Raw genomic sequence first — 243793 nt, 5'->3', positions numbered from 1 at the left:
TACTGCAGAGGCTGTGGAGCCAGCTTCTCCATGAGTCTCTTTTTTTAGAAGAAAATATCTGTATAAACCTCTCCTTCTTTGCTGTAGGACTTTAGAAAAGGCAGAGTAGAGTCTACCATCCCTGGAGGTCTGTGCCTGCTAAGATGGGAGCTGCGAGGTTCAGGGCCATGGCAGACACTGGTACTCATGGCAGATGCTGTTTCCCATGGCAGAGGCTGGTACCCACCACCCAGGGCAAGCCTGCAGCACACAGCTGCTCTCTGCTCACCAATGAGTAAAGCACCTCTGTTGCACACCCTTGTTAAAAATGCACGGGTTATGACAGTATAGGAAAATCAATACAATTCTGTTTGAGTTCAGTAAGGGTATTTTGTTTTTGTAGGTAGCTCCTCTAAGGCTTTAATTAGCATTGACTAGTGATGACCAGAGTGTAGAGGGAGACCAGGAAGCAGATAGTTTCTCAACCACCAAGTAGCAAGTGTCTTTGGGCTAGCTTTTAGCACAGCATAGAGTTAAGCTGGTTTCTTCTGAAGCTTTCCCAGAAAAACCTTGAATTCACTCTCCAGTTTGCCTCTTTGCTAGATGGAGTACAGGAGATGTTTGAGCTTGCATGGAGGTTACTTTGGGATTTTTCTTTCCCATTGTCAGCAAATGGGACAGTGCTTTTATTCCTAGACAGTTTTTAATTTTTAAAGCTGATGTGTGCCTCGCTTTGACAGAGTGTTAAACATTTAAATGCACTGGTAGGGTGCCTTCTTCATATCAAACTCAGATGACTCATCTGCAAAAATAACCCCCAAAACAAACTGAAAACAACTCTCTTCATATGCAGAAAACTCAGCCAAAAAAACTTTCTTCCTTCTGTGATCAAAGCAGGAACTATGTAGTTTGGTTTGTGCAATGGGGTTAGATTTTTTCTTCCTCCCTGTAACATAGCTTCAGTCAGTTGTCAGCCAAGAGATATGTTTGGATTTTTCATCCCCATGTGGATTTGTGGGAACACGCACTAGGAGACCAGATCAACATTGTAATAGTGCCTGCATTGATCTAACGCAGTGTTTATGTGGACTCCAGCCATCATTCATTTCTTCTCCAGCTTCCAGAGGCTATAATGGATTATTTTATGCAGTAATCATGATAGTACTTAGCTGTTGTCTAGCATTTGCAAGGCATTTTATGAAGAAGGTCAATATAATTATCTCCATTTTACAGTTGGAAAATAAAGGCACAGAGACATGAAGTGATTTGTCCAGGTCCATGAGCACCACAGAAGTGATGGGACTAGGGAGAGCATCCAGGTTCCTGGAGGCCCAGAGCAGGACTCCAGCTGGTGTGTCCTGGCCACGTCACTAAAATGAGCCCTCTTTTTTCCACTCACATAGGACTGTGCAGGGTCTGCCCCTGTGGCTCCTGGATCGGTGCCCACCCCAGAGACCCATGTCCTGGGGGGGGGTATCTCCCCAAGAGCACATGGCTGCTGAGGGATACAGACCATGTGGTTTTCCAAAAACCCAATTGCTTTTTGCTTTGGTCACCTCAACAGCTACATAGAGGTAGGAGTAGGAGCAAAAGGGAAGTGTCTGTGTCTTCCCTCTCCCAGTTGTCTTTTTTTTTTTTTTTTTTTTTTTGAGCAATGCCATCGCTGAGATTTGACTGGAGCCTTACTGGTGTCTGGGATAACTGCCCTGGCAGCTCCTTTCTTCACTGACTCACTGCATCTTCACCTCTCCTGCAGGTGCTTTCTCCAGTGGCCCAAGGAAATGGGTCCTGTCCTTCCTCACCCTCTCTCTCATCAAGTCCAAGGGGGTTTGGGAGCACAGCACGGCCACCTGTGACAACTCCATCCCTCCCAGACCATCCGCAACTATGTGATGAGATGTGAGAATACAGGGGCTCCCTAACACTAAATTGAAATTAAGATCTGAACCCAGATTCAGGTGGTGGTGGTCATCAATACCACAGAGCTTCTGTACTTGGGGGTAATAGACTTTGCACATTGGGAGTCTGTGAAGAGTTTATTTTACTGCCTTAAACTCATTTGAAAAAAAAAAAAATCCCAAAATTAGACTTTAATAGGGCCTAAACCATCAGTGTTTACAAACTGGGCCCCACCTAGCTGTGCCACAGCATACGATTAACAGCTACTCATGGGCACTTTCCTGCACACAAGCCCTGCCCGCAGGGAACAGGAGCACAGCCTACGTGTGTCTTTAGCCCTTCCCTTCCACAGTCCTTTTAACTACAGGATAAAATTGTGTGTGTGTTTAATCCAGGCCCGGGGTGGACTCCTGTCCTGTATTTACAGTCTCCTTCAGCATCCAGCAACTGTCCAGTGTGAGCCTGTCCCAGCCCCTGCTCTGAGTACTGGAAATGTTATTTTCCCTTTGCAGCTGACATCAGTGTATGCCCAGCACCAAGGAATATCAAGATATCCAACAGGGGACTCTGAAAGGAGAAAAAGTTGCTTGTTTGGAAAGGTGTTTTGCCAGGTTTCTAAATGAGATACAGGTCATTTGAGAGCTTGTGATGTGAAGCAGAAACAGTTCCCAGCCTTTCCCCCTGCTTCTGCAGTGCTTGCTTCCCAAGCCTTTAGGCATCTGCACATGCAAGAAATACTTGAAATTACAAAAATTGGAATGGGCAGTTTGGTAGCTCATATTTCTTAAAGTACATGAAACTCCAGTAGGTTGCTGGCTGGATAAAGTGGATAAAGCATAATCCCTGTGCAGACCATAAATAGTTTGTGTACTCCTAGCAGAAAATAGGGATTATGGGTCGGTTAGGGGGAGAGATTTCCTACAAATATTTTATGATTTGCTCATACCTTCACCATGTGTAAAATCAGGGGTCTATAACTTTCCAATTCCTGAAAACACAGTTACTCAATTCAGAAGTCCCAGCAGATTTGCAGGAGATGCTTGCTCCTGTGTGGAGCCCACTGCCCTCATGGGGTGAGTCCTCAGTTTTATTAAATTGATCATAACCTCATGCAACTGCATTCCCCAAAGCAGATAGCTGGCCTTTCCCTTCCCATATTGCTCTTAATCTTAAAAAAAAAAAAAAAAAAAAGTTTGTATTATATGTTGCTATATTTACAATTTAATTTCTTTTCTTTAAATGTAAACTTCTAGCAAGAATGCTCTTTTGTCTGTCCCACATATGAAGATAGAGTTTGTTGCTGAACCTGGTAGACTGCAGTGATGTAATATCTCTCTGCAAGGAAAAGAGCTGACAGCAATATGAGTTTTTCTGGAGTTCTTATTAGGTTTGAGGCAAGTAGCGTTTGGTTTTTTACTAATTTATTTATGGGCATTTCAGCAATACTTTTGGCCAGTTAAGGAATGAACAGAATGCTGTAATGTTAAAAAAAAAATGCAACTTTGATCAGTTTTTGAAGGGAACTGTGAGGAAAACATGCAAAAGAAGTTGCAAGTGGTAAGTCAAAGGGAATGGCACAACACTGCTCAGTTCCTTAAATATTAACATCTAGTTTTTGTTTCCTTATTTTTAAGGGATTAATTATTGGGAAAAAAACCCCCTTCATATTAAAATAACTTCTTTTGTGTGCTTTCCTAGTGGTTTGCCTACAAATACAAAGTTCTTACTTAATATCAGGGAATAGTATTAGTCTCTTATCTTAATTATACTTTGTAAATGTGTAGGCAGCTCACTAATGCCTTCCTCAACTATTATGGGGGGAAGGGGAAAAAAAATCCTTGCTTGCTTAAGTGAAGAGTGAGTTTAGGAACCTGTGTGCAAAGTCCCTTCTGGAATTGTGTTGGAAGGTGGTGGTTCTCCCTGCCGAGATGCTTCGATGCTGCCAGCTCACCTGCAGCCTGGGGCTCCTCATTTTGCTGCCCTCCCACCCACGAGTCGGTGTGGTACCCAGTGAGCTCTACAGAGCGAGGGAGGCCACAGGAGACACAGGGAGCAGGACCTCAGCCATGGCAGTTTGCATGGTGGGGATGGGAGATGGTTGTGCAGAAGAGATCTACATGGATAGCAAAATCATTTGTCCATCTGCAAATGCCCCCTCAAAAAAAAAAAAAAAAAGAAAAAGCATTAGATGGGGAAATAGATAAAGTCTTTACCTGGGACTTTCCTTAGTCAAATAGCATTGTCTGGGAATAGGCTTTTTTAATAGCAGAAATGTAAGTCCTAAGTATTGCTGAGAGACAGAGGTGTTGAATGGATTTTAAGATAACCTTCTGTAGGCCTTTTTCCCCCTCTCCGTTTTAAAAGAAAGCTGCATGAGTGGGGAAAGTGTAGGACACAGCTCAAGTCTATCTCCCACCCTTCCCTTCAGATGTTCACCAGAGGGAAAGGTCATCCTGTAGAAACAGTACCACCTAAAATTACATGTAAGACCCTGTGTGGACCAAGTACAATGAAGAATCACATGTACAACACAAAAAAATACTGTTTTTCTTTTTAAGTCAGGATTGATTCTTAAACTGTGAACAAGGACTAATAAATACAACCCCCTGAGGAAGAAGATGCACTGTGTGGCACAGCATGGTCCGAGTGAGCACCGGACCCAGCTCATCGCCTCCTCGCAGCATCGGGATGCAGCAAGCCTGGTTGCCTAACTGCAGGGCTAAGCCCTTGCAAACAGCCAAGTCTCTGAGCACTCCACTGCTTGAGAAGACAATACTGGCATTCTCAAACTACCAAGTATGAAGAGGATTTCATCAGTGATAGATAGACAGAGAAAAGCAATTACTTAAAACGATTGAGTAACTTAAACCATTTTTGTGCATTTTTGACATCCTCCCAAGCAAAGGGCTGGCTAACTCAACGGCCACTGCTGGTTTCAAGCAGGTTTGTCACTTTAGATTTCACCTCTGCACTGTTTTCTCGCATACCCATGCATATATCCTTTACGCAGGTTTGTTGTGTCTTGGGTCGGAATGGAAATTACCACTGGCTGAACAGTCTTTCCTTGTCTCTGTCTTCTGGGAAGCCTGCTATTCCTGTTTCTTTTAGTTCTGATCAAAACATAGTATGTATGTATAATCTTACTGCACATAAAGCATGCAAACAGTTATGCTTTTTGGAGTGGTATAGCAAATTGTGAGTAGCATCTACATCTCCTGGCTGGGGGCCAACTGCATATGTGTTCTGCTTGGCTCTATCTATGCTTTCAGTAAGACAGAGATTCCAATCCAGTCTACTAACAAAGTTTGGGAGTATATTTTTTACATTTGTAGCAAAGAGAAGGTTAGATTAGATGCTAGGAAGGCTGTTCTGAGCACTAAGATTATTCAGCCTCAGAAACAGACCATGCAGGGAAGTGTGTAGACTTCATCATGGATGGTTTTAAGAAAATAAGATTAAAACCTGTCAAGATTCATGTAAAGACAGTGAGTACTGTTCTGTTGGCTGTGCTGACCTCTGAGCTAAGCTGCACCTCCAAACTGGTGGTAGTGCCCTTGGCTGATGTGGGAGTAAGGGCTTAAACCAAAGGACTGCCCTGGGGGCTCTCGTCCTGTCTCTGCAGTGCAGTATCTCATCTCACACAGCCACCAACAAGAGACCCATGAGGAACTGGGCAATTACGAAGTGCACCTTCCCCTGGCATAACCTCCCCATTTCTTGCATACAGCTGTTGAGAAACTCTCTGAGATGAAGACTGCATGTGCATCATTGTGTTTAAGTTACCAGTGGCCTTAGCCTCCAGGAATATGTCGGATCTCTTTCTGAAATCATTTATGCTTTCAGCTTCCAAAGTGTACCATGACCTTGGGCTCCACAGCTGCTTTATATGTGGTGAGATTTGGTTTTGGCTGGTAGTTTCTCTAAGCATCCCCAGTTAGTGGCTTCTGAGAAATCCCAAGTAATTGCTCCCCTCCGTGCCAGGCATGAGTCTATGCATCTCTAACAGACCTCTCAGCACGCGGGGCCATGGGGACTGCAGGAAGAAAGTCAGGAAGGGTTTCCAGCTCAGTGGGAAGTAGGAGCTGCTGTTCTTGCACAGCAGAGGAGTACTGCCAGGTGGCTGCCCCTGGCTAAGCAATAGTCAGCTGAAATTCAGGAGCGGCCCTTTCCCTTAATGTCTGAAAGTGAAGAAGCTGAGCCTCTGAACCTTGCCTCTCTGTGGGGCAATAGCTCCTGCTGAGTCCTTGCCAGGGGTCCTAATGCAGCTAGATGCTGAAATCAGTAGGATGGGGCTGACTGAAGAAAAAATGGGTAGTGTAGCATCCAGCCACTGTGTGTCCTTCTCTCCCACCCGTGCTGGACGCACCACTAGTGCCTCCCTTCCAGCTAGTGAGCCAGTGGCCTCTTTGCATCACTCGTCCCCACTCCTTTTGGAGTTGTACGTGTTTGAGGAGCAACACCAGAGTCATCCCCCTGAGCCTAGTTGCCTAAACAGTTGGCAGCAGTCACCCAGTGGCCCTGCAGGGATGATGCTACCTGATGCCAGAGCTTGGTTCCTTCTTTGATGGGCATCTTCTTTGCAGCAGATTGTACACAGGCTGCAGCCCCAAAGGCTTCTCTGCCAGGGACTTGCATTTCACACCTGCTTTTCAGGTACAGGAATACAGCCTTGTTTAATTAACCCCTGTGATTAGAAACATTAGCGCTCCGCTCCCAACTTCCCCAACAACACAAGCAAGGCCCTCATAAGGCTCACTGCTTGTTCCTAGTAGTCAGAGATAGCACTGGGAGATCCTGCAAATGCTGCATTTGATCTGAGCTGTTACTGCAGTGCAGCACATTGAATTTTGAATACAGAAATTGCATGGAGTGGTCTGATCGTATGTACATTCCTGTTCAGTCCAGCAGCCTGTTCACTGTCATGTTTTTCCCTGTATCTCTCAAGAAGATGCCATTTGCGGGCAGCTGAGTGGGTGGGGAAGGCAAGAACTGCAGCACTTACTGCTCTCCCCACACAAATGCCAACTTGCCATTCACTTAAATTTGCCCTGAGCACCTTTTTAAAATGTGGTTCAATTTCCTTCTTTCAGAGCTTTTGCTGGCACTTATCATCCTGGAATGGTACTTAATCAGTCCCTGTCTGAATTCTCTGTAAGGATAATTGATGTCCATGCCTCCAACAAGCTGAAAATTGTTCCTCCCCCCCCCCCAGCCTTTGACATATAAAGGGACTTTGTTTTCTTCAGTGGATGTTTTTGTCTAATAGGCAAATGACCCTGGCTGTAAGGCTTGTGGAGTGGGGTACAGCTGCAGACACCTGCCTTTTCAGCCCAGGGCAGGAGAGGTGTGGTGCCCTTTCTGGATTAAAGATGAGGACTGTCTCTGGAGCTCATCCCATGAAGGCACCGGACACGTTGCAGGGGTGTGTTTTTCTCCGAACTGTTTGATCCCATCTTTTCCCAGGGCGGTTTCAAAAACGAAGTCACCCTGTCTCAGGAGCACTTTCAGATGTTCTTCCAAATCACACTGAAGCTTGCTTTGGGACGCGGCAGTCGGGGTATCCACACCTGGGCAGGCGAAAGATCACTGGAGATCCAGAAGGGCCACTCTGCACAGATTTGAACTTCCAGCCCTTTCAGTGAGAAGGTAATTAGTCTTCTGAAGAAATGAGTCAGAAGCTCTCCCTGCCACTTTCAAACGTTTAAACCAGCCTGGTGCTGCTGACATGCCTTTGGTGTGCCCAAGTGTTGCAACATCTTCCGAACTGGTAGCATGATGGGGAATCAAACCGCCATGTGTGAGGTTATGCACATCTCGTTGTGACTACAAAATCTTTAGTAAAGCCCAGTATTTTGCTTTCCCAATTTTTCAAAAAAACCCAACCTCTTTTGGAGTACAAACTGGTTCTGAGTCAGCACTATGAATACCTGAGCCTGCACACAACCTGAGACAACTGTCCGCTTCTCATTTATCCTGTTCACCTCAATGCATAGTTAATGCCATAGCCTAAAAATGGTGCAACACCTAAGACTGGTGTCAACCTCTGAAGTACTGTTTTCTACAAAGGCTGGAGAACAAACCACCTAACTCACTTGTTCCATCCTCCCTGGATGCCCACATTGGTGTCTCTGTGAAGCCCAACAAACCATTTACTAGAAAACCTCCCAAACTTGGACTTACCCTGAATTTGACTTGCTGACACGTGTGCTCAGTGCAGGTAGTTGTGGCACTTTGTGAAAGCGTAGGGACAGTCAGGTGAATGGAGTTTGTTAGAAAAATAGGATCCCGAGGGGTTCAGGCCTGGTGGTGCCTTCATTCTCCTACCAAAGGGAAATGTGAATTTTGAACAGCCACTGCACTGAAGTGCTCAAGACACCAGAGGGCTCTACTGCGAGATGTACAACTGAATTGCCACGAAGTCCGTGGGATTTTGCTCTCTAGGCATGCTCTGATTTTTGATGATCCCCCAAAAACTAGCTGCTGCCGGCAGCATGGGCCTCAACTTCTTACTTGCAGCATGACCGTGGCTCTAATTCAGGTTGCTTCTGTCCTCAGCTCTGCTATTTTTTATCAGGACACAGCAGTGCTTAGGAATTCTGTAGAAACTTACTGTGCATAGTGTGTCTTGTGGAAGCACCAAGGCTATGCTGAGAAAGCAGTTGCTGACAGCACTTGACTTCATTTGGAAGGCAACCCCTCTCGGTGTTCTCAGCGGTGTCGTAGTTTTCCCCAACCTGTTTGACAAACGAGCCTACCTGTAGTTGCGTTTGTGCCTTTCCTGTAGGAAGTTTATGTTGAAGGCTCGCCAGGCTTTGCTCGCTTGGACGGGGAAATCTCTTACATGACTTGCCTTGTCTGCTCAAGAATTTTGGCTGCCTCTGTTGGCATGATAGGGAAATGTATTTGCTAGGCTTTTATCCTTAAAGGGATAGAATTTAGCTGGTATTTGACACTTAAAAGGATATAACATTTCTTCAAAAACAGAATGCACAAGCGTATACATTCTCAGTCTGTTGCCTAGGATATTAGCCAGACAACTCCTAATAACGCTAAAGCCTAGCAGTGTAAGATTAAAATACATTAGTTGGGCATAAATTGTCAGTATGTTGCCCAAGAAATCTTAATGTGCATAGGAAATGCACCCAAAGCCTAGTACAAATCTTACTTGTCAAAGCCTTTGTGATACTTAGGGGGTTAATTTCAAGAATGCTTTATTGGACTTATTTTAATTATTTGGAAGTTGCTCTTCCCAACTCGAGTGATGCCTGGTATTCTTACGTGGCAGTTTCTGCTCGGTTTCAAAACATCTTGATCACCTTGTGCCGTTGGTGTGCGGGCCTGTGGTCCCTTTCATTTGTTCACGGCAACATCGGGAAACTGCTGGTGCGAAAAACCAGCGAGGGCTGGAGCGGGACTCGGGTGTCTGTGCCCGAGGAACGGTGGTGGCAGATGTGGCACAGACGTGCTCGTCCCAGCCGGGCGGGACAGAGGGCTCGGTGCGCGGGGACACGGCAGGCCGCGCTCCCCCGCCGAGCCTCGCCACGCACCCGGCTGCCAGCGGGGCCAGCGCCGGGTCAACGGCTCTTCATTTTGCACCGCGCAAAATCCCCGCCTTGGGGACTGGACGGCGCGGTCCTGTGCGCGCAGGCTGCAGCTCCGCGGCGCAGTGCTGGGCTGGGCCGGGCCGAACCGCTCCGCTCCGCACCGCACCGCACCGCACCGCACCGCACCGCACCCCTGCCCGGCGCTGCGCCGTGCGCGCCCCGCTGCTCCGCGCCCCGCGGAGGCGAGGGGCGGTGCTGCCAGTCGCAGAGCGCCGCCCCATTGGCCGCCGGGCGCGGCGCTTAGCATGTCTCCGCCCCTCCCGCGCCGTCCCATTGGCCGCGGGCCAGAGGCGCTTTGCATGGCCCCGCCCCCCCGCGCCGCCTGGCCGGCGCTGCGCTGCGGTGCGGTGTCGGGCCGGCGGCGCGGCGCAGTGCAGGAGCCGGAGCCGGGCCGCGGGCAGCACCGCCGCTTCGCTGGCGTCTGGCGGGGCGGCGCGGGGCGGCAGCCGGCTGCGGCCGGCGGGGCGAAGCGAAGCGACCGGCGTGTCTCGCCGCGCCCCCTCGCTGTTCTCTTCCCCCCCGCTTTCCTGGGAGCCGCTCCCCCCCGGGTCCCGCGGGTGCAGCATGAAGTGCAGCGATGGCTCGGAGAGGTAAGACGGCGGTGAGGACGCTGGAAGATCTGACGCTGGACTCCGGGTATGGTGGCGCGGCGGACTCGGTGCGCTCCTCCAACTTGTCGCTGTGCTGCTCGGATTCGCACCCCGCGTACCCCTATGGAGGAAGCTGCTGGCCGCACCTAACTGACTCCATGCACAGTCGGCACAACAGCTTCGACACCGTCAACACCGTCCTAGCGGAAGACTCCGAGGTGCTGGACTGCGCGGGGCAGCAGTGCTCCCGGCTCCTGCCCGACCTTGAGGAGGTCCCCTGGAGCCTGGAGGAGGTGGAGGCGCTGCTGCTGCCGCCGCCGCGCCGGGAGCCGCGGGCGCCGGGTGCCGCCGCCGCCAGCCCCGGGAGCCGGGATGCGGCGGCGCGGCTCTCGACGCTGGTGAGCCGGGCGCTGGTGCGCATCGCCCGGGAGGCGCAGCGCCTGAGCCTCCGCTTCGCCAAGTGCACCAAGCACGAGGTGCGGAGCGCCATGGAGATCGTCCTGGGCTGGACGCTGGCGGCCCGCTGCACGGCGGCCGCCCTCGGCGCCCTCTCCCTCTACAACATGAGCGGCAGCGGCGGCGACCGCTTCAGCCGCGGCAAGTCGGCGCGGTGCGGGCTGGCCTTCTCCGTGGGCAAGTTCTACCGCTGGATGGTGGACAGCCGCGTGGCCCTGCGCATCCACGAGCACGCCGCCATCTACCTCACCGCCGGCACCGAGAGCCTCTTCCGCGACATCCACGCCCGGGTGCTGGCCGGCCCCGGCCCCGCTCCCGCCGCCCCGCTCCCGCCGCCCGGCCGCCCCCCGGCCGCTGCCGCCGCCGCCCCGGCCGAGAAGGAGAAGGAGGGCGGCGAGGCGCCCCGGTTCACGCTGGAGGCGCTGGAGCAGACGGTCAACAACGACCCCGAGCTCTGGGGCTTGCTGCAGCCCTACCAGCACCTCATCTGCGGCAAGAACGCCAGCGGTGAGTGCGGCCGCGGGGCGGGACCGGGCGCCGCCGACCACCTGCTGCGCCGGCCGGGGCGGGACCCGACCCCCCCATGCCCCGCGGCGGGCGCGGGGTGGCCGGGGAGGCAGGAGGGGGCAGCGCCGTCGGTTTGCCCCTTCCCGGCCGTGCCCGGCCCGGAGTGCGGGGAGGGAGCTGCCGAGCATCCCCGCCTGGCTCTGCCGGGGCTGCCTGCCTGCGGGCCGGGGGGGTGTGTGTATTTAGGGGCAGCTGGCAGCGGTGTGGGCGAGGGCTGGGTGATAGACATCGTTCGGATCTTCAGTTTTCCACAGGAAATGGCAGAAGCGCAGCTGAGCGCTCCTAGGCGAGATCAAACTTTGTTACATATGCAGTGGTTTGGCCAGAGATTGCGTGGTTGGCGCTGAAATGCAGTCTTTCTGGACAGATTTCATTCGTGTTGCTGCTTGTTTACCCAGAGCTTGACACAGATGCAACACGGTGATGCATCAGCTTCCTGGGGATTTTTTTTCCCCCTTTCTTTCCTTTTTAAAACGAAGAGTCTCGGTATTTCTAATGAGTTCTCATTCGGCAGAGCAGGATCCCAAAGTTGACGTTTCTTATTTCAGCTCCCTCTGTTTGTCAGGGAAGGGAAAAGAGAACGAGCCGCGTCTCGGGGAGTCAGAGTTAAAATCGGGTGGTTTTCTCCTACCTTCTAAGCGTGCACAGGCACATGCATACGCTTTGCACATGCATACACTTTTATTAAGCTTAGATAGAAAATACCTGTCAAGCTGAGATGCAAATATTGGCGGCGGGGGGGGAGGGGAACCGGGAGAACAAGGATAACTGGAAGCTTAGATCGGGTCTGCAGATAAGCCCTGTTAAGTTGTTATAGCCACGGAGGATGCATTACAGCTAATTATCTGTGGTGTTAAGACACCTTCTCTCCCATAAGAGACCCAAAGGAGGATGCCAAGCAGGAGCGAAAGAAAGGAGCAAATCCTCCTCCCCGGTGTAAGCAAATGCGGCTCCGTTATATTCCTCTGGTGGTTCTGCTCCAGCCGTGGATGTCCTCCCCTCGAAATGCATCTGCTCTCGGGGGCATGTGTGGCCGGACCCTTACCCTTTATTCTCGCGCCGCTGCAGGCGAGCACTTCCCCGTCCCCCCCCTCCAGGAGTGCCACCGCTGTTTTCTTCCTCGGGTCCTGGTGCTGTGCCTGTAGGTTTCAGATGGCACTGTGCTGTGTTTCTGACATTGCAGCACTGGCTGTGCAGGCTCCTACTGAGCCTTTCATTTTGTTTTGCGGCTCTCTCAACTCCCTCTATATTAGCTCGGTGGATTTAAATGAACTTCATTCTGACCCCCATTTATCTCCTTTCCAGGGACACGATTCGGTGTTATTGTCTCCATTTTGTTGTAGCTTTACCTGGCACAGATCTCCTTGGTAGCTCAGTCCTGACTCGAGCAAATGGCATTTTTCCAAGATGTTCGAATCAGACCCTAACAAGTTGTCCATTTTGTTTTGCCTCTCTCCCTCAGTCATTATGCTTTCTGTGCTAATGACTGTAATGTTGTTTTGCTCTTTAGCATCCTATACTACATGGTTTGGCATCCTGTTATATATATTTAGTTACAGGTGCAAACAAGAGTCAGGCCTTCTTGTAATAAAAGCCATTTTTTACTGCTGGTTACATGTATTTAGATTTAATCCAGTGACGCGTTGCACGCTCTTAAGTACTTTCATGGCAACCAAAACAGCCATTATAAACCATTAAACGCATCAGCCTCTTTCTTCACCAGTGAGATATGTATCTGTTTGTATAGTCCTCACCATTTTGATGTCTGAGTGCTCCATGGTTGCTTGCAAATGTTTCCTTCTCAGGCACTTGGAGAGTGAAGAGATCTGATGTGAGAGGTTATTTGACCTGCTCGAAACTGTTTGGGCAGCCTGTGGTAGGAGGATAGGACTGCTGGAAGCTACATCTCTATATAGTGGCATAACCACAAGTTCATCCTTCCTCTCTACTCGGTACCTGAAACACCGGGATAAAGTAACTTAATAGGTAGCAGACTTCTCCCATCTCTCTGTACTACTTCAGGAGAAGAGACGGGTCTTGTATTCTGGACGCTCGATAAATCAGGGTGCCTGCCTCCAGCTGGATGGCATGTGGACACACAGGCACTGAAATGGGTGGATTTGGTCCCTCAGACGTAGATGAGGAGTGGTGGTGGGGCGCTTCCTGGAGGTACCATGGCCAGTGTCATTTGAGTGAAGGGAGGAGGAGGAAGGTAATGCAAAAGCAGATCCCCTAGCGGTACTTTATCTGAGGGAGAGGTATATTGGGGGAGAGGTGGTGTCTCTCTGGCAGACAAATGTCAAACCTTTAAAAATTTTCCAGGCTACATTCAACACTTTAAATTTCATTTGGACACTAAAAACCGGCAACCCGTGAAGATCACGGGATGCAAGCCTGCGAGGAACATGAGTTTGTTCATGGTGTAGTCTGAGATTGCTCTAGTACTGTTCGTGAACGTGAAGTGTTGGGGGAAGATGGTCTGAGGATCTGCAAGACACAAACCATTCTTTCAGGGCTTCCCTGTCAGCTGTGCAGAGCGTTTAGTGGTTGTGGTTGAGGTTTTTCAGCCTGGTGTTATACTCGGTCATCTTGGAAGCTGCTGAATAAGATCAGTATTGCCTGATAACCTTCTCCTTCCTATAAATGACAGTCATGTGCCTTCAGACAAAGAAGATGCCTGAGATGGTTATTTCGGTGGGTGCTTCAGCCTGCTGGGCTTGTCTTGGGTATGTCTGGCCCAAACTGCTCAGCTGCCTCAAAGGAGCCCCGCTCTTCAGCGGGTGCCTGCTCATTCCTTGTGTGGGGTTGAAGGCACATGGATGAGGGTGATGGCATTCGTTTGTGGCCCGCTGCCTGCAAAGCACATCTCCTTGACAAGCCTCTTGATAACCTGTTGTGTGGGATTGGGGGTAGGGGTGACAAAGGAGAAGCAGGCAGTGGTGTCGGGAGCAACCTGCTGGAGTATGCCAGCAGCTGCTGGCATCTTGGCTGAGCTTATTGTAGTTACTGTATTGGAAAGAATAACCTTAAAAGCACTCTGAGGTAGTAGTAATTTTTTTCCCCTGCACAACCAGAATTTTAATGTCATTGTTGAATGAAAATTAAAAACTTTACGTTTGGGATTTCATTGGCGCTTAAATGTTTCAATTATGGGCTCTGTCTGAACAGCACAGTACACATTTTACATCCTACAACAGTCACGCGGAGTGTTATTTCCCTTGAAATAGCGGGAGCAAAATATTGTCTACTCAATGAAAGGCAGTAAAAGCTGGCACCTCTGTGGTTTAAGTTATATTATTTTCACTTCTTTATTGCTCATCAAACCCCTACTTTTAGGCCAGTTCTGAGAGCTGCTTTGAGATGACTGGGAAGTTTCCCCGGGTCTTGGATCCAGTGGAAATTATAGGAGTAAGTCCATGTATTTAATTTTCACAGTGGATGTTCGGATGGCATGTCCAAGTAGCTCAGAGTCACCTGCACTGTATTATAAAGGTCCTCTTTTACCAGGCAGAGGGATGGACAGCAGTATGTTAAGTTTAGAAAACAGGATGTTCCTGTTTCAGTCTTGAGGGGTCTCCTTACCTTATGTGGCAGGACTCGTGGTGGGAAGGGCAGAGGCCATGAGGGAGACAGCCAGGGAGCTGGAGATCACGGGGAGGAGGTTTCTGCGGAGCGGCCAGCGTGCACAATTCTGCCCTGTCTGTTTGTGTACAGCTATCAAAAACAGTTATTTGGAACCCAACTGCATCCCTGTGGTTTCTTCCTATTCTTGATATTATTTAGAGAGGAAGACACAACAACGACGAAGAAACCCAGGATTAGGTCAGGCTTGGCTGACACGTGTCAGCTAACCTCAGTTTAACCTCAACCTCTTCTAATCCAGGCGAACTAGAGGGACTCAAAGCAAATAAGAAATACCAGTACATTAGCACAGTTTTAACTAAATCAGTTAATTCTTTTAAGTTCTGATACATATGTATACATAGTGTGTGTTTATAGAGACCATACCCCTCCTTTACTGGTGAGCATACTGTTATCTGTTCATTACTTCTCTGTTTTCTATTGTAGTCAAACCATTCAAGATGCTATTACAACTTTAGGGGCAATGTAAAAATCAACCTAAAACTTATTTCAGCTGGGATGATGGAGGAATATTTGGGCACAAAATGGAATTTCCTGCCTTTTTTCCTAGACTTCATTTAACTGCAGTGTCAAGAACATCATCCCCCCCCCCCCCCCCCCTTACGTTTCAATTGTATTTTTTGCTAGTAAAAAAAAATTTGGAATACAGTTTGAAGTTCCATATATGCACCTCTATGTTATACTTAGAGGTTAGTTAGGTCTTTGCTGTTACATTTTTTCCCATCTGCTTCTAGGTACTTGAGTCCCTTGCCCAGAGGCTCACATGAGTAGCAGTGCAACAAATAATGTGTATTTTTGCTTGATTCTCTTACCTGAAAACCTCCCAAGAAAACGTCCACAGCCACTCTGATCAAGTTGTGAATGTGTTCCCCTTCCAGATGGAAGGTAGAGTTGCCTGTCCAAAGGGCAGAACGTTGTGCCTGATTGTGTCCACCAGTGCTGGAGGGAGCTGGCTGGGGTGGCAATGGGGAAACCGTGCTCTTCCCCTGGAATGCGCTGGGTTGGTTTAACTCCTGGTCTTGTCAGGAGTGGGACAGATGGATGCTCAGCCATAACGTGTGCACTCACTGCAGACCTCTGTTGCCTTGTAAGAGTTGAGAAGAAGCAATGGTGGGACTGGGAAGTAGAGACCCAGTGGGAAGTTGTGGTTTGACTGACCAGCTGATGAAGATTTATTTCCCTCCGGACATTTTTATTCATATAATTTGTTTCACTTACAACTATAACTGAAAAAAAAAATATTCCAGAAATTATTATACCAGAACACACAGAATAATCATAAATCTGATGTATGCCCATATAATTATTCCCTTTGCCGTGTTGGAAAGTACCTTCATATCAGTTATTAGCTATGGCTGCACTAGGGAGTTCTAGGGCTGCAGCTACATCGCTTAGTTTCTGATGTAAATGAGGCTTTGGGATGATGACTGGGAAGTATGATTGATACAAGGAACATGTTAGGGGCATAGCAGCAGAGTTTTAGCAGTATATTGGGTTCCTGGCTTTTTTGCTGAATGCTCTCAGGCTTCATGTAATCTTACAGCTCTCCCATAAGCTGGTGACACGAAAGTGCAGGTGAGTGTTAAGAGACAACTTTGCACCTTTCCCTAATGCTGCTGCAAATGGTCTCTCTTCCGTAGCTGCTTAAAGTTACTTTGAGTGAAAAAGACACCATGGTTAGCATGTTGGTGTTTGTGCAGTACGTATTGAACCAAGCTGTTGGTTATCAGTCAGAAATCTTTCACCTTGTCCAGAGGAAATATCCAGTGGTGCACCGGCTGGGGTCATCTATGGCCTGAACCTTTTCTCTCTTGTCCTGGGCAGGGACTGAGTTCTTTCTCAGAGGAAAGCTTTATGGTCCACCCCCCACCTTACACCCAAAGAAGGTGTGAAAGGAGAAAGCCGTGCTCGATTAGATGACAGCAGAGAAAAGAGGTGTTTCCTGGAGTGCGTGGGTGCCGGGAATTAAATCCTCTGCCCAGAGTAATTTCCTCTGGCCAATGTGTAGTGTGAAAAGAGTGGGGGCTCCTTTCAGGCAGCGTGCCAAAACTAGTGGCTTCCACCCAAAGTTGCTCTTATGCTGGCCCAGTAGAGGCTGTACAGAGAAAAAGAAGGAGGGTATGGATGAGGGAGTTCATCTCCAGGATGTGCTCTCTTGCTGTCGGGATGACGAGCATCAGCACTGCCACCATTTGTGTCCCTGAGCAGATTGGCTTTTTGTGCTCTCACAGGGGCTGAGGTGGATGTTTGGAGCCCGGTGGACTGCTCCTGTTATCTCCTTTAGCACCAAATATTAGCATTAGCTGCTGGGTGAAGAAATGAGCAGCTGTGGGCTTTGTGGCATTGTGGACTGATTTTTCCAATGCTCTCATCTCCCAGATCTCCTGTATAATCTTCATGGCATGCATCATACCTGCCCACTTTCCCAGTCTTATCCCAATTACAAGACTTTGCGCTGCCTCTCTTAGTCTCCCAGTCTGGGCTGTCATATCCAGCCCTGGCAGCAGTTCCCTCCTGCCAGTCCCTCCATCCCAGCACTCCCACCCATGGCTCTGTCTGGAGGGTGTTTTCCTTCATAGGAGGCTTCAGCAAGGCATAAAGAAAAAAGAGGGACTCTTTTGTTCCTTTGTTCTTGGCCTTGTTTTCTCCCTGACCAAAAGCGACTTACTGCACCATCTCTGTATAAATCTGTAATTATAATTGTTATGCATCTGATAAGTATTTTAAAGATTTTATACAGATGGAGTCAAAATTACCCCAGAGGTTGTGTGGTCAGCTTAGCCTCTGGTTACTTTGCCAGAGGTGTTCAGTTGGGCAGCCTGAAAACGGCACATACGTTATAGTGGACTGTGCCAGCCGAAGCCTCAAAAGCGGCTCTCGATCTGTGTCCGTGCTTTCAGAAATTTCCTGCAACAAAGAGTTTCCATCAGTGGGCTCAGCATGGCCACATTTGTGTGTCAGCATGTAAGCTTCCCATTTTCCCAGAGGGTAATACAGCAATCCTGCTGTTGTAGGCTGTGAGGAGATATAATCTGGTGGTCAGTCACTCCTTTTACTTTCCATAAAGCTACCTCTCTCTCCTGTAAAAACAGAAGAGATGAGGCTATTGATCAGCTGAAATGTGTCAGTGAGAAGGCAGCTGTAGGTTCATTTTGACAGCAGGAGTGAGGGGTGTGTTTCTGGGAGCAGTTGAAGAACAAGGAGCCATTGTTGGTGTGGCTCAGTTCAGCAGCACGAATGGGGCACAGGCACTTACGCTGACACTTTGCTGAGGCTGCAGAGGCTTGTCTCGGTTATTTTAATTAATTTAACCTGTTATACTGACCTGATGCTTTTGAATCATCACACTCCCTTACCATGGCAGTTTGTGAGTGAGGAAGAAATTGCACAAGATAGCTTATGGGACATGACCATTTTCTTGGGTTCTGTTCAAGGGGTGCCTGTCACCTTGATGATATTTTATTCTCTTCCTTGATTCCTACACTCAGTTCATAGTAAGCAGTATGCTTTTTTGGTTTCTGGAAACAATCCATGGAGTTTTATAATATGTTACTGTAAGAGGGCTGTTGGCATTCTGTGGTAAATGCATGGACCAGCTTGGAGACTGAGAAGGTGCTTGGGACACATATAGTTTCCCACAGGGAATCTCTTGGCTTATCACTGGGAAGGAAAAGAAATTAGCTTTGACTTGATTTAGAGTTAAATGATACCAGACTGGTAATAAGAAACATGAAGAAAATTAGACTACTCATACCAACAGGCCTCAAGACAGGTGATTGTTTGTGCTTCTACTAAGCTGAGCTGGTGGAGGTGTTTAGGGAGGAACGACTTGTTCACTGCAGTCGGTTCCAGGCCATTTAAAAGCACCGTGTTAAATGGCATCCTATTTGTTCAAAAAATTTGGGCCAGTTTCTGGTCTGGGTGGCTGTCACGCAGACCTGGTGTAAATCTACATGTACGGCAGTGCGTGGCTGACTGTTGCTGGTAAGGATAATAGATCTGCTTGGTGGGAACTTCGCTGGCATGGTGCTTGGGGACTGTGGTCTTCCTACTGTGAGCTTAAGGCAGTAATGGGTGTCGATACTGGCATCTTTCAAAAGATAGATGGGAGCACAGGAGACAGGTATGAGCTCTTTTTCCACCGTGTTGTAAGGCAGCAGAAAGTGAAAGTGCAGGGAGGGATCAGTGCTGCAGGATGTGTGGGAGTCGGGATGCTCGCCAGGAGATAGGAGAGCACAGAGGCGTTGCAGTGGAGCCGGGAGGGACGGGTAATACCTTTGGGTCAGCACATTCGCAGCCTGCTCCCAGAGCCCTTACGTGGATGATCTTGCTAATGTGAGCGGCACATGGACTTCACCTGGCCATAAAGGTCTCGGGACAGGCTTGTGAGTGAGCAGGCAAACAGCAACCTCTGAGATTAGGGAAGAGGCCTCTTCAAGGACTGGATTTCTGTCCTCGAGTGCTGTGGAGTAGCACCTGGACCTCTGTGAGAGTCTGAGGCTTTAAAATTAATAAAACCACCCTGCTTTTAAATTGCACTGCTATGAAATATTGCTCCCAGGTGGGGGAAGTGAACAGGGCTGGGGTTGCAGCAGAGGTATGGTGAATGCATTTGCATTTTCAAGGCAGTCAAATAATTGGAGGAAACTTTGCATCCCACAGTGTTTTGCAGTTTCTCGGGCCCTGTGGTAGTCTTGGATAAACACTTCTGGGCTGTAGTGCCTTTGCTAATATGTTGTGTTTGGCTGTGAATAAGGAGCTAACATCGGGGAAGGTTGGCTTTTCCTTGCAGAGGGCTGAGCAAGCTTTGCAAACGCCTCTCCAGGATGTTAGCCGGCAGGGATTTGGAAAAATAGAGGCTGTGGGCTGCATCCGTTCCCCAGGCTGCAGGTCCTTTGCCCCGGGTGAAGCATCTTTGCTTTTCTGTCACAAGGCAAGCTGCCACCAGCAAGGCAGGCCAGATACCTGGGGACTGATGCTGGACTCCCAGCCCTTCGGTGTGAAGTGTTGTCAAAAGAAAGATTTCAGAGGCCAGAGTCATTTTGGGTACCCACTGAGATTCTTTTTGTAGAGGATGCTAAGAAGATTTTATTGTAATACAGGGTTATTTATTTGCATGCCAGCCTATCGCAGAAGTTAGTTTCACTGCAAGCCTGGGTAGGTTAGATTTTGCTCTGGGTTGCAGTATAGTGAACAAGACTTCTAGGGGCTAGATGCAGGTACCTCTGCTGTTACTTCCCTTGATGTTTATAAAATAAGGATCACAAACCTCAATACTTCAGAAAAATTGTCCTTGTGCTACTGGTGTTATTTCACTTCTCTAGCATATATTTTGTATGGAGCAGTGTATGATAGAAGGTGGTCCAAAGATATTGCTAAACCAAATCCTGTAGTCCTGGCCTGGGCAATGCTCCCACTGATTTCTGTGGTGAGGGCAACCTGTCAAACACCAGGACAAGCTCTTGCATTTGTTAACAAAGTAAAGAAACTCCCAAGTCAAAAATGTAAGCCCAGACTTAGTTTTGCTAGAAGTAAGCTTTTTCAAAACTGAAGGTCAATATCAGTACCTCACTGCAGATATTTATTCCTAATTTGAAAGGAAAATATTTTTTTTCATTGTGTTACTGATTCATGGTGTTTAGCTTGAAGACTGCTCAGTGCAGCTTGTAAGCCCTCACGCTAACTGGCTAGCCTATTTCCGCCGGCCCACGTAAGAAAAATCCTAAAAATAGTCTGGCAGCGTATGTTTTCAAAAGTAAAGATTAGATTTTAAAAATAAGAACTTCAGTTTAATTATCTGGCATGCTGTCAGTAAGGGGGAGGGGTTTCTAAATACGCAATTCCTTTAACACGGGGAAAAAAAGCCAACTGCAAACAAGCTGTCTGTCAGTAGTTAAGACCTGCTGTTGCCTTGCTGTTGTGCTTTACCTATTAACTAGTTCTTCATTATATCACCAAGCTCAAAAAATTGCCTTATGCATCAGATAGTTTTGGATAATGAAAACAGTTTTGCAAGGTGAGTGAATACAGGGGCAGATACCAGCAACGTGCAGACTATTTTTAATGAAAAATTCCTGTCTGTGTGAATGCATATGATACATTGCCCTCTATCTTTAAGAGCATGCTTGGTGAACCACAGGTAAGACAAGCAGGAGTAATTTCAACTATTTTACAGGTTTAAAGATAGGAATGACATAAACACCTTTCTAATGCGAAGGATGGTGAACTTACATAGCAGTGTTCTTGTGGCTAAAAGTTGGGAGCCAAGGTAAGTAAGTTGGTGACACTGTCTGACACATATCAGCAGTTAAACTGTGGTGGCTGAATGCTTCCAAAGCAAGATTAAACACAAGAAAAATACCCTAGCCAAAGCTTATACCCCCTTAAGCATACAGATAGTCTAATTGATTTTCAGGATGGATATGGGCTGTCGCTTCCCTTCAGCACATAGAAACTGAATATGCGTGGGATAATTGGCAGGTTTTATATGGAGACCTGTGGTGATGAGAGCCATCAAACCACCAGAGCAGATGGGGATGCTGATGTCTGCCGGCTCTGTCTTCTCTCTGCTGACCAGGGATGTCATGGGGAGAGAAGGGCTTGAGACAACTTGAGGTTGTGGAGAGACTTGGCAGTTATCGCATGGGTGGGAAAACACCGCCTTATCAGGGCTGGTGAGGCTCTATCCAGACACCTTTAATTACAGACTGTGTCAGTGTGAGGCAGGAGCTGGTGAGTCATAAAGTGGATTTCTAAGGTTTTGGGCTGGCCCTGGATGCTCAGGCGTTGGCCGCTATCACAGGTGATTTCTCTTTTGTTCAGGGCGAGGAGGTGCAGCCATGGCAAGGTTTTCTTTTGGAAGGGACCCTGCCACCCTTACTTTTCTGCCTTTGTCACCTTGGGATTAGATGGTTCTGATTTGCCCAACTTGGGGCTATGCTTTGGGACTCCATGGGAGCTCACCTGGAATGCTGCTGCCTGCTTAATAGCTACTTCTCATGCAAACAGTGCAAACACACCCAAACTGCAGAACTGGCTACAAAGCTAGTTGCTGAGCTGAGTTAGACCTGTACCTTCGAAAGGAGCTGCAAGGCCCACGGGCAGCTTGTGCAACCCACGTTGCATACTTCTGACAGTGCTACTGAGGCATCCCTGGCTGAAATGAGAAGGTGGACTGAGGTCTTGAGGGTTGGGATTCACACCTTTTGTGGTCTGGTAGGGTCTGAGTTAGATGAGCTCCTGGGAAAACATCCATTTTGGGGTTAAGGACAGCGTTTAATGGAAGAGGGGTTGAGAAAATGAGGACAGTTGACTTCTCTCCTTGATCATCATGGGGACAGGTTCTGATCTTTTTTCCTCATGAAGGTTTTCAGTGCTGCTGGCATTGCACTGATACACTGAAATAGTTGTTGATATTTAAACTCACAAGTGTTGGCCTTGGCATAAGGAAAAATGAGAACAATTCAGCACCCCCCTAAAACATCCTCTGAGCCTGGAGTAATTGGTTCAGTTTCAGTAGCCTCATTTCCAGAAAGAAAAAGAATAGTGCAAACAGCAGAAAAGATAATGAAAGTTGGGGAGCCCAAGGGGACTATTTTGGTACGGTGACAGTCAACCAGAGTGGCATTATTTGGTCCAGAAAGAAGGCACCCAGGGGAAGCCGTGATTGCACTGTGCAAGAGAGTGAGTGGCAGAGTGGGAACTGATCAGCTGCCTATTTTTTTGCAGAGAGGCAGGATGCAAGAAGATTAAATGAAACTGAAAGAGTGAATTTAAAATAAACAGCCCTCTCCTTTTTGCAACATACTGGGGGTTTGTGGAGCTCAATACTGCAGGGAGTGACTGGGAAACAATGTGCTGGGATTATGCACGAGAAGGAGCTGTTTCTAAAGATTATATTAATACTCTGCCTTATATTAATAATTGCAGAGGAAGTACTGTTTCATGTTTTAGCCCAAGCTTCACTTGGACAGCCTTCCCAGGCATTGCACAATACATGACGGGCGTTCCTGGCCTCCCTCTGTGTTGCAGAGCCATGCGCTGCTGACTGGACGCTCTGCAAACAGAGGCTCTGTCCTGCAGTATTGCTCACACGAATAAACTTTACTTCTTTCAGTAGTCCTGTGAATGAGTAAGAGCTGCAAGACTGAATGATCTGTTCTGAACTCTTTTCATGTCAACTTCTCTAGGTTTTCTTTTGTGATTTTGATATGGGCCAGTATTTCTTCTCTGGCTTTCATATGTTCTCTGCATTAGGAGTTGTAACCCTGTAGATGTAACTGCTTCGCCCCCCTCCCCTTAACTTCAAAGAAGGTCAATATTTATGTGTCTTGCTAATGTACTGCATTCTGACAATCTCTCATGAATGCCTTTCTGAAAATAGTCTATCCAGATGGGGTAAAAATATTCACTGTCAGAGCAGAGTATTTAGAAATAGCTGTAATTTTGAGTTGTATCAAATAGAAACCCAAGAATTTGCATTTGATTAAGGACAGGTGGTTTGGTGCAGATGTTTTTTAGGTTAACTGGAATTTTTGACCTACTGTAAAAAAAACCTCTTGCTGGTGTGAGTGCTAGAGTGCTGTGAATGTTCAGCAGAAAGAAGGATGCAAAGCACCGCTTCATTACACTGGACTGCTGCATCAATAATGTAGTAACATAATGTCTTAGAGGGAAAATAATGGGCTCTAATGGTGTAACCAGTGTGTTTACTGATACCGTGGCACAATTAATTGCGGCTTTCTTAGAATTAAGTGCTGCAAACAGTTTCTGTTAAAAGTGGATGCAGAGCATTTGAGTTTAACCTCCTCCCTGCAAAGACGCAGGTAGCCTTACCCCATTCCCTTGGTATGATCCTTAGAAAAATAAAACCGGGGCTAATTAATTGAAAATGATGGTAGTGTGTTTCTCCATTCATCATCTAGCAGTGTGTGAGAGGCTGTTGCTCTGCTTTCTTATGCCTGTGTTTTGTGCCTCCGGTAACCAGAGGGACTGACCTGGTGGCAGGGGAGCAAATGCTGTGGAGGGGTTGTAGACTTCAAGACCTTGCCTTCATGTCTTTACCTGTGGGACCATGAATAACAGGACTGTGGTCTTGGTGGAGTTCTATCATCTTTCTAACACCACTGAATTTGTTGGAGAAGCTGGCAGTGCTTGCCTGAGCACTGTAGCCTCTGGGAAGGGTTTGATCTCGCTGAGAAAGGCAGCTGGTGGCCCCTTGTGTGATACCCAAGCATGGTGTGGGGAGGAGGCCCTGGGGAGGGCTGGGCAAGACGTGAGGCAGGATGGGCTGCTGAGACAGTGGGTAGACTCCATACTTTATCCAGTTGTTGAGTTATTTGCTGTTGTGGCCAAAACCCAGGGGTGGAGGGATGAGGAGGGCTTCACGTTGGGTTGAGTTGATGAAAGCTTTTCCCATCTTTGCGACATTCAGCAGACTCCTGTGTCACTTCTTCAATGCCTGACAGACTCAGCTTGCTGCCAGCCTTCCCCTACATGGGGGAAAATGGAATAGTCTCTCCAAAATCTTTTGTTTCCAGAACACTTGCAGAAATGCAGTTGTCAGTGGCCATCCCTTGTGCTGTAGTCCTTGGCCAGAGTTGGTTGAAATCTACCCATGAGCTGAAAGGTTGCTTGGGGGCATAGAGGACTGGCAGTCATGTGCAACCCCGTAAACCTCATTTTTTTTCTTAGAAACTAGGTAAGGAATGCAACTTCCCATTTTGCAAGGATTTTGAGAAATGGGTGTGCATGTTCTCATTCATATTTCTTGTAAACTCGTGTAACAGTCATGCTTGTGTCATACAGAAGACAGAGGAACTGCAGCTTGGTCCAAACATGGTTTATAGGCACCCCCAAGGATCCTGATGTCTCTGGCAGGTGAAGCTCTCACTGGTTTTGTGTTAGTGGGCTCCAAGATGTGTCTGTCCTGCTTTCTTTGCTATGTATGATCAGGGTGGGGGCACTGGGAATCCAGAATAGGATTTTTTAAGATCTATCCAGAATAGAATATTTCTTAAGGCACTGTATAATGCACCTTTGTCCCCCACTTTGAAACTGAACAGGATGTTTATGAAGGGATTTTAAGTGACAGTTGTCTGTTAGAATATTTCTTTCCTGTTACGAAATGAAAGAATTCTTCAGTTTTATCTTTTATTTTGTTATGAAAGAGCCAGAATGATACTTTCAGTCATTTCATAACCACACGCTTTCAAAACTGTACTTATCTGATCTTTTTGCTGCAGAGGATAATTGGTTTATACAAAACTAAGTATTTTCTGGTAGTGGGTTACTTGCTTTTTCACATGTATGTAGCAGCTTTGTTTTAAAAAGACTGTGCCAAGGAGAGGTCATACTTCAGTTCACAGAAGTGACAGTGTATGTTTAAAAAGTGGGACACTTCATGTAGTATAGAGAAGCAGTCATAAGTATCCATGTGATGTGAACTAGGGACTGGGACTTACTGGGAAGATTGACTGTTTAATTACCTGAGAAGAGGAGCTCGCCCTTTCACGCAAATTTGCTGGAATTTTGCTGGTAGCACTTTCTGCTAATAAAGATTTACCTTATTACCTGAAGATGCTGTGTACAGACAGACATTTGCTCTATTGTAGACTACCTGTAGCCATAAGCCCCCAGGGGCATAGCCAACTAATGGTGGTGGTGGTGGAGCTTCCTCCCTGGGAACAAGGGGGAGCTTCTTATGTGCTTGGGCAACAGTCCAGGCTTTTTTTTTTTTTTCTTACATTCACTACATGAATTTGGTGTCAGCTTTCTTCCAAAGAGTACAAAATCATAGTTTGGTTTATTTATAGAGCTGTGTGATTTATACCCTGAGATATGTCTCAGTGGTTTCAAATTACAGAGAAGCATGGAAATACTGGCTAATTTTTCCCTTACACAGTCCATAGACTCTGAGCTACAGGTCCAAGCCTAAAACTCAGCAGCTGGTAATGAAAGCAGAATTTGGTTTCACGGCCTCAAGTCTTGCTGCAAACCTTTCCTAAATTTCTGCTTTCTAATATCTGATGAGGACACGCTGCAATGATCTTCCTTAGGCTTATCGTTAATAGTGAGAGAAAGCAACTTCAGTTCCATTTAGGTCAGATATATTATCGGGCCATTCTAGTGGTTGAAGAATGGAAAAGTTCCTTTGAAATCAATATAGCTGTGTGTCATGGTTGGTTTTGGATTTTTAAAAAAACCCAAAACAACAAACCCAAACCCCAAAACCAACCAATTCCACCAAATGAGTCTGTGACCTGGTATCTTCTCAAGTTATTGAGAGTTGACCTAGAAAAGATATATACATCCTTCTGTTAATCACCATGTTTTACTGTACTTTCTATTTCTAGAGCGTGCTTGCTGAATAAAAACATCTCTTATATTTGAACTTTCATATAGTGCTTCCCTCCTTAGACAATTTTCAGTGAATACCAACCTTTGTGTTTGAAGCTCTGCTGTTGATAGAAGCTGTTCTTACAACACATATGCTTGAAATACCTCAAAATGAATGACTGACAGGGACATTAACACATAGTATGTCACAGCTTTGGCATGCCATCCATTTGTAAGGGCAGCTTAAGGGATGCTATCCAGGTCTAGCAAATATGCCACAGCCCATTGCCATCAGGTTGGCCGGTGCCTTCTCCCAGTGAATGCAAGCAATTCTCTGACAAGGAGTTTAATTTCAGGCACTCTTGCTGCCTCGGGGTGCTGGATAAGCTGTCAGCTAGTCGACAGTTTGCCTCTGTTTTACATATAGCATTGGGAAGCACCACCTCCCTTGAGCATGCACAAACCAACCTTGTAACTTGTGCACTATTTTAGTCTGGGGATGTTGAGGTTTGCCGTCACCTCACTGTTGGTGCAGGAAGCACCAGTGAGTAGGTGTAGCTGTAGCTACTTATGGTGGTAGTCAGTTTGCTGCCTCTCATTTTGGTGTAGCATCAGATGTCTGATTGTGGAAGCTCTTTTCCCTGACTCTTGGGAAGCTGGAAGGGATGTAAAGCAGGGGTGGGTAGTGCCTTCACATGTGGAAATGCCACATCTCCTGGCATGCTTGGCCTGATCCTGCGCCCTGTTCCAGCCCTGGACCTCTGCCAGGTGGAAACCATCCAGAGCTTCTGGGTAGTTGGGGTCCCTGTGGTTCCCTTTTTCTTAGTTGTGAGACTGTCTGGGGAGGCTGATGGGCCTGAAAGGAGATGCTTTGGTTGGTGTCTAGCTTTCTGTCTTAGCAGGATGTTTTCAAGGACAGTAGCTTGGAAGCCTAGTAGAAAGCAAAAGCTTAAGTGCTCTGTCTTCTTGATCTTCCTTGCAGAGACGGACTGCTCCTACCAACCCCATACATTGTGTAGACAGTCATTTCTGAAGCCTACTTGTTTCCAAAGACCTTGAGCCAAAGAGGAGGGCCTGTGGAACTCTTTCTGCTCAGAGGTGACCTTCACTGCCAGCACTGGCTCCTGCCTCAGCTTGGCAGTGTCGGGAGTCTGGTGTGGTCCCATGAGAAGCTCTGTTGGGAGGTACATAAACTCTGATTTTTTTTTTCAAGACTGCAGCAGGGCCTTTGCACAGTGGCTGATCACATTCAGAAACTCTGTGCCTTTTTTTGGCAGCAGAGGGAATCAGAAAGCTTAACGAGTCCTTTTGGCTCCTCCAGAAAGGGAAGGAGGGATTTATGTTGTTCTGTAGGCCTTTAAATAAAAATGATAGAAAGCCAAATACATTTTCTGACTTGTGCGAAGTGAATGTCTAAACTTGGAGAAGATATTTATTGCATTGCCTGCTATCCTTCAGGTACTCGAATAATTCCTTGAGAGAAAGTAAGGGTTAAGGAAAGTGGCAAAGAAGGGCAGATCCCTGCAGGAGTAGCAATTACTGTGCTGTGGGAACATTGCACGATGTCCCTTCTGTTCTTGCACACATGCACTGGACCTCTAAAGACACCTGGAATCAGTATAACATTTCAAGCCAAGACATCTATCTAGAAAAGAAGACATAGACAAGGAGGAATAACTTTGCTTCCCTGAGAAGATGCCATTTGGGTGTCAGGATCAATACCTGTTCCTGAATCAGACTCTTCCCTTGCAATGAATCATTAAGTTGCTGGAGAGCATGTGTTCCTGTATGAGGGTATGTATGTTTGCATTGCATGGATCTGAATTTGCCTGAGATGTAAATGTCTGCATTTGTATTTGACTGCTTTATGTCTACTGTGAGGCTAAAGCACCTAGAATTGCACGTGTGTGTAAGAGAAAGTAAATCTAGCTGGAAGCATTGTGGAAATTGAGACCTGATTGACCAACTGAATTGAATTTCAGTTTTGGTTGCTCAGGAACACCGGAGTGAGTAACTTCCATACCCACTTATCTCAGTATGCCTTCAAAATGCAGGTAGCAGATGTCTTAGATCGTGTCTTCAGTGGGGCCAGCTGTTGATATGCCTTGAAGAAAAGCATACAGTTGTTAGTTGCACAGGTTTGTCTAATGATACTCTGCTGCCCACATTTGAAAACGTGGCTCAGCATCTGCCTCCATGGTTTGTAAGGTGTTGATGGTACCTGAGGCACGGTGCTGCTCCACTGCCTTGCAGGGTGTGTGCTGGTATGGCTTCATTGGGAACAGTCAGACCTGTAGCAAATACAGTTGTCAGCAAGCAGTGAGGGTGTACCATGAATCTGAAGCAATTCTGTCCTTGCAGTATTTCAGTGATGTGCCTGTAATTGCTACTTTAGTCATTGTAGTTGTCTGTTGGGTTTGTGATCTGTAAGAAAATAAGAGGGGAAAGGGAATGAATAATGTTCCTGTGATAAAAGCACTTGCTGAATTCATGTGTGGAGTGAGCTCTGGAGGCTCCTTCCAGTCCTCCTCTTCTGTGACCCTGCACCAACTAAGTTCCATGGGAATTAAAGTTTCACTCTGTCTTGCCTCTCAAGTAGCAGCTCTGTCTTGAGTCTGGTAGTCCCATGCTTCTGGTTAGGATGGTGCTGGGCAAACTCTGCAGCCGTAGTGACAGCAGGTGATATGATAGGTGCTGCCCTCTGCCACGTTTACTCTTCCCTCATTCTCATCCATAAAATCAGGCTAGGTTGATTTTGAGACTGAAACACAGAGCAGGGGGAAGAAAACTCTTCCATCCATACATAATAGAATATCGCTAGAGCTGTGTAGTCAGAAACCATAGTGTATCTGCTGCATGGCTCTCCTTCTCCTCCCACTCCTTTTGGGGTGCCTGGAGGGAAGCACTGGTTTTGTGCAGTGCCCAGGAAGGTTGCAGCAAATCTGTTCAGTGTTTGAAAGCTTCACCAGACATTGAGACTGGTTACCTATTTTTACCCATGTGTGTGCTGCCGGAAAATAAGAGGGGGTGGGTTCTCAAAGGGGCAGGCGTTTCTATGAGTGAATTGTCTTCCCAGCACCCCTCTCTCTTAGTGTGGCAATAGTGGAAGTGAAAGCAGTGTCAGAGCTAACAGTGGGTGCAGATGACGTACGAAAGTGCTCTCCACTACTTGACAATAACGGGAGCTGCTGTGCATTTAACTGGAAGCGATAGCAGCAGCTGCCTTTCCTTATGCACCCGTAGCAGTGTCCCTTCTGCTGTCTTTCCGCTGAGACATGCTGTGACACGGCCTTTTGCCTGCATTGGTGCTATACACCTTCCTAACGATGTCCGAGGCAGCACTCCCAGGCTCTCCCAGGGAGTGGCTTCTTCACAAGGTTTCTGCTTTACTTCTAGATTTGGATTATGAGGTTTCACTTAAAATCCACAGGCAGTGGGAAGTAGTGGGGCTGATTTGGGGTTTTCACCTGAGATGTAACATCCAGCTTGGATGTTCCTCCACCGTCATCATGATGCACCCTTCAAATAGATTGCTTAAACCAAAACCGTGTGTTGTGTTGGGAGGTCTAACCTTGTTCCTCTTTGGCCAGAGGGGAGGTTGTTGGAGTGACAGTGCCACATACCACGCGTGGTGCAGCGTGTTACTAATTATTGCACATGGGCACAGGCAGCCCTATTCCATACATTCTCATTTCTGTTTGTTACTAATTAGGAGTTATCATACTGCTGGTGGTCTGTGGTGCTCCCCATGTATCATCTGTATGGTAGGCATCTGCCAGAAGGTGGTGTTTCCTTCAAATTAGATCTAAGCAGCCATGCCCCCACCCCCACTATTCCCCCAAAGTTTCAGACTTCCCTGGCTTGAAGAATGTGAAATGCCTACAGGCATAGCTGTGGAGAATTACAGGTAGCACTTTTGCTGTGAAACCTAACCTGACGCAAAGGAAAGTTGGGAACACCGGGCTGTGCAGTACAATCCTATCAAGAATTAAAAGATGGTTTGAAAAGAGAAAGCAAGATTGAATATACGTGGTGAATTCTGGAAGATGACCTGTAAAGTGCTTTAGAAATAGGGTTGTCCCTTTAACAGTATGCAAACAGCAACAGGAAAGGGAGCATTTAGTCGCATACTTTGAAAATTTATTTATTTTTTAAACCTCTGAAGTCTCCAAAACTACAGCATCAGGCTGTCCCTGCTGTGCTGCAGTGCCCCAGAATGCTCTGATGTCCCTGGTACCCTGCTGGGTGATTGATCTACCCCATACAGGTTCTGTGTGGTGGTGATTGCATATTATGAGATGGCACAGTTTAGCATGGCCTATGATCATACTATTTTATATCCTTTTGAGATAATATATATGGAAATGTTTTTAGAGATTGTGGAAAAACTTTTGCCCTTTCTAAGCAGTATTTTTCCATCCTTCTTTCCAAATGTGTCCTTTTTCCAGTGAGCAGAGAGGTGAAATGAGTGGGCATGATTGCCTTAGCCATATGGACCAACAAACCAAGTGGATGCACTCCATAGTCTGGTATTTTAATTTTTGAGTTCCTATCAGTTCTGCTGAAAATAGTTAACACTTTAGTTGTTCTTGGTTCTGCTGGTTTGGGATAACATGAAATGTGTACGTAGCATTTTGCGGCTTCTAGCTTTTGCAGTTTGGCTTCTGATGGCTGAGTTGCCTCTGTTTTCTCTTAATGTCTTGTCTATCTCATCCTTCAGCTGCAGCTGGGCTGACTCTCGGGTTGTGCAGGGACAGCGGAGGAGCCACAAAACTTACTCTGGTAAATTGGATCTACTGAGCGTGGTCATATGGGCTAGATGTAAACTTTTAAAGTGTATAACATCTGATTAAGCAAATCGCCACCAGTGGAGGAGGTGCAAATGGTCTAGGATGAGTATTTTTGTCTCCTCTTTGTTGAATGGTTGCCCAATGTGTATCATGTAGCAAGTTACTTCAAAACACCATTTCACCATGCAGCTGGTTAAGAGAAATGCACAGTGACCATCTTGAATAAGTCAACGTACTGTCTCTGGAAGATAGTTACAGGCCCAGAGTTATTAAAACTGTATTTCCAGAGACTTGCTATTCCTCTTAGCACTCTGCTTTCCCAGCCCCATGTCCTGCAAGAGCCCCTGGTGTTGACCAGACCCCTGGAAAATTGCAAAAATTAAGTCAGGGCTGATGGGATGGGGGTACCCTCCTCCTGCAGCTCAGTTGGCGATAGTGCTGGTAGGACAGCCAGTGCTGATGCTCATTGCCTTTGAAGGACTGGCTTTTGTCACCAATGTGTAGAGATTACTTAATAGCATGTAGCCAGTGTCCCCTGATGCATCACCTGGCATCATCTCTAAGCCTGTATCACTTGGCTTTCTGGGAAGGATGCTTGATGTTTGCTCTTGGAGAAGCAGGAGTCCCAGGAACTTCATTGAGAACAGAGACAGGCAGCTAAAAAGAGACATGGGGAGCAACCCAGCTTTTGATAATCCCTGACTAAGCCATCCGGCACCAGGCTTATCCCCTGAGTTGCTGATACAACAGTTGGAAATAGCCTTTCTGCAATGCCTGGGACTTCCCCAGAAGTCAGGTTAAGGGTAGATGTCCTGCAAATCCACCTCTTCAGCCTTCAATCTGGAAATGCCTGTCATCTCTGAGCAGCAAGAGGGCGGGGAAGAAAAAAGGTATTTTCACAATGGCTGTGAACTCCATAAAGAATGGGTGAGCCTGAACTTGTTTTTCTGTTCCTGTCTTGACAAGGTAAGCTGCCTTTAAAAAACACAAAATGTACAACAGGCACTTATAGTTACTCCTTCAAGAAACAGAAGTGACTGTGGTGTGGGCCTTTTGATTGACAGCTGCTGCAGCAGCCCTGGCCTGGCTTTGAAATCCCCTTTAGCTTGCTAGAGCTATTGAGCAGGTCACTCAGAAGCTGTTGCAAACGTCAGGCATTGGACTTGCAGTCAGTGCATCTCTTCAAGGTCAAGGGCATGATGGTGTGGAGGTCCAGTCCCCTCCCATGTGCATTAGGTGCTGGTTGGGAGGCAGAGGGACCAGTTGGGCATGATGGGGAGTTCCCTGAAGTGAACATCCCATAATGTTGCAGGGAGCTGTTCCTTGCTGGTGTGTTATTAGGGACTGTTTATTTACAAAGTACCTCTGCAGGCAGGGCAGATAATGTCAAATAAAAAACAGTTTTGAGGTATGGTGCCAGTGGAGGAACTGTTTGGGTAAGCATCAGGAAGCCTGTACCCTGGCAGCTTGGTCTGATACTTTTTTACTGTAACCTATAGAAATCTTTCTTTCAAGCTGCTTATGACTTTTCATCGAGTGTACCTTATCCACCCCTTTGCTGCTAAATATTGCTATTTTTCAATTACATGTAAACTGTCTCCACTTCCTCTTCTGTCCCTGAACTATAAACAAATTTCCTCAAAGCCCCTGTGCCTCCTAAACCTGCAGATCCTCTTGGTGGCATCTCCCCAGTTGCACCTCTCCCCCTCTCCGAAACCTGCAGCCTTTGGCACGAAGTTGTGCCTTTTGGTTGAACAAAGGTTTATTCTTCCTGAGCGTGCCTGTCTCCCTGGCCTGCAGGCTCACTGCATGGTTCCACTCAGTCTTCCCCTGTGTTGGTGCTTCTCCATCACCTGGTGACCTCCTCAGCAATCGTCGCAGTGAAGTGGGTTTTCTTACCAGGCTCTAAGAGGAGGGCTGGAGCTGATGCACATCAGCCCTCTTCCTGTCATCAGCTGCTGTTCTCTACCGTTTGTAAATGTGATTTGATCATGAAATTTGCTTGATACTTCTGGTCTTTCAGTCATTTTTTGTAAAAGCACCCTGTATCGATGTTCTTCACATGGTAGCATCTGGAGATCTAGTGGGTCTGTGTAAAGGTCGTGGGTGCTATAGGAGAGAATCTGATCTGAAATGTTAATGCAAAAATTTGCCTGTTGATGAAACTGGTAGAAGAGGAAAATTTTGCATTAAAATATATACATGTACAAAATTGCCAACTGGCGAGTTTACCCCCATTTCTGATACATCTGGGTTATTTAAGCTCACAGTCAGCACACTAACAAAAGATGCAGACCTGTGATTCATGTAGGTGACTGAAAATCTCCAGGCATGTTCCCAGTGGTAATGCTGGTCTCCAGTGGAGTCAATGATCTGAATCTGGTTTTGAGTTCATCTGAATCAGTCTTCATAACTGGCTTCCCCTATCCGGCAGCCTGACCCTGCTCAGTGATTTATTTATGGTTTTTCTGGCATGAATGGTGGTTTGCTTTCCAGGACAAGCCGAGAATGTTGTTATCCCTATATGCTAAGTTAGAACCTTTCCTAAGAGCATTAGTTCATACTGTGAAGGGATTGGGTCCCAGGCTGGTCCAGCCTTGGCTTCCAGCTCTGAGCTAAATGCATGGCAGCTGGTGAATGTTATCCAGACTTACACTGGTGTAGATGAGCATAGACTATGATTTAGGACTTCCCCATTCCCTCTGTTTTCATGGGTTTATTGTTGAAATCATATGTTTCCATGTCTGTTCGTGATCCCATAGGAATAAGTAGTAAAGACTGGTTAATTAATCTAGGATTCGTTCCTTCCAAGACACTTGCATGTTTGGAAGACATTCAGGTTTCTCTGGGCAGAATCATTATTGAACTTTTCTTTTACTCATCATGCTGTTTTATGTTGTGTATTTTATTTCTTCTAATAAAGCAGTTGATTGGAATTTCCTCACTCTGTGTCTTACCCCATCCCTGTGTTGTATTGCTTTTTCACAAAGTGTTTATCTCCAGACTGCTCATATCTTGCTAGTTCCATATGAGCTTCAAGACTGTTCAACAACAGTTTTATAGTCTTGGTGTATACTTGGTTTCTTTAGATTCCTTCTGTGCATGTCATTTGGTCTTACTGAGTTGTAAAATGCTAGGCTAAATTTATCTCTTGTTTAACTTAATTGACTTCAGGAGGTGTTTGCCATAGAAGGAATTTGGCACATTGATTAAATAGATATACTTTCACATTTCTTCTAGTTGGTTTTTTTTTTTTTTTTTTTTTTTCCCAGGCTTATTTAGATCATGAATTTTATCTCCTGCTTAATACTTCTGTGTCCTTTGTACAGAACACATAGGAAATAACTACTGAGTGCTTCATCCGTCTGGATTCTTGTTATGTGATCCCCTGCCTTGTTGAACAATAGACCTATTCTCTCCCCTGTATTTTCCTTTGTTATATTTATAAAAACATATACTTGTTTCCCATTACTCTTTCAAGCTAAAAGCAAAACACAAACCCTACTGTTTGTCCCCCTTTATGCTTTATAATATTTTACCTTCAGCATATATCCAGACTTCATAACTTCTTTCCTCTCTCATTTCTTTTCTCATTTAAGAAATGAGCTCACTTCATGCCAAGAGCCAAAGGAGCCATTTATTTTGACCCACTTGTTTCTTTCTAGCAATGGAATTGCTTTCACATGTATTTCTTCGATGTTAGCCTTTAGGATATCTCATCCTTTGCATTTTGAAATGCAGGTCACTGTTTTCTCAGTTTTGTTAGTTGAAGATAAATTTGTTTTCCTGAGGAGAGATTGTAAGTCCCTTCCTTAGTACTCGGTTCATGCAAAAGGGCCACCAAGATTTTTCTTCTAGGTTTTTTAGTAAACACCTCCCTCCTAGCACCAAATTTAGCATTACCTCATGTCTCATTGCATTCCCTGTTGAAATGTGTTATCGTTACCTTCACAGTTCACAAAGTCCTCTGACCTATATATTACAGAATGGCAGGTCTTTCCCAAGAGCTAGCTCAGCAATTAAAATTTCCCACTGGCACAGATGGTTGTGATAATAGGACATCATATATTTATGAGAGAAAGTAAGAGAGAAGGAGAGAAAGAGCACTCCTACATTTTTCAAAGCAGTGTACAAACACTAGCTAATTAACCCTAATAACAGGTCTGCAAGGAAATTAAATGTGATTATTCCCATTTTATAGAAGGAAAAGCTCAGGAAAGCAGACTAAGTGACATGCCAGAGACCAGCATAGGATGTCATTATTTGATGGGTGGGATGAGATTTGAGGACCAAGAGCATCCTGGCATAGCCACTGTTCAGTCCAGAAGGCTGCCAAATGCCAGCTGAGATCTTTCCTGAAATCCAGCTGGTTTATACCTCTTGTATAGTTTTGAATCATCCCTGATGTGCTTATTTATTTGAGAGAGTTAAATTGTTAGGTTCAAAGGTTGTCCTTTGCATGGCTTGCATTTGTCACTACCCTGAAGCCAGAAGAGGTGCTTGGTGCTGGAAGTTTATTTTCTATCCATCTTTTTTGGTGGTGAAAACAAGCAGGTTTGTGTTGTAGCTACACCAAGGACATCTGCCTGGTTTCAGTGCAGGGAGCTCCAGCACCATTTTCTGTGAAATGCAATCGCTGAGGCTGTTGTCGGAGGCTCTGACGTGCTGAAAAAAATATATAAGTAGTTGAGTAGTGAATTATTGTTTAGTTTAATTGACTTTGCTTTTTTTTTGTCATCTCATTGCTTCATCCACGGTGTGTGGGGGGGTGTCCATCCCAGTCTGTGAATGTAAATTTTGCTTCACTGGAGGCAGTGCTTACCCCATAGCAGCGCAGGAGGCTGTACCCCCTGTAAGCCTGCTCTTAGCACTGCATCTAAGCACTGTGGCAGCACACTGCTTGTTCTTAGAGGCATGAACGAGGGGCTCAACTCATTTAACACCTACCAGTTAGCAGCCCTGTCTGTGCCTTGGTTTATCCGCAGTTTAACAGGGCAGCAGATTAGTGACTCTTCAAGTCTTGCTCCTTTTGTGGAAGCCTCTTTATTATGCAAGGGGAGTTTGCGGCGATGTCCATGTCAGATTCAAGTGGGCAGTGCCCTGAGGTTGAGTGTTCAGTGTTTGGATGGTTCTTGGGATTTGAATGTAGGATTTGGATTTGGTCTTCCTAATGAAATAAAATGTGAAATCCAGTTGCACTTTCTTAAACTTTTCTCACCTTGCCTGTGAATTCTGGGTTTTGAGAACTGGACAGAAGTGTTGTATCGTGTTATCAGCAGCTATTTTTAACCTGTGCAAGCAGCACAGTAGATAACCTGTACACTTTGCAACCATTCCTGGAATGTAAGTCTTTCAAATAACCTTCATTTCAAAGAGCATGTGCAGAATCAGATGCAGAGGTCACAGGCATTTTAGAAAAAAATGGTGGAGTTCTGAATGCTGTTTGAACACCTGAAAGTGGGGTAGTATGGTGTTTACTCTTTCATTATCCATTGCTGGCAATAGCAAAAGACTTCTCCCTGGGGACTTGTCCTGGTGAGGGCACAGCAGGAACATTTGAATTGAAAATGGTTGTGCTGTGGATGAGTTTTTCTGTGCCTAATGGAAACTACAGCAGGGAACTGGTGGAAACAAAAACTATCTCTTTCTCTGTGATGTCACTATCATAACTTACAATGTAATGCAGTCCAGTTTATCTCTAGTTGACCTTCCACCCAGAAAACAGGGAAGCAGTGCAAAGCTGTGCTGGGTGATGAAGGGCTCTTACTCATTGTCCCACCCCTCTGCACAATAGAAATGCTTTCTCAGCAGCAGGCATCTGCAAAACCTGAAATCCCTCCGAAAATGAACGCTTCCCCCATGCCCGGGACCTGAACCCGTGTGTGGCCGCCCATGCTGGGGATGTGCCCAGGGGCTTCGCTTTGTTCCTGCCTTTAGTGGGAACCCATCTTGCTGCCTTGTGAGCCAGTGAAGCTTTGTTATTCTTGTGTTATGGAAGGATGGGAATGTTTTGGGGAGGCCAGGAGAGGAGTTTGACATACGTGGATGCCCTGGGAGACTGTGCTCCCTTTGAGAGCTTGGAAGAGGGAACTGAAGCTGCCTGCCCTGAGCCCAACCCAGCCCCCTGGGCAGCTGCAGCAGGCAGGGGGAGAGGTGGAAAGTGGGCAACTGGTGAACTGTAAGCGTTTCTGCCACAAACCAGGCCTCTCTGAAGCAAGGAGAGGTGGGGATGTGCTGCAGTTTCTCCCCAGTAACAGTAGTAGCCTCATCCCCCAGTGGGTGCCGGCAGGGAGATGGACCCTACTGGGTGGGGGGGGTGGGGGGGATGCTGCTGCAATCCCACAGCAGTGATCTCTGCCTTCATAGGCCCTGGGTTTAACCCCTTTGAGAGGAAGCTTGCTCCACATTGTGTTAGTTATCCTTGGTTAGTGCTGGGCTTCATGGTTTAAATGGGTCATTCAGCACAGCAGTAGAGTTGTACTCGGACTAGGTAAGGCCTAATGTGAATTTGGTTTATGAAGGAATGTAAATCTAGCAGTGCCACTTTTTGAGGAGTCTCTTTTGGAAAGTGACTTCAGTACATCAGGCTGAGTGTTTTAGTTTGTTTGCTTTATTCTTTCTCAAAATCCAGCATCTGTGAAATTCTTTCCATATTTTAAAACTACTAGCAAACGTCTGCCAGCTGGTGGCAAGGTCCTAGAGTGACGTTACCCATCTAGGCAAGCCCTGTCGAGTGAGCTGGGCTTGAGGTAGGTTCATCACCTGAGCTGAGGTTTTTAGTCGTCTTCTAAGAGCAGTTATCATGTGCTGCTGCCCTAAATCCCTACTTTACCTATTGGTTTGACATGTGCCCTAAAGCTTCCCTATGTGCCTGACCCTGGGGGAGCTGAGTGCCTGGCTGGAGCTGTTTTCAGCATGCTGCAGCAAATGGATGAGCAGAGGCTGTGAAAGAGCAATGTGCTATGAAACGACATCACAAGAATATGTGGGATTAGAAAAGGTCTCTGGAGTTGCTGTTTATATTCCGAGTTAAATTAAGGTTTCTGAAATTTGGAGTCAAGGGGGAGAGGGGTTTACTGGGAGGTTTAGCTCACAGAAGCTCATTACAGAGGCCTGGGTAAAAAGGCCCTTAGGAATCAGATGGAGTCGTTATATGAAATACTGAGGAAAACCAGACTGTATTTTCAATTTTGCCCTTAAATATACTTTCCTGTCTTCATTAAAGTCAGCAGCAACCCTGCATATACATCTGAGGTCAGAGTTTCGCATATTAAAAGAGGCAGACTTAGGGTGTTTATTGTTGGTTCACAGATTGACTCTGTAGGGGATAAATGCAGTTTATTTTCATGTGTAGTTTAAGAATGCTTCAAGGAATTGCAGGCACCAGTGGGGGCTTAAAGCAAAATCTGGAAAAATACATACTTAAAGAATTGAAGTACAAATCATAATTTTATTTCAATCTTAGCATTATGATATTTTTCATTCTGCAGAAAAATAAGATTAAAAAAATGGTTTTCATATGGCACTAATGGATTGGTTACATAGTTTGGGCAGATCTGTGCTCAAGCTAAGAAAAATCTTGATATTTGGCTGTATAGTGTGAAAGAATATTGATGCAGTCTCTGTGAAGTTTTCTATGCATTAACAAGTGGCCTGGACGAAGTAGGAGTAAGATGTATAATACCCAGATATCTGAAGATGGCAAATTGGTCATGCTTTTCACATAGTGGCAGCAGCTGTGAGATGGAAAGTGTAGGAAGACCAGGAGAGGGAAGAACAGGCAGCTGCTTGTGGTGCTGGAATTAGCATAGGTGTGTGGAAATACTAATACACTTGGGGTGAAAATACTATCAGCCAGAAATTAAAAAGATATTATTAAAATGCAGAGGAGCAGAGAAAGCCTGAGGATACCTCGCATAACTAGCTAATCAAATGGGAGTATTCAGTTTGATGTGTTGCAGAAAGCAAACGTTATTTGCCTTCCAGGACTACAAGAGAATATGTCCAAGAGCAAATAATGCATTCTTAAGTGGACCTGCTTAGCATTCTTGTGAGCTGGGGTAAAATAAGCTGCTTTATACTTGAGGAAACGTGAGAAGGGACCTAGATTTATTTCTTGATGATGGTTATGCCAGTGGGAACTAGCTCCGTCTGGAAGTCAAACTTGAACGTACTATATGTTCTGTCATGCGAGCAGCTTAAAACTGAAGTCACTTTGGCAATGGTATTTTTCTTCATTTATGCCATTTTTCAAAGATTCTGGGAAAGTGGAAAAGGAAATGATGCTCGATGTCCTGTTTCTTGGCTGAGGGGACACCCTGTAGATCCATTGCTCTGGTGCTTGGGGTGTGTTCCCAGCCTTAACAGACCCTTTTCAACCCACTCGAACCACTGTCATGGGTTAATTATTGCTGCCTGCACTCCATGAATGGCCTGACAAGGGAAGCATTGCTGCTTTTTTTTTTTTCCCCTGCTATGCTCACATGGCAAAAAACCTAAAAGGTCCTCTATCTGTTCATCAACAGAATGGAGAGACAAGTGCTAAGCACGGAAGATAGGGTTTTTGAGGGTTGTGGCTAGGATGTCAGCAAAGACTTGCTATTCTCTTTTCAAACTACCTTACATTTCAGGTGCACTTGCTGATAATGTGTGCCCTCTGGCTCCTTCAGTCATTCCTGTGTGCTTGCATCCTGTAAAGGTCACATCCTCTGTTTCTGGGAGTTCGCAGCTGGTGAAGTTTTAAGTGATGAGTGAGTTCTTGGAAAAGAGTTAGCCCAAGCCCGGTTAGTCATTTGCAGCAGGGTGACTCAAAAGAAACGTGGTTTAATAGAGTTTCTAGGCTTCCAATTTGGACCTAGTAGCATCTGCCTTCTCACACGTGCTACACAGGTAGGTTTACCCTGGTTTTATTCACACTATACAGCAGCCCAGTCCCTAGGATGCTGATTTGTGTCTTATACTGGAAACTAGAAGCCAGCCATGCTTCTAAGAGGCTCCCATAAATGCAGGCTGATTGTGTGGTGTGTGTATTTGTTTTTGGTTTTTTTTGGTTTTTTTTTTTCTTTTTTTTTTTTTTCCCCCTGGTTCTATGATATTGCAAAATGTTTCATGTGAATGTCAGTGAAGGTATTAGTAAATACCTGTAACACTGTTGCTTCGTTGTTTTGCAGTTATCCTCATGCTTTTGTAAGAGCAAGCTCACTGGCTGGAAGGAGGTTCTTGACTCAAAAAGTGGTTTGATGAATGTGTATACAGGAGTAGTGAGCGAGCAAGACTTGATCAGCTGTTTGACTTGTGTTCTTCTCTGCCATCAGCCTGGCTCAGCAGCGTTTCTCTCTGTGAACACTGACCAGCCTGTGGGGCTGTGACAACAGGGAATTTGCTGGTGCACAGGGACAGGGTGGACCATTGCTTTCTCCCTGGTCCTGCCACTAGGTACAACATCGAGGTCAGCAGTGTGAGGCAGTTAGTGCTGGTTCCCTTCCCTTGTGCTTCCTAAACTGAACACCCTAGCCTAGATGTGCTCAAAGCAGGCTCTGCAGTGTGCACATGCAGTCCTTGTGTCCTCAAGTTGGCCAAAATACCTCCTGTGTGCTGTGCTGCCTGGTGAAGCGTGGCTGCTGCTGGTGGGATGGGTGATTTGCTCACCGTTGGAGGTGGGTGAACACAGTTTTTGTGGTGATGTAGAAGAGTAAGAGCAAACCTGCATATGGGGGAGAGTGGTCTTTGTATCTGTTCATAGAAATAGGGAACATCATCTTCTGGTGAGAGGTAGTCTACACTGGGGGTAAAAACATGTGGGCATAGAAATCCCAAGATTTTCCCTCTGTCTTTGCTCTCCCTCAATGAGCTACTGAGAATGTCTTTTTGCTTAGTCCTCTGTAGCCACTCTACCCCCCCCCCCCCCCCCAAAAAAAAAAACCAAACCCAAAAAAACCAAACAAAACCCACAAAAAAACCAAAACCAACCAACCAGCAACAGCAGCAGAAGTTACTTTTTCAAACCATGTCCTGGTTGGTTGGTTGTTTTGTGTGTTTTTTTTTTGTTGTTGTTGTTGTTTTTTGTTTTCACTGCAAGATGGACTTTCTTGCTGGGCAGCTTTTGTCCAGCACCTTGAAACTCAGGTTAGCCTGGTGCTGGGGGTCTGTGCTCCTTCAGCCACAGTTTCCATATTACATTACTTTGCATGCATTTTCTGCAGTTGTAACGAACATTTATATCTTTTATCATCTTTCTGAGCTCCTTGATCTTATCTTCAAGCCAAGCCCAGGATGTGGCATCCCAGCTAGACTGAAGGTTTTTGTAGCACTCAAACGTGAGGACTGTTCTGTGATACCGAGGCCTGACTCAGTTGCAGAGCACTCTTGGTGTCTTGAGCCATAGAGGCCAGGCTGGGGGACCACATTTGCAGGACACTGTGGTTATTTTCCTTGTGGTGAGGTGCTCCCCTCCTTCTTCCCCCAGCCCTGAGTTTAAATCCTGACCTTGAAGCCTGCTGCAGTGGCAACAGCTGAAACAATGAATGAATATTTATTAATTCAGGGAGCCCTTCAGAGACATAGAAGAACATTTAGGGTGACTTTTCCTTTTCAATAATTGTGCATGAGTGTTTCCATGTATATTTAGGAATGCTCTCTGCAAGAGGTTGAAACCACTGCTGACAGCTCTATCCTCTGTATTTTGATGCAGTGTTCAAGATAACTCCCTCCACTCAAACCAGATTGCATCCTGAGAGAAAATCTCTCTGGGAATGAAGTCGGGCAGCTTGACTGTATCATTTTATATTGTCATTTGAAAGAATAATTTCTCTGCAGCTGGGACTGTTCCTCTGAAAGAAGTGAAGGTTATAATTTACTTAGCTCCAGTAGGGCAGGGGATGCTGCACAGCCATACACACAATCTTATTGTTTTCACAGCATTGAGCAGCACCATCATCTCAAACTTAGAGCCTAGAGTTTAATACAGCTTATGAGATATGGCAGCTTTTGCAAGAAAAGAGAATAAAAGTGTTAATCTGCATGCCTTTATAATTCTCACATGAAGCAAAAATTAGCTGCCTTCTACTTTGCAGGAAAAAATTTACCAAGTGGGGATCTGAAGAAAATATTGTTTTATTTTTACTGAATGTGCTATATTACATTTACTTGCTTGTTATCAGTAACTGAAACTGAACTGCAGTTGTCAAAATAGGCAAAGCACATTTTGCGTATGTGTAGAAGGGTGTCTGGATACTGAGTTAGGGCTTGGTTCTGGATGGTCGTGACTGAGCCCCCCAAATGTCCACCTACCCCTCCAGCCTCTCGGGATGGCATTCATGGTCACCTGTGGTCTGAGCCAGCTCCTGGGTATGTCACTGGAAAAGCTCTTGTTGACTTCATTTGGAGCTGCCTTGGGCTCCATGCTTCAAGATGATGCAGGGATGCTTGCATGCAGAGAGGGACAGGCTGAAAGGAACTATTTTAGCTTGACATCCAAAGCGGTGCTGTATGCTTCATTCTTGAGGGTAATGGGAAGCATTTTCTCACTGACAGTGGACTGGGGTTGGGGAAACATTCCTTCGTGCAACAGCTGGCACGGGAAGCACCTGCCAGGGATCCCGTTGCCTGGTGTGCTGTTACTCCTGCTTTAGTCTATCAGCTGTTGTAACAGGAGTTACATTTACCGGCTGCTGATGCTGTGGTGTGGGGATCAGATTGCTTCTTGTGGGCTGGAAGACTCAAGTGCATTGGTAGATGCTCCCATATATAGTGCCCTCTCTGCTTGATAGATAAGTGTCTCAGCAAGGTTACCAAAATAGCGCAAGAGCAGAAGGTACACAACCAACTGCTCTTCATCCTGACGTGAAATATGATGGCTCTGGAGACAAGTGCGGCCATGCCCCTCTGGAAGAGTCAATTGGAGGTCAAGAGAGAAGGACCCAGGTGTGAAGAGTTGAGAGTGTATGCCATCCTGCAGCTCTGCAGGCAAGTCCTCTGAGCCAGTGAAGTAGTTTTTGATGGGCACACAAAGAGGATGCAGCTTGGCAGAAGTCGGTCAGTGAATCAGATGAACCCCAGAGGTCTGATCTCCCAGGAGCGTGCTGCAGCCATTGGCAAACTCTTACTCCTTGCAGAACCAAGGACAACTGTTAGATCAAGAGCTATCACAGGAACTTGATAATACTTTTATTTCAGAAACCGAATTTTATACAGGTTTACATTCAACAGGTTGGTGTGCTTGAGATCTGATTACAAATTTTTTTTTTTTTTGTGTGTTGAAAGATGAGGCTGCTGTGATAGGACTTTTTTTTTCTTTTTTGAATTTGGAACAACTTGACTTTTGTATGAGATGACTGGGGCAATTGCAAGGGCTCTGAAAATGCAGGTTTGGGTAGACATAAGCGTCCCTGACATTCTTATTAAAGGTACAGTAAATACACATGCATGCTTGCATACAAATATTTATAGAGACACATATATTTGTGTGAAACTTAGCAAATTGTGAGAATAAATTCAGGGCATTATTAAAAAAAAATTTGCATGTTTTTTCCAGTTCAGCTGCAAGAAATCCTGGCTGGACTGCTCTGGAAACCGAAGTCCAATATTTACATACACTGCTCATGCTAGAAATGATATAATCCTATTTAGAGCAGTTTAGTCATTGATGCCACTGCAGGTTCACAGAGGTTATGTGATGCAAACGTAAATCAGCAGAAGCTGGATTCCAGTGAGAGTTTAAGTTTTCAGAACCCTGGAAGGCACAGGCAATCATCTTAATGTGGAAAACTAACACACAGACCATAAATATGCTGAGTGCAGTGCTTTTTTGTGGCTATGAGCAAAGCACATAATTTTTTTTTTTTTTTTAAAGCTGGTTGTGTATATTTGTGCAGCATTTTATGTTGTCATTGCCAGTTTAGCATCCCTTTGTCCCCTTTCTCAGCCATAATAACGAATTCCACCTCTCTGCTCCACTGTCCTCCCATTTATGCTTTTTGGGGAACCCAAGTATCATTGTATTGTGCTTAGCAGAGATAAAAACCTATTGGAAAAGTAGCAGCTTAGGAGACATGTCATTCTGCTGCAGCTTGTGTGATGTACTCCTATGCTCTTCTGACCATGGTTTTGCCCCACCAATCCAGCTGGCTTTCCCCTCCTGTGGTTTCACAGCCCTTTGGCAGTAGTGGGAAATAGTTACACATATCCCAAGTAACCATAAATGATTTCCTGACTTTTTTCCCTGTCATTTCTAGTTGCAGCACATTTTCCTATATATATTTTTGGGTTTCCACCTTTTAGTCTTGTGGGGGTAGGCTCAACCCATGCTGTCATTGATGCGCCCTCAAATCAAACCTTGTAATCTCTTCATAAGTCATCTTTTGGCCAGATCATGGAGTTTGCACTGAAGATTAAATCAATAGGCATCTTCCTGAATAAAAACCTCAGGGTAAGGTTTTTGCAGGGTGAGCTTGTTATAGAATCATTTAGGTTGGAAAAGATCTTTTAAGATTATCAGGTCCAACTGTTAACCTAGGCCTGCCAAGTCCACCATTAAACCATGTCCTTAAGTGCCACCTCTACATGTTTTACCTCCAGGGATGGTGACTCAACCATTTCCCTGCACAGTTTGTTCCAATGCTTGACAACCCTGTTGGTGAAGAAATTTTTTTCTAATATCCAATCTAAACCGCCCCTGGGCCAGCAAGGCCATTTCCTCTTGTCCTGTCACTTGTTATTTAGGAAGAGAGACCCACACACCCACCTTGCTACGACCTTCTTTCAGGTAGTTGCAGGGAGAGATAAGGTGTCTCCTGAGCCTCCTTTTCTCCAGCCTAAACAACCAGCTGCTCCTGGTAAGACTTGTTCTCTAGACCCTACACCAGCTTCATTGCCCTTCTCTGGATGTGCTCAGGCACCTCAATGTCTTTCTTGTAGTGAGGGGCCCAAAACTGAACACAGTATTCAAGTTGTGGCCTCACCAGGGCTGAGTACAGGGGTTTGATCACTTCCCTAGTCCTGCTGGCCACACTACTGATACCAGCCAGGATGCCTTGGGCACCTCGGCACACTGCTGGCTTCTATTCAGCTGGCTGTCAACCAACACCCTCAGGTCCTTTGTGTGTGTTTAAGTGGTGTGGCAGGTTGCTAACCCCTTGGATTATGGGGGCTCCCCATCCCTGTCTTCCGGCTCAGGGGGCTGGGTACCCAGAGAACAGCTGGTCTTCCTATTAAAGGCTGAGGCAAAGAAGACATTAATTAAGTTCCTCACCCTTTTCCTTATCCATTGTCACTATGTTTGCCCCCTACATCCAGTAAAGGATGGAGATTCTCCTCAGCCCTCCTTTTGTTGCTAATGTATTTATAGAAACATTTTAATTGCCTTTTATGGCAGTAGCTCATTTAAGTTACATTTGCACTTTGTCTCTTCCTGATTTTCTCCCTGCATAACCTCATGATGTCTTCATAGTCCTCCTGAGTTGCCTGTTCTTTTTTCCAAAAGCCATCAACTCTTCCCCCCCCCCCCCCCCCCCCCCCCCAGGTTCCAGTCAATGCTCTCTATTCAGCCAGGTGGTCATCTTCCCTGATGGCTTGTCATTTGACACATGGGGGTGGCCTGCTCCTGAGCCTTTAAGATTCCCTTCTTGAAGAACGTCCAGCCTTTCTGGGCTCCTTTGCTCTTCAAGACTGTCTCTTAAGGGACTCTGTCAACCAGTCCTAAACAGGGCCAAAGTCTGCACTCCAGAAGTCCAGGCTAGCAGCTCTGCTGACCACCCTCCTTCTCTAAGAATCAAAAACTCTGTAATTTTGTGATCGCTATGCCCAAGATGACCTCCGACCATCACATCACGCACAGGTCCTTCTCTGTTCATAAACAACAGGTTAGCAGGGCATCTTCTCTAACTGGCTCACTCAGCTCTGTCAGGAAGTTGTCTTCCACACACTCCAGGAACCTCCTAGACTGTTTCTTCTCCCCTGTATTGTATTTCCAGCAGACAGCTGGTAAGCTGAAGTCCCCCGTGAGAGCAAGGGTTAGTGAAACTTCTCCCAGGTGCTTATAGAATATTTATTCTGTTTATTCATTGTAGTTGGGTGGTCTGTAATAGACTGCCACCATGATACGTGCCTTGTTGGTTTTCCCCATGATTCTTACCTGTAAACGTGCAACACTACTGTCACTATCAAGCTGTAGACAATCAAAACACTCTTGAACATACAGGGCTACCCCACTGCCTCTTCTTCCTTGTCTATCCATTCTGGAGAGTTTATAGCCATCTGTTGTAGCACTCCAGTTGTGTGAGTCATCCCTCCATGTTTCTGTGATGGAATACTGTATCACAGTTTTCCTGCTGCACAGTGGCTTCCAGCTCCTCCTGTTTGTTGCCCATGCTGGGTGCAGTGGTGTAGATAAACTTCAGTTGGGCTACTGATCCCACCAACTTTTTTGGGAGAAGAAGCTCTAATTCTTACAAGACAATTCTCAGGTGCTTCCATGGTTTCCAAGACATCAGTAGCCCTTGAGTCTTCACTACCACATTGATCTCTGTCCCCTATCTCCACTGAGATGGCAGACCAAAGGACCTTGCTAGTACACCATCCCTCAGACATTGGAATGCCGTCCCTAGGCTTATCTCTAGTGAGCCTGGTTTTATCCCTTTCCCCCTTCAAATCTTGTTTAAAGCTCTTTCAGTGAGCCCTGCTAACTCCTGTGCAGAGGCCCTTTTACTGTTTTGACACAGGTGTACCCTGTCTGTTGCCTGCAGGCCTGGTGTCATGTAAACTAACCCACAATCAAAAACCCCAAAATTCTGCCAGTGGCATGAGTCTTGGAGCCACGTATTGATCTGCTGGTTAATCCTGTCTCTTCCCTCATCATTCCCTGCAACTGGAAGGATAGAGGAGAGCACTACTTGTGCTCCTGATCCCTTAACCAGTTGTCCCAAAGCCCTGAAGTCTTTCTTGATTGCTTTCAGACTTCCTGTTGCAAGTTCATTGTGGCCTACCTGAAAAGTCAATAATTGATAATAATCTGAGAGTCATACCAGGGTAGGAAGCTTCCTATTCACATCTTTACCCCAGACCCCAGGCAGGCAGCAGACTTCACTAAGAAGTGGGTCTGATCTGCGTACTGGCCCTTCTGTTCCCTTCAGAAGGGAGTCTCCTATGACAATGAGCTGTCCTTTTTTTCTTTATGGAAGCAGTTTTGATGCAGGGCATAGGCCGACTTAACCTCAGTGACACCTCCAAGCTAGATGAACCATCATCCTTGTTACTGTTTGGTTCCCCTTGCAGAACCTCATAGCTGTTATACAAGAGCACCTGGGAAGGTGGGTAGTCACAGAGGGGACGCACCCACTGCGCCAGGCAGGAACTTGTCGCTGTTGTCCCCTGTCCCTTAAGTCACTTTAGCCAAATGAAGAAAGGGTAGGGAATCCCCTGTATCATGCATCCTGTCTGCCTGTTGGGCCTGTAGAGGGAAGGCAGGGTGCGTTTCCAATAGTCTCTCTCTTTCTCGTGCTCCCTGATGCTTCCCAATATACTCACCTCTGTCACTGAGCAGAGATGTTCCTCTACCTGGGCACACGTCCCACAGGTGTGCTCACTGGTGCCGTCCGGTACTGGCATCAGAGCAGAGCCCACCTTGGAGCCTGACAGCTGGGTGGCAGCACACTCACCCCACAGCTCTGTCTTCAAAGCTGTGTCAGTCATGGCGGGTGCAGAGCTTAGAGAGGCCGTGGCCGCCTTCTGGGTGAATGCTATTGCTTCCTGGTCAAGCTGGCAGAATTTTCAGCGCCCTGTTGTGCCATGCCCTGGTCAGTCATGCTCCCTGAGGGCTTCTTTTATATGGGTAGGGCTTGGCAACCGTTACTCCTGGCCCTGCCCAGGTCCTGCCAGCTGCTGTGGTGCAAGCCGTGGGCTCCTGGAGGCTCTTCTGGCTCCCCCTGGTTTGGGACCCCCCTGGCCATGCACTATGTTGGAGTGTTCTGCTGTGGACAACATGTATGTGAATTTAACCCTTCCCTTTAACATAGTGGTCATTCTTTGAACCAAGTGTTCATCCTTCTCTCCTAGTGCTTTCTTTTTTCTATTGCAAAGGCTTTTGGTTGGATCCTGACTGCTGCTCTCATATAGAACCATGAGGGTCTGTCTTGGTGCCTCCCCTGAGTACCTAATGTCCAGTCTGTCCAGTATATTTAATTCAGTGCTTAAGACATTGCAATTATCTGGCTTAGCTTTTGACTACTTAAGCAGCAGACCTTCTCTTAAAAAATGGAAAGAGGACAGCCTCTATTTAAGTGTGATGCTGTGAGGTAAATCATCATCACTTCTATGCCACGATATGCCAGAGAAATCTGTGTAAGAGCACAAGACGTGTCAGGGCAGAAACTGGGCTCTCTGTTGTAAACCTGTGTTTCAGAGTCAAGCTTGTTAGGTGGGTGATAGTCCTTCTCTTTCTCCTTTTTTTTTTTTTTCATTCTCGAAAGCTGTCAAAGTAGCAGTGTGGTTGTAGGCCTTTTAAAATACAGGTACTTATGAGCCAAGAGAAAAGGAAATGTGGTGTGTTACAGTAATAAGTAGCTCTGACAGAAGGATGTAATTGTGCTGGGGCTTCTGGTGACCTCATGAACCACATGAGCGGGCTTGGCTTCTCACCACATGCCCCAGATGGGAGGTGCTTTGATTGCATTGTTGTATTTGAAAATTAAAACAGTTGCATTTCGATTGCTTCAGCTCAGTTTTCACACTTCTCCTTATTTGTGGTCATCTCAAACTCCCCCCTTCTTTCATTCAAGACTGACTTAAACATGTCTTATGTTTCAGTATCAGGAGCCAAATGTGTACGGCGTGGGTCTTCAGCTACTGTCTTCTCTTGGCGTAGCATTTTCTGCCAGGATGGCCCCTCCTGGCTTCCTTGAGGAGCCCTCTGTTCATCTTCCCATCGTGCAGTTAAGCACCTTCCATTGCTTACCTCCTCCAGCATCTCCTGCCTGCCCTTTGGACTTAAGCTTCCATGCTTTCCTCTTCCCAAAATCCTGATTTTTTGTTTTGGCTGGGAGTTTGCGAACATATTTTATCTATGTGCAAAATATGGCACTAGCTAGTGGTGCAAATTACCCAATCTGTGTTTGGTGATGACCGCATGAAATCCAACGTCTGGTGCAGCAGTGCTTGATTTATGTCACAGTGCACAGCGATTAAGGGACATGCGACTCTTGTCGCTGCACATGAAGTAGAGCAAGAGCAGTGGCTACTGACAAGGATACAGGGCTGTAGCCAGATCTGTGGAAGGGAGCTCCATTTTTTTCAGAGCAGTTGTTGAGGTGCCATGTCGCAACTTAGGTCAAAGCAGGACGACATCCCAGATGCAGGAAACAGCTGGAGAAATGTTGCCGCTGGCACTGGTGGTGTTCATCTATACAAGCTTCAGGACAGCGTTGGGGTTGGTTGGTGAGACCCTGCAGCAGTTTGCTGCTTGGTGTCTCTTTCTTCAGTACCTTTTCTTCTCATGCCTCATCAGACCTCCTTTGCATCCCAAATTGCTTCAGGGAGCGCCAGGAGAAGGGAACGCATCCTCTTCCCTGGGAACCTGCTGTGCCGCTCTCAGTCAGGTGTAGCATGCTGCCACTGTAGTCTTTCCATGTCCCACACTGTCCTTCCTTCCTCTGTCCTGTCCCTTGGGCAGCCCTGGGGCTCTGTGGCCACCATGTGCAGCACCAGAGGCAACTGTCACGTCTCCGAACCACCATCAGCCTCCAAGAAACCCACCTTCTGGCTGACCACAGCCAGAAGCCCTGTTTGTCCCAGCCTCTGGCACTGCCCCTGAGTTGTGCCCTAGCTTGGGGTGCTTGACTCTCAGCCTGCTGCCCCTGCAGCCATCTCTGCCTCCACACACCCAAATTGCTCTGCCCACATCCTTTGATCTGATATGGCTTTTGGGTGACAAATAAGATGAGTTTTCTTCTTTGACTTTTGGGGGAGTCAATGAATAGTGTGTTTGCTACCACTGAGAGAAGCAGAGTCGGTGGTGTGAGCCTGAATGACGGCACTAATCGGTGGGATCCCTTTCTTTAGGCTGCAAGGTACCAGAAATGTAGTTTTATGCTTTTCTTGCGTACTCAGTCTCCACTTTGACCTGTAGGCTGTGTGGATTGGTGTAGCAGTAGCTCGGCTGGAAGCAGCCCTGTATATGGGACTTACCCAGGGCTAGGAGTTGAGCTGTGGTGGGCTTCTGCATGGGATTTCCACCAAGGTCAGCGGGATCTCTTGGATGCAGGGATGAAAGCTGGTCCTGCCCTAGGTTACATCTATTTAACCAAAAGCGTGACTTCAAACCAGTTAAATTTGCAGGTAGATGTTCCTGGGCTGACTGAGGGCTGCCTAGGCCAGGAGATTTAAATCAGCTGAGCTAAAGTGGTTTCTTTTACTGGTTTTCCTGAATTTGGACACAAATTATGTGTAAACCTTGTGATGGAAATGTACGTGGGGGATTACGGTCCAGGGTGCCAATTTCCCTGGGACTTCCAAAAAATTCAGTTCACCGAACAGTAGGCTGCGCATGGCTTTTGTATGGTATTTATTTGCCTTCACTTTTTGGTGAAGAATGCCAGTTCAGAGGGAGATAGGGCAACTATGAGCTGATACATATAGCTTTGCTTGATGAATATCAAATACTGGTCTGCATACAATCTGCATTTTGTTTCTGGTTTCAAAATTTCCATTCTTCTCCCCAAGGTCTACCGATTTGTAATGCTGGGTGTGATACCCTCGCTATAATGCTGTCTCCCTGTCAGGAAAAACCCCTGGTAAGCAGATGCCTGCTGCGCTCAGCTCCACCAGCTGTTGTGCAGGCTGACAGCTAAAGATACATGTTTTGCACCTTCCATAAGGAGTGTTTCATGTTAGTGGTAATTAGCATTAATAATAATTAAAGTTGGATAGAGGTAGTTTGTACCTCTACAGTGCACAAAATGCATGTAGTTGTGGGCTAGCAGCCTGGAATAAATCTTGTTGTAGCTGGGATTGATGGCTTTAGCTCTGCTGTACCCTAATGAAAAGTGTGGAAAAGCTGGAAATAAGAGCTTGACGACTCCACTTCTCATCACTTGTGCAGCAACTTCTGGGTAGCACTCCTTCTGTCTACACAAGGCTGCTTGTTTTATATCTTATTTTACATATGTTTTATGATAGCTCTTGTGAGCATCAGTAGAGATCCATTATGCACAGACCAGAGAATAAGTATGAGGTGATCGCAGCCATGAGCAGCCCCGCTCTGCAGAACCAGCGTGTGGCTGCCCTGGTGTGTGCCCCTGCCAGCAGCCAGTGCTGGCACCTCGCTTGTAAATGCCCACTGGCTGCCTGCAGAAGTCGGGTGCTGTTTGGTGGGACAGTGGTGAGAGGGACGGAATCAAGCAGGGTGCGATGGCAGGGGCAGCTCGGGAAGCTGGTGGCAGAGGTGGTGATTGAGCCCGGCGCTGCCTGCTGCGGCAGGGATGGAGCTGGTGTGCTCAGCTGCACACCTGCCATGGGGCTGCGGGTTGTGAGCTCAGTGGAGAGTACCCGGAGCAAAGCGGAGCTGTCACAGCCTCGTTTTGTTTAATGAGTGAAGCCTTGTGAAGGCAGAGATTCATTTGTTGGATCTGTTCCGTGTGTTTTTTTTCGTAGCAGTTAGCTGTGCTTTGCATGTTACTCAGAAGGCTGAAAAGCAGGATCATGTCTATTTATTAATCTTTGCCTAATAAAGATGACTACCAGATATGTTCTTTGGCCTTAACAAAGAGGTATAATTAGTGATGAGATTAGACATGACCCAAGAGGAGGTGCTTTGCTTAGGAAAATACTTAGTGATGGCATATAATACAGTCTGTCTGAGGCACCGCATCCTCCCTGGAGGCCTCGTCTCGAACTGAGCAGTGACCCTTCCCGGCACTTCAGTGCTGTAGGAAACCCAGGAAGAATATTAATGATAAAGGGATACACAAAGCAAGCTTTGGCTCAGTCAAACAACGCACCGCCAACCTAAAATTATTCAGCAGAAGTTTAGTTGGTGAAGTTAATAATTTATGGTTCTGGCTGATAGCACCCCATGCAATAGCAGTGTGTTCAGCAGCCCCAGATCTGATTAAATATGCATGGGCTCATTGGATGCAATTTCAGTGCAATTAGTGTATGAAGGCAGAAGGAGCTGTATCCTTTCTGGAATTGTACTAAAAGGCTCTGGTAGTTCTTCCATTATAACGTTTTACAGGATAGTAATTGTTCCACATCAGCAGTATTTAAGTACACTGTTTTAAGGAGCGGCTGCCTGCCGTGTTATGTGCGGTACAAGAAGACAAGTACTCTTGTGTGTCACTAGGCACAGAGACTGCTTGGAAATACTAAACTAGTGCAGGACTAGTTGCAGTAGATCTTCTAGCCTCACATGCACTGGACTTGTATGTGCTGGCAGTGATGAGTGCAGCCCAAGGGAAAGGTTAGACCAGAGAAGATCACTAATCTCATTTGTTTTTTCTTTCTTGGCTATAAAAACTTTTGTATCGTGCTCATCACTGAGACTTCTGAATGCTGGTCACAGGAGCTTAAATACTTGCAGAAATGCTTTAAATAAGAACAGGGAAAAATTGGTACCTAGTGTTCCACAGTCAGCACTGTCAGCATCTGGGTGTGTCCCAGCAAAACACCAGTTGCTCCAACAGCTTTCCGTCCTAGAGCCACATCACTGACGGTTTTGTTCCATCCATCCCCAGCATGGCCAGCTCTGCAGATGCAGACAAGTCTGACCAGTTTGCACCAGTTGACAATTTGGCTTATTCTGTTTAGTGACCAAGGGAAATCTTTGCTCTTCTCTCTAGCTTCCTTCATTCTCCTTCTGTGTCCTTCTTGTCCCCCCTTCTCTGCACTGGCTCTTTTTGCTTCCTCTCAGCTGTATGCTCTTCAGTCTGCTGCCCACTTGTGAGCCATGGTGCTTGAAGCTACTCCGGCTCCCTGGGTTTGTGGCCTGGTTTTGTTCTCCAAAATACATCGTTTTACTAGCTTTTCACCTAATGGTGATTTAAGACAACCCTCGGAAGGGTTGGGTTGCCTTCACATGTGTATCCCTCTGTGCAGAGTCACCTGAACAAGCAGTTCCCTATAGCAACTTAAGGGGAACAGGGGCTCAGCAGCTCAAGACTAGAAAGGAGCACGAAGGGAGGAATGGGATGTGGATGGGTGCATGGTTTGTAGCATTGCACTCTGAGCCTTACAGATCACTGGTGAGAAAAGTGCCCCAGTGCTGTGGCAGAGAGAGAGTCAGAGAAGAATTGGGGTTGGAGCAGACTGCTGGGAGAGCATCTAGTCCAACACCTGGCTGGAGGCAAGACTAACTTCAAATTTAGGTCACTTTGCTACAGGGTTGTCCAGTCAAGGGTGTTAAAAAGCAAGAAAAAGAACCTGTGTTCCTGCTCTGCAAATAAATGCATAATTCACCCCTTTTGGCCGGTGTAGCTGAATTGTTCAGGCCATGGGAAGAGCTTTCATATTCCTGCTTTGGTTAAAATTCTGAAGATGTGCAACCTGTATTTACTGGTGTGGTTTCATACAGGCGTCTGCTCACCTGGGTGTTTGATCTTGGTGCATTATTGTGTCTGTTCCCTTGAGGCCTGGGTTTGTGTTAGTTTTTCTAGTGTGATGATGTGGAAAGGGTACAACTGCATGGTCCTGAGCATGAAGCTGAGATTAAGTGTGGTCCTTGCATCCCTGTGAGGACATCTCCAGCATTGGGGTTTTCAAAGGAGCCTAAGGGAAGGCTGAGAGCAGGTTGGGAATTGGACATTGAGGACCATGTTGATGCTTAATTTCACTGAGGTACCTGCAGCTGCCATGGCCTTCACTCACCCATTTTCAGGTGCCTTCCAGGGCCATTAGTGTCTAGGTACAGGGACATGGGAATTTAGGGCAGCTGAATGCTGCCCTTAATGCCTTGTGGTCCCCTTGAATGTTCAAGCTTCCAGCTCCCTCACATGTGTTCCCAGTCAGATTTGGGGATAACAGAGGTGTCTGCTTCTCAGAAGTGCTGACAGGATTAATGGATGAGTGTTTGGGAAGCACTTTGAAATGCGTGAGTGGTGGTGGTGTTGCAAGGTGGCAGCTGGGATTTGCTCTGTGCATGCAAGAGGGGAAGGTAGCTTGAGCCACCTCTGGACAGCACTGCGGTCCCACCAGTGTTTGTAGCATGTACAGAATAGTCTGTGCTGCCTCAAAATAAGCATGTGCCCTGTTTTCCACTGCTCACACAAGTTGCTTCTATGCCTGTGATGGTCTTCTGCTGGGTTGCAGGCACAAGGAATGAGTTCAGAGGTATGTGTGCCAGACAGGTACTTGTGTCTCATTTGTGGAGCCCAGGAAAGGTAATATCCACGTGGTAGTGCTGGAGTTTAACATATGTCTAAGTCAGCACTTACACCTGCAAAAACTCCAGGATGTCTCCATATTGATGGTACTTTGGAAGAAGGTCATGCAAATAGCTTGTTTCACCATGGGCACAGTGGCATTGACCTTTATGAAACACTTAGTGCTTTTTATCATGGAAGGTGTTACTCTCAGCTGCAAAACGACCTTTTAAAGGAGGGAGCTGCTGTTAGGATGTGCTGTACAGATGCAGAGATTGGGCACTAGGTCATCTCTTGGGTATTACATGGGAAAACCTGCAGGTGGGCAGCACTTGGAAGCTAGTCATACGTGGCTGCCTGTTGGGCTCATCTTCATTTCCCCCTTTGCCCTTGGGCTTCATTGAGAGGCAGAAAAATAAGTGATAGCTTGAGTCTGCCCCATTTAGCTGTCAAATTTCAAGGTACAATGATGGAGTTTTAAGTGGCTGATGATATGGTGAGGACAGATCGAAGGAGAAGTTTGGAGCACAGAGGATGGCAAAGAGAAGGCAGGCCAAAGGAAGTCAAAAAGGAAGAGGGAATGATGGAGGGAATGTTGTTTTCCTCATTTATGTCAAGAGTAATGTGTATAAATCCATGTGGAAGGTCGTTGGCTGCCACTTACGCATTAGCTCTGTGAGGTGTATATCAAGCAAGGACATAGAAGGAGAACCATGGCTTTATGAAGAGAAGGAATGAGAATTTGTCATAAAGCCAAAAAAAAAAAAAAAGGCATCTTGAAAGTTTGGGCTAGAACATTTGTAGCTCTAAGGGAAATTTTCATTTAAGCGTCTAACCTTTTATTTTGAAATTTGTAATAATTGGCTTTTGCTACCTTTAAAAATGTTATTTGTGTTCAGTCAGTATTTACTACTACATGTGTACTTTGTTCACATTCTGAAAAAAAAAGTAAAACCAAGCATTATGAAAATCAGCTAGATTCAGCTTTACATCTGTCAATTATTATTATTTTTTTTATTTCCCCTGAAGAAAGGATTTCCCATACTTTATTTTTCCATGCTTCTACTTCTGGGGGATCCGTTCTTTTCCAAAGATTAGCTATTGCACATCTGGCTGTCAGTAGCAGTTGTGTTGTTGTTGGGTTCTTCTCCAATACAGGAATTTCCTTGGGTTGTAACCTAATAAAATCAATGTGAGCTTTGTGCGTAAAGCTACTTTACTGATCTTGAATAATCTATCTGTTGTTTTCCCAATAAAACAGTAGTTTAGGGTATTCTTACATTTTCAGAAAGGTCCTTGCTTGAGGGAGAAATAATAAATAATGTTTTCATGAATGTTGAATGGATGGAGAGTCTCAAAGTAAGGAGAATCCTGTATGGAATTCCCTGGTTTTCCTCCTGCAGCAGTAGTTTGCTTTGTTTTGCGTAAAGGTTGTGAAGGTTACAGAAATACATTGTCCAAAGGGGTGGGCAGAGTTAGCCACTTCATTGCTTTACAAAGCATTTAGTAGCTATTTGAAAAGATGAACAGTATTTCTATTTGCAGCATTTGTATGTGGCAAATATAATGGCAAAATTCTCTGGTTAAAAATGGCCTGAGAGTTTTCCAGAATGTTTTTATAAAAATTAATTATTTTAATTATTCGTTACGGGAGGCATTCAGTAACAAAATGATGTATGCGGGGAACAGATTATTCCCTTTAAGGCGAAGACACATTCATACTAAGTTTTGCATAAACATAAATTGATATATAATCAGGTAGATGAGTTCTGTTGATTTTCTGCATATTCAGCAGCTCTAAAGAGAGGTTGGTTCTTATCTTCCATCAGTCTTCAACAATGGAAGCATGTAAATAATTTTCCCATGAAAATTAAGAGTTGCAACATTATTAATCTGATTACTCAAAACAACTTTTCTCAAAAGCAAAGATAAACCGAGGAGCTAATAGTTAAATACTTGGTTTCAAAACCAAAACCAAAAAAAGCTGAATTTTTCAGTGGAAGGCATTGGTTAGTTGGGGCTATGGGAACTGTTTATTTAATGATGTAACTTTTAATATAGTAGTGGTTTAAAAGAATTGAGTAGGAAGGGTTTTGATGTATTTTTTTATTTCTAGAATATCAGCTGATAGCTTGAATGTAAACAGGAAAATGAGTTCTTCATCCACTCAAAGCAGGGTGATACCATCATGTAACTAAAGTGGGGTTATTGTGGATTGCAAACAGGAATGCTAGATTCATAAAAAGAATTGCTGTTAGCATTTTTTCATCCCAAACCACAGGGTGGTTTTGATTAACCAGTTATTCCTGGCCTGTCGAGGGAGAGTTTGGAAATTCAGAGTAAGAAGAAATAGCAAGACAGATGGAAGAATCTGACATTGTTCTGGTTCACATCAGCTCGGACAGTGTTGGGGATAGAGCCGGTGTGATTGAAAATGTGACCGCAAAGTCTGACTTAGACTGTGGATTTTAAACCTCCTTTCCTTTTTGGCAGATGAAACAGCACTGAAAACATGCTGCTGTTGGTATATAACCTACAGATTTTTTCTTTTTTCAGTGCTGTTTGCTGCTGCTGATCGTAGACCTCCATCCAGTTTGCTGAGGTCCAGATGCTGGTGCTTTTGTGCATCTCAAATAGCGACGCTATTGCCAGCTTCTGTGATTTTATTGCTAGCATTTCAGGGACTGTTTCCTTACTCCCTGTAAAGCCCCAGCTACTACAGTGGGATTTCAGAAGAATTGCTGCATTCATTTAATTTTCCTCCTTCCTTCAAAATCCTCCCCCACCACACACATCAGTTTTTACATACCGTGGCTGTGCAAAAGAGCTGAAAAATAGGAAGCATGTGTGCTCCAGAGGCTCAGAAACCTGACAGCAAATAAAAAGAATTATGGTTTGAAAATATATACGTTGGACTTTTTCAGCCAGTCACACATTAGGGGGGGAGGAGGGTGGCTGGCAGATGAAGCTTAAACCTTTGTGGTCAGCTGATCTGAGCCCCTGAGCCTGGGCACTGGTTATGCATGTCGGAGGAGCTTTGGCCAAGCGAGTACAGCACGTTGGGAAAGGTGTTTGAGAATATATTAAACATGAACTTCTCATTGTCCTATAAATGCAGTTTAAACAGTCTTTTATTTAAATAAATAGACTTAGCATCCCAATACTGTTGCCAGAGCTGCCTCTAAACTGTAAGCTTTGCCCGAGGATTAACTGATAAAATATGTAATGGAGTATCATCTAGTTTATTCAGGCAGGTCCTTCAGGTCATAGAGAAGGTATGGGAGGGCTTTTCTGCTTGTGCTGTGAGTTTTAAGGTTGGTCTCAGCCTGGAAAGGCCTTCAAGACCTGGCTGGCTTAGGTGGGCTCAGGACCAGACCTGTGCAGAAGCCTGCTTTCATCGTATCTGCCAAAGACACGGGTCCCCATTACCCCGTCATATGCCAGTGATAAATTCATGCATGTGGAGATAGCTGACAGAAGGATTCATGTAATGTTTAAGCCCTTATGTGAACTATCAAAACACAGCTTGACGTTCTCAGTGTATATGGGTGCATTTGTCATGGAATCCCTTTTTCTCTCAAATCCTTATTAAGTAAGAAGCAGCAGTAGCTGGTAATCAAAGCCACAAAACACATTTGTTTTCTGTATACTAGCAACCTGCTATGTGTCTTGAGTCTGCAAATACGGGAATCTTATGAGATGCCGGGGTACCATACAGCACTATAATTAAGTGCTTTTACCTGGGACTTGTCCTTATTTAAAACAAACAAGACATTTAATGTTAAAAATTAGAGAGATGAGTGCCAAAGGAGGTGAGTATTTTCTACCTGTCATGATTGCTGAAAATACACAGTGAGTTGTGGGGAAAGTGCATTTCAGACAATAAAGGTTCTTTAGAAAATTGTAATTTATATATAGTGTTCATTTAAGGGGGAGACTCAGTAATGGAAAATCTACCCTAATAAGCCTTTCTGGACTGCAGTTCCCTCTAGATGCCTTGAATGTCCAGAGCAGTTTGCAAGTCAGCTGCTCTGAGATGGCGTTGGCATTGTCTGCCATGTCTGGGTCAGGCTGTTCTCCATCTTATGTCTGAACATGATGTCATAACAGCCTTACGATGCCAGCGGCCACAAGTGCCAGGGTTTTTGAGTTTGGCTGGCAGCCTGATGGAATTAGCCAGCAGAAGCACCACTTCTTGGGATTTATTGATTGAAGGTTGATACAGTGGCATTGATTTGGGGGAGGCATGTGAGTGCGACTTCTTGGCTGAGACTGCAGTATCCACTGGTTGGGTCTCGTTTGGGTGGATGAAGAGTTCCTACCTCCTCTTGGCACACTGAGGGGCTCCCTAGTACTTGTGGTTCAAGGTTTTTGTGTAGTGTTGAGGTCTTACAGAACCTCACTGTGGTAGTAGGTCTGTGTGGTACACATGTACAGCATCCATTGATTTACTTAAAGAGAATGTGGTCCTTGGCATGATGCTTTCTGTTTTGGAAGTACGTATTATCTGTAGTCCGTGTTGTAATTTTGGAGATGCACCAGTGCTTCTTAGTAGGTGTGTTTCCTTGCCTCATGGCTACAGGGAAAGGGTACTATTTTTGTCTTTCTGGAAGGCTCTTTGCCTGTCCCACTGTGACATTCTTCTATCAACACTAGTGAGGGGTCACTTTAGATTCAGATTTTCCCAGATGTGTCCCTTTTTTCTGCATTCATGCTAGATTTGAAAACTGTATGTTGTTTCTCATTGTTCCTGACACTCCCAGGCATGTTCTGATTCTTGGAAACGTCTCTTGTGCATGCTAAAACCATCTCTGTAGCTCATGCATAGACATTACAGTGGATACATATGATACACAGCGCATCTATGTTGTACTGCATGTCTGTGGATGCTGGATATCCAGCTCAAGAGTGGACTGTTCAGAGGTGCGGGCATACAGCACACTCATTGCTTCCTAGGAGCATGGGACTCGCTGCGCTTGTGTGGTGTAGTATTGCTTCCACAGGGATGCACAATTTGGTGGAAGTAGGTGATAGGAATGTTTCATTTCCTCTCAAAGGGTTTGACCTGGAGGGGGGGGAAACCACAACACAGGTTATTTTTGGTTTAATTTTATTGATGGTTAGGAGCTCTGGTTGTAAGTCAAAACAAAGAGCAAAGGGATGGATTTCTCCTTCCCATTTATTGGGCTGTGCATTGGTTTGTCGATTTGTTCACACCGTGCTCACTGAGGGTGGGGGAGTCCTTGAACTTGAACCTAGAGAAAAGCTTCATTCAATAGGGACGAGCTTAAGTCTGTGCAAAATTGTGAGGTATCTCTGGTTTACGTGGGCAGCCCTGGAAGGGGCCTGTGCTACAAAATGTGTTTTATAAATTAAAAAGGTGATCGTTGATTTTGTTTAAAATGAAGTCTGTTATAGAGTGATTGGAAAATAGCTCAAAGCTGGGGAAAGAGAGTGAGCAAAGAAACAGCATGATTCAGGCAGGAAGGAATATTTAAATATACAGAGTATGAAGGCGTGGTAAGTGCAGAGTTTGTGGCCCGGAGAAGAGCCAGGGGCTCAGGATGGGTTACCTGAGAGTTCCTGTGGTATGGTCCTCGTAGGACTGAGGTTTGAACCTCCATCTCCAGCTGTCGGGAAGTTCTCTTAAAGTAACCAACTGGGGTTTCTTCTGGGTTTTATTTCAGAAGTGATTCTTGATACTGGGTACTGCTTGTGTGAAAAAAAACCTCCTGTACTTCAAAGAGGTGATTTATTATGCCTTTTGAAAGCCAAGCCTCTCCCAGTTCCTTTGGAGTTGGCATCCAAAGTTGCTGGTTGCTAGTGAGTAGCAGGCATGTCAGATGCAAGGCAGGGTAATTTATTATGCTCTGCTGCCATTACTGCTTCCTGTGCTGTATTTACTTTTGGGTACCATTGTTAATCTAAATGGATATACTAGAAAATAGTCAGAGGGGATCAACAAAAAATAACAAAAGATTTGGAAGCAGAAGGCTTGTAATAGAAAAGGCTGAGGATGAGCGCTGTGCAGAGACAGATGACTGAGGAGAGACACAATAACTACAAATACATAAAGAACATTTTCAGAGTGGGCAGAGATCAATTATTTGCAGTCAGTTGGGACATAAATAGTGATGAATACGGCAGCAGGGGAAAAAATAGGTAGAATTAATGGGAAGGAGATGAAGATCACTTCGAGAAGGGCCTCTAGTGTAGATGCTGCAGGCTTCTGGCATCAGGGATTGCCTTTGGCTGTGCCTGGCAGCGCACAATCACCACGCAAATGGGCATCACCATGGCTGGCTCAGTGGCCAGAAGTTATTTTAAGCCCAGGTCCTAGTATCAAGGAAACACTTGAGTACCTGTGGGGTTTGAGATGTGTGCTGGAGTCCTGGTGGTGGCAGCAGGAGCTCAGTACCCTGAGTCATGGCCCAAGTGGCATTCCTCCAAAAATGTAGCTCTTCAACTTTTTGTAAGCTTAGATCATTTCAAAGTGTGTTTTCAAATGGTAAAGTGAACTCAGAGCACCAAAGGAGGTGTTTCCAGTGGCAGCTGAAGCTGGAGTGTGAGGCATTAGTTCCAAGTCAGGAGCTGGGTCTTTAAGGACCCTCAAGATGGGGTGACCTGGTAGTCAGTGGAGGCACAAAACTTGTTTTCAAAGTGTTGGAAGTTTTTTCTGATGTCTCTAGAATGAATCCTTGGGTGCTGTGGGTGTAAATAAATAGTTACTGAGACGTTGACTTGGTTGGTGGTGAGGAAAATGCTAGTGACAGAGGGAAATTAATGGTTCCATTTATATTTTTTGAGCACTTCTTTGTCTTTTGTAAGCATAATTCCCACAGACATGCCATCATCTGAAGTAGCTAGAGGTCTTTATGGCCTTGGGACTAGAGGTAGAAGCCATGCTCTGTTCAAAAACACATACAGATGTTTTTTGGTGTTATTTTTTTGTTAAGTGCAGTCTGCTTATAAAATGAATGTTGCTCCTTCAGAACCTTGTCCACTAGCTCTTCCTTCAGGGCTCTTGCCTCTTCTTTGAGGAAACACAAGCACCTTTAATACTGCTAAACTAAAGTTGCCAACTACCTTGCCAACTTCATTGCCAGTAGGTGTTGACTTCACTTGAATCTGGCTGCACTCAGCTCTGGTAAGGTCGGATCTTTGGAAAGGACAGTTTTTGAGTAGACATCCAACTTGAAAAGGTGTTAGCTATTCTCGTAAACACAAATTTGCTTGTTGGGTAGACTTTTTACTTTATTGGTATCTGCCAGGCTAAAAGCCCAGTCTGTCTTGGAAGAGCTATGAGATTGTCCTGTGTCATGGGGTCAGTTTGGAGCTTTCATGAGCATGTCTTTAGGTGTCCCAGCACAAATGCATAGCCATGTGTGTTTGAAAAACCAGCCCTGCTCAGACAAAGGTGTCCTCCTGCATGCTGCTGCTTCTGGGGAGAGAACGAGTGGGTGAGAGATGGTAGTAGTTCAGCTTCAGCAAACACAAAAGTAGAGCACCTCGTGTCAGAAATCATATAGATTGGTGTGCTTATCAATATTGACCCAGTATGTTCACAGCTACACCCAGACTTCTTACCTGTGGCAATTACTATCCATCTTGCCTTTCTGTTCGGTTTCACTGTGAGCTGCAGAGATCCAAGACTCAGTTACCTCCCTGTTGCAGACAAATGCAAACACAGCTACTGTCCAAGGCAAAGCTTGACATTCTCATTTAGCATTTCTCATAAAATGCACTTAATCTGATCGACACCTGTCAAACCTTTTGACCTACCGTCTTTTTATTTCTTCTCTGCAGAGCCTTTAAATCCCCACCAGCTGCTGTGGCAGTGTGGGAGATCTCATGTCCTATGATAGTCCTTTGATTTTGATTGTTTTACTCTGAAAGGAGGCCCTGGGCTGAGTGAAGGTCCTTCAGAGTCTGACCTGTTCAAACTTAACATTTAAGCGTGTGCCTTTGTCCCACTGACTTCAGTACAACTTAAAATCATGTTCATTGACACCCAGGAAGACCCAGTTGTTCCCTTTATGAAGATGTGGGAAGATCGAGCTCAGAAAACTGAAATTTTATCATCCATGCTGCTTTCATTCCTTTTCTTCTGTAACTATTTTCCTTGGCACTAAAAATACATAAAACTTCATTATCTTAGAAACAAAACCAAAACTACCTTTTCTTTATTCATGAGCGGATGTCTGTTTAGAGATCTCATCAGGTGGAGGGGAGAGGAAAAAAACCCAAACCCATCAGTTTCTTTATTTGCTTGCTGGGTTGTTTATCTCCACTGGGTGCTGCTGGTAGAAACCCCACATCAGGCACTGCAAGCAAGGCAAAACACATTTCAGGAGACTTCCCAATTTAGCTCTGTAATTCAGTGGGGTCCTAGAGCAAAAGCCTTGGTCTGTGGTGGAATTAGGAGCTAAAATCTGGCAGAAGGAAAATAAAACCCAGCAGAGCCTCAAATGGAAGGTGGGCGATTTGTGATTAACTGTTAAAAGCGGCTTTCTCAATGGATTTGTGTATGCCTGTGTCACCCAAGCATGGAAATCCCAAATCCCTCCTCGACAAGTGCCCTGTGTTCCCTGTTTGTCCCCATGTCCCCAGGTTCCTTCCAGCCCCCTCCTGTCCTCTGTGCTGCATGCAGGTGAGAGGCAGCATGCCCACTGGCTCCTTCCGACCCTGTCTCTCACTGTCAATTTTTATTCATCTCAGAGAGACTCAACATTCTGGAAACCTTGTTCCCTGCCTCAAATGGGGCTGAGGGTGGCCATGGGTTCAAAAGGGACCCCGGGGAACCTGGGAGGCATGAGCCTCCCTGCCCTGGGAGAGCAGGCTGCTGCAGAGGGGCCCGGCCTGGGTAAAGAAAGGGAAAGAAATTTGGGAAATTCCTGTTTGGATTAGCAGTCAGCTAACCATATTACATTTCTGAAAAGAAAATGGAAAATTAAAAAACCACAAGCTTTTCTGTTCTGTATTGCAAAACACGGTACAGATTTATAGACAATAAAGTTTCATGTGTGAAAGGAAGAAGAGTGGGAGATTTGGCTTATCAGTGCTGATTAGTTTTCATTTTCTATTCTCCTGAAATTATATCTAATAACATTTTTAATTACCTTTTCAATATTTTTCTTTATCATAATGGTTTTATTTTTTGAGGCCATTGTGTGTTTCCACTTAAAAATAATCATTTTCTTAAATTTCCTCGTATCTCATGCTTGCTGTTGGGCCAAATATAAAAATTATTTATTCATTTATTTATTTATTTTTAGGGATTATATAATTTTATGTCAGATACTCTGTTATGCATCTGAAAATAGAGATAAGCAAGTTTCATGCTTCAGGATATAACTGCTTCTCCAGAGATGGGGAAAGATGGTTTGCCACATTGGTGCCGCAAGTGGCTGAGGAAGCACTGAGCATCTGTGGGCATGCTGTGAAGGCTGGGGGAGGCGGGAACACCCAGCACCTTACAGAAGTGCTCAGGACCTGGCATCACTGAAACCTGAGACTTTCACCTTTTGCTGTAGCATTAGGTATTGCTGCTGGTGATCTGCTGTGTTAAAGAAAAGCACATACTTCTCTGTATCTGCTAGACAGTTTTTGCATGTTTTGTATTGGGGGTCCTGTCTCTGCTTCTGTATTTTTAAAATAAGGTATGCAGTGAAGGTAACAATCTCTGCAAATCAAGTCCTTTGACTGACTTCTTGCACTTTGGGACTTCATCAGCTGTTTGTCATGTTGCCAGATTGTAAATACCTGTGCTGAAATTCCCCAAGAAGGTCAGCAAAACTGATGCTTTTGCGTATTTTGTTTTAATTTTGGAGTGGGAGGGAATTTGAACCAAAATAGCTCAGATATTTCCAAGAACAAGATTAAGGGGAAATACATTGCATGGCCCAGGTCAGATATTTTTGGGAGCAAGGATTTGGGGTCTGGCAGAGAAGTTGCCTGGTGGCAGGCATGCCTCCTCCCCGTCCTTGCAAGGATCTGCACAAAGTAGGAGAAGTGCAAAGCCTTGGAAAAACGTCATGCTCGCAAAAGATCATATTCGGCTGCTGGCTTCTCCCACCATCAGCATCCTCCCCTTCCTCGCCAGTGCTGTGCAGTGGCCATCCCCACCAGGGCAGCCCTCGCTGCTGGGCTCCCAGTCCCCAGGGCAGGCGGGTGTCCTTGCCTTGCTCCCTCAGCTCCCAGTGTTGGTGTCCAGCGGTGCTGGGGCAGTGTCATGGCTATGGTGGAGCTGCCCCTGATAGGATTACTAGGCTGCTGCGCTGTGCTCCCATTATCCCTGAACTCTAGCCTCTGGGCTCTTACGGGTTTAGCAGGTGTATGAAGTAATGCACAGGTGATTTTGCGTGCCTTTTTGAGACAAGTTAGTCCTTCCTTAGATAATCTAGGAAGCTGTTATTTATATCCACAACCCCTTCATGCATTTCCTTGCCTCAGTGCATTTCTCGGTTCAGAAATTTCATTGGGCTCAGGTGCCTGGGGTTCCCCTCTGGCTGCCGCAGGCATGGCCAGTGGGTCCGGGACCTTCTCGTCGCATCCCTGAGCAGCTCACTTTGCCCTCGGTGGGGCTCACAATCAAACAGCAATTCTGCCTGCTAATAAAGGATGTTTTCTCTTTGCAGCCTCCTCTTATAGCTGCCCTATAGTCTCCAAGCAGAGCATGATCAGCAAATTGCTCAGACCCCTGCCAGGGCCATGCTTTTCCCAGCTACTACAGATCCCATCACAGTGGTGGCTCTCCTGGATCAGTTTTCTTCCTTCAAGAGAGATTTTTGATAGGTGTCTGCTGCTCTTTTAGGGTCCTGATCTCTGGTGTTTCAGTTCAGAAGTGCAAGTTTTTGTTTCTACAGTTTTCCAATAACTGAGCAATAGTTCACGTTTGCTCCGCAGTAAATTTAATTTTCAGTGTACTGGCCTAGTTACATAAGTGATCTGAATCCCTCTGGATCTCTCTTGTGGTTGCTTTGTATTTACTACTCCCTTCAGTTTCATGTCATCAGCAATTTAGCAATTTTACAGCTGGTTTCTTCAAGTAATTTATAGACATTGTCAACAGGGTGAAATAGACACTGAAAATTTGCTGCATAGATCGCACTGACTTTAAATGAACTACTTTTGCAGGAGCAAGAGTATGAGGAGGGGTGATGGCAAATATTCATATCTCAGGTGGGCAGCGTGCACACTGACGATCAGGAGGTAGTTTGGCCATAAATTTTGGTGCCATGTTTGGGGAGTTTGGGATCGATGTTTCTAAATGTTTCCAGCTGGGTACCCGCACTGATATATATAAGCTATTGCAGCCGCATTAACAGCTGACACTATTGTCAGCATCACCTTGAAGGATGCTTGCAGTGAGATGCTAGCTTAATTCCTTCCCCTGGGAGATACAGGTATTTCTTCTGCCGCTCCTTTGGAAGGAGCGCTTAGGGCAAGGATGCTAAATCTCCTTGCTCTTCACAAAATAAGAAAAGGAGAAGAGATCCTAAGAAGAACCACATAGATGAAAAAGTCTTCAGCTTGGCAGCGTGAGGAGTTAAAAAAGAGGTGGAGGGACATCTGTGCAGAGCTGCTTGGACGTGTCTCCTGTAGCCACAGCTCCAGGGAGCAGAAACCGCTCAGCACTAGGCTGCTCTTCCATAAGGTGCCATAGGGTGCGGCCCCGTAGAGGGTATATAGCAGGAGCAGGCTCTGTCCCCCAGGAAAGTCCAACCCCGAGGTAATTTGTGTCATTGTGTGTAAAATCCACAGCATTGCTGACCTGAAGGCTGTGATAGTGGATGTGAAACTGGGGAGATGACTCACTCCGTCTGGTAGTTCAGGCTGAAAGCTGGTGTTCCCCAACCTTTCTTTGACATTTAAGAGGCATCCCCTTTTGCCTCTGAAGAAAAGTAAACTCAGAGTGCTGTAGCCAGTCTCACTATTGCTATGGCCTGTCGAGGACTTTCTTTATGACAGCAGGCACTGACGACTGAGTTAAACCAGTAAAATTAAAGCTGACAGTGGAAAATAATGGGGAGGGCAGGTTCCTGCCCCAGCTGGCTTGCTTGCTTCCTTTTTGAGGGGTGTGGGGTGTGTGTGACCGGCACTTAGAGAGATTTTACTGCAAACATTTACTCTGAAGGGCAACAAAACATCCGTTCTTGTGGAGAATATTAAATGTTGACCTTTAACAATAATTTAATGGGTGTTATAAATTTTTAGTGAATAATATATGGGCTTCCCCAAGAAGCCTCAGATTATCTAGGGGAAAAAAATCTTCTCGCCTTTTCTCTGGGTGAGAGAGAGATGCATTGCGAGTGCTGCATGTGTTAGTAGGGACCCACTGGGAATGTGCCAGTGGAGAACAACCTGCCCCCTGTTTCTAGTGGGAATGTGTTATGAGCATCACAAAAACTTGGTTTGAATGTTGGCAAAATTTGTCTCAGCCCTGCAACCATTGCAAAAAAAAACAATCAAACAAACCATCCCTTTGAAAGTGATTGGGATATTAGATAGTTCTAATTGCTTTTCTCTGCAGTGCGAAAACAGATCCCTCCCTGCCAAACACACCTGTTATCACTGGTATTTTCTTTTTGCTTATCTGTGCATAACTGTGCTGTATTTTTGTGGTGACATTTCATACGTGGTTTTGATACTCTTTGTTTTGCTGCTTTCACTCTGCTGCTCTAAAGGGATGAGAAAAATTCAGCCTTCTAAGGTACAAATAAGCCTCTTATCATCATAGTATCAAAAGAGTGATTAAGAGAGAATTTCAGGTCCTTTTTCTGATTGATTTTCAGGTCCTTTTCCAGTTTTCCATTTGCCTAAGTGATTCCTTGATCCCCGAGTTGACTCTCTTGATTTCCTGATTGGGGCACTGCTGAAGCAAAGAGCAAGAGTGGCAAAATTGGTCTCTAGAAAAGCATCCCATTAATTTAATAAATAGCATAGAGTGGGTGATGTTTAAAACCCACGACACATTCCTTTCCTGATAGGCTTCAAACAGCCATATCGCTGGTGGTTTCTGTAGTTTAGTCCAGGAAATTCAGGCACAGGCACAGTCGGCGGTAGCGGTGAGGGAAATGCCTATAAATGTATCAAAACACATTTACGGACTGTTGCCAATACTTTTAACACAGCAAAGGTCTAATTTCTGAGGTTTCTTTTGGAAGTGTGGGCTCAATAGCCTGCCTTGCGGGGCGTGCGCTGACTTGCCCTATATTCATTACCGCATCCTGCAAGTTGTTAACGGGTCACCTCGGAGGTGCTGGAATGTCCTGTCTGAAGCCCATTTACTGAGGTGCACACATGCCTCTTGGCCCCAGCACCTGCTCTGAAACCTGCTCTGAAACAGTGCTGCCTGCATCGAGCTGCCATCAAGCCCTAACCTGGGACTTATTAGCATATAAAGCCTGCATCTTTCATAGGGTCCCTGTTTCCTGCTCCCCCCTTCATTTTACATGACCGGGGGGGAGGCTGAATGCAAACAGTACCAGACCTGCCATGGGTCAAAGGAATGAGGCAATCAAGAAGGCAGAGTTTTCCCAAGGGGGGATGAACTTGCTGGCTGATGGCTGGAATAATGAAACTGCTGGGGAGAAATGTCATTTTAAATGAGTATGTGCAAAGAAGCTGGTTATTGCAGCAGGACTAGCAGGCTGTGGCCGTTTTCAGGACAACATGCTGGTTTGGTCTCACCAATGGTTAGTTTGTAATGGCTAATGGGTGACTGCTTGCCAATGTAAATAGCTGGATAAACAAACCTATAGGAGAGCAACTGTGGATGTGAATAACTCATTATTTAGAGAATGTGAGAAAATGTGTAGCTCTAATCAGATTTGCAGGGGAAGAGACTGTGGCGATTTGGGTTGTGATGAGGAAGTGGAAATGTTTGCCTGAAGGAGAAGAGCAGCTGAGAGCTGTGGTGGAGACTCAGGGGCATGGGGGCAGGAGACCCTGCAAGAGGGTAGTGCTTCTGTCTGTGGGTCCTCCCGTCGGCAGTGGTGAAGGGCTCTGAGGGCAGTCATCCCCACGCTGCTTCCAGGGCTGAGGCTGTGCGGGCAGAGCAGAGGTTTTCACGTCTGCAAGCAGCCCTGGGGACCCAGCTGGTGAACAAAGGGAGGGGTGTTTTTTTGTTACCCTCCCCTGGGGACCTGGCCAGCCTCCCTGCCAAGCTACAGGGGTTGTGTGAAGCTTCCTCCCCACCCTTCACCTACAAGGGTGACACAGGGTAAAGCATCCTTTTTCTGTCGTGTTGGGATGCTTCTCTGCAAGGCTGGGTGGAAATCAAGGGCAGGCTGAAGCTCAGCAGAAAACTTTGCAGTTTTGTGCTAAATTTGTAGCCACTAGGACTAAGGGTGCTTTAATTCAGTGAGTCATCCCTTGTTCTTATTAAAGAGTCTGTGGGGACAGCTTTTCTGGCACACATGGCGGGGTTGAGGTACAAAGTGGAGCTGCTGTGGTGCGTAGCCAAAGAACCGGTCCCAAAGGTATTACCCCATGGGGCTAGAGGAGCTTGGAAGGGCATTTTCTCACAAGAGGCAATTGATAGCCTGGGACCAGACAAGAGAGACCTGGTCAGAAGTGACTGTGTTCAGGAGGGTCCTGCCTGAAGGCTGGTACAGAGGAAGGAGCCATCCTGACTGGGCACCCCCTGTGGGGAAGGAGCTGGGGTGCTCTGGCTGTGGGACATGGGAACGTGGGCAGGATGGATGTGCCAGTGGGGCTGGGAGAGTTGGGTGGAGAAGCATGTCTTTCTCTTCCAATTTCCCTTGCTAAGACAGGAAAATACGGGATTCAAATCAGAGCATGCTTTCCATGCCTCCTTCCCCCCCAGCCCCCGGCAAGCAGCAGAAGCTTGTAGTTTGCTTTCTAGTTATGATGCCTAGGTGTATAGGAATAGATGATGATGTCTGAAGGGAAGAGTTTTAGAGGATGGTGATGGTAGCTGTGCTTTTCAAGAACTTAGCTAATGTTGAGCTACCTGGCAACATCTTATTGCAGGTAAAGATTTTGAGGATTAATAGTATTCTCCAGACTGCAGAAGTAGCAGTAAGATGTGCCATGGGTCGTGTTACAGGTCTCTTGCTGGTAGTGGTGGTGGTTTAGTGTGTGGCACTGCAGAGACACCCAGTTAAAGTTGAGGTGCAGTTCCGTAAGGTCCAGTGCAGGTGTAATTCAAAACACAGACCTTCTCCAAATAGCTTATGCTGCTGATTTAATAAATGACAGTAATGATTATCTTTTGGCCTGGGGTTTGCAGCTGCTTAATACAAAACCCATTGCATAGTTATGATATGATAGGGTCTGAAATCATGTCATTGATGGTGGGTGATATTTTCGGTTTTGAGAGGATAGCCAAGAAAATCACTGAGTAAAACCCTTCAAAAATTGTTGCAATCTGACTAACCTGTACTTTAGTTGACCTACTTCAGATCTAGAGGTTGGTAGGAGACATATTTAAATGGCCCTTTAACATCAGTACTTAGAAATAATTTTCACTGCATTCAGAGTAAGCAAATGATTGCATGAGCACTCAGTAAAGCTATTAGATTAATGAAAAGCAAGTTGCAGTGCCATGCAAGGCAATCAAAAAGAGACATTCATGTAGACTGTCTTTTTATCCAGTAACATTTCTCATGAAAATTAATTGTATGTAAATACATAAAAAGTTAAATTGATGTTCTTCTAATCTTTGTTGCTAATTGGAACTCCAAATAGCTGTATTATGTTTGATAGCAGATGGATTGACCTGAGCAAAGCCTGCATATTGGTAGGATGGAGACAACTGAATTATCATTCAGAAAAATGACAAGATGATTATATCATATCTCATTCATAGATGCTTTCTTCAGTAATATTGCCTTTAGTTTCCAAAACGTAGCAGTAGGCTCAGTGTTAATGTTGCCATGATTATAATACAACCTTTATGGCTATAGGAATAGGTTCAGCAAACACCACATCCTGTACTGCAAGTCCAACCCGGAGACCTGATCCCATCCATCAGAGTGGGAGATGAAAACTGAAACTAAATTAGCTGTCAGCTTTTTTGTGGTTTTTTTTTTTTTTTTTTTTTGTGTGTGTGTGGTTTTTTTTTTTAAAATGTTGAGTTGATGTTCAAAACCAGAACATACAACAGCAGCATCCTTAAGAAGATGAGCAAGAATAAGGGAAGACACAAACTTATACATAAATTTATTGAATTCAGTGTATACTTGCAACTGAGAGGAAGTGTTAGGCACAGAGCACACGGTGCCACATCTTTGTAGGTGGTCCAGAGCTGCAGTTTTCAGACAGGCACCCAGGTGCTCTTTGTTATTCATTTTCCTTTAGAAAAGTTTTAAGATCTTAGGTACACAGGGTAAAGAGCTCTGGAAGTTCCGCAGCAAAGGCAGCTGCAAAAGGATAATAGGACTGAGTCTAATTGGAATATTTTTGGCACTTTTCCCCTATATAATTAACAATCCTGTTGCTGAAGCTGAGCCAGAGAGTTTTATTAGATTCTGAGATTCTAGACAAACCCTCATCATCTACCACCCCATCACTTACAAGGAGGTGGTAAGAGGCATGTTGGGGTGAGGAAGAGAGGGAAAGGTGAGAGAAATATAAAATCTGTCTTGTTCAGTCTGTTGTGTCCCATGTTGAGTTTCCCTTCTACTAGTTGTTCCTGTAAAGCTTCCAACTTTCCAGTCACAGAGAGAGCTCAAAAAGGTAAACTAAATTTCTCAGCTTGAAAAAGTTTTTTGTCCTGGGGAAAAACATCTTATGAACAGCTGCTCTTTCTTAATCAGTTTGAAAACTTTGGGGCTTGCCCTGAAGGATAGTATTGGCATCTCCATATTCAGAGGTTTGACAGGAAAACGTCTTTTACCACATTGGCAGGAGCGACCCCTTGAGTAGGAAGAGCTGACATTAATATCTAAGGGAAATCCATGTTTCTTGGCAATACTGTACTGAATGCAGCGTGCAGTAAAATCTTACTAGGTTGGAGGAGGTTTTAGATAAAATGTGTTGTTGGATTACTCCAGCAGCTAAAATAGATAGGAAAATAACAGCTCTGTGGGCAATCTAGTGATTGAAACGTATTGAAGATGTATCCAGATGGCTAGTCTGAAGATGTAGCATACGTGCTTATAAGGTAAGACATCAGAGGCTCAACCTCCAGGTATAAAAACAGGTGTGTGATCTGTCCTCACTTGAGAGCCTGCTGCTGAAAGGTGGTGCTGGGGAATGCTGGACCTTTGAAAGCTGGATGCCTGCAAGGTGGTCACATTACACTCAGCAGCCTGGATGGAGCGGCTGGATGAGTGTTGGCTGGTGGGTGTCAAGACCCCAGGAACTGGGGTCCTGCCAAAACCTGTATTCAAAACCATGTAGGAAAGTGGTACCCAGTGTGAGCAAGTGATGTCTTCCAGAAAAAGCCTGGAGCTGAGCATCATTGTACAAGGCATGCATTGCGTGCTGCTAATTCTTTGTCCTTTGACAAACCCAGTACATTGGTGTTTCTTAGGCAAGTATAAATAAAGCTTCTGGTGACAAGGCTCCTGCCTTAGAGTCATGTGAAAAGTCCTCATGAGCAGGAAGCTGTGTCTGGCAGTGAGTGACCCTGGCTAGTTATGGCAACTGCCTTTCAAAAGGTCTTTTTCTAAAATGTTGCTAATGTGCAACGAGTGATTTTTAGTCCAACATAATTCATAAACTTGGAAATGAGACTCAACGAATAAATTTCCCTTTTGACCGCTGTCAGAGAGTTCCAGTAGTTTGTTTATCAAATCTGTACCAGCTCTTTGGTGAGCCTGAGAAATGATGATTTGAGGCGTTATCTCCTTTCCCAAGCCTCCATTTGCACTAGAGCAGTATTGTCTTGTTTGCTAGGGACAGCAAACATGTGAGCAAGTGCTTGGAGCAGATGCTACTGCAAAGGTAACTGCTGTCATTTGTTTCAGCTGGAAGTGTACTTGTAATTTTAGGATTAGATCTGGGTGGAAATGTTACTTGACTTGTTTATAAATATACCCACATGACAAATTCTTGTTTATTTGCATTTTTATTTTAAATAAATGTCCTCTAATACAGAACAGAGGGCAGACAGTGGTGGCTGAAACATTGCTCATATCCTAAGTTCCCATGTTCATTAATGGTAGCTTTCTAGTCATCTAAAAACCCCCATTTTTAGTGGAAAAATGCAAGACACAGACATGGATCTGGAAGCTAATGCAGTTCCAGAGTCTGTCGAGCTCTTGGCAGCCACATCAGCTCTTCTGTCAGATGATTTCAGACCCATTACCCCCCCCCCCCCCCCCCCCCCCCCCCGTGAGTTATTTCTCAATCCCCTAGAGTCCCTGCTGTTCTTCAGTTTAGGGAAGATGCTCTGCGACCTCAGTCATCAAGAAGTCAGTGCATTTATATCATCTGGAAATCTCACGGTGGCTAAAATAGTGCTTGGGTGCTGGAAGGATGGGAAGTTGGTGAGTGCTTTGGGGTGTCTGTACACAGCTCTGGCTGCCTTACTTCTCTGTGTAAAGTGGTGGGGATGTCAGCACCTGCAGTTCAGGCCTCCTTGAAGTGCTTTGAGGTCCTGAGACAGAAGGATCATTGTTGTCTGTGTAGTTGTCAAAACCTTTTTCATGTTCTTTCACCTCTAATATGTCTGTGTTTCGCACTTAACAAGTAATGTATGTATTGTGGCTAACCATTTATGTAATAATAGAGTCATTAGCTTAACGATCTTACTCCTGAGCTGTACCAGCCAAGGAGAGTTTTGAAAGCAAATGGTGCCCTTCCACCCTTTAGTCAGCATTGTCCTTCCTCCTGTCCTCCCTCATAAACAGGAAAAACTGCTAACCTCTGTTCTTGACAATGGCATTTACCATCTGTCAGTCTAGGAATCTATCATACATTCATAAGAATAGCTCTGCAAATTATTTCAGGAGACCACCCCCTTACACCTGGTAGGATATCTTCTCCATTTTTGGCAGAGTTTGCCTGTTCAGTTTTAAAAGTCTTCCACAGGGGAAATTCCACAGGCTCCATCAGCAAACCTGCCCAGGGTTATCTTAACCACTGGAAGAAAGCCTTCCCTAATGCTGAAATTAGATCTTCTTTTTTGCAGTTTGAGCCCATAAATTCCTGTTCTGTGCACTGTTATTGCAGAGAACAAATCAGTTCGTTTCTATTTGCAGCAATCTTTGATGTGTTTGCTGACCTCAGAGCAAATCTGATCACTTCACTCTTCTCTTACAGGTCCAGACCTTTGATTATTCTTGTCCTTGTCAAAGTATTTCCTTCAGGTACCCGAATTTTTTGTTCCAAGTGCAGATGGCACAGATTTGGGTTTTTTTGGTAACACTAGTTTCATATATATATATATATATGAGTTCAACTAAGGAGCATGTTTAGTTGACTGAGTCTTAAAACTTTTTTATAGACTTGGTACACTATCAGTCAAGTTGCCATTCTTCTCTTTCCTGTGTCCTTATTTCACAGTCTAGCTGTCCTAAGAATAAAGCTCTTATTTTTGAAGGTTGAGGCTTCTAGGAGTATCGGTGATCATTTGTTTTGTTTCCTTTTGAGATAAATGTTCTATTTTCGTTCCAGTTTCAGATGACAGCAGTTGATCAGCAAGGGCATAACAGAATACATGCTTTAAAATGATGGGGTGGGGTGGGGGGAAGTCTAAAAGTTTTTGGTTGTTTTTTTTTGTTGTGTTTTTTTTTTTTTTTTTTTTAAATAAATCACATGATCTGGTAAACTCTGAATTCTCCTTTAATGTCCATGGTAGTTGGACATCACCTGACCTGTCCCCCATGGGATTTACTTGTATGGTGCTTTGCTTCCCAGCCCTTCTGTGCAGTAATTTTCAATCTCTCTTTGGCAGTTTACAAATGAAGTATCTGAAAAAATACGTCTAAAAAATTAAGCTCATTGTCATTCAACTGGACTGTGCATCCACAGTGCCAGTGGAAAGCTTTTATGAATTGTAGAGTAAAAAATGGTTTAAACCACCTTTGCAGTTGCCCAAAAAGTCCCTTCCTTTTCTAAAGTGAATAAATGTTGTTCATGGCTCTGAGCCCCTTTCCTGGAGAAGTACTTCTTTTCATCCTCAGAGTTTCAACAGAAAAATAACCAGTTTTAGGTATTTTGATTGTGATCTGTCAGTTGGGATAATTACTGTGATTTAAGTTCTTCGATGTTCAAAATGGACAAGATGTAGTAACCTTTATTGTTAGCTGTTTATTAAATGCGGTAGTAAGACCAAGAATATTTTGTAGGATAAGATTTCTTTGAGAGCAGATGTAGCCACGATTACAAATGATTTTTTTCCATGTATTTTTTTGCCTTTCAGAAAGTCGAGCATATTTTAATAATAAGCATACATTTTCAAATAATACCAGGTGAAGAACACTAATCTGTGTGTGGAGTTGCATTTAAGACATTTGCCAGACTATACAGGTTGTAAATGACTCCCTGTCACTTTGAAAAGCTGCTTTTCTACATCCTACAATAAAGTAATTCACAAGGTCCCAGAACGTTTGCAGATACTCAAAGGGTACAATACTCATGGACAATGGCAGGTGAAGAAGGAGTCATCAATAATTACAGAGGCTTTTCTTTGCCTTCCCGGAGTTTGGGATCGGGACATGGTAACTAGGTGGCAAATGAAAACTGAGCTAAAAATATTTCCATAAACAATTTGTTTCATGACCGTGAATGCTGAATACACTGGGAACCTTTACAGCCTCTTTGAAGATCATTTGAAGCATATAAGAATGAATTATTTAGGTAAATAATGTGCAGCTAGCAATTTGACAAGATTTAGGTTTTGCTGATCTAAAAGGCAAGTGCTTAAATATCTTTCTAATGTGCAGATGAAAAATCTTTACTTATTTATTGTAACTTTGAAAGAGTGAGAAGGTTTTCTGAGCCTCTAGGAAGATTTATAAATCTCCTGTAATAGGGGGCTTGCCGTGACACTAATAAAAAGACAGTGACATATCCAGATGCATTTGTAGTGTGCTTTTATAAGGACTGAGTTGACAGAAATGAGGGGGAATTTACTTGGACAGAGAGGAGACCTGGTGCTTTTCTTGTCTCCCTGTCAAGACAAAATTGATGTCAGAGGGAAGAGTCGAATAAGTTTAGGGATGTACAAAACCCAGTTGCATTCTCCTAATTTACTCTCCTAATTTAGCTACAGCTAGCGGTATTTTGGTGCTAGCGCACCTGCCCTTGGTGGCACAGCTCAGTTTGAAGCATGAGGGAAGAGTCTTGCTGAATACCAGGGACTGGCAGTCCTGGCGTATGGGGAGGGGACTTGGAAAGAGCTCTTGTGGCAGTGCTGCAAACCAGCAGCTGCTCTTTAGCAGTCAGCGTTTATTTGCAAACCCGGAAAAATTCTGTTATTTATTTTGTTTTTTCTTATTTTGAATCCTGCTCATGGTAAACTGATGGCTTTCAAGAGCTGTCAATAATAGTCAGATGCATGGGTTAGAGGGGTGTTTTTAATGTTTTTTAGGAGTGATGGGAGTAAACGCATGGATGCAAAGAAGAACAAAGTAATCTGTAGAAAAATTTCAAAGTTTAGATTAGTCTCTAGTAAGCAAATTTGCAAATTGGAGCTGGAATTCATCAGAGATTTTTTTTCTGTGCAATCCTTATAAGCAGACCGTTGCTGCCATGCCACAATGGCTTTGATATTCTTTTGGAATGATTTTGTTGTTGTTTGGGAATTAAAGCTGATGTACCTGTAACTCACTTCTAAATATGTAATTTCAAAAAATACCATCAATTTCTTTGTCTGTTGGTATCACAGGCTTGAAGAACGATTGAACGTGAAGTTTTATTAACTGCCCTAGCAATTTAAAAGACACCAGTTGTGCTGGAAGCTTTTCTGACAGGTCTTATTCATAATGGCCTGAATGTGTCCAAGACAGCATGTTCTATAGCTTTTAATCAGCTAATGGGTTGAACCTCACAGTGAAATTTGGCTGTATTCAGGCAGGTTAGAACAGAAAGGATTTTGCAATTTCACGATTTTCAGACTGGGGTAAGTTTCTGAAGGAAGCAGCAGCATCGTTCCTGGCCACTGGTGAATGACAAAGCAATCTTATAACACAGAATAAAAGGTTGTATTTAGCTCGACTTCACTGAAGCCTTTGTAATGGCCTTTGCCCTTGCCCTGTTTTAGGATTTTCGATCTTTATATGGCTTTGGTCTGGCTATGGGTAAGAACAAGTAAGGCAGAGCAGAGGGAGGTTACTGAAACAACGAAATTGACTCAACAGTAAAGTTTTTTTACTGTTAAGCAGGTATTCTTTATTAGTGGTGCTGGGGTCTCCCTGGAGATTCTCCACCATAAGGGCTTCCAAGAGTTAGCAAAGGATATCAGTTTATATGCACAGAAATATACACTGGCCTGTTGGCGGCCAGTCACAAGTGGTGTCCCCCAGGGCTCGGTTTTGGGGCCACTCCTGTTTAACATCTTTATTGATGATCTAGACGAGGGGATCGAGTGCACCCTCAGTCAGTTTGCAGATGACACCCAGTTGGGTGGGAGTGTTGATCTGCTCGAGGGTAGGGAGGCTCTGCAGAGAGACCTGGACAGGCTGGAGCCATGGGCTGAGCCCAACTGGAGGAGTTTCAATAAGCCCAAATGCCGGCGGCTGCCCTTGGGCCAAAACAACCCCCAGGAGTGCTACAGGCTTGGGGAGGAGTGGCTGGAGAGCTGCCAGTCAGAGAGGGACCTTGGGGGGGTGATTGACAGCCGGCTGAACAGGAGCCAGCAGTGTGCCCAGGTGGCCAAGAAGGCCAATGGCATCCTGGCTTGTGTCAGCAATAGCGTGGCCAGCAGGGACAGGGAAGGGATCTGACCCCTGTACTCGGCACTGGTGAGGCCGCACCTCCATTCCTGTGTTCAGTTTTGGGCCCCTCACTCCAAAAAGGACATTGAATGACTCGAGCGTGTCCAGAGAAGGGCAACGGAGCTGGTGCAGGGTCTGGAGCACAGGTCTGATGGGAGCGGCTGAGGGAACTGGGGGGGTTTAGTCTGGAGAAGGCGTCACGGCCCTCTACAGCTGCCTGAAAGGAGGGTGCAGAGAGCTGGGGATGAGTCTCTTTAATCAAGTAATAAGCGATAGGACAAGAGGGAATGGCCTCAAGTTGCATCAGGGAAGGTTTAGACTGGATATTAGGAAGCATTTCTTTACATAACAGGTTGTTGGGTGTTGGAATGGGCTGCCCAGGGAGGTGGTGGAGTCCCCATCCCTGGAGGTGTTTTAAGAGTCAGGTTGACATAGCACTTAGGGATATGGTGTAGTTGGGAACTGTCAATGTTATGTTAATGGTTGGACTGGATCATCTTGAAAGTCTTTTCCAAGCTAGATGATTCTTTGAAATTATTCATTAGATTTCCTGGAAAGGGGTGTCTTATGGTAATGAGTTCCTGGAATTCATTCCAAGCATGTGTAGTAAAAATAGAGTGAGGGTCTCCAGTGGTCGAGGGAAGAAGTAAGTAGTCTTCTTCACAGTGTTCGCTAGTTGACCTTCTCTCTAGAGCGTGTGCACTGAAGTTCAGGTGCCTTCTTCCTAAATCAGTAAATCATCTTCCTTATAATAGGGTCTCTGTGTCCCTTTGTTCAAGTCCCCCTTATTTTAGTCTTCTCATTCTGGGAGTTGCTCAAGTGTCCATTGAAGGCCTTAAGTCTGCTATCAGTGATTTATTTAGGGAGCCTAATGAGTGTTTTACCTAAATAGACAAAGAGGTCTAGGGAAACAGTTAAAGAGTCAGGAGTCCTTGAGAAAGAAATGAAGCAAAACACAAGCAAAGCTTTCATACATCACAGTTTAGTCTTAATAATTGTCAGAAATCCATATGTTTGAGCCTTTTCATTACCACAATTCAGAGATGGATTTCTGCTCTAAAGCTTTATAATCTGTCCTTTTCCCCTGGATTATAAATTAAAATGGGTAAAAAAGGTTGCGTGGAGAAATAGGCAGTGGTGAGAGTCACCACATTTTATCCTGGTTGTTGCTGCAGCGCCAGGGGGATGTGCTGTCAGGGTGGTCCAGTGGACAGAGAAGCAGGAAGGCATGGCCAAGGATGACACCTTCTTGTTCAAATCCAGGCATGTGGGATGTGTACCCTCTGAGACCATTCAGGGAGATAGACATGTACATAGGATGTCTGAAGCAGTATACTGGAGTCTGTACAAGCTCCGTTGTCAGAATTTCTTTACATCTGAGAGCTCATGTTGGTTAACGAGGTTGCACATTTCCATATTTAGTTCTGTCAACCTTTTACTTTTGTCTTTTAGACCAAAAAGAAAAAGAAAAATCAGGTTGACTTAGGTCTTGGGGAGTAGGAGTTGCTAAAGGGTAGAGAGGAGTCATTCTGCTTTGAGCAGAGTAAGAAGATGAAAATTGCCCTGTAAATATCAATTCACTGACTTTAACGTATGTGAGATGAAGGCCCCAAGCTCTGTGACTGTAGTCACAAGGTAAGATAAGCCATTTTTCTTCACACCCCACCCCCCTTTCAAAAAACACGTGAGGTACTGACCTCAGGCTTGGCCAGCAGCACTGCAGGTGATGCTGTTCACAGTCAGGCTTACTCTGGTGTAGGCTGAAGCTGGCTTGCCCGCCCTTCCAAATTCGGTGCCTGTAGGGTAAAACAGACTTTCTTCCCTTTTAAACAATCTCAGATTTCTTAAATGTTAAATGTGATACTCGCACCTGGCATTGCACAATGAAGGCACTATATTTTTGTTTTAATAAAAAAACAAAAGAGCAAGGAGAGAAGAAGCTCCATTCCTTGGTAATACACCCCCCCCCCCCCCTTTTTTTTTTTCTCTTTTTTTTTAAAGAAAAAAAAATGAAAGGGTGTTGCGTTGTGGTTTTTTTAGAAGAGGTTTATCAGTCCCTGCAGAGTGAGGTGCTGAGATGATTGTTACAAACACAGGGCTGCAGAGCTGTCAAGCACCCAGACATCCCATTAAAGTCAAGGGGAGCCTGTGGTGTTGCTGGTGGGGCTGGGAGCCTCCTGACGAGCTCCCCTTGCTGCCAGGAGCAAGGCAACTCTGTGCAGCAGCTTTTAGGGGGGAGGTTGTATCTCACTCCCCACCCATCCCGATGCGCAGAGCAGGGCTGAAGCCTCTGGGAGGGCTGTGGCGGAGGTGAAGGAAGAGCAGAGTGTTCCTGGAGTCTCCCCTTCTGCCGGGGAAGGCTGTGGCAGCTCAGGGCAGCCCCTGGTGTGACACATGCAGTGGTGGGTGCCTGGGGGACAGGGCTGACCCCCTGCTCACTCCTAGCTCTGCTCCGCACACCCATCCATTTTGGCAGGGCGATGCAGGAGAAGGGGTTGATGGCAGAGAGCCGTGGTGTTGCAGAGCCTCCCTCTTCCAGTCCTGCTGCTGCAATGGGGTAGGTACCACGAGTGAGTGTTTAAAGGGATTATTTTACACGCTGTTACTACACAAGCTGGAACATGATTCAGCCCTTAATTAAAACGCTGTATTTAGGAGCCATCCGCAAACAAGCTGTGCAGTTTTCCCACGTGCAAAAGGCTTGTACTTCAGCTTTGAAGGGAGACTGCTTGGAAAGATGGATTTTAAACTACTGTGGAGAAACTTCTCTTTGCAGAGCATCATCTGTGAGCAAAGGCAATTTGTGCTGGAGGACTGGCCCTGCTGGCAGCAGAGCTGTGCTCTGAGCCTTGCGCCTTATACTGGAAGTTGTTTTTGCAACGATGGGTGGAGGAGGAAAAAAAGAAGAAATAAAGTCTTGTTCCACATGGGACAGAAATGATTCACAGCCTACCTTTGTTATGGCTGTGACTTAGTGCTGGCCTTGCCCAGGAGGTTTGTCACGCTAGGTTTGCCACACGTAGACGTGAGGTGAAGTCACTATGTCAAACTGCTTCGCTTCAAATGGGAGAGGGAAGGAGACTGGTGGGTGGCAGTGAGAAGGTGTTATTTCATGGGGCTGCAAATGTGAGACACTTGAACGGTGAGCGCACCAGTGTCACCCAGAATCTGCAGCTGATCTGATGTGAACCTTCTCTGCCTTCTGCAAAAGCAGTCTCCAGAAAAGAGAGCAAGCAAGAGGTTTTTTTAATGAAGAATTTTTAAAATTTTCCAATATCAAATTCTCTTGGGTGTATCAATCATTTTGATGAGCTTTCATGAGAATAACCCTTTGGTCTGTTGCTCTCAGTGTAGTGAGTGATCATTACAGATCTCAGACTTGATATGGGAGAAGGCAGGATGACTTGTTCACATCGCTTTTACTGAGAGAATTAGTGTTCCTGGGCTGGTTAGCTGCCATTTTGGTGGTAAGCCATATGAAACCAAAGTTCTAAATAGGTTTTGATTTTGGCTTATTATTGCTTGAATCAGAAAAATGTTACACTCTGCAGAGTTTGACATTGGTGGAGGTAGGATGGCTGTGAGCCTGGGGGGGCTGCTGGTGATGGGGCGGTAGTCAAGGACCAACTTTGGGTTCAAGGAAGCCCTGTAGTGCCCCTGCAGCCAGGGGATGCCCATGCTGGGGCCGTGCACCACTGCAGGGTGAGCCCAACCTGCACACTGGCCTGCGGGTTGGAGTGCAGCAGGTATGAGTGGGAGAGAGCCTACTGAAACCTCACATCGTGCAGGTGTTGTAGCTGCTGCACTTGCACCATGGGATCATGAACACCTGGCCAGGCACATAGCTGCTCCAGCACTGGGGCTCTCACTCCTCGTTTGTAGTTAGGAGGTTTCCCAGCACTCCCTTGCTAGATCCTCACCAGCTTCCCAGCAAGGAAGTAAATCTCTTGGTGAACTGGGGAGCAACCCAGTGGGATGGAGGGCTGCCAGAAAGCTGCATGGGTGCAGGCTGACCCTAGCAGATAGGGGGACTCACAGCCCTTTGACAGTGTTGGGGAAAAACCCCTGCTCATCTATCACAAGGAGTAGGTGGGCAGATATCATCTATGGCCTGTGAGGCTGGTGCATGTCGGGGTGCGGAGTGGGGGGATTTGGGGAGTCCAGGGCTATGCTTTGGGACATGGCAAATTGTAAGCCCTGTCTATATAAGTAGTTCTCCTGGGGTGTTTGAATTTTTCTTAATGACACTCTTAAATGCATCAAATGAGTAGCTCTTAGCACTGGTTGAAGCCAGAGCTTTGTATAGTAAAAGCTTTCCCAAACACAAGATAAAAATAAATAAGTAGAGCACCTACTAGAGCCACTGTGTGCTGGCAGCGTAATACAGCCCTGCCCGTGCAGCCTGTCTTACATTTCTGTGCTACAGACAGCTGGACAATGAGCCTTCTTTCCTCAAGTGTATCACTTCTCGTCTTGTACACAGCATCTGTGAGAGACCATGCTGGTAGTTGGGTAAGTCTTGAGTAGTTATACTCTGTGGGAGAGAGTGGTTTGGTGGTTTTTTTCTTTCCCCTTAATATGTCTATCAAAGGGGTTGCCCTTTTATATGATGTTTCCACAAGTAGAAATTCAATCAGATCTCCCTTGTCTGGTCACTGTTGGCTCCACCTGCCCCCCTGCAGTTGGCTTTGAGGAATGGTGTGCTGGGGAGGTGAAAGGAAATCCATTGCAAGGGTGGGATTTGTGCAAGGGCCATAGGAGGGTTGGACTCCTTACCACTCTTGAAACTCACTTAGGACCAGTTTTTAGACAGGCTTTCCATTCTGGTGTTCAGGTCCCAAACTAATGTAGGCATGAAACCCCTAGTGCCTATAATGGAACTTGATGCCTGAAGTATCTGGCTGGAAATAGAGCTGTGAGTTGGGGGGTGCTGGGGAAGCCTCTGGGAAGTCACAGGGAAGCGCCATGAATGAGCAGAGTAAGTTGGCAGGTCCCTTTAGATAAGGGATAGGGTTGGGCTTGAGTAGATGGTTGTGGGCTCATCCAAGAATGTCTGTGTGATTTTTGGTGCAAATGTCAGGATTCATCCCGTTTAAGTTTGGGCGCCTGACCAAAGCTTTGGAAGGAGGAAGCAAATCTCCCACCATCAGCTCTGCAATAAGTGAGGCCTCCTCGTCTTCTCCCCCAGGTTTCAGGGAGAAGAGCATGTGGAAAACAACAAGCATGCTCTTCCAGCCATCATCCTGCTCAGGACTCAGCTAAAGATGCTCAGAACATGACATTCTTCAAGAAGTCTGGGTCTGTGGTGGAGCTGGTGCTTGGAGGTTTTGCCTGCGGGTGGGGGAGAGCTGGCTGTGGTGGCCATGTTTTTGGTTAGCCCGCCCTCCTTGGGAGCTCAGGAGAAGACAGAAGCCTGAGCCTGATGGAGGAAGAAGGAGCAATTATTTGAAGTACAGTTAATCCTTATTTAATTGAAGACATGCTAAATTAAAAGACCTAGGCGTGATCCGATCCCACAGATGTCGGCTTATTGAAAGATAATAATTGATAGGAGAATCTAATGTTTTTGCCAAGCTTTGTGTTTGATAGCATTGTTATGCTTTTATGTACTTCATTTAAACTGAGAGAAACTTGACCCAGATAGAGAGCTCAAGCTTTGTGCTCTGTCTGGCATTGGACAGGTTTACTTAAAGAATAATGGTAATGATGATGTTAATTATTGTCTGTAATCTTGGAGAAAATAGCAGCTAGCTTTAGAAACCTTTGGAGAACACACCTCTTTCTGATGTCAACTGTGGACTTTAAACTTTTGACAGCAGCACCCATGAATAGATTTCCAGGAGGATAAATCTGAGCTGTGGGAGGCAGGATGTTGTTTGCGCAGAGCAGGCAGCCCTTTGCTTTGGGCATCATACAGCGGAGATGCCCTGGCTTTGCTCAGCAGCAGGCAGGAAAATCTGCTGTCTCCTTTTCGAAGCATGGCAAGAATTTTTTCTCATTTTATTCTGGAGTGTGTTAGAAAATTGCTCTCTTGCTTTGGGGGTGAGGGCTTGTTGTTAAGTCCAGACTTTGTGAAATCTTTTGTTGGTCCTCCAGGGTGACTCGCTGCTGCAGTCCCCGTCCAAGTGCCCCTTTATGTCCCTCACTGCCCCTCACTGTGGGACCCCGACATGGCTCTGAGCTTATCTGACTGTGGCATGGGGCCTCATCCTGTGTGAGCATACAAGAAGAGGCACGCATCAGGTCTTGGCATGGGGACTTGCCTTTTATATATAAAATTTAAGCCACCAATTTTTTTAAATTGTTGGGTGGTTTTTTGTTGTTTTTTTTTTTTTTTTTTTTTTTGAGTGTGGCAAAGGATCTGTACTTTCCTTACAGTTAATAGGAAACATCAGCTTTTGCTTTGTCGGATATCAGTTTTGGCAAGGCGCTGCTTTAACCAGGAAGAAACCTTTCATGCACAACAGGAGAGTCTCTCTGACTATCCTTACAGAAAATAGGAGAAGCACTTCCACTTCTGCTGAGAGAGGAGTGCAGGGACAGAGAAGGTGGTGTTCATGCCTGAGGATCGCTCAGGGTGCTGGATACATTACAGCTCGTGACACCACATGCCTGGGTATTCTGCAGAAAAAAGCTCGTGACTTATAAGAAAGAAGCTTGTGGATTTTCATGGGTCTTCAGATTTTCATTTGAAAGCACTTTGTGATAACAGTCTGAAACCGAGGAACTGCATTAGAACAAATAAAGGTAATCAAGGCAATTTTGCTGATGTAGACATAGTTACAAGGAAATAAAGACTGTTCTTTTGAAACTGGCTTTCTGATACAGTAATACAGTCAACCCAGCGCTTTTCTGACTTAAACCAATTTTATACCAATGTTTACATCAGCTGTGATGGAATTATTCCCAGTTTACATCGGTAAGCGAGAGGAAAATCAATCGCAGTGTATCGACCTTGAAACACACTAATTACTTGCTGTGCTGAGCTGGGTGCTGCAAAGAACCACTCTCTGTGTCCCACAGAACTCTCTTCCTTCTCCCTGTTCCACGCAGCAGCTGGGGATGCCTGTGGTTTAACTGCTCAAACAGTCAGCAAAGTTTTCCTGCCCTTTCAGATAAGATTTTTTTTAAAAAAAAAAAAAAAAAAAAAAAAAATCCTGACTCTGGAACCCTTCTTTCAGCAGTCAACAGCGTGACAGAGGGGGAGGCTCTGCTTTTACAGGCATTGGCATGGCCGGGTCCCACATCCTGGGGAAAAGGCAAGTTTGAGAGATGCTGTTGGTGTCTTCCTTTTGCCAGGCGGACCCGTTGGGGGATGCTGGAAGGTGCAGCCCCAAGAGGAGAGTCCCGGTGGAGCCTAGAGCCAGGGCTGGAGGTCAGTGACTGGGGTCAGACTGGTCCTGTGGCTGTCACAAAGTGGCAGTGGAAAAGTGTGAGGCTTCCAGAGCCTCATCCTGACCTTGGAAACCCCACCCCGCCATGTAGCTCCAGCCAGTGTACTCATGTCCCTCGCCTTTGCCCTTCTCCCACCTTTTTAAAAAATTTTTCTCAGAGGGAGAATATCTGTCAGATTGTTTTTGTTGTTGGTTTTTTAGAGTTGCTCTGAATCTCACTCAAATGTGAAGTGAAACCTGAGGATGTAACCAATGTTACGTAAATAGTTAAACCTTCTCTCACATGCCTGTTTTGGTGTGTGGTGTATCTTTATGTCACAGAAGGGTGCTTTTTCTCTCTGTACTCAGGGACTTATGGTCTGCCTCAGACATAGGATTAGGTACAAGTGAAAAGACATCAGGACATTGATTCAGCAAAGCACTTGGATTTAATCCTGCACCTCCCCTTAACAACAACAACAATAATACTTGTAGTGTGATTATAATTAGTATTTACCATCCAAAATTTAAGCGTGTGGTTTTGTGCTTGGCTGAATCAGCACCCAGTTTTATATGTATGTAGTGGAAGGGGAGAGGAGCCCTAGTTGAAGAGCAAATATAGATGCTGTCTTATCTCATCAAGTCCTTACATCCATGTGCTTGCACCAAGTTGAGTACACCTGCCTTGCACCCACGCGGCCTGGTGACTCTGTCAGCAGTACATCACTCTGCTGAGGGTCACGGGGTTGTTTTGGGATGCTCTGCTGGGTGGTGGGAATTGCGCACCTCCACGAGGTGGTTGCCCATTCATTCTGTGCTTGCAGAAATGGTTTGCTTTTGTTTTTTGCATTGGCACGTGCTGTGGTGACAGATGTGAGGCGCGGAGCAAAAGTGTTCCAGAAAATGAATGGCAGGATTATTTTTTATAAAAGCCTTCCAGAAAAACTGTTATTGGTAACCATACAGCTTCTAGAACAAGAGATGCATTCACCTTGTGTTTATAGCAAAGGCTGCTCTGCTATCTGAAAGGTATGTGTTCCTTTTTCATTTCAAACGCAAGGAAGTCCTTTTCTGTGTGGCAGATGAGAAAGAAAACCACAGAAGTTTCCTTTTCTTTCAGTGTGCTCTGCCCAAAACACGCATTCAGGAAATATTTCTTCCTGCCTGAGAAAGGAGTGCTGGAAGCTCTGCAGTTCGTAGCTGCAGCACAAAATGCATTAGGCTAGATCATTTTGCAAGCTGTCCTAATGCAACTGTCAGTAGTCCTAAAATGAAGGAAATAAGGAGGCTAAATAATGTCAAGTAGCTGATAATAGTAATTTAAAGCAGACATGCCAATAAGCAAATTTTCTCTAAAATAGCTCATTAAAATATTGTTAGTCCCACTACTTTTAAGAATGCCAGCATGCAACTTCTGACTCCTTGTGTCATTCATATAGACTTGTATCGGTTTAAAACATTCATTACCAACTTAAAAGCATTCATGTTCATAGCTTTTTCTCCCGTGCTTTTCCTTGGGAGAAGAGTGCAGGTTTTCTGCTGAGTAAAACAAACTTTCAGGTTTTCACATGTTTAGGGAAGCGGCTGCTGGTCTGGCTTTCAGCAGCAGCACTGAAGAAAAGAATTAACGGATACATTAATCTGTTTTCTCTAGTGGGCAAAGGCCATTTATCTGACTTCTGACTAGAACGCTGACTCTCCGTCAATTTTATTTTAAAGTCTTTCTGCATTTCGCATTCAGTGAAAAGTCCAGTGTTAAATGACATAAACCTGACATCTCCTTCTCTAGCCAACCATGCGATTCGATTGATTGTTTGTATAAGTTTGTGCAAATGTCAACATTACGAATTGATGGCGCTGCGCTTGTCCGTGACTGATGATGATTGATGTGTTTTGGCATGCCGTATTTGTTCATAATTCATGAACTTGCCTTTCTGCCTGGGTTCATATGTGGCCAGGGTTTAGAGTTGTGTAAATCAAGGCGGCACTTGAGGAGTTGCTATCACTGCTGACCTGAGACTCTTTCTGTTAAAGACAGGATTACCTCATCTCATTTTCAGATTTGACGTTTACATCACCATGGGGCAGCAAAAAGGTGCTCATGGTGAAAGACATCGTTTGCAATTGCTAACCTCCTTGCATTTGAATTTGTATGCAGCCCAGCTGGCAGAGCAGTTGAAGCTGGGATTGGACACGGATGCAATCAGATAGTGTGCTGCTGGCCTCTGCTTTCAGACAAACAGATCTGCAGCATGTTTTGTACATAGGCTATACACAAGGAGACTCAGCAGTGAAAGAAATTTTTTGGCATTACAGAGCCCATTTCTGCTCTCATTCTCACTGCAAGATTTGTGCTGATGGTAAGCTCTGGTAAGCAGGGCTTTCTTGCTTTTGACCCAGCTAGTGACCTTCAAAGTGCCCTAATCCACACAGTATGGTCTCTGGACAATATTCTAGCCAAATTACTCATCACAGCAGTATGGTCCCTGAAACACTTTAAATGATGCATTAAGCAATGCAGTAGCATCTGCCACATGTGGTTCCTCCTCTTGGGGATTGTTTGCATGTGGTCAGCTCTTTGTTTTGCTCTGTGTTCTGGAAGGACGGGGATGCATACGTGCATGTGAGCGGGAGAGAAGTGTATGTTGCTTGTGTTTGCATGTTGTCAGAGCTGCAGCGTTGACCCGGCAAAGCCTTTAAGCTTCTAAGGTGTAAATAGTGTCGGAGAGTTCAAAGAGGCACCTTAAGTGCCTTTGTGGACAACAGCCCAATTACTCAGCACCTTTCTGGTCTGAACCCTGGGAGCAGAGGTGAGGAGATCTGTGGGTGCTGAAAGCAAGTGGAGGTGAAGCGGTGTTTCTCATGCAGCCTCTAGCAAGCAGTAAACACGATGAAGAGTTGGCAGACATTTGGAGCAAGGGCTCTCTCCTCTAGGTGTTTAATGCTGTGGGCAGCCCTGCTGGAGCCTGTCAGACTGCTTGTTGGGTGGGACCACAGCTGGAGGAGCCTGCGATGGAGAACGCAGCCCCCATGCCCCCCACACCTCCCTGCTTGCCTGTGCGCCCGGCCATACAGCGTGGTCCTGTGGCACCGCAGCCTTGGCTCCCACATCTGGTGTGTAGCAGAGCTGGGAAGGGGAAAACAAATATGCTGAAACCATCCCGTCTGGGCACAAGCTTTTGCTCCAGTGACACACAGGAGCTTGCTGTGACAGTTACAGCGTGCGTTGCCCTCCAGGTTCATCGTGAGGCGGGGTCGGGGGGGTGGGGGGATGAAAGCAGTGTAACAGCTATGCGTGTGTGCAGACAACTCAGTGTAAATATATAGTCTTGTGTGCAAACACTTATTTAAGCACTGTTATCCTTAATCGGCAAGGAGGTTAATAGTGCCGAGAAAAAATTGGCCTGAAAGAAAAGGAAGGTGCAGTCTTATGTCCACTGGTAAATTCATGCAAAGATTACTGCAGAATTTAAATATGCCCTTAGTGACAGAGATATATTTGTGAAGAAAGATTTGCCTTAGCAAATTCACACCTGGAGCACAGGTGGGTTTTACTTGAACCATCAGCGTTTGGGATGCTGGATAAACTACTGTGGTTTTGACTTGTACCTGGGCTATTTTCAGTGTTACTCCTCATCTATCAACTGAACCTAATGCTACTGTGACTAGCACTGATTTTACGATAGTATTTTCCAGAAGATCCTGTTGCTGCTTGTTGTATTATGGTAGGCACATTTTTTGCATTGAGAAAGACTAGCTCCTTTCTCTGCAAGCAGATTTTATGGGCAGATGAGGGGTGAGAAAAGTTTGGAGGTTCACACAGATGCCTTGTCCAGGGTCACTTGGAGGAGTTTGTAGAAGTGGACCCCAGTCTTCCCCATTTCAGTCTAATACTTGAATACTGAGATGAAATTTGTTAATGGTAAAGAAAAACTTAATGACTCAGGAAAAAGCATGACATAATTAACACTGACAGATGCAATGTACTGGTTGTTGGGATCCAGGGCTTGATACTTGAGTATAAAGAACCTGATCAGGTTCCCTGCTGAGATTAACACCTTCAAATTAACCTGGTGCACAGCAGGAAAAAATAATACAGATTGCCATTTATTCTAGAATGGAGGCAATATTTAAAATCCTGATTGGATTTGAAACAATATCCAAATAATTAGTGGAGTGTTCTGGGTCTCTGCATCCGTCCTGAAGAGTGAAGAATAGTGAAACAACCCTCTGTCAGGATTCATGGTGGTACAAACCTCTGCATCAGAGGGTTTGGCTGCAGAAACCTCAGTTCAGCCCATTGTTTCTCCTGTAGCTGTACTTCCAGTAGCAGTGGGTATGTGAGAGACCCACAGGAGATGCTGTGATGCAGTAATGTCTAGCAGAGAGAGGGCATATAAGAGCTATATTTCTTCTTTTTTAGCAAAGGGAGAGGGAAGTACTTTCAAAAGGTTATGCCACTTTCCCCCCAGTATTTGAGTTTCAAAAATTGTTACTCTCTTGGAAGAAAACTCAAGATATCTCCATTAAGAGATGGAAAATTAGGAGACCAAAGGAAAATTTTAACTCTGTCTAGAGATGTAATTCTTCGTGCAAGGACCACCAGGATGATCCGTTTCCCTCATTTATCTTGGTATGTCGGCTTCCTTGAGTGCAGGTGACATTACTGCTGAACTGCCTTTGCAGTATATGTTCCCTTGTATTATCATAATTTTGAAAAAAAGAAAACAAAAAAAGATAACAAGGCAAAAAAAATGCTGGCTAACCCAGCCACAGTTAATACACCGCCATGGAATGTGTATCAACAAACTAAGTGATTCTGAGGTTACATTGTAGTCCGTTGTGGAGATACTTAAAACCTCATTGGTGGCTATGCTGGGAGAAATAAAGGGTTTAGAAAACAGAATATAGCTTCATTTGGCATGGAGTAGGTGCAAGCCATATGGAGTCCAGATGTTCCTGGTGCCTTCCGAAAAGGTAACAAATCCAGAGTCACTGAAGGATGAATTTCAGACTAAACAAATGAGAAAAATATGTGGCCAAACACAACATTGCTTTTCAGCACAGCAGTCTCTCCTGCCTCTCTCACCTTCTCACCATTGCCCCGTTTTGATGCCTTCTGTGGGAATTTTTTAATTTAAAGTAGGGAAAACCCTATCCTGATAGGCAGAATAGTGTCTCAGCATCTGTATGCAGTCTGAAGTTAGCAAACAAGGCAAGGTGCTCCATTTTCAGGGATAATACATCCAAAAATGTTTAGTAGGTGGAAATAAGTAAAATAAATAGAAAATGTGAAACATTTTTTAAGAAAATCTGTAATTTTCTTTCTCCTTTCTTTCAGTATAGGCCTCACTTTTTTCTCTTTAAATCCTCTGTTCTGAATTGTAACTTTTATCAATAATACATCATTTGTATTTGCAGCACATTACCTCATTTGCATTTTACTTGTCAAGCAACTTGAATACAAAGAGGTAGAATCCCCAGCTCTGCAAACATCTATACGTATGAGTAACAGTTCAATTAAGCAAAGATATATATATATGCATATGTTTGCAGGGCGGAAGCCTGTGTGTTCCTCTGGGAATAATTTCGAAAGTTTAGGGTTTATATAAGTTGAGAATAGAGTCCATGTCTCTTCCAAAGGCATTCTTCATTAAATGAGTGAATCTGCCTCGTGTTTGCAAGGAAAACAGGTTTCTTGATAATTTAAACTGGTTTTCTGTACATGAAGAAGAAACGAAGGATGATGGAAATATGTGTGACAGGTTGCATTCAGAACCATATTCCTCAAAACCCTGCACCACTATTGCCTAGTCTTGCACCAGCTGCATTTTTGTACTAAATTACCAGATCCTTTAACTTCGTGTTACCTCTGTGCCAGCAGAAGCCCCGCATGTAAGTGCAGACATAAAGGTAAATAATATCTATTGAAAAAGGGAGATTGAATTGTAAAAATTGTTCTTTAGTTGGTCGAGCTTGTCTGAGTGTTAGGAAAAGCCCACTTCTGTAAGCTGCATGTCTAGCTGCCTATTAGGAAGATGTTCCCATTGCACACCTGCTGTAGGAGTGTATATATATGTGATTGTGCCTTATAGCACACCTCGCCTTTCCCTGACCTTCGTGTGAGGGATGGAGAAACCTAATTGCAGAAAAAAGGGTGATGTCTCCTGGAGCAGGCTCCTTGTAAAAGAAGAAGCTGCAAGTTTGAAGCTAGCAGCCTCCACCTGCCCTGAGTTTGTATGATGGAGTAAGTATAACTGCAGTATCTTGTCAGGTTCACCTTGTCCATATTGAGGAAATTGGTTTTCTTGAGGCATGCTCCCAGCATTTACCCTCATTAAGACTTCCTGCTAATGTGAGTGCTCAGCAGTATTTTGCCTTTGCAGATTACAAAGCTAATGAGTGAAGGCTGCAGCTAATGAATGGCCTCTTCAGGCTTCTGTGAGAGGACAGAAACACCTCTCAACTTTGGAGGTTTTGGCCTGACACAATGTTTTGTGCTCCTGGATAGCTCTTTATTTTGGATGTTCATGAAGCGCAGGTGCCATGGGCCAACTGCACCCCTGGTGTAATGCCACGTGTGGTCAGGAGGAAATGACCTCAGACCCGTGAACACAGGCAGTCACAGCCAACGTGGTGGCTACCTACCGAGAGGGTCAAACTGTCGCCAGAGGTCTTTTCCCTGCACCAGCTGCCCTGGTGCTTTCACGGCCCCTTGCCAAAGCTGACAGCCCCTTGCAGAGCTATCAGTCACCCGGCTTGTCTGCCCGCTCCCCGGCTGGCTCTGGTTGCAGAGCCTGGCCATTTGCACGGCTGGGCGACTCCGTCGGGTTCAGCTGGCAGCTCGCGGGGAGTCCCTGTCTCCAGCCGGCGAGCCGCCATGAACGGATGGAGACAGGATGGCGCGGTTGGGTTTTTGGGAGCACAGCTGGAGTCAGGAGAGGATGTCCGTCTCGCTGGTTTCAGCTGGAGGGAGGGATGGAAAACATCTGGGGTGTTCGCCCTTGCACACTGTCAAAAGGTGCAAGAAAGACCAGCAATGCGGGCATTTTGATCCAAATCTGAGCCACTCACGTTCCTTTTTGTTCTCTCTGAATGAAATAGAAAACGGCAAAAGAAAGTAAGGTGGCATAAAACATGGGGGTCAAAGTGCATCTTCTAGAAAACGAAAAAAAAGAGTTTTCAAAGAGGTGCTTTATAAGGTTTAAAACATTTTGCTTTTTCATGTGTGTGTACTGCTTTATTAAGATGCTTTTATTAAGCTGGAATTTAAGTTATGCTTCCTTGTCTACTTAAGCAAGGTGTTGCTTTGTTCTTACTTTCAAAGCTGTTGGTGTCAGGTTTGGCTTTTTTGATGTCCTGATCCACGTGTGCCGGCATTGCAGCAGCATCCATCTGTCATTCTGCCAGCAAACTGCACGCTCTTTTTATTCCAGGCCTTAAACCAACAGTTTTTCTGACATTTAGGCTGTTTACTACATGCATGCTCCAAAAACATTCGTAAGGTCTGTTGTGGTGTAAGCAGTCCTGAATCTACCTTGTTTTGGTCTGGAAGCATTTACTATCTTAAGGTTATGAAACCTTAAATTTTCACTCATTCTGTTTTTGCTATTAGCTGAGAGTGCCTGAGCTTTCAACTACACATGGAAATATGTGGAAGATGATCAGGAGGGCAGTTTAATATCTGTTGCCTTTGGGACTACAAGTGGGCCCTGTTTTTTGTATTAGTGGTATTCAGGGAAAAAATGCCATTAGGACATTTTGTTTCTTGTCTTGCACCTTCTCAGATTTTTCTCAATTTATTCATCAGTTGTTTCACCAAGGTGAAGTTTATGCTACTGATCATGTGGGAAGGTCAGAGAGGATCCTTAAACGGCCAAAGAATTGCTCTTAGGATGCAAATGCCAGTCTAGATTGTCAGCCCTGCTTCTGACCTCAAATAAACATGAGTTTTGGGATGTATGGACTGGTAAGCGTTTTTTTAGGTGTTAAAAACGTGACTGCAGCAGTGCCATGATGTTCATCACCCCATACTGTTGGTGAACCTCACCCTTGAAATATGTGCTCTCTGTGCTTTTTAAAGGTCCTCTTAAATAGCTTGTAATAACACAAACATTTTTATCTGGGATTAGGAGTCAGCAAGCTCCTCCAGAGGATTTTAGCAGTAGAGCTGGGACAGGTGATTCAAGGAATTTGTAGTCACTGGGAAGTGCTAATGATGGTGATAATGAAAGACAGTGCTTTCCCTTGGAGATTTAATGATGGAGAGAACAAACTGAAGGCTCCCAACCTTCTTGCTGTCAGGGTCCTTAGAGACACCAGACAAATCTTTGCTCAGCGCAGCAAAGGAAAAGCTCTTGGACATCAACCGTCCCCGAGTTCTCCAGGGTTTTGTGCTTAGAGCAGAGAACCTGCATGATGACCCAGATGGGCTATTTAATGAGATGTTCCTCTAATGAGGGGCTATCGTTTTAAAGCCAAGCTAATAAAGAGTGAAATCTAGTTTCAGTGTTTTCTTTTTTGGGTTTTTACTGGAGGTTCAACTCTCCTACTTAAGATGAACAAAACTCTGTCATTGCAGAGCAGCATTTCACAAAAGCAAATTTGTCCTGTGTTTCCATATTCCCTGGAATATGACCTGTTACAGATGGAAAATGTGGGGTTTTTTCCTCCCAGGAGAAGGTACTGCTCTGTAAATGTTCAATCAGAGAAAAGATGGCTAACTGTATGTTGGAAACATGCCGACGTGAAGCCATCCATCTCAGTGACACAAGGACAAGAAAACGCAGCAGGTGTTGGGGTTTCTTTTTGTTATTGTTTTTCCTCTAGAATCATGGACTAATCACTGTAATCTTCTGTTATTTCTGCTTTCCTTCCAAACTTTCAGTAGTTTTTGCAGGTCTCTTGTCAATTTTGTGAAAAAACGAGCGGTGGAATAAATCCATGTGTGGTAGTGCACATGCACAGGAGAAGAAAATTACAATTGCTGTAGTAAATTTAACCTGGCAATTCCTAATTTTAGAGTACTTGACTTAAACTTTCCTTTGCTGTGGCTTGCTACTAAGTTGTTCAAAAATTTACATTTTCTGACTGAGTTGTTGTGTGGAGTATGCTGTAACTTAAGTGAATTATCAACACAAAAGTATTAATTTGTCTCTGTATTTTATTACCTATATATTGATGAGTACATTAATTTTCCTGCATGTCTGGTTGGGTTTTTAAATTATTTTTTATGATTCTTTGGCTTTTAGTGCATATGTTAAAATATGCAATTTTTGTGAGCCATGTAATACTGGGCTGTGAAGTTTAATTTTAGTCCAGGTCATGCTCACACTGGTCACTTAAACACTAGTGGTTTGTTAGTAGATGCAGTATATTATAAGCTATAGACTGACTTTGCTGTTTAGGGGGATTTACATTACTTTAAGCATTCACCCTTTTTATAAAATTAGCCTTCATAGTTTACAGCCTTACCATGAAGACAGATAATAAGTGTATGTAGAACATTTATGGAAACATTAGAATTGCAAGGATGGAAAGAAGGAATCCCTTTGTGTCACATCTCGTTTCTAGTCGGTAAGCTCCTTGGCTCTTAAGGAATGAGTTTTAAGTATCCTCCAGTTTTGTAGCACAGCTCTATAAAACCTTCAGTTGAGCAAAGATCAGTTATATGAGTGGACAGATTTATTGCTATTCCCCCATAGGCTTGCTTGTGGGCAGTTTTGCTGTGAATATAATTTCTCAGGGTGCAGGATAGGGCTGTATTTTTGCACGTGCAAGAGCGCAGCAGCAGCCCATGATCGCTGGGGACAAGGTGTAGCAGAGGCTGAAGCTGTGTTGGTGTTGCTGAGTCCTGCTGGCATGGCTGTCAGTGAGGAGTGACTGCCTTCGGCTGGTAAAGCCCAACCGGCAAAAAGCCCAGAGTCTAGATGCCATTACATGAGCAAAATTACTGCTTTTTGGTGTCTGTATTGCTGCAGCCAAGATCTAATGATGTGCTTTTTATCTGCCCGTGTGGCTGAAGACGAGGAGAAACTACTCCAAAAAGCCACCTGTGCTTCCAAAACTTCCAGTGTAATTTCCACTTTTTCCAGGTTTTTTCCCCCTACCTTCTCTGCTCAAATTGCATCGCTACCATGTTTGCCAAATGTTTCCACCTCTTTTCTGGGTAACCCTCCAGACAAGAGACAGACTTGAAGTAAATCCTTGCATCTCTTACAAATTCATTTTATGCTGTGCCCAGGATTTTCTGATACATTTGCGTCTAACAGTGTTTGTCTACCCTTCACGGATTTACAGCTTTCTTGTCTGTATATCAAGGCAGGAATAATGTTCTGAGTTAAGACTTGTAGTCTTCAAGAGTTTGAGCCGTAGATAATTTTTTTAATGGGTGAATCCTATTTAAGATTCTGAGCACAAATACCCTCTTTTCAGTTGGTGAAATTATCCCAGTTGACTGTGAATTATGTTCAATTACTGTATAAACTGCATCACTTCTTCTAAGATGGAAGTTCTATTTTAATTACATTTTTTCCTCTGTAGCAGGCTGCTAACCCTATCTTCAGTGCTGGATGCAACTGTTGTCCTCTAGCAGTCTTATGTGTTGTATAGGATACACTCAGAAGACTAGGGGACATCAGCAATGGCTGCATTTTGGAAGAGACTACTGTTAAACTGTTAGATTTATGTTTATTTTCCCAGTGAAGTCAACAGCAGTGCCCAGCTACAGAAGTGAACAAATTCTTGCCGATCTGACACCAGCCTTTGTTGAACCCTGTATTTAAATCTGCATTTGCTTTAAGTATTCAAGCTGCAGTTTGGTATAAAGGCTTGATGATGTAATTATTTTTGTTGGCAAGCCTAACACTTCAAGATGTTCCAGAGTGAATAGTGATGGAGTCTGTCAAGTGCTTTCTTGAAATCTCTGAAGTTTATGATGAGTGAATTTTGCCATTCGGCTCTTTCTTCAGTGATTAGTCTTACAGTGAAAATCTGGTCAACACATGAGCTCTCAGGTCAGATTATGCACTCCCTTCCTCTTTCAGATATCCATGGATACTTTTCTTTCATGTGTTTTACTAAAAATGAGTTCCTTGAGTTCACTAAGCAAAAGTTTACTGAACTTCATGTAAAGTTTACATAAAATGACAGAGAAAAGCATCTCTGAAAGAATTACCAGCAAACTGTGTTAAAGCTTGCCATGGAGAATGTTGCCAGCCTCTGTTTCGTGTTATTGAGAGTGCCCGTCACTGAGGCTGCAGAGGATGGATATGGCTGCCAAATGTTGTTTCTAGCAAAGACTAACAAACCCCACAACGAATTTTAGGTTAAATTACTTGTAAATGCTTGTCATCCGCATGTGTTTTCAGCTGGGGTGGTTAAGCAAAGGCTTTGCAGAGATAAGTGTGTTCTGCCATAGAGCAACAGGTCTTGTTTGGATGGGCTGTGTGCCTCCAGATGTCTCCCTTGGCATCCACTGCTTCCTGTTGGGAAGTTGGAAGTAGATTAGCAAGTTGCTGATGAGATCTAGTTATACCCAAAAATGAAAGAGAGAGGGGGACTGGGTTTTCCTGAGGGTTCTGCTCGGTGGTAGTCTCAGTGACTCTGTTGGCATTACTCCTCATTTTTCACTGCAGTGATGGAGAGCTTGATCTGGTACATTATTTTTTATGGTAGGATCTAAAAAAAATGAAAAGCAGATGAGTTGGCAAATAAAAAAGTCCTGCCATCTTTGATCTTTATTGCGCTGACAGTAAAATAGGTATCGGTTTTGCGTTGTCTGAAACCAGTTTCCCATGGGCTTCATCTGGTTAAGAATATTCTGCTAGATCAGTGGTTGGGGTAAAGTCATTTGTCACTGTCCCTTGGCATTTTCATTAAACTTACTCTTAAGAATGAGAGGGTAATGCTTTTACATCTTTAGAAAAAGCTTAAACCAAGGAAATGCTGTGACATCCAAGCCCAAATTCTCAAACAGCAGTGCTGTATTTTAAATTTAAAATCACCATGTTTTACATAGTCATTAATTTCTGTTAAGTGCCTTTTGGCATGTTTGCATTCAAAGCATGACCTTGATGGGGGTTACTTCATTCTGTAAAGCACTTGGGCTCACCAGTCCCACCAGCCAGCTCCAGCAGTGAGGGGTGGTGGGGTTGTGCTTCAGCCCTTGGCCTGCCGCCCCAGCGGCGATGCCTCTGTCCCCAAACCTGCAGGTGTTTCTTTTGTTAATACCAGCAAAGCTGGAGTTGTCACAAGGACAGCTTACACTAAATGATCTCTTGTCTTCGGACTGTTGCATGAATTATATTTGTATTATTTCACATATTTATCAAATTTTAATTTTTATTTTTATCAAATGTTTATTTTATCCGTCAATATGGATCCTTTTTCCTAGAGGTGAATTATTTTCACTGTCTTCCCTTTCCCTGGCAAACAACAGAAGCTTTCTTTGGCATTCTTCTTTATCTTCCCCCCCACCCCCCTAAAAGATGAAAGAAAAGCAGAAGGCTTTAATAGATTTATTGCCTGCAAATCTATGAAAGGTGCTACTAAAAATCTCAGTCTGAATGGCTGAGATACCGGTGAGGATCCAGTTAAGAACCATGGCTGATGTGGTCAGTAAAGGTCTCTGCCTGTTTGATGGTTTTTCTCAAGTCCCAGCTCTCAGGGTGCTGGGTTTTCTTGAGAACTTTTCCTCTGACGTGCAGTAAAATGTAATTTCTGGTTTTCTTGTTTGAAGAGGTAAGTTTGACAACATGACTAGAGCAGAGTGTGTGCTGAAAGCTGTAGAAACAAAGAAGCAAATGAAAGAATTCCAGTCTTACTCATAAAAATGTATTTATTTTTAAGCCAATTTCAGGATTTTTTGACATTTGGATTTCCTGATAATGAAAGGTTTAAAAGTATCTTTGAGACTGTTAAACAGTTCTACTAAGCTACCTTATAACATTTCACTGCCCTTGAATATTTGCTCAGTATGATTTGAAATGTCTGTACTTTGTATTTTTTTATTTCCTTTGACTCTCCCAGGTAGGTTGTGCAGTTCGGTGAGCTTTTTAATGATTATAAAGCATGCTTTCCTCCTTGCATTTTTCTTTTGACCTTTTTTTTTTTTAACAAGGCACAGTTTTAAGAATTGAAATATTAGACATCTGGATTTATTAAAGTCCGCAGTGTTTGGGTGAGTGGAATATTTTTTTCTAAGAGCACTTCATTTTCACCTCTGCATAGCAGAGCTGTCTTTGAAATGCTTTGAGGAGCAAAGCATGTGCCCTTCTGCTACCAAGGCCAAGTCTTCCACCTGTGTTTGAATGAGCCACCATGAAGCTCCCATCTTCCATCCTCACTGGTTTTTTTTGAGAATCAGTTGTTCGTAAACCTACTGGGGGGCTGTTTATGTAATGCTTCTCAAAATGCTTTCCAGGCATTGCTGAAACAAGCCTCCGTGGCATCACCAATTTTATGGAGGGACAAGTTGGATCGTGCATGGAACTATGGGCTTGTTGGGGTTCAAGCAGGTGTCTGTGACGGACTGTTACTGGAGGTGGGAGTCCTGGCTCCCAGCTCATTTTAGAGGTGTGTTATAGGGGCCTTTGCTTGCTGTAGAAGATCGATCTTTGGACTTGGACAAGGCGTATGTTTCCCATGGGATCAAAGCTCCTCTTCCCACCCTGCTGCACCTGTGCAGCATGTTCCTCTGGATACCTCTCATTCTTCATCATGAGGAGTGTTTTGGGCTTGTAGTTAGCACTGATTCGGGACCATCGGTGGTGTAAATAAGGGGCAGTGCTAGTGGACGTACACAGGGATGAAACCACTTTGCATGGCATTGAGCTAGAATGTTTAATGAACCTTCATTGGATCTGCAAGTTAAAACATTCCCTGGGTGCATGGTTCATGCTGTTTGCTCTCAGTGGTTGCAGCCATGAGCCTCGTGTTGCTGGCTTTGCCCACAGAATGTCTCGCATCCGGCTTTACCCTGCTGCTGACTCTTTTACTTCTTATTGAGAATGGGGTTTGGGCTGGTGAGTTAAGACCTCTGAGCTCTAGTTTCATTGCAGGTACCAGTATCTCTGCTTCCGTTTGAGGCAGCAGGTTTGAAGCATTACACCTTAATTGTATAAACCAAAAGAGGCCTAACCATACCTGCTGGAGTCACGGAAGTCTGAGGAAAATTAATACCCTAATATTAGTTAATTGCTTTGAAGATGTATATTGAAAATAAAGATCTAAGTATCTTGGTAAATATTGTTTCCTTTATTACAGCAATGTATCTCATTTTACAGGAGTCTTTTGCAGTGGCATTTAGTCTGTGGCGATAAAGCAAACCCAGCAATGCGCTTTACAGACCCCCACTGGTGCAGGGCTGGTCGGTGCTGATGTCTCTTCAGAGCCAAAGGATGCTCACCGGCACGCACAGCTGTGCAAGCAAAAACCCGAGCCCATTTCCGTGCCTGCCTGCCTGCAACCACAGCCTGCAAACCACAGCACCTACAGATGTCACGTCTGTCCCTTGGCGGGATGAAGGAGGTCACTGCGTTCTCACAGTCTGAGGTTGCTGTAGAGCCCTCCTGAAGCCATGAGGAGACAGCCCAGCTCCGCGCTGGCGGCGCTGGCTTCCCTGCTCTCAGGCTGGCAGCAGTGTGTCTTGTGCCATCAACCCCTGTGCTGCTCCCCTGCAGCCCTTGCAGATTCCCAGCTGTAGGCTACGGCATGTGGAGATTTGGGTGGCAGCCAAAATAAACCAACGGAGGGAATTGAATAAAGAGCGGGTGTTGGCACATGCACAGACATACCAGCGGGGAGCTGTCGCTGGAACAGGATTTCTACGGGCGGCCAGCTCATTGGCGTTTGCCACCAGCCGGGCCCTGGCACAGCAGGCATTTTTCATGACTATGGGAGTCACCTTCCACGTCCAAACGTCTGCTGTACGCTCAGTTTAGAGGCAGCTTTTCCACTGTGTCCCACGTGCCTCTGGATTTGATATCCAAACAGGGTATTAGTCAAATAAGTAGTTACTATTATAGCCAAGTACCTGGCACCTGGACTGCAAGGTGGTGGAACACGATGGGACTGTTAGTTCGGCGGAAAGTGGGGTGGCTTAGGGACTTGCAGGAGCCTGCGTGGCTGAGACACGGTTGGGGTTGGGGCTTGTCAGGGCCTGAAGGCTTCGTGATCGGTAGATGAACAGCCCTTAACTAGCTGAGAGGTGACAAAAATGTGTTTGTTTCCCAATAGTCTGTGTTCATCTCTAATAATATATTTCTTGTCTTTGGACAAGGTACTGTCCTGGTTGTTGTCCTGGATGTTGTCTTCTTTGTATGAAGACCTGCATGTTCTAGCTGCCCCCAAGATGTGTAATCTTTATCTTCATTACTATTACATATTTTGAATGTCTCTCCTTGCTTTGCTTCAGAGTCATTTCTTGGTCAATCTGCTTTTGAAGCACCTATATTAAGGTTTGCTGTACAGTTAAAATGAAGTGCAAACTGGTGTTTGCTTCATCAGAGCTGTCCTTTATGTTGCTGCCATGCACACCAGTCAGTTACTGTTGACTTGTAAAAAGTAAGGGGATGGTAGATCACATGAATGTTATGGCACACTCAGCTGTCAGTTAATTCCCCAGAAGTATGCAGAGTGGCTTAGTGTGAGGACTATTTTCCATCATTTATGTTTTTATTGTTTTCCTTCTCTATAGCTGCTTGGATTAATCTTGTATGTCTTATCAATAAACTACAGTTCACGAGCTCTTTATCTCTTGTCTGCATCATATTGGTCTGTGCTGACTTTTGAGCTATGTGCCTAAGGACATTTTAATTATAGCTTCACTTGCACATGAAAGCTATTGCTTCATCCTCCATATTTCCCATGATTCTGAAGTCATCCCAAAAATATTTTACTATTTTTCTCCTTAGAGTTGCAAGGACTGTCTCTAGAAGTCATAGTTTTCTTTGCCCAACCATAATGTGCAGATCTCAGATGGTATTTTTTGCTGTATGAACAATTCAGATTGATTTTTTTTTTTTCTTCTCTTTTTTTCTTCAAAAGTATGTGAAGATCAAGGCTATGGATCCTGAGAAACCAGTTCAGGGCAGGCTGTTTCTGCATCTGCATCTTGTTTCCCTATCTCAGAATGTGCTGGGAAAAGGCATGCTGCTGGACTTGCCCTTGATGAATTGGATCCCTTCTGAAACTTTTTTTTTTTTTTGGTCTTAAAAACTGCAGTGGGTGGACATTGCAAGTGGCAGCTTTACAATCAGTTCATAACCAAAACTGAGGGACAGTTTCCAGGTCCTTTGTCCAGCTCTATCTGAAGAAGAAAACTTTGTCTCAGAATTTCTGGTTGTCCCCTTCATTTCATGATCAGGGCAAAGCCAATGTTTCTTGGAGATCCTTAAATGTGAACTGGTAGAATTTTTAATGTTTATGGGGTTGAATGTAGGGGAAAACATGATTTCCCAGTGTTTGAAATTTTGAGAACTGGTCTCAAAGGCTTTCAGATTGTCACATTGTCATTGCTTTTGCCATGATTGTTTTACTCATCACTTTAAGTAATTTGAGTGGGGGACTTTTTTTGTCAGTTGACGCTAAAGTTCGGTTTGAATTCAAAGTTTCAAGTAGCAGCTTTTAAGCGGAGGTGGGGAAAGAGCCCACTATCATATGATAAATCAGTACTGGTGATGTGTACATGCACGATTGATTTAAGAAACTAAATAAAAATGTGTCAGATTCCCTAGCTATGTTTAGTGGACAAAGAGTACCACCTGAGTGCTTAACAAAGATGAAACTGTCTGAGGAAGGATCTTACAGATATATTAAACGGAAAAGTTTCAGTGCTTTACTGTGCTTTGGAAATACCCAGAATAACAATTTCCACATGCAAAAAAAAGAAACCTCTTTTGTCAGAATTCCTCTTCATTAAATGTGGTCTTTCAGCTCTCATACCGAAGGCTTTGCCAACTGCAGCAGTGTTCATGGTGACCTTTGGAATATTGCCACTACTGTACCAAACCTTTCCACTGCAGGAGATGGGGAGAAGGGAGGTCATTTCTACCTCTGCCAGGATAAGAAGTAACTTTCTTACTCAGGAAACCATTCTGAGCATCCACTAAATCCATTGTTAGTCACTTAGAGACACGACGAACATAAAGAATTTGGACCAGAAGAACTGTCTGTCTTCATTACGCAAACCTCATGTCTGAAAAGATGACCTATGTGCAATGTCTCTTTCAAGTGTTGTGTCTATGTAACTTATATAATGGTGCAAGAGAAAATTACATTTGTTCCCATTGAAATAAGCAGTTTAGGTCTGCCTGTGAATGGTCTGTAGTTAGACAGTAAATTTTTGTCTCTGAGTGCACTGAAACTTAGTTAAAAAGACTACAGCAATGAGAGAAATTACATCGATTTACTTAATATGGTATTTTCTTGCTGATAGGTTGGTGCTCTGTGCACTACGTTCGGGGTCAGATGCCTGTAAGGCACCAGCCTCAGCACTGCGCTGCCTTTGGCTTAGCCTTCGCATGGAATCAGGTGCTTTTAGGAGAAGAGTCAGATCCTGCTGCTTGTTAGCTCTTGAGATGAAATGAGTAAGTAGATAAATAGGGGACAGGCATCGTAACTAATTTTTCCCATGTTGTCTGTAGGGTCCACTAAGCATCCACCAAGGGGGGGTATATGTGGAGGTGGCCCTACAGACGTCTGTCTGGACAGCCAAGCCCAACACTTAAATTCTTAGCAGCAAGTTAAGAATAACTTTCTTGATTACAATTTCTGGGCAAACAAGCTCAAAGTGAGTGAATTCTCCAGCAGAGGGTACTCTCTTGGAAGACTGATGCATGCAAATGCCTACTTTAATTTCACATTGTGTTTATATGTGTGTGTGTGTGTATATATATGAACTCTATTTAAATTTCTTAATGAAGCTCATAGATTGCTTTTGACCTGCTGTAGCAGTGTCTGTGGGTAGTTGGTAGTGCGTTGTCCGCTCATGGCTGAAGGCCATGAATCTTCAAATGATTTAAATTGCAGAGTTCTGCTTCTTCACTAGAATAGAATTAAAATAATTAGTTACAAATTTATTTTATTTTTGAACTAGAAATTTAGTCTATTTTTGTTCATTTTCCTCATGGCATGCAGCTGAGACAATGAAAACTTGCTTGTAATTTCTGTAGGTCTTGCAGTGTTGTGCACTGCAATTAACATTTCATGGTGTGCTTGTATGCTACAAAATAGTAGTTCTCATTGAATCCGTGTCTTTTCCAAATATTATGAACTTCATAATTCTCTTATAATTCCCTATTGTTTATATAATTGTTGATATTAAGAAATCTAAAACAGGGAGCATTTTGTTGTGCTTATCCACAGAGAATGTGATTGGAATAAGTACAAATTTACTTAGTTCAGGAGCTGTAACCACCTCCAGCGAGGACTTCCAGGCTGAACCATGGGACTGGTTTGTTGCAGGTTTAAGATGATGTTCACAGTAAAAGGACTGGGTGGCTCTCTGTTGTAGCCTTAGAGAAGATGCTGAGGAGTGGATCCCAGGGTTACTGGCATCAGGTAGCTGTCATGAGCACAACTGGTGAAAAATGAAATGGAGGTCTGTATGCTAGTGAGATGGGGGAAGACACAGCGTCATGAATAGGCAGCTGTTCAGGGACTGTACCTGAGTGACAGAAATGCAGTTTATTTGAGAATTGGGAAAATGTAGTACAATGAAGAGTTTACTTTGTATGGATTTGTTATTTTGGAGTTCTTTTCTACCTGGGCTTTTGACTTGGAATCAATTTCCAAGATTTATATTTGATTTCCATGTCCTTCATAGCGTATATTGCTGCTTAGACAGCTTATCAGTTATGTAATGCTGACCCACTGAAATCGTGTCTGGAAGTTTCCAAATACCATTTGGTTTCTTTCAGTCTGCTTAAAAGAGAGAAGGCTAAATAAAATCAGCAGATGAGATGTATCTGATGAGGTAGTTATCGTGGCCTACTGTTACAGCTACCTGCTGATGATCATTATACGTCCTGGATTTCAGTTGCTTCTGATATGTTCCGACAGCATTTAGCTTTTTCTAGGGCAGTCCTTCCCCCCAAATGGTTTAAAAATACTCTTTTTTTTTTTTTTCTTTTTTTTTTTTTTCCTTTTTTTTTTTTCCTTTTTTTTTTTTTTTTTTTTTTAAATATATTTTAGCCAAGTTGGCTCAGCCATTTCCAAGACCAAGGCTGTGGGGGAAAAACTGCTCAGTGGTTTGTTCCCTGCCCTAGTTTTGGTGCTGCTGAGGCTGTGCTTAGAGGTGCAGCAGCTCCATGGGGTGGCTGAGGCACCACCAGGGATGTGTCTCTGTCCCTGTGAGAGCATCCATGGGAAAAGGTGAGCCCATGGGGAACAGCATTGTGATTTACTCGAAGCAGAGGATGGATGAGATGTGGTCATGTCAAAGTTATGCCAAAGACCACACTGAACCAGAAAGATAAAATAGCAAGCATCTGTTTATTCATTAACTACTGTGTTTGGTGCATTGGAGAAGGGTCTGACATAGAAATGATCATATTCCTTTACTGTAGGGTTTTTGATGCTTGTTAATATGTGCATGAATGTCTAGGTGAAACAGTGGAGGAGATTAATAATGTAGAGGTTTAAATTTGAAGATTATGCATAAATGGAAACTGGGTTTGACCTTTAACCACTCTGAGAATAAATGTGCAGCCATTTCTGTCTGGAAAAAGTAATAGAGGGCATCATTTTCAAAAAATGAATGAGATATTTTAGGAATAAAACTGTGTATCTTGATATCATAAAATTCAGAATGTATAAATGGATACTCTGTATAAATGGATACTCTGCAGGGATCAAAAAAAGTATATTAAACCTCTGTAAAGTAATTTTTAAAAGACTTTTTCAGTTAAACTGCTAGCCGTGTAATGAGCTCATGCACCTGAACACAGTTAGTTTGTGTTATAGCTGGGTGCAGAAGAGTGTGTCTATCAGCTCTGTAAAACCTGAATTATTTGAAGTGGTTCAGTCAGGCAATCTGTAGGGCAAGTGGTCATAAAAATATGCTAGCAACATAGTATAACATCGCTTCTTGTAAATTTTTTTCATTGACTGTAATGATTTTACCATATGTATATAGGTTAACCTTTCCTGGTCAGAGCTGATTTATTGTTGTAGGTGTCTATATCAAAGGTCTGCATGGTGAAATACGTGCTATTAACAAGCCATTTCTATTTAGTAGGCCAAGTGGAATTTTTGAAGGACGTAGAGGTTACTTTTTGAAAGGATTGTCATTTGGCAGGTATCCAGGGTGTCCAGTCAGTGAAATTTTTTGGCTTTAAATACATGGCAGAAACCCATCGAAGCACGTGCTCAACGCAGAGGGTTACTCCTTTACTGAGGGTGGGAGCCAGGTGCCTTGGTCCCACACAGGTCACAGAGGTTGGTACCTGAGCTCAGGTGTTGCAGGTGACAACATCTCGCCTGTTAGGGATACCCCAAATGATGTATCAGACATGACTGGAGGGGATGCAGGGGGCTATAGGACACATCCTGCTCTGGGGCTGTCAACAGTTCAGATGATTGCCCTAGTCCTGTACCATCCACCTTCACAGTTTTTTATCCTGCTGTGATAATCTGTTTGCTCAGTGCCATCCTTAGTAGAGTGGGAGGGGGTGTAGTAAATGCGCAGGGTGATGGGATGCTGCCCTAAAGCCAGTAAATAGCAGCTCGTGTTTCTAAAATATTTTATGATTCTTTACATTCATTAAGCAGAGGCTTTCATGGTGAGGGTGGAATGGCTAATCTGATACTTATCTGTGCAAGCAGTTGAAAGGAAATTCTAATTACTTAACCTTTGCTGTGGGCTCCCCACACTCCTGTTTACTCACTGCTTGTGGGTAAAATCCCGACCCTTACAAAGTCAGTAAGAGTTCTGCCAGAGCTGCCTGCGTTTCCTCTCTGAAGCATGGCAACATGCAACACCAGTGCAGTTTTTTGTCCACATGTCCATAGGCTCTGGCGCTTCGTTGCATCCCCTACGTGTCATGTGTTTTCAGGTTTAATGCCCTACCAGTTGCTGACTTTACTAGTTTTATTTATTTATTATTTATTTTATTCCATCACATACCCTAGTGACTTCCCAGAAACCTTTGGGGCTGATGATTTAGTTTAAAGTTGAAGGACAGTGATGGTTTTAGCTGCTTTTTGATATTATGGTAGCATTGCCTGGGACAGAGCCTGAGGCTTTGGCCTTCCTGGAAGGTGACTTACAAAGCAAAGAGCAAGTACCCAGCTCTGCAGAAAGGGGTGTAATTCTCCTATGAACTGGTCACCCCATCCTTGTAAGGTCAGGTGTTTCACCAGTTTGAATTGCAAACCAATCCTGTATGTATAGTTGCATAAGCTTTTGCATACATAACTGGCTCCCAAACGCAAGGCAGTGATTGCTTCATAAACCACAGGCACCTTGTCCTGCTCCTCTCTAGTTGCTGCTCCCCTCTAGATCCCATCTCTAGTTGCTGCTGCCATGCCCCACCTGTGAAATGCGAAGGGTGTACTTTTGGTAACTGTGATGGGGATGCCCTGTGCTGGCTCAGCACCGAGTGTTGGCTCTGCTATGTATTATTCATGGGGTTTTGTACAAGCTGATGGTGTTCCAAAGTGAAAGGAGGAATTTTGGCAAACAATTACTTCTCCTGTAAAAAGCATACTAATCTTTGCAAATATTGAAGCAAATGGAGGAGACGTTTTTTAAGGTCTTCAAAATATTCTTGCCAAGTGTATTGTATAGTATTCAGTGCAACTGCTCAGAAAAGTAAGCTCATTGGCGTTTCTGAAATGTTGTCAAAAAAACGATGCCAAAGGAATGGTGGCTCACAGAGAAAGCAGTGGAAAAAATGGTCTTTTGGGCGAAACATTTTATACCGCTTTGCTATAGCTGCAGTATCTTGTGCAGGAGCCTGTTTAGATAGTAGGTCTCACAGAAATGGGGATTACGTGCTTGTATGGGGTTATTCATTTGCAATTGAAATACTTAGTCTCCCATCTCAAGAAGTCCAAACCAGTGTCGTTACAAGAAGCTCACTGCTCATAGACTATACAGTAGTGCCTAATTAGCTGCAGGTGTTTTGTTTGTAAGTACTGGAGGAGTCTGGGCTGGGTTAGTAGAGATGTTGTAGTGGCGCCGTTGGGCTTTTGGGCCATGCCCATGTCATGGTTGCTGAAGGGGGAAGTTGTCTGTCATGGCTGGGTGTTTGGGGGGGGTTTGACAGTAATGAATAAAGGAAATTACAGGCTCTGGGAAAGCATATTAAGCTATGAATCACTGAATCATCTTCTGCTACTATCAGCTGACAGGCCTTTTTCCGTAAAATAGAACCCATTAATGTGTTCTTTGTCATTTTCAGTGACTCAAAGGCTTAGACCTTCTGTGAACTCTCAGTCTGATAGGGGATTGTGCCTGTTTTAACCAAACCCATTTTTGCATGAGTTAGTACTCCCGTGCATGTCCAGAGTCCATGTTTATACCAGTGCACATCCCTTCCCCCTTGAGTTATGCCTCTGCCATCTTGAGTATTTGCTGGTAGCTGCACGAGGCATATTGTGGTTAGGCTGGGTACTGTCAAATCCACATCTCTCCGAGCTTCTTCGCTAGGCAACACTGCCAACACGTTCATCATGTTCATCTTCCATCGTGATCATCTTCCATCAAATCCCTTATGACCTCTCAACTTCTTGCTTGTATTGAGACACTGAGGGCTGGCTGTGTGTGTTATATTTATTTGCACATAGCAGAGAAGGAAGATGATACTGGCATTTTTAAATTTTATCTTCTGTATCTGGGTGCCTCCAGTCAAAGAGTATGATAGAAAACCTTTCTCCTCTACATCGCTAGTTCCAGGGAAGCATAGCTTAGATCAGGGTAATCTTGAGCTGATGGGTACTCTGCGTGAAATAAATACACTGTGTCAGCTCTAACATCTCTCTGCCAAAAAAATCACAACTCGCACTGAAACTTTTATGGTCACTGTGACAGTGGAATAGCGTGGCTGAGCACAGTGTGCTCTTGTGCGATTTTCCTGTTGTGAAGTTGATAAAATGCCCCTTCGTGGCCAACAGGGAGAGTGGTGGTGAAAATCACAAATAGGTGAAGGTGTGAGGTACATATCAGTCCCCTCACTAGGGAAGGGGTCGTGTGGGGGATATAGCTATTGTTTCAGCCACAGCTCACTGTGCTGTCAGCACATGTGTTGTCTGTCCAGCCCATGGATGCATGCCAGTAAGCAGCATCTGCTGTTGCTTGCCCAATGGCAGGACCACAAAGACCACTTCAGGGAACTGGGAGAGACCTTGCAATAGGCGTGAGAGGGTGGATCTCCATTTCTTCTCTTGGTTGTGGAGTGACTTGATTCACATTCACTGTTTTGGATTTTTTTTTGGTGGTGGTGGTTTTGAAGAATTTGAAGGTTTGCAATTGATTTTGGCTGGACCAAGTTTTTCTTTTCTCTATATCCTAATAAAAATAAATGTAAAGCTGTAGTTGGTGATTTGGGACCTTAGTTTCTATGTTTAGTGGGATCTAATCTTCTGATTTTTTTTTTTTTTTTTTTTTTTTTTTTTTTTTTTTTTTTTTGTAATACATAGCCTAAACAATCCATCCTGCGTTCCACTTGGTTGTGCACCACTTAACTGCTTGGTGCTAGCAGAATATATCCTAATTTAGTTGAATTGTTGTTACTTCTATGCCATTTTAAGCAGCAGTGATTGCCACTCATTATCATTAGGCTAAAACGATTGCCTTTAGAAGGATCCTAATAAGGAGGATGTCCCAATTAAGTAGAATGTGTTGTTCTAAGAAACTCCTTACAAGAAACGATGTCACAGTCACGTGTTGTAATGTAATTCTATTATCTCGTCTTCCTATAACATCTGCTCTGATATCTCACAGACGTATTCTCTGCTTTGGATGGTGATCATCCGTTCTGGCGTTTGATGAAATCAAATCCAACTCAGCTGGGATACTGCCCTGAAAATGATCACACGTCTTTGGAGAAAACTGCTCTGCAGATACGCAGTTATTTCCAATTGCAAGGAGCCAGAGACAAAACTGCTCAAACCCCTCCAGACTGGCCAGATGAAATAAAAAATTTGCCCTTGTGTAGCTCAAAGGATCATTCTTCACAGTTGTTCTGGGAGTGACGTTCCTGCTGGTGATAACCCAAAATCTGCAGTTTGTGCAACTTCGGTTTGTCATGTGTCAGTGGTTGCTGCCGTTGATCATTTTTTGGCAGATTTTGTTAGGCTGTCTGTTCTTTCATTTTTAAGAATTATTTATTTGCTCTTCTACTGATTTTTCCAGGAGAGAAAGGGTGATCTCTTGTGGTTAAACACTATAACTAGAGGCCTTATGTATGGTCTTTTCCTGTTTTTCTCTGACATTTATTTCACCTTGAATTAGTTAAAAAGATCTCTAATGCTTTACTTTCACTTCATCTATAAATTGGACATAAATATTACCTTACCTGCTTAACCCCAGTGTCTTGAGGCTAAGTGTAAAGCTCTGGTAGTGCTTATTAATGTCTTTGGGTGTAGTAGGTGTTAGACACATACAAAGTAGTGGCCCTTTAGTCTCTTGCATGTGATTCCTGTGGCTGTTCTACCCTTCCTCATTTGGGCTGCTCTGCCTACCCTAAGACTCCGATTCTGGAAACTTTTTATCACCAGCTAGCTCTCCCAAGCGCTTTGCATTTTCTCTATGTAAAGCCACTCCCTGTTATTTAACCGGGCTGGAATGTGTGGAAAGAAGACACTTTGCACTCCTTGCTTTGAATGCTTTCCAGGTCTTCCGTTAACTGAAAGCACTGGCTGATATGATTAGCTTTAAGGTTTTCCCTGTGGTCTCATTTCTGTAAGGAGAAGTCAAGATGTTTTCCATCTGCCTAGCTGGTCAGGTTGACAGGTTGAGCTAAGGAGTCGTGGTGCAGGTTGCTTCAAACAACAGAGACTACGGGGTTTTTTCCAAGTTTGAGCTTCTACGTGGTGGTTTGTGTCACTTCGTATTCGCTCCTGTGTGTTGCTGTTGGGATGCTGAGCTCAGGGTGCTGGTGTTTCCCACACTGTGCTTCAAAATCTATTGTGTACCTGGATGGTGCACTATCCTCACATACTCATGGTTGCTATGATTGCAAAATGTGGGGACATAAGAGTTTTTCTGCATGTCAGAATACTAACCATGTGGGGTTTGCACCTAGTGAAGTGTTTTGATATTGTAAAGGCAGCTGACAGTATTTTTCTTCCTTTTACTTCTTTCCCATAGGTCTTTGTGTTATATAGATCTCAAGAATGCTCTCTGCTGCTGGGAAATATTTTGGTGTATGAGTTTGTGGAAGAAAAGGGATTTTTTTTTATTTTTACTGGATATTTAGTGAGCTCTTGAACTTCACATGATTCTTTATGAGAACAGGAGACTGGACTCAAAAGACCTTCTAGTCCCATATTCCTGAGTGAAAAATAAAAAAAATTATGATGATTGAGTGGATTGCCTACTCCTAAATATAGTCCTCCTAGGTAAGGTTGGCATTTACTTGAGCAATGTAATGTGCAATACCACATCTTGGGGACTGTTCAGGGTTAATTACCATTTTCAGGCTCATTTTGTACAGCAATTTGCCTGATATCTGTCCTGCACACTTAATTTCTATAAACTCTTAGTAGGATCCAGCTATTCCTTGCAGTGGGAGTATAAGCCGTTTTCCAGATATGTACATTTGCTTAAGCTGTAATAGATCTATAAAGAAGGGAGGTCAAAGATACTTTGAAATATTTTCTCTTGAAAGTAGGCGTGCTTAATTAAATAAAAATAACAAGAGAACAGCAAAACCTTCATGCATCTATCCAGACTCTAAATCTGGCACTCTTTCCATAGGAATGAATGGTGAAATGTGCAAAAAATAGTTTATAGTCTTTACAGTGCTTACATTTCTAAGTCAAAACAAACACATTTGGGTTGGATTTCTGCTAGATGCCTCAGCACAGATCATTTGAATCACATTGTCCAGTGGGAATTTTGATTAATTTGATGTCATCGGAAATTTGGTTTACACCATGGGATGTGGATATGAAAGGAGAGGGAGGAGGCAAAGAATTTGAAACAAGGATGACATTAGGTATTACAGACCCATGAATGTAGGCAGTGCAGACTTCTTGCTTGCCTTGGTCTGTCAGTTTGGATATAGATATATGTAAAAAGTTGAATCCAGTGATAGTTGAGGTATTGTTTGGTCTTGGTGAATTTGCTGTATACTCAAGCAATAGCTTGATTAAATGTCTCCCAACTCCTTGAAAGACAAATAGAAACTTCAACTATAGGAGGTGTATGGTATTGAAGCATGTTTACAATAGGTAAGAAGGAGGTTGAGGTAGTAAATTCAGACCTGCAGTAACTTGAACTGCAAGTTTAGGTTCTGTCTCTTGCATTTTCTTTCTCCTGAGATAGAGTCCCAGTTGAAAATGCTGCTTTAGATGGAAAAGCTGGTCTGGGACCAAGCTATGGTATGTTTGAGGATGCAGCCTTGCCCCAAAGTTTACTGCCCGTTTCAAATAAACAGACTTGCCACATTGCTTTCCACATTGTGTAGTCATTCATTATGATATACAAAAGACTGCTTGCCTCTGTTTTTGCTGTTTTGCCTTTTGATCTGCCTTTGCATGATGCTAATAGCTGTGTGGTGCCAAGAGCAACACATGGTCCATGGAAAGTCAGCAGCCTCCTGTGCTGGAGAGAAAGTGAAGTCTGACTTGGACTGAAGTACAGGCACTATAGGGGCCAACACTTCAGGAATCAAATGTTTTGCAACAGCTGGCATATACATAAGTGCAGATATCTGTCTAAATAGAGGAACAGTGGAGGGGGCTTAGATCTTTTAACAATTCCTCCGTATTTAGGTGAGTTCTGGGCTACAAACCCCAGATCTCTTCTGCCCTGAAAGCTGAAGAGGTCACACAACCTCTGCTGCCTCTGGTGGTGGAGTTGCTCTTGGCCATCAGGACAAGGCAGGGACAAGCTCTGCCGGGGCTGCTGCCAAGGCACCGAGTTTGGGATGTCTGTGTGATGCATGTGCACTTCTGTCACGCTGCAAGGACAGCATGGGGAGCTCCGTGACAAGCTCTGAAATGAGTGTGCAGGAGTATATGTATATTAGTGCAAAAATCTGCCTTGCATTGGAGGGTGGTGCATCAACAGAGACCAAGAGGTGGGAACGTGCATGGGGAAACTGGAATAGAGGTATGAATCCCTGGCTTCAGATGAGTTTGCATGAAGGTTTAAAATAACTGCTTCTTTTATAAGTTTGGGCATTTTCAATCTTTACTTTGTCATTTTGTGCAACAGTTCTTTGATTTGGGATTTTCAAGTCCTTGGGGATTGAGCTCTGGCTTGTGTTTCAGCTGAGCCCAGAGGGCAGGAAAAATGTGGAGTGTATTAATTGTACATCGGATTTTTCCTATGATGTTTTTCCTCTAGAGATTTGGGAGGGGGAGCATTACGAGTTTGTCACTGTGACTTTTTTTTTTTTTTTTAAAATCCTGCAGTTTTTAAAAAGTATTCTTTTATGTTTCTTCTCCTCGGTATTCTACCTACAAACTGTAGGTTAACCCTGAGGCCAACGGCAAAGTGAATAAAGCAATTCTGGGTATGGCCCATTCTGGATATGCAGACAAGTCCTACACAGATCTCTGCCCCAAGGAGGGTACAGTTGAGGGGAGGCACCAAAAGAGGTGACAAAATCCAAATACACTTGAGCACCTTGGTTGTCTTGCCTCGCTCTGGTGGTTCACAGCAGTCATAGATGCAACATATGGCTGCTGCGCGTTGCTGGGTGGCACAGAGCAGCCAGAGGCCTATCGAGTGAGTCTGGCCCTGTATTAATTGGGCAACAACTGACTGCCTAATTTCCACTCTAGTGAATCGGAGGGAAGAAGAGAAATAAAATAATGGGCAAAGAAGCGTACAGGTTTGAGTAACCGTGCAGAAAGGAAGGACACTGAACAGTGCCAGTTGAGAGAAAAGACAGATGCTGCCATTCATTTCTGAAGATAATACACAGAAATCTTTGGTGTGGAATGACATAGCATCAGCTGTGACAGCCAGAAATGCCAGGGGAAAAAGTCCTGTTTTTCAGGCCATTGGAAACTTGGGATCCTCACCTCTCTGTCAAGTTCAACACAGCATGGCTGAAGCCATGGCTTGAAAACTAAGTGAATAATACCGATAGGCAGAGAATTAAAATAAGGAAGTTGAACTGTAGCCAAAGCAGTGAAAGCTGGGGTGGTGGCTATTTAAATGTTTCTATTTCTAAAAAAGATATTTATAATCACAGATTTTTTACCTTTTTTACCCTTCCTCAATTTGATATGCTCTCTTCTTGTTGGGGAGCAATTCCTTCCCATAATTTTTCATCAGTAAGGTTGAACTTTAAATCAAACACTGATAAAAAGAGAGTGGGTTTTTCTTCTAAAAACCATTTTATTAACTTTAATCATTTTTATGGAAAACAGTTGAAGATAGAAAACTGACATTGTTGTATGCCCTAGCCACAGAATTCCCTTCCTACATACTGGGAAAAAACACATCTGGTCCAGCAAAATTATGAGAGTTATAAACAAATCTTCCATCACCCCACTGGTCACCTGCTGTGGTCAATTATAGTTTTGAAACTGGTGTGTTATTATCAGATGTTTGGCTACTGCCTGTCTTTACTAATCTCCAACCCAAGTAAAACCCATTGGCGTGACATATCCTATAATTTGCTAAGTTTTTGAACAATGGTGCATTTTGCATTTCATTTGCACTTTCATCCAAGAACCTAAGAATACACTCCCCTCGCTAAAGAACGGAGTAATTAATCATCAGTGCTGTTTGTAAGGAAAAGGCCTGGCTGTGGGAAGAGAGTCATAGACAAAGTAGAGGATAAAATGTCTATATCCCACTGCTTTAATCACTCAGGGAAGTAGCTCCTGTAGATATTATGATTTTAAACAATTTGAATCTTATTTGTAAAGGTATCTTAAACCAGTATTTTTTCCACATTTAAAGTGTGTTTTCACTTAAAAATATTTTATTGTTGGATATTAATTTTTTAAAGATGCCATAAAGCTGTTTGTGCTCTATTTCTTGTTTTTAGAAATCTTTTTGCCTATTAACATCAGTTACACATCTGTTTTCTGCAGGGAAGACTCTTACAATTTTGCCTTAATTTCTATCCATTAAAATTATAAAAAATAAATAAATGAGACAGATTTACAAGAGAGAATACTTATTAAAATATGCAGGCAAGTCTGCATTTCAAATCCAGGTGGTGTACTTCTCAAGTTCAGTACATCCCCAGAATATAAATGTTGATCAGTGCATCGTTTATGCAAGTCGGCCACTGAGCTATGGCAGGAGAATTTGGAGAGCTTGTTTGATAAGATGGTGTTGCTTTTTATCCCTTACCTCTCTGCTTTTCATGCTTTCCCCCCTGTTGCTGTGTCAGATGTCTTGTGCTTTCTCTCTGGGATGCTTCCTCCTGAGTCATGTTTTACTGTTGTGACCTTCCACACGTGCATACAGTTTTACTGTGGTTGTTAGAACCCCGGGACCAGAGCCAGGGTTGGGATTAAGACTGTTCCCGTGCCTCTATCTCCAGCATTCAAATAGGCTATTAGGGAGTTTGTTCTGGTGGTGCTGTTGCGTATGAAGGGTGATCCCGGTTTAGGTTACTGTCTTCTGGCCATGGTGGTCAAGACTTTTGTTCCTGGTTTCCCCAGTGTATATCCTTGCTTTTTGTTTTGAACGTGCTTACTGAACCTACATCGTCTTTCTCCTCCCATGATGGGTGTTTTTAGGTCCATGCCACAAATACAGTTTCTAGGCTAAATTGTTTGCAGGGAGGAGATGGATGTGAGGAGGGAATCCAAAGAAGTTTGGTGGAGCTAACAAGTCTCAGGCATGTTACCTTGTTTTGTGATGCTCCAATGCAGGGATGTTTGTGGGGTTGTTTCATAACTGAAGTAAACTGGGATTAATGTGGCTGTTCTGCCCAGGAATGTTATACCTATTGGTAGAATTACTGATTACTGGAGTTAGACACCATATATATGCTGAGCTTGGAAATTAGAGTTCTTCCCCCTGAAAAAAAAACACTAAATACATACCTCTTCCTTAATGTATTTTGTAAAGTCTGCATGGCCCGTAAGGGCAGGATCTCTCTTGTGTGCTTAAAAGCAAGGAATAGTAAAAGCTAATGGAAAAAATAAATTTCCTACTCTGGCTTTTTTCAAAGGTAATTGTTGCATATTACACAATTGGCGATAAGATGAAATCTAATAAAGAGGTACAATCCCAATGCCTCCAGCACGTCGCCACCTGTATATATCCCAGCAGGATTGGGAACATGATGCTGTGGAGAGCATGGCCATAGCTGGCTGTTTACAGACCACAGGGAGGAGAGCTTGTTCTCCAAGCTGGACTTCCATGCATCTGTTACCCAAGGATGGTAATGCAGCATTTGCTCTTGTAAAATAAGTTCTGTTTTTTTAGCATGACAGTGATTTTGATTAATAATAAATAAAAGTGTGCCCCCTATCCATGCCTGAGGGTTTAGATGTCATGGCAGAAAGTGACTTTTGTGCCTGAATGAATGTGTATGTAAATTATTTTATGTCAGTACCTTTACTTATGTCCTGCCCCACAAAAATTCACAACTTTAAGGGCTTCTGTATAATGGACTTTTGAAGCCCAAGCAGTTCAAATGCCAGGAGTTGTATTTCCAAAAGAAATTCAATAAGCCCATCAATGACACTGCAAGCGTCTTGCTACTGTCCGTTTGGCAGTTGTCAGTGGAATTGCCCTTACAGGAAAATTCTGTAAATGTCTGTCTCATATATAATTTTAAAGCCAATCTATAAGAATTCTGTCACTGAGATACCGTTTACTAATAAATTTGTGAGGGTTTGGAGTAGTTTCTAGGAGACTTCTTTTGAGTCCTCTTGACTTCTTCCTTTGGCAACTCTCTAGAATTTTCTGTAAGAATTATCTCTAGGGTGACATCGTAAGTGACTTGAGGATATTCAGAAGAGCTAACAAGGGCTACTTCTGAGATCATGAGTCATCTGTGACATTGAGCTAATAGATGTTCATTGTCTTTGAGGTCTGCACATATAGGCTTCATCTTGGAATGTCCCCAAATCAGTGTGGTGGTGGCAGCAAAGTCATTCATGCTGGCTGAAATTACATTGGGCTTCTCCTTTCTTTCTATCCATTATAGGTGTTCTCTGCCTGCCGGACAGCTTGAACCTTCACAAAGACCAGCAAAGGTCAAACAAGCCTGGGGAAGTACAGATGTTCAGCCAGTCAGAGCTAAGGACCATTGAGCAGTCTTTACTTGCTACACGCGTGGGGAGCATTGCTGAACTCAGTAAGTACAACGTTGTTGATAATGCTTGTGTTTCTTTCCTCAGTGTAAAGCAAAGCTGCTTGCACTGCCTGATTGTGCAGAGGAGAGATGATGGGGCACGTGTAATGTTGAAGGAGATGTTGAGTCAGATCTATCCATGCTTAATGCTCCATGGCCAGTTAGAAAGCTGAAGCCATAGGAGGAAAGAAGTCTCAGTCAGTCTCATAGCAATGCCTATGACCTGTTTGAATACACTGCTCTCATTTTTAAAGGTGAAAGATGCTTTATTTCATCTTCTGTACGTTGCATCTGAGAGCACCTCACAGCTTGGCCAGACTTGCAAATGTCTGTCGTATTGGTGTCCTGTCTCACTTCACTGGGATGCCTATTTTGAGATGGACAGGCAAAAAGCTGAAGGTTGCAATAATATTGTCACAGATTTAAAGCAGAGCTAGTTTGACCTGTGTTAGAGAGGGCCCTTCACCCTGCCTCCAGTTCCAGCAGAGGAAAGACCACAGCTCAAACCTGCACCAGAGGAATTTGTTCCTGGAAGATAAATTATTTGCTGTTAATCAAAACACTTTTTGAGAAATGTGAGAATCTATGATGTCTGTCAGAATCTGGAAGCTTTGGTTTCAGCACATATAAATTGTAGGAGGCAAATGCCATGTGAATCCTCATGTGGCATGGAGATAAACTTAACAGAAGTGCCTTTTTAAAAAAAATTAAATTAAAATAGAAGCCTTCCCATCACGTGTTTAATGGTATAGTTAGAGATAGGAAGCTATGGGTGGGAAAACAGAAACATTCAGACAAAAAAGGGTTTGTTTTCCCTGTGGTCTGTTAGAAATACTGTCAAGTATTTTTTTCCTGAGGTCTGTTACAAAATTTTGGGGAGAAACTGAAAACATTCAAATCGATGAAGAAACCAGGCTGCCCAGCTTACTGTTGTTCTTATTACTGAATTATGCGTTACCAACGTTGTAAAAAACATCTATAGGTATCTCATGTTCATTTTCCTGGCATTTTCTGTAGCAATGGGAGTCTCCTCTGTGGCTCTGTCATATCATCAGGGCTCGGTTTACGTGCTGTTCATGAGCCCTTTGGATGTACCATGGATGTTTTTCTACAAGCCACAGTATAAATTTCTGTTTTCAGCTTGCTAATTTTTCCATGCTCTGGTGAAACGTCAACAAGCCAAGAGCACTTACATGCTGTAGCGTGAAGTGTTGCTCCGTCTCTGGAATCAGGTGTTTGGTGTTATTCAAATTAAGTAATTTATGCTTATTTATTTCATGCACATCAAACACACAACAGTACTGTCTGCCAACTAAATTATGCATGATACAGCTCTTAAAGTACATATGGTTGCATTTTAATAAAAAGTAATCTGTGGATATTTCAGGGTTTTTTTAATTCTGGATTTTTTTGAACCTCTGTATGTAACCCAAAAAGCCAGACTCCTTAATCACTCCCCCTTTTAAAATTTTATTTCCAGCAATCTGTCATTTTAAAGTAGTACTACCTTAGGTTCAAATGCTTCATTGACGGGGTTTGCTTTCTGTGTATCTGTTGACTGCAAACACAGGTAAAATACTCTTCAGGGTGGCCAACTTGAAGAAAAGAGTGCATCAGTGGGAGTTAGATGCAGCTGTCAGAAAGGTTGGCACCTCCAGCACACTGGTAGCCCTCCAGAAAGCCCTCTGGACAACCATTGAGGGCACCTCCCCAGCCACGGCAAGCAGATGCATGTCAGGGAAGAAGCAGTAGGAGGAGTGGTAATTGGCAAAGCTTGCAAGGCTAGATGCTCAGTTGTGTAGAAAACTTTCCTGTGGAGCAGTGCTGGTGCAGAGTTCAAAACTGAGTTCTGAAACACTGGAGGGAGGTGCAGCATGTTGATGGGCAAAAACATGTGAATTTGGGGGAAATCACTAAATAGAAAGAAAATGGAAGGATTGGGGGGGTACAAGGGAGTTTGCTCTTCATTCAGTGCTTTTGTATCCATCTCTGGCATCAGCAGAGGCTGTGACCTGGAGGTTACAGCAAAGCCTCTGCTGTGGAGGGAGGCTGGGGAACCGCAGCGTGGGGGCAGGAACACTGAGCAGCAGGGAGAAGCCAGGGGGGAACACCTGGGGATCAGAGCGTGTTGGCAGGGAGGGATTAGGCGAAGGAGGATTTATCATTGCCCCCGTGGTGTGAGGGGGATGGAGAGCTTTAGAAGTGGTGCTGTGGAGGGGAAAGAGGATATGGCAAGCTCTGGTGTGGAGAAAGTGGGATATGAGGGAAAGGTTAGGTAAATAAAAGCCCCTGCTCTTGTAGGGATGAATAAAAGTGATGAGGGAGACTCTCTGGATAGGAGGGAATTAGGATGATAGCCCTTGTGAAGAGGAGGAGGAGGAGATGGCAACCAGGAGTGAGTGTCAAGGATTGAAGCTTGGCCTGTTGGACCAACAGAGAGGGCAGTTCCCAGGTGTGTGTCTGAAGTGTCCCACCAGTTTGCAGCATCCCAGGAGCCAGGACTTCATTTCTGTTCTCTTCAAAATAGCACAAAAAACAAGGACAAAGAGTGATCTTGCAATAAAGCAATTTAATTTTATCCCAGGGGGGAAAAAAAAAAAGGCAAAAAAAAAAAAAAGCGCAATTCTAATTGAATGAGATTTTATATAGTTTATTGACATTAATAATTAAAATATTGCAAGTACACAGAATAACTAGAATTAGGAAGTGCCCGCATGTGGAGGAAAGGCTTCCTCTGTTCTGGGTTCTGCCCAGCGTCCTCACATGCAGCGGTGGTGCCAGCTGCTGGAAGTTTTGAGACTGGGAAATCAAATCTGTCCCCTGGGAGACAACAGCTGGCAGATGGGCCCAATTCATTGCCCAGCGCCTGTATTTTAGCTCGCATCTTCTTAGTTTCTTCATAGTCTGTCCCAGGTGAAAAACAGACTAACAAGATGAAAAGCCTTGCATCTTGTGGTACCTTCACTTTGCCCTACGCGTGATGGCCCTCATTTGTCTGCTCCCTTCATTTTTTCATGTATGCTGTTGGTGTATTAGAAAAGACCATTTTAGTGATCTGCATCTTCCTGGGGGGTGTCAGAGGTGAGAGAAAACTGGGGAAAGGTGGGATGGTGGACAAAACCGTGGAGGGAGGGCAGCACCCTCTGTGAATGCTACAGAGGAGGAGGTTGACCCAGGCTGCCATTGGGGGTCCTCATTGCTAGGCAGGTGCAACCAGACTTACGGATGCTGCTCTAGTATCCATCAAGCCCTGCTTGTCTGGTCTGCTCTCATCTCCCGGGCTTAGGAGAGAGTGGACACTGGCCAGCACTGCTGGCCTTGGGGCATTCTCCTCAAAATAGGAAGAGATGATGCTGACTTAGGGGAAAAATCAAAGGAAGGTTTCATCTCCAGGACCTTGGCGGAGAATGTAAATAGAGACCTAATTCTGCAACGCAATTACAGCAGTAATGTGTGATTCCAAGGAAAAGGCTTGAAAAATTAATGTGAAACCTTATTCATTAAAATATAATGAACATGGCACAAAGTTAAGGAACAATAATAAATCTGGCCTATGTTATATTGGCATTTAGTATTCAGGAATTGTAATTGCCTACTACAGTGTGTTTTAAAATAATGTTATTTCATTTGAAATGCTTATTATATTGAGAACATTGAGAAGAACTGAAGCACAGAAAAAATAATAGGATTTTAAACAGCAGCCTGACAGCATTTCACTGTTTAATCTTAGAGAAAATATTTCACGAGACTTTTTTTTTTCCCCCCAATTTTTTCATTATTTTTTTCCCCCCCCAATTTTTGCTGAAGTCTTCTGTATTTTCATACCAGACCTAGAGGAGAAGGGGAATAGATCTGTTTGGGGTTTTTTTCCAGAAAGGTTTGGGGCTTCTTCTAGATTTCTAGTTATTTTATTTTATTTTATTTCCTCCCCCTCCAGACAGGGAAAAAATAAGTAGACTGAAGAGAAAAAGAGAGGAATATTAGGGAGAGCTTTGGCTGTTGAGAGATCCCATGATACTGCATTTTGACCTTTGAATATTTTTCCTAACTTCTTTATATGCATGTTTGCAATCCACAGACATTTATGTTATGTTTAACTGCATAACACTCCGACACACCTATTCATCACCCATCTAAAAGTACCACTGCCATCTTGCAGATCCGATGCAGAAGGGATGAGGCTTACAACTGGAGGTCACTGATGTTTTGCTTGATGAAGGAGGACCCTCTTTCTCTTGCGTGTGCATGTAGGTGTTGACAAAGAAGAGCAGAGCCTTCGGGTACACTGGGCACCAATCCTATCACCAAGAAATATTCCTCCCTCACTGCGTTGGGATGAAGACCATAAGGTGTTAGTGTACAGTCAAGCTGGGACAACCACCCCATGCTGAGTCACATGCATAGGACTGCAGAAGGGTAAACTATGGCTTAGGATGTCATCCAAACTGTGCCTTCAGGTTAGGGCAGAAGACTCTTTGGGGCTTGCTTTGTGCCCAAAGATGGCCAGTCTGCTATGGCTTCCTGGGTGAGAAGTTTGCCACTCAGTCCTGTGCAAACCACAGTGACCGGTAGTGATGATATTACTCTGAGTGTTAACCAAATGAGTAGGCAGTTTTATTTTAAATAGGATAATCTGAAGATTCAAATCCGATTTATCACTGCTGATCTTTGAGCTTTTTAGCCTTTGAATGGTGTTTAACTTAGAGCAGCTCCCAGATGTGGTGTTCAGGCTGGGATTTCCTACACGTCACCGCTCAGGTCTCAGCAAGGTTTTCCTTTTTTGCTGTTGGAAAAAGGCCACCCTTCCCCATCATCTTCTCTTTGCCTCCACAATGCTGAATGTATTTATTTCCAAAATAACATCCTCCCAGTAGATCACGCTTTTAGGGATGAAAGGAAGGGTTATTGCTCAAGTATAGGTAGGAATGTGACTGTGCATACCAATACTGTTTTTCATTTCTCCTCGCAGCCCCAGCTGAGGGGATGATGAAAGTCGGCATCCCCTCCCTTGCCTTTTCATCTAGTCTCAATCCTCTGCAAGCAACAGGAAGGCACACTGCAGGAGCCATAGAAATTGATTCATGTCCTGTAAATAAGAGGTTAAACCTAGGCTTAGAAGCAAATGCCAGGGTAAAGGTGCTTGCTGGAATGGTGGCATCTGAAGGAGAGCTAAGCAGAGGTACTAGCTGAAAGCAGCAATTCAAGTAGTAGTGTTACCTTCAGCACAGGGTATGGTCACAGACTGGCAGCCTGTGTGGGCACTCTCCACATGTGGTAATACTTTTCCTAGTTTTTGAGGGTCCTCCACTGGGTTATTGCACAAGATACCTATGTCCTCACTCTCCCAGCTCTTTCTGGGCCTCTTGTTTGTGGTTCCTCCTCACTGCAATCTGCATGTCATCCGTTCCGTGTGTAAAACCTAAAAAGAGAAGTTGTTGAGGTGCCCCTTCACCCCCCAGCAGAGAACACAAGACAGATTAATGCAGTGCTCAAATGGTAGGTAGTTTCTTGTCTCCATTTGAAGTGCTAGCTTGGCTCCCCGAGCTGCTACTCCGTTCCCCTTGCAGCCTCCTCTGAGTGATGGACCTGAGCCCCCATTTGCTGTCTGCATCTGTGCACAAGAAGGGTTATGGGTTACTTAATAGCCCCAAACTACCCCCTGCTTTCCTTCCCTTCACCTGAGAGGGGGGGACTATCATAAACCATAAAACAATGCATTTATTTATCAGTGAAAGGGAAGCAGGAGGGAGTATAATTTGAAAATAGCAGTCCACTCCCTGGTAAGGCTTCACCTTCCTTTTCACTGCCCTGCTGACCAGAGGGATGGATTTCTGTCTTGGATTACAGGAGCTGAACAGAGGCAGCTATTGCTTGCGTGAGTCCCTGTCTCCTGGTAGTGCTCCTTTGGGGGCTCCCCAGCTTCCCCCACAGGTGAGATGCAGCCCCCTTCACCTTCTTGGGGGGGGGGGGGGGCAAGGTGGCATCTGTCCCCACACAGATGGTTTTGTTCCTCTGGGCCTTATACCTCATGCATTTAAGCCCACTCAGGTTTGGTGCTTAGAGGCAAAAGGCATCACCATGGTGGGTGGGGGATGCTGGAGCTCCAACCCTCCACCGCCCTTCCCCAATACACCAGTGTATTGGCTCAGGACTCCTCCACATACCTCACCATTGAGGTGCAAACTCCTACTCACCCCTGAACTCCTCTGCATCCCAGCATGCTCAGGGTTAAAACAGCATTTTTCATTCCTTAGGTTTGCAGTCCTCCCTGTCCCTGCTGTGAAGAGCACAGGCAATGGGTCAGGCCAGGGTGAGCACTCTTCCACTGGCCTGCTGAGCCATGGGGGCTTTGAGGACATGGGTCTATATCAGGCCAAAGAAAATCTAGGAACAGTGGTCCATAAGGTGGTGGTGGTGGTCTGCAGAGGGAAGACTCTGCATTAGGTCGGCAGATGAATAGTTTATCTGAGTCAAAGCTTGTTTTGTTTGGAGTTGACATGGTTTAAGGAGAATCAAACACAAACATCATGCTTGCCACATTGGATTGGAGATTTTTGCGGGTAATAGTGTTGTTACACTAGGTATGTGAACTTGAGAAGGTTTAATTATTATTGTGGCTTTTTTATGGGATCTATCCAATCCTTAATTTCTCAGTCTTCAAAGGTTTTGCAAACACTAAATTGCACACAAACACTCTGTAATATAAATAGAAGCTTCTTGTGATGGTAAGATAAGTGGAGATAAAAGGTTATAACAATCTGTGGGAGGCCACAGGGAAGCCACTGTCAGGAAACGGGCTGCTCGTATCCTGGTCCTGTCTTTTCGTGATGAATTGAGAGTTTGGGCCCACAGCTCCTGGGAGAGATGAATGGCTGTTAGAAGAGGAGGTTGCCAGGGGTAGCAAATTCACATAGGGACACAACATGGATAAGCAGAGATGGGGAGGTTTCTGCAAGGTGAACTCAGCGGTGAATCTGTTGCATGTGCGATGCTCCACTGACTGTGGGTTATGGCATCCTAAGCGCACCCGCAGCCTGAGGCAGCTGACTCTTGAATCTGGAATGTACTGTGTGCCAAGAATAGCATAACTTAATGTTTGAGGATACTTTGCACTAAAAGCATGTGTACAGTGAAATACATGCTTAACACTTTCTAGCGTGCACCCACCCTAGCACTCTGCATACTCCTTTCCTGGTATAGGTGGGTCATCTTGAGTTAATGATAGAAAGATCTCCAGTAAGTCATCTGAGGAATGGTTTCACTCAAGCAGTTTTTGCTCAGCTGGCTTCTGAAACACAGAGATACATGCAACACCAGAGGCAGCGCAAACATGGAGAAACAGCACAGCTGAAATCCAGAGTGTACGGATGTCTTGGGGTACCTGACTGAGCATGGCTGAAGGCAGTCTGCTGTGGCGCAGGAGACACAGTTCAACTACTCGTATTCACCCTCATTCATGTGCTTACAGGTATATGCCAGGGTGAGCTGTAACAATGCATTGCTTTGGTGCAGAAACCAGAGGTGACAGGGAGGTAGACAGGGAGAGAGACTTGGCTACAGCATGGGAAGGGTGCAGGATGGCCATGGCTACCAGTTAGCAGTCTAACTGAATAGACCGTGGTTTGTTATCAAGGTTATAATACATGTCTTCAGTGCTTTCTCTCCAGAGCTGGTCATGAGCAAAACTATAGATCCAAGACTTTTATACTGAGGTGTGAAACGAATCCATGTCAAGAAAGTGAGTTTTGCACCTGTCTCAGTGCTTCTAAGAGGGCAAGCTTTGGAAAATACTGGCCATGATATGAAGTTGGCATCTGGAGTGCACCTCCCTGACAGATAGTCCTCCTTTTCAAGGTCTGGCCAGGGTACAGGAGGATGTTAAGGGCTCTGAAGGGCAGATAGAACTTCAACCTGTGGCTCTGACCTTCTCTTTTCAGGAGAAAAAGTAAAGCAGTAACACTGTTGCTCTCAATATGGCCCACCACAGGGCATGATTCCCCAGAGCAGGCTATGCCCATGGAGTCATGGACAGCTGGAAGGATGATCAGACCAGCCTTATCAAACTGATGGGTGCTGCCTACAGGACGCTGTCATGCTAGAAACATTCTGGTTTGCATGGTGCCCTAGCGTGGGAAGAGGTCTGCGGTGGAAACAGACATCCTCTTCTCTCCTCTGGTCTTTGAAGGAAAGACATAGGCCAAAGAACTGTGTGGCTTGTTTTCAGTGTGCAAAAATATTGTTAAGTTGTTCTTGTGGTTTTAGGACATGTTTTTGGAACAAAAAAATCTCGAGGTAGGTGTCGTAGGGAGTGGCTCTGTAAGGATCGGTCCTGTGTCAGTGACCTCTGGGTTGTGGTTGTGCAGTCACACACCCTGCTGAACGTTTTAGGCTGTGGAAATTTATCCCTCTGAAAGCAATGAGCCTGCTCCTAGACAGGCGTGTTTGCAAGATCATGACATACCTTAAAATCCTTCAAAAAGCTTCTCAGAACTGGTCATTGGGTGTCTATCATTTCCTCTTTCTTCCTCCTCTTTTTGCTTTTCTTTCCCCCCCCCCCCCCCCCTCTTGTTAAAAAATTAGAAACAGATATGTTATTTTTTAAACTTTGCCCTCTAAAATAGTAAGGGCAGTGATAACAGCTTTCACTGAAGCCAAACACAGTAAAATATGCTTAGCTGCTCGCTGTGGAGAGGGCTGAAGCAGTCCATTTGTGTGCTGTATGTTGTTGAATATACCACCCCCATACAGACTGGAGCAGCTTAACTTTCCCTGTCACATCACATCTTTGGCTTGAAGTTGGTGAAGCTGTTCCTTAAATATTCAGTATTGCCTTAAACCAGGCCTGTGTCACAACATGTGCATTACATAATTTTTTCAGTCTTTAAATCAAATGTATGTGGACCTTGCATTCAGAAATGGTGATGAACTGACAGCAGCAGTGATGGGCAAGTCCTGCTTCAGTTGTGGAAGGGATGAAATGTTGACAGCTACAGCGGCAGCTCCCTGCACACGGCGGTGCAGTGATAGATTCATGGGTCTTTTGCTAGCCAGCACGCAAGGCATGGCGTTTGCTCCGGGCTGGCAAGATCTAGCCTGGAGTTTCAGTGCTGGAGCTCTTCCCTGTCCTGACCCAGGGCTGCAAGGCCTAGGGCTTGATGCTGCCTTTGCTGCTCTCTAGAAGCCTGCCCTCCAGTTCTGGCTTCCCAGCTTTGGCAACAAAAATATCCTCAAATATCCCCCCACCTTGCTGGTTTTTTTTTTCGGGGGGGTGGGGGGTGGGGGGGTGGTTGTGTGTCTGCCCTGCATAACGTGATGTCTTTCTCTCCCTGGCTTTGCCAGCCGAGCAGTTTGTGCATTGTCTGGCTTGGCTTACATTGCATAAACTGTGGAAGTGTTTATTTGGTTTAAATTAAAAACAAAATAAAATTGACAAGGTCTTTTGTCAGGCAGATCGGCTCCCCAGTCTGTTCCTCAGATGGGTTGCAGGTGGTGGTACAGGGGTGAGAATGAGCACAGGGGACGGTGAGGAGGCAGGGATCCCCGCCGAGCCCTTGGGTTATGACGGCAAAGCCCTCAGGAGCCACATCCCTGGAGTTGCAAGATCGACTCAACTGCTGGGATTTTTATTTTTTATGGTTTTTTGAAAATGATGCACTCGGGAATTTATTGGCTTTCCAGATGCACTCGGTTGATATCTGAGACATATTTTCAGGGCCAAAACACGCTTCAGAAGAACCAGCAATGGTGTGAGCAGGTAACCTCCCATTGCAGATCTGAATACGGCTTTGAAGAGCAGAGATGGCTTAACACAAAGTGATGAAGGGAGCTTCCCTCTCTATGCTTGGCCACAAATTTAAGGTTGCCCTCAGTGTTCATATATACTGTGGCTTTTACAGCTGGCAAGGGGAGCAAATATAGATTGGGTCTCCCAGATGAGACTTGAGTTGGCTGACTGCTGGAGATCTGACTAGTGAGTCCCACCATGGAGCTGTTTTCATGTCCATGGCTTTGTGGAGTGCCTTGGACAGGATCACAGAGAATTTCAACTCTTGTTATATTTTTTGGAAGAAAACAGAGAAGCAAAATTATATTTAGCAAGAGTGAATAGAAGCAACAAAGAGTGGTAAAGATTGAAACAACACACGTGCATCTTGAACCAGATGTTGTACTGTGCTGCGTTTACAGAGTATGCATACGTATGTACTGCCATATAGTGTGTGCGTGCGCCTGCCAACTCCCTCTTCTTGACTTGGCACTGATCCTGGTGCACAGATATGCTAAGGCACAGTCTCTGCCCTGAAGAATTTGCACCATAACTGGATGTGGCTGGAGGAGGAAAAGGTCACCAGGGCATGCAGTGGTTTGTCCGAGGTTACACTATGGAGTAAAATGGAGAGCAGCATCTCCTGTCCTGCCTCCAGTGCTCTGCCTGTTGGGTACCAGGATCATAATGCAGCTTTTTATGTTTACTGTCTCCTGTGAAGCTCAATGCTTTATATAGGTATTGATTATTTAAGCCTTGAGTTGTCTCTGATAGAGGAATGTTAAAATAATTGTTAATATAGAAATTATTTGAATTTGAAATGTAACCAGAGATAATATAGCAAAGGCAAAAGCAAAATGTAAGTAAATCAGCTTTTGGTATAATGTAATTAAATGAGGGTTAAACATGAGAAACATTAATTCAGCTTTAGTAGTATGAATTGGTTTGGGTTTCTTAAGAAGCAGTTAAGGAAATGCAGAATGAAAGGGTGAACTCCTGGTCATATTGATGAAACAGGAACCCTGCCATTGATTTCAGCAAGGCTTGAGCTCCTCCAGCCTTGCATCAGCAGCGATGCTGAGCTGCCCGCCCTGCCGACGTCATTCCTGCTGCCACTTTCCCTCCTTACTCACCATGCAGCTTCCTCCAGCGATGGATGTGTCATCGAAGTCGCATCGCCCCAGTGCTCAGGGACGAATGGGGATAAAAGTAATGCTGCTTCCTGAATCTGGGCCTAAATTGCATCCTGATTTTTATTTGTTGTTTGGTACAGAAGTCAGAGGAGTTCTCTGGTGCCTGCTGTCTCAATTCACTGAAATAAGACTAGTCATGTGCTTAACTTTTACCACATGCTTTAGTGCCATAGTGGCTTGGGTCTGAAAAGGCTGAATTTAGTGCAACTCCTTTTTCTCTTCTTTTACTATTACTGTTAAACCTGAATGTTGCAGCCAGCACTTCTTCACAATTTTTTTGCCTTTTGAAGGAAAAAAGAGGAGATTTATTTTTTCCACAAGCAATGCTACTGCCAGTTAAATGGGCCTGTGCAAGGCTTGGCAGTGCATGTTTACTGTGCCAGAGTGGGCTGAGTGAAGGGGGTCCCCAACTTTCCTGCTGGTGCGGTTGCCTGCAGATAATTTTCTGCAGGACAGGAATCATCTCAGAGGCACATGTGTTTCTGCTGCAGACCTGATCCTTCAGGCTTTCCTCATGCACAGCTTCTCTCGGAAATTATGAGCATGCAAGGCTGCAAGATTGGTCCTGTCATGACAATTTCCTGGCAGAAAGAAAAGACAGAAACTATTTTTAAATGAAAGCTTTGAATCAGAGGAATATTGCAGAGTGCAGCAAAAAATTGTGTCAAAACCCTGAAATCATAGACTCAGCAGTTTTCTCATGCCAGTGGTTTTCTTCTCCTCATGGTTTTAAGGCTGTGTTTTCGGAGGACTGGGCTGAGCATTTTTCAGCAAGATGTTTCTATTCTCCCTGGTGCACGTTATCACAGCAGCAGTATCATTTTCTGTGCGAGTCAGGCTGGAGAGAGGTGATATGTTCACAGGGGTGGGACTTTGCAAAAAAACTTGTAGCTGTACCTTGCACACAGTCAAAATAGTTTTCCTTTAAGTTTGCCTAGAAGTTCATTATTCAGCCTTCACCCCCACCCCCTCCCCAGATTTGGTTTTATGTTCCTACCTCGGTGTACTTTTTCAACTTTTCCTTCCAAGTTTCAGTGCTCAGTGGAGGCTTGGGAAAAGCAAATAATGGAAAGCGTGTGACTTCTTAACACTGGAAAATCATGTCGTCTTTTCCCCATCACTTGCTTTTGTATAGCTTAAGAATGACCCAAAGGGCTCTTGTTCAGATTTTAATTTAAAACAAACCATCTGATTTGATCCGAGATCATTATTTCCCCCCAAAGCACTCTCAGAGTGATTTGAACATGTGAAAACAGGCAGTTTATAAACACAATTGTTTCCCTGCCTTTGATAGGGTGGTCACTAGTCAACAAATGTAAAATACACTGCCTCGGAGGGAGATACTTTAGTTAATTAGTTACAATCAGTACAGTGCTCAGAGGCTCGGTGCTGCTTGCCTGTATATTTGCCTGTTAATCTTGCTTGCTGGCTTTGCTGATTATGGTCCATATATTGTGGCTGGTTTCTCGTGTGCCCTGTGAGAAAGCGCCCAGAACCTTGTTGGCGCAGGAAAGGTGATGAGCATCTTCCTCCTGGGCCATTTTCTGTGCTCTGGAAACCTGAGGTGCTGGGTGAGCCTGCTTTGCAGGTTTTGCTCTTCTGCTGGCATGAAGTTTTCCAGGCCCAGCCTGTTCTTACAAATCGTAATTTCAGTTGCACATTTCCGATACTGTCTTTTTAGCAATTTTTTCTCCTTTTGTCTTTATTCATGTGTCCCTTCACATGCTTCTGCAGTGCTCTGTGCATTTTCTGACTGCCTCCTTCCTTGTTGCAAGGGGTTGCGTTTCCCCATCACTCTCTCTCTACACCCAGGAGCACACGGCATTTGGTGCCACTCTGCATCATTCCCAGTGGTCATTTTTGGGACTGTGGCGTTTTAACAGCCTCCAAGGACTGCCTTGTTAGGTACCTATGATCCTGGCCATGGCGTACTGGCTCTTCTGGTGATGCTGAGATGGGCCAGCCTGATGCTGCTGACACACTGTATCTGCAGAAACCCATCTCCCCTAGGCCTTCAGGGGCTTGTCTGCAGCCCAGGTGTGTCACACCACGCTGTGTAAACCACCAGGTGAAGTCTGACCTGGTGGTGAGCAGTGCACAAGATTCTGTTCTATCCTTTACTGTTTGCATATATGAGGTTAAATGGAAGGGAAAACCAACCTGGCAGCCAAAAAGCCTGTCATTCACCCAGCTTCTGGGTTTTTTTCCAGGCGACCTGGTGTCTCGAGCAATGCACCACCTCCAGCCCCTCAATGCCAAGCAACATGGGAATGGGACGCCGATGCACCAGAAGCAGGGATCGTTCTATTGGGAGCCAGAGGCTCTGTACACCCTCTGCTACTTCATGCACTGTCCACAGATGGAGTGGGAAAACCCCAACGTGGAGCCGTCAAAAGTCACGCTGCAGACCGAGAGGTAAGAGCCACTGCACGGTGCTTAATGTCATCCCGAAGACGTTTCATTAATAAATCAGCCTGGCTGGCTAATTGCTAATTACAGCTTATGCATGAGAGGCTGTGGAGCAGTCTGGTTTGGTTTAGGATCACCTCTCTGAAATCCGTTTCTCTCGCTGAAGCGCTGCGTGGCTGACCCATTATATATCAAAAGTGACACCCAGTGGCTACGTACAGCAAATTGGTTCCAGATGTGTATTCGGGAGAGATTTCCTTTTCCTTTCGTTGTTGCTCAGCTATTCTGTGTTTTGGAAAAGAAAATGAGAACTTCTATTTCTGGCCTAGCAGGTTTGGGTTTAAATGTGTTTTTTCTGTGCGTTAATAGGGCTCGACAGCTGTGATTGGGGAAGTGGAAAATGAATAGAGTAGTGTGTAGGAAGGACAGATCGTTAAAGCTGCTGGGCTCCAGCCGTGCCGAGTACCCGAGTGCAGGAGTAACTTTGGGGTTGCCCCAGCTGGGGACGTGGCAGGCTCTGGCTGTGCTGCTGTTGTCCCTGCTCCGGGGCAGGGGACACAAGCCTGAGGCCCCATCCTGACTCAGGGTCTGCCGTAAGGTGAGAAGGAGACAGCACTGGAGCCAGTGATGGGGTTACCAAATGCTGTCAGGCAGGGTGCCCAGTGCAGGGCAGCTCTGCACCTGGGCACTGCAGAAAGCAACTGGAGCAGTTTGCTGGTCAAGAAAACGGAGCCATCTCCAGTCAAAGCCCAGCAAACCCTCTCGTAACACAAATCTCCACTTGTGTGCTGAGACATGCTGTGCTATTTCCCTTCCATGCTCCTCACCAGCCCTAAACCAGGCTTCCCCAGTAGGGAGACAAGAGGAGTGGAAAGCGGTGGGTATCTGTTTTTAGGATGGGTATCGTGGTGATGTAAATGCAAGATGCTTTTTCAAGCTGGGCTCCACATTTACATCCCAGTGTTTATTGTGTTGTATGTGTGAGCCAAACTCTGATCTGCATGTGTGCCCCTAGAGTTGCGCTTATGGGGCTTGGTTATTGTTTCAGTATGAGGCCTGCATCTCAGAAAAGCAGCATTTGAGAACTTAATCGTATGTGTAATCGTAAATGGTATATAATATAGTATCTTCATGTAAATAATTTTATATTGATTCACAGAAGAGTATACAAGATGAAACTCTAGCATGAATGGTGTTACTGGGAATTCTGCCATTTGCCTTTGGATAGCATTTTCTTTCTTTTCACCATTGGGTCACTCCGTGAGCATGTTTGTTGCTTTTTGCTCGATTGTTTCAAAAGTATGAAAAAAACAGAAGGGCATTTTCTTCGTTTTGTAAATTATTTTTAACTTCATGATTTGTCATCCAGCCTTGTTATTGTGGAGGGCCTAGCTCATGTCCAAGAGTTGTTAGTATGCCAAAAAAATAACCAAAATTAGAAAATATCCTCACCTGATCTGCAGTCGCCATCTGTGGGAGTAATGCCACTGGAACTAGTAGGAACTTGAATAACGCTGAGGCTCTGGTTTTGTGAGATTGCTGTAGACTTCCCTGTTGAAAGTGCAAAGGGCAGGAATATTTGAAAAATCACTTTTAGCATTTGCTTTAATAGGTTTTTCTTCCTCTGAGGTTGACTTGATGCATGTTCTCTTCGTTAGAGCACTTGAAACACTGATTATTTAAAGCAATTGTTCTTCTTTGCTTTATTTTGAATACTCCATCTGGCAAGACATCTTCCTTTGGCAGGGCAGTTTAACAACTGTGGTGTGCGGTTAGGGCCAGAGCAAGTACTCAGTGTTATTGCCAAGAGCTTGTGGTCACTTTTGGAAGTTGCGAATACTCCTCCTGTTGCCTAATCAAACATGCGTTAGTACTTAGCACTAGAGTGGGAGTGATGGAGGGTTAAGCATGAGCCCAGATACTTGTATGGAGTTGTGCTCTGGAGCTTCATCAGCTGGACACAACCATCCTGTGCTGCCTGGGGAAGAGATCAGTGAAGCTCACTTCTCTTTAGTGCTCTGAGGAGCCTTCCTACCTATCTTTTTTTTTTTAACATGCAAGCATGGTTTGTGGTCCATGACTTATTTCTGGTGGTTTCAGTTTCCGTGATGGGTTTTTGTGTGTTGTGGGGGAGTGGGTTTGTTAAACATGACATTTTTATATGCAGAATATTTGCAAGCTTTGTGCCCTATCTACATGCTATATTCCCTCTCTTCTTCTCCAGCAGTGGCAATTGCTTTTGTGTTGAAAGAAGTCCAGAAGGAAGCAAAGAGATCCAGGAGTCTTTCCTCATCCTTGGCCTCTCTGTGTCCCTGCTGGTGCAGAGAAACCAGGACTGTGTGGATTGGATCTGGCTGTAGGCAGTATTTCCATGAAATGGGGGTTGTCCTTGGATGATGTGGAGCCAGCTTGGCTACTGCCTTGGCCTTCTCTTCTCTGACCATGCATGCCCAGGGTAGAGAGGGTTGCGGGATGCTGGCAGAGAGCTCCCCTGGAGCTTACAGTTGCTTATCTTTGCCTTATGGGGCTTTGTGGCCCCATTAAGAGCTGCTCCTGTCCTTCCCACCCATCTCCAGCCCACCTTGATTTTGGCTGAGTTAGGCAGCTGTAGAGGCTCTGCATGTCCTTCTGTGGGGGCTGGATACAGGAGGGAAGCCGGGATGGTGGCGGTCCTGCCTGGCTTAGCACTTTCCAGCACAGGAAGCGGTACCTCCCTCAAAGTCTTGGGGGATGCATAAAATGGGATGTTTACCTTTGAAGAAATCCAGGGCTTCGTTTCTAGGAAGTGTTTCTCTGTGTTTGCTCTTCATGGAGGTAAAGAAATGAGAATGCAGTGAGTTTTTAATAGTGTTTGTATAAAATAAAAGGGAAAAATTATTATACAGTGAAGCTCTTGTTGGGGGCACTACTTTTGTGGGAGCGGGAGGAGTTGGAAAGTGGCCAGGATTGGTCAGAAAACCCAGAAAAGAATCTCCACTTCTTAAATGCCAACAAACCCAACCATAAGATGGATGTGTGACCCCCTCACACCCCAAATCCATATTCTTTCAATCTTGTCACTTTGGAAGAAACCCTCTGATCTTTTGGCTATGTTGTTGACACAAACATGAGCCAGTCCTGCTGAGGTATCATGTAGATGGCTATTTTGGCAGGCATGGAGGTACAGGGAGGGGGTGGAGTGGACCTGTTTGTGGGGTCCCCCTTCCCTAATGCACCCAGCCAGGATGTGATGGAGGTGTTGCCTGCAAAAGCAGTGTTCCTCTGGCGCCTCCACCTGTGGGCGACTGTGGATTATTTAGGTTTGTTCATTCTTCTGCTTTCCTGGGAATTAAAAAAAAAAAGAAATTTTAGATGAGGCCACTGTTACCAAAATTTCTTTCTTGCTTGCTGCTTTTGTTTTAATAAAAGGATCTGTCCCATGGTTCTGTTTTGCTTTTCAGCCTCTATAACATTTCCAAAATTATTGCAAGTAATTTCTTAAGCACCGGAAAGCACAGAATCTGTAGTTGCAGATTTGTGTGATGGTTTTTTCCTTAAGTGGTTCCTTACCCACTTTTATCCACAGCTGTATTGACAAAGTCCTCATTACTTCCTAACTCTCCATGTTCCCCATTAACAACTCATTGAGAAGCGGCTGCTCAGCAGCTCAGCCGGGCCAGAACCAGCCATTAATTCAGCTCGCACGGCAGCAAAGTTCCTTCTCCAACGTTTCCTCTGCCGCTCAGCCTAGGAGGAGCATTAACTCCCTGTACCGCCCATCAGCCTTCAGCTTTTCCCTCAGGTCTTAATTGAGTTGATAGATACGTGTCTGGTTTTAACCTTTTCACTTTTCCTTTACTACTTTTCCCTGTATGTGGAGCACTCCCTTAGGAAATTCCCAAGGGCTATTGCTTGCTTTTTATTTTTCTGCCTGCCTTGCATGCACGCGCGCACACACACACAAATATACACGTTGCCTACACATGTGCAAATTGTAGGCTGTAGTCATTTGTAATTAATGGGTAGGGTTTGGGTTATCATCTGAATTTTGTTTCATGCTTGGTATAGTTATTAGTGTACCTGGCTAATCAATATGATACAATGCTCTTAATAGGAGGAATATTCCACTGCTGTAAAATAATATGAACTCATCCAAAGCACCTTTGTAACTGGTACAGCCATGTCTGTTGTACAGAATAATACTAGTAGAACAATTTCAGTAAGAAGGTAACTAGGGAAATGTGTCCCTGATTTAAATCAAGTGGTACAAACACCATGGGTAGGGCAGTCTCCAGCAAGGGCCAACAGAGAGAATGATGGGGAATGCTGATGAAGAACAGGTAAAGTGCTAGCACTGGCAATGTGGAAGTCCTGCTATGAAACCTGAATGAACCTTGCAGCGTGTATCTGAAGATACATGTTTGATGTGCTAGTATGGCATGGCCCTGTATAACCCTATATATTTATTTTTATCCACTGTTTAACTGTAAACTTTACATGATATAACTATGGCCTCGATGAACTTAAAAGTTAACAGCAGGGTTGATTTGACTGAGAATCACTGAAAAGAAATCACAAATCCATCCTCACATAAATCCTCTAGATTTGCATCCTAAATATCAAACTCCTCACTTTTTAAAAATCCTTCAGAAATGGTATTGGCAGCTGCCTGCAGCGTGTGAGATTGCACATTACAGGAAATAGTGCAGGTGGTATTCGTAGCTCAGCTGTCAGACGGTATACCCTTGCTGGGCTGCGTCTGTATCTAATTTATTAAGCTAGACTTACACTGTCCATAGGATGGCTATAGTATTTTTTAAAATAGAAAATATTGCGTGCTGCACTGCGAGAACAGTGCGTTACGCAGGCTGTTCTGCACCGCGCTCCCAGTGCTGGCGTCTCTTCAGGGATTTATGGCACAGCCAGTTGTGTCAAACTGGATGTTAACACTGCCTGTGAAATATTTCCCCATTGTGGTTGCTGGCCAAGTCATCACTTTGACTCAGTTGTGTATCAAGTTTCAGCCATTAATGTTTTTAATGCAGGAGATGCAACAGGGACAGTGCATTTGAATACTGGATGTGAGTTCAGAAACCATGACTTGGAGATGCCCTTGTGCAGACTCTGGAACGCTGATGTCTTGGTACACAAAAGCATAAGGGTAAACCCTCCCTCAGCCTAGGCAGGTCTCACTGAGACTTGTGTGACAGCAAAAGCAATTGATCCTTTGGCCTAAACATAATGTGGAATTGGCTTTTTCAGAGGCTGGCTTCTTGGATCACCCTTAGTTGGGCTTCTGGGGTGGCAGAGGAGCTGCCTAAGCATGGGGTAGCTGCATGGAGTAGCGTGGTGCATCAGTCGGCACTGCAGGGTCCCTGGGCAGGATTGGGGCTGACAGCTTTTGGAAGGCATCGAAAATATTTGCTCCTTCTGAAGACAGATAGTTTATGGTGTAAATATCAAATAAGATTTTCGCAGCCCAGAAACCCATCTGAAGTGTATGCTGAAAGCTGGAAAAACCATGCTTTTCTCTCCTCTAATAATGCTAAAAACGAACTAGTATTGCATATATGGTTTCAGCATGTGTTCTAAATGAAAACTGTCAGAACTGAGAATGGTTTTCTATTCATACATAAGGATTTTGTTTAAAAACCACCCATGAAAACATAAACATAAAACCAAAAAGTGAAAAGACATTTTCAGAATGTTAAAGTTGCTGACTCACATCTGCAAGCAGAAGCATCTCCCTACCTTTGTCTAGATAGGCTTTTCCTTTCAAAGGTACAGCTCCTAAGTGCTGTTAACTCTAAAATTGCACAAGCAGTTGGTAAGCAGCAGTGACCTTCATGCAGCACTTCAGCTGCTATTGCCACACAGGTTTGCACCACTCCTTTGCTGGAGTGAGTGAAGAAAACTAAACACCTACCTCAACAGCATCCTCCACAGTAGTTAAAGGATCCTGCAAAGAAATCATCCAATAATCGAACAATACAAAAGGTGTTTAAGTTATTAAAAAAAGGTCAGGTCTATACAGGTGTGTACACTTCACATCTGGTGAAACTGAGGGAGGGACAGCACGAGGTGGCTGTGGAAATTCAATCTGAATAGGATTAGCCCTCAGGAATTTCTTTGTTCCCATTGTGATGTAGACCATCAAGACAGTCTTTTCTGTAGCAGTTGATTTAATATATGCAGTGAGTGTGTGCATGTGATGGGGCAAGGACTCAGCATCTGAAGAAGAGCAATGTGAAGTGCCCCTGGAAATAGAGAGGCAGCTGTGCTGCACTTGAAACAACGATCTTTTCTCTGAGGACTGTGATTATTTGGAAAAATCTCTTGTGCATGTTTGATGAGCTCCTGGACCTGGAGCTCGCTGCAGGCTCTGCTGTCAACAAGGGGCTGGTGGCCTGTCCAGCGTTCGTGAGCCACAGCAGTAGAGGAGAGACTGAGCCTGGGTGAGGAGCATACAAAGGTGATGAGCATGCCATCGGGAAAGTGGATTAAATCTGTACGCCAAGTGCCAAGTGCCAAGTGACAGGCAAGAGTCCCTCGTTTGGGACTCCCATCGCCTGGCAAAAATTATTAGGGAGTCACTGGCCAGAGGAGAGCTCAGTAGGAGTCACCCCCATAGTGGGAACTGGGAGGAGAGAGCAAGATAGGACACGGCTTTCCTGGCAGGGGTGTCCCACCAAAAAGGTGAATTACTCTCTGCAGGGCAGAGGGAGCAGCTGGGGAGTGGGAGAACTGCTTTACCTGCTGGGAAATCAAGAAGAATGTGGGTGTATGTGGTACCCCTGCTTTTGATGGACTGGGCGGCAAGGTGGGCTGTGTAGTCATGGTCGGTGGGCAGCAGGGAGTCAGCATGCTGCAAAGGTGGTAGGAGTAGAGGAAAAACAGCGCCAGGTGGAGCTGGGATTTGTAGGAGTGCTGGCCCTAGTCTTTTGCAACTCCAGCATTACAGCAGGTGGTGTACAGAAAAGAGCTTCACTGGTCTCCTCACAGACCCACACAAAAATAATGAAGCATCCTAATGCATTTTACAGTCCATGTTTCTCAACAATTCCTCCTGTTTATGTACAGGTATATTGCCACTGATGATGAGCAGGATAATAATGATAATGATAATAATAATAAAAATGGTGATGCTGATGATGAAAAAGCATGAGCTATGGCATATGCATGACAGGACTTTTAATATCTCTGCATGCCAGCAAGCCAGGAAGGGAAATGTTGGGCAGCACAGAACTGCTGTGCCTGTCTCAGGAGGAGTGTGGGTTTGGGGCAAAAAGCAACATGACTGGAGTAGATTATGCCTTCTCCAATAACATTTGCTTTCTTGATGAGCTATTTTGTAATTCAGAGTGCTCCAGAGACACCAACCGCACAAAAATCGGGAGGTTTGAAGTCCGATCGGACATGGAGGGGTCATTGGCCCCGTTCTGGAGGGGAGGATGCGCAGGGAGAAGTGTGGGAGGCTGCTTGCCACATCTGAGGGCGATGTGGAGAAGGATGTATGATATCTGGGATGGGAGAGGAAGGTGAGCGGGTCATCCTTTGTGGGGGGGTTGCCAGCTGGGTATTGCCTGCGGATGTCTTCAAGGCACAGGAGCTCATAGGTCACTGAGCTGTCCTGAAATAGATGTGAGAGGGGTGCTGGGCAGCAGGAGGGAATGCTGCATGAAGGGAGGAACTGGGGATGGGAGGGTTTGTGGGGTGCTCATAATTCCCTTTTCTGTTCAAGTAGGGACCTGGGGAGGGCATGCTTCAAGAGGGTTCGGCTGTCCCCTTGCCAAGGAGCTGGGGGACAGTGTCCAGAAGAGTCCAACCCTTTGGGATCTGCTTTTTGCTGGCCTCTCTACCCCCCCACCCCCCACCCCCCCCCTCCCACCCCTAGCTCTTTTCCATGTGATGGAGATTGGTCCGTGCAGAGAGACCTCTCCCTGCATCCTGATCTGGCATGTTTTTCCCCTTAGATAGTAAAAGCCTGTGCTGAAAACCTTCTTCTGGGGGGAACATTATTTAAGCTTGTGTTTAACTTTGAACTGCAGTGAATTAAAGAGAATGGGAGCACACATTTAAAGTTGAGCACAGGTACTGAGGTGTGCTGGAGATGGTCAGAGTGTTCATTGACCTGCACCCCAGTAAGGTGCTTCTGCAGCACTCAGACTGCTCCTGACTTTCCTTCAGGCAGAGTCAAGCCCAGCATGTTCCAACCATGGTTAGGTTAATTTAATTAAAACACACACTTCCAAAGCATATAGCTAGGTGACTTACCTGCTACGTATTTGCTCTGGAATACAAAAGTACTAAACCCTGTTGGTTCTTACCTGCTTTTGTACCAGAGATAAATCAATGTATATGCTAGTGATGTGATGCATTCACCTAACCCGTTTTCATTTGGTGTCATTTGAAAAATGAAATATTTTTTACTGATGTCACGTTGTCTTATTGGTTGTCACACCCCTATAACTTTGTGTTCCTTTTTTTTCTTTGGCACACAAATGGTATTTAAAAAAAAAAAGTCCCCTTCACATGGTGCATACACTCTTGAAGGGTATTTTTAACCTCTTGTGCTCAGCCATATTTGGTTCTTTTCTCAAAATATAAATGGCCTGACATGCTCAGATATGCAGTGATGATTTTTTTTTTTCCCCCTGGAAAAAGTAATGTAATATATTGTGAGCAAACTTCACATCCTCATGTAGGGACTGAAATTGGCCTTTAGAGAAAATCCTCCAGCTTCCACATAACACCAATTCTCTTCCCTTTTGGGATTTATTGCACCAAACAGCCACATTCATTTTTATTTCTCTGCTGAAGTTTGCAAGACCAGGAAAGAAAAAAAAAAAAATAAGAAAAAAAAATGCAATTTTATAGTGCAGTTATCACAGTTCCTGTAAATAATTTTATTTGGTCTGCTCCTTACTGTGGTGGGACGGATTTTGTGCTGGGTGAGTTTCTGACCTGTACAAGAGGAGGAGAAAGCGTGAACCCCGAAGTCCCCTGTTCAGACACAGCCCTCTGCTTTTCTGTTTGCCCAGCAAATGTTACAGGAATGCGCTGTACAAGCCAATCTTAATTTCTCTGATACAGACCTTCTTCACTCATGCAAACCATAGCCTAGAATTGTTTCCCTTTAATTGTTTCCCTAACACCCAAGTTTCATGGGTAACTGTATGCATGTTTACACTTCCAGTGTGATTTGCAGCTCCCTTTCCGCTGTTTGCTCAGCAAGTGATGAAAACAGCTCCCACTGATCACTTGTCTCCAGCTACTTAACACTGTGAGAGCAGGTCCCTTCTGCTCCGAGGACACATGTGTGAGGTGATCTGGGAAGCAGGTCACCTTCCAGGACAGATAACACCCCTGCTTCTCCCCTCTCTCTACTCTGACTGCTGCCACCGTTGTGACAAATGAGCTGGGTTACAGAAATCGTTTCACAGGAGCTGTGGGAGAAGAAATTCTGTCCTTATCTGCCTCCTTATGTGGCTGCGGCAGGTCTGGGGAGAGCAAAAAGCCTTGGAAACAAATGCAGCCTGGTCTTGAGGCAATGCCGATGTGTTTGAATAGAATAATGATGAAAGTGGTAAGTCAGCCAAAGATGTCATATTTCAAAAGGAGGTTGTTCATTTAAGCGCCTGTGAGATTTGGGAACCCAGCGTCCTGTGGAAAGTTAGTGGCCTCAGGGCTTCTCTGTCCTTTGGCGCTTTTGAGATATCTCATCCCTCCTCAAGAATATTAATATCAGAGCTATGTAAAGTCAAGTCTTCAAAAGAGAAATAAATGGGCTATAAATAGGGGAAGGATACTCCAGAATCAACATCTTCTTAAATAGTTTTTCTCAGGGTAGATCCTTTTGAGGTAGTGTTATATGTTTAAAATGTGAAGTATTTGCCTACTGGGCACCTAATCCAGACCTTTTACCTTCCCCCCCCCTCCCCACCCCCGAAAAGGGACCACAGAAGGAAAGGCAAGTAAGGCAAAGCAATATTGAATGAAAAGTGGCAGGAGAAGGGAAGGGAGCAGTAGAGGATGCTGCTGCTCTCATAGGAACATTTCCAGTATTAGAATGATATACTGAGCTAATAAATGGAGGGGATATACAGTTAAAGAGGAGGGGAAAGGGACCCACATAGGAAATGAGGCAGAAGAAGAAGGTTCAGAAGAGGAAGGCAAGAGAAGGTTAATTATGGACAGACCTTGAAGACAGTAGTCATTTACAAATCATATCTTTTTTTTTTTTTTCCTTTGGTTAATATTGTAGCACTCTGTTAGCATCCCTTAGCCATGGTATTTACTTTACAGTGGGGATGAAACAGTCTCACTGTGTCTAAATAGTTTTCAGCAGTCCTGTCTAAACACAGGACTTTCAGCATAGTTTTCAAGTAGCTCTTGGACAGATTTACTATTTTTTAATGATTTTACATTAAAAATATACATATAAACTTTTTAGAATTTATACATGCAGATAAATTTTTTAGAATTTTATAGTATATTGTTATAAAGAGAGATTTCTTCTACCCTTCCTCATCCCTTCCCCACATAGACTTTGTCTCCTGTGTACAGATGTGGAGGAGACACCCAGTTTGGACACCCCGGCTAGATCATGAAGCAGACACAAAACCCTGATGAGGACAGGAGGTCAGATCCTACCCTTGATCTAACAGGCAGCAACCTTCCAAGGTGTTCAGCTGAGGATATTTTATTATTTTTGTGTCCAGACTAGGACTTGAAGATATGGTTCTCATTTAAGGTTCGTCATTTCTCTCTTGGTTCCCAAATAATTTCTAGCGTAGCTGGAGCAAACTGTATGCTTCATCTGAGGCTTGGGCAGCTCTTGCATGGACATGGGGCCATCCAGGTCTTGTAGAGTGAAGGACCATATCTCTGATATTGTCCACACTTTGCTCAAGTCGGGGCTGTGGCCCAGGGTCTCACCATTCAGTTTGGGGATCGGTTTTGTGTATTTTTGCTTAAGTGACAGAACAGATGGTACCCAAAGGTGTAGAGGTTTGATACCACTAAAAGCAAAATGAAGCAGTCTGGTTTCTGATGCTGCTTACAGATAACCTCCACAATACAGTGGGATCAGCTCCAAAGGTCCCTGCTTTCAGCCCTGAGCATGAGGTGCACGCTGCATCAATGGGAGATGCTGGAGACCTCCTTGGGGCATCACCTCTCCATCCCTGGCATCCCCTGGGTGGGGGATCCCCTCTCTTTGCCCTGTCCCTATTGCAATGTGGTTGGGGAGTGTACCCAGCCTGGCACGTCAACCATAGCAGGATGTGGTCCTGTGCCAGGCTCCTGCCCTCTTTTCGGGATACACTGTGCAAAGGATGAGGGGGAGGCAGGGCTTGCCAGGCGGGTGCACTGACCTCATAGGAGCCCCAGAAATGAGCATGGCTCATATATCTCACTCTTCAAATAACCCTGCTCCAGAGACAGGGTGAGACATCTTGATTCAGACCTGCTTGAAATTTGCTGAGCCAGTTTGCTCTCCCATGCTTTAATTTTTCTCTTTTCCTTCTCTCTCTCTCTATATATATTTTCACACACATATATACATGCACACACACATCCCCCTGCCCCCTTTCTCTGTATACCTGTTATTTTGATGCTAGTGTACTGTAGCATTCATGTCTGTGTGCTTTCCCAGGCCATTCATTGTGCTGCCTCCCCTGATGGAGTGGATACGGGTTGCCGTGGCTCACGCGGGGCACCGTCGCAGTTTCTCGGTGGACAGCGATGACGTACGGCAGGCAGCGAGGCTCCTACTGCCGGGAGTTGACTGCGAACCTCGACAGTTAAAGTAAGTCCATAAAAAAAATCGGTTGCTTTGTGCAAAATGTGTCTCTCTTTCCTGGTGACAGTGAGCGAGCAGGCAGGCAGAGGGCTCTGTTAATGCCTTGAGAGGTGCATGGATGCTCGGGCTCGTCGCTGTGTGCGTTGCAAAATCGGCTCCTGGTATTTGCTCACATCCGTGGATAAGCTGTTTGCATGGTAATGGGTGCCTGAATATCTCACAGCTGGATCGAGCCCGAAATTTGCTCATCAGAGCTCATATAGTGGTGGTTTTTTCTCTTACTATTAGGTTCTGCTTGCTAATGATGGGCTGAAATCTTCTGCTAATTGTCTGCTTCACGTTGCTTTGATATGAAATACTGAAATGTAATTGGCAGGGCTGCAGATATTTTTCACTGCTTTGTTTTCAGCATTAATGCTTAAAGGGCACATTTAAACTTATAGGTAAGACTACCTCTTGCAGTAAAATTGTGTTTTTCATGCTAATGTCCGTGCAAATTAGTTATAAATGTCAGCCTAGATAATTTGACTTTTTCATGTATCAAATGTGACCTTTTGGTTTTCTAATGAAGTCTTAAAGTATTTATTGCCAGGATATTTTTTTAGTGTCTGTTTTGCCTTACTAGTATGTACATGTATAAAAGCATGATCTAGGACTATTCTGGAGTCAAGAATGTATTTGGTTTTGATTTTCATATGAAAAGACATTCTGCATCTGCCAACGTAGAAATTACTCACTGCTATTGCTTCACAAATCTGTACATAAAATCCAATTTTAAGCAGTCTGCTTCTTCATACAGCAATAGGTGCATTCTTTCCTGCAACAGAGAAAGCAGGTTTCATCTGTATGATTAGCTGTGACTACCTGCATCAGAGCAGCTGCCTTCTGTTGACTCTGGCCTTGACATTCTCTTTCACCAGAGAGTATAATACTTCACTTTGAGATCTGCATAGGCTTTTTATAGTCACAGCTATTCAGTATTTAATCGAAGAAATATATTGAATTTCAAAAGCGAAATCTTGAGTGTTTCAGATTTCAAATCTTGGCTGTAATTGTTTCCCTTTGGTGTGACCATCTTGGCCCTCATTTCTAGAAGCATAGCGTTTTGCATCCCTACTGAAATGTCAGGACTTCTAGATACTACGCACTTTCTGAAGACCTAGCACTTGGTTTTGAAAAGGCACAATTAATTTAATACTTCTTCCAGTATTTAGGTAGGATTGCAAAATAAGGCAATAGTGTTTCTACTCTACATCCTCTGTCATAAAAATTAAGGTAGATACAATTAAATATCTGTGGATTAAAAACCCACAATATACAATTGTTAAAGCTGTATTTTCTCCGTGTGTGTGTTTATATATATATATATATATATATATGCCATCAACTTTTAGACTGTTTTCCAGGAGTTTCAAAATCATTTGAAGTTGGGGAGAGTTGTATATGCTGCAGAAGAATTTATTAGTTATGAGTAACAAATGAGCACTTAGTTTAAAGTTACCATCAGGAGTACATTTCATAACGAGTAGAAGTGATTGCTGTTGTCCTTGCTTGTCTTGCAAGCGGGAACAAGCCTGAAGAGTGCAGCCTGGGATTAATCGGGTGGGAATGAAAAGAGAAATCATTCCTGAGACAAATTCTGGATTTTAGAGAGACCAGACTTTGTGATGTGCCCTGTTTTGACTGCGGGGGCCTGATTCACCCACTGATGTCCCAAAATGACAATCTCACTCTACTGTGCTGGCAGAGGTCTGTAAATGAGTGTCCGCGTACTTCAGTTTTTATTTTAAGGTCTGTGCCTGCTGCCAGCATGGTGCAGCAGGTTCTTTGCGTAGCTGCAAATCAGACCTTGGCTGCCTGTAATTCTGAGATGAAAGGAAGGACTGAGTTTTTCTGAAGAATAATGTGAGGCACCAGGATGTTAATTCTAAATCTTGTAATTTTTTATTTGTATTCAGTGCAGACCCTCAGCCGTTCTCATTTCCACTAAATCAAGTGCCACCCTTTCATGCCTTCCTGTTAGAGAGGGAGCGTTTCCAACTATCAGCTCCTCAGCAAGCATCGATTTCATAAATGCGAACACTGGGAGGGGGGGAAAATACAACAACTTTGCAGGGGATGGCTGTTGAAATAAGCTGTGTGACGGATGACAGTTGGAGGATTTTAAATGCAGTTAGCTTGATATATTTTGTGACTTTTATAGAAATGGCTTAATAAGTAGAAGCTTGAAACTGGCTCAATTTCTAGGCTTTTCTTAGTAGACTTCTTTAGTCTCTATAATATAGAGGCCTGACACCAAAAGTTCTCAGGGTCCCATGTGATACTGCATCTTTCCACGGTGTTGATTCAGAACCTGTCATTGCAGATGCATAAAACAAAATCAGCTTCTATGCTGGAAAAACACACATATGGGGAGAGGGGAAGATTGGCAGGATCTCAAAGGCTATGAAGTTCAGGATCAGTGTGGATAGAAACCAAATGTTCAGTTTCTTATCTGAACTACAGCATGGAGGTCTCTCAGCAGATTGCTGTGACACTTCCCAGCACAATCACATACTCCCAGCAGTGAGGTTCCCGATACGTGGCTTTGTAAATCATCTCTGCTTTCTTCCTGCCTTTCATTCCAGTACTTACTCTCTTTCTCCCCTCTTCTGATCCTTTTTTTAAAAATCCATTGCCTTAATTTCTTGAAATGTTTTCATCTCCTGAAAGAGGAGCTGCTCTTGCTCTGGATAGAGGAGTGAGGGAAGTTAGAATCAGGCAGGAGCTGGCTGTATCCTTTCTGATCTCTTTTCATTTTACAGCAGCAGGCATTCCAGAAAGTTTCTTCCCTTTCCCCAGCCTTGGGAGATGAGCAGGGATATAAATGTTCACCTTTCCCCAGGAGTGGAAGCTTTAGATAGGTGGCTACTTGTCTCCACCTTTTGCAAGGAGGTAGGTTTCACAGATAGATTGAGTGCTGAGTGTCCAAAATATTCTTTGTCATAGTGGGAGACCAGACTTACATGAAACCTCACCTGTACCCAGGCCCTCTTGGGCAACCTGGGGCAGCTGGACGTAGCCAGTAGAGAACTGTGTGCAAAGTAGCTCTCTGCTGGCATAAATCTGGTGAAGGTGGGTGCTCTGCTACCTGCTCTAGTCCTTTGATTAATGAAGGCATCAGGGTTGAAGGTAATTTGTTTCCAGAAAGAAATTAGTGGTAAAAACTGTGTTTACCTGCCTTTCTCTTCCAGTAAGGTAGCATCACTTCTCAGTCTGCACTGGGTCTGCCTGGCTGCAAACAGATGCCACTGGTTTTGGCTGCTCCTCATCATTACATGTGCAAGGGGTCCCTTTTCCCTTGCTCTACCTCAACACAAGAAGCTCTTTGCATGTCTTTCCTTCCTCTGTTCTTTGGGACATTTGTTTGAAACAAAGAAACCCCAGTGTGTTAGGCCTGGGGAGGGGGGTGGGATTGCTACTGGATGACTACATCAGGGGTCTGGACACTGACAGCAGAGAAACAGAGCAAGGTAGGAGTATCCCATATTGCTCAGCACAGAATCTGCCGTGCTTTTTATTGGGGTCAGTGGCTTAATTTCTGGTTGGAGTGTATCATGGAACCCTGGAGGCTGTAAAGAAGCTGGACAAACTGACCTGAGACCGGTGGTAATGTCATGTGAAGGACTGTTGCTTGGTCACTTTTGTACCTGACTGGATAAGGGCTATTTTCTGGCAAGTTAGAGGTTAAAAGAAGGATATAGTCGTGTGTGTGTGTGCATGTTAATGCTGATATCCAGAAGCAGCAAACATTGAAGAAAAATCCACACAGAGATGTGAGTACAATTCCCTTCTACCAAGGGCCATCTCCATGTGTTATTTGAAGTATTTTCTTCTACCCTCAGCATTGCCTCAGACCTCTTTGATTCCAAGTCGTCCTGTCTGATTTTTCTGGGAAAGCTGATTATCCTGGGTGTTTATGGGGCTGGCAAGCAGCCTCCCCACCCCTGAGAAGGGATCTGGGCTCTGCTGAAGGGAATCAGATGGACGGCATCTCCACTCCTGGTACTTCCAGTGATGCAGGAGGAGTCATTTTGGGAGATGCCAGCTTGCACTGTCTGAGGATGGAGTTCTGGCTCCTGAACCCGAAACATCCCAGCTGGATATCTGATCCCCAGATTGGCTGGGGAAGGAATGCCCTGCAGGGTTGCTGACTTAGCCCATGTCAAGGGACCTTTGTGGTGTCTGAATGAAGAGGAACACCAAATGTGTCCCCATGGCACCAAGATCCTTCAGAAGTGTTGCCCATGAGAATGGGCGTTTCTCTGCAGCCATGAAGGTGTCTGGAAGCCCTCTCATGCTCATTAGTCCCCTTTTCCCTTGCCCAGCAGGCTGCAAAGCTCCTGGCTGGGATTTGGAGGAGAAGCAGAGTTTAGTCATCTTGAGGAGTGGTTTCTTCTTATGCATAGATGAAAAGCCCTTCTTTCTCTTGTATGGTGGAGAAATGAGAATGCCCTGTGGCATTCATTACTGTCCACCATAACCACGCACTGGAGGCAAGTGCCACGCTGTCGCAGGAGGAGCCCAGGGCAATTCTGTAAAGAGGTCTGCAGTCCTTTTTGGCAGCTGTACCCAAAGGGCAGCAATGGGAAATGGCATTTTTGCTGTCAGGATCCTCATGAGTGGAGTCCCACAGGGATCTGTCTTCTTGCCCTGTCCCCCTGTGGAGACCCCTTGGGCTCTGATATCACCAGGGTGCCCGTGAGAAGCATCGCAGTCCCTGTTTTGCAGTCCCTGGTTGTTGGGGGGATGCTGGAGAACAGAGCTAGGCAGCACAGTTTGCATGCCGAGCCCACTGATGTGGTCAGAGCCCCTGCTTACATTCCAGTCAAATTTAGTTGGAGGTGGCAGCATCGCTGTCAGTCAAGGCAGAGCTGGTGAGAGCAGGACCTGGTGTGATAGGGCTTGTGCCTGTGCACAGATGGAGAGCCATAATTTGATCCCCTTTAATCACTTACTCATACACTTCAGCAGCGTTTTGGAGTTATGGCTGGGTTCTTGAAGGATGCTGGGCTCATGTATAGTCAACGCAGCAAATATCCCTCTTCTTCTCTGCCTGGCTGTGAGTCTGGGCCCTATCTCTGCTCCTGACCATGGTCATGCACATTTTTCTGTTCTGGGATGCAGAGGTGAAATTGGTATCCGTAAGTCCTAGCCTTGAGGAGTCATCTGTGAGGGGTGTGCATCAGTGCCAACAGAGGCCATCACCCAAGAACTTAAGTGAATACTTGGCCTCTGGTTTTGGGAAGAAAATCCCGAGGGAATAGGAAAAATAAATAATAGCAACAAGGTTATGAAAATGCAAAAACAGTATTCAAAAGGAGAGCAAATTATGCAGCTTAATGCACTCAAATTCGGGTGACCAGATAACATCTGTCCCAGTGATGAGAAAGAGCTGCCTCACAAAATCAGGGGGTCAGAGGGAAATAGTTTTGACAAAGCCCAGAATGGTGCCATAACTCTAAGGACTAATAATAGTAATGCCCAACATTTGAAAAGGATGAAAAACGATCTGAGGAAAATTCCAGGCTGTTAGTGCGAGGCCTTCGAATGTTTTTTCAAGCAAAGACTGATTAAAGACATGTTGTTGAGGGAAAAATGGGATAAAATGTGACACAGATTTTCTAAAGATAGATCTTGCCAGACTAATCTAATAGCTTTTTGATAAGATAACTGATTTTCTACCCCAAGGAAATTCAGTAGATTTCATCTATTTGGACTTGAGTGAATGATTTGATGCAGTCCATGCAGGGAACTATTAAGACAGAGAAGATGGGGGTTAGTAAAGGAATTGGAAAGTGAGCAGTGGCTGGCTTCAAGAGAGGTGTCAAGAGCTGGGCTGGCTGTGATGGGGTTACAAGCAGAGATCTTCAGCTCTCACTCTTAAGAACTGGTGCTTTTTAATTTTCAGAAAGGGTTTTGGCACAAAGCTTAGCAGTGTGCTCATGAAGTTAAAATTTGCTGATGCCATGATGCTGAGAGGCATTGTCCTCACAGAGGAAGTTTGGGAAATCATCCAGGAAAAAGTAGATGACCTTGAGTGCTGGGACAAAAGAAATGGAATGAAATGCAGTTTTCCACAAATGGAAGGCAAACACATGGAAGTTAATTACAAAAATACATACTGCGGTGTATTTGTAACATATACTGCATATATAGTGTCTAATATATACTGTATTGGGAACTGAGCCTTGGAAAGGTGGTGGTAGACTGTAGAGCAGTATTTAATCTCAGAAAGATTGTAAACCACAAAAGTGGATTTTTCCTCAGCCATGAAAAACACAAATGCATTTTGAGGCTGCATCAGGAGAAATATTTCCAATGCAAGAGGGAAATATTGGTGCCTCTGTACGTGAAAGTGGTAGGAAGTGATGCAGAATTGCAAATCCTCTGTCTGGGTCAAGAAAATATTCACATTGGACTGGGTAGAGAGAAATGGGCTGGAGTAGTTTGAGTTTTGACAAAATGTTCTCATGGAGGAAGACTAGAAGAAAGGGGCTTATTCAGCTGAGCAAAGTGGATGCTGAGGGAATATGTGACTATTCTTCAGAAATACATCAGGAGTAAACACCACAAAAGGAAAAATGCACTATTTAGAGGGCAGCACGGACACAGGAATATGAGAATATTAACAAGTCGTAAGTAAGTTCAAACTGGAAGTATAGGTGGATCCAAGCCTTGCTGCAGCATAGGACTGGGTTTATCAACCCTCCAGTCCCATATGTCTGGCAGCCGCTGCCCTGTCGCAGCCTCACCCAGGGATCCAAGTTGCATTCACAGCTCTGATCCAGAAAGATCTCTGGGCAGATGCAGTGTCTGAGTGCCTTTGAAAACCTGTCGTAATTTCCAATTAGTCTTGGCCTGAGAATACCTAAGTCTGCTTTTATGTCTGGGACCATCCCTTTTAATGAAGGCTCTCTAGGAAAATAGCATTATCAACCTCAAGAGTGAAGCTTATTTAACATGAGAGCATCCTTGGCTCATTCTAGACTGTTTTCTTAAGACTGTGTAAAGTGAAAGATACAACAACATAAAGGGAAGATGTTCTTTCAGAGCAGTCTATACCATTTGCTGTGTCATCTTAATACTATACCACACATACGCAATTCTAACTGGAAAGTGAAAGAGGAAGAGTTGCATTTAATGTTTTATTTATGGAAATCCTGTGCTTGTACTAGAGCATGAAAATATAAATTGACTTACAAATAGAGATTTGAAGGCCAAAAAATATTTCCACTGCTCTTCACTATCTTAAAATGTACTCTGGAGAGAGAGAGAGAGTACAAAACTGCTCAGAAATTCTGCTGTTTAATTAGATGCGGCCACTTTTAAGTAGGGACACCTGATGTTTGTCTAGCTCTTTGAATGTCCTTCTTCTTTCCACAAATTTTCACTAATCCTTTAACACCGGCCATGGCTATTGCCATAATTCGACACAAAAATGCCAAACGAGCGAGCAGTAGCAAACAAGCTACGTGACAAAATCCAGCAGTCCCTTGGGGCAGATGGTGACAGTGGATGAAGGAGATTTTATTACTTAAAAGGTAGAGCACGGGTTTCCTGAGGTGAATCTCAACCTCTCCTGCCAACCTGCTGCTTGAAGACAACAATAATAAGAAAAAATTATTGAAGGGGAGGCCATGTCCTCATGTTCTCCTTCACTTTAGTCAGAACACACTTGTCTTTTTACAGACTTTAGGATCCAGCCTTCTAGGGTTTTTCCCATTGTGAGCGAGTTCATTACTGTTTCATATGCTCTGTCTCTATACACATTCCTGAGTATCAGGGTACAGATAACATGTCATCTTCCACTCATTGGTGAAGAAGTGTGCTATCTATTTAAATGAAGGGTGAATCTGTAGCCATATTTTCCTATGATATGTTGGCCTTGTTCAAAATCTGAAGTCAGATTCAATTTTGAACATGATTCCTGGCCTATATACATGGGACTGTAATATTAAGAGTGTTTTGTAATATAGATTTGGGTCTTGATTTGATAGTCATATCACTTTTATCATGTATTTTCCAGTATCTGTAACCAATTTATTCTCAGACCTTTGGCAAGAATAAGAATCTGGCTAATAAATAATCTGGAGTATTTTTATTTTCTTGTCTTAATTTGGCTCCTGGTTAAAGTAAATGGAGATATTTTAGGTCTGCATTAAAAAAAAGTAGTGCTCGTCATCACTTTGATCAACATATTTGTGTTTATGTTTCCCTCTCTCCAAAACTGAAAATGCAAATAATCGTGTCAATACAGTATTTATATTGTAGTCCTATTAATATCAGTATTATATTCCCTTTTAAAGTACCACATTGGAAAAAAGAGTGCTCACAAATTTAAATCAAATTGTCTGCCGCTCCTGCTACTGTCATTTGTGTCTGTAGTCTCAGTGAAGAGCCCCAGGCAAGGAACAGGACCCTTTTGTGCTACGAGCTGTGCATACCCAGATCAAAACTGTGATTCCTGACCCCAAGAAATTCAGCATTGCAAATGCATGTATGTTGCTGGCTAAAATATGACTCCTTCCAGACTTCCAACCAGCTGAACTATAATCTCCGACTCAAAACTTCATCCATGTTTAGGACAGAGACAGACTGAATAAACTCCACAGAGCTAAAAAGATGGACTTGGTTAATAGATTATCATTCTTTTAATTGAAAGGGCTGGTGATTGAGTGCTGGGTGGACAAACAAGGTTTTGATGCTTGGCTATCGGGATGGTGATCTGTTCGTTTCAGTGGAGGGGAACATTTGTCCTGCTCCTCAGCACAGCCTGCACTCCATTTTTAAAAAAATCAACTATTAGCATGCTATGCCAGCACATACAGCTTAAAACATCATTAAGATGTTCCCACTTCTTTTTTGATAATATTTACAGAGCATTGCTTTTTCTTGTCCACTACTGACTGTAGCAATAATCCCCTCCCAAAGAACAAATAATTAAAAAGCTATGTAATAAGAGAGCTGCTGTATCAACCAGTTACAATGCCTTTGAATCATCCATTTTCCCAAATGTATTAAATCCATGAGTAACTTACTAAAGATCTGCACAGACTCTATCTTAGCCAGTCTGAGTGAAAATGAAAAAAAAAAAAACAAAAACCAACAAAAAACTCAACCCTTGCATTGCTGTAGAAGTGCTGCATTATGTTTTCATAATGTGAGTTTGGGAAAAGATAAAAATAATTTGCTGTACTGCTAGGACCCATTATGAATGAAGAAGATTATCTTTGACTCCCTTCAGAGATTTGAGTATTTCAGAATACGATAGCGTGTCATGGTCACCATGCAGCATTTGACAGTGACCATTTGCAAATAATTAATGTTACCATGGCATTCCCCATATAAAGCCACAGTAAAGTTAATTATGTGCAGTGGAAACACTGTAATGATCTTGGAGAAAACTGCTGTAGAAGCAATATCCATGAGGAATTAAAAGAAGACTTCAAGAAAATTGTATTGCATTTTAAGTTAAAAAATGTGGTCACAGCTTTGCTACAAATATAAAATCTTGATTTCACCTGTTTCTGATTTTTCTTTTACTTATAAAAGCAATTGTTTGCTTGATTCAAGGTAGGAGGGTACCAGTTAGGGGGTTTACAGGCTGTGTGACTGAACCCCTGATTTAGAGGGATGGATTTGCTGTTGAGCATGAGGACTATGATCAGTGTATGTTATTACTTCAAGCATATCATGTCTCAGTTATGAGAGCAGGAGCACGTGTACAGCGGTGGTGGTGCCAAGGAGCCTGCCCAGCCCCACAGATTGCTAAATAGGGACATCCAGAATGGGCTCAGTCTTTTGAGAGAGGATGTCACCCTCTCAGAGGATGCTGGTCAGTCCTACCTTTGACACTCTATCACCTCTGGGGGACCTTAAAGTTCATCTGAAGCAGTCAGCATCTGGGGTGGTGATGTCCTGTCAACCTGAGGCTGTACCTAGGGAGAAGGAAGGGGAGAATAGCATTGCCCCCCCACGGTCTTGTGCTCCTCCAGTCAGCCTTCCCTGCCCCTTCAGTGAAAAAGTACCTTTTCTGCAGGGTGAGGTCTTCGGGGAAGGTCGACTTGTGTGAGCGCTGGCAGCCAGCAGAATCTGGCAACAAACCAAGGTGGCCTTGGAGGGGACATCCCACCGTCAGGCTGGTGTCAGCCTCCTGTGCATTTGGAAAGACTTTCTGGCAAAAGGGCCATGAACTGACTGTGCAGCTGGTGGGGTTTCCAGCTCTGTTTGTGCTTATGCTGGCTTCCCTTGCTTTGGAGGCACAGTTTCACAATTCTGAAAGGTGACCCTATATATTTAGCTGACTTAACTGTTCCTCATCAACCTATTTCTCAAGCTTCTTCCCATCCATTTTGCACCTATTCGTAGCTTGCCAGTGTATTTGTTGCAGTCCAAAGTTAAGAAGTCTTGAGTGAGTCAAGCCTGGGTGCCTATTCCCTTCCTCCTTTTTTATCTTACATCACTTAATGTTTGTGATTCTGGATGGTGTCCATAATGGAGCAGCATCCTTTTGTACAGTGTAATATGGAGTAGAGGCCCTCTGCTTCTGCTGGAGTCAACATTATGCAGTTAAACATACGAAAGAAGACTTCATAGCAAATGCAGTGCTGTGGTGGTTTGGGGTTGGTTTTTGAAGGATTTGGGTTTTTGATTTTTCAGGTTTCATTCTGAAATGCGACTGCTTGGTCTGTCTGCTGTACTGTCTTCCCAGTTGGCTTTCTCCAGTGTTAAAAGTGGTGCTGTGTTCTCCTATTCTGTACTTTTAGTTCCTGATAATTTTTGATCTGTCTGTTCACTGCTTTTTATCTGTACATGTTAAATCTTTTTCTTAACTTGTTCATCTCTCTGGCTTTTTGAGACATTGCTGTGCTTTCTCTTCTGAATCATCCTCCGTTCCTTTCCCTTGCATCATGCTCTTGTTTTATTAAACTCCCTGGTTTGATCACTATACGTTTTATTACTCAACATATGACAGTGGAGGTACCAGCAACGATCTATGTCAATTTTTGCTGTATTTGCTGTATTCTTTTGTTATGTCCCATAAACTGGGTTTGTAACTCACTCACAATGGGCCCTTTTGGGGGTATAAAAAGGCAGTGGGCCACTGGTAGTGGTACTAAGTTGTGGTTTCCTGCTTTGCAGTAGTTGGCCTAGATCACATTTCATCAGTGCTGGTGTCCTAGCAGCTGTGCAGCCTAGGCTCTCTTCTGCATCCTTGTTATTTTCGCAATGTTTGTACAGCTGTAGCATCCTGGAGCCCTTGGACCAAGACCCTTATCCCTGAGCTGATTGAGGAATGCTAATTTGCTGATACCCAATATCAGCAGTAATTAATGGGTGCCTTTGGCTAGTGGGCAGGTAAACTGACATGCTTTTAGGGAACCAGAGCCAACTCATGCGGGAGTTACTTATGGAGAAGTAAGTAATTTCTGAACCCATGCCAGAGTAGAGATCTGGGCAGCCTGTACAGGATAGGTGAGATAGGTTCTTGTTCCTCCTTCCTCCCTTGTGTGAGTGTGCAACCCAGGTCAAAATCTGGTTTTCTTAAAAGAGGAGACCATCAACTATCGTTTTGCATGCACCAAGCCAGGCTGACATCAGTGAAGCTCTGCCTGTTTCTGCCAGCACTGAGTTTGACCCATTTTATTCAGAGTGTATGTTATATACCTCAGTACAAATGATGAAGCAGTGAGTTAACACAGGCAGTGATTCATAGTAGCAGACACCTCTGCAGTCCTCGGAAGATGTCTAGATCTTTCCATAGCTGCACTTTGCTGAGGAACCACCTCGTTCTCAGCCCAGAGTCATCTGGAAATGGGCAGCTGCAGTTGGGAGGTCCAGACTCTCTCTGTGCACCAAAACGCCCACCACCTAACTTCTGAGCATGCGTTATCTTTGCCATACGTTAAAAGAGGGCACAGATGATCTCTAGCATCTCATGCTATGGAGGTATAACAAGTACCAAGTGTTGCTGTAGCTCTTGTGTCAGAAATGTGCCATACGGTGTGAACGTGTTGAGCTGCAATTGCTCCCGTGGATCTGTGTCATTGAGCTCAGCCCTGCATATCTGTGCTGGTTTTGCTTTTTCTTGAAATTCGCTCAGAAACTACTGCAGAAAACCCAGTGTTGCTTTCTTCTATCTCTGTTGTAGGCATATTAATGGTTCAGAATCTGTTATTGCTGTTATGGTGTATTTATTGTGACCAAGTGCTGTGCATTAATCTTCCAGCATACTGTTGTGATGAAGCGTCATCCTTGTTCCCCTGAGTAATGATACTTCAAGCATACCTTGTTTGCATTCTTAGGACATCAACGTTTTAGCAATCAAAACCCAAACTGAGCATGTTAGAATGAACATCAACAAAATATCTGTTTTCTTCCAGACTAGTCATGGCCCAGCACGGCAGAGAGCAAGCTTGAGCTCAGATGCCAGTTACAATACAAAGTTCTGTAGAAGCTTTGATCAAAATACTTTGTATTTTCCATTTCACTTTCCTTCTTCTGTTGAAAGAGGAAGAGTGGTAGCTAGAACAACATACCACTGCTTCTATATAAACAGCATATTCATTGCACATTCCTGTTAAATATTAAGCAGTGTTATATATTTTATAAAGCTCTGATAAAGCACTTTGAAGAAGAAATTTAAATGATGATGTGCTGTTTATCTTTTTCTTTTGGTTTGCAGCATTTTTTAGCATATGAAATAGAAAACAAATATTTGATGTATATTTGACTTTTTAACTTTTGATCTTTGTTTTGTTTTTCATTCATAAGTAGCCCTCAATTTTCTGACCTAGCATTTATTGGAGAATAAAAGTGGTCTTTTTCTAAAGTCCTTTATCCAAGTTCACACCAAAAGCACTGTGGATTTGGACTCCACCCTCTGCCCCAGACACTCCTCAGCATGAAATAAAAGCAAATCTGACTTCTAATAAGATGAAACCAAGTTGGATAAACATCAGATTTGAATTGCCTATCTCTCTCTGGAACTGTAGATTCACATTTTGGTTAAATAACTCCTAGCCCTTCCTCCATTTGAAACGGATGTCTTGAGCAGTTTACAGTTTGGAGATATTTTGAATAAGACCTTAAAAGAATGACATGTCGTCTGTTAGACACAGCCAGCAAGGATTTGTGGCATTTTGCCATGCTTACCTGGCAAGATCGCATTCTCCCTGATCACATGGTGCCCTGATCTACAGGTGGCCCTTCTTGAGTAGGGGGGATTGAACCAGAGGACCTCCAGAGGTCTCCTCCAACCTCACCCAGACTGGGATTCTGAGACTTACACTTTCTGCTCCAAAAAGGCTTCCCTGTTGCTGAGGCTGTGCTGCTAAAACCCTTGAAGGTGTTTGGAGTGACATTATTTTCTCTTTGTTGTATCGTCAATGACTATACATCCTTTTGATGCATGTTCAAAGCTTACTGAAGTTACTGAAACTTTTCAGAGATCAGGGGGACCAGATAACCTTGCCATGCAGAGAGAAAACTTCTGGTGAGAATGTATTGTGCAGTGCTTAAACAGGGAAACAAAATCAAGTGAACACTGTGCTTTTTTTGCCTAATGTTTTATAAAATGTATAACTTGTCCCATGAAAGATAGACCGAGGGCGATCTCCATTAGCTCCCATTAGCATTTTCCGTTCAGCACTTCCCTCAAACATATAGGTCAAAGGAGAATGAATGTGTGCCTGACCTACATCCTTCAAAGATAGGGCAAAGTCTGCCCTCTGATTGTCCTCTGAAGGAGTTTATTTTTCATGTCCACAGAATCGACGACTGTTTTTGTGCGTCTCGGAAACTGGATGCAGTTGCCACTGAAGCAAAGTTCAAGCAGGATCTGGGTTTCCGGATGCTCAACTGTGGCCGAACAGATCTGGTTAAACAAGCCATATCCTTGCTGGGGCCAGATGGGATTAACAGCATGAGTGAACAGGTAACAAGATAGAAATGTAAAGAAGCAACTGTGAAATGTGAGAGTTTTGTGTTTTATCACAGAAAACTAGCCCAAACTTTCAGCTAAACATAGACAGGATCTTATGCTTTTTCTGCATTACTTTGTACTTAGCTAAAGCACTGCCAGGTGAACATATACATGAAATTTAGTCTTTTTGAGTTGTATGGATTCGTTGGGGCTGAGTTAACACAGCATGAGGGTGAATGCATCCCCTGAAATCTGCTTAACAATGAACTGAGTCTAGTGAAGCCAGGAGATACCAAGAGAGCTTAGCGTTGATGTGAATACTTAAAACTTCTTCAATGCCATGATCAGTGGTATGGGGCCAGGCTATGTGAGGTGAACATCCTTCCACTGAACACTGCCCTGGGATCTGCAAGGTATTTCACATGCGCCACCGAGCCTCCAGAAGGAAACAATTAATTGGTGGCACTCTTTAATTGAGTTCAGCCCAGTTTGAACTGACCTTCCAGACATGAAAGTTTATCTGCAGTGTTACCCCTCTGTTGGTCATTGTGGCCAACATCCACCAACTGAGGAGCCTAAATTTCCCTGAAGTTACACCTCTGTGAAGCTGCTGGTTGTATCCAGGGATAAAGCTGCCTGTGCAGCTACCTACCGGCAGCGGTCTGTTGGACTGTGATGATCACCAAAGTGGTTCCCCCTTCTTAGAGGGAAGCGATGGCCATGGATACTACCATTTCCTTTTGAAATAGTCTCCTGAATTTTCTGGTGCCCCTGATGAAAGTGTCACTGCACATTCCCAGAGCTGTGGCATCCTCTTTGGCAGGAGGCAAGTGGCTGCTGCTCCTGAGGTGGTCACTTGGGACAAGAGCTAGACTGTTCGTGGGTTTAGATCATCTGAGATGAAAGCTGATCCAAGAGTGTCAGTTATGTTGCTATTCAGCAGCTTCGGTCTGAATCAATATTGTGGGCTCATTTGAGAAAAGCTTTAGAAGAGGGCAGTACTCCCTGAAAAAAAAATAGTATCAGACTGCTCATTCCAAGGTTTATATATTATACTTTTAAAAAATATTATTAAATTATTATTATTATATACTTTAAAAACTTATTATTAAAAGAATAAGTTAATCTGAACCTGGAAACTTCACAGCATATTTCCTCTGTCCTCCAGGCTGAAACCTGGGAACACTCTGGCTTGATTCGTCAAAGTACCTAATCATATGCTTAACTCCGAACACATGCTTACATCCTATTTGAGTGAAAGTTAAGCCTGTGCCTAAATGCTTCGCTGAATCAAAGATTCTGTGTCTTGTAGAATCCCACGTCTTGCAGGACAGAGTCCTAAGTGATACAAGGCTCAAAGAAAGAGAATAATTTTTTTGTTTTGCCAAAAGCAAAATTCCCTTTGCGTTGATTGTACACGTTGTTACCCTGTTCCTCTGTGTGCATGGAACACTAATGATGGGCTTGTTAAGAATCCATTCCTCCCTTGTGCAAAGAGAGGGGGGCTGAACGATGCTGCAGCCCAAGGCTGAGCTGCAGAGCAAGCCGGGGGGGGGGGACTGTCAGAGGCAAAAAGCAGTAGGGACAGCAGTGCAAAGGAAGGGGAGGATAGAAACCTCATTAACTCTTTAAAATGCTGATACTGCAGCATGACATTCTAGTTCCCTTTTAGTCAGTGGTAAGTCCTTCTTCAACTTCATCATGGCCAAAATAACCCATGTGGTCCCCAGGCAGACCCTTTACTCTGGGCATTGCTGCAGGGTTGTTCGCTGCGGCTGCCCACATGCTGCGTCTTGCAGGGGGGAGCCCCGGCTCCAGGTTTTCAAACTCTTTTCTTCAGATCTGATTAGACCCCTTGTGCTAAACACTTAATTATTGATTGACACCACTTACATAAATTGAAAAAGTAGTTGAAGGAACATGTATTTAATTTTAAGCTGCCATCCCATCCCTGTGTTTCAAGGCCCAAACACACGTTTTTTGTAATTCTCGTGATCCTGTTTTTTCTAGTGTTTACTGACTGCCAAAAGAAATGTTTTGCCACTGACTGTAGCTGAAGTACTTTGAAATTCTCTTTGCAAGTAACTTCAAGCCACCCAAGAACTCTCATTGCCTGGGGTGAACTTGTTTTTTCTTAGTAATGGCATGAAGCCCCAAATGCCTATTCTCTTAGTCTGTATCTCCATAAATACACTGCAGATTTAAACCCATGAGATGCTCATGTGTTTCAGGGGGGATCCGAGTACCTTAATTTATATTTTCTCTACAAGATCAGCCCTTCAATACATAAACATCTACAAACTTCAGCCCTGCATGCAAACATGAAAAATGGGGTAGTTTAGCAAAAATAGTGATGCTGGGCTCTTGCTAGGAAGAGCAGTGCCATGATTCTGTGTCTGGCCATGCTGAGCACCTCCACTTTCTCTGAAAATAACTTCACTTTGCAGCAGCACTCAGGTTAAACAGCAAACAGGCAAATTTACCAGGGGACCTCAAGGTAGGCTATAAACATGCATCAGAGGTATCTGCATGCTGCGGTAGATTTACTGCAAAACAACTGGTGGCTGTTCATCAAGACCCCCTACTGTATTTAATAAGCTTCTTTTTCTGTTATAATTTATTGTAGTTTTAATGATTTTTCTCATGGTTTAATCTGGACTCATTACCACTACCACACTAACACTTATCTTAGGGGAAATGGTGATCAGCTGCGGCAGGTATTTCAGATTAATAAAAATTGCATTGTGGTGGTTCTGTACTGAAGGGTCACTTAATCTGCTTTTTCTCCAAACAGGGCCACGTTTTCCTAGAGCCAGCAACTTGCAACAATGCTGTCTGGCGTTCCATTTAAAATTAAGTCCTTGTTTGCTAGGGCGTGCTATACAAAGCCTTTACATTTCCAGTCCCTTATAGTATTCATATTGAAAAAGGTGTGCCCGAATCTAATCTGTCTTAAGAGGAACTTGGGGTGTTTTTAAAGGCTCTTTCAGTAATTAAAATGTTAGATTTTATGAAACTGTGATCATAGAAAACTTAATAGAATTACTGTCTTTTTAAAATAGCTGTGGAAATACGGTTGCTTTGATAAAAAACATTTCTCTGCTGGGGCCCCAAAGATGAAATTGTGTGCTTTAGTATATGAAGATGGAGGTGAGGCTGACAAGCCTAGTTTTACTCACCATGGTGAGGTTGTCAAGGATAAGATGAAAAAAAGTCGGCACAAGAGACAACAAAAATGGAGATTTTACAAAAACGGTTGGCTTTTGCTAGTCTGAGGGGCATGTCTGTAACATAGGTAATGGCTTTCATTAAATACATACTGTTAGTCTTGACGATATATACTTAAATAATTGTTTTAAAAAAATCAAAGAGAGTTCTGTGTTAAATTTGTCAATTCCTTTGTTTTTTAACTCCAAAAAATAACTAGGGCATGACTCCACTGATGTATGCTTGTGTCAGGGGTGATGAGGCTATGGTGCAGATGCTGCTAGATGCTGGAGCAGATCTGAATGCTGAGGTGAGGACATTTTGTTGGTTGTATCTTTTTTTCCTGTTATTTGTTTACATCTTAAACTCCCCTCTGAAACTGTAGCGGAGTGAAAATCACAAGAATTAAAAAGAAAATAAATTTGTCTTACCCTGGAAGGCACCACTTGAAATGAACAGTGACATCAAACTGGATTAGGTTAACACTGGGATTCACTGCACAGAAGGGGTCAAGTCATCAGACTTATACCACAGGTAATACTGATTTAGTTGTGTTTGCACGCTGCAAATGAATACATGCATTAGCACTAGCACAGAGCACAGCTCTAATGACATTGGAAGGACTCCCCTGTTCCCAGCTGAATTAAAATGAAGAGGGTAAAAGAAACACCCATGTGATAACCTGCCAAAGTGTGAGCATTTCTATGCACTGGGATGTTCCAGCTAAGCATCCCCACCACACAAGAGCAATGTAAGTTCCACTGCTTTGTTTTACAAAGAGCCTTGGGCTAAAAACTGTTAGTTGAGGAGCTTGAAGCTTTCAGAATATAAACGTCTCTTTGATGAATGCACATCACAAACTTACACAATCTGTCCACTAAACAGATTGTGGTCCGACTCTGTGCAATGCAGGTATGTACGTTTTTAAAGAGCTGTTTGAAAATCGGTGAAAAAATTATTTGTTAATGATTTCAGTTTTAACTTGTTGAGGTCATGAGTAAATTAATTTGTCTGCTTCACTTATCTGTGTTCCATCTGTTCTGTTTGGACTTGAGCAAGCTGATAAATTGTATTCACTGCTTTCAGCCAGGTGTTTTGCACTTTTTAAAAATCTAATTTAAAAGTAGAAATGGGTGTGCCTGCAAGAGATTGACAGTCTTTACTATGTGATTGCTGTTTGGTGGCTTATGTGAAATCAACCGTTGGTTTCAGTTCCCCAAATACAAGCACACCACCCTCAAGAGCTGTCAATAATTGAATACTCAAACTCTTGTTAGCACTCTCAAGAGGCACACCAAAGACTGGATGGGCATGGAGACTGATCTTTCCTGTAACCCTCCCTGTGACTTAGAAGGTGACATGGCATTATTTGGTTCTTAGGACAAGTTTTTATTAGGAGCAGTCCTCCCAGTTGCTCCAGTAATCTTCCAGACTTGAACCAAATGCAAATTTAAAGAGTTTTGTCTTTCTGAAACTGCTGACATCTGAGAGAACAGCTCCAGTGAGGAATGTGAACCTCCCTGATTCATTTCTGTATAGTGTTTGCTCTAAAATCAAATGAAAACACTCTGGGACAAGAACTGTGAATAATTATGGTGTGCAATTATAAGATGATTTGTGCACACCACAACCAACTGTGCAAATTGGGCAATTACAGCAAAAAAAAGGCAAATCAACCATGAACAAAAATAAATACTCTGTCAGGTGCCTGCATCATTTTCCCCCTTTCACTTTGCAAATCAGTTATATATATGTTTCCAAAAGTAGCTTCAAATGCTGGGTACCTCCCTTTTTGATTGCCCATCTTTAGTGAAAATGGACTCATTTCCAGATGTGCTGAGAAGCTGCAATTCACTCTGGAGTCAGTGGGACCTGTAGCTGCTCAGCAAATCTCAACTGAGGCCTTAAAAGCCCAGTCAACCACAGGTCTTCTGCAAGCACTGTGTGTACTGGAAAGGACTCTAAGGGGGGGAAAAAAAAAAAAAAAAAAAAAAAAGAAAGAAAGGAGCAAAGGAGTTAAAATGACTTCATTTTCTTTTCTGCTTGCTGTGGGCTGCCCTGAACAGTGGTGGGAATCCATGCTTGAGGATGAGCTGGATGCATTTACTGAGCTGTGATCCTGCCCATCCTCACCCTCCGCTGCTCTTGCTCCCCAGCCTAAATCCCAAGGCTCGAGCTGCTCAATCCTCTTCCTTCTGAGCAAATCCAGACCCAAAGAAGCCCCGTGCCTTTGCTCAGAGGCCAGCACACTTCTCTTGTTGCACATTGAGCTCTCTCTTTGGCAAATCTGGGCAAAACCAGCCAGGTGCAGATCTGCTCCTCTGGCAAGCTGTGGGATTTACAGGGGCTCTTCAGATTTTGCCCCGTCAGTCCCTCCTTGGGTCTGAGGACCTGGTCATGTGCTTCTAGCAAAACTCTGCATGTGGTGCTTGGAAATGCGAGCTGCTGATGCAACTGAGCTTTTAATAACTGGCCCTGCTCCCCTACGTGTATGAAAGTACTTCAGATAAGGTAGTGAAAGCACAGCTGCCTGATGAGACAGAGAGATCATGCATCTTTTACTCTGATTTTAGTCCTTTTCTGAAGATCAATAATAAGATTTTGAATTTTAGTGTCACACTCCATCTGAGTGTGCAGTGCTGGATTGCAAGCGTTCATTAGATTTTACCATCTCTGTGAACCTCATCAATATTAATATCCTCATCTTTAAGACAGGGAAACTGAAGCAGAGAGTGGTTATTCATCTTCCCCAATGTCTACATTAGAGGCACCAGGCACTAAGGCGTAGAAAATGGAAGAAGCAATGTGAAAAATACCATTTTGTTTTCTAAGGATATAGTTTGCATCTCTTTTAACTGTCACCACCCTGCTCTTTTAACTGAACTCAGACAGGAGAAGGCAGTAAAAAGGAGTTTTCTTAAAACATTTCTGAAGTGCCACTCTGCTCCATCACTTCTCAGCTGTCTTTTTTTCCTCTGGAGGGAGAGGAGGAGCCTGGAAACACACCTGTGAACTCTAGGATAGGGCTTGTGATGTGTCTTTAATGATGGTAGTGACATAAGTTACACTGATTTATGTGAAAAGAATTTCTTTGGGCCTGGAGCAATCTCATGACCAAGGGCTGTTTATTACATGGTCTGGAGAAGTCTGTGGAAGCGGTCCTTAGCTGTAAGTGTCCTGATCTGTCCCTTCTTCCCCAGTGTGTGCTGCTGTAACCAGCTGTGGATGTTTTTACCTTGTGCAAAAGTACCTGGTGGCCAGTGGTTTAGATGGAGCTACAGTAGTTGGTAAAAAGACTTCATTTGGTATGAACCTCTATTCAGGCTGTCAAATCAGCATGAACAGTTTTAATATTGAGAAAATTTTTGCAGGAAAAAAAATGAAGCCAATCATTTTATAAAGCATTTTTCCCAGGTTTTCTATTTCACTTACTCCCTCACATGCCTGGCTTTCAGGCAGGTTGAACTTTATTACGTATAGCTCTTTAAAAAAATAACTTTAATTTGTTTGTAGGTTGTCAGTACTGCTCATAAATACCCATCCGTCCACCCTGAGACCCGCCATTGGACAGCTCTGACATTTGCTGTGTTGCATGGACATATTCCTGTAGTTCAGGTATTATTGTATTTCCCTACCTGCATCTCATTCTTTTGTTTCTCCTCTTCAGTTCTAATTACATCCATCTCAAACCAGTATCCTCTTGTCATACTCATATTGGTTACTTCTGCTTCTTCTAGAGTGTACTGATACATAATAGACCTATTATATAGCGAATACGGTATTCAAACCTTAACCAATATGAGGTTTAAATAGGACAATTTTAAAGCAAAGTTGCACCAAAGAAAGTCTGACAACTCCTTGTGCTCCTTCCTGACCACTTGTTTTATATGTTTGTTTATTCATTCATTACACTTTCTTACACTCTAATATTCTAGCAAACACAGAGCCTCTCCCTTGGTGGGGGAGAGGTGGACAACAGCCCTTGTGCTGCTCCAAAGGGGGAGAAGCACTTGCTCTCCTCACCCCATCGATGTGTCTCGTGAGATATGCTGGTTCTGTGCATTGGCATCTCAAAAACTGAGAAGGTTTATTCTTCAAAACGGCTGTGTCTGTGGCACACTTAATGAAGTGCCGAAACTGTGAAGGCCTCAAGACAGAAATGGCCAAGAGGGGGCTGGAGGACAGGCTTCATCCTGCTTTCCTTGGCCACTTTTGTTTTCAGCATTGCTGTTATTTACGTGGAGGTGTCCCTGATGGAGATCACAGCTTTTGGACTCATTGCTGCAATCAAGTTCTTAAGAATTGCCTTTCTTTTGGCCATGTGTTTATATAAAAGATGGAGGCAATTGAAATCTGATCCATTTTAGGATGGTGCTGGGCTTCTAGAAGACCATGAAGGAAGGGCTTGTCGGGCTAATTTTCAGTACTTCCATCTTCAGCACATTACTTCCTAACACTGACCTTACCCCATTTCCTGTTCAGAAACACTGGGTTACACTTTTTTGGCTCTGAAGTGAGACACTAGTGCTCCTGGTGTCTGGCAGCGTAAAATGAGCGAAAAAAGGAATCAGATTGCCTCTGTGAAACAATGGGCAGAATTTGCATGTCGCTTGTCTCCATTGTGTCTGGTTTGCAGATAATAAGAAGCATTAGACTTCCATTCGTCACTGTTCATGAACTCTGAACGCTGTCATACCCCCCAGTTGCTCTAAATGGTGAATTTTCTTTCTAGCTGTTGTTGGATGCTGGAGCAAAGGTAGAAGGTTCCTTGGAGCATGGAGAGGAAAATTACTCTGAAACTCCTTTACAGTTGGCAGCAGCTGCTGGTAAGGACTTTCTCCTCCCACTGTAATAAATACTTCATTTGGGATCTGTGGTTTAGGTGAGCAAATACTGGATTTTAAAAGAAGTAAAAATGTATATCTTAACTTGCAGGAAATTTTGAACTGGTCAGTTTGCTGTTGGAGCGAGGAGCTGACCCCATGATAGGAACAATGTACAGGAATGGCATTTCCATGACTCCACAAGGTGACATGAACTCTTTCAGTCAGGCTGCTGCACATGGACACAGGTAGAGTGGGAACAAGTCTAGTGGCATCCTTCAAGTGCTTACTTTTTGCCTGGGTGTCTGGTTTGAGCAGATGGGTGAAGTTCTGCATGAACAATTGAACATGCCACCAACTGAGCAGAGATGTAAGGCTTTTTGCTAGCATGTGAATTTAACCAGTTGGTGGTACAAAACTGCTTTTTGATACCTGATTTTTTTTTAAAAAAAGGAAGGGGACTCCTTGTAGTGTGTTGCAATGCAGTGGTTGTTAAATGGCAGCTGATGTGACAGCAGAAAGGAATGCCAAAGACATTCCTTCTGAATTTCTTGCCGTATTTCTCAGGTTTGAGTGAATCATGTCTGTACTGCTGCAGCCTTAGTTTTTGTTGAATAGAGTTTCTGCATCTGTGTTTACTGTAAAGTCCTGTGTGTCCTCTGTGTATGTGTGCTGGAAATTTTTTAAAAAAATAATGAAATGAGCATCTGGCATGCATGATCTTGCAATGCTCAGGAGTTGACTGCAGTGTAATGGACTAGTATAATGATCTTCACGCTCCTACTTTTCTGATTGTAGCCATCCAGAGGAACATAGATACAGGTTAGAGACAGTACCTACCGTCTGTTTGCTTAGAGACAAGCTGCCAGTCTAACAACATGCTAACGGCATGTCAGGGCGGGTTCGCACAACACTGCCCATCTGGAGCCTACAGGGGATCCCTGGGACAGAAAGGGCAGTGTGGTTATCGGAGTCTCACGTTCACTGCTCCGGCCTTGCTGCCAGCTGGTGTGAGTGGGAGCCGTGTGCCTGAGGAGGACCTGGGGCTCTCCTCAGCTTGGCTGCTGGCTGCGCATGTTGTAGGCCCTGGCTTTTATACCTGTACACTGCTCACACACATTCTCTCCTCCTTCCCTCTCTGCTGCAGATTTGTTTGGGATACACCATGCCTTGCTGCCACCCCATGCTGGGGTCTGAGCAGGTGCAGGGAGGGCATCGGAGCACGAGGGAGGTGGGATGGGGGCCAGGCTGGTTTCTTTTCTCACAGCTGCGAAACTGAGGGCGACTCTGTCAATGAGGTTACACTGGTATGAACCTGAGAGCACTAAGTCTCTTGAGTTTGGACTTTGCTATTTGATGGCCCAACCAGATCGGTGGCTTTGCAGAGTAGTCCCAGATGTGCTCGAACCTGCCCTGACTGTCCTTATTGAATGTCTAGCTGCTCCAGCTTTCCCAGACTGCTTTGACTGTTAATCAAGTGGTGGTGCTTTTGGTATCTCCAGGCAGCTCACTTCTTAAGTGGCTTCCATGGTGAAAGTCCTGAGAGCTTGCCCAGAGGCACCTTGGGCTTCCCTGGTTGGGGGAAGAAGTCTTGAGTCACGTTTAGCTCATGGGTCTCTGTTCCCACGAGATGCTGCTACTCATGTGACATCTGTATGGTTTCTGTCATGACAGCCGTGTCTTGCAGATGTAGCCCAGGCAGTGCAGGTGGGCTAGTAGGAGCACTGCTTGCCTTGGGACTGCTCTCAGCCAGTCCTTCCATTGATTGGAGGAATACCCTGGATAGGTGTCCTAACTTGCCACATCGCAGCAAGTATCCAGGGCACAAAGAAAGCCAAGCCGCTGACTCTGCTCTCCCACCCTCTTTCCCTCTCCCTGTCTCTGTCATGCTGTGATTGACAGGAACGTCTTTCGCAAGCTGCTTGCTCAGCCGGAGAAGGAGAAGAGCGATATTCTGTCACTGGAGGAGATCCTTGCCGAGGGGACGGACTTGCCTGACTCGGCGGCAGCTCCGCTCTGTGCCAGCCGCAACAGCAAGGCCAAGCTGAAAGCCCTGAAGGAGGCCATGTACCACAGTGCTGAGCATGGCTACGTGGATGTGACCATTGACATACGGAGCATAGGTCAGTGCTGGTGACCTCTCTCCTCTCCCTCCGGGTAGGGACGGCTGCAAGAAATGCATCTCTCTTGATGGGCTGTTGCTTAAGCCAACCATAGTTGCACCTTCCTTAACTCCTGGAGAAGCAGAAGGTGATGGGGGATCTGGCAGGTTCCCAGCCCATTTTGGTTACACAGCATACCCCATTCAGGGGCCGTGGTGCTTTTCTTCAGGTCAGAGCGGTTTCCACCAGCAGCCATCTTCACTGCTGCGTGGCAGAGCGTTAGGTAAGGCTCTAGGGCAGTGTTCAGCTGCCATGAGCCACCTTGAACAGCTCCTCTTTTGCACTCTTCTATAAAGCAGTCCACCATTAAAACATCTTTATTTTCTGGGGTTTGGGAGCCTCTGAGGGCAGGAGCAGGGAACCGGCTTCTTGGTGTGCCAACTCTGCCAGTGCAGGGCTGGAATGTCATACCAACCTGCTGGGAAGTCGCTTTGCCCGTGGGGAGGCTGGTTGGGTAGCATGGAAGGGAATCCATCTGGACTGTGTATTTACCATCCCCACTGATAATGCGTTCAGAGAGAGACCCAAGTGCCTGGCATGGCTCTGCCTGTTGTGGTGCTCCAGCCCTGGGACAGGGGGGTGGGTCAGGGTGTGCAGTGGTCTGAGCAGTGGCTCACCGGGTGGGCTGAGCAGGCAAAAACCTGGCGATGAATGAGAGGAGAGCGATGGGACTGCTCTCCAGGCACTGGACACTGGCTGAAATAGAAGGAAGAATCTTTTGTAGCCAAATACCAGGGTTGCATTTCCTCCCACTCCATTCTGCAAGAGCAAAAACTAGGTCACATCCAGCCTAATGCTTGCAGAGGTACATTAGCTCCATGTGCTTTCTCACTCGGTGCATGGGAACAGTTCCCTTTAAGTTCCTGGAGAGTGGTTCTGCCATGACAAACTACTTGAAAAGGCTGGTCTGTTTAATTTGCCCAGTGCTATTCAGGGAAAATAGTAATGATCAGTAGAGGACATGGGGTAGCACTTAAAGAAAATTTTAATCTGAAGACCACCAGTTTGAATCCAGGTGGGTAGTGACCAAAATCAGTTATTTTTCCCATTTAATGGCTCTCCAGGGCTGCATTCAAACAAATGAGCTAGTGTAAATCTAGTTTCCAAAAGGCTTTTGCATCACAGAACACCACAGCAATTACCACAAATTGGCAGTCTCAGCAGAGAAGCTGAAAGCTGGATGAGCAGAGAGACCACGGTCTTCTCTTAGTATTTGGAAGAAAGCCTCTGTGCATTAGGTGTGGGATGTCCTGATAACCACCAGCCTTCTCAACTGGGGATAAATAGGAATTTGATTTCTAGGGCTATCTGGCTGCTTTTGCTTAAAATCAGCATAAGTAAAGGTAAATAAGCAGAAGGGCACATCCTTCCCTGAAGCTGGGAATGAGCTCTGTCCTCCATCTGTAGGTGTTCCTTGGACGCTGCACACGTGGCTGGAGTCCTTGCGCACATCCTTCCAGCAGCACAGAAGACCCCTCATCCAGTGCTTGCTAAAGGAATTCAAGTCCATTCAGGAAGAAGAGTACACAGAGGAGCTCATCACACAAGGGTTGCCTCTGATGTTTGAGATACTGAAAGCCAGCAAGGTAGGATAAATTATGTGTTTTAAAGAAATCAGCCTCATTCCCATCCCATAAGACACAAAGCTTGCAATAATATTTTTGCACAGTTGACCCAAAGCTTGTTTAGTTTGTATCGGATTATTATTATTTGTATTATGTATCTCAGGGTTTTTTTCACTGTGGAAACATGGATTAAAAACACACAAGCTAATCACATCTCCTGCTAGAACAGCTTAATACTAATGCTAATAATAAGCTGGAGAGACAACAGAAGCTGATGCATAGTGGTGAAATTAAAGTTAAAAGGGTCACAGTAGTGTGGCAAGAGATGTTGATAACAACACCAACTGAAAGAGTAGCTTTACCCAACTTGTTTTACAGGACTGTACAACAAAGCTAATATTCATGTTTGCTTTGGATTTCTTTTACCTCTTACATGACTTTCTTTTCCCTTCATGTGGGATTTGGACTCTTTTGGTAGCTTGTGGGGAGACTGGTTTCTACAAGCACAGAACAGGATAATTTTTTTAAATCTGTGTGAGTGTTTGTACTTGCAGCCTTCACAGATTTACTCTTTCAGCTGACATTTTCTTAGCCAGCCAAATCAGACTAAGAAAACCTTTTGAGGGAGGTACTGTTGGGTATGCAGGTATAATAGCAAAGGGAATGATCATGGGGCAGTCAGGGAGAGGAAAGTGTCTTACCTAGTGAAGGATGGATACTTCCTTTTAAAACTTGTTATAACCAACAGTCCTTTCTCTACTGGTCTCCCTGACAGTCAGTTGCTCCCAAGGAATGCCCAGTCAACTTTACTGTTACCAGAAAATCATTTTAGTGATGAAAAGTATCAAAATGATTTGATTGCTGTTCTTTTTTTCTCATGCACCATAATAAATGTTGGTATGGTCTTCTAATTGTTCAGCTGGGAAGTAAGTAACATTTCTCACCCAACTCTGTCTGTAACAGCAAAGAGCAAATAATTTTTAGCACCTGCAGTAATAGCCTAAATAATGTGAAAAGGGGAGAGGTTCTGGTATAGGCACTCAATACTAAAATGTCCCAGACTTAGTATAACTAGTGAAATGAGGGCTTGGACTGCAGTCCTGAGCAAATACAGAACATTTGTTCCAGCAATTGTTCTGATTTTTGCTCCCATGAGACTTCTCTTTGGGATTAGTTTGTATTGGAAGGGTATTTATGGAGTATATTTGGGATAGCTTTTAAGAAGTAATTCCAAAGCCTAGGATTTGTAGATTCCTTGTTCTGAACTTGCTTGGGTTAACGTTATCTTCATCCAGAAGCTACCAGCAAGGTGCTGTTTGGTTTGAAAGCTTATAGAAAACTAATCTTATTTAAAACTTAACAGAAATTAAGTTTAGGCTTTGTAATCTAGGATGAGGGGTGGTTTTAATCGCTCTTCTCCTGGGTGGCTGAAGCCAAGGCCAATGATCATCGTTAGAATAAGTTATTTACTTAGAATTATACTTTCGGGACATGTTAGACTGGGTCTTCCAGAGTCTGTTATAGGAGACCTGGAAACATATATGTCTGCTGCCTTCTGCTTTGGCTTCAGCAGTTAAAACTCAAAATGTGGAGCGGTAAAATAACTGAAGTATCACAAAGCCCTCTACATGACAAAGAAATCTGTGCTGTTCTTTATTCCTGCCTCTGGGCCTAGGGGAGCTGCCTGTCTTCACTCTTCATGAGCATGCATATTCACAAACACACACACATACACGGCTTCATATTTTTAGAAAAATAATGAATCATTCTGGGACACTGTGAGGGTTTACAAATTGTCAGCAAATGGCATGAATTACTGCAGTGGCCTTGTCCAAATGGCCTCTCACAAAGCTCTCCCAGACAGAAATGAGCATAGACTCTATGCACCCTTTGGAAGGAATCAAAACAAATTCATTTGTAGGAGAATGAGCCAGTAAAAGTTCTACCTGGTCACTCCATAGAAGGCAGCTGAGGAAAGCTGAGATTCAAAAGATCTTCTGTTCCCCTTCTCTGGAAGGGCTGAGAGCAGAAGCTGTTCTTTATGTATACCCACAGAATGGAAATCTCCTTTAAGAGGTGCAGAAGGACTGTAACTGCTTCACGTCCCTCTCTTTTGACAGCAAGTTGTAAAGCTCTGCATTTTGTAGAGCTGAGGGGAGAGGAGCTTGATTTGTCCACACGGACATCCTTTTCCCTGTGGGCTGGGAACTTCGCAAGAGATTACGACTTTTGCTAAACATCACAGTCTGGCCTAATACATTTCCTTAATGAGTTTCTCAGGGCAAAAAGTATAAAATAAGCAACTAGGAAGCACAGAGCCACTTAGTGTTTCTTGGCTGATGTAAAACAAGATGTCCCATTTGCTACATATTGTGATGCTCAGTATATTTTAATTGCATGGCAACTTGAACCTAATAGAAATGCCATTTTGCATTTCTATAAATAGTTCCAACTATCCCATAATCTCAGAACAATTTACAAATTTTAATGAGTTGAGACATGGAGGAAGATCTTAGCCTCCCTTTACGAACAGGGAAACTGAGGTAATTAAACAGGCGGATTTTCTGTAGAGTCACTGTAGAGTGACAGTCTTGGCCTCAGAAGCTGTGACAACCCGGATAAACCAGATAGCTGTTTGTAATTTGAGTAATTTGGCCAGAAAAACTCTCGGAAAATTGAATAGAAATATAGGGCAGGTCTCAGAGTAGGAAACATGCCTTCTGCCCCTACCTTCTACTTTGCACTGTTGGATAAAATGGTCTTGCCGGTTCCCAGGCTGTGCAAAAGGACCAGATACTATGGAAATGAAAAGATTACAGAAAAAATAGCCAATATCTACAAGAACAGCATCAGATATAAGGAATTCCTTTTGTCTTATAGATGGTTTTTAAAATGTCTGTTCCTAGAAGGGTCCAGATGTGAGAGTTTATGTGGGAGCTCTGTCACCAGTCAGCACTGATGCTGATGTCCTGGAGGGTGGCACTTTGTTCCCATTTATGTGCAGGGATGCTGACAATAGAAATAAAAACAAAATTTGCAGAAATCCTGATGCTGGAACACAGAATGACAACTGGCAAATTGTGCAAAACTGCTGAGCTGAAGTCCCTAGTTTTATTGCCACTCTTCAAGCTGTGAAATAAGCGGGGAAGAACAGTGAATAGATTGCACATCAGTTGTTCACTGCTGCACTAAAGCCGTGGAGGAAGACTTCCAAAAGCACAAATGAAGGTTTGATACCCAGCTCCCGGTGGCTTCCAGTGGGACAGAGCACTTTCATTTCCTTTCATGCCTTTAAATGTCTTTATCAGCTGTACCGTTGAGAATTGGATGGAGAGTGGAGAAGCGGCAGTATTTCCATGCTGGCAAGGCAGACCTGTGAGAACAGGCAGAGAATTGCTCTGCGCTTGCTCTCCCCCATGGTTCCTGCTGTTGTGCAGTGAACTTGGGTCATTACCAAACCAAAGACCAGAGACGAGGTACTCCAGAGAAAGCAGCATTAGTGGAAAGGACATGGAGAGCTCAGTTTAAGACACTTCCCTAAGAGCAAGCAAAAGTCAAACTGGGAAAGCTCTGACACTGAAAATGTCAGTGACGTGGTGGTGGATTTGGACAACCAGATGAGGAGGAAAGGCACTGCCACTTCAGGATGGATTGATTCACTTTGGCAGATAAACACCCAAACATAGCCTGCTAGAAATGGTTTGTACAGGACTGTGTGAGACAAAAGCCAGCGAGACACTTCTGGGAGTGAGTAGCCCTGAGCTAAAGATTAGCTGCTGCATAAAGCAGAGTTCAGTCCCTCAAAGCTGACACTGGAGATCTTGTTACAGAAGAAGGATAGGAAGATGCCGCTGAATTCCTGCCCGTTGGTATCTGTGTTGTGCTCTTCATGGCCTGGATGAATGTCCCCAAGCCTCCCACTGGAAGCTCTCCCTTGCCTCCAGCTGTGGTTGACATTTGTGTTGCCTGAACTTGTGTCTGAGCTGGATTGTCCTGCCCCATGTCAGAGGACCATAGTTGCCTGAGGAGTGAATGTACTTGAGGGCTGGCCACAGTTCAGAGATTGGACCCCCCAAACAGATACTTTTCAAAGAGCTGCATGGAGGCTGTTCCCAGATCTGCAGGCCTAGTGCTCGAGGTGGGGCTTGTAGGTTAGCTTTTCCTTTTTTGTAGGGAGATTCTCTTGAGCATAACGTGCTGAACGTGCAGGGATGCTTCTTTGTCCTCTGTCTGTGAAAATCCTGGAGCTGTTTCAGTTTGATCTCGACATTTCCACAACCTGAAAAGAGAAAGACTCAAAACCACAACCTTGGAAGTTAAACACATCTGGCCTTTGGAGGGGCTTGGTTTTAGATTTCTACTCCAGAGCTCTGCCTAAGCTTGAATTGTCATTAAAATCACCCAGCTCCATACTTGCAGACAAGCCAGTACCGTTGCTGGTAGTACGAGGTTATGAGCCAGTTTCATCCACTGCTTTTTCTGTGTACAGAAATTTAGATCAGATTGTCCTTGACCTAGTTTTTGGAGGGAAAAAAAAAAATCTTTTCATTCCAGATAACGCCTCTTACAACTTTCTTCCTTCCTCCATAGTATGGCATTGGGCTGCTATTTGCCGTTACTTTGGATTCTTTGTGGACACACATGGCTGAAGTGCATGTGTTAGTCCATGTGTGCATCGAGTGTGTGTGCTGAAGTGTTGTCTGAAGCTCTGCCTGGCACTGGAAGTGCTTCACACCAAGAAAACTTGGTGAAGTACTACATACAAGTATTCCTGATAATGTATTGTCCATGAGAAAATCAGCTTGAAAAATCATGGGAGGGCCTTCATTGCCCTTCCTCAGTTGCATTCTGCAGCTTTCTCTTCATCCTTCCCATCAGTGACAAGGTCATTTATTTTAAAATTTAGACCATTAGAAAGGTGATGATCACACTGTGCAGCCAGGCTTGTTGAAAGATGCAGGAGCAAAGATGTTTCTTTGGAATGCAAAATTCTTGCAGAGTTTCACAAACCCTACAAACTGCATTGCTGCCTATAGGCAGCTGAAGAAAGCTGCAAGGCTGCACAGACTCTTTTGGAAGACTGAAGTGTTTTTATAAAAGCCATCAGTCTCGTACTGACAGTTACTGAGAACAAATAACAATTCAAAACAATAACTAGTTTTTAAAATTCCAAAAGGATTCAGGCATGTGAGTATCTTGAGAAACCTGGCACATACAGTTAAAAAGCTAAAGTACCCTTTCAACAGTGACTTAGCCACTTAGAATCCAAAATCTCTTAGAAAGTAAAGTTTGGGGAATTTTTTTAATATATCTTCAGAAATAGCAGCATGTAGCCTCTGTCACAGATGCAGTAACTACGGAAAAAAAATTTTCACATCTCCAGCAAACGAAAAGCGGAAGGAAACACTGAAACACCTGCCTGCTCTGTTGCCGCAGAATGTTCAGAAGCTGAAGCTTGAGATGGGCATTCTGTTTCTTTATTGATATGGTCTTTCTGGATTTAATTCCTCTAAAACAAATGTCGGGAGAGGTTCCGCAGAGAATGTCAACAGATTCAACTTGTGCATTTGTTCTACAAACTCCCGGCATGGTGGTCAGCAAACATAAGCTTTCCCCTGAGGTCTGCACGTGACCTAGAAAGCAGCAGTGAAAAGTGAAGGAGCTAGAAAATTCCCCTTTTTGTCCTTTGCTTTGTGATGGACTGAAATGAATATTTAAGATGGGCCTGAGCAAAGCTGCGTTTTGCTCTATGAAGCCAGACGATCCTGTTTTGCAGGAAGGGCTTATGGTAGAGGAGAGAGGTGAAAACTGTATGGTGCTCGGGCAGGCACTGGGTTGTAATCGGCTCTTAGAGGAAAGCCCTCCCTTGGGAGAGTGCTGTGCATGTTTTTGCTGCCTGGAGACGGATCAGGAAAGACCCCTTCATGCTGGGTGAAATTTTACTTCCTTGATAAACTGCTTTTCAACACAAAATTGAGCTTTTACTATAATGGCGGGTTTCATTAGAACGTTTGTTCTCCATATAATATTTTACCTTTCTTGAAAAAGTTAACACCTGAAAATGGAATGTTTTGGCTGACGACTGAAATGTTTTAACTGAAGAAAAAGGTGGACTTTCTGCAGGCACACCAAAACCTGCACTAAAAATAACCTTGAAGGTGTTCCAAGATGCTGAAGTGCCTGCTTACAGGTTCCATGAAGTGGCTTATGCCCTTCTGTGTGTCAGCTAGTGCTCAGTCTGTGTTCGTTGATTGATCTTTTGTCTGGGACTTTGAGTGATTTCATAAGGCAGGTTTCACTGTTCTCAAGTAATTGCAGCTATCTGTAATGTTGCCCATTGTCATTTGTAGTACTTCTGTGTCTAAACAGTTCAGAGTAACCGGGACGCAAGTTATCCACACATGTACGTCGTGCATTCTTCATGTGAGATGGGAACGCCAGGTACTGAGCAGCATGGTAGTAACAGACTGTTAATCCTGCCTCATGTTTTCATAACACAAATTCAGCTTCCTACTAACACAGGTTTGATTTTTTTTTTCCTACCCTCTGTCTGCCTTCTAAAACGTTTCCCTGCCAGAGGCAGGAGCCGTTTCTTCATTTACAATAAATAAATGCCATGGATGTGACACCTGCCCTTTTCTGGGCTCTCACCCAGGGATTAGACTGTGCCCGGGGATCTCGGCTTTTTACATACAATGCACAGCTGTGACATAAAGAGCCTTTTGAAAGGGAGGCTTGGCAGCTTTCCCAGAAGCTAACTGAACGGTCCATTTGTGCCTTACCTGTGATTAATTCTTTTCTGTTTGTATTTGCAGTGGAAGGACTTGAGCTCGGCACTAACAAAACCCATTTTGTTACGCAGTTCGCTGCCTCTAACTGTATCTCCAACCTCTGGGGCTTCCCTACCTTTGCAGCTGTTGACTAATATTAATTATGTGTATGCTGCTTAATCATCTAGGAGTGACCCTCTAAAGTGGCATTTAATCAGTTTTGAGGCAGCTGGCAAAAGTGAATTATGCTAGAGGGCTGTAGCGGAAACTCCTAGGCAAGGATGGAAAAAGTTGAGAGAGACAGTGAAGGAAGTCTCATAGATTTTGAGTGCTCAGGAATGGGGATTCTGCAAAAGGCCCTCTATTGCTTCACTCTTTATCGGCTCTTTCTGGGAAGAGGGGAGCATAAACAGAATAATAATTCAAGGGCATCCCAGCCTGTTGTGGAAGGAAGTTATGGATGAGTTCTCAAGGGGCTTGGGATATCTTGAGACTCCACCACTGCTGGAATAGCTGCCAGGGACCATGTGTGAAATGTGATGGGAAGCAGTGCTTCTTAGCAGAGAGCTGGGTCACTCCAGCATCCTCAGGACCAGAGAGAGAACAGATACCTGTGCCAGCACCCCTGTTCCCTGAGCAGCATGGTTTCTCTGCCTGGGGGTAGAGATGTTATTAACAGGCAGACATTGAGCCCAGAAGAGCAGGTGCGATTTTTCTGCTGAACACGGTGAGCTTTTGGTTTTGGAGTTTTGTGACAGAGAAATTTGAGGGCCTGGCATATTTAGATTAAATGGGTATTAATGAGGCTGAGCTAGTGAGGGTGACATCAATAGAAGGAAAACCCAAAGTACTACTTGGGATTTCAAAGGCAAAGAAAAGCAGCCTAACTTGTTACGGCTGTAGAGGGCAGCCATGTGGAGGTGGTGGAATATCTATAGGCCAGTGAGGAGAACTAAGCAGTGGGTTTTGAGTAGTCCAGAGAGATATGGCGTGGGGATGGGGGAGCCTATGAAAAAGACACAGCTGAAGCAAAGTGTGGTCAGAAAAGAGCAAAACTTTAGCCTAACTGCTGAATCTGACCTGAGTTTTTTCCTTGAGAGTTAGAAGCATAGCCACCATCTTGTAGGACCACATCCCAGAATGACTAGGCTGGATTAAACTGGGTAAAATGGAATGGAGCAAGCTCTCTCCCAGATTATGTGCTGAAGTCTGGAGGAGCCTTTCCTGAGTCCTGCCACAGACCTTCATCAGACAGACATTCAGGAAAAGATACACCTGCACTTCCGACCTAGGTCTTCACCTCTTTTAAGATCAATCGACTAGTCATCTCTGCTCCCGTAACTTGAAAACCTTCAGCTTTGCTTCAAAAGAATTTATGAATTCCCCTCGCAGTTCAAGTGTATTCACCAGGAGTGGGGAATTCCTTTAGATCTCTGCTGAAGAATGCTTTTAAGTCAGGACACCGCTTGTATCTACAAAGCAAAGTTGCTTGCTCACCAACCAACTCTCTGCTGGAAGCACCGTCTCCCTCAGAAAATTCGCTGTTCCCTGTTCCCTCTTGTCTATCTGTAAACCACCCCCATAGCTAGGTAAATATTTTTATTATATCTTATGCCAAGCTTTCTTCCCCCTCCCACAGTAGATGATGCTCATCAGCTCCATTTACCAATGAACGCCCATGTCTGAAAGGAAGCTGGCCTCGCTCCAGATCTCAGTCTCACACATATCCTAGCACAGTGTTTGCCAGCTTCAAACTGTAGCAAGAAAACAAACTTCAGTTTGCTCCTCCAGTGTTAATATTGACGCCCACAACTGCTGCAGCGAGATGTTACAGCTGTTCTTTCAGTCAGCTGGTAGGGTGATAGGATAAACAGGGAAGAATTATCCAGCTTGGTGCTTAAATGAGATAGATGTGGTAACCAGGAGAGCTTCTGAGCTTCCCAATGTGGGCACTGTGCAAAGGGAAAGGTTGAATAGGCTGGACATGTCCTCCTTTCTGATAGAGCAGTGCTGATGCCCCAGGTTGTGGACTCCTGCAGTTTTTCCCAGTTACTCCACAGGCAGCCCAGCTCAGCCTGCTCCGAGAGCAGGATTTGGCTTAAAAAAGCCATTTTTTTCCCCGGCCATCCAGTTGCAGACAAAGCATCCCTTTTCTCTTTTCTCTTTGCTGCCTCTTTCTGCCTGGTTTATTGGTAAAAGGCAGCAGAGGCTCTACAGGGAGCAGATCCAGGGCCACAGCCCTGTGAGCTTGGCTGCATGCAGGGTGGTGTGGGAAGCGAGTGTGTTCTGCTGTGATATCTCACCGCTCCCCGCGCCGTGTCTCAGCGACAAAACTTGCTGCTGTTTGTTAGCTATGACTCGAGATGAGCACATGCTTCAGCTTTCTAGCTGAGTACATTTTTTGGTCTTCCAGTGGTATGTGTTGTAAGTATTTAATGTTATCAACAGAAGCCAAAGGTCTCCAACCTCCTCTCTGTCAAATGAGATCAGTGTCCTGCACTGGAGGTCTGAAGGTCTGCAATGCATCTAGCCACTGTCTGCCTGATGGCCCTGCTTTACTTGATGTGTGGATCCTAAGGTCTGTTTTTTCTTTGTCCCATCTCTCTTCTGTGTCTCAGGGTTTTTAAGTATCTCTCATGCGAATGTATCACATCTTGAGCTAATTAGAGCTTAGTTTACATCAGGTTTTTCACAGGCTTGTGGGCAGTCAGTGGCAAGGTGGCTTTATAATGGGCTTGTATCTGCACACCACAGGGTTTGTGCCCTGTTGGTGACCCAGGGAGCTGGCAGCACCTTGTCTGTGAGGCAGGCTCCCATGGGGTTGTCCGTGTCTGTGACTGTCCCCAGTCTCGGTGCACCTGGACATCCTGGTACGTGGTGCTGTGGCTCAGACTGGTGAGGGATGAGATGTCTGGCTCCTCCTGAGGTGCTGGGAAGTTAACACCCAGATTTTCCATCAGCACATTCCCGCTGGCACCCTGGAAGGGGGACATGTGTTGTATTTATTAAATGTATATGTGTGTTCTTAAAAAGCTATTGCCCAGCCACAGCTGTGGCTGGGACTGGTGAATTCATGGACCCACTAAAACCTCAGTGGCAGAGACAGGACCTGTGTACCCTGGCAGATTCAGGAGGGAGCTGCTAGTAGCTGTCCTCTTTAGTGCGGTTACTCTGCTTTTATTCACTGCAGGTAAAGGTGAGTGCTGCTCTTGCAATTATGTCTTCTCTCCAGAAGCTCCCCTCTGCTCTGAACCACAGGATTATCCCCATCCTCTGTTGTATTTACTGACTTCTTAGCATTTGCCAGATCCAACTGGGAGCTGCCCTGCTGGTAATCAGCATCCCCCCGGACGCACTCCTCCCTGGCTGACTCAGTTGGCTGCTGTGCTTCAGCACAGCCCTTCCGAGCAGAGAAGCAATTGCTCTTTCTGCCCTGTCTGTCTAGAGCTCTCCCCCCCAAGCCCTCCCAGCAGCTGAGTCACTTCCTTCTTGAAATCTGGCCTTAAATCTTCCTTTTCTCTTCACCCTGTGATTCACTCCCATTGTGAAGTGCTTTGCAGAGCTCTGGCTGGAAGATGCTGAACAGAGAGATGCTCCCAGTGCAAGATGTCCCTCTTGTCTCAGAGCCACAGCAGTGAGCCCCCTCTCTGAGGGCTGGACCCTGTGCTGTGCTAAATGGTGTCTCTTAGTATCAGTATTTCTCTTATCTTAGCGTTTCTTTCAATGCTACATCTGACGTAGTAATAGGAGCCGACTCCTGCCTGCGGGCGAGCGCATGTAATTTCCTTTGACATTAGTGTGTGCCTGTGAGGGCGCAGCTCTACCCTTTCCCACCCCATTTGATTAGATTCAGTAAGGGAGTCATTACAGGATCTCTGCCACTCCTCCTCACCCCTCATGGGATTTAAGGAGCACTGCTGTTAGAACTGAGCTGAAATGTGCTCAGAGAAAGGAAAGCTTCAATTTCAGCTCTGTAGCCTGGAGATATTTTTAGTATAATATCTACACTCATCGAATTTTTATATTATGGTTTGGGTTTTTTTATGTCCTTCACCTGCTTACTTCCTTGGCCTTGGACCCTCTCATATCTTAAGTGCCTTGCCTTTTCACAGTTTGCTGGTGTGGAAGGGAATCACCAACCAACAGGTTAGCTAAAAGATGTCATGAATTAGCCATGTGGCACCACTGAACTTGGCTAGACCTGATCTGGTTATCGCCAAAGCATGGGATAAAATTTGCCAGAGCTTTTAAATCCTGCTTTTGGTTGTGAACTAGGTAGTTAAGCACTAAATCCGTTTCGTTACCTTTGCATCGTAGGTGTATGAATACTCAAGTTGCTTAGGCGCTTAGGAAAGGTGCCCCCAGAGCGTGGACAGTAATTGCTAAGACTAGGGACCAGGCCTGACTCTGTGAAGGTCTGGTGGCTTCCTCAGGACAGTGGTGCCCAGGCCAGTGCCAGCGGTGTAAGAGCACATTACTGAAACATTCAGGATTATATGAGGAGATTCAGTGGCAGACTGTGATGCTTCAGTCATTCTGTAAGGGAAGGTCTGTTTGTGAGGCTGTTGCACTTAGAAATATGTGCAGCTATATCTATTTGTAGCTCTGGTTTTCTAAAACGTGACTGATGACCATTTTCTAAAGAGCGACAAAAAGTCATTTTCCAGTACAGTAAGTCTGCAAATGAAATTAAATTGCTATTGTAAAGGAGTTTTGTTTCTACAAAGGGGACAGGGGCTATGGAGTTTGTTGGGAAAAGAAGACCTGGTCCATGGAGAGGATTTTTCATTTTAACTGATTCCTACAGGAAACATAGCAATCAAGTAAATGAGAATTGCAGTTTCTAACAAATACTGATAATCCTGAGCTCTAATTTTTAATAAAGCTTCAGCAATCACATTCTTCAGCTTCAAAACACGCAACTCTTGAGAACAGCATAACATCTCCTCGGCATACTGATCTTGCATTGCATACTAAGCTTACATTGCATATGTTTGTTTTCTTTTGCTTAGAATGAAGTGATCAGCCAGCAGCTCTCTGTCATTTTCACTCATTGCTATGGACCCTACCCTATTCCAAAGCTCGTTGAAATTAAGCGCAAGCAGACCTCTCGCCTAGGTAAGCATGACTTGAAGGTACTTGTTGGCTCTCCAAGGAGAGCTGTGGGTAGTCTGTGTTGCTGGCCTGGTGCTTGGGGGGGGCCACAAGTCAGAGAAAAACCTGAATTTGAAAGGCAGAACTAGAAGAAGGAAGGGGGCCCCAAGCTTAGCCTGACCTGAAACTCCCGCTGAAATCAGGAGGGTCATCAGGTGCGTTAGAGTGGGACTGTAAATCTGCAGAGAGCTGTCTGTGTTGCTAATTAGGATGGGATCTGAACCTGGGGCCCGGAGCCAAATGTCCGTCGGCATCTCAAACCGCCGTGGCTGGCTGAGGGTGATGCCGTGGCGGCACAGCCCTCCCAGCCCTGCTGACAGAGCCCGGGTTGTTTACATGTGACTGGGAGAAGACCCGAGCGATTTTCCAGGACCCTCTTCCCCTTGGCCCAAAGACTTCCCCACACTGGGAGAGAGGATGTAAGGGTGTAAATGAGCGCAGGGCCCTCCAGCATCCGTTCAGCTGCCGTTGGCTTTGGGTAGCAGAGCTGGGAGGCTGTGCCAGCTCTGCACGGTGGGGACGTCTGGCTGTCATCTCGGCAAAGGTTGTCACAGACTTGAAAGCTTTGAATTCCCTTCGTCTGAACTCCATGTGGCTGTCTGGGGGGCTTCTGTCTCAGACTGTCCAGAATAGCTTTATGTGCTTTACTCATTAAAAACAATATTCTTTTATACTATTGTCTTCTTTTGTCAAAACAAGAAAATGTTCTGTACGTTCATGACCTCTTCCAAACTAAAGTTATTGGCTTTTTTTTTTTTCCTTCTTTCTGTGATTCTAGATCCCCATTTTCTTAACAACAAAGAGATGTCAGATGTTACATTTCTGGTGGAAGGAAGACCATTTTATGCACATAGAGTGTTGCTATTTACTGCATCACCAAGGTAAAATATAGAGACATTTCTGGGTTTTAACAAAAACAGAATTTTTTTTTCTCCTCTACTGTTAAGATTCTTTGAGGGCTAGTGGCCTACTCTTCAAGTTTTTCCTAAGCAGAACTTTTCAACAACTTGTTTCTTATTGATCTGCAGGATGTACTCCCATCACCAGATTCCCACCCAGTAAATGATCCATGCTTCTGGCCGTGCATCTGACTTCATTCCACTGAGGCACATTTGCATGGAGCTCGTTGCTGCATCCAGCTCTTAATTGTGGAGGAGTCATAATATTTTGATTTTTAATAATAATTTATGCCATCAGTGGCTGAGTCCTGCCTTGCACCACTGTAGGCAGACTCCAGGAAAAACAAGCTGCTATCACACAATTCATTGACAACACTTGACATTTTAAAAATAAAATTAAATAACTACAATATGTATCATACTGTATCCAGAGGCAGTATTTGTAGTCTGTTCCCTGTGCTCAGAAGGCTGTAAGTAAGGTTGGATTGAACTGGGTAACCCAAAGTTGCTCACAAACCCTACCTGTTTCCAGCTTTATAATTAAAGGTGTGCTTTTAAGCAAATACAGCTGACCCTCCATAAGAGCTTATTTCAAGATGTGGCAAGGACAAGCCACTGAGTTTGGGTAATCTGAGCAATGTGGCAATTGATGCTAGATGTGCTGACAACCCACAGCACAGGGTAAAGAGGTTTGCATAAAGCAACTGCAGTATCTGACCCTGCCTTCAGTTGAGAAATGGGTGTTTTGGTTTAGAGCTTATTGATAGAGGTACAAGCATGTTATAAACTCCAGCTTTAAACCTAGTAAATTGTGTTCACAATAGAGTTTATCACTAGTAAAGCAAATCAGTTGTTATCCATATTTTATTTAACAAGATGCCAGTCATGATATGGAAAAGGTTACTACCCAGAAAATGCTGGTCTTGATAAATCAAGCTTTGCACTACTGCTAGAAGGTCAGATGAATTATCAAAAAGAGGAAGCACAAGGGCAGATGTTTCTGACTGCGCATTTCCCATTTTCACCTTCTGATCAAATGAGAATACCTGGTTTTGAGTAATAGATTGCTATGTATATATACATGTCTCATAAATCTGCAATTATTAACTTAAAATGTGGTTTTTTTCCTGAAACTTGTGTCTGAATTTTAGGGTTTGATAATCAGAGAGGAGCAACTTAACCATTTCCTCTCCTGCCTCTTCTTACACAATTGTATAGAGCCTGCATAGAAGCCTTAAAAGTCTTAGTGTAGTAACTTTTAATATTTTGTTCCAAAACATTTTTTAAAGCAGCATAATGGACATAGGCCAATATTTATTTCCATCAAAAAAGGTTTTTTTAAATATTATAAGTCTTCCTAAAAGATCGTGTTGCCTTCAAGAAATTTTTTTTTTCATTTTGTAATCTGCATCATTACAGAATCTTAATTTCCTATGTACATTTTATTCTATTGTGATTGTATTTTTCAAAAAATTTCAAATTGAAATCTTCTAAAAGAGAGGCTTCTTCCTTTTAGTTTGAACTTTATTTTATGTCAGCATCTAAACCTTGATGCTTTTTGGTGACAAGTCCGTTCATTTGAGTGTACTGTTTTACAAGAGCCGTGCTGTCCTTCCACTTTGCCATACTTTTTCAGAGATAATTGAGCTGGTATTTCAATCTCACTCCTTTTTATCTAGGTTTAAAGCATTGCTGTCTAGCAAGCCCTCATCCGATAGTACTTGTATTGAGATCAACTATGTGAAGTACCCCATCTTTCAGGTAAAGTCAGTTCTCACATTGAATTTGAATGGAACATGTAATAGGAACACCATACATGCCCTGTCCAAATTAGTACGTATGTATTTGATAAACATGTAGCTAGAGTAGTGGTTTCATCAGCACAGGCTTCATCTCCATTCACACACTAAGCTGCAGAGTGCTATTGATGGACCAGATACAGTAGCATGCATTTCCCTTATGTGGGCTATGCAGACAAAGTAGTGCATGTCAAGGTTGATTCTTTTTTCTCTTGTTGGCTCTTTCTGTATTTAATGGACAGGCTTGGAAGAGACATGGTTCATTCCTTTCCTTAGCAGTGTTGTTCGATCAGTTTTTTGTCATGAAAATACAGACCTTGAGTTCTGTATCTTTAGCATGTACACGTATATGCTTCCCTTTATTTGAGTCAGAGCTCAGACAGTTCCATGTATCGACTGTTACCGACCACTGCAGATAATTCCCAGCTGCCTACAATAACTTTAGGCTTACTGGAAGCTCACTGCAGAGGGACTTTCGCTGGCTTGTATTACAGTACAAAGCCTCCCCCACTTTTTCTCGTCATCCATGCATGCCCACACACAGCTGGGTGAAGGTGTGGGTGCCATTGCCAGGGAAGGAATAAGGGAATAGCCATTACGTAAGCTGTGTTTTCCTGAATCAGTAAGGTACTGAACATACTGGGGAAATACCCTGCAAATTCAGAATGAATTAATCAGCTTCTTGCAAACTGTTTGTAACTCACCAGAAAGTCCAGACGATGTGGCTGGTGAGGGTTGAGATGTTAGACTACCTGTGAGGAGGAAATACTGAGCTGTGCAGAGGGAGAGAGTAACCAAATACATCTTGAAATCAGGAAGTTTGGGCCGGTTTTATCTACAAATCCTTGGTGGTGTTGGAGAGCCTTGGATATTGCTTGCAATCTTTACATCACTCTCTGTTCCCTGATGTCCTGGATTGCTTTTTATAAACACTCCCTTTGTTTTATTACAGCTGGTTATGCAGTATCTTTATTACGGAGGTGCAGAGTCACTCCTGATTAAGAATAATGAAATTATGGAGGTAAGAGACATTTGCCTTAATTGCAGTGGCAGCAATGCTAAATGATCTGGGTACCATTCACCCAAGGGCATGTGGCCATTGGGCAAGAGATGAGCACTCCCGTAAGAGCCAGCACTGCTTCATCCTGAGTGCCCAGGCTGTCCGCAGTCCTGCGGGAGACACTCAGCCTCCTCTTCTGCCTGTTGTGGTAACTTTTGCCAGTACGAAGTTGACTGTCAGAGAAGAAAGAGCAAAAAAATTGTGATCAAGGAAAAAAAGTATCAGAAATAAAAATACCTAGTTAGATGCTTTGAGAAGCTCTTTCATGGAAATTGCAAAGCTGGTGTTACCGAAATCTGGAAGCAGCTCCTGGCAGCATAGTATACCATCCTCTCTTTCTCTCTCTCTCAGCTTGATAGGTGAGGTGCTGTGCTCCAGCTGGGCCAGTCAGATTCTCTCTGCCACACTCTTACTTTTGGTTTAATAGCTCAGGCTTACATGTTCAGATCTATCTCAGCAGCATAAAAGCATCCAATTTGGTTCCTTATTTGGGAGAATTCTTGGGCATGTACCTGGCTTTAACCATGGGAGAAATCCCACTGGAGTCAGAGTTCAGTTCAATTTCAAGCCTGTGACTGTAGGATTTTCTGAATAAAACCTTAAGCTGCTCCCTGAGATACAGACACTTCTTTGCCCCTTTCTTGCTGCATGTAAAACATCCAGTGTTGTTGTGACAGTTTGCAAAAGCCAAACCGAGCCAACTGGAGCTGACTAAGCCTTCAGTGTAGCCACACACCCATAACCTGTATGGATCATCTTCTTCCCATTACTGTGTGCTGTCATTGCCAGTTATGATCAGTCTAATGACTCCAGCTAAACAGAATTAAAAGATATTTGAGCAAATTCTTGATAGTCATTCAGGGAGTTTTCCTGTTGACAAGCTCTAAGTTATGGTAGGTGAAAAGAATACAGGACAGTAAATACTAATCTCAGAGCTACTTAAACAGCTGGTAATCATCAGTGTACAGATTATAGTCTGCCACTGTGATGTTTTATTGTTGCCTACATTAGTTAGTCTGTCCCCATGACACTTCTGTCTGGGGCTTCCCTGCGAGGCTAAGCTTCTACTGAAGTACTGCTGACCAGAAACTGGGAGCAACTCTTCTCTGGGGTACAAATGGCCGGGGTGAATCAATTCTGATGGGTATGTCTGTACCAACCCTGCTGGCAGCCAGAGGATGGAACTGGTCAGAAATTAAATTATCCCTCTCCAGCACAGGTGGTAGATTTTTAACTCAGTATACCCACACTGAGTTTCTGAGCTGTATAGGAAAAGGTCACTGATCCTATATTTCACCTGTAGTTTTGAAAGAAGCTCCTGAACTTCTAACCCTTTCTGAAATAAGGAGTCTTAGACTAGGCAGTGCAACAGCTTTATAGAGCTGTGTGTGTTATCACCTAGGATGTTAAAAAACTTGTGCTGCAGCTCAGCTGGCTGCTTGCTCTACTTTTGTGTCATCTTAAAACTTCTGTGACTCAAGAATGTATGACTGATTGATTGATTTGTTGATAACAGATCTGGTCACAGTTCCTCACAGTTTAAAGTAATTACAAATCAGCACGTGATGCTTGAGCCACAGAGGCAGCTGGAATAGGATTTGGCGTTATCTTTCAAAACTGCATTTAGCAACTTGCCTTATTACAAATATGATAACAAGAAGCACCAGAAATACTCCACAGAAATCTTTGCTGCAATTCATAATTGGGGCCAGCTGGCTGCTATCACATCAGCACTGCAGATTTCCAGCACTTGGATTTATTTATGGGATTAAAGCAAAGCTTGAGCGGACTGCATAGGAGAAATCAGAATAATTTCATAGAAGTTTCAGGGTTTTGTTCCCAGTGCTCCTACCTAGTGGCATGAGAGTGCTTTTGGGATTCACAGGATAGCTTTTTGTCACGCAGTCGTAGATGATAAGGGACATATAAATACCTAAACACCTGAACAGCTTGGCCTAAGACGCCTGGTGGGGTTAGAGCAAGCCATCAAGCAATGAAGAACCCCAACCTGCTTCCTAAGCCAGAGCAGACAGCCAGAGGGAACGATCTAACATGGAAAGAAAGAAATAAAATTCCTTTTTCCTGCTGTAAAAGGACAGAAAGGGGGCAACAATGGAAATCTTAGCACTACTGAAATCAGTTGGAGACCTGAAAATTCAAGCCATTTTCACCCCACAGGTTTCAGGTCATGCCCATGATGTACAGTGGCACGTGGAGATCCCAAGGCAGTGTCAGTCCAGGTAGTCTATCCACAGGGTGGATGCAGGGCCAGAGAGGGAGGTCAGCTGGAGTTCTGGGGGCAGGAGAGCTGTGGTAGTGCAGCCGTACAGACACATGACACTAACATGAGTGTTAACTAGGCAGTGCCTTGTACCAGGCTAGTTCCCACCTTTGCATCTCACTCCTTAGAGTAACATTGAACCAGACAGTGTTTCAGTTCCCATGGCCTGGACATGACCTTACTGCTGCTCACGTACTGGAGCAAGGAGCATATGGAGATCTGACTCCCATTTCCTTGAGCCTGCTGAAGTGACAAATTTGAGGTTTATTGCCTCTCTTGGTTTTTAAGACTGTTCAGGGTGGTCATCATCATCTGGTTTGAATTCCTCTATACTCTTGGTCCTGGCCCTTCTGCTGACATCCCCACATCCAACCCAGGTGCTCTGTTCCAGCCCGAGCCTGGGGAACGGTTGAACCAGAACCATTTTTTCCTGGAATGTAATTGCAGATCCCTCCTTGCAGAGTCATATTTGCAAAGTGACCAAAGACTCTCCAAGCTCCCATTTCCTTTTTCTCTCTCACATCCCCCCCCTCCTCACTCCATTCCAAAGTCAGCAAGTGGATCTGAGCAGCCTGTGGTGGTCTCTCCATGTACAGCTTGATGTCTCTCCATGTACAGTGTGATCTAGAGGTGACTGCAAAGGGTTGAAGCAACCAAGCAACCTTCTTTCATGCTAACTGAAACAGGGGCAGAGAAAAAAAAAAAAGAAACAGTAAAGAAGCAAGCTCCAATTCTGTATCACTCAGCAGTTTTGACTATTTTTCTCCTTGCCTTTTTTTTTTTTAGCTTCTCTCTGCTGCTAAATTTTTCCAGCTTGAAGCTTTACAACGACACTGTGAGATCATTTGCGCAAAAAGCATTAATACAGAAAACTGCGTCGATATTTATAATCATGCCAAGGTAAAAATAACCTCATGTGCTTGCATGTTATGTGCCTGTCATCATACTCGTTGGTCAGTTTTATGATAAGTAGTGATACATACATCATATGCTTGGTATGTTTATTATGTATTAATATTTGCCATTCATTTACTGGGACTGAGCGCTGATAGGTACCTAGTATAGTGACAGTCCTGAATCTTGTAGTGTAACAGCATCAGTGGCAATTTCTCACCCCCTTCCCTAAGCATTTTAAACTCAATTTGAGTGTACCACCATGTGGCAGACCTCACCCTTATCATGTCAATGCAAACTGCTGAGTTACTCAACAGGAATCACCTAAGTGAATAAGACACCTCTCTTTTACCTTCCAAGCTGCATTTTCGTGTTACGATTCCCTGTTTCCTCCTGCCTCAAGGCCATTGGGGTGATATACTCAATACTGGTGACAGCTTGTCAATATATAAAAATTCCTGTTGTGAAAGCATAATGTCTCAGAGCAGTGCAAGGATGGTAATGAGAATTTTGTGTCTTGAAGAGATTCGTAGCTTTTTATTGGAATCAAATTATTTACTTAGCTTGTGAGGGGCCTAAGTCATTAGGCATAAAAGCATGACATTTTTTGACCTAGAAGACCTGTTTCTGCTCATTGATGGAGGTGGTTGCCACATTGATTAGTTTGTTTTTCTTCTTGTGTACTTAGGAGTTTCACTTGGAAGATTGAAATGGTATACCAATAGTTGCAATGAAATATTTTTAAAGCATTCCTTAGATTTTTTTTTTTCTATAATTTACGTGGTCTATATGAAAGATAAAATGATGCGGCATGACATGGAGGTTTGATTGAACAGAGTAATCCTGCAGATTTCTCCAAACCCCTGCAGATCTGACCTCCATTCCCATCATCAGGTATTTCCTACAGAGAGTAGTAACACTAGGTCTTGATGTACAGATAACATGCAATCAGTGTTTGAAATAGCATAGAGCTCTACCTATAAAATCAAGAAATGAGGTATATATCTGCAGGTCCATTTATTATAATAGGTAAAAAAATCAGCACTGCAGGTATCTTTTGAAAAATATTTGATGTATCTTCTAGCTCATGTGGGGACTTCTTGATTTGTATTACTGTTACTAAAAGTAAAATTAATAATTTTGTTTTAAAATCACATGTCTTATTTGAATTGTGACATGTGGCTGTTATACATCCTGATTGAAGAAAGTTCTTACATGGAGCTTTTAGACCTGTCTGAGGGACTTGTACACTGCTGGGACTGAATAAACACAGTGGCTAAATCCAGCTCCTTGTTTGCCTGTAAGGGCCCCAGCCTGGAAGTTTTTTTGTGCCTGCATCTCACAATGGAAACAGTGTACTTGAGAGGCTCTTACAGCCAGGGTCATGTTTGCACTGACGTGGGTACTGAGTTGCAGATAGCCAAGGTAGCTGTGAATGAAATCTTGACTTCTGGAATTAGTTAAGCTACATCACCCTAGAGCTCTGCATGGGCTAATTTACTCTGCTTCCAGTAAATTATCAGGGCTAGGCTTCATACTGCTATAGCTAGAAGATTTGCAGGACCTGAACTCGTACATTTAAAGCTAGTGCAGATCCCTCTCTATTATGCTGTCTGCAAAGCAGAGAAGATGCTCCATCTTCTTGCTCTCATCTGTGTGATGTGCAGGCGATTAATCTGAGCACAGATCATTCTGCCCAGAGTGCTCCTCTCACACAGTAGCTTCATTTGTTTCTTATGTGAATATGAGATAATGGTATGTGGTGGAAGAGGCCAGATGGTCCTGATGAGCCAGGGGAGCTCAGAAGCAGTTTAAGTGCAGCTTGCCAGCCAACTGCCTGCCTTTCCATGTTGCTCTCTGAAGTGTGGAAGAAGCTCATGTTAGACCTCAATGAGGATGGGAATAAGGTGAGCAGGCAGTGAAGCCAGAAACCACTGCATCAGCCAGGAGCAGGTTTTGAGTAACTCACCTCTGTCATAGGTACCATTTCTAGTCCTTGCTACTTTGCAAGCTCAGCTGCACTTGCCCGAACTCAGGTGAAGCTGAGACCTGCCTTTCCAGATGGGGATGTGCGAGGAGGTTGACCCAGAAACACATGGAGCACAGTCAGTCATCGTGATCGAGAGAAAGATAGGATTGGGTGGAAGCAAAGCATGAAGTGAGCACAGATTTGGAAATCTGTCTGTGGTGGGGGCCTAGGTTGTAGAACAGTGTTTAGCAGGGTGGTGAGCTGTGAAAAAGGAGCTTTAGAACAAGAGATTGAGACCCTGAGTTAAAGAACTGAAGTACTGGTAGGAAGGTGAGACGGTGTGTATTTGGTCACATTTAGAATTTAAAAGCTGAATTGAGCGTATTAAAATCATCTGTGGCATCCCCAGGGGCTTCCCAGTCTCAAAATTGCAACATAGAATCATAGAATACCAGCTTGGAAGGAACCTCCAGGATCATCTGGTCCAACCTTTCTTGGCAAAAGCCTGGTCTAGACCAGATGGCCCAGCACCCTGTCCAGCTGAGTCTTAAAAATGTCCAGTGTTGGGTAATCCACCACTTCTCTGGGGAGATTATTCCAAAGGCTGATTGTTCTCATTGTGAAATTTTCCTCTTGTGTCCACTCAGAATCTCCCCAGGAGTAACTTGTACCCATTACCCTTTGTCTTTTCCATGTGACTCCTTGTAAATCTCCATCTTCTTTGTAGCCACCCTTTAACTACTGGAACATGGTGATAAGGTGTCCCCTAAAACTTCTTTTTTCAAGGCTGAACAAACCCACTTCTCTCAGCCTGTCCACATCTTTCTTGCATAGCAGGGTCCAAAACTGAACATGATATTCCAGGTGTGGCCTGACAAGCACTAGGTAGAGTGTGGTAAGGAGTCTTTATCTTTGCTGATGATGCCCTTGTTGATGCAACCCAGCATCACACTGGCTTTCTTTGCTGCAGCAGCAGCACACTGTTCACTCATGTTGAGCTTGTGTCCACCAGGACCCCCAGGTCCTTTTCTACAGAGCTGCTCCCCAGCCAGGTAGATCCCAGCCTGTGCTGCACTCCTGGAGTATATTTTCCCAGGTGCAAGACCTTACACTTGTCCTCATGAACTTAATAATGTTCATGTTAGTCCACTCTTCCAGCCTATCCCAGTCTTCCTGCAGGGTGGCTCTCCTTTCCAAGGTGTCCACTTCCCCACTCAGTTTGGTATCATCAGCAGACTTTATCAGGTTATGCTTGATCCCTCCATCTAGATCACTTACGAAGATATTAAACAGTATTGGGCCCAGCATCTAAAAAGGCAATCATTTAATTAGTATCACTTTAAGGGTTTCATTTATCAAAGCGTTTGTCACTGTTCTTTACTTGAGAAAGAAATGAAGCAACTGGGCAAACTGGATTTATAATGGTGATTCATTAGTTAGCACTAGATACCAATTGTGTTATACATGAATGCCCCCAAACTCCCAACAAAGTCATCTGGAGTTTCTAACACTTGCCTAAAACACCCAGTACTTCCACAGGTTGCAATCTGAGCCTTAGAACAAATCTGGAAAAGTACATTATTTCCTCAATCTTTGAATATACTGAAGTAATGAATAGGGATGAATGGTGTTTCAGAGAAAAATAATGGATTGACACATATGCTGTCACATCCAGGTGCAAAATAATGCACTCAATTTGATGAAAACTTGCATGGTTTGAAGTCAAGTTAAATTCATTTTCCTTAGAAACACAGGTTCTGCCTAGCCCTAATCTGTATTTCTTTTTTTTTTTCCCAAATTTTTTAGCAATTTTCATTCTTAGTTCTGAACATGATAACGTGGTGGTGAGCAACACTGCTGTGTAGTTTTTCCAGTCTGGATCCAAAGCTATTCAGTGCCCCAGCAGTTCTGGCCCTTCAGGCTGCACCTCACAGCCAAAGGTTCCCGCTTTACTCAGAGCTTGGACCTAGCAGGAGCTTACTTGGGCAGGACGATGGGCTGAGCACTGCTCTCTACACTGTCATGGCTTATAATTAGACCTGTAGTAGAATATGACAGCTGTACTCTTTGTATGACCACAGGATCTAGCCAGTGGGTGGTGACCAGTACAGGTCATTTAGGGTTTGCTCACACATTCCAGTATCCCAGCCTATTACTCTGACACAGTGTCCAACATAGGGGAGCTACTGACAGCCCCAAGCCATGTGCTCTACAAACCTCCATTTCTCCTCCAGAGGTTTCTCAAAGCATGAAACTTTGCATGACAGGTTTCTGCAGTCCTATGTCCCATCCTTGCTAAGGATGGCATTTGTGAAACTTGGTCTGTAGTATGTTTTCCTAAACCTGTAGCTTTAGGATGTAACTTCTAGCATGAAATCATGGGTCTGGTGAACTCTGTGGCAAAACTCCTACCAACTTTCAAGAGAGCAAAGCTTCAGCCCCTGGAAGTTTTTCCACTTAACAACCAGGGCCTTATAATATGGAAGTGTTACCAGAATCATCAGCATAAAATACTGTTGATTAACTCCTTTCCCTCCATGCATACATGTCTGTAAGCATTACTGTGCCTGTCTGAAAGGCTTAGCTTGTGTATTTGTTTGTGTGCAGCTCTTATGCACTGGATTTGCTGAGTGGGTTTTAGCAGAATGGTTATCTTTCTCTAATTTCACTTCTTGTAGTTTCTCGGAGTCACAGAACTATCCTCCTATTGTGAAGGCTACTTTCTAAAAAATATGATGGTCCTCATTGAAAACGAAGCTTTCAAACAGCTGTTGTATGACAAGAATGGAGAAACATCTGGTCAAAATGTACTACAGGACTTACAGAGGACGTTGGCCACAAGGATTCAGTCAATTCATTTGTCTTCTTCAAAGGGCTCCATTGTGTAAAGCTGAGGAAGATGGTAACCTTCTAATAAAGACCCTGCAAGTTAAGTCTGCTGTTGCAGTTGCTTAAACCCATTGCAGTTGCTTAAATGACTACAAAAAAAAAAAATCAAAAAATTCTACTCCGCATCCAGATAGTTCTGTGTTGGCCAAAGGTGCTGTGCTGGGCCTGCATTTGGATGAGAGAATACAGAAAACAAAGCTCCTCCATGTTTTTGAGCAAATGGGGTACAAGAGTATCCAGTGAATCGCTGTTGTACTCAAATTCTGAACACACATGTGCGGTCGTGGAGCTTGATGCCAACAAAAGCCAGAACTCGCATCCGTGAACAGCAGAAGCCCTTGCCAGAGAGGTGGTGCTGGGGAACACCCAAAATGACCCATTAATCATTTAAGGCGGATTTGTTCCAGTGTTACACATTTAAGAACTATATCTATCCTGGAGTCCATTATCTCGTGCATTTAAGAAATGTAAGAACTGTTATTGCTGTCAAGCAAAGATCGACTGTATTAGAGAGTGGGTAAGACTGTTACAGCTGAGGAAATATACTGGCAGATTTTTAGGGGTGGGAACTTTTTAAATTGTTCATAAAAAATAATGGGGTGGCCTTGTAGTTTAAAAACTATTTCTTAAGCTTAAAATTTCGTTTTCGACAGATCTGTGTTTGAGAATCTATGTAACATGATTTTTTGGTTGTTCTTTTTTTTTTTTTTTTTAAATGGTAAAATGTACATTGTGTAAACATACATATGACCAATTTTGCTTGTATTCTTTCCTAGGGTGGTATAATCTTGCCTAACAGGCTATGGTTACACCAAAGAGGTACATTACCCAGACTATCTCTAATACAGTAGTTGGGGGGGGGCAGGAGAACTGCATGCTACTTGTGATTTGGGGTTAAAAACAATGACAAACTCAACATGCATTTGCATGGTAACTGTACCTGTGAGATGTTACATTTGTGCTTCGTTTTGCCAAGACAAATGCAATGTTACTTCTTGTCAAATTTCATTTGTGAAATTAGCATATTTTTTTATTTGGTGTGATTGGTTGTGATATGATACCCCTGGAGACCCTTCTCAAGATGCTGGTTTCTGTTTGTTACAGTGAAGGGATAATAACAGATCTTTACTTCAATAATGTGTCAATACTTTGCTACTGGACAGAGATTGTGTCTGAGTTAGACTTTTTAAAATTATAATTAAATATGTACTATAGAATGCTTTCTCACTGTATCCTGAGATTGTATAGGTTATCTACAATGTAGGGTTTGGGTGGGGTGGGATGAGGAGTGTGATTTAATGTCAAAGCTTCATTTATTTTGCAGCATATTGTTAGCAAGACAAATTTGCTATGTGCCACAACATTCCTGATGCACTGTCTCTGAAAACGACAGCAAGTAATAGGCAAAGAGGTTGCTTTCTCGATGGCAAAGTGACATTAATATATTTATTTTCTAGCATGCTGTTCAGAAACTGTGCCCAGTTCATAGACTTTAGAAGTTTTATTTTGACAGTGCATGTTAACCTCTTGTTCTTTTGTTTAACTATCTACGTTGGGTGCTCTTCCATGTTGATAGCTTTTGGCATGCTCAGAGAACACAGTTTTGGCTTTAGTTATCAACACGGTAGGAAGCTGTTTTATGACTCTGAGGTGTAAATCCTCCTGTGTGCTTGTTCTTTTAAAGCCTCTACAGTTTCTGCAACAAATTACAAAAATGTCTAAACTGCCAGTAATGTCACAGAGACACAGAATGTCAGTCAGTCAGACCTTTTTTTTTTTCTGCATAGTAGATGTTCACACAAGACATTGTCTGGAACATTTAGGTGATGGCAACTTCTGTGTGAATGTTGTGATCTTAGAAAATTGAGACCATGGTTGATGCAGCAGCAAAACACAGGGGTGCTTGTTTTCATTTGGTGTGCCTCCCATCTATGGAAACCCATCCATCCATGCCAACGATAAGTAGATAGGAGCAGACTTCACCCCACAGCTTCATGGTTTAAAATAGCAAAGTTTTTCAAACAATAATAATGATACTTAAATTTTTCCTTTGAGTACATGCGTAGTGCCCAGCAAAGTCATCAGGAGTTGCATATGCATATATCCATAGGAAAAATAGCTTTTTTCTGGGAAACAAGCCCACAGGTATACCTGTGGATGGGCAGTCTGGCTTCTAATGCTGTAATGATAGCCACAGGTGTTGTGTTCCTGTTTTTAGCTCAAATACTAAGTGTATTTTGGTAAGGGGATCTAGAGTCCTGTCTGTACCAGCTGCCTCTGGAAGGTGATGTCTTTTGAGCATTTGTAGGTACCTGCCTGGAACTTATTAGGAAGGAAACACTGATAACTCTCTGCTAGTCATTCTTGTGATGAGTTGAGAGTATCTGTGGTAACATTCACTGGTTTTCTTTCAGAGATAAAGGGCTTAATATGCCCTTTGGTGGCTCTACATAAACTGAGTGGTCACCATGTTTGAGCAAAGGCAAACGTGAGCCAAAGACTCTAGCAACAGAGTACAGCTGCCTCCAAACACACACTGCTCAAGTCTGCCAGCAGAGCTGTGTTGGCCCAGGCATTTGTGTGTCTCCTTGCTCTGTCAGGGGCTTGTGAATCAGGATGGCCGAGCACAACAGAAAGTGTGGCACCCACTGCTGCTGCAAGATCTGCTTTGCTGGTGTCCAGCAAATGGTAGGAGAGAGCAAGCCCCAAGAAGCTATCGTTCAAAGCTGTTAAAGGAAGGGATTGCAGCTATTGGTTTATAAAGGAGTAACTTTTCCCCTTCAAAACACTGGTAATCCTAAAGTCATAGATCTATAGCTGAAAGGTACCTTAATAAAAAATAATAATGAGTTTCAATTCTTTTTTGACCCGTCACCCCCATCACTTCTGCCAGCAGAACAGCCAGCCCCTCTGAAACCCTGGCATTCATTTCTCCTGAAAGTAGTCAGCATACTTTCGTGGATCCACGGAGCAGAGTTTGAAAACTGATTTTAGTTCACCTCCCCTGCTGTGAGGCTGGGTGAAGTCTAGCTGAACCATGCCAGACAATGTGCAGCTTGCAGGCTCTTGAAATGTCTAGTGATGGGGATCCATGACCTTCACGACCCTCGTAATCAGAGGGTTTTCCTAAGAGGCTATTTGGAATTTTACTGCAAATCGAGCTGCTTTTTTTTCAAGCCCAGATTGACAGGAACAACAGATGATCTTACAAGATTTTCTTGCAAGATTTTCCATGTGTGAGAGGAATTATCCTACTTTCCTCACTAGTATTGTCTTTTCTAGTTCCTTTGCTAGTATTTTCTAAGTCTCTGATTTTTGCTGTCATTCCCCTCATGACTCCCCAGTTTCCCCAAAATGTGGTATTCCATCAGGGATTTTATACAGTAACAAGCAAAGTAGAGTAACTGTCTCCTGTGGTTTATGTAAAGCATATCAGAAAATATACCCTCGTATATTTTCTACAAGAACATCCCGTGGTTGAATTTGTCTAGTCTGTCTTCTGTTGTAATTCCTACATGATTCACTGCTGCTTTCCCAGGAGTTCACGTTTTTATTTGTGCATTTGTTTACTACACCTTCCAAAGTAGAACACTTTCATATTGTCTTCATTAAATTTGTTCTGCTTTAATTGGGGCAATTTCCCCACTTCATCAGGATCAATTGCAATTCTGATCCTGTCTTCTAGCCTGTTTCATAATCTCCAAGCTTTATTATACTTGGCTGCATGCATGGATTCTTCATTCCATTAATCTGGGGCAGGAGGGGGGTTGGTGGGGGGGGAAGGGCTGTGTTGTCAATTTAATCTAAAAAGCAGTGTGAGTTTCAGGGGGTGCCCATGAATACCATCCCTATCAGATAAGGCTCTTTCCAGCAGAGCATTTTATTAGCATTTTTTAGAGAGATGGTGTTATCATCTTAGAAAATAAAAAACCTGCTTCTTTAGGCTTTGTATGAGTTGCAATAATTTACAAATTTTGAGGGAAAATATTGCCTTCAATCTAGGTGAAATGGAAAAAATAGAACATCCTTCAAAAATCTTGTGAATTTTTTTTTTTTTTTTTTTAAATCATAACTTTCCAGCCTGTAATGAGGGATGGGCTGTTTCAGTTCCTTTCCATCTGTCTTTTTTACAGTAATTCACTGCTGTAATATTTGAAGACTTACAGGCATCCTGCCCCTGCCTCATGGCAGATCTTTCCTTCTGCTGCTCTGCAAGGTCCTCCCTTCGTTTCCAGAATTTCCTCACATTTCCACTTTGCCTCATGTGCTGCCAGTTTCCACACCTTCCCAGTTTTTTTCACTCTAGAGCCCTGCTGGATCCCTTCCCAAGCTCAGAAAAGGGTACCTGTGTTCTCCTGAATGGGTGATTTTCCAATAATTGGCTTGAGAGCTGGGAAGAGAAAAGGATGGGGAATGTAGGAGGGCAAAGGTTTTGGACATCACAAGGAAGGCTGGTATTCTTTCCACAACAGATTTCAGCACTGTCTACTTGTTTCTCAGATTTTCCCCTGATCTGTTCCTTATGCCTGCTGTCCTCTAAATACAGCTGGTGGCCAGATGCTCTCCATTCTGGAAAAGGGCCAGCTTTCTAATGGCTAAGGCTTTTTTTTTTTTCCCCAGCTAAAACTTTTGCCTGCTTGGTCTCAGCTTTGGAGTAGATTTGTGCAAATGTCTATTAAAGGCAGAGGAAACATCTTTAAAGAGGTGTGAAGGCTTAGTAGCCAGGCTCCTATTGCACTAATGAGAGCTGCTTGCTGAATCCTCCACATGCTGCTTTTGACACTGAGCCTTTTTGTATCGAATATCCACTGGCTTCATACCAAACATTGCACAAGTTCGTGGATGGGCTCCAGTGTGTGGTGTGCTGGGGGCTTTCGGAAATTCTAGTTTTGTCTCAGAGCATAGTACGATATGCTGCTCTTTGAAGATTCAAAGAAGAAGGGAAATCCTCAGTTTGTACTGAAATAAACTGCTCTGAGGTGGTGCAGTGAGGACAAAAAAAAAGAAAAAGGCATCTCTTCCCCCCCCCCCCCCCCCATTCCTATCTAAAATCAGAGGACAGTTCTTTATGCCATGCGACACAACTAGGCCTGTGGGGACTCGGGCAAGCAGGACCCTGTTTAAGTGGGGATTTTATGTTGTAGAAAAATACAGGTGGTGTTAATGTTCACACATCCACATACTCAAAGCAATGCTCAGTCTATCCTAGAGAAAAAGCCATTCCTCTTACTCTTCTCTATGGAGAAGCTGAGAACCTGTCAAAGTTGGTTGCAGGTATTCAGTGTCCCACATGAGCTGGGTCTGTCTTAAAAATATTGCTGAAAGATGACATCCTGAAGCCTGCATTCACTAAAGCTGCCTCTGAAGTCAGTGGGTGATTTTTTTTATTATTTTTTTTTTTTTTAATGAACGAGAGTTACCTATAAAGTCAAAGACTTGAAGTTAGTTTGTTTGACAAAGTGTCTTTCATGTGAGGCTCTGCAAGTGCTTTACAGAAATGAAGGGGGTGATGTTGCTTTCATCCTGTGGCCCAGAGATTTTGAAATACATAAGCATTAAAAAAGCTGCTTAGGATTTGTCCTAATATTTAATAAACTAGCTTGCAGAAATTTAGCTTTGAAATAGCACTCAAATAATATCTGAAAACCCACAGATGAGAACATCACTAATTTTAGATGTCTGCCTATAAGCACAACATTTATATCTCTAGCTCGCAGCACTTTCAATTGCATCTTCCATACATTTATAACAAAATTAATGTTTTGTTATTTTTTAACTTGTTATTTATTTTGAGGTAAGGCCTGTTATCTATGAAAACTGAGGCTGCCCACTCTGACCAGATTATGACATTTCAGTAAAATTGCACCTGACCTACTATTTATAACTGACCTCCAAGGGTAAAAATAGCAAAGCCAAGTCTTCAGCTGTGAGTCAATGATCCATGAGTTCAATGAGACTGCTGCTGAAAACATTATAAATGTGGTGCCCAAAGCAGAGGCAAATCTGGAGACCTGCAGAAGCTGATGGGCATTTGTCCCCTACCTTCAGTGAGCCTAAGAACTGGGGAAGCAAGCTTAGTGTGGATAGGAGTGGGTCATTAAATTTCTTTTTGTTGCCACTAAACTATGCCATTCTTTTCAGCTTGGTTCAAGGCTTCTTGCATGGAACAGCCATGGATACCCTAGTGTGTATTTATCTTAGGCACATGCAGAGAGCTCAGAATGTGGTAGTTGAAGTCAGTTGTCTTCATAGATGATGCTTTTTATGCTTTGCTTGGACTGGTTGTCACTAAAACACCCAGGAGACATGCCAGCACCTCACAAGAGAGATTGCATTGGCTGGATAGGTTAAAGTCTACAAACATCTTGTGGTTTGCAAGCTGATTGTAGGTGATGTATCACAACAGCTATTTTGTTGTTTGTTTTCCTTTGTAGAGACATTTTTCATCCTTCTTTGGGCTTATAGTTTTGTTTGTTCATCCTGCTGAGGTGATGACGCTGTGTGAACAGGCATGCTTAGTTTAGGCACAGGTTTCTGCCTGTGTTGGATGGCATGCTAGTGAAGAGCACTCAGTAAGGGAAGAGGATTATGTAGAATTTGAATGTCTGACCCCAGATCTTTGCCTTGGATTCCAGAGATAAGAGTATTCCCATTTCCTGTTTTATTTGTTTTCTAACTCAGCGTTTCCATGAAACCAAAGGGGAGGGCAGAAGACAGGGCAAGCAGAGTGGAGGAAGCAGCCCCATCTCCCAGCCCTCGCTTGCCATCCCCAACCAGCCCATTTGGCTTTGGTCTCTTTGGTGCTCACACAGAAGGTTTGCTTGGTCCCACTGCTCAGATACGGCTGTGTAGCTCTAGCAAGTGGTAGTTTTTCTTTGTCCTTTTAAATAGCTGCGCTGCTGCAGCTGCAAGAGCGAATTTGCCTGAACCCCTTTGTGTGTGGTTAACTTTGGTCTTTCCACTTCCCATCATCTCTGCTGCTGTGTTTTCATTAAAACTTCCATTACTCGGCTTTGCCCAGCGCAGTGAGAGGCAATCTTGTTTCTTATTGCCTTTCTAAAGCAAACAAAGACAGGGAAAAAACCTCTTTGAAATACCCAATCAGAAATCATTCATGGTTTAAAATAAGCCACATTAGAAAATGGAGATGCTCAGACACACACACACACACACAAAAGATAGCCACTTTAGAAAAAGCCAGTGCATTAGGAGGTCATTTTAATTAATTAAGGTCAAAACCTTAACACCTCATGTTCTGGCAGGGATGGATTAATGTGTTTCAAAACATCTGGACTTGTTCAAGCAACAGGTTTGGGAGAGTCCAGCCTTACCCTTTCCCCTTCCCAGCAGTGGATAAATTAACTATCCTATAGCTTACTGTGTGAAAGGCTTTCAAACAAGCCTTTCTGAAGTCTGGTTCTCTCTGTTCTGTGTAGCTTTTAAAGAGCTCACAGCACATCTGCGGGCTGAGATTTGCTCCTGAGCATGGTGGAAAGCCTCCTGCACCCCAGTGCTGGCTGTGCCTCACCGGCACAGAAGGTAGGAAGGGGCACAAGAAGCCCCTGGAGCCTCATCAGAGTGAAAGCTGCTTCCCCAGCATCCAAGCTGGGGGATCAGATACCCTGCTTAACCTGCTCAAGCCTAGGTAGACCACTGATAGACAAATCTGGGACAGTAGGTTCAATACCACGGGAACTGATATTTCCCTTGCAATTACTGACCCAGTGACTTAATTGTGCCATTTGGGAACATGGTAAAATGTGCAGTCTTCCTTGAATTATGAGTTTATGTTTATCCATTGAAGAATACAAGGACTAAAGGAAAGTATCTGAGAGCTTTTTGATCTCATGTTCCTGGCTAAATTCCAATTAATACTAGAAAACTTGACCTGTTTAAGTCCCATCGGTGCATTTTGATCAGTATGTTGCTTCCTGTCCATATTTCTCTTGAGTGTTGTGCTCTATGTGCTGCACCAGTGGGGAATAGATGTGCCTGAGCCCTATGCATACAATAAATGCGTAAATCCCACTCTCTGCAATGCAGGACATTCCTTCTACTGATGTCTTCAGCATTATGTGGAAGGTTGAATAATGCATCTCTGCTGTTTTACAGCCTCAAGATAAGGTCAATGCTCTATTTCCCCACTCTCTTCACTCTGCCAACTACCACACAGCAGAGTGGTCTGGATCCTGTAATTTTTGAATCATAGTATAATGAAGAGCAGCAGAAAAAACCCCAGAGGAAATACATTCTCTCTCTCACCACCCCCCCCCACCCCCCGTGGTAACAGGTAGGCTACTGGAGTGTCCTTCAGTCCTGCTCATCTGAAAGCTTGTTGTAATGCTGTTTGTGCATTAGTTATCCTCAAAGCAGGCTTTTGAGTAGGTTGAAGTCTAGAAAGCATCTTGAGTCATTCAGGTCAGAAGTGGCATTGTAAAATAATTTCTGCATTTTCTGCTTCTTTGTGGTTTCTGGTGTTGTGCTTAGGTTTTTTTTTTAATTGGGAAGAAAAGGTTAAGCATAAGCAATGTTTTGGATTTTCTGTCCATACTTACCTTTGTGTGTTTGTATGATCAAGAGAGAGATGGACAGTAAATAGATCTACAGGATATGTTATGAGGCGTGAAATCATGTTTGTAATGAGATTTCTTGTTAATGGCAGTCAGCCTTCCTTGATGCTAAGTATTAATGCAATATTCATTAGTGCAGCTAAACCTCCCTCCACTCCACTTTCCCAAACAGGCTTCACTTTGTACCTAGTTTAGCATTTATAAATATTTGATATAAGGTTCAAGAAGTCATTTACATGTTAAACGAAGGATATATGAATGTTTTAGGAAAAATGCAAGTCAAGAGTCTACTATAACATCATTCACAAACCAAACATGAAAGCATGATGAGATTTGCTCCATTAAAATCTCTGGAAGCCTTTTCATTGATTTTTCTAGTCTGTGGATTAGGTCTGTTTTCCATCTCTTTTCATACTGTGTCACCTTTGAAGTCTTTGCACATCTCTCACTTTCCAAGCCAACTGCATATCTGTAATTAGAAAGCACAATCTTGATCTTTAAATGGGGAAGCGATCCTTCCTCTGTCATCCGCTTCTGAAGGCTGAGTTTGTATCTTTATGTTTACCATTTAAAACAACAGCTGAATGGGGAAATCCCAGTGTGAGTATCCTGAAAAGACAGAAGAGCTAGCACTGTCTGTGGGACAACTCTTCACTTCCTTCCTCCCTCTTCACATCCATTCCCACTTGTCCTTGAGATGTCTTTGACCTTAAAGCTGGAAAACAAAAATGAGAACAAGAGGAAAGGATGTGCTAGAAATAAGATTGTTTCGAGAACAGTGCAGAACCAATCTCGTTTTTTTGCAGTTTTTAAGCAGACTCCTAATTTGTGTAATATAAACCCAGGACTCTTTATGATTGTTTTGCATTTATTATGATTGTTATGAATTTGGGTTAATTTTTTTTCTAGCAGACTAGTTTTGTTTGCTGCCATCCACTGTTGAGGTTTTATGGGAAGGTTTCACTTCACTTTTTAATGAGATGCACATGAAAGATCACACAACCCAACAGTAATCATTAATGAACACAGAGATACTGCCCTTCATCCCAGAGATGTATCTTAAATACTGTTTTGTTGCTTCACAGGCATGTTTGAGGTTTCCTACAATCTAGCAACACAGGTGAAACTTTCTTCCCCTTTGCTTATCCATTTATGATGGGTAAAAATAAAATAGCAGTGAATCAGAGTATAGACAATAGGATGGCAGATGTTTTTCAGTAGAGTACAGCTGAGGAATACAAATGTTTCTAGAACCGAATATTTTTCCTCAAAAAGACAGATAGGCATCTGTAGCTCATTGGAAGATGTCAAGCTCTCAAGTCTCTTACATGCTTTTGAAAATTGCCTGGTTTGTGCTGTTAATGTTCCAGAGCAAACTGTTCCACTGAAGACACTAACTGAGGGCACTCTGAAATGAGGCAGAAGGGAATGTATTAAAAATACTGGAACTCAGCCATAATTTGAAGCAGCAGCTTTTGTCCACTGTGTGCACAATTGAGAATTATTTTAAAATATATGTATTTAATTTCTTTTGATATTTTTTTAATTACTGTTTTTAAAATGAACATAATTTTCCCTTGAGTATAATGTATTCAGTCAGCAAGATCAGAAACCTTTACGTGTTCTGTCAACATAATCAGGTCTTTGGCAGAGCTGGGAAAACTCTGAAAGCGTTTTCTCCTAGTGCACCTTAGGTTACCTTAAACCACATTCTGTCTGATGCTGTTCCTTTTAAAATCTACAATGAGATTGTGATGCATTTGTCATTGCTAGATGTCATTTTGTTAACACTGTACAAAGGCAGGGTAGCATGTGAAACCAGGAAGTTGTTTTTTTATTATTGTATTACTCTGGAAAAGAGGAAAACTAACCAGATCTTTGTTTCTAGTGTGAAATACTACTCTTAGCTTGAGAGGACATGTGCAAAGCCTCGTTATAATCAAGTTACAAAATGGAGGAAAATGGTATTTGAGAAAGATTTTTGAGAAACTTAACTCCAGTGGTGCAGAGCATACACTTGTTAAAATCTCCTCTCTCTCTGTCTCATGAAGTCAGTGGGAATCTTTAATGGGAATTACTGCAAGGCTGTAACATTTTTTAATGCACTAGCACATATGATTTCCCATCCAGTCATCTGCACAGTTGTGGTTGGTACACCATAAAGGCTGAAGGCCAAATCCTGCTGTCATTGCACATAGCAGCCCTGCCTCAGCAGGGATCATGAACATGTACTTATGTTACATGAGTTAGTTGCACAATTTGGAGGTTTTTGCTCAAGAGAAATGGGAGAAGGTAGGCTTTCCTTCTGCTTGTTGATCACAGCCTTTGTGTTTCTGCTGACTTTATTAGAAGCATATATTTATATGCTGCAGAATGAGGCCTGCATGGGGTGGGAAAGATTTCTATGAATTTAGACCTGCCTAAGAAAACACCAACCGTTCTAATTTTAGACAAGTTGCATTCCATATCCATCTGTTTAGTGGATCAGTCTGATGTTTACTGTTTAGTAAATTACATTTGGTCTTTTTTTTTTTTAAGTTTCTTTGAGGGCATTGCCTGATGTTAGCTAGTGTAAAATAGTGCCAAGGACTTCCAGACGTACCCTTAGGGCCAAACTGTGCTAGCTTCACATACCACAGTTCCACCAACAGCAAGGAAGGCTGGACTGGGCACATGAACTACAAACCCCCTGATGTCCAGTTACATGTCCTGCCTCATTTCATAGAGATTGATGACTTCCTGGAAAAAAAACCCCACATGGTGCCAATTCGCCCTAGTGAAAAATGTATTGAAGTTAAGGATATTATATTAGACATGACTGTAGTCTACCAAATCCAGTCCTGTGCATAGGCAGAACTCCAAGGGAAAGTAATGGGAGTTTCCGTTACGGAGTTTGCAGAATGAAGCCTACGTAATGAACTATGACAAAATGTCAACTTTGTGTAAACTCTCCTGGTGGGTCTGTATAAAGGTTTTTAAGAAATCTTCATTGGAACACACCAGAGAATAATAAACTTGCACCTTGATAGAATAGCTTTATTTGTATATACTCTATGTAAATTTTAAACCAGAGGATACGTGTCATTCCTTGTACATATCTGACTAGAAGAGTAGCAGTGCTGTGCACTGCCATTTAGGAGATCCAGGTTCTCCAGTCTTGGGTTTCCAACTGTAAAGGCTGCAGGAGACTGCTTGGGACCAGCCAAAACACAGGATGGATAGATGCTTACCACCCACTGCTTAGAAATGAAGGAGCAGGAATTGGAACAGATGTTGGCTATGGAGAAGATTGCTTGCCTCCACTCCTGGCTAAAGGACAAGTGCCTCCTTTGCTGTCATCTCCAACAGAAGTGATATATGGTCAAAGAGTGTGGAGAACATTCAGAGCCCTATTTGGATCAGTTTTTCATAGGGGTCTGAGCTTACAAGGAACCCACGCTTCTGGTGTAACATGGGAAGGTCCACAAAAAAGCAGTGTGTATATACATCTACCTATCTGTCTGTCTGTTATCTAATATCCCAGTGTTTCTGTATTGAATGGTTTCAGTAACCTGTAAACAAGTGATTGCTCCTGTTGTGTTACTGCTTTGAAATTCTTTGCATGCACTCTGGCATATAATTCTTTAAGAAAAGAAATTATACATATTATATATATATATATTGTAGCTTGCAAAATATTCATGTTGAAGAGCCATGTTTTGTGCAAATTGTACATTTATGTTGTGAGCAATATTGCAATATGAACTTTTATTAGTTGTTGGCATTAAAACATGTTTTTATTGATAGTAAATTTGTCACATTATTTTTGAGCGTATGTATGTATCCCAAGCTTTCAAACTCAGGCACTAGATCCACTACTGAAGGAAACTTTTTCTGTGCAGTAGAAAGAGCACAGGCTTTCAGTAAATAGGCAGGTATGCAAGTCCCATTCTATTTAACACAAGTTGCAAGGCTGATTTTTCATGCAGTTTATCAGGCCAATACTTCTGTCAGTGCTGGATTTCGTGTTTGGTAGGAGGATGCTGTTGCCCTCATCTATAACAGAACTAAAGCCCCAACCTTGCGAAACAAAGTGCTTAACTCCTACTGCCCTCTGTCTCCACAGGTGCTTCAATATAAATACAGTGAGGACTTAAGAAACTTCTGATTTCCTGCCAGATAGCCAATGTTATATTTTCAACTGTTCATGCTACATAGTTTTCAATTTAGGAGCTAGATAAAAGTGTAATTCAACTATGGCTTTAGGAGAGCTACAGTGTTTGGAGCTTGACCTTGAAACTTTTACCAGATTTCTGAACATCATTGGTGGCTTTGTTTGCTCAATGTTTACCTCTGAGAAATGTATGCTATTGATTTAAATGTTTAATATATTGACTGCCTTTTTTGTATATTTGTTATCATAAAGGTTTGGTTTAAATGCTAACAACTGTGGTCTATTTTCAGACTTTAAATAACATACGGTTCTGTATTTGGAAGGCAAAGTTATTAATGAATATAGCGATTTGGTATTTTATTCCTATTTTATACAGCTGCCCCCATAGGTTATTATCTGATGGCAATGAATATTGCTGAACAGCAGGTGGAACTCCTTCGGGTGTGTTTATGAGCCATCTCTGTTCAATAAAAATTCCATTGTTTTCTAGCCTAGGAAATGACTGCCGTGAGTGTTTTTGTTGTTTTTTCTCCTCTTCAGGTGTTTCTTAATGTACTTCAGACAACAGCAGGACTAGGCTTCTCCCAAGAACCATCTTCCAGCAAACACACACCTTTGGGATTTTACATCTGGAAGTCCTGGTGCTGTTTCCCCCTGTACACTGCTGTCAGTATGGTTGCTGCGCATCTGAAGAAGTGACTCTGTTCCCAAAAATTTTTCTCTGAGCCTTGATCTGGCAAAAAATGGACACATAAGATCTGGGAATGGAGCTCTGTGATGCTTAAAATTAAGCATCTGCAAACAGTTTGGATGCATGAAGATCTGAAAGGCTGGAATTACACAGCATTGCTGCATTACACAACATTGCTTCATTACACAACATTGCTGCAAGTGCATACAAATAAGTTGCAAATGGGTATCTCAAAGAAAAGTCAAAAGTAAATAGAGGGAACTGATTAACTTTGGCATGAGTGTAAAAATCAGGCTTTGAAAAATACTTTAACATTTTTTTTTACATTTTAAAATTTTTAGATTAATTTACAATATTTTCTGTCTTGTATGTTTTAGTGAATTTAGAGATGTCTTTTCTTCATCATGTACCAGATTATTAAGAAACAGGTTGGTCCAGGAGGCAAAAGGTGGTAACATCCTTTCCAGTATGGCCTATATGTGAGTCGTGGGAATAAGATGTTGCTTGTACCAGACTGGGTGACTGGCCAGACCAAGATTGTGGCTCTGCAAGTGCCTTTGGGTTCTGTAAGCAAATCTGTCCAGGAGCAGATTTTGAAAAACAGCTCATAGGGAACCCTACAGTTGTCAAAATTTTGTAAGGGATGTATGCCTGCCTCCCCAGTAGCTGGAAAAAAACAAAGCATGCTTCACATGTAGCAAACTTGGATGATCTGTCTCCTTTCCCAACCAGTGATACTGGAACATTTAAAAAACATTATTTCTGATCATCTAAGTTAACTCTTAACGGAGAAAAATAGGGAAGTTCAGCTATAATTGTTAACACCATTCCTTTGGGTTCTCTGTAAACTCATCTATGCTTTTGCTACATTCGGTTCCCATTTTTTGAGGTTTTCTGGACAGTCTTAACGTACACAGACTGAGGTCTGTGGCACACATAACTGAGCTAATAAAGGTTTAGGACAGTCTTGCCCACTGCTGTGTTTTCTCCTCTACAGGGCAGAAATGGGCAGCAATGTCTAAATCACCACCGCGATGTACTAGGGCTCACCTAGAGGATCCTCAGGTTTTGTCCTGAGGGAAAAGCACCATCAGAAGTGCTTGGTGTAGGTCCACTGATGGAATCAGTAGCAGAAGCATCTGTGTAACATAAAAAAGATAATTGTATGTCTGACTACTTCTAAAGTTACAGTAACACTTAAAGCACTCAGATTCTTTTTTAAAATCTGCATTGTGTCTTTTACAGGCATATTTCTAGATGTAGAAATAGTAGCAGTATCAGCCAAATTTTTACATGTCAACAAAGCCTTATATTATAATGAACACTTAAGCAGTGGCTTTCATTTTGTCTAATGAATGTTTCAAGGAAAATGTTCCAGAATAGGCATGTGGGCTGGCTATCTCTAAGCTTTTCTATGAAGATGTAAGACTACAAGGTAAATGCTGTCTGAGAACCTGTGCGCATATCCTTACAGGCTGCCATACCCAGCCCCTACTTACTGCCTGGCTACCTTCCTAGGGCTTATCAGTCCCTCTGCTCTACAAGCCCAGTGGCTTGTGTAAGAAGTTGGAGTCTCCTCCTGGAATAACAACCAGTATTGAGCAATATACTTGGACACAAAGGAAATAAAGATGTGCCACCATTGAGACAAATACTGTCCCCTAATGTCTCCCATTGCTCCCATGGTGCTGGAGAGGTGAGAGTCCTCAGGTGTTCTGATGTGTCCATTTGCCCTTGGAGGCATGATGTAGCCCTGCTACACGTGCACATGCCACTTCTCCTTGTGCTCACCCAAGTGTACACTGATACTGTGGACTGTTGGTTGGCAAAGCCTGGAGCTGGAGGCTGTAGTGACATCTGGGGAATGCACACAGACCCCGCTTCCCGCCTGCTGTGAAAACAAGCTTTATGGGACAGAACTTGCATAACTTGGCTGAGTCCCAGCACATGGAGCACTGCCAGTTGTTTTTCTTCCCATACCCATATGTTTACTGACTTTAGTAGTAAATCCTTAATATGTTGTTATCGTCCTACGCTTTTCAACTTCATTTTCTTTCTGTAGGATGGCCAAGAATGGCTTGCTAGGTGCTTGACTGTGTCCTACCTTCATGTTTTTCTTGCTTCTTCCTCTCCTGCACACCTCTTCCTCTTAGCTCTCTACTCCTGGATCCCAGTAAACTAATGCATTTAAAGTTCTTGTTCTTTATTGGCCGTGTGTGACAAACATGACTATTCTCTGTATCCAGTCATCTTCTCTCCAGCTTGCTGAGCGGGCACTGACAATATTTCTTTCCCTTCCTTTATGTTGGTTCCAGCACTATCTGACAGTAGTCATTGCAGGGATGATGAGATTCTCAGTCCCAAGCTCTCAGCACACATTTTGGGGAAGCAGATGCTCCATAAGCACGCCTCTCTGCCTGGAGAATACATTCATTTTATCCCAATAAGGATTTAAGGCCCTTAATGTGTATCTGGTTCACACTGAGATCACACTTACTACAAGACATAGTTAAAAGATAAGTGACGGACCTAGTTTATTCCATAAAGTTAAGTAAGATCTGGGAGAATAAACCTTCATGAAAGGATGTTTCATCTTTTAAAGTGAGGAGGTTGGTGCTCTCCCAGAGAACTCCTTAAGGAGGTCATGGATGAAAGAAAACCAAAGCAGCCTTGTTTCAACTATCTGAAAACTTAACTTTATGCCTAGCTATCAGTTCAGGAGTTCTCCCCTCCAGGCTATGCTGCTATGTGCAAACAGGGTATGTGGTCTCCCTTGACAAGATGCTGCCCTACTGAGATCTCATCTTCCTTTGGTTTCCTCCCACTATTCATGCTCTGTATTTCACAGAAACACACAGGGAATGCAAATAGAAAATCAAAAGGTAACCTTGAGGACTTTCATGGCTGCCCTTGGTGTTTCAAAGCCACTGTTAAGTACTCCTTTCTTTCTTTCCTAAGTAGAGGATTTCTTGATGTGACTTTGCTTTTAGCTGTTCAGCATCTTTGGGACTGCAACACTAATATTTTGCAGATCATTTGAGAAAAAATTTTGAGATGCCATGCTGGTGTATCAATCCATTTCTTCTCATCTGAAGAGATCAGTTGAACCACAACCATAAGCCTACAGCATAACTTCTCTCAAAACACATATATTTCCTTTGTTTTCTTGGTTACAGCCTGTATGATTTACGGTATAAACCTTTTCATGGCTTTGTAGTGCCTTCCAGCTGTCATATTAGAAATGTTTACAGTGTCTCATGACAGCTTCATGATTCAAGGTATATCAAGGTTCCTGCAGAGCCTTGGACACTAGAGCTCTTCCAGTTTCAAATAGTTATTAGATAGCCTGGTGGCACCAGCTGCTTCAACATCACTCTTTCATCAACCAGCTCTCTTCTCTCTTCCACCCTGTCCTGGTTTCAACCAGGATGGAGTTAATTTTCATTGGAGTATTTCTTACCATGTGATGTCATGCCCAGGTGGTCAAGCTCTTTCGGGCACCACAGCTGCTCGTCGGGTGGTCGGTATTGTTGCTGGGGGGTGGTCACCACGTTCTGCAAGCCACTGTTGCATTTTACCCATTTTATTTTTGAACTCAGTATTCTTACTGTTGTCATCTTGTTATATTTAGTAAATTCTTTCTTTTTATTCAACCCACAAATTCTCTTCTTTTGTCCCTCCCTGATCTTACCAAAGCGGGGAGGGGGAGGTGAACCGCCGGCCACATGGCATCTGGCTGCCGGCTGATTTCAAACCTCCTCACACCTTTACTTAGTGTGAAGGAGGAATACTGTAGCTCTCTGCGAACCTTGATATACCCCCTAAAAAAGAAGCTGAACCTTCCCTTTGGAGGGTCCATTGAATTTTTCCACCGACCCCGCTTTTCTTGACCTGGTAAATCCACACTGGAACAAAAGTTTGCTCTGCTTAGCTAAGTAACTTAATCCAGCTGCACCTTTCTGAAGTTTTAAGGTAAGCTTGCTGCGGACCAAGTTGGACTCTTCAAAAGGAACATGCTATGGGAGATAAAAAGAACTGTTATGTGGATGATGCAGAGAGAAAAGATGCTAGGATCCCACCATTGACTCAGTGTGGGTGACTCAGGTCAGTTTAAGAGAGGATTTGAACCAAGAGGGAAACTAATATGCTCTTAAGGGAAAAAAAAAAAAAACCAAACCAACAAAAAACAAACAAAAAACCAAACAACAACAACCAAACCCCAAAACCAAAAACGAACCAACAAACGTGATGGAAGAATGGAAGAAAGTGTCGTGTTCGTTAAGAACATCTCTTGGCAAGAGTGAGCTTGTGCTGCAAAAGTCAGTCTTGAGTATGGATCCTCAGGAGAGTGATGCTGACTGAAGTTCACTGATAGCTTCTGATTATTACTATGTGGAACTGGAGCTGAAAGGGGAACATGGAGAAGAGAGAGTGTATATTTTATGGCCAGTCTTCGGAACTGACTGCAATATGTATTTGTAGGAGTTAATTAAGAAATGGCCATTCTGAAAGAGATTTTTTTCTTTCAGACTCCTCTGAAGTTCATTTCTGAAACCCATTAGTCACCAAAAGAGAAAGAAAGTGGGAGGGAGAGTCTAAGACAAGTCTGAGGAAGGAGAAATTATGACCAAGATGAAAAAAAGGAGAATATTTTCAAGATGGAACAGTTAACAGCTTTCAGTAAGAGGTTTTGTTTTGATTTGTTTTGTTTTTTTTCTTTTAAAAGATTCTATTTGATTTCCAATTACAAAAAAAGAGCGTATAGTATAAGTAGCATATATGGGTGTGTATAGTGACGGTCATAATATGCTCTTAAAAATTCTGAAATATTTGTGGTTTCCACTTGCTTCAGTCATAGATCTGCATGCCTGCAGATCCTGCCCCCCATCTTTAATCAGTGACTCACTTTCCAAACAGAAGACATAATGTAGTAAAAAAAATAAAAACAGAAGACCACTTTGTATGAAATGGCCTAGCCAACCAGTTAGGGAACCAAACCAGTTAGGCTAAACAAGTGTCACCATCATTTTGCTTAATATTTTGGATAATATCCTGGATATGATTGATGTCATTTTCAATGGAGGTATGATTCATCAATTATGTTAAAAGAACACATTCCCGCAAAATTGTGACATACATGATTGTGTCGCAGTAATAAATAATCTATTACTGGTCAGTTTTGCAATGTACCTTGCCTGACTGCACTTAATTCCATATTTAAAGATGTGATGGCCTTATATGTCCAATTTAGTCCCTGTGCCAAGCCACATGCCACATGTTCCAATTGCTTGTAGTTATGTTACCATCCCTGGGATCCCAACTAAACTTAATAAAAGTCCCAAAGCTTTTCCATGAGAGAGCAGATTAATGTGTGGGTCACAGGTACCGTCTAAGGTGTGCCTTGGAAACCTTTTCCTTGTGGATAAATAAGGGAGGATACTCAAGGTGCCCCTACCAATTGTACGAGGGCCATCAGTGGAACTGGCAGGCGCATAGGTATAAGTGGTAGTTCCACAAAGTAGAAATCACCCTAGGGGTAGGATGAGGCATGCAGAGGCATAGGCTATGTACATGGTGATGTTACATTTGAGCTGTGTATTTACCATGAAAACCTTTGGGGAAGTAGCATTAACAAAATGAATACAGTTAATTAATACAAAATTGATGCAGTTCCCATATCATACATATTTAAAGGTGTAACATTGATCTTTAATCTCTTTAAAAATGTGTGATTTTGTAAGACAGCTAACGGTGTGGGTACTGCATGTCATTAACACATCATCAGTGGAACAAGGCTGGCTATGCAGAAGTTGGACATGTTGGCTGATCCTTGTGCTAACCATATCCAGGTATTCACATGGGCTGCTGGATGTTCTGGTAGGTTAATTGCTGAAGTTGGAAATCCAAGGACAATAAGCAAGCAAAACAGATTATAGATGCTGTCAAGACAACCTGTTAGTGGGAACATAAAAAGGAATAGCATCTCTGTCAGGAAGCACTAATGCTGTTGCTCCTGGCCCATCCACTATTGCTGTTCCTGGCCATTGTTTCTGTTGTGGTGTTAGTATCCAGACACTGGCCAGGGAGTGCACTGCACAAGAATGTCTCGAACAAACAGAGTCCCTGATGAAAATTGGAACAGGAGATGATGTAAAAATCTGAAATCTGCAGAGGCAATTATTAATAATGGAGTTATCTGAATAGGCTGTATAGGGGTAAAAAACCCATGCATTTTGATTTGGACACTCAAGTCTCAAGTGCAAGTTTACTGTTTTCTGGTCTTGAATTTCTAACGCTGTTGGAAGAAAAAAATTCCACTTCTCCCATAGCCAGTAGCTTAGGGGCTACCCCTCATTCTAATACAGACAGTAGGGTTGAGGCTATTACAGAAGGCTTAAACTGAATTCTCTTTCATGGTGTGAACATACCAACACGGTGATTGTTTAAAAGGAAGACAGATCAATCCAAGACATTATTCCAACCTTTTAATGGTTGAGTAGGAGTTAATTTGCACAGCTGCTCTTTCAGTAAACCATTCATTCATTCATTGAAATAATCCATTGGCTTGAGGATGGTAAGGAATGTGTAGCATGCATAAGATTCCAAGGTCTTTGGCCCATTCCTGAACAGAGTGCCCTGCAGAGTGACTACCCCGGTCACTCTGGATTTCTTTTGGTACTCCGTAGGTATATACCATCTTTTCCAATCTTTTCCAGTCCTTGGATAATAAAGGACTGGTTTGCATGAATAATAGGGTGTGCAAACAGAGCATCCACAGTGGATAGCATATATCATTGTCCTTGAGAGGAGGGTAAAGGCCCCATATAATCTACTTGACAGGTGGCAAAAGTTTGTGCCCCTCTCCTAATGTGACCCTGTATGCCTGGGAAAGGCACTTTGGTAATTCTCATGCAGGTGAAACAATTTGCTTGAGCTGTCCTATACCGGTGTAAAGCTAGTGCAAAATGACCTCTTGATACATCCCATGCTTGAGAAGTAACAGGGACTCTGTGACCTGCTTTTTCCTAGGCTGTTAAAGCTTGCTTTAATTCAGTAGGGGTGGCCATTTGGTCCACAGCATTATTATACTGTGACTCAAACGTATCTAGCTTCTAGTGTGCATCAACATGTCTCACAGCAACTGTTTGTTGTTGGATAATGGAACAGACGGCTTCCCACAATGGTCCTCCCCATAATTCCCTATCAGGAATTTTCCAGTTTTCATTGGCCCATGCAGGTAGCCATGCTTGTAAAACTTTTTAAACCACCCATCTATCTGGATACAGATACTGTGTATCTCTCTCCTTTAAGGCAATCTCAGCTGCCTTCAGCTCTGCCCATTGACTAGCCTTTACTTTACACTGAGTTGCCTATACCTGATGCAAAACAAATTGTTTCAGTAGTATGATTATATGCCACTGCATGCCAAACCTGCTCTCCTGTCCAAGAATATACAACACTTCCATCAGAAACCCATGCCTTTGTTCACTCGTCAACTGGAAAGTTTTCAAACAGAGGGGCCTCCTCTACAGGAGAAATATCGACAGGGAAAGTGGGCAATGGCAGGCCCTCAGGTTCAGATGAGACAGGCATGTGTGTAAGTTACATAAGCGTAAGCATGAGGTTCTTAATGCCTTCTTTGCCTCAGTCTTTAACAGCAAGACTAGCTGTACTGAGGGAATCCAGCCTCCTCAGCCAGAAGACAGAGACTGGGAGAACGACCCCCCTGCATTCCAGGAGGAGATGGTCAGTGACCATCACATCGCATCACACAGACACACACAAGTCTATGGAACCGGATGGGATACACCCGAGGGTGCTGAAGGAGCTGGCTGGGGTGCTCGCCAAGCCGCTTTCCATCATTTACCAGCAGTCCTGGCTGACGAGGGAGGTCCTGACAGATTGGAAATTGGCCAATGTGACACCCATCTATAAGAAGGGTCGGAAGGATGATCCAGGAAATTACAGGCCTGTCAGCTTGACTTCGGTGCCCAGGAAGCTGATGGAGCAGCTCATCCTGAGTACCATCACACAACACATGAGGGACAGCCAGATGATCAGGCCCAGTCAGCATGGGTTTATGAAAGGCAGGTCCTGCCTGACAAACCTGATCTCCTTCTACGACAGGTGACCTGCTTATTGGATGAGGGAAAAGCTGTGGATGTTGTTTACCTTGACTTCAGTAAGGCCTTTGACACCATTTCCCACAGCATTCTGGTGAAACTGGTTGCTTGTGGCTTGGATGGGGACATACTTCGCTGGATAAAAATCTGTCTGGATGGCCGGGCCCAGAAAGTTGTGGTGAACGGAGTTAAATCCGGTTGGCAGCTGGTCACGAGTGGTGTCCCCCAGGGCTCGGTTTTGGGGCCACTCCTGTTTAACATCTTTATTGATGATCTAGACGAGGGGATCGAGTGCACCCTCAGTCAGTTTGCAGATGACCCCAAGTTGGGTGGGAGTGTTGATCTGCTCGAGGGTAGGGAGGCTCTGCAGAGAGACCTGGACAGGCTGGAGCCATGGGCTAAGGCCAGCTGGAGGAGTTTCAATAAGGCCAAATGCCGGGGGCTGCCCTTGGGCCACAACAACCCCCAGCAGTGCTACAGGCTTGAGGAGGAGTGGCTGGAGAGCTGCCAGTCAGAGAGGGACCTGGGGTCGTTGATTGACAGCCGGCTGAACAGGAGCCAGTAGTGTGCCCAGGTGGCCAAGAAGGCCAATGGCATCCTGGCTTGTGTCAGCAATAGCGTGGCCAGCAGGGACAGGGAAGGGATCTCACCCCTGTACTCGGCACTGGGGAGGCCGCACCTCGATTCCTGTGTTCAGTTTTGGGCCCCTCACTACAAAAAGGACATTGAATGACTCGAGCATGTCCAGAGAAGGGCAACAGAGCTGGTGCAGGGTCTGGAGCACAGGTCTGATGGGAGCGGCTGAAGGAATTGGGGGGGTTTAGTCTGGAGAAGAGGAGGCTGAGGGGAGACCTCATGGCCCTCTACAACTCCCTGAAAGGAGGGTGCAGAGAGCTGGGGATGAGTCTCTTTAACCAAGTAATAAGCAATAAGACAAGAGGTAATGGCCTCAAGTTGCATCAAGGAAGGTTTAGACTAGATATTAGGAAGCATTTCTTTACAGAAGGGATTGTTAGGGCTGCCCAGGGAGGTGGTGGAGTCCTCATCCCTGGAGGTGTTTAAGAGTTGGGTCGACATAGCACTGAGGGATCTGGTGGAGTTGGGAACTGTCAATGTTACGTTAATGGTTGGACTGGATCATCTTGAAAGTCTTTTCCAACTTTCTGTGATTCTGTAAGTTGTATTTCATCTAACAGGGTGGTGTGCAGGGTACTCAGTTCCTTTTTTCTCCTTTAAAATGAGCTTGGAGGTAATGTTTCCACGTCCATTGGGTGGCAGATTGTGCTACATGGGCCCGGACTGTATAATCATTCACCCATAGCTCTATGTACCATGACTGGATCATGCCCAGTAATGTGTTCTGTGTCCTGGAGAGTCCATTCCACTGCCAAAATCTGTCTCTCCCGTGGAGTGTAACAACTTGCTGCCCCCTGCAGGAATCATGACCAAAACCCTACAGGTTCCCACTGATCTTATTCACACTGTTGCCACAGTGTCCACAATACGGTGTCATCTAAAACCATAATCTCCAACTCAAAAGCCACAAAAAGTTCAGAATGTTGAATAACAGCTTGTTGGTGTTCTTTGGTCCAAGACCACTGACTACTTTTCTTAGTCAGCCATTGTAAAGGCCACATCAGGTATGCTAAATGAGGTATAAAGGTTCTCCAAAACCACAACAGCCCAAGGAATGCTTGTAACTATTTGACAGTCGTAGGCAGTAGATATTCTTTAACTGTTTTACACACCTTCTTGGGGATAGCGTTCATTTGCCTATCCCTAGAAATTGAATACTACTGTCAAGTCCCTCAATTTTCTTTGGATTTACAGCCCATCCCCTCTCTTGGAGGACATTTACTAAAATTTCTAGTTGTTTAGTCACATCCACCATTGAGGGGCCCACAATTAAAATATCATCAATGTTATGATGTATAGTGCAGGTTTTTTCTGGAGCAGGCAAGTCAGTTGCTACCAGTTTCTGACAATTAGTGGGGCTGAGTTTGTAGATTTGTGGTAAAACTTGGCATGTATATTGCTTACTATTCCATGTGAAAGCAAATTGGTCTTGTGACGCTGCAGAAATAGCAGAAAAGAAGGCATTTGCTAAGTCAATCACTGCTTTCCATTCTTCCAAGTGCTTCCCTAACCCCTTCAGCAATGTTATCAGATCAGGTATGACTGCCATGAGGGGTGAGGCTACTTTATTCAATTCCCTATTATCTACTATCATTCTCCACAAACCATCTGTTTTTCTTCACAGGCAAAATGGGACCGTTAAAGTCAGACAAAGGAGGGTGGATTATTTGGGCTTCAAAAAGGGCATCTATAATTTCTCGGATTTCAATCTCTCCTCATGGTATTCTATGTCATTTTACTTGTACAACAACCACAGGTACAGGTACTTCAACAGGGTCCCGCTTTGGTCATCCTCTAATCAGTTTAAGTAATCATTCGTGTGGCAGGGAGGGGTTCTGTCCAAATGAAAACAACCCTTGCATTGTTTGTATGTCTCAACCCAGCAATACATCAATTCTCAAAATGTATTCATGGATTTGTGCTAATAACACAGGGGTAGAGAATGAAGGATTTTTTTTTTCCAGTAGCTAGGGTGACTATGGTCCTTACTGCTAGAGTGGCAGACCCACCCAGACAATAGATATGGATAGCAGCTTTACATGGATTCACCACACTATGTAAAACAGTCCCCTCTGCCCCAGTATCCACTAAAGGTAAAATCAATATCTCTCTGCCCAAGTGCCACTGAATACATAAGGGTACATACAGCCATCGGTGCCCAGGTGGTGAGCTGCAACAGACGCTCGGAGTTTGGGGGGCCCACCTTCCCTTCATTGCCTTTTTCCAGGTAACTTCCATGGAGTACTAGGAGCAGGGACAGCTGAGGGTTTCACATGATTTTGAGATTAGCAGGTAGTCTCTGCCATCTCTGAAAAAGCTCTGAGGTTGGTAAGCCATTTATCTCATCTTTTGACACTCTGCCTGCAACAAATCCATTCACATTTGTCTCCTGGTGGCTTTGCTAGTAATTTTCAATGCTCCACCTGAACATCTTGGCTTTACCTTTCCTCACCACTCTAACCTGTTTCTCTGGCCCACCACTCACTGTTATTAGGTCCCTCATTTGGTTTACCAGAACACATCACAGTTCCCAACAGAAGGGCTTTAACCCATTCAGGGCCCCTTTAAGAAACTGTGTTTTCATTTGTTGAGTTATCACCACCTAATCAGGACCAGCACCATCTGTTAATCCAATAGCTACTCCCAGTTGTAACATGCCTATCCCTTCTTCTATGGTTCGCCTGTTTCCTACCACAGCTGCTAGCTCACCAGGTGTAGGATATGCACCTACAACATAGTCATTGATATAGTGAAGCAGCTTGCACAGGATTACCGGCACCATCACACGGAGATGTTATCCGAGCCAAACAATTTTGAACATGAGCATCCATGGATAAAAGATTCATTCATTAAATTTAGCTCATCCCTCAATAAGGACAATGACTCCACCCCATTATCCCAAGCTCTAACCATCCAAGTTAGCAAAGACTCACTGGGTTGCTGTTGGAATGTCATTAGAAGCTCACATATTTCTTTCAGGGTGTATGTCCTATACTGATCAATCACATTACCACCTATTTGCTGGTTTTCCCACATTTGTACCAGTGGTCTAGCTTGCACAAGGGTTGGTCCTGGTTCCATTTCATATTCAGTCTCAGAGTCTGAATCAGAAGTACTCCAAATATTACTATCCTGCTCTTCAGGATTCCGTGTGGGACACAACACAACAGTCAGAACTTGTCCAATGGTTGCCAGAGTCTTCCCATACTGCCCCTGATGCTTATTCGCTGTTCTCAACACTAGTTGCTCAATTTTATGGGTTAAAACCTAACTCTTCTCTGTTTGGGTGGTAATAACCTCTTTCACTATAGTTTTTGCATCCCGTAAATCTCCATTTTCATGTTCTAGCTCTTTCACCATTATTATAATGCTAATACATCATCATCCAACACCTTAATTCTGGTTAGCAGAGCCCAACCTAAATTTCCTGCCAACTTTCATGATGTTTCTGAAGTGTCATGGAAAGGCAGGCTCCATAAAGTCAGTTCAATGTCCCTTGGGGTTATTTCTTCCCCCTTTGCCAATTCTGGGCAATCTTCTGGACTGGCCAACTTAGTAAGCAAAGCATCTATCAAACCCCACCACTCTGTCTGGGGCCATTCTGGCGTACCACATGAATGAGCAGCCCCATCTGAGCTCTCATTTTCCCCTTTTGCCGTTTTCAACCACAACAGTGCTGTTTGTGCATCCTGCCAACTACACTACTTGTCAGATCCAGGCAATGACACCGGACTGGCCTCCACCAGTGGTAACACCTTATCAGACCCAAGCAGGGTTGGATACTCAAAAACCATACACACAGAGATGATCAAAAGATTTTTATTACCTTGGTGTCCAAGCAGGGGTTCCCCAGTAATTACCTGAGTGAGGTAAATAGCAAGCAGGGAGGTTCCTGGCACCATGGAGAGACAACCCAAGGCAGGGAGCAAAGGGTGTGAGCTTACGAAGCTTATATGTGAGAATGCACATGTGCAATGAATCTACACGACGTGATGGCTAGTGGAGAGTCCTGCAAGTGAACATGTACAGGGAAAGTGCGTGACAGAGAAACCCAGCCAAGGACAACATAAGCAACAATATGCTACAGCGTGAAATAGACATCTCTCCTGCCTTAAAAAAGCATAAAGGGATTTGTCATAAAGAATCTGGGAAATAGCTGTACTGACCTCCATCACCTATATCCTTGACATTCTTCCACGTGCAACTGTACAGAAGCCAATGCTGGTGCCACACCTTAGGTTCTTGACACAACAACAGGTCAACATGAGAAATTTACAAGTGTGGTGGCTACTGCTGGAATGCCAAAAATAAAGGAGAAATATAGCCTGTGTGGGATCTAAAAAAGAAAGGAAGATCTTACTCTATATTACATTTTCCAAAATGAAATGTAATATGTAAACAACAGTCAAGATGGGATTAACAACTACCAACAAGTAAAACAGATTTCCTGGAATTATTCTGGAATCATATAATCCCTGTCCTAAGGAAGCTATCTGCCTTAAAGATGTGAGACAGTCAGTGGCATTTCTACAGTTGGTCAGCTACATTTTGGTTCATCAGATAGCATGCAGCCTGGGTTTTAAAAGAGACTGTACTGCATAGAAGAGTCAGAGTGGAACTGAAAATAACACATGAAGTTGAGGGGAGAATACACCGCATATTCACGATATGTAGTTGACAAAACTGGTATGCAGTCGACAAAAAAGCAATCCATTTGGCATGGCAGACTTGCCATGATTTAGATGCTGCTGACACCTCTGTCAGAAGCTGTCGTCATTTATGGGCTATTGTTATACCCAGGAACCAGCCAGCCTTCACTGGCACAGGACTGAGTGAGGCCCTGAGGCCTGAGACTGGGCCTGCCTGAGCCTTGAGGCATGGTCCTGCCTGGCTGAGGGGGAGCTGTGCGGGGAGGAGAGGGGTCAGGAGACCACCAGCACCCAGGGAAGCAGTAGGGGGGTCACAGTGGGGAACAGCACCCTGTGCCCGCTCTGTGAACGGCCACAGAGTGGTGCCTGCCGAGGAGCAGGTTGGGGCCAGGGGCCAGGGAGCAGGGAGGGCCAGGGTGAGAATGGTGCTCTGCTGCTGGTGGGCTTCCCGCAGTGGGGGGCTGCTGCTGCCAGCTTGCTTCCTCTTCTGCCACTGCAGATCTGTAAAGGAAAGGATGGGGAAAGGAGAGGGGGGACCCCTGGAAGCAGCCCAGCTGTGTTGCCCTCTCTCACTGCAGCAGGGGTGCCCCTGGGAGGCTTCCTGAGGCCTGGGCTCACACAGTGTGGGGAAGCTCGGCAATTGGCATTTCTCTCTTTCTTTTTCCTCCCATAGGAACCACTGCCTGGAGGTGGATCTGGAGATACTGTTATCGCCATCGACTCCCAGCCCTGTCACTCCAGGGCCTGCAAAGCACAACAAGGCCACAGCACTTGCAAGTAAGTTCAGCACTGTTGCTTGCTGGGAAGTCCTGGGGGGTGAACCCAGAAAGCTGCGCTGTGACAAAGCTCTTGCCAAATGTCCTGCCAAGTGGCAGGAGAAGTGGATGCTGCCCTGCTCTTTGCCTCAGGGAGGGACCCCGTAGGACTCAATGCCCACCTCCCTACAAGGAGATAAAACATGCATGGATGGGGATCCTCAACAAGACACCTCAAGAGACAGGCCTAACTGGTTTCGTTGTCCAGGTGCAGTCTTCAGCTTTGCTTGCCATCTGGCAGGTGCCCCAGTCTCCCTGGGGAGAGATACCTGCTGAGCACATCCATCTTTGCCATGTACATACTACGTGTTTCTGCTGTGGATGGAGATGGGGAGAAAGGGGATGTCTGAGGGCTAGTGCAAGCCAAAGGGAGACCAGGGGGTGTTCCCCAGCCAGCAGCCTGGGACTCCCACTTGGGCATGGAAGCTCAGGAACTGCTCACGCTGTGGCCATTCTCAGGGAAAAGCTAGAGCAAAGCCCCTCGGCAGCTTCACTCCCGGGCGTTTGCCAGAGGACCGAACTTTGGCCATGGTAGGACAAACTGCTGCATAGCCAGATGCTTGGGTGCAGAGCCATGTCTCCGCAGGGGAAGGATTTTCCTCAGCCCAGGCAAGAGCCTGTGCAGGTGTGGGAGGGGTCTCTGGGAGGACAGCCAGACAGGACAAGGCTCCCGCCCTTCAGAGCCATGCAGAGAGACACCCCCTACGAGATAGCTGTGTGATCTCAAGTGAGAATTGCTTGCTCAGCCAAAGAGAGAGCAAGGCCCACCCTGGAAATACTGCGGAAAAGTGGTCTTCATTTGCTCAACCTCTTCACTTCCTGCAATTATTTTCATTCCATTTTGGAAGGTGCGCCCGGAGCCCTCCCTTTGGGGAAGAGCTGCCAGCAGTGTTGAACGGTGCAGATGGAAATTGTGTTCCTCCTGGGTGCTGCTCTGTCAGCTCTCTGTCAGCAGCCGGCTTCCCAAACAGTGGCTTTTCAGCCTGAAAACGGAAATACACATGTGAAGAGCTTTGCTCAAGACTTGGCTTGCTGATAGACACAGGACTCCCTCTTTTTCAAGCAAAAGATAGCCCTGCAGAAGAAGAGGTTCTTGCAAGCTGCCTTCTTACTGCTCCCAGTGGCTCTTGGTGTATTTGCATGAGCAAACACGCTGGCTGCCAGCTTTTCTTCTGGGCCAGTCTGTGTGGAAACTCCCGTGACCCAGGTGCTTCCTGAGTATGTTTTTGACTAGGACTTGCTTTTGGACTACCAGTAGAACTGGTAGTCTCCCAGACATGCTGCTGCTCTGGCCGCTGGAGCAAACGGCTTGCCTAGTCTGCAAGTCTGCGAGAAAAGGGCATAGGCATTTTGAAGCATGAACTGGGCTTTTCCAGGGGTGCCACGCAGGGGGATTACTGATGGAGAGGCCCCTCTCCTAGCCCGTGCAGCCTCGTCTTGGTGCTCTCCGAAGAAGTGAGGGGAAATGAGGAACAGCTCTGGGGCACTGAGCACACCTGAAGGTGAAGACTGCACAGTCCCCTCAAGCCTGCCTGGGGTGATGGCTCCGGGTCAGAGGCATGTCCTCTTTCTGCGCCCCATGTTCCCCACCTCCTCAGCTAACCTGCTCCCCCACCCCAAAGGCAACAGGAAGGAGACAAGATGTCTGCAGACATCGCTGGCAACCCTGGTCAAATAACTCTCTTTGTGGTGTGAATTGCAGCTGCTGGTTACTGCAGGACCTTGTGGCCGGTGTGGACAATGCGGGCAAACGGACTGATGGTCAGTGACTCTGGCAGGATGGGCGCTTCCTGCAAGAGAGCACTGCTGACAGTGGCTGGGTAAGTCACGGGTCCTTCTGCTTTCATGCAGGGTGACCCAAAGAAGCAGCAGCTTTTGCCATGTCTTCCTAGGGAAGTCTCTCCTGGGAAGCCCCACAGCTCTGGCAGTGGAGACTCTAATGGAGTGTTTTTCCTTTTCAGGAGCTGACAAGTGTGTTTGCAGTGCAGCTGGAGACCCAGAGGTAAGAGACGTTTCCTGAGCTGGAGCTGGTTCTGTGCAGAAGCGCTGGCTGGCCTTGTGCTGCCTGCACTCATTTTCCTGACAGCCAGGGCTCCCGTACTTCCCTCCAGCCTTTGCCTTTTGCTCCACCTGGTGAGGAAAGGAAGGCGGTGCAAAGCAGAGAAAGCACACATCTCTCTGCTCCTTCCTGAGCTCAGACGCTCCCCAGAGGGCATGGGCAGCTCTCTGACAAGAGCGGCCTTCCTCTTCCTGCAGGGATTTGCAGGCTTAGTTGGCAGAGCAAACCCAAAAGATGCAGCTTCTCCTGGAGGAGGTGGCTCGACTGAGGTTGGAGATCAGCAGTGCAAAGAAGGTGACACTGAGTTTTGGGGAAGGAGGCTTGGCTGGGCAGAACCCCTGAGAAAGCACTCCTTGGGGTTGTGGGTGGGCTCAGCCTTTGCCAGGGGCTTGCTCGGTGAGCTTCTGCCTGTGCAGGCCCTTCTCCAGGCCCAGTGTAACTGGGCAACTTAAGGCAGCGGAGGACTCCCGAGAGCCTTCCCTCGGCACGCCAGTGCCTGTAGCTGCCCTGGCCGGGCTCCTGAAGCAGTGGTAAGGCCCAGGCCTGCTGACGGAGTAAACCATTGCCGCTGGGGCCTGAGCCCATCTCCAGGCTGACCTGGAGAGCATGGGGACAAGGGGGTGTGGACCTTCATCAACCCACCTCAGGGCTGTGGCTGCGGCCACAGATACTGTTCCTCAGTCCTTATGGCTTGCACCAGCAGCAGAGCATTGCTCAGCTCTGTGGACAAGACTTGACTTGCATCTCTCATAGGTACCCTTTGCCTCTGTGGGTGCTAGTAGCCACTCTGGCCTGCCTGCTGACATGGTCCTCTTCTATGTTCATTCACATCTCTCCGAGGAAGTTCAGGAAGTGAACCAGGCAGTGTCCATGACGGCTTTGGAAGTAGTCTACGCCAAGACGTCTGACTGGGCCCTGGAAAGCAGCCCCATCTCCTTGCCCTGCGCTTGTCTGTAGCACTCTCCAGAGGAGGCTGCTCCGGGCACTGGTCTCCAAAGTGTAGGAGCTTAAATGCTTCATGGAGTTGTCGAGCAAGGCTGTGGCAGCATGGCTCTCTCAGACTCCCTCCCAGTCCTGCTCTTGGCCTCTGCATGGCTGCCTCTGGTGCTGCCCCAGCACATGTTCCTCTGCTGATGAAGGGGCTCTCTTCCTCTCCACTGCCTTTGGAAAGGGAACGGCTGGGTCTCCCTTTGCTGCCCATGCAGCAAGCCCTCAGCTTTGCTCTGCTGTTATTCCCCTGGGCACATGTTGTCTCCCAGCCCCTCAGACCTTCTCCTTGTGGCACTGTGAGAGCAGCAGTCACCAGGAACAGGGATGCCGTCACTGCCCTGCACAGCTGTGAACACCTACCAGCCTGGTGACGAGAATGGGACCAACTGATGTGGAGCTGGCCAGCGACACCAGAAATAGTGTTTGAGCACCAAGTCCTCCTAGTCTGCAGCCTCTTGCAGTAATCTGTTCTCCCTCCCTTACAGGTGCCACCACTGATGTGCAGAGCTCTACCAAGACCTACACCTGCAAAGAGGATTGGGGCAGCAGGATTTTGGGGTTCTTTTGCGCTGCCAACCCTCCTGACACTATTTTGCAGGTATCATAGCAGAAATCATCAGTGCCAGTTTCCTTCCTTCCTTCCTGTGAAGCTGGGGACCAACCTCAGGGATTCTTCCCTCAGTCCAGGGCAGCGCTGCTCCAGCCCACAGTGTGGATCAGATTCCTGAAACCAAAGCTCGAACACAGGGCTGGGCTTGCTAGACATCAGTGGTTCCCCTCAGGAGGGGAACAGAGCTGAACTGAGCAGAACTGCTGCATCTTGCCCACAGTCCTCTGTCACAACTGGGTGCAAGACTTTCTCCCTGACGACCCCGTTTCCACACTCATCCCTAACAGTGTTAAAGGATTTCACCAGACTGGGTATCTCTAGGCTTGCTTTATTAACAACTCAGAGCTGGGCCATCACCTCAGTGAGTGGCAAGAGCTAACAAAAAGTGTGCTCTATATTTATGATACAACATACAATACAAAGAGTCTTTGGGGATTTTCCAGGAACTTTCAACTCTCAGTTCATCATCAATTTCAAAAATCCATAGTATTCCACAGTTTCAGCTTCGTTTCGTCCTAATTCCTCTTTGGACACTACTATTCACTGACACAGTCTTTGGTCATCATAGTTAATTATCTTCTGAACAATCTTAATCATAATTCACTTTTAGACTTCTGAGAAAAGACTCAAAATGTTCTATTTAACATATACTTAATCTATGTCTAGCTCTTCATTACTTAGCCTTTCTAAGTTGCTTAAACTGTCAGTATTGTTCCTAGAGCACCTGTGCTCTATTAATTAAACCTATAAAACAATATCTATTTATTAATTATTCCTGCTAATAATAATATCCTAAGAGAAAAGAGTTTTCTAGAGCTTGTTCCTTTTACAACAGTGCCTTTTCAGGGGTGGGAGGTGGGCAGTGCCCTGCAGAGCTGCTGGGCAGAGGTGTTTCTGTAAGGCCCTGACTAGGGTGGTTTCATAACCAGTATTCTCCTCTTTTCCTGGCAGTGTTGGGAGAACTGAGTGGCATGCAGTGATGGTAGCAAAAGGAGAGCGAGGGCAGGGTCACGCCTGTGGGAGCACGAGTCCTGAGGGATCCCTGGCTGCAACCACTGCCTTCCGCAGAGCCAGGCAGACACATGGCCATTCTACCCAAGCAACTTTGTTGTCTTGCTGCTGTGGAGAAACAGGGATGACTGGTGGCAAGAGCTGTGGGTCAGCACCATCACTCCATCCTGTGACCTGCCCACAGGCTGGACAGTGTCCTCTCCTCCGAGCATAGCACGCCCCTTCTTGCCCAGTGCTCTCCCGCCTGCCAGGAGGAAGGTAGGCAGAGCAGAGAGCGGGGCCTTGGTGGGATTGCACCTCCCTGGCCTGTTTCAGCACAGAGCAAGCGGCAGAGGGAAGGGAGATGCAGAGGATCTCAGGATACAGAGGAGGCCAGGTGCCTTCCCCCTTCCCACGTCCCCAGCCTCCCCATCAGTGAGCCTCAGGTGGCAGCAGATGCTCCCACCTGCCTTTGAGAGCTTGTTTCTGAGCAGGAGCAGGAGCAGGGCTGGCAGGGGGAGATCCATTGACGGCACTGTTGCTCTTAACACCCCTGTTTCTTTTTCCCTTTTTCTCTTCACAGAACACACTGCCTCCCAGAGGCTTTTTGTACATCCAGCTTCTTGTAAAGAGCAACCAGGGAAACCCAGCATAGACCCACATTTATCATAAAGTTGCAGATTGATGGAATGGTGGCAAAACCAGAAAGCCTCAGCTGAAAGCAGAGAAGGAAAAGAAAGACAGAAATAAAAAAGAAGAAAAGCAGAGGAAAATCAGTAAATGATGTGGCAGTTCAGATAAGTGTAGATGATTTGTCTCCAAAGTGGGGTGCGCAAGAAGACCCCTTGGGGGGGGCAGGCAGGAGTGCCCACTGACATGGCTACTGCAGTAGCTACACAGGCCAGCTGCAGTTCAGGGTCTCAGGCACAAATCATCTGCAGTTAGGTACTTATCTCCTTCCTCACAAAGAAAATAAAAGGACATCCCTTTTACTTAGTTCAGTAAAGGGAAAAGGAACTTCTGTTTAGGTCTGTTTGCCTCTTTTGGAAGAGTCTCACAAAGGAAGTGTCTCCTGATAGCAGGCTGAGGGGATGCAGGAAGTCTGCTCCTGGGAAGCTCTTCCACTTTGTGTAATTTAGTAACTGTTGTATTGGGGGTTTGAAGCCAAGTTCCCATCAGGCACCCAGAAGGCACTCCTTTCTCCCTCTCCTGCTGGTCCATTAATTGTCCTGATACAGCTCCAGAATACAGAAAGCGGGGTGCCCACCATTAAAGGGAGATTCTTGCCTCGGGATGCCTGCAGTCCCGAGCTTTGCCTTGAGCTTGGCCTGTGAGAGAGCCATGGCTCCAGCTGCAGATCCCAGTGAGTGGGGGGGGATGCAGATATGGGATTGTGCAGGGAGTGTCTGAGCCACCAGGCTGGTGGATGGGGTGAGACCAGTGCCAGCCGATTTGTCTTTTAGCTCCAAACGCCTGTTGGTAGAGATGCAGATGTCTGGGGTATTGTGGGGATGTGCTCCTGCCTCTGGAAAAGATGTGCTGTGAGAAGGGTACTGCAGTCTAGAGGTCAGAGTTGAGGCAGGTATGGAAGATGGCAATAGCTGTGATCTTTAGTCAAAAAATTTTATTTTTGTATATTCTGATGCCTCCTAGCTGATGCCTGCAAGCAGTTGGTACTAATTGTTGTAAGGAGCTTCAGACAAGAATGCACCAAGGACATAATTTTTGCCACTATGATGGGTACATCCCAGGGAGGGCAGAGAAACCAACAGACATCTGTGGTAGTCAAAGATAAGAAAGCTGAGAAACTTTACAGACTGAGCAATGAGCCAAGACAAGGCCATATATGAAAAAAACCTCAGAGTTCATAGAAAGGACATTAAGAGACACCCTTCAATCACCACTAGGGACCACCAGAGACCACGGAAAATCCCCATGGAAGCCCTTCAGAGATCCTTCCCTGAATTTTAGTACGCTTGTGCAATGCATTAATATATGCATTAGATCCTCTGAAAATAGGTGTGTACTTCTCGGAAATTACATGAATATTGATTTCTTTTATTGTATATAATAAATGTGCTTTTGTCTTTCAGCATGGCTGTTAGGTGGAATGATCTCCCATGCATCAGCGCTGCTATATAGAATGCCTGTCTTCTAAAACTTCAGACTAAGTCTTAGGGGCTTCTTTTGACACCAAATTTATGGTAACAATTCAATCATTTTTTTTCTCTCCTTTGCTAATCCAGTATCAAATATGAGTCAAAAAGAGAAGCCGATGCTATATACACTGTACACTCTTAAGTATTTGTTTTAAGATATATGTGAGGTCAAGCTAGATTATGCTTTGCAATTTGTGTATTTACTGAAGTGAATTTTCTGCTTTTCCTGACTGTTTTCTGTGGTTTTTAGCCTCTTCACCTCCACAGAAGAAAATACTGTTCATGTGAAAGAGGCCATTAAGAATCTTTCCTTAAGAGAGTTCTTTTAAATTACAATCTCTATTATTTATGCCAATGTTTAAAATAGCTTTCTGATTCTCTGGTTAAACTATTCTGAACCTATTCCAGCTACATTTTACTATACACAACTCCCACCAACCATAAGTTTTTATTTCAAGTAAATTTTTATGAAATAACATGCTTTGCAGCCAGAATCCTGTGTTGCTGTTACATGGTTTTCTTTACAGTTTTCCAGCTATATTCCTCCTCCCATGATAAACAGTGTTGCCAGTATTTATTTTAATTTTAGAATATACAAATTGCATTCCTTTAATCTCCTTTCATAAACAGTGCCCTGTAATCCTGTTACCATTATTGTTCAGCTTTTTTAGAATTCCTCTGTGTTATTATTTTAAAATGAGAATCCTGGGATTTGAACTGTTTTCTGATCAATGTTTACTCAAGAATTGATAGATTATTTAGTTTTCTACTTTTCTTTACATCCCCTATTTCTTTTTTGTCTGCCATCTTACAATATTCAAAGTGGAGCTATGCAAATAACTGATTTGGGGGTTGCTGTCCAATCAAAACATTAAAGAAAACCTTTGTTTCATACTGAACAAAGATGATAATCAATCTAAAATATTTAGAATGTTTGGGGAGACTTTTAAATGGGTTTACACCTTTTTTAAAAGAATAGAGAAACGTGACAGTTTTCAAAACTGAAGTGTCATTTCAGACACAAAGTAGAAAATTCTAGTTTTCCATTTTCTGGCCATGTTTACTTCAAATCGTAAGCAGTTTCAGTATTCTCTGAACTTTGGTTTTTGCTGACCAAATTACTCACCTAAAAATTTTTGTATCCCTCAGAGTGCTTACTTTTAATAACTTTTGAGCAATATTGAGTGGATATGTCTATATATTCCTTCTGCTTATATATCTGTATTTATATGTAGGCATTGTGTCATCCCATGCAGTGGGTTATGAGGAGGGTGAATCTTTTGAATTCCCTGGGAGCCTGCATGACGGTGAAAGAGTCAGATTCTGCTTGGAGAGACGCAGGGCAGGCCGGGTGGACAATGACTCAGAAGAACAATTGTGCTGATGACCTTATTAACTGACCCCTTTAATAAGTGAGTGGAGACAATTTGGCAACAATCAGCTGATAACTGTCCAGGGAATAAATAAAGGCACTTTGGTGATAATACTGTTTTCTTAATAACCCATCAATGATCAACTGATCCCAATTCGATTTGTGCAAACCTTATACACATGAATATATGTAAGAAAGAGAGAGAGAGAGTAAAAAGAGGAAAGAGAAAAGAGAGGAGGAGGGGAAAGGAAAAGGGGAATCACCACCTTTGGATCCCGTATTGTCGCAGAGTAGCTGGCTTGGTCTGTAGGTGATGGGTCAACAAAGATACATGTGAGGTATTGCCTTTATATAGTCTTTCTTGTGCATATGAATTAGGTTGTTTCAGAAGGTTCTCATTTTCTCTGTCTTGTACATGCACAGTTAGGCAAATTCTGTCTCTGCGCAACAATAGGAGGGAGGGGGAAAGAAACAGCCCACTGCCCCACCTCTGCAGAGCTCGCTCTGCTTCTCCCCCACAGGACATCCCACTTGAGTTGTTTGAGACATCCTCTTTACGAACAGTTTCTTGTTTATGAACAGTTTGTGACAGGCCTAGAAAGCTAAGGGAATGTCTTTATCTTAGTCATACAAATCGCACTTATTTGATTTCCCTATGGTATAAGGACATCGGGTAAGTTGGTGGTTGCTGGGCTCAAGAGTAGAAGCTCGACCTCAAACAACTAAGCAGGTTTTTGCAGATAGCAGTGGCATTTTGAATACTTAGCCTGTTTAAACAGTGTTATTTTACTTGCTGTTATGTGCCTAGATATCTAAATCCTGCGGAAGTTGTTCTTTAGATGCCTTGATTCTGGTTTTGTTCTTATCTGACGTTATGAGTCTGAGCTCAGGAAGAGCCAAGGAGACGGGAGAAATGCATGTCCAGTCCCTGTTCCAATAAATACACCACAGTTAAGAAAGTAAAATAAAAACCAGCATCTGGAAGAACAACTAGGTAGACGTTGCCCAACTTTGCTCCAAACTTCAGACCGTAGAGCTTAGTTGTGTTGGGTGTGGGGCTTGGGTAGGGTCTCCTGCTGGAGGTGGTAGCTGTGGGAAACTCAAGCCTGTTTGGATTCCACCACGTAGCAGGGGGTAATGACAACAGGCAGGCATCGTAATGGGTGGATTTATGGAGGATCTGGAGAGGGCCGTGATAAACTGAGAGGATGGGAAGACTCATCCAGTTCTTACTGCTGGATGAGGTGCATGTCCCAGATGGTCTGATGGGGAGATAATGTAACCTACTTTATAGTAGTGTATCTTTAGATATGCTGTTGCATAAAATATATTTAAAAGAAATGAAAAACCTATAGAGTTTCATATTTTATTAGTATTATGAGCCTTGTCTTGCTTCCACACTGAGGCACTTCATTACAGGTCTCCTGTTCCTCCCTTCTGAAACTCTGTAAGTAATAGTAAGCTGTTGGCTTTGACATCCGGGCACTTGGCAGGCTGTGAGTGTTTGCTGGAATTGGCAGAATGCAGCGTGACTGCAGAGCCTCAAGGATTAATAGGCAGAAAAAGCACAGGCTTCATGTCTGTCATTAATGTTTCTTAATGATGAGGGTGCTACTGGGGGAAAAAAGCAGCAAAAGACAGCAGTCATAACTTGAAATGCATTGCCCTCAGACTTGGCTTTATTACTATAAGAATATAGTTGAGGCAACCAATCAATATACTGGGCAGGGGTTTACTGTTCTTTTCAGTAGGTGACACTTGAAGTCTATTAGTTTTTTTTAGTAGTTTCAAGGTGTGAGTTCTAGTAAATAATGGAATAGCTTATGGCAAATTTTGCTTTTCATCCTGGGGCTGCAGGGTTGACTAAGTTTTAATAAGCTCATATGCATCCTGAGTTTCAGGCATCCGGTTCTGCTGCTCAGCTCTCAGTGTTCCTGTCACAGATATTCTTGAACTTTTCCCATTTTTCCACTTTTCCTATTTTTGTGATTCATTGTTATTTTGAAAACAGTCTTTGAGTTCTAATTTCTATCATGTTTTCACTCTTTCCTTTTCCTTTCCAGTGAGTGAAGTCGATTTTAGCTCTTCAAGGAGCAAGGGCAGTATTTCAGTACGTGAAGTCCAGGTGTCTGCTGCTGGAAGGAAAATATCTTATTTTTCTTACAAGTAAGCAAAGCAGTTTTTCCTGGATAGTGCAAGTGTTGCTAGTGCAGAGACAGAATACTATGTAAGATCTTGTAGCTAATACATACAGTATCAGTATTGTGAGTGTTAATTTGGGTACCGCTATGCTCTTGGTCAGCACTTACTCTGATAAGAACTGTGATATGAGAAAGAAGAAAAAAAAGCTGTATTTGGGGAACAAAAATTTGTCAATATGCCAGATCAGCCAACTGGTTTTCTTTTGTTGTTTATTCATAACAAGTATGGGAGTACCATCAGGTAAGACAGAAAAGGCATTGGTTGGAGTGGAGGAGCAGACAACTGGGTGTATGTTAGTTAACAGCAGTACTTCTAACCAGATAACCTTAACCTTTTCATCTTTTCACTGTTTTGTCTTTGTAATAAACTGTCAGCTCAGAATATACCTTTCCAGATCATGACCTTATTTTTTGTAGGAAGAAGTAGACAATATTGTCTTTGATGCTTTTTTCTTAAACACCCTTGCCCAACATTTATAGAAATAAAACTATATGCAATTTTTTTAAAAAAATCCTGATTATCTATGTAAATGCACCCTTCATAAAAGATTTCTGTAAGATTTCTCCCTATCCTGTCTGAAGTGCAAATCCAGACAGCTTGTGGATATGGGGGCGTTTGGGTGGAGCGGTGCATGTTGTGCTCTGCCCACCAATCCCTGCTGGTTACATTTTCTGGAGTAGGTGGAAAGAGTTCAAATGGACAGAGCTGCTTTCCTGACCTTTCTGGAAGGGCTGGCAGGAGGGCTGTCATCAGGACACCCATATGCTTAAGTCACAAAGACGTCTGCAAGGTTGCAGTGTGCCCCGGTGTGCAGATCCGCTGAATGATGCTTAATAAGCAGTTTACTATCTGTGTCATGAGACTATTAGAAAATTAAATGTTACTTAAGCGCTCTCTAGATTAAATCAAACAAGTAAAAGTACTTGCAGGGGGGAAAAACAATACTAAGTATAACATGAAGGTCTAAAATCACCTTCCTTGCAGTAAGATTATGTATCATTTTATATATTATTGTGCATTTAAATGTAACTTTAAATTAGAGCCTACTGACCTACTTAATTGGACAGAAGTCCTCTCTAACAGTGGTCCTTCAAATGCATTGCTGTGTTACACAGTCTGCAAATTCTGCCTCACACAAGAGTTGATATTGTGCTGTACAAAGTGGAAAGAGATGTCTCCTTTGCAATATGTTCACTTTCAACTGTTTGACTTGACTTGCTATGAAACATTTCAGTGTTGTCACAAACCACAGCCCTGCACTTCATTGCAAAGTAATTATTAAAATCACTCAAACCGCAGGGACATGATGAAGATTTGCAGCAGCCACTCAACCATCTGTTACTTATAAACTGTTGCATTTTCAGAGAAGGGAGGAAACCAAGTCAGACAATTTTGAGAAGAGATTTTGCTTCATAATCCTGTGGTATTTAGATGTTTATGTTCAAGCCTTTTCTTTTGCTGGATGGATTTGCTTTTCCCCTATTTTTTTACAGACCAGCCCTTTCATTACAGTTTGGAAGAACAACTTCCATGAGAGGATGAAGCCATCAGCAGAGTAGTGAGGGAAGACAAACCAAGTGAGCAGGCGGGGAATGCACGTCAAGAATCTGTCCCCAGAGCACCCCAACCCTCTGGCAGCTGCTGGGCAGTGCAAGTATCGATTGCCTTCAAGCACACAGTTGACAGTCAGATTTTTTAATACAGAGTGGGAGAAGAATGGTAGATCTGTCTGAGGGAAACTGGAAGGAACAAGGGAAAGGCCATGCTTTTCTTTGTCAGTTTTACTACCATTTTAGCCTGCTCCCAGTGGGCTTTGAACTATATCTAAGCAAATGAATAGCTGACAATGACGGCTGAAGCACCCAGTTTGCCAAAGGCAGAAAAGAACAGTGGCTCAAACAAAATCTGTTTTCACTGCACTCTGTGGTCCCTCAGGCCGCTTGCTGAGGAGCATGAAAGCAGTCTTATCAAAAACCTCCATGCACGGGCATCTTTCTGCAGGCCTGGCTGGGGAAAGCTGAAACGTGGTTCTTTTGTCACGGTCCAGGCTGTAGTCCTCTCATTACTTAATGTAGCTGGAGGTTCAGGGAATGTGGATGGTCTGATGGAGTCAATGGGACCTGTGCCATCCACAGAGAAATGTGAAAACAGCCGAGGTTTCCCAAGATCATGTAATTCAGACTGAGAGCCCCAGAGTCAGTGACAGAATGTGCTGATGACTTCAGGACTTTTCTTTCTTCCTGGCTACTCACAGTTCCCTATCTGTTTTAGTGTTTAGAGAACTTTGTTCTCTCTGTAAAATAAGATATGTAATGTGTTGCACGATGAGGATAATCCAATATGCTTTAACCATGTTGGTTTCCCTCCAGCTGTAGCCCTTACGTCTGGAATAATGGATTCTATCCTACAAGTCTAGAGCCAGCCTACCTGCTTCCCGTGAAAAGGGCCCTTTGTCAACACTGGAGCTGGGTGCCCTTGGCAGTGGCTTGGCTGCCTGCTCTGGGGCACACCACCCATTTTGTGTGAGGGGATGTCTGGGTAGTTTAAAGTTAAATGTCTCGTTTGATGTAATGGCACTGAAACCAAGTATAGTAAATAGTAAACTTTGCACTATAGCCACAAATCAGCCTTTTCCTCAAGTACTTTTTGCCAGAGGGAGTCACTTATGCAGACACTGGGGAGCCCCAAATGAGTCAAGCTTTGTATCAGTCTATTTGTATCTTTCTCTCTGTATCCATCAGTCTTTTTCTTTTCACCAGGACTGAAGAACTGTAGGAGTGATGTTACGAGATGGTTTGGGTTTTTTCCTTTTCAGGCAGAGAGATACATTTCTTGTGTTGACAATCACAGCATCAAGCCACAAAATTGAGTGCAGTATTTGAGTCCTCTGCAACAGAAGGAAGTTACAATACAGCATTTGAAAGCAAAGATGAAGGAATCTGAGAGCAAACTTAAGAGAAATGTGTGTTTCACTTCAGAAATCAGAGTTAGAAAGAATAATTCCGGAGCATTTAGGGGTGGTAATCCTGAATCTTTTCTTGACCACATAAAGTTTTCACGAAAAATTTGAAATGTGATCAGTCTGATTAGGTTGTCTTCTGGTGTTTCAGGTTTCATAGCGTGCTCAGTGAATATGTACCATGCAGTTTAGTTCTGGATATGGCTGTCTCTTTTATCTTTTTTTGAACTTTCTCAACAGAATATTTTTAAAGGCTAATTTTTTATCAGTCTAATTCAGCATCGAGACCTTTTATACATAAAACACTTTCTACGCAAGCATGTGTTTCCTTAATCTCCTGTTGTACTTCATTCAGTGAAATATGATTAGCAATGTCCCGCTTCTCCTGTAGTGAAAGAAAAGCTCTTATACAAACCAGTGTGCCCGCTTGTGTTTTTGTTAATTGGATATTGAATTTTTCACCATAGCCCTTTGTATGGACGCTAAGCAAAGAAGTGACAATGGAACAGACACAGGAATAGATGTTGTCTCTTCTACTAAAGCTGCACTCTGAGAGCTGGCTCTCCAGCATACAAAACCCAAGCGAGCACAAAGGTGGGGCTGGATGGAGCCCCAGGGACCCCTTGTCCAGCTCCAGATTGCCCAACTTCTACATCTGTGAGGGCTGGATCTCACATGGGGGCCCCCTCTCCCCACTTGCTTGCAGGTTGAGGCAGCAGCCCCTGTCTCCACGCAGGGCTGGGTGGGTGCAAAGCAAGCCAGGTGCCTGCAGCCCCAAGCTGTCCTGCTGCCTGTGGCCTGTGTTGGCTCTGGCTGCATGTGCCAAGCTGCTGGCAGGCGTGGGGGACGCATCCAGGGAGCCATCCCCCATTCCCTCCAAGGCTGAGGCAATAGGTGAGACGTTAAGTGCTGTACTGTTTGGACCTGACCTAGAGGCCACCACTTGCACCTCAAAATGTGCAGGATTACGGCACAGCCCACAAGGCTGCTGGCTGTGTGGTGAGGTCAGGGAGTCCAGTTAGTGCTCAGCCAGCGTGACTCAGCAGCTGGTTACATCTCTGCCAGCTCTCTCAGAGGCAGCAGTAAATGGTGCATGGAGGAACTGGCTTCCTTCTAGGAGCATCTCCACAGTATGGCCATCCCAGTTGCATTGACTCTTTAACTGACCAGTCAGCAGCAGTGTTACAACATTTTTATTTAGCTAGAGGGAAACAGAAATAGAAGAACTCAAGGTTCAACTGGAACAGATGAAGGAAGACTCGATTGAAGAAGAATGTAACCATGTGGAGTTGGAGCTGGCCTTCGTGGAAGCAAGAAGGGAAATTAAAGAACTCAAGCAGGTTACTGAAAGCAAGAAAAACGGCTTGGTTGATAAAGACAAAATTCAGAAAAACTTCATAGACATAAGCATTGAAAACTGGAAGCTTTGCTCCAGAGCATGGGGATGGCTCAGAACAGCACCGTGAGAGATGAGCAGTGCCTGGAGTACACCTGTGACCATTAGCATTGTGTGCCATGATGCCAGATGGCCTCACCACAGAGGCTCTGGAGGAGGTGGCAGACGGTGGGCTGCTTTTTAATAAGGACACAGCTAATGGGACTGATTAATCTGAAGAGAGTTTGACCACCACAGCCTCTGAATTGGGTGATCCAGCTCCCTCCAGTTCTGCTTGAAAATGTTCTGGATGAAAAACTAACTTCTTTCCAGGAGGAGGAGAAAATCAGCAATGTGATGGTGGAACAGGCCATCCAGGCTGATGTGGTGCCTTATAGCCTAGACGTGGAGCACCTCATTCAGAACATCTTCAGAGCTCAAAATGCCTGTCCTCTAAACCCACCTTCTTCACTGAAGGAATTGGGTGAGTTTTCTCTTGGAAGCATCAGTGATACTGGTATCACAGTGGACTTAACTCCAAGTGATCCGAACTCTGTCATCCTTTTGTCTCATATGGAGTCTCTGTGCAGGAAGGTGGAGCACGGAGTTAATAAAAAACATTTAATGAAAGAACTTGATTTTGCAGAACCTCATGATGATGAAGCCTTTGGGTATGTCAATACTGTCTCTCAGACAGGAATAAAGAGGAGATACTGGAGCAGCATTCTGCCTCCTCTAAGACCTTCTGGCTGTAGCACCTCCTGTTGTACCAACTATCATGTGGGCTTTCAGTACTCAGGAGGGACAAGTCCCATTTACAGTATGAGAGCATCACTCTGCAGTTGCTGCCTGGTGGCCCTGCACTCTTTGTGCCCTACATCCTTCAATATCAAAACCTAAAGTCCGCTCTGTCCCTGGGCACCAGTTGGCTGAGGCAGAGAGAAAGAGGGATGAGATAGATCATTAAAAGCGATGTTTTAAAGTCTTAATGTTTTGGAACCTGATAATCATTCAAACCCTTTCAAATACTATGTATAAATGTATTGTGCTTTAATTTCTTGTTTATTTGATTTCTTTATTGTAAATTACCTTTGTAATCACATGTTCAGGAAAACACGTTAGAAACGTCAAGCGTGTGTGAGTGTTTTATTGTAGCAAAGCCATAAAAAATACCCTGTCTCAGCTGAGCTATCGGGCACAGTCAGAGCTGGAGGAGGCACAGTATCAGGCTGCAAGAAAACATCAGGACGCAGAGAACAGAGTTAGACTGAGAAAACCTAATTACAGATCCGGGTGTGAGCACTCAGCCAGAGGACAAGGCTGAGGTTGGTCTGCTCGGACAGCTTTTCTGCCTCGGTGGACACGCTGCTCCCTGCCTTTCCTGAACTCGAGAGAGGGCCCTGGGGAGGTCGGACTGGCCCCTCCATGCTTTCAAGCTTGCTGGGCTGTATCTCTGTGCAATCCACAGTCCCTGCACATAAGGGCAGCCCTCTCTTTAGTGTCACTGGCAAAGTGAGCTGAAAAACAGGTGGGGAGAAGCACTCACTCAGCACAGCCGGGTTTCTCCTTCCCAGCAAGCAGCATTTGCAGGGCAGCAGACAAAGTGGCTGACATTGGCCAAGAGCTCTGAAGGCACACAACTGTTATAAATTTAGAAGCAGAAGCCAAATTTATAATTCTATTTGAAATAGGAACAAGCAAAATCACGCTGAGTACGCCAGGGAGTCACCTCTCCACAACCGATGCACACTGTTCAAAACAAACCCACTCTTTTTATAGTCTGTTTTAATACATATTCATAAAGGGGCATCTCTCTTCCAAAAAGTATCCATCTTTGGTCTGCACAAGCGTAGTGGAACTTCTGGAACCGTCTTGGATTTTCTGGTGTTGTTGAGGGGGTTCACTCACACTTTTCCGCTCTCCCTCTGCCCATGTGCAATAACAGCATAGTCAAAAGTTCAACATAGTCATAACATAGTCTGAGGTTACAAAGCCTCCGACCGACTGAAACCGCAGTAACTTCTCTTTTAACATATGTATTGCGAAATTATTACAGCCCATCTGATTCTTGTATGTCTGCATTATAGGTCAATGTATTTCATAACATGAATCACCATTATATTCCTCACACAATTCTCTAGAAATGCCCATCATTAGTCCCACTGTTCTTATCCCACAAAGCTTGTCTGTCTCCCACAAAAGCTAGGACACAAAAGCAAAACCCTTGCACACATCCTTGCTGATGGATAGAGCCCGGGTATCAAGAATAATACCCATATGGTTTGCAAGCTTGATCCAATTTTATTAAGTACAGAGCATCTTATATACTGTTAGAGAGTGATTATGCAAAGGTAAACAAACTGTAATTGGTTCTATGCTACTGTCCACACAATGTAATTCATATTTCATTGGTACAACCTAAGAAGCACACACGAGAGGCACCAGCCATGGACGTCCTACCTGAGGTTTTAACATCACAGCTTATCTCTAGTTAAAAGAATTTGCTGAACAATAGCTCTCTATGCAGTGGCAAGCCAGAGAGGAATGCTGAACAATAGTTCTTTATACAGAGGCAAACAGCAGAGAATTGTTCATTTCAGTATCAAGGACCATGTGACCGTTGTCTTTCAAAAATTTCTCCACATCTCCCCCTTTTTACTTCTGGACAATCATGACTTGGTTTGTCACTTTAGTAATGAACCGCTTGATACACGGGCAGCCTGAGATAAGATATCAGCAGCATTTAGGGCTCAAACCCAGAAAAATAAATGGAAGAAAAAAGGTTTATCTTGTCATATGAGCAAGGGAAGATTTTTGTGTTCAAGACCACCTTTACTCTGTAATACTTTTCAAATAAATTTCAAATTAATTTAAAAAAATTTCAAATAAATTGTTCATAAATAAATTATTTACCTCTAAGAATTTTTTAACATTCAACCCCTTACTAGTGATTGTGCTCAGATTTTCTCCAGACTATTCTCCAGTCTAAACCTTCCCTGGCATAGCTTGAGGCCATTCCCTCTTGTCCTATTGCTTGTTCCTTGGTTAACGAGACTCATCCCCCCTCTCTGCACCCTCCTTTCAGGGAGCTGTAGAAGGCGATGAGGTCTCCCCTCAGCCTCCTCTTCTCCAGACTAAACCCCCCCAGTTCCCTCAGCCGCTCCCATCAGACCTGTGCTCCAGACCCTGCACCAGCTCCGTTGCCCTTCTCTGGACACGCTCGAGTCATTCTCGCTTCCCTCCAGAGGTCTGGGTGGACTTTTTCAGGAGACACCGAAAAAACATCAGGCCCCTGCTGCTGTGGATGTGACGGGGGCTCCTGGGGCTCTTCGATGGCCAGTGGTGGAAGGCAGGTACAGCAGAGGGACTCACTGTGATCCACCTCTGCCTCTTGGGGCTGGATGAGGCAGTGTTAGTGCAGAACATGCAGAACTGCCTGAGAGGAAATGCACCAACGCTTGTCAGCCAGCTCATTGCTGCCGCCGTGCGCCTGTGCACCACGGAGATCCGCGGGCACGTGGGCCAGCAGGACCCCCATGCTGCCACTGCCAGAGGGGAACATGATGGCCCTGCATCCAGCCCCAGACCCACCACCTCCCACGGTGGGTCTCCTGACTCCAGCTCGGCCTCCTCCACCAGCCCTGACAGCTCCAACAGGGAGGAGCAAGCCAGCACCTCGGAGGCTGCCCTCCGCAGGGTCCCGGCCACCCATCACCTGCTCCTGTCCTGGCAGAGCAGCAGCCCCAGGAGGAGCCGGGGCAGGCGGCGGTGGCAGGTCCCTCTGCCCAGGGCTGCAGCTGCAGCCCCTCCACTCCCTGCTGCAGCAGGGGCCGCTCAACTGGGGGGTCCTGGCACCTCCCCAAAGAGGAGGGCCTCAGGCCCCCAGGACTCTCCCCAGCCCTGCAAGAGGCTGCCCCGCCAGCAGCACTAGCAGGGCTGCAGCAAACCTTTTTTTGAAGAAAAAGACAATAAATTACTAGTTCTCGGACCTTGCTTCTGGGTGCTGCTTTCTTCCCCTTCTCCCCGTTCCTTTCCTTCTCCCCCTCGCCCCACAGTGGTGGCCCCCACCTGCTGGGGTGCACAGCCATAGGCCCTCAGAGCCCCAGGGCCTTGTTGGCGCTGGCCAGGAAGCTGGTTTGCTGCAGGTCCAATGCCATCAGCCTGCCTCCATTCCCTTTCTCTGCCCACCTACTGACACTTCTGCTCTGCTCTGGGTTCTCTTGTCGTCTGACATCATCCAGGGCAATCTTGCTACTGGGAGGGCTGTCAAGGTGGCATGGATAATGAGCAGAGGTATCTGAGCCAGAGGCAAGCATTGGTGTAGAGTATTTGGCAGGTTCCGCATGATTTCTACCAGTCCCAGCCTTTAACAAGACAGAAAAATCCTCCAGCATTCACCTCACGCAGGCTGGCACTTCTCATTTTGCCAACAGAGACATTTTGTACGACATCTCTACTCCAGGACAAAGGTGGAGAAAGAGCAGAAATGCAGAAATATCACCAGAGGAGAAGAAATAAGGAGAATGAGCTTGGTGAGGCAAGAGGCACATGCTGAAATGTACCTCTTTGCCTATATCCTGTGCACTCACATTCTCCTAAAACTGCACAGTTATCAGGAGAACTTTGGTAAGGGAAGTGTCATCTTGTAAGCTGAATCCTATCAGCACTACTACTGAGAGAAAGTACAGTGATGGTTCAGTTGGGTTGGGTTTAGCTGGTTGGGTTTAGCTGGTTGGGTTTAGCTGGTTTTTGACCTCAGGGTGCACAGCTGTAGAAACCACAATGCCAGTAACCCAGCTGTTGTCTTGTCCCTCCAGAGCCTTTCCAAGCTCATTTGTTGGGGTGCTTCTGGGGAGAGATCTGCTGGGTTTTTGCCTCATTGTTTTGCTTTTCAAAACCATACCTGCAGCCAGAAAATACTTTCTCTTTGTAACACCATAGGATTTGTCACCTTCCAAGGAGGATGACAACCATTTTCACTCCTGTTGGTTTCTTTCTGTATTCTGTGATTCTTTTAAGAGGTCTGTAGCAGCTGAGAACAACCTCTACAATGCTTCCCACTCTCATCTAAGAGCTGGTTGCCACTGCATGGCAGGGCTGAGCCACATCTCTCACACAGCATCCTCCAGCAGTAACTTAGTCCCTGTCACACTACCCAGAAACACAAGGACCACCAGGCTTTTTCCACCATTATTGCCTTTGGAAGGAGCAGGAAGATCCACTGCAAGTGCCAGATCTAGGACGAGCCTGATTCCAAGCTGGATCAGACAAAAATGCAACCTACATTGTGACTAACCCTGCCAAGCATGTTCACCCCAAAAAATATTTCCATTCCTTTTTCCTTGTGGGCTTCAGACTATGCAGTCATGCAAAGTACAAATACTGCACAATACAATATTTGTCCAACTCAGAGGGAGTGCTTACCACAACATAGTTTAATTATTAAACTATAGTTCAATAAAGTAGCAGGACCAATAACTAGTCTGCTTACCTCTAGACAGAAGGTGGCTCTACCCAGCTGTGTTCAGGGGAAAGCAATGTCTCTAGGCTGGGCAAAGCAATTCAATAATCCTTTAAAAGGAACATCTAAATTGTTCACTTAATGAAGTGATGAGTCACGGGAATAACTGAGAGGAAGGAAGCTTTTTAACCTTGGGTATGAGCTAGGCATTTAAGGGTGCAATTGTGTTTAAGCCAAGATCTTCTTCACTAAATGCTGAACTCAAGGTTTTTTACTCAGAGACTGGACCCCAGCTGAAAAGACAGGTGGGTGACAGCATGAGAGACCTCTCCAACATCTCAGGAGCTTCTGGGAAACATGCACAGAGAGAAGCAGGGCTTTTATTTCCATGTGATGGCTTCTATTTTCTTTGGTGTCTGGTTTAATTCTTGCAGGTGAAATTTGTATTTCTACCTTCAGCTATTCCTGGTGTCATGAGAAGCATCACGGTAACCAGCAGACAGCATGAATGTTTCTCAGGTATGTGAGAGGTGGAGGAGTGCCCCTCTCCACTTGCAGAGGTGGGTTTTGCATGAGACGATTGTGTGCAGCACTCAGGGACTTTGAAGTGGGATGGTGTACGTGGTGAATGTGGCTGTGAACTGGAGATATCTCAGCACAAAGCAGGACGCAGGGCACAAGGCACATCACGCTCACAGGCCTGCCCACAAACACGCAGTGCCAGCAGCTTCGTGCCTGCAAGACACAGTGCTGGGTGCGCTGGACCTTGTCCCATCCTCCCTGGTCAGTAAATATAGCATCAGCCTGATTTCTGCATAAAAGCAGATTGAATTGAAGGGCCAGACTTGATCTTGACACCTGAAGGTCAGAATTTACAAACCATTAAAAATTACTGAGGAAAATTATTCCAAAAGCAGTCCGAAAGTATTATGTGAGAAGCAGGAGAATGTAGGACTAGCAGTATGAGAAACAGGGCTTCTGGCTGAACTTATGCATACCACCAGATACTAGATGACAGTAAACCTTAATAAAAATATCTAGTGACGATGTCTTAACTCTCACCTACTCTTTTTTCTAAAGCATTAATAACCCATGCTGCAAATACAGGGCTGGAGAGATGAAACGTAGACTTCAAAGGCATTGGCATCATCTGGGAATCACACTTCTATGGATTTTCATAGAATCTGAGTACCTATTCTGTTCTCTACTTTCAAAAAATCTTCCCCCTTAGTAAATAACTACCATCCCTCAAAACAGACACCCACAGAAATAAAGGCCTATACAGAATATTTGGCTCAGTTTTCTCCCAAGATATTTTTGAGCCTCAAGCAGTAGCTTCACTTCATCAAATGCTCTGTTCCTCTCCTTTAATGTAATTTCTGATGCAGCTGTCCATCTAGTTCACATGCTCTTCATTATAGCTTTTAAATTTTAAGAATGCTCTTGAGCTGGATGAATGAAAAAGAGCGTGGGTAGGCATTTGTCATTATAGTGGTAATGAAAGACTGTCCTGGCTATCCATTTTTAATTAATTTTAAAACATGAATGCTTTTGAAAAGAACAATTTGGCCATGGTTTATCATCCCAGTGCCAGGCTAGACAATCACATCATGTCTTGAAAAAGACTTACTTTGCTTCTACAGCATGTATACAACCTCAAGATTTGCAAGCATACTAGCAAAAAAGGCCTGGGAAGATATGTTTGCACATATGTACAGAGTTATCCACTGTTTTGCCTCTCAACATGAAATGTTTTGAGAGAATGAATTATTAACCAGGGCCTATATCCTCTGAAGACAATTAGGAACCCCATGCTCACTGACTTCAATGGGAGTCAGCTACCCAAGAACTTTTTAAGAGTAAGCAATGATAATAGCATTGCAAGATAGCACCAGAAATTACTTGCATTTAATGCAGTTTGGCTTTGATCTATGTTTTCTGCAGAAAGCCATAGGCATGCCACAGTCCACCTATGGGAATAATTGTCTAGTGCTGTTGCGCTTCAGCTAGTTGAATCTGCAGGCTGAGAGGCAAGAGACAACTCCTGAGATAATACAATGCAGGTGAGTAATTCACTAAACTGCTGAAGGGGATTCAGGAAATGGGGCAGGTGGGTGAAAAACGGAAGAACGAAGGATCATGTGAAAAATCACAGTAATTTCAGTGAAAGCCAAGAAAACAGCTAATAGTGACTCATACTCATCAACTTTCATGAACTTTCCAAAAGCAGGTATGTTACTGGAGAAACAACAAAGCTGCCATTTGATTTCCAAACAGCAATCAGAAGTCCACTTTCAGCACACTACTAAGACATTAAGAATAAATAAGAATAAAAATTTAGGAAGTTCTGCATTCTGCATTCTGTTATTATCTTCCTCCTGAAATATAAAAAGTCACTCTCATGGACAGAAGGGATTTTAAATTGTTGTGAAGGGACTTCAACAGCTCTTTGCATATCGATGCAAAATTTCCTTCCTTCATTGTTAAATAAAAGGGACATCACATGTGTTTCCTGATGTTTCATAGGACTTAAATAGGATCTGTTCAGGTTTTATAGACACTCTTATCAGTACAACAGAATCCAACAATACAAAATAATTTTGTTACACTTTACCATATAAAAACAAAATTAGTGCTCACCATAGGATGGAGAAAACAGAGAACTGTCCTGTTAGCCATGAAAACAGGGTCAGAGACACAATATTTTAAAAGCTTCATAATGAATTATTTGGTAAGTGTTCAAAACTGCTGACAAATTTAAAACAGACGACTATAATGACAGAAGCATACACAAAAAAATTTAACCAGATAAACTCAAAGGCTGCAATGGCACAGATAGAGACCTTAAAATATACTGCAGGGCCTGGACTGCTACAGAGTACTCTACCTGCAGAGCTCCTATAAAGCAAGGTTTATATATTTTAAGGGGATGTTTGGGCTTTCTTAAGAGTTATCTACCACTGTACAATACTCAACAGTAGCATAATACATTACTGATACACTCTTAAGAATTATAAAGGTTAGTTTATTTGGCAAATCAGCAGAATGCCTTTCATTAGAATCTGTCAAGAAAATAAACTAGAGCTATGGGAAATAACTCTTCTCAAGAAGAAATCCCTGGGAAAACCCAAAGCTTCAATCCAGAGCTCAAAGCCTAAAAGGGTGAGAACCACGTACACTTCTAGTCTGCCAAAATGAGACTGAACTAGCACCTTATTTTAATGGCAACTGAGTGTCCTGGCAGGAAAAGCATTGATTTCACTTTAAAAATCCCTCAAGCCTCTTATTGCATAATGAAAAAAGTCATTCCTCATTGACTCCTGGAAGTACTGGTCAAGCAAAAGAAGCCTGCTTTTGCCTACTCCATGAGGAATCCACTGCAGCAATGCAGAACAGTCACCTAAGTGATACAGCTCCAAAGCAGAAATTCTCAGGATGAGGCAAAATAGATTCACCAGTGAGCAAAGGATTTGCATTGCTCTGAACGTTACTGGGTCAGGAGCTGGCTGCTAGAACAAGTTTTCACAGAGTTCAGTCCTGCAGATATCACGAGCCTCCAGGAAATCATTTTCAGAAAATGAACATTATTTCCAAATATCCTCACTTGACCTACTCCCCATTTCCCCCTTCAAGGCAGTTTAGGTTTTTTTGATCCTCCAGCCCTTGATAATAGTCACAGCCATTCCCCCATGACTCAGCCTACTGTAAGATCCATAAAGAGAAAAAGAACAGGGACTGGGATGATGCATGGTACAGGGAAGGTTGTGTGGGGCAGGGTTCAATTTCTGCTCACTAGGACCTCTGCTGTGTAACTCGGCAGTATGGATTTTCACCTTGCTACTGCAGGACGTGCAGCTTTCTGGCGTGGAGCAGCTGGCGGTGTAGCATCAACGTGGATGCCAGTGGCAAGGAGTGGAGGAGCAGGAGCACTCAGTCAGACCCCTGACTTAAGTGGAAAACATATATTAACAGCCAACAGGCAGCCTAAGAGGCTGCTCCTGCCCTGCTCATGGCTCTTCAACACAGCCTCTCCAATGAGGCATGTTCGTGAGGAACAGCCTTGCAGCAACTATCAGGTGAACTCAGACAGAGCCAAACACACCACCTAGGGCACAGTATCACCAGGTAGGTGGAAAAGACGAGAACTGAGAAGTAGATCTGCTATCACACCTGCTCCAGCCAAGTGGGCTGTGCAAAACATCCCCTTACTCATTTTTAAGTTGCACGGCTGCTGCTCGTAGTTCAAGGTATTGCAAAGAGGTAAAGGATCACAAAGAGGTAAAGTATCACAGAGTGTTGTCCTGCAGTTGGGATCTTGATCTTCCCACTAATAAGGTGGGTGGATGCGGGAGAGCTGAGCACGCACACGACCAATATGATCAAGCAATGCCAACACAACTAAATGTCTTATTACAACTAAGAAAGCCCTTTTATAATGTTCTCCCGCACACGTGAGTAACATGCAGTACAAGTCCTCAAGATTAGACAGTTCACTTAGCCCGCGCTTTAAACCTTCTTATGATTGGATAAAAAGTGCCACATCAGCCTTGCCAGGCTTCCTGCCTTGTGGAACTTCCTCTTCCGTCCCAACTCCTTCCGGGGGTTGTTTGTCTCATCGAGTTCCTCCCCCCTCATTCAGGGTTATGTCATTATCGCATTCATGCTCGGTTGAGGCTCTTATCAGTCTTGTTCTCACGCAGGACTGCTCACATGTCCATTCTCTCACAGAAAGTCCTCTAGAATCCCAACAGGTGGACACCTCTCTAGTGCAGATGCTAACTGCCGCGACTGAGAGACGGGACACAGCTTGATGCAAGCAGAGACAGTCAGTTTATTACACAAAACACTCACTTATATAGAAAATTAGAAGAAATCAGAAGACACGTGTTTTACATTGATTGGCTGCTATACTTCAACATTCTTTATCAGAGCTTGTTGGTTGGTAGCTAATTAAACTCTAACAACTGGAATGTTTACGACTAAGTTGTTTTCCAGAGACTTTAAGTTTTCTTTCTCTCCTGCACCGCATGACTCACAGGGGCAGTAACTCTCCCCCACATCAGCACTTCTTTATTCCCCTTATCAGGCTTCCCAAGGTTTATGGCCTACAAGTTCCAGTACGTCCCCTTCTAATAACAACAGTGAAGCAGGGCGCGCCATCCTGTCTGATTCTTTCAAGTCCAGTCCCACAGCTAATAGCTAAAAGATGGAACTTTTTATTTTATTCTCCACTACCCTTTTAAGTAACATACAACATGGGGAGAGAGTTCAGAAGTTAAACAGTCAACAACCACCAGTTCACAGGTTTTCATTATGGCGTTTTCAGAAAAAGGCATGACTGGCAGCTATATGGGGAGTGTTTTTTCTCCTTCAGTTCCCAGATTCTTCCATGGTACAACGGTGTTTGGCTGCAGATAGATAGTTTGTAGAAGACAAGGCCAATAGAGCACCAATCACAATGCAAATACTCCTTGCCTAAAAGATTCTCATTAACATTTTTTAAAAAAT

At 44.3% G+C, this 243793-nt stretch overlaps 1 protein-coding gene and 1 pseudogene across 6 annotated transcripts; both read left to right on the top strand.

Moving 5' to 3' along the window:
- The first annotated feature begins 9898 nt into the window (after positions 1-9898).
- ABTB3 (ankyrin repeat and BTB domain containing 3) lies at positions 9899-191676 on the top strand. Of its 6 annotated transcripts, XM_074901247.1 has the most exons (21): positions 9899-10839; positions 10909-11035; positions 22994-23006; positions 56917-56930; positions 72778-72806; positions 115799-115889; positions 129053-129257; positions 140887-141039; positions 154846-155011; positions 158427-158516; positions 161720-161821; positions 162939-163032; positions 163142-163277; positions 164932-165152; positions 166599-166777; positions 178539-178644; positions 179459-179561; positions 181259-181340; positions 182331-182399; positions 185506-185619; positions 190261-191676. In XM_074901247.1, exons 1-21 carry the CDS (start codon positions 10060-10062, stop codon positions 190468-190470), a joined length of 3084 nt encoding a protein of 1027 aa, XP_074757348.1. In that variant the 5' UTR covers positions 9899-10059; the 3' UTR covers positions 190471-191676. The 6 variants fall into 6 exon arrangements, with proteins under 6 accessions (XP_074757348.1, XP_074757344.1, XP_074757345.1 ...); XM_074901243.1 differs by lacking the exons at positions 22994-23006; positions 56917-56930; positions 72778-72806 and adding exons at positions 163828-163851; positions 173126-173197 and having other exon boundaries at positions 9899-11035; positions 115740-115889; XM_074901244.1 differs by lacking the exons at positions 22994-23006; positions 56917-56930; positions 72778-72806 and adding an exon at positions 173126-173197 and having other exon boundaries at positions 9899-11035; positions 115740-115889.
- Positions 191677-216257: 24581 nt separating this feature from the next.
- On the top strand, positions 216258-233724 carry LOC141958363 (syntabulin-like; annotated as a pseudogene).
- Positions 233725-243793: the final 10069 nt, after the last annotated feature.

Source organism: Athene noctua, chromosome 3, assembly GCF_965140245.1.
Source record: "Athene noctua chromosome 3, bAthNoc1.hap1.1, whole genome shotgun sequence".
Lineage (NCBI taxonomy): Eukaryota > Metazoa > Chordata > Aves > Strigiformes > Strigidae > Athene > Athene noctua.
This window is presented reverse-complemented; position numbering and strand designations above follow the sequence as displayed.

Excerpts from the sequence above, each read along its gene's own strand:
- ABTB3 (XM_074901243.1), top strand. The coding sequence starts at position 10,060 with ATGGCTCGGAGAGGTAAGACGGCGGTGAGGACGCTGGAAGATCTGACG. Across the intron at positions 115,890-129,052 it reads GGGGAGCATTGCTGAACTCA|GCGACCTGGTGTCTCGAGCA; the intron begins GTAAGTACAACG and ends GTTTTTTTCCAG. Across the intron at positions 161,822-162,938 it reads GACATATTCCTGTAGTTCAG|CTGTTGTTGGATGCTGGAGC; the intron begins GTATTATTGTAT and ends TTTTCTTTCTAG.